The sequence below is a fragment of the Cavia porcellus genome, unplaced genomic scaffold, assembly GCF_034190915.1.
Source record: "Cavia porcellus strain 051 isolate PalLab524CR breed Dunkin Hartley unplaced genomic scaffold, mCavPor4.1 scaffold_1, whole genome shotgun sequence".
Lineage (NCBI taxonomy): Eukaryota > Metazoa > Chordata > Mammalia > Rodentia > Caviidae > Cavia > Cavia porcellus.
Window position 1 is genome coordinate 214,777,443 of NW_026947484.1, and position 243,793 is coordinate 215,021,235.

The 243,793-nt window shown below is 39.5% G+C and overlaps 4 protein-coding genes, 1 long non-coding RNA gene and 1 other non-coding gene across 6 annotated transcripts in view; 3 read left to right on the top strand and 3 right to left on the bottom strand.

Moving 5' to 3' along the window:
• The window catches only part of LOC134471159 (uncharacterized), a 15,351-nt gene extending 12,816 nt beyond the window's left edge, over positions 1–2,535 (top strand). Inside the window, exon 3 of the long non-coding RNA XR_010040472.1 lies at positions 1,646–2,535. This is a non-coding gene — a long non-coding RNA (uncharacterized LOC134471159). The remainder of the gene's footprint in view (positions 1–1,645) is intronic.
• A 59,764-nt stretch (positions 2,536–62,299) lies between these two features.
• Lrpprc (leucine rich pentatricopeptide repeat containing) lies at positions 62,300–160,527 on the top strand. The gene is made up of 38 exons (XM_003473055.5): positions 62,300–62,508; positions 71,456–71,667; positions 73,512–73,634; positions 79,743–79,864; positions 79,985–80,043; positions 80,990–81,076; positions 82,185–82,311; positions 82,824–82,968; positions 83,395–83,540; positions 83,777–83,882; positions 83,965–84,069; positions 91,103–91,221; positions 93,452–93,545; positions 96,632–96,698; positions 104,561–104,588; positions 106,191–106,248; positions 107,216–107,322; positions 107,534–107,611; positions 107,920–107,961; positions 108,381–108,494; positions 109,516–109,646; positions 110,291–110,376; positions 111,775–111,982; positions 120,129–120,253; positions 120,775–120,881; positions 129,460–129,528; positions 130,484–130,574; positions 136,313–136,455; positions 136,692–136,797; positions 140,080–140,206; positions 145,384–145,472; positions 149,067–149,268; positions 151,084–151,223; positions 151,353–151,468; positions 153,889–153,963; positions 157,787–157,871; positions 159,495–159,637; positions 160,373–160,527. The coding sequence occupies exons 1-38, from the start codon at positions 62,360–62,362 to the stop codon at positions 160,427–160,429; spliced, it is 4,188 nt and encodes a 1,395-aa protein (XP_003473103.2). The 5' UTR covers positions 62,300–62,359; the 3' UTR covers positions 160,430–160,527.
• Positions 160,528–166,081: 5,554 nt separating this feature from the next.
• Abcg8 (ATP binding cassette subfamily G member 8) lies at positions 166,082–182,751 on the bottom strand. The gene is made up of 13 exons (XM_003472926.4): positions 182,553–182,751; positions 178,317–178,448; positions 176,680–176,836; positions 173,710–173,948; positions 173,048–173,180; positions 172,699–172,968; positions 170,489–170,651; positions 170,325–170,402; positions 169,325–169,524; positions 168,847–168,923; positions 167,818–168,085; positions 166,821–166,948; positions 166,082–166,736 (listed from the first exon to the last, which is right to left on the bottom strand). The coding sequence occupies exons 1-13, from the start codon at positions 182,610–182,612 to the stop codon at positions 166,599–166,601; spliced, it is 2,043 nt and encodes a 680-aa protein (XP_003472974.1). The 5' UTR covers positions 182,613–182,751; the 3' UTR covers positions 166,082–166,598.
• Positions 182,752–182,831: 80 nt separating this feature from the next.
• On the top strand, positions 182,832–205,330 carry Abcg5 (ATP binding cassette subfamily G member 5). Its single transcript, XM_003472925.5, has 13 exons — positions 182,832–183,078; positions 183,587–183,711; positions 187,567–187,703; positions 187,780–187,878; positions 192,083–192,215; positions 193,875–194,014; positions 194,761–194,890; positions 195,336–195,549; positions 195,646–195,851; positions 196,786–196,924; positions 200,008–200,193; positions 203,880–203,992; positions 204,806–205,330. Exons 1-13 carry the CDS (start codon positions 182,933–182,935, stop codon positions 204,997–204,999), a joined length of 1,962 nt encoding a protein of 653 aa, XP_003472973.1. The 5' UTR covers positions 182,832–182,932; the 3' UTR covers positions 205,000–205,330.
• Positions 205,331–208,371: 3,041 nt separating this feature from the next.
• Positions 208,372–243,330, bottom strand: Dync2li1 (dynein cytoplasmic 2 light intermediate chain 1). Its single transcript, XM_003473054.5, has 13 exons — positions 243,173–243,330; positions 241,252–241,369; positions 233,482–233,516; positions 227,253–227,322; positions 225,724–225,812; positions 220,717–220,903; positions 219,829–219,897; positions 219,206–219,283; positions 216,332–216,408; positions 215,768–215,838; positions 213,027–213,124; positions 212,535–212,627; positions 208,372–208,662 (listed from the first exon to the last, which is right to left on the bottom strand). The coding sequence occupies exons 1-13, from the start codon at positions 243,178–243,180 to the stop codon at positions 208,600–208,602; spliced, it is 1,056 nt and encodes a 351-aa protein (XP_003473102.1). The 5' UTR covers positions 243,181–243,330; the 3' UTR covers positions 208,372–208,599.
• On the bottom strand, positions 236,609–236,739 carry LOC111757792 (small nucleolar RNA SNORA2/SNORA34 family). The gene has a single exon (XR_002792078.1). It is a non-coding gene; the product is annotated as a small nucleolar RNA SNORA2/SNORA34 family (small nucleolar RNA).
• Positions 243,331–243,793: the final 463 nt, after the last annotated feature.

Genomic DNA, 243,793 nt, shown 5'->3' on the forward strand with positions numbered 1-243,793 from the left:
CAAGCCAATGCATGCCAGCTGTAACCGTTAATGTAGATGGCCTCAGTTCACCAATAAAAAGATACACAGGAGAGTGGATCAAGAAACAAGATTTATCGATATGCTGTATACAAGAAACATTTAACTCAAAAGGAAATTCATCAACTAAAAGTCAAAGGAGAGAAAACAATGCTCCATGTGACAGGAAACCAGAAAAAAAGGATAGCTTTCCCATCAACCACAGAATGGTCAAGAAAAATATGGCATTTTTATTCAATGAAAAGCTAATCAGCTATAAAGAAAGATAATCTCGAGGCTCTCTTAGGTAAATAGATGCAACCCGAGATCATGCTCATGGGTGAAATGCTTCAGGCTTATATGGGTAAACATTGTGTTATCTCCCTCGTTTAAACAACTGAAGGAGTTAGTGGGACCCAAAATGTGCAATAGATATTATGAAAGTGACAGGGGAAGAACCGTCTAAAAAGGGAAAATGATAACCAGTGTTAATTTCTATGATCTTGTTTTGAATCTTGTATTGTCACTATTGTTTCGTTAGGTTTGGTTTTATTCTGTCTTGTTCTATTGATTTTATTATGTCTGGTGGCATGCTATTTTGAGGATAACAAGATATATTATGGTAGCCATTGTTGATTTCCTGTAATCTTGTTTTGAAGTCCTGTGTTGCTTTCATTGTTTTGTTCTGATTGGCTTTATTCTGTTTTATTGTGCTCAGGTTTTAATTCTGTTTAAAATTAAAATTTTAAAAATCCAGTGTGTATTTTATACTTAAAGCACATCTCAATTAGGGTTAGTCAGATTTCAAGTGCCCAATAGGCCCACGGGTCTAGAGGCTATCATACTGGCCAACACAGACATACAACATTTATCATGGAGACAGTTCTTTTGGGAACTGCACTGGACTATACTGACTATACTGACTGTCAAAAAAAAAAGTCACTCATAAATTCATTTCTTCTCGTTCTTTCTTTCCAAGGAAAGGGACGTGATTCCCATTCAGTCCTTGCAGTGCTAAGTACATGTTCTAACACTAAAGTGGCTCTTCTCCATCCACATTAATATATTATACCCTTTCTATTTTCTCTGCATGCATGTACACATGTGAACATATTTTCGTATAAAGGTTATACTATACAACTTTTATCTTCCCTGTTTTTGTAACAAAACTGCATGACTCTCCAGTGGTTTTGGCTTTATGTGTTATGAGGCAGCTATGACGTGCTGAAATATCATGGGATATGGAATCCAAGAGTTTGATTGCTTAACATATGTGTAATATTGGATAAGCTATTCTCTGACCCTTGGTATGAGGAACACACAGATGTTTCTCATATGAGAATGAAACAGTGTTTATGAAAAGAGCTTAATACATGAAGGCTTTTAAAAGTACAACTGATTCTTATTATATGTACAATATACACTTACATATACAGCTAAGTATGCATATGTGATGCATGCGTGTGTGTGTGTGTGTGTGTGTGTGTGTGTGTGTGTGCATACATACTTGCTACCACTCAAACTGAAGAGCATTCAGTGGCCCAACCAAAGCTTCTTATTTTGTCCTCCTAATTGAGGCCAAGCTTTTGTTAATCAGTGCTAACTGTGACATTTTTCCAGTGGTCTTCCTCTCCCTTTTTCTCTGCAGAAAAATTTTGAGATATTCTTGCCTCCTGGACCTGGTAGGAGTTGCCGCATGAGGAGGAAGTCTGAATTCTGGAAGGATCTATTTCTCTTTTGGCTTCATTCAAACCAAATAAATCTTTCCTTTCCTGTAAGAAATAAACCTTTCCTTTCCCAACTTTAGGCATCAGGTATTTTGTCTCAGTGATGAGTAACTAAGACATTAGGTATAGCAATTATCCATCTCAGTGTGGGACTCACTGGGCTCCTTCCAGGCCTGGTTCCTCCTTCTCTGAGCTCTGTCCTGCTCAGTGCATCATTCTCTCATCCCAAGAAAAGGGACACAACTCCAAACCCCAGCGCCGTCAGTGTCTTTTGTTGATCCACGTGTGAGAAAGGTCCTTATGGAAGCAGCTGGAACATAGCTTCAAATCCACCGTGTATCCAAAACGTGTGGGGCCAGGGACTTAGCTCAGTGATACAGTGCTTACCTGGTCCTGAGTTCAATTCCTGATACCCCAAAAACAAACAAAACATGTTGCATCTCTCCTCACAAACTCTCTCTCTTGGCCTGTTGACAAATCTCTTTTTGATATTTACTGTGGAGAAACACAGTAGTATGCTCTGAACTATAGCACAAACCACTCATTTCCATGCATTTCTTTTTTAATTTCATCCAAAACGTATTCAGTGTTTCAGCCAATAATGTCCAAGGCTCTGACAATACAAAAAAGGAAACTGAAAAGCAAAAATAAGGTAGTTCTTGTTCACAGTTGGGAGTTCTCAGCTTTGTGGAGGGTGGACAGACCAAAGTAGATGATGGCTCCTCAGTGACATGGTGATTCGTGCAGTGTCCACTTGTTTAAACTGGATTTTCTAAAATTTCCTCCTCCTATAATGAATGTGATCATATGTATACCTAAAAGGTACCAATAAACTTAATTAAAAATAATAATGAAATTCTCTTCTATGCATCATTCTGGGTTAGAGTTGGGAAAAAGAATTTCCATGAGACTGGGGAGAGTTGTCATTTATCTGAGAGTCTTTCAAAGGTTAGATGAGATGACCAATAGATGCAGAGGTGACCAGTAGTTTCGAGTTTGTTCTCACTTGCCTGTGTCCAGCTCTTCCTACCAGCATAGTCCCTCTGGGCCCAGCCTATCCAACTCTTGTTTGTAGTTCAACAAGACCTCACGACTGCATCAGTCAGCTTTTCATCACTGTGACAAAACACCTGAGCGAAATAGATTAAAGGAGACAAAGCAACAGCATCAAATCGCAGAGAGCAGGTGAGGACTTGAAGGAGGCATGGCATTCATAATCCGAGGATGTCTAGAGACACAGACATCATCACAGCAGACTCTAACAGAGCATCTGGACTCATCACCAATCTTGTTAGGGTCGCAGAGCAACACTGTATGGCACAGTGAAACCCATATGGGAAGGAAGAAAGAGGGAGATAAAAACTTGCTGGGTCTTGAAGTGGGAGAAGGGAAAGGTGCTCTGAGCAGACCAGTAGCAAGTGCAAAGGACAGGAGCCCAGAGAGGGTGTCCTGAAAGTATTCTGTTGTCTCTGGAGATGATGAGTAAGGATGTGCCCCGTTCAGCCCTTTGAACAGAGAGGCGTCATCGTCAAACCTGGGTTTGAAGCAGCATTTGGAATGATGATAAGGAGACAGAGGTAGCTGGGAAGTGACAGAACTTACATGCCAGAATTCAGATGGGAGGGGGAAAGCATAGCTTCCTCATTTTTCTTATAGTTTATTTTATCTTTCTCTGAAGGCCCCAATCCCCTCATGGCCCGGGTGAATTGAGAATATAAACTTCCCAATTAAAGGTAATTAGGTCCCATCTGGTTTTGAAATATTGACAGGTTGAGGGTTGGAGGATTGTTAACCCAGATTCTGTTGAGAAATTAGTCTTCAAATGCAAATTTTTCAGTCCTCTAAACACGCTCTTCCAGATGTGTTTCTTTCCTCTAGAGTAGGCCTCCTTTCCCTTCCTCCCAGGAAGGCAGCTGGGTCACAGTGAGGCTCGGATAGATAGACGGTCATGCTGTGGGGCGAGGGCCCCCTCTGTCCATACTGTCTCCTGCTGGCCTCCAAGACTGCCCTGAATCCTCCCTGCCTCTGCCACCAATGTGTCAGGCCTGGTGTGAAGCACACTGTGTTCCCTGGGCGTGGGAAAGCTCTGTGTGTTCCCCCAAGCACAGCTGCCTTCTCCCCAGTGACTCAGCTCACTTTCATTCTGCAGATCCTCTGACATCAGGCTGCAACTCCCAACGGATTCCCAGCTCAGTCTTCTACAGGTGATCACGGCCCTCTTCCTGGGTGCTCTTTATAGTAGACACTTGTAGTGCACCATGCCAGTCCCCACCAGCTCGGGGGCTCACAGCTGAATCCTTGTTGGGAGTAGTCCTTGGCCAAAGGGAATTAGCTGGCCCAGGCTTTTGGGGGCAGGGGTAGTGCTTGTATTTAATGAGTGGTCAAAGCAGGACAGCAAAGGCCCAGCTCCTTCGCTTCTGTTTAGAATTCCCATGCAAGCAACAAGACTTTTATCACAACGGCATCACAGTTCAACCTCTCTCTCCCTACTCCTGCTTCCCTTGCTCTTTTAAAGACTCTCGCTGACCACAGTCACTAGAAGCCCCCAAGGAAGTTGCTGTCTAGAGTCCTTATGACCTCAGGGGAACTGTTGGATCCTTCCCGTGCTTTAGGCTTCCTGGCTCGGTTCATGAGTCTCTTTCTCAGATGGAGCATATTTTTGAAGGTTCAATGGGACAAGCTACCAGTGTCTTCCCAACGCTAAAGTAGAAAAGAGGCCCCAGGGCCTTGTGCCATCTCTTGCCTCTCAGTTAGTTTATCCCAAGGCTAAGCCAGGTGCATGGAGGTCGTGCTCTGTGAGGGTCCCAAACAACCTGTCCCTCAGGTGTGGTCCTCTCTCTCCCTGCTCAGGATGTCCCTTGTACTTCCTGGCTCACAGCAAGCTCCTAGGAGCCAAGGCAGCCAATGCTGCCCATTGGTGGCTGGCCAGGGCATGGCGTCTCTGACTCTAAACCATCTCCTCTGTCCAAAATGGGCCAGCACTGCAAATAGATATTTTTCTGGCCAGAAGGCTTCCTGTTGGATTTTGCCAGATTGGATCACTCGGAAGAGATCAAAAGCCTTGTTTGCTTGAGGTTCCTGCAAGGATCTCCCCAGAGATGACACGTTGGTCGTGCTCAGCAACTCCCACCACTCTGTGTCCGTGTCCCAGTGGCCTTCTCGGCCTAGAACACGCCCTGGCAGCACCTTTGCCCCTCAGCCCACAAGGTCCCTCTGAGCTTCAAGTTCTAAACACACAAACCTGTACCTTTGGGTCCCCAGCCCCAGGGGGCCTGCTGCCACCTGCTGGTGTAGCTCAGGTTGCTGGGGTGTCCTGTTTGCTCACTTGGTCCTCCTGTATCTGGGGGAGAATCCCTCATCCTGACTCCACTGTTGGAATTCACTCTGCCTCACATAGGACTGATGTATAAAGGGAAGACTTGAAATTATTTTTCCTTGTATAAGCTGACTTTCAAGATTATTTCAACTGTGCACTAAAAAAAAAATACCATTAAGGAAGCTCTCAAAGGTGATTATAATAACTTTCTTTTTCATGGCTTTACTGTTTGAACAACTCTGTGGATGCTTCTGATTAAACAAGACAGAATACTTGTAAGGAAATGCAGAAAAGAAATGCACTTTGACACGCACACACAGCACGCCTATTTTTCTCATGGCCAAGTCACTGCAGCAGGTGCTTCACACAGGACTGGGGCAGCAGTACCCTGAACAAAGAGCAAGGGGCGTGGCCGAGAAATAACTGCAAGTAAAGCCACAGAGGTAAGCAACTGACCCTCACACAGAACATGCGTACTGACCACTGCCAGCCTCAGCCAACGGCCTCCAGCTCAGGAAGCAGCTCAGGTGATCAGAATCAGACCAGGAGAGAAGAGCTACACCAGAGAAGCACAAGCCGATTTCTGTCTCATATTGTAGAGTTCGGTTGCTGAAAGTCAAGACCGTTTACTTGTGGGAAGGCAGCTAAATACTTGTAATACTTGTCACTTTTTCTTTCCTTTTCTTCATTTTTCTTTCCTTCCTTCCTTTCTTTCTTTTCTTTCATTCATTCTTTCTTATATTTTGAACATATCTAGCCCCTCATCATCCTCCTCTACATTCTCCCATTTATTCCCTTTCTTTTATCCAATAATGGTCTCTCTTCTACTTTTATATCATCTTTTTAGATTTCATATTAGGAAAAAATATGATATTTGCCTTTCAAAATTTATTTTACTTTGTTTCACATGATGATCTCCAGTTCCATCCATTTTCCTGCTAATGACTTAATTTTACGTTTTTCCTCTTCTGAATAATACTCCATTGTGTATCTGTGTACCACATTCATCTGTTGCTTTATACATTCATTGTTGCTGGGCAGATGAATCTTAGCTATTGTGAATTGTGTTGCAATGAACATGGGGATGCAAATATCCCTATTGTATGATGACTTTAATTTCTTCAGGTATTATTCAAGGAGTTGTATACCTGGGTCAAAGCGCACTTTTATTTCTAGTTTTTTGAGAAACTTTCATAGTGACTGTACTAATTTATATTCTTACCAGAAGTGTAGAAGGTTTTTTTTTCCACATCCTTGCCAACATTTATTGTTTTGTTTGTTTGTTTTTAGAGAGAAAACAAGAAAAACAAAAAGCAAGAAATATACAAACAACTACAAGAACAACAAAAAAAACCAAAACAGTAACAACACACACTTTCAAAACAAGATGACAGGAATTTAATAATAGTTGTAATATTGCATACTGTTATCTTCAAAAGAGTTGCTTAGGTTACCAGATATAGACATGCAAATTGATTTAATCATATGAATATTAACTAGTCTTTTCCAAGAACTAGTAGAATTAGTAGCATATTTATCTTAGCCATTTTATGTATATATAAACAAATTTATATCTTTTTCATTGTGGTTTTAATGTGCATTTCTCTAATGGCTAAAGATACAGGATTTTTTTTTCCTATACTTTTTGGCTATTAGTACTTCTGAGGAGTGTCTATTCAATTCATTTGCTCACTTAGTGATTGGGCTATTCCATTTTTTTTTTTTTTTGATGTTGTTGTTTCTATAGTTTCTGTGTATTTTAGAGGTTAACAATCTGTTAAAAGGGTAACTGGCAAAGACTTTCTCCCATTCAGTAAGCTGTTTACTCACTCTGTTAGTTGCCTCCCTTACTATGCGGAAAATTTTGGTATAGTCCCATTTGTTTTCTGTGCTATTGGAGTTCTATTCAAGAAATCTTAGAAAGAAAGAAAGCAAGAATAAAAGAAAAGAAAGAAATCTTTACTCGTGCCTATGGCTCCAAGTGTTTCAATTAATATTTTCTTTTTGCAGTTTCAAAGTTAATTGTCTTGTTTTTTGTTTTTGTTTTTTTATTTTTTAAATTTTTGTGGTACCAGGGATTAAACTCAGGACCTTGCACTTGCTAGGCAGGTGCTTATGCCACTGAGCTAAATCCCCAGCCCTAATTATCATTTTTTAAAATAAGGAGTTTAAAGAACACAATATCTGATTCAAAGAATGGATTCTTCTCTATGAATTTTCTATGGTACTCACAAGTACTTATAAAATAATGTTGGCAAGCCTTTTGTTATTGTTTCTCATTTTTTGTTTTTGGACACAGGGTCTCACTATGTAGTTCAGGCTGGCTTTGAATTCACTATGTAGCCCAGACTGGCCTTGAACTCCCTGTGATCGTCCTGCCTCAGCCCCCTAAGTGCTAGGATGACAAATGTGCTGTCATGCCCAGTGGGAAGACTTTCATTGTGGTTTTGATCTGAGATGTCTCCCCAGAGCCAAATGTACTCAGAGACATGGCCTGTAGGTGATTGGCTTATGGCACAGTTACAGCTGGCTTGGCGCTAGGTGGAGAGGTGGTCACTGTGCACCAATGGAAATCTGTGCCAGGCATGGTGGCGCGTGCCTATAACCCCAGCACCTTGAGGGGCTGAGGTAGGAGGGCCGTGAGTTCAAACTCAGCTTGGGTGACTTAATGACTTAGAGGATGTCCAAAAAACAAACAACAAACCCACCCCTGACACCCACAATTTAAAAGAGTTTATTGGCTCTTAGTTTCAGATAGTTCAGTCCATCACTGACTGACTCTAGGGCAGAAATGGCGTGGCAGAAGAGCATGGGCAAAGATAACTGCTCAACACATTGCAGCAGAAAGCAAAGAGCCCAGGAAGAGTCGGAGAAAAAGAGATAGCTCCAGAGGCACATTCCCAGTGGCCCTCCTCCTCTAGCCAGGCTTCACCTCCTAGCAACACATTTAACCATAAATTTATCAGTGGCTTAATGCACTGATGAGTATAGTGCCCTGTGAGCCAATCACCTTTGAGAGCCTCACCTCTGAACACATGAAGCTTTGGGGGGCAGGGACAGTGCTTTATATCTGAAGCATTTTATGTCTAAAATGATATAAATTATAACTCACATCCACTCTTGCATAGGCAAACCTTTATTGCAAGAGTGGGGCTTCAGCTCAAGAGAGTCACCAATGGGGGTGGGGGAAGCTGCTCTCAGAACATAGAGGGCAACAGGTTTTGATTGTTTTGCTGGGGCAGTGTCAAATCTGGTCATTTCCATTGGCCAGGGAATAGTGCAAAACTTCCCAGCTCTGTGACTTCAAAAATTAGTGAGTTTTAAATTCCCTAAGAGCAAATAAATCTGGAGCGCTTACTGAGGTTTTGCTTTGGTGACAATTTCTCATTTCACGCAAACATTCTGTTTCCATGGTTTTACCAGGTTCTCCTGGTGGCTCTGTTGATGAGAGCACCAGGTAGAGAACAATATGCCATCGTACCAAGCATAACTATTTATTGTGCAAATAGGTTTATTTTGTCTTCGCAGCCCATATCATCACCACACTGGGTATGAGCCATCTTAGATGAACACACAACAGGTGTGTAGCCAAGGTTTGTGGATAAACCAATGGATTGCAACATTCAACCCAGGCTTTGTCACTGAGCCTGGTGGTACCAGTATCATCATATCCATCTGGGGAGGGTGTTCGGTCTGTATTGACCCTATCTTTGCCCTCCAGCATTGGCCTCAGGACAAGAGCAGCAGTCAGGGGCTGGCACTACACCTCAGAATACCCACTGGACCCCTCCTCTCTCTACTGCTCTGTACTTGTCCCTCTACAAAAACAATTATCACTTGCAGTAAATGTACCTGCCTGGGTCTGCTTCCCCAGCAGAGTGTGAAAACTGGATGCAACATTAATGCTAGCACATTAGCAGGCACTCAAGAATTCAGGGTAAAAACAAACAAAAATAAACAAATATGCTAATGAAAGGAATTCTTCTCGGGTAGGAGGTAGAAGCTGGTAACTAGAAAAATAAATTGAGCCAGAGCCTGGAGGCCTGGGAACAGTACACAGCGAGGGGAGAGGAGGCCTTGGCTGGGCCTGGGGCCTGGTTGCCGTGTTTTGCACTTCCTGAGCGATGGCCTCTCTCTGACTTAGATCAAACACCTTAGGAAACAGAAGGTGTTTCTGCTTTCAGATTTCCTCATTATAATCTTTGCCCTAGAAGGTGAAACAAAATTAGAGCTAAGCCTATACTCCAATGAGCAGTCTTGTGATAGGAAACATCAATCAACTCTTCTGCTCTTTGGATTTTGATCCACAGTAAAACCTCACACTAGAAATCAATACTGACTTCTTATCACTTCCAGGTCCACGTGCTTTTATGAATCTGGATGCAACTTCCTGTTTCTCTATTCCTCTTACTCCACCCTGCCCAGTCACGCCCAGCATCCACATACAGCCCTTTCCTAGCTGATGTGTTTGAACAGTTTCCTCTTGTCATTTAAAACGCATGCAGTAGCGCTCAGATTTCAATCCGGGGATTGTGCTACTCTTACGGCACTGTCTACTGTTGGAGACTTAGGGGGACTTGGCAGAGGGGTCTGCTTGCTTCAGTTCAAGGAAGATCATGTGTTTTGCCGAAGGCACCCTCTGCCCGCTGGCAGACAGGCAAGGTGGAAGTTTAGACCTTCATGAGAAGTCTGAATCTGTGCTTAGTACTGAACCTCATCCTATGATAAACTATATTTTATAGATTAGGTACGATAAAAGGTGAAAAATAATAAAACAGAACTGTTATACGAATATACAGTATGTAATAGTTATTTAAAGCTTCTGTACATTGTTTATTTCTAGAACTTTTCATTCAATGTCTTCAGCTGCAGAGCTAGTGCTCTGCAGAAAGCTAATCTATTAACGGGAAGGGGGAGCAGCACTGTAATCACAGGAAGCCAAGACTTTCAAGGTTGGCTGAAAGTTTCACTCAGGAAGATTCCTTCTCTTCTGAGAGAATGGTCCCAGCTAGCCATTGCTGAGTACTTATACTGAGCCTCCTTCGGTCTCCAGTGCCTTATATATATACTAACAAAATCATCCTCTGTCTTCTTTATCCCCACTTTATAGATGTGGGCACTGAGGCCAAGACCAGGCTCACACTAGTACACAGTAGAAAAGATTCAAGACCACGCTCTTCAGCTTCAGAGCCCCAGACTTAGCTGACATCCTCAGCAGCAGAAAGGACCAGTTATCAGGTGCTTGGCTGGATTGATGACTAGATAGGGCTAAGAGAGGTAGATGGTGGTCACCACACTGGACCCTTCCATGCAGCCCTCTGAAGCTTTTTCTGTGCTGTGTATCCTGCACTGGTCAGGAGCTGGGAGTACAGAGATAAATGAAACCCATCCCTGACTTGGGAGGCCTCAGTCATAAATATGGTCTGTGGTGATGGCTGAAACACGGTAGCCATGACAGGGAAACTTTTCCCCCTGCCTGGGGAGGATTATGGAGAGAGGCATCATTCACATCACTCTAGAAGTGACCAAGCCTAGTCTCCTCTTTCACCATTGAACAGGAAGTACTTAAAGGTCAAAGACTGTTTGACTTATCTTTGTGCCCCTAGCACCAGCTCAGTAAGTGATACCTATTGTAGCAAATAGCTTATTTAGCTAGTTTATGAGCGAGGCAGATAACTAAGGGAAGGCCCCGAGATAGAGTCAAGTAATCAGCTACAGTGATGGGAATTAAAATAAGATGTACAGTGAACTAGAACTTTGAACCAAAAATGAACTTTCCCAAGCAACATGGAACACAGCCCACTCCTCACAGAGTTCCTGAGTTCAGAGGAAATTATAATGCAAATTAACCAACAGTTTTCCCTACCCAGTCTCCTGTAAACCACACATGTTGAAGAACTGAGTTCGAAGTCTGAGTTCCAACTGATCATTTTAAATCCAGAGTTACTTTGGATAAATGCCACTAAACAACTGAGCGATTTCTATGCCTTGCTTAGCTATAATTAGCTCTGGATCAAGAGTCATGAGGCTACTCACTCAAGACTCCTCCTGGAAGCCTGGCAGCTCTGCTTTTTATTTCCAGTAAAACTCTCCTGACCTTCCTTGGTTCTCAATTGCATTCCTGAATAAGCTTGGTACATATGGTAACACTATCAGGTGTTAAGTAAATCTACATGGAATAAATAAGTAAAAGTGAGTAGATTAAACAGAATTGATTGTATAGAACTCTAATCTGGGAACAGAAATTATCAAAATAATGAGATTCAGACTGAGCAGTTCAGAGAAAGAAAATCCCCTCAATTTTTCCCCTCTTTGGTGCTGGGGACTGAACACAGGGTTTCAAACATGCTAGGCAAGTTCTTTACCACTGAACTACACCACCAGTGAAGAGAGAGACTTCAATGCAAAAGTTGGCAAGCGATGCTTTTCCCGTGAGCCTATACACAGTGCATGCAAAGGCCAGCTCAAGCCTGCAGACACATGGTGACTCGTAGCAACCCACAGAGAAACACCCCAGTGGAACAGAGCAGTGGACACACCAGACCGCAGTGGCTGGTGAGTTATTCAGGTTCAGCTGTCCCCCAGGATAGGATGATTGGCCAGCAGCCATATCAGAGAGAGGCCAACTGAGTTCGTAACTCATGGCGGCTGTGGGTTGGCTCCATTTAGTGGCTCCCACAGGATGAAGTGGAACCAAGTTCAAATGGGCAGGAGGTCCAGGAGCCGAGTTCAAGCTGGTGAGAGGCACATAGGGTATTGTAGGCTGAATAAGTCTGGTTCCAGCCTCACACCAGTCTGAACTTCATTCAACTAAAGGAGTGGGCTTGCTAAGATTATCCACCACTCTAAATCTGTGGCTGGTTTTCTGGATTAATTGACATAGATCTGGGCTCTGTCTGCTCACTCTGTCTAGTAGTGACAGCAAAGATACACCCCAAAGTGAACTTTGTTCTTTTTTTTCTTTTCTTGTTCTTTTTGTCTTTTTTAAATTATTCTTGTTTTTATATGAGTGCAAACATTCTTTCTAGTATTCTTCTTGTCATTGTATTTTTTGTTTTTTTTTTTTTAAACAGGGATCAAATTCATGACCTTGGGGCTGGGGGTTGTGCTTGCTAAGCAGGCACTGTGCTGCTCAGCTCTTTCCCGGTCCTTCACTGTTGTTATGCTGTTATTGTTTTTCTGTCTTACTTCTCTCTTCTCCACCAGTTTCGCAGAGCTCATGTAGCCTTCCTTTGTCCTCTGGCCTTGATTCTAATCTCTTCCTCTTCTATTTCTCTATTTTTCCCCCGCTAACCTCTTTTAAATTTTCTCCCCAAGGGCAAAATTGCCATACTGAGGGCCTATTTAAGGTATATAATTTTCTGGTTTGTTTTAGATTTTATTATACAATCACAAATGCAGTCCTATGGTCAAAGGTGGCAAATTAATAGTTACCACAGTTTGTCATTTTCTGGGTTGTGTTTGATGCTATTGTTATTGCTGATCGTACTAGTCCAACCAAGGTGACAAAATTGTTCTAATCACTTGTTCTTCTTGTTATGACAAGACTGAGATTGCTTAAGGATCAGAAACAGTACTATACATCAGTGCCAAAGAACCAGAGGCTAGGCTAACTAGGCAGTAACTTCTCATTCCCACTTAACTGAGGAGGTAGGATCTTTCAACAGATTCAAAATCCAACATCCAACTATATCTGGAAGATGTCTCTGAGAAGTAGTCATTTCCTAAGAGTTCTAAATACCCACAATAAAGCTACCTGCCAAGAGCAATTTATAAGCATTGACCAAGGAATGAAACTTTAAAAAGTAGAAAATGAGAAGACACTTAAGCAAGATGCAACCCCAGACTTCCAGTTCTTTAAAAGCAAACCCAGCGGGAGTTGGTGTGGAACTATTTGAAAATCACCTTCCTGGACTCTCTGAGGTAGTAACAGCAGAAGTAACAAAGCAAATGAATGAGACTCTAGAAAAAATAAAATCAGAATAATTTCTCAGATAACTATAGAGATTGTGACCATAAAGAAAGACATGTTTAGTGACTCTAGAGTAGATACAGTTTTAAAAAAATAGAGGATCTTAGAAAAATGATGAAAATCCTGAATGCCCAACATAGGAAAGGAATACAGTCCATGAAACAGATTCAAACAGATATCTAGGAGATTAAAAATTCCATTGAAAGTATAAATAGCAGAACAAGCCAATGTGAGGAAAAAATACCAGATACAGAAGACAGGATTGTGGTTAGCAATCATGAAAGATTTCTTAAAAATAGCAAGGGATCACAAAAAAATCAATCCAACAGCTCTCAGATGATAGAAGAATAAAACAAGATTGGTTGGAGTCAATGAAAAAGCAAGAGATAGCACAAACAACATAAAAATCCTGTTCACAAAAGTAATGGCAGAAAACTTCCCAAGCATGGAAAAAGAATTTGACATACAGATAACTGAGGCAATATAGAGCTCCAATTAGTCATGGTCAGAAATATCTACACCAAGGCATAAAATAGTCAAGATTCCAGAAATTCAGCACAAGCACAAAATATTAAAAGCTATTAGGGAAAAGAAGCAAATTATCTATAAAGGAAAAGTCATCAGAATCAACCACAGCAGACTTCTCAACATAAACCCTCAAGATAAGAAAGCTTGGAATGAAGTATTTCAAACCATAAAAGAAAACAACCTCCAATCCAGATTGGTATACGCTACAAAGTTATCCTTCAAAATTCATGGAGAAATAAGATATTACCATAACCAAGAACACCTGAAGACCACCAAATCAGCATTCCAAAATATTCTGAAGGACATTCTAGAAAGAGATAATGAGGACTACAATTCCATGAATGAACTCACCAGGCAAAGCAAGTAATTAAACTGGGGGGACCCACAACAGGAAAATAACATGACAAGGACAAGTCAATGCTTACCAGTTATAACCAGCAATGTAAATGGTCTCAATTCACCAATCAAAAGATTTAGACAGGCAGAATGGATCAAGAAGCAAGATCCAACAATGTGCTGTGTACAAGAAACTTACTTAATTAAAAAAGAAATTCACAGATTAAAAATCGAAGGATGGAAAACAATACTCCATGTGACAGAAACCCAGAAACAATTAGAGGTAACCATTTTATTTGCAGACAAAGTGAATTTCATGGCAAGACTGATTAAAAGACAAAGAGAGTCACTATATCCTTGTAAAGGGAACAGTTGAAGAGAAAGGGATAACAATCATGAATATATATGCACCAAATACTAACACTCCCAACTATAGAAAACAAATTTTAAAAAAGAAATCTTTTAGAAACAAATATTAACAGACATGAAAAATCAAATAAGCACTCATACAATTGTAATGAGGGACTTCAATAACCCCTGTCACAAATAGACAGATCAGCTAGACAAAAACATCAACAAAAAAATATAAAAACTGAACCAAACTTTTTTTTTTTTTTTTTTTTGTCTTTTTCATTTTTATCAGTACCGGGGATCAAAACTCACAACCGCCTGCTTGCAAGGCAGGTGCTTATGCCACTGAGCTAAATCCCCAGCCCCTCAACCAAACTTTTTAACAAATGGACTTAGTAGATGTCTACAAAGTTTTCCACTCCATAACATCAGAATACACATTCTGCTCAGCTGCACATGGGATGTTCTCCAAAACAGTCTACAAACTAGCTCATAGAACATGCTTAAGTAAATGGAGGATTGAAATTATCCGTTGCATATTATCAGACAACAGTGCAATAATATTGGAAGTCAATGGCAAAAGATACCACAAAACTTTCATAGACATCAGGAAATTAAACCTCCGGAACAACCAATGGGTCACAAATAAAATTGAAGAGGAAACTAGACAGTTTCTATAATTAAACAATAATGCCAACACAACATACTGGAACTTAAGGGACACAATGAAAACAGTTCTATGAAGGAAATTTATAGCAGTGAATTCTCATAACCAAAAAAACCAGAGTGAGTTCAAATAACAACCTAATATTGAGCCTCAAGCTTTTTCTAAAAAAAAAAAGAGTAAGTTATAGAAGGAGGAAATTATAAATGTCAAAGTAGAAATTAATGCAGTGGAGACTAAGAAAACAAAGAATCAATGAATTGAAAACTTGGTTATTTATTGTTGTTGTCGTTTGAGATAGAGTCTCACTATGCAACCCAAACTGGCCTTGAAATCGTGGCAATCCTCCTGCTTGAGCCTCCCAAGTGCTGGAATTACAGGTGTGTGACACCATGGTTGACAAAGTGTTGGTTCTTTGAATGATTAAACAAAATCGACAAACCCTTAGCCATCCTTATTTTTTAAAAAAGAAAGAAAAGACTCAAATCCATGAAATTAGGAATGAAAAGGGTGAAGTCACAACAGAATCTTCAGAAACACAGAAGTTCATCAATATCTATTTTGAGAATCTATATTCTTATAAAATGGAAAACACAGAAGAGATGGACAGACCCCTAGATACATGTGAATTATTAAAGCTGAATCAAGAAGATGTAAACATTCTAAATAAACCAATATCACCCAATGAAATTGAAGATGTATTTAAAGACCTACGAACAAAGAAAAGTCCAACCCTTGATAGATTCACTGCTGCTTTCTACAAGAAATTTAAAGAAGAATTAGCTCTCCTCTAAAACTCTCAAACTCTGTAATGAAATTGAAAGAGAAGTGATACTTGCAAATTCATTCCTGGAAGCAACCATTACCCTAATACCCAAACCAGAGAAGGAGCCAACCAAAAAAGAGAACTACAACCAATCTCCCTGATTAACATTAATGCAAAAATCCTCAGTAAAATACTGGCAGATAGAATGCTTCAAATCATCAAGAAGATTATATGCTATGACCAAACAGGTTCATCCCAGGGATGCAGGAATGGTTCAACATACACAAATTAATAAGTGTAACAGACCATATTAACACAGCCAAGGATAAAACCATATGCTCTCTCTCTCTTTTTTTTTTTTTTTTTTGTCTTTTTTCTTTTTACCGGTACCGGGGATCGAACTCACGACTGCCTGCTTGCAAGGCAAGCTCTTATGCCGCTGAGCTAAATCCCCAGCCCCAAATATGCTCATTTCAATAGATGCAGAAAAAGTATTTAACAAAATCCAACACCAATTCAAGATATCCTATAGAAGGAATCAGCAAGGTGGAATCCAAGCAGCTGCAAAAGAAGGCTGCCCTCCTGGTAAGCGCCTCCCTCTGGCACGAGCCAGGAGGAGACCCAGTCAGTGCCTCCTGTGAGCCTACACACACAGGATGGAAGTCAACACCCCCCCGCCAATAGCAACTGGGGACAGAGGTCTGAGCACGTCTTGAGAGGATGACCCTATGCAATACAGCAAATATGAGGACTTCCTTCCATCTTTTATTTGAAGGCAAATTTTTTTCACTGTTTTGTTTCATTACAATTAATTGTATTATTCTATTCAATATTCTCTTTCAAATGGTTTTATAATGTTCTGTTTTTGATTTGATTTTGCTATACCTAACTGACTGGACAACTATTATGAAGATAACAAGATATACTATGACACCTACTACTGCTATCTTGGTATCCTGCTGTGAAGTTCTGTACCAGTTTCACTGCATTGTCTCAATTGGCTTTGTTCTGTCTTGTTCTATTGTATTTTTACTACCTTCCAAAAAAAAATCCTACAGAAAATTGGAATAGATGGCCTTTATCTTAATCCAAATAAAAGATATCTATGACAAACCAACAGCCAACATGATACTAAATGGACAAAACCTGGAAGTTTTCATTCTAAAATCAGGAACAAGACAAGGATGTTCACTATCACCACTCTTATTAAATATAGTTTTAAAAATATTACCCAAAGCAATTATACAAGAGAAAGAAATAAAATGAATAACAATAGGCAAGAAAGAAGTTAAATCATTATTATTCACAGATGACATGATACTCTGCATAGAAGACCCCAAATTTAAAGACACAATCCAAAAATGGGCATCTGAAATAGACACTACTCAGATGAAATAGAAATGACAAATAAATATATAAAAAATGATCAGCATCCCTGGTCATTGAAGAGATGTAAATTAATGCTGAGATTTCATCTCACTCTGAAAAGAATAACTATTATCAAAAAATCAACCAATAACAAATGCTGGCAGAGCAGTTTTCATTGTGTCCCTTAAGTTCCAGTATGTTGTGTTGGCATTATTGTTTAATTATAGAAACTGTCTAGTTTCCTCCAATTTTATTTGTGACCCATTGGTTGTTCAGGAGGTTTAATTTCCTGATGTCTATGAAAGTTTTGTGGTATCTTTTGCCATTGACTTCCAATATTATTGCACTATAGTCTGATAATGCTACACTGTTGGCAAGAGTGTAGACTGGTGCAACCACCATGGAAATCAGTGTGGAAATTCCTCAAAAACTAAAATTAGAGGTTTCATTTGATCCAACTATTGCCTGTCCTGGTATCTTTCTGAAAGAATTAAAGGCACCATACCACAGCAATGTAGGCACACACATGTTTATATTAGCATAATTTGTAATAGCTACATATTGGAAACAACCCAAATGCCCATCAACCAATGAATGAATAAAGAAGATGTGGGATTTCTTTATACGATGGAGTACTACTCTGCCATAGATAAGCTTGAGGCATTTCTAGCTTAATGGGTGCATCCTGAAATCATACTGGGGTTTTTTTTGTTTTTGTTTTTGTTTTTTTGTCTTTTTCCTTTTTATCGGTACCGGGGATCAAACTCACGACTGCCTACTTGCAAGGCAGGCGCTTATGCCGCTGAGCTAAATCCCCAGCCCCCTGAAATCATACTCTTAAGTGAAATAAATCAGACACAAATATTTAAATACTGCATTGTTTCTCTGGTGTGAGAAACCAGAAATGAAAATAAGGAGCAAAATATGTAGTCGATATTGGGAATGAGAAGAAAATGTTCAAATGAGAAGGGAAATGGGAGAGACAAAAAAAAAAGAAGAAGAAAAGAAAAAGAGAATAGAAGAAAAAAATAGAAACAAAAGCTTTTGTAGGGCCAGGGATTTAGCTCAGTGGCACAAGTGCCTGCCTGGCAAGTGAAAGGTTGTGAGTTCCATCTCGCATACCAAAGTAACAACAACAACAAAAGCTTTTGTAAATAAGGAGGGGGGAAAGGGTTAAAGGGAGGGAAAGAAAATGAGAAAAAAATTAAAAATAAATTTAAACTGTAGGAAAAAAGTATGCTGTACTTGTGCAATAGGATATTTCGCAAACATATAAAATGACAGTGTAGGTCTTCATTGCCATGAAAAGATATTTAAGACATATTTATAAGTGAAAAGATAAGTTATGAAATGGTTTATAGACATAGATGTATGAGTTGATAGCCACATACACAGAAAAGAAAGAAGAAAACCTGGGAAGATATACATCAAATGTTGAATGCTGGCTATTTCTGGGTTGTATGCACCTAGATAATTTTTATTTTGTGTCTCGATTAATCTGCATACAATGAGCAATCAAGGAGTAATCATAAAAGGTGTGTTTAAATGAGTCTTTTGGATGATTTTAAAAGCAGATGACCTGACCCTGGGTAGAGAGGCGTTTCATCAGTCCCTCGCCACCTTGCGAGTCCTCCGAGAGGACCAGAGGTGATCTGCACTAGGTGATGAGACCATGCCAGGTCACAGGGGGCTAATTGGAAGCTGGAGTGGCAGGAAGCTGCTAGCTGCAGTAAAATCTGCTGCATTTGGAAGGTTTGTGGGTGAGAAGGTATGGTTCTCATGGTGGGCATGGCTACTTCTCTCTTTTGTGCTCTAGTTTCCAGAGTCACCAGTGGCCCCATCGGGTGAGTTTACCTGGGACCAGCTGTTCTGCCCTCACTCTTGTAGACTGAGATGGCCCTGCCACCCAGGGTCCTCTCCTTTTCCAAAAGACTCTATGTTAAATCAGGAACACACCAAGTCAGGGAATAGATCACTACTCATGACTAGTTTTTTTTGTCTGCTTGTATATTGTGTTCAAGAGTCCAACCCAGTTTTCCCCTATAAATTATTTTTAGTCAAACACTCAGGGAAAAAAATCCTCTGAATCTTCTCATAAATCCTGTAGCATCTTGCCCCTTGCATTGTAACTCTCTCTTCCTCTTCTCTTCTTTAATATTCTCCCTGGCTCTGGAATTTTTCCACCCACCTAGCCCTAGAGCTGGTAGGTGGTGGAGAGCTGAGCCATGTTTCTGAAGCTCCAGATCCTCAGATGATTTAGCAAGATCTGGGCAGGATCCTCTCTCTGGGCAGGATAGCAGTGGCCTCTGTGGTCAAGCAGAACTACTCCATATGAACAAAGAATAAGTGGAGTTCTTTTCCACTCAGTCCTTTCATCATACACACCACTGTGCACATCCACACACATGTACCAGAGGAATACAGAGCATCCAGAAGAGATTGTGCACTCTCAGGTACACTTGTACGCTTTGTGTACATACCTGTTCTCAGAAGCATCCATGCATATAAGTATGGACACACAGACAACATATATGCACCCTGCACAGTTGTAACTGTATATTTCTGCAAATGCACACATACTCAATCACATAGACTTAAGCACACATAAATCCGCTACTGGCAAAGAAAACAGCTGGCAGATCATCTGTCCCCAGCAAAGACCACTGCCACCCTCCCTGACACTCTTGGAATTGCTTTGTTTTGTAGGAAGTTTTGCGGAAAGTTATCTGTGCCTTTGACAATGAGTTCCTCTCCCTTCTGCTTCCCACCGCCCAGCCAGCTTTCTCCTCCCTGTCCCCTGGTAGCCCCATTCTTTTATCCAAAGCTGTGCCTGCCCAAGGGGAATGCTAATCGCCATGACAGGAACTGTTTCCACCTGTTTACATCCCAGCTCGCTTTTCCCTAATGCCATTTTAGATTCTCCCAAGCAGCAGCGGAGGCCTGCTGTGCAGGCCCGTTGTGAGAGAGGAAAAGGAATGAGTGAGGGGACAGTTGGAGTGTGAAAAGGACCCGTCGCTAAGTGACTCCCTATTCCAACAGACACACACAAGATGCACATAATTGCTTTTAGCACAGTGGGATGGATAGAGATACAAAAGGTCAAATCAAGGATTTGTCCCATAATATCTTTGCTAAGAAGCAGCGTCAGATGTTGGAAAAGCATATTCATGAATTGAACTGCCAGAGTGCAGGGCAGGCTTTTCAGAGGCGGCTGTGTGTTCCCTCTTTGAGGTGTGCCTGCCGTGGTGATTGGATTCACACGGAGCAAGTGACTTCTCAATGCTCAACAAAGCTCTGCCTGTGAATTGCACTAAATAGACTACTTGGCAGGCAGCTGAGATAACTATGCTAAGTGGTTTTCAGAGTTTCTCCCTCTCCCCTTATACCCAAGCCTCCTGGAAAATGCCCGAGTCCTGAACATGGCATGTAGGGGCCTCTACCACCAGACCCTGCTCTATCCTTCTTTCAGAGCACTCTCTAATACGAAGCCCTTGACCTGCCCACCGGGCCCAGCACATCAGGAAACCTGTCATCTTGGAGATCTTGCCCATGGCAATTCCCAGGGTTCAGTTCTCCCTTACCTATTTAAAACCAACCTTGGCTCAGATCCTAATTCTAGCAGCAATTTTTCTTTCCTTCGACCTAGAAATGGCCAGATCCCCTTAGAAGGAGGGAGGGTGCAGGATACAAGAAAAGGAGCCCAAGTCTGAAGCCTATGATCTGACTCAAATTGTAGCATTCCCACTCTGGCCGGTATGTTGGAAATAGGTAGGAGAGGCGGGTATGGAATTAGATGCGGTTTGGAGGCTGTTGTGATTATCCGGGGAAGAATGGGGATGCTTTGATCCAGAGGGTGACAGTAGTGTAGGTGGTTAGCAAAGATTAGATTTTGATATATTTTGAAGGTCGATCTGAAAGCAATTGCCTAAGAATTGGCTATAGAGTGTGTTATGGCTTGTGTCTAGATGTCCCCCAGAGTTTCATGTAGTCATAGATGGGGCTTTTCAGAGGAGGCTGGATCTAGAGTGTGTAACACTCGAATTAAGTGTGTGGTGCTGGTGTCCAGGGTACATCATTGCTAAATCAATCCACTGATTGGATTAGCATAATTCTGGGGTGTGAAAAATGGGAAGACCTTCCTGGGGTGAGTGCTGCCTGCCCTAAGGGCTGGTACACTGCATAAAAATAAGGGACAGGAGGAGGGTCAGTGTCATCACTTGTCAGTTGTTACTTGCTACTTGCTCCCTTCTGCCTGCCCTGGTTTGCCATGGACTGTTTCTCCTCTGTGGTGCCCTTCTGCCAGGAAGCCCTGCCGTGGAGCCAGATGATTATGAACTGAAGGTTCTACAAATGGTGAACTAAATTAACTTTGGGTGTCAAGTATTTTGGCTCAGCAGAGAAAATTGAGGATCACTAAAGATTTTTAACCTGAACATTAACTGATAGATAGAAACATCAAATTTGAATGGTGGATTTGAAAAGTCTGCTTTAGGACCAATCTAAGATGTCTTAGATGAAAACCAGGAGAGGGCAACATCCTGGAAGAAAATACTTAGAGGAGGAAAACGTGATCTGCTATGTCCAACACAGTGATCGGTCTTGTAAAGAACATGAGCTACTCAGTACACTTCATCATATGCAAGTCTTTGATGAGCTTGGTAAGTGTAGTTTTTGTGAAATAGTGAAGGCAAAGCTTTATTCACAGTGGTTTCAAAAGGGAATAATTGTACTTTTGAGAAATCTTGCCACAATAGGAAGTAGATCAACAAGACAGATTATGGAATAAAAAACAAAAACAACAAAACCAAAAAGGGTTCATTTCCATTGTTCTACCCAGAGACAATGTACCTGAATTGTACCAAAATAAAAGCCCACTGAAGAGCTCTTAGTAGTTGCAGGAATGTCTGTCCCAGGTCTCTCAGAAAACTAGATGTAATTTTAAACCCCGGCCTGTGGCTCTAGCTACATCCAACATTATCCTTCACAACATCGTGGCCAGCTTAGGGAGGAGAGGGGCTTTGCTCAGGAGAAACACATTCTCTGGTAAGTAGTAACTGGCAAATCAAAGAGTTTTTTCTAGCAAGTTATAAAGATATAACAAATAATTTTTAAAAATTTAATGTTCTTCTCCTTAGGGGGGAATTACTTGGTGTATCAGCTGCAGAGATGTTAAGTGCATTTTCTGTTTTCAGAAATATGCTGTGTTGGGCACATAATTTCATTAGCTTATTGTGCAGACTTGAGCTATTGTGAGGGGTCTGTCATGTCTATTATTCCCAACCCCCTTTGGGGTTTAGGGCTATTTGCAACTATGGTTTCCCATTTCAGATCACATTAAACTAAAATTAGACCTATAACGTATACTCTGGCATGCAAATACATACCATTTCCCAGCAGCATAGTATACTAGTTAAGTTACTTCTGTGTAATGTAAAAGAAATATAAAATAAAAATATCTTGAGAACTGCTGTTGTGATTTTCCCAAAGGCCATCTCCACTTAGGAAATCACTGGAAGGGCAACTTCTCTTTCTTTCTTTCTTTTTTTTTTTTTTTTTTTTTGGCTTTTTCCTTTTTATCGGTACCAGGGATCGAACTCATGACTGCCTTGCTTGCAAGGCAGGCACTTATGCCTCTGAGCTAAATCCCTAGCCCCTGGGCCACTTCTCTTTCATCAGGTCTGACTGGAATCACGTCAACTTCATATGAAGAAAATGTCACTTGCTCCTTTCAAGGCAATGAGCCTAAATGGAGCTTTGAGATTGACTCTTGGGTTGCCTGTGGCCCTTGCCTTCATGTAGAACTATCACTTCATCAACAGTGGCCCTGCCTTTCCTGCCACCAAGTCCCTCTCCACTTAGTGTGCCACCACCATCAGCCTGTTCAAGCATCTCGCACAGAGCCCAACTTCAAGTCGTTCTGTTGTGTGTGTATCAGTTACATCTAACTAGCTTTCCTCCCTTTCCCAGTAGCAGGGAGGAGGAAAGAACAGGCTGTTATATCATACTTCAATCTGGAAAGCACTTCCTCCTTTTGAATGTGACTTTTGGAAGGTTTGGGCCCCAGAGAGCAACACATCCGTGATCCACCCTTCAGGAGCCTTCAGCTCCTAAACCTGTTGTCTTAATTCTCTTTAGTGCTTTCTTCTGCAGGATAGATTACCCTGGCCTCTCCTGTGCTATTCTATGATGTGGTTTCCCATCTCCTCATTACTGTCACTAGTCTGTCCCTCATTTACTAGCCTGCTGTCTCTTCTAAGTCCTAGGGCCTAGATTTGAATATTCACCCAGAAGTGGCTCCATAGGAGCAGACTCCATCTACTTTCACGTTAGGATTTTATTTGACAAAAGTTGTTACTGAGGGCTGGGGATGTAGCTCAATGGTAGAGCACTTGCCTAGCATACTAGGGGCCCTGAGTTCAATTCTCTACACTACAAAAGTCTTTCAGAAAGTAATTATGAGGGTAGGAAAGTGCTTCAAGACTTTAAAAATAGCCTGGATTTAAGCTATTATGTATAGGACCATTTTCAAATGACCCTACATGACTTTGAAATATTTAGTAATATCTGTTAGAAAATTTGATCAGTTCTGTGTGAATTTCAATGTCCTTCCCTCATTTTAGAGCTCAACAACTTCATCAGGAAAATGTTGGTGTTGACTTGAGGATCTTCCCACTTTTCATGATTTGGTCTCCTTTCTTACCCAATACTAAAGGGCAACCTCCCAGCTCCAGTGTCCACAGGCAGACACAGGGCTGGAGCCACGATCCCTTCCACCTCTACCTTGGGGAGGAATGTGGTGAGATGATGAGGAAACATTGGGGTGTGGGGAGGGGTCCTTTGAGTCCAAGACCAAGAGACATCAACAGAACAGAACCAGGATCTACTTTTAGCTTTCCCATCTAAGCCAGGTTGAGCTGGAAATTGGGAGCATGGACAGACAAAGGATGGGTTCTAAGTTATAGCCTCTTTTCCTCAATCCCCTTCCATGCCAAGGTGGGAGATGTTCTTTATGGACTATATTTTCCTTTCTATATGTGCTCCTGCTGGGGAAAATTTCCCCCCAGTGGTGTCTCCTTACAGTGGTATTTACGGAAGGAGGCTGGTTTGTGGCGGTGTAAGTACAGAAGAGGGCCTGGCTGTGCCATTGAAATGCCCGAGGGCCGAGTCTGCTTTGGTGTCCTTATTTCATCTCAATCTCTCCAACCACGGAGGGATCCAGAATGCCCACCTTATAAAGAGTGCATTACTCTTAGTCAGTTCTCGAAGACTACCTCCTGTCACCCAAGAAAGAAAAACAGGGCCGGTTTTTCACAGCCTTTCCCTCAATAGTTTGGTCCTGTGGTGACAAGTTTCAGCTTTCTGTTGCCTCCTCAGCCAGGCTCACACCTTCCCTCCTTCTGTCCAAGTGCATAACCTTACTGTAAAGCATTTATGGTCTTCCCTAGTCTAATCTCCAACAAACAGTCTCTTTTGCAGCTTTCTCTCTGACAAACCCAGTTTATCTTCATATCTTGACCTTTGGGACCAAGAGGCATATTTGGAGAATATGCTTTGGAGAATTTGGCTTTGTAGTGCTTGGTAATCCCATCTCCTGGGGATTATCTGGAGTCTGTTTTTCCAAAAGCGACCTGACAGGGCAGCCCATGGATTAAACCATGACCATCTCTCATTTCTGAGTGTTTTCTTTCTCCTGCTCCTCCTGGCAACCTGGGACAGCAGGGCCAACATTGGGGATGGAATTTCCACTGCCATCATCTCAATATGTGCTGGACATACTGACAAAAGGGCAAAATACTATGCGTCAGATCATGTCTCTGATACTATGATCCTATCATATCACAGATCATATTTCCATCAGTCTTTAGGGCGCGATGGTACACTCCTGTGATCCCAGCACTTGGGTGACTGAGGAAGAAAGATAGCCCAGAGCTCAAGGGCAGCCTGGGCTACATAGTGAGTTCAAGGGCAGCCTAAACTACAGAACAAGACTCTGTCTCAAACAAACAAACAAACAAACAAACAAAGCCATAGACTGGATGGTTTAAACAACAGAAATAAATCTAAGATCAGGGTGTCAGCAGGTTTGGTTTCTTTTAAGCTCTACTCCTCGGCTTGCAGATGTCACCTCCTCACACAGTTCATGGTCTGTGGGTGCATGCCTGGTATCTTTTTGAGTGCCCAAACTCCCTCTTCCTGTATGGATACCTGTCAGACTGAATGAAAGCCCACACTAATGGCCTCTCTTTACCCAAAGTTTCTACCTTCGGATGCAGTCATATTACTAGACTAGAAGTGCTTCAACAAATTTCTCAGTACAAATTTTGAACAAATCAGCCCATACCAGTATCATCCCCCAATCCTTTTAGGGGGGGGGGCTGGGAATTGACCTTGAGGCTTTACACTAAGCTATATCCCCAGATCCCCTGCCTACTTTTTTCCTTCCTCTCTCCTTTCCTTCCTCTCTTCCTTTCTTCCTTCCTTTCTTGTCTTCAGATAAGGCCTTGTTATGTTGACCAAGCTGGACTTGAACTTGTGATCCTCTGACCTCAGCTTCCAAAAATGTTGGAATTATGGGCAGCAGCCACCATGCCCAATTCCTCATTCCCACTATTGACTTATAAATTATTGAAGCCAGAGCAAAAGACATCTGTCTCACCTGACTGTACGAGGGGCTCAGGCACCCCCAAATTGAGATTCTGGGATAGAATATCCATTGGGGATAGGAAAGAAGACTAATGTCCTAAAAATTCTAAAAATTTATATAATTCTCAAAGTATCTATAATATCCAGTCAAAACCCTTCCTAGAATTAGCAGACTAAATCAAAGGAATTTTGGTCTCCGTATTAATTCAGTTGATAGCTCAATCACTTAGCAAACATTGACTGAACCCACACCATGTGCCAGGCAGTAGGGATCGGATGCAAAACAGTGAAGGGTCCCGAAGAAGAACTCAAGCATACTGTTAGCTAACGCCTTGGTGAGATGGGAAGAGGGCAGGCAGACAAAAGAAGAAAACAGCAGTGCTCTGCAGTGTGACCATCAACAGAACTGCAGACCTGGGCTGCGGTCAGCCAGGCCTGTGCATTTCCTGTCTGGCACTCAGCACACCCATCTTTGAGTGTCTGTTTGAATGGAGTGTGCACGCGGTGTGACCTCCCCAGCTTGGGGCGTCCTCAAAGACACAGCTTGAGCCAGCCCAAGGGAGGCTGGAGGAGCTTCTAAGGCCCACGCTGGAAACCTGCAGATGGGAAGGAGATGTAGCCAGCAGTCACGTTGTCACCTTAGCCACAAGCCAGGCTGCTGAGGTTCTTACCCCCGTCTTACTGGAACTGCACCAGCCCAGCAAGTGTTCCCAACCGGACACCTCTAGAGGCCTGCACCAAGTCTTGGTCGCACACTGGATTCCCCTTGGGACTTGCTCTGCAGTGTGGAGCTGCAGAAGCCCAGGCCGGACTGCCAGGGCCAGATGCTTCCATCCACCTCAGAAGGCACTGTCCACTTTCATCTAGAAGATAAGTCTGCCATCTAGTGTCCAAATGAGGGCCACGCAGGGCCGGGCGAGATTTCCTCACCCACAGCGTAGCATATTATTTGGCTGCCCCTGGGAGAGTAAATCACCTTACTTTCAGGATAGATTTGATTTTTAGAAGGAGCTAAAAATCATTGCAGGTCAAATGGCTATTGGTATATAAATAAATAATCCAGAAGTGGTCAAATGGTTATTGATATAGAAAGAAATAATGTAGAGATAATCTGTGACCTGTAACTATGTGAAGACAGTTGACTATTTCAAAGGATGTGTAGATACACCTGTGCACATGTTTATATTTTAAATTAGTGTCTTAAGAGAGATTTAAAGTCTTTTATGCTAAATTTAAATATGTCTCCTTCTTAGAAGTAAGGATTGGTATTGCCTTTTCCAAGCAGGCCCATCTTGAACCAGAGGAAAGAAAGCCTATCTGATGGAGTAAAGACCTAGCATGGTGCCCTCTCAAGACCTGGACCCCTAAGCTGAGCAGTGGGCCAGGAACTGAGCGCTGCCTGCAGGACAGCTTGTCACAGGGCTTTTTAATCAGACTTAAGATCTAGGAAAGGACTCTGGGGGGACTTTAGGCAGAAGATCAGCTCAGTCCTTATTCTTCAAAGCAGCGTGCCTACAGGTGATGTTATGATTCAGATCTACAATGACCCCTGGAAGTGTCATGTGTCCAGAGGTGATTAGATCATGGGGACAGTATCCTCCTCAGTGGATTAGTAATCTTTTCCTGGGCTCCTCCCTTCTCTCTGTGCTTCCTGGTTCCCATGAAGAAAGCAGTTTTCCTCTCCTAGACCCTTTTGTCATAGTGTTTTTGCCTTGGAGCCAGCCAACTATGAAGTGATTCTTTGAAAACATTAGGACCCCAAAACTTTTTCTCTTTAAGTTGAAGGTATCAGGTATTATTGTCCAAGGGACTAATGCAGGTGGTAAACAGCCTAGGACTCAGAGGGGAGCCCCGGAAATCAAAGGGCAGACCCTGGGGCACAGAGTGGAATGGCTGATGCTTCCCTGGAGAAGCTTAGGAAAACCAAAAACCCAGACAGTCTGGGTGGGGTTGGGGAAGACCAAAGACGGCTCACCCCAACCCAGCATGCCCAGGCCCTGGAGGCCACACCTCAGTTCTCTAACAAGCTTGAGTTTCCCATGTCTTGAGAAGACCTCTCTGGGGCCCCTGCTGCTGGAGAACCTTTATTTCTGGACACAAAGGCAGACTCTTCTCCTAGAATACTTGCCAACTTCAACATTATCTGAATCCAAATAGTCACATAGGTTGGAAAGAATCTGGGAGTTAGTGGTGACCACTTTGGGGAGGGTGAATCAGTCACTGCTGACGTGAAAGGAGGTGAGGAAAGCAAAACCCTCCCCAGGCCCTTAGCACCTGGCACCCCACTACTCCCCATCAGCCAAGTTCTGGAGCTGGAGATTCCCAGCTAGTAAGTGCGGAAGGAGTAAAAGAACTCTTGAAATAATCCCTATGACTCCATAATGGTTCTATGTAATAATTATTAACGATGCTGACATCATCTGGTAAAAGGTTAGTGGAGAACTTTATGGGCTGACAAACCCAGTTTCAGGTTTATCATCATTAACAGTGAAACAGCCAGATATTTTATGCCTTATAATAACATCATCCTAGGAAATACTGGTGCCAAAAAAATATAGCTCTTGAATCTAACCAAGGACATGGATACAGCTACCAGTTAACGGAGAATACAGAGAATACAGGGACATGCCAACTACCTCTAGGAGGAAGCAATGAGACGGATGTAAAGTAAACCTCCAGCTCCTCCTAGAGTCAATAGCAAGCATGAACGACTTTTTTGTTTGTTTTGTTTTGTTTTCGAGGCAGGGTCTAGCTACATAGTTCAGGCTGACCTTGAACTTCCTTCTCGGCCCATTCTGGCCTCCAGCTTGCAGCAATGCTCCTGCTTCAGCCTCTTGAGTGCTGAGATTACGGGCATGCAACCGCCACACCTGGCAAGGAAGGACTGCTTTAGAATAAGACTGAAGAGACTGTGATATATGAATATTTTTTTAAAAACTGCAAAAAGTGATCTCTGAGATAATCTGAGGTGATGTATTATTTGAATGTGGATTGGATTTGGACAGTTAATGAGGACTTGATTTTGTTAGGTAAACCCTGACATTGTAGAATGTAAATAGACTTATCAATTAGAGATAAAAGCTGCTGTGGAGGGCTTAGGGGTATTGTTGAGCTGTACAGTGCTTGCTTAGCATACTTAAGACCCTAAGTTCAGTTCCAGCAGAGATGGATCAAACAAGACCTGTGGAAAGATGTGGGGGATAATCAGAAACCTGTGGTAGCCCCCAGATCCTTTGCAGTCAGTATATTTTCGGGTTTTTTTGTTTTTTTGTTTTTTTATCAGTATGGGGGGATTGAACTCAGTATGGGGGGATTGACTGCCTGTTTGCAAGGCAGGTGCTTATGCCGCTGAGCTAAATCCCTTGCAGTCAGTATAAACAAAAGCAACATCATCTCCTTAGCTTCCTCCCGCACAACTGCGCCCCCTAGTTCACAACTTGATAAATAATCCACCCAAGCAGGGGTGTCAGTTTAAATACAAGATTTCCAGTCACATTTGAACTTCAGATAAACAAGGAGTAATAGTTTACTGTCTGCATGCCCCAAATATTGCCTGCATTTTTATGTGCTGAATTTTTCTCCCTTTCCCCATTTCCAGTTGCCTTCAAGTCCTGCTAATTCCTTTCTGCACTATTTTGCAATCTTCTCCTCTTTTCCGTCTCTGTTGTACCTTCCTTGATTGGGGCCATCACTTTCTCTCTCAGACCACGTCCGGTCTTTTCTCTCTGCTTCTCCAGCCCTGTCTACCTCAGGCTGTTACGGCTCCCTCATCACCCATGGCATTGCTGTGCAAAGCCCGCAAGGGCACCGTACGCCATCGTTCCTTTTGATAGAGTGTCTCTTCCATAGAACAAGAATTTCTCATCACCACCGCCTTCTTCATTCCCAGACCACCCTGCTCCTTTGCCTGGCTAAATTCCATCACTTTGAAAATTAAGTTTAAATGTCAGTTGCTCCATGAAACCTAACAATTTAATCTCTGTTTTTGTTTTCACAGTCATTGACAGTGTACTGTCAAATGGACTCCTTTGTAAGTTCTCTAAGTAAAATTCCTTCAGGGCAACAACTGTGTCTTGTTTATTTTCATACATTCAGCAATTGGTACAGCAATCAGCCCTAGTAGTAAGCAATTAATGCACGTGTTTGGGCTGCACATTTGTTCTCTGGCTTAAAATGAACCCAAGCTGGTCCAGCCTGACTCAGTCAGAAGCTTCCCTTCATTTCCAAAGGTGGACTCCTGTATACCAACCTGGAGGTTATTGTATTTTTATCTTCAGTGAATTCTGGGCTTTGGTTTGCTTGTTTCAACCGTGATGAAAAGCTGCTTGTTTACTCCATTACGCTCCTACAGAACGGATGCTGCAATAAAGAAACCACACCTTACCAGTGGAGGCCCCAGCCAGGTCCCCCCCAACACACACTGCATTTCAGATCATGATTCTAGCTGACACGGGGCAGCTGTTAGAGGAGAGGCTCTCGCCTGCCCTCCCAAAGGGCCCCTCATGATTTGCTCCCAGCCCTCCTCATCTCCTGGGGAACAACTCTCTTTCTCTCTCTCTCTCTCTCTCTCTCTCTCTCTCTCTCTCTCCCTCAGTTTTGTTTTGTTTCAGGCCACAGCAGTGTTTAGCAGGAGCCGGTGGCCATGCCTTGTTTGAGCTGTGATCTAACACCAGCTGACAGGTGGGTTTCAGGGGCGTCTCTGGGGCCGTGGCCTGTTTAGTGGATTTACCACTCTAAACTCAATTACAGGAGACTTTCACGCTCCAAAGGCAACTCCAGGCCCTTTTTGATAAAAACTCTGGTGAGTAAATAAGTCATGATGGTGATAGGGGCCTGCCATTTAATATTCATTGAAGAACACATGTCTGGAAATTGGAAACTGAGTTTAATCCATTTTCATATTTATATCAACATGCAGCTTTAAAAGGATCCTTCCTTTTCTCCAGCAATCTGGCCAATTTCTCTTTGGGGAAGATAAACTGGACACTTTTTTAAAAAAAAGTAAATGTCAAAGTTATTCAAGTGTGAGTTTCAGATCTATCAATTTGTACCGGAGAACTGATGTTTTCCTTTCTTTTTGAACTCCCAGAAGAAGTAGGTAATGGGGAAATCAAAATCACTGTCATTTCTTGCAGTAGAATTTTTGTCTTTAACTTTGCGGGAGAAGCTCAGGGAAAAGGAGAGGCTAGGGAATGCAGAAACTTTAACCTCAGGATCTTACAGTTTAGGAGAATATTTTGTAGCCATCTAAAGTCATGCACAAGCATCCTTTTTTGAATAAAGGTAAGACTCACAGAATGGCAAAGGTTCATTCTTACCCATAAAAGTTACAGGACTCCTCAGTGAGGGAGCTGAGCAGGCCAGTGGAGAGCGCTAACACGGTGGGGGTTCGGGTCACTGTTGTCTCTTCCCAATCCATCTACTTTTTTTTTTTTTTTTTTTTAATGTGGATGAATGTTTAAGTATGGTGCTGCGTTGCAGGCATCTCTTTTAATAATGCAACGCTCAGCTTCCTGAGGGGACAGCAGTTGATTTGGAAACGGAATATGGTGCACTCTAAATCCTGGTCCCCAAGGAAAGCTGACTAACTGATAAGTGCCATGAGCTAGCATGGGGACTCATTCTGTCAAATCAACTTGCTGGAAAGGCCCGGTGCGGAACCTTCTCCAATCTCCAAGAGTTAATGCGAGCAGACACTTGTGACATTAGACAGAGGAGCCGGCCTAGCATGAAGAAAAAGTTCACCATCTACTGACATGGTAGTCTTTAGATGACAAGGATAAAGAAACCAGTGCAAATTTGTTAATGTAACAAGTTGGTAAAGTATGCTCAAAAAAAAAAAAAAAAAAAAAAAAAAAGCCATTCTATGGGGAGAGAGGATCAAAAGAGAAAGCAGGACCCGTAGAACTTGAAAGCTGCTTCTTGGGGCTTTCTGTATGTTTCGGGCCATTGCTTTTTCTCCTAGTTCTTCTAGGCTAGATCATCTTCTGTTAGAAGAATGAATCCAAAATTTGTCATCTTGCAAATCACTGCTGTACCTAAAGCTGAATAAAAGAAAAGAAAAGGGAGGAAAGGAAAGACAAAAGAATGAAAAGACAATCCTCAAGGCTTTTGTTTCACTGGATGAGGTGACATCTTTTCTGGGTCAGATGGTTGAAGACTCCCTTGTTTCTCAGTGAGAATTCATATCTGTCTGATGCTGATGTATGGGACTTGAAGGAACAGCAAAGTGATTATTACCTGGGAAGAGATATACGGGGGAAAGAAGTTGTTGCCTCCTGTCTGTCCTCTGTTGCTATAACAGGATGCCCAAGAATGGACCATTTTCAAAGAGTAGAGATTTATTTTAATTTCTAGTTCCAGAGGCTGGGAAGTCCCACAGCACAGTGTCAAAGCTCACCTTTTTTTTTTTTTTTTTTTTAATTTTGTGGTTAATAATTATCAGGCTGGTGGTGCACACCTGTAATACCTGCACGTGGGAGGCTGAAGCATGAAGATCACTGCGAGGTTGAGGCCAGCCTGGGCTACAAAGTGAGTTCGTGGACAGCCTGAACTGTGTAGTGAAACCCTGTCTCAAAAAAAGTAAAAAATTTTTGTGTGGGTACTGGGAATTGAACTCAGGACCTTGCACTTGCCAGGCAGGCACTGCACCACTGAGCTATATCTGCAGGCACTGTGCCACTGAGCTATATCTGCAGACCCGTGACCTCAGCTTTCAAATGTCATTAAGATCACATAGAAAAATTTGATTGTTTTGAATGTGTCTGATTCACATATGTGGTTTCTCTAGGTTCCTCTCCATTGACTGAGTCAATGTACTCACCTGGAAAGTTGGTGTTGCCTATTGGTCATAGATTTGAATTAGGAAAGGTGTGCTGTACCTTTGGGTCTAGCATGCTGAATCAGCTGTTCCGGGGAAGCTGAGAGCACAAAAGGTCTCTGCAGAGACAGCCTCTTTTCAGATTCTGCCTCTGTCACTTCTTACAGTTAGTGTGGAGAAAGTCGTTTAATGAAAATGTCTACCTCATAAGATAGTTTTAAAAATGCCTGCCTCATAAGATTAGTATAACATTGTTAATCCATGTGAAATGACTGGGATATACTTTAGCCATCATTATTATTTAATGAGACTAAATGTGCTCCCCTACTCTCTTTTTCTTCCCTCTCTTATGGTCTCTGTCTCTGTCTCTCTTTGCCTCTCTCTCCCCAGCATCGAAGATTGAACCCTTTTATAGTCATTTTTATTTTGTCTTATGAGAGGGGGTTGCCCAAATTTAGATCCTCCTGTCACCATGCCTGGCTACTGTAGGTTCTTAATGATTATTACTAAAAAAGTTTCTTCAGTTTAAAACGAAAGTTGAGATATCAAGTTTTCCATATGAATTGATACGCTCAGGTCCCCTAATTGATATATTGCATCTTTTTTTGGTCTTTTTTGTTTTTATTGGTACCAGGGGTCAAACTCATGACCACACACTTACAAAGCAGGTGCTTATGCCGCTGAGCTAAATCCCCAGCTCCTGAGAAATCAAGTTTTAACACAATTCATTTGAACCACAGTGTTTTCCTATGTCCTCACTATATAAATGTGTATCATAAATATCTAGGGAAGAGTTTAATTTCTAATGTTTGATGGTAGACACTGGTTAACACATTCAGTGACCTGTCCTAGTGAAGGGACAACCAGGTCTCAAACGTCTGGCTTAGAAGTTAGAACTTTTTGAATCATGGTATCTGAACCATGAAGACAGTATGTGAAAGCATGGGCATAGTTTAATACATAGCACTGAGAGGTCTTACTAATAAACACTCATTTTAAAACGGTACTTTGGAAGTCAGGCTTAATGGCATATGTCTGTAATTCCAGCAGTAGCGCGGCTGAGGCTGGAGGATCACCATGAGTTTGTATGAAGAGATTTTATTTTTTTTTTGTCTTTTTCCTTTTTCTTGGTACCGGGATCGAACTCACGACTGCCTGCTTGCAAGGCAGGCACTTATGCCGCTGAACTAAACCTCCAGCCCCAAGATCACCATGAGTTTGAAACCAGCCTGGGCTATATATAGTGAGTTCAAACCCTGCCTGAACTACATAGAGAGACCCTGTCTCAAAGAAACAAAAATAAATAAATAAATAAATAAATAAATAAGAAAAGGGATGAAAGGAAAGAAAAAAGAATGAAAAGACAAAGTCTCCTTTGTTAAAGGAGGCTGGCAAGAAGCTGAATAATATGAGGTTTCAACACATATACTAGAATCTGACAGCTGCAAGCTCAAATTTGTCAAAGCAAGTTATTTAATATTTGTAAACTCAGTGTCTTCAGTTGTAAAGTGGGGTAGCAGTGATATTTACATGCTAGGTCAGCTATATGAATGAAGTGATGCTATTCTGACTCTGCTAGCTTTTTCAAATGCATCTATTCTAACATCAGGGCTGTCAACAAATAATGAATTACCTTTCTGTTCTCAACGACTCCGCTCATGCAGAGTGGAGTCTCTTGGAGTCTATAAGGTTACCACAGGGGGAAAAAAAAAGGAAGGGAAATAAACATCTTTTGGTTGTACAAGATGCTTTGGGCTTGACTGAGTAGTTGATGAACACACAGGACACAGTTACCAAGGTTAGCCTTCTTTGTGCCCAGTCTTCTTGTCTGAAAACAAATAAATAATAGCAGCACCCTAGAGGTCTCGTCTGAGGGTCACTGTGAATATCAGCACCCTGCAAGGATGCCTGACTTGCTCAGGCTCTGAAGGCCCATAACTTTTCCAAAATACGCTTACCATAGTCTACGCAGCATATTATGCAACCGCTCATTTTAATCCTGATTATCAAGTGGGTTTTCCTATGCCTACTTTACAAATGAAGAAATAAGGCTCAGAGAGGTAACATACTGCCAATTTCCTGTAAGATCTCCTAGCTAATAAATTTTAAATCCAGGTGTTGGCTCTAGATCTGTTTCACTTCTAGAACTACCGTGTTTTAGATAATAATAATACTAAAACACATTTCAAGCTGAAACTAATATTGGCTACAGATCATTTATCTCTTTACCACACTCTACAAGCACCTTTTTATTGTAAAAATGCTTACCTTGGTTTTATGATTTATACCTGGGTCCCCCCTGCAAAGAAAACTTCATGTGTTCAAAGGTGGAACCTTTTTTTGTTCGTTCATTGTTGTTTTGAGACAAGGTTTCACTATGCAATTCAGGCTGGCCTTGAACTCATTATGTAGCCCAGGTGATCCTCCTGTTTCAGCCTTTCAAGCACTGGCATTACGGCATGTGCCACGAGACTGGTTCTTTTTTTTTGGTCTTTCTGAGACAGGGTCTCACTATGCAGTTCAGGCTGGCCTTGAGCTCACGTTGTAGCCCAGGCTGGTCTCAAACTCACAACGATCCTCTTGCATCAGCCCAGCTCTTTTTTTTTTTTTTTTTGAGACAGGGTCTCACTATGCAGTTCGGGTAGGCCTTGAGCATACTTTGTATCCCAGGCTGGTCTCGAACTCACAACAATCCTCCTGCCTCAGCCTTATGAGTGCTGGGATTACAGGCGTGAGCCACCACACCCGGCTGACACTGGTTCTAAATGTGATTTTGAGAGGTGGTGATAGTGAGTATCTCCCTTCCTGCTTCCTCCCTGCGCTTCCTGCTTCCTGCTTCCTGGCTGATGTGAGCAGCTTACCTCCGCCAGACCCTTCCATTACTCTTCCCTGCCTACAGACTAAAAATGTGAGCAGAAATCCTCTCCTCCTTGAAATTGTGGGTGTTTGGGTATTTTGTCCCAGTGGAGAGGAAAGTGACCAAGACATTTGGATGGCAGCCATCAGTTAAATGAATAAAGATGAAATATTACATAGAAAATACAACAAACAACACGGGATCCAGTCTCCCAACTGAATGATTCTTTACGGACACTGTCTAGTTTACTTTCCTGTGACCGTGTATACTTGCTGTGACTGGCATATGTTTGAAGACACCAACTGGAGAGTCCAGTCACCTGTATGAATTGATCTCTCCTTCCTGCTGCTCCCCATATGGGGAATTGACAGCACAGCAAGCAGCTTCATGGACAGAAGCAGAGCGAGCTCCATCAGAGAGGGAAAATCCATATTAATGATATGCTATAAAACACTTTTTGTTAGTTACATATATTCCTTTACTTTTATCTCCCAAGAATAGCTCAGTTGTCAAAGCATTTCCAAGATTTCCATAGATTCAACAAATACTGTGAGATCGAATTATTGCCCTTAGAGAAGCTACAATTAAAACACATTAATCTTTGTAACAAAAGCTCCTTATTGAGGCTGACAAAAATAGCGAAATTTGACGAATAATTAGTCTGGTTAATCTTAAAAGTGAATTAAACTGCTAACAAGTTAAATCATTGTGATTTTCAAAATAAGCCTCTAGGGTGAGCAGAGATTGGGGATATTGTCATCATTTTAAGAAGATGTTTTCTTCCTCTTTCTCATCTCTGGGCTTGTCCTGGGGGCCCTGTGGTTAGAACAGTGGGACTCTTGAGAACCAGCTGGGAGAATGTGGCCACTCAAGGTGTAAGGACACGTTTTTGCTTTTCCCCCTAGTGATTTCCCAATGTGTTTAAGAGAGTCACAGTGGCTGAAAGAGGGGCTAAGTATGACCTTTAAATCTGATCCAGAACTAACATGGCACTCTCCTACCCACCATTCTCAATAATCCCAAGTGGTTCTAATGTCCTCCCCATTATAAACTAACCAAGCATACAATAGGGCCCATGCTGTATGATTTCCCCTTATTTTTACCCCATCTCTGGACACATGGTTTATTTTTTCCAGAAAGCATCTCTCCTTTTTACATTTCAATTTCTCTAGTAGAGACTTACCATATTTTGAAATAGAATGAGATGTGAAAATATGAACTGGTTTGGGGAGTTCTAGGGGACGTTGTGTTGTGCCATCACTGGAATAAGAGTATGTTGGTTATTTTCCTCTTGTTACTGATCCAACACCCAAGGTGAAAGGAGAAAATGTTTATCTCACAGTTTGTGGCTGGTTTCAGTGCACAATCAGCTGGCTCCAAGACAGGGTGGTGTGGCATAAGGCAACAAAAACAAGAGCCAGAAAAAGAAGGCGCTTGGAGAGAAGACTATTTCTGTCCCTTATATTGTATGTAGACCATCCACCCTGGGATGGGTATAACACTCACACACCCTGAATCAATCACAGATTCTAGAAGCCTGCTCCCAATGACTGCATGAGGCTTTGGGGGGACATCCAGATTCAAACCATAACAAGGGGCTTGTTTAACTCCAGCTGTTGGGGTTTGGCCCTCAGCTCTTTGCCCTTTAAATAAAGAAATTCACCTTTCCCAAAGTCATACTTCCTTGAGGGGGAGCTCGCATTGTTGTTGCCTGATATGAGAGCTTTAAGATTGGGCCAATTTGGACAAGGGTTTGGGGGTCATTCTGGTGTCACAGCTCTGTGGTCACTGAAGTCTTTGTTGGGGAGGCTGTGCAACTCAACTTCTTCCTCTAACCAATCCAAATTTCTTCATTGCCTGTTGTAGTTAGTGATCACGTGAGTAAACAAACTGCTAAACTTCGTATTAGAATTGGAGACCCCAACTTACGACAGGAAAGGTCTCATTTCTTTTTAATTAAAAAAATGTATTAGTACATGTTTGCTGTACATAATGATTACTTTCATTTTGGGGAGTTGGAACATGTTCATAATGTATCTTAATTATTTTTACTTCCCCTTTCTCTGTCCAACTTCCCCCTCTCTCTATCTCTAGATCCCACTCCTGTTTTCAAAAGATCTGTCTTCCTGTTTCCTAGTAGCTTTTATTTGCTGTGTAAATTATTTATAATATGGGTTTGCAATATCTGAGCTTGTGTGTCAGATTTATTTCACTTAACATCTTGGTCTTTTTGATGTTGTTGTTGTTGTTACTGGGGATCAAACTCATGACCTCACACTTGCCAGGCAGCCACTTGTGCCACTGAACCAAACACCTGGCCCAATATTATGGTCTTAAGGTGCATCCATTTTCCTTTAAATGACTCAAAATTATCTTCCTTTATGACAAACTAGTACTCCATCATGTATAAAAACCATTTTTCTTTTTTTTTTTATTTAAAGAGGAGAAAACAGAAAAAAAGGGAAGAAATAATAGAATTTCAGAAAATTAAACAGTAAGAAATCACTAGTTGATAAGTTACATATTGTCATCTTAGAAATAGTTGTTCAAGTTACAAAATTAAAGCATACAAAGTGATATTCAAATGATACTACAAACAGTTTTGCTCAATGATTCAACAAAAACTTAGTAAGTAATATGGTTATCAGTCTTACAGACTTGTTTTTTATCTTAAAGAGGGTAAGATTAAACATGTCAAAACAGAACAAAACAGTTCATAAGGAAACAATTTAATGAAACACAGATTTCAAAGCAAGTCCACTGGAGATCTTCACTGTCTATCTTATTGTCTCTAGTTTTCTTCCAAATAGTTGTCCCCATCTTCACACACATTGAATATATACTGAACATTATAGACCTAATCAAATCAATACAGGATGCTAAAGGCTTTTTAGGTCTACAAGACCTGATTTTGGGAAAGTCAATAATGACTACCATAATGTCTCTCATTCTCTTCAAAGTAGCTGTCTTCATCTTTACGTATGCTGAAATTGAACATAAGAGACTACTAATATCACTCTGAACAGTGAATGATAGTATTGCTAGATTTTATATCATAATGCTACAGAATTAGCATTGGGTTTCCTAGTGTCTCTTCTTCAGAGTATCTGTTCATTACATTGTGTATTATATAATCTGTTCCCATAAATAGTTTAGAAATTCTTTCCATGTGTGAATCTCTATATGTATATCTATCCCTTCCGTATTTTACGGAAACACCAATCAAAAAAAGACAACAAAACAAATTCCTAGAAAAACATAAAATGAAAAAGACACATAAGACCACAATATTAGGTAATCTACAGTAATTACTATGCTTTCTCTTGTTATTTTCAATAGACTTGTCCACATCATCAGGCATTATATAGTTAAGCATAGCATTACACAGCTATTTTTATAAAAACACAACTTTGAAGACATTGTAGGACTTGAAAGCAGTTAATAATCAAAACTGGAATGGATATCTTTTACATCTCATCATCTTCAGAGTAGTTGCCTCTATTCTTAGACCTGATACTATCAAGCATAACAAATTCGAATAAAATCAGTCAAGGCAAAATAGCGGTCTAACAAACCAACTTCAAATAAGATCAGTCATAGTAAGATGATGTAAGTAATACAGGGTTTCAGTTTAAGTTAACAGGAAATTAAGGATAGTTACCATGGTATAACCTGTTACTTTTGGGTTAGCCGTCTGTGCCTTCAAATCTTATAGAATAGACAGACGAGAACAAAATATTACCAAACTAAATGGAGCAATAAGTCTACTGTGGCTTTTTAATTCTGATACACTTTTAACAATGTTCTCTGCCTTCCTTTTTTAAAAAACCACTTTTCTTTACCCATTCTTCTGTTGTGGACATATAGGCCACTTCTTTTTTTCTTTTTTTTTTTTTTAATGAGTACCAGGGATCGAACTCACGACCATGTACTTGCAAGGCAGGTGCTTATGCTGCTGAGCTAAAGGCCACTTCTAAGATTAACTTTTTATGAGTTGTGCTGCTATAAACATGAGTATGTGTGTATCACTATAATTTGACGTCTTTAACTCTTTTGGGAAGATACCTAGAAGGGGAAAACCTGGGTCAAATGGAATTTCTATTTTGTTTGTTTGTTTGGAATTTCCATAGTTGTATAAAGTCTCACTTAAGCAGGTGGAGAATATTAAGTGAGCAAAAATGGGTCTCCCAGCTTAGCTGGGGAGAAACTGTTTCCACCTCCTCCTAGCCCCATGGATACCAGAGACATCAGTGATCAGTTAACCAAGAAGAAGGCAGGCTGGTGGCACATATCTGTAATCCCAGCACTCTGGGAAACTAAAGTGGGAGGAGGATTATAAACTCAGACTCAGCCTAGACAACATAGCAAAACCCTCTCTCTAAATTTAAAAAGGGGCTTGGGATGTAACTAGGTGCCAAAGGCTCTTGGTTCAATCCCTAGTACTATGGAGTAGGGAAGGGAAGGAAAGGGAAGGGAAGGGAAGGGAAGGGAAGGGAAGGGAAGGGAAGGGCAGGGAAGGGAAGGGGAAGAAGAGAAGAGGGGAGGGCAGAGGGAGAGAAGGAAGATGGTTTCACCATATGTATTCATTGAGTTTGTAACGACACTGAGCCTGTGATGTCAGATCTATTCTGACATTAGGGGCTGCTTTTTTCCCTTTCTACTTGTTCTCTTCGAATTTCCAGCATACTGCCAGGTATGGTGGTGCACACCTGTAATCCTAGCACCCAGGAGGCTGAGAAGAGGATCCATGCAAGTTCGAGGCCAGCCTGGACTGCATAGCTAGATCCTGTCTCAGAAAGAAAGAAAGAAAGAAAGAAAGAAAGAAAGAAAGAAAGAAAGAAAGAAAGAAAGAAAGAAAGAACTTGATAGGATTATTTTTAGAAGATAAAAAATATTCCCAAAAGATGAGGAGTATAAATCAAGAGAGGCCTTTATCCTGGGAACATGGAGAGAGAGGACTGGCGCGCTGGCCGTGATCTCTCTCACGCGGACACATGGCGTGGGGGGAATATAAGTAGCCTAAGCTTAGGGCAGTGCCCTAAGGCCATTAGAGATGCACAGGTATCTCATTGGCACACCTTTGGCACCAGGGGCAGATTCCGAAGGGTGGGGGATATAGGGTTACAGGTATATCTCTAGGGGTGGGGGAGACAGGAGCTCCCTAATTCGGGCTGAGGCTTTTTCTGGCTAGTGTCCGGTCTGGGTCAACAACCCTTTCAGAACTTATTAGAAGTTCAAGAACTGGAAGAGGACTGGGTTTGAGCTGGAGTGAGAGCAATGGTGAGCTCAGTCTTGAATATGTGTAAGTTTAAAGTTCCCATTGATATGAAAGAGATAACTCCAACCTGATGTGTTGAGTTGTTCCCCAAAATCAAATTAATTCCAAAAAACAGTGGGAATTAAGAATGGGAAAGACAGAGACACACAGAAAGAGAGAAAACAAACTCAAGAGGAGAGTATAGATGCCCAAAGGAATGAGGCATACCCAGTTGGGAACTGGGGGATAGGAATAGGAAATACAAATAGCTCCTGGGAGACAGCTGGGGTCCCAGGGGGGTTGTGGCTGAGGTCATCTCTCCAAGAATGTTTTATAAGCCCAAATCACAGGGTGGGTAAGACATGGGTCAAACTATAATCAACCAAAAGATTACAAGTGTAGCTATTCAGTAATATTGAACCAATAGTAAAGTATGCATTGTAGCAAGGACATACAGATGGCATCATTAATTTTGGCTGATAATCTATAATCTTTTGTGTGTGTGTGCTGGGGATCAAACTCACAGCTTTGCATTTGCCAAGCGGGCACTTATTCCGCTGAGCTACACCCCCAGCCCAATAATCTGTAACCTTAATGTTGCCTTTAGTTTTAGTCTTGGTGGATCAGAGACGATGGCCCACTCCTAGTGAGATGGTGGTCTATTTATATGAGAAATCCCAAAAGAATTCTAGAAATATAATCTCAACATTCCTGTTATCCCTTCCGGAAGTATATAAACGTGGCCATTTTGACTTTAATCTCAAAATCTTTCCTTCTTCAGCTATGCCTCCAGCCACAGCTATGACATGTCCTCATCTTCTGCACTGACTCCCTCGAAGCAAGCCCTGCCTGACTGCCTACTAATTTCTAGTAACTTAGCTGCCTATAATAGAAGTACCTTCCAGCAGTGGGGGACAGAATCTGTATCTTAGAGGAGATCCCCCAACTGGAGAAGCATCAGTTAACTCAACGATTTTTCTTGCTTATAATCTTATATATTACCTATGGTCCTAGTGGCCATATGGCAATGAACAAAACAAAATTCCTATCTTTACTGACACATAAACAAGCAAATATTACATCAGACAGTGATCCTAAGCACCTGATGGTTTTAACCATCATAGTTGCTCCTAGAAGGTAAAATGATAGATGAATGTCCAGTGTGGGTTGAAGTGTCTTCCGCAGCAGAGTAACAGTGTTCTACACAGAGAACTGAACTGATTAAAAAGGTATGTTTTGAGGCAGGAAAATATTCCTTACCTTATAACAGGACTGAGAATTTGCACGTCTGGCCAGAGCCTGTTACAAATTAAACTAGTGAGTAGCAAATCCTTCCAAAGAGGAGCTTATAATGGAAACACTGACAGGATATAATTATGATCTAGATTTTGATCACCACATTCTGTCGGAGATACCTCCAGTATACAGCACTTATGTAAAATACCTGAACACTGTTGGCAAGTGGAATTTTACAAGAGCATTACACTAACACTAATTTTTTAAGAGCCAAAACTCCCACAGTGATGATTAAATGAAGAAGCCAACACTACATTTTCTTTGTTACAGAAGGATTCATGGCAAGGCTGGGGTAGAGGTGGCTGGTAGCGATCCAATCAGGTTCCATATTTTTCTTCTCTTCTAAGAAGTTCTCAGTCTTCACAGTCAATGCTGAAGATCTAGTTGGAAACAGAATTTTTCTAATATAGAAAATAAGTCACAATTACTTCTCTCAAGGAGTTTACAATTTAGTTCAAGAGTGATAATTTAAGTGCAAACTTCTAGCATGCAAACTGGGCATGGTGTTGCATGCCTGTAATCCCAGTACACTGGAGGTTAAGGCTCTAAGGCTATGAGGCAGATCACTGTGAGCTCAAGGACAGCCTGAATTACATAGACAAGTTCAAAACCAGCCTGCACTACATAGTGAGATCTTGTTTCCAAAAAAAAAAAAAAAAAAAAAAAGTTCCATTATTCAAAGCCATGCAACTGTAGACTTTATAACCTTCACTCAGTTGGAAGATTAGGTAAAGCCTATAAACACAAAGACTTTAAAAGGTACAATCTTTTGGAAGAGACAATTACATGATGCGTTTAGAGTATAGCAGGCAAAGGAAGACAGTGAGAGCTGCGTTGTGGAGAGTCATAAGGTCAGACTGGGACAAAGCATTGAATGTGAGAAGTAGAGCCTTCTACAGTGATTTTGGTAGAAAGAGTACTGTTTGGAGTTCCCTGAAAGAGTCCACCCCGCTAGTTCGGTGGCGTTGAGATTTACAGCATAAAGTGTAAACATTCTCTGGAGCCACAAAGCAGCAGTGCTGTGGTGCTGTCCGTGGTGCTGACGCGTCACTGCTACATAGGCAGACTGAAGGCCTAATCCACGACTCACATTCAAATGGCCATAACTTACAAATTTTTATTGTGTTTTGAATAAAACAAAATTACAATTTACACACTATATGAAGAGGATTCACACTGAGAATTCTGTCTTGTTTCAGTTAATAACGAAATTTTCCCTTGGGAAGGCATTTATCTATTTTAGTCAGTTGGGATACTGTAACTAGGAACCACAGACTGGATGGCTTATAAGTAACTGCACTTATTTCTCAGAGATCTGGAGGCTAAAGATCCAAGATCAAGGCTGTAGTGATGTCAGGCAATAGTGACTGCAGACTTCTGACTCTTGTTATACTCGCACATAATAGGAGGAAGGAAGCTAGTTCTCTGGCCTGGTCTTACAATGGCACCAGTCTCTTTCTTTCAGGCTTTACCCTCAGGACCTAAATACCTCTGTATTAGTTACTTTTCTCTCACTGCTGAGACAAAATACTTGATGCTCAAAATTAAGGAAAAAAAGGTTTATTTAGCTCACAGTTTGTGGAGGTTTCAGTCCATAATCGGCTGGCTCCAAGGCAGTGATGCATGGGGGCAACACTTCAAGGGAGCAGAAGAGAGCAAAACCAACAAGAGCAAAAAAGGGGGGAAGAGCAAGCCTCTTCTCTTCCTTTATAGTGCATGCATCTATCCCCCTAGAGCAGGTATAGCACTCACACCATCTCGGTGCCCTCTTCTTGCACAGGTTTAGGATGTGTACAAAGTGAGGACTCTAGTCCCCTGCTGAGTCACTTATTTAAACCTTTAAATTTCTTAAGTTAACACGATGAACAATATCCTGGAGCAATAAGGACATGTCGTCTACACTCTAGGATACAGAACTAATGAGTTACTTAGTTAAGCTTCCAGACTTCTCAAATTATATCATCCATTACAGCCTCCTTAAGCCCTACTCTCAAGTGCCATTAACAATGATAATTAAATGTCAAAATGTGAATTTGGGGGGAGGAGACACAAACATTCAGTCCACTGTTCTGCCCTGTACCACATCTCCTTACTTGTAACTGTGTCTGGCTTTGGAAGTGTACTGTGGTCCTGTCCCGATACCCACATAGCCTGTCTCCTGCTGTCAGCACCCAACAGCAGCAGTGAAGCCAGCGGCCTCTTCCACCCTCACCTGCCACTGTCACTCCCCTCCAGTTCTTAGCCCATTCTGTTTCTAGTCTGGTTTTTTTTGTTTTGTTTTGTTTTGTTTTTTGTCTTTTTCCTTTTTACGGTATCGGGGATCAAACTCACGACTGCCTGCTTGCAAGGCAGGCACTTATGCTGCTGAGCTAAATCCCCAGTCCCTCCAGTCTTTTTCCTCTCACATACTAGGACTTTCTGCTCTGCTCACACAAATCCCACCTAGATTTTGAGGCCCACATTCTGTTGTGCCTTCCCCATGGAACTTTCCTTGGTCATTCCAATACTTTTAGCTCCTCTTCTCCAAATTCCTTCCAAAATTACCCATGATATTTGGCCAACTTGGCATTTTGTCAGACCATGGTACAATGGCAAAGGAATCTCTAATTTTGTGCTAATGAAGTACAGTGGAAAGGTTTTGGTTGATTGTTTTTTTTTTTTTTATTTAGACTGTAGTAACACAACAGAACAAGATAAAACAAAGCCAATTAAGACCATGTAGTGACACTGGTACAGAACTTCAAAGCAGGATACTGGGGTAGTAGTGATATAGTATATCTCATTATCTTCACAATAGTTGTCCAGCCAATTAGATGTAGCGAAATCAAACCAATAACAGACCACTGTAAAACCAATTGAAGGAGAATATTGAATAGAGCATAAGAATCATTACAAAACATAACAGTGAAAATAACCTTTGCCTTCAAAACAGAACATAGAAGGAAGTCCCCCTTATTTGTTATATTGTATTTGGTCATCCTCTCAAGAGAAGCTCAGAATTCTGTCCCCAGTTGCCAACAGGGGAGAGAGGGTTTGATTCTCAGCCTGCGCCGGTAGGCTCATGGGAACAGCTAACTGGTTCTCCTTCCTTCCAGCTGGCACCAGAGGCGCTTACCAAGAGGATGGCCAAATTGCCGTCTTGTGCAGCTGCCTAAGTTAGTTGGTTGGAGGCTGGCTTCAAACTCACCGTGATCCTCCTGCTTTAGCTTCCCGAGTGCTGGGATTACAAACATGTGCCACCATGCTAGCCAAGGGCGAGTATTTTAATATCCAATAATTTTAATTTCAATTCTTTCTCTCCCTAGCTTGCTTATGAGTGTTTACCTTTCAAAGTTTATCTCTTCTATAACCATGAAGCACAATGTTTATATATATACTATGAAATTATCTGCATTATAAATTACCATGTATTATAAATTATCTGGCATACAATAGGTTCTCAATGGATGTTTTTGCTTTCTTCCTCTTCTCTAGCCTTCATACCATCTAGCACAATTATGTTATTATTATTAACATAGTTACAATTATTATGTTGAACACATACTAAATGTGTATGTGTATGTGACTTTACTAAAACACATACAAAATTCAGCCCAGCCTGGGAAACTTAACAATTTAGTGGGGCCATGTATCAAAATAAAAAATACAAAAAGGGCTGAGGATTAACTCCGCGTGAAGGTCCTGTATTCAGTTCCCCATACAATAAAATAAATTGGCTTGTCTACTCAGCCTTGCTCTGTCATTCATTTGTTCAAAAAATTTTTTTCTGACCAAACATAGTTTGGGAAGAAAAATGTCTGCAAAACCTCAGAGAGAAAAAAATTAGAGACCAACTGGAGAAGGTGTGGAGATACTTGGCTTTCATAATGCTCTCCCCCCAGCAAGTTCCAATGAATGGTTATAAAACACCATGAAGGCATTCATGAACCGGGGTGCTAGCAAAGGGTACATGTGGGTATGGAGGTCTAATTCCCATACACTCTGTGTCTGCATCCCTCTAAAATTCCAAGTGCAGTGTTGGAGAAAATTCCCACTCTTCACAGCATGCCAAATTTTGACACGTTTTCCTTGACATTCTTTATTTGCTATTATAGAAAGGGCAGGATTTCTTCTGAAAAAGAAGATACACAGAATATCGGTTTTAAGTGTTATTTTTGTTCTTGAAAAGGCTTCTCATAGTCTTTAAAAGAAAGCTTTTTTCCCTCAGAGATTTATTTTGATAGAATTAGCTGAGCCTTGTCAGGGAGAACAAAATTTTTGTGAGCCTACCATACCAGGAAAATGCCAAATTATATGCTGTAAGTTTCTTGTTTTATTGTATCTGGGTCCAGTCAAAAAGAGAAAAGATTTTGAATCCAGAACTATTAGCATTTGGAGACAAAAGAGAGCCATTCACCAAGGCTCCTTTCACCCAGTCCTGCAGCCCCCTCACTCTGGAGGGAAATTCTGTAGTCTCTCTGCACAACTTTCTTGCAGAGCCAGGACCAATTCCTTAGCACCAGGAATCAACTCCCATCCAATGTTAATGATGATGTTAAGTCAGCACTGGAATATCCTGGTCACCAGAAGGTAGCACGATACAATGAAAAGGATTTAGATTTAAAATCACAGACACCTGGATATGAAACTGAGTTCTCCCACTGTCCACCTCTGCTACTTTGGACAAATTGCCTAACCTCTTTATCTCCAGTTTTCTCACTTTTATTTTTATTTTATTATTGTTACCACTATTATTTTGTCTTTTTGAGACAGAGTCTCAGTATGAAGTTCAGGCTGGCCTTGCGCTTACTTTGTACCCCAGGCTGATCTTGAACTTGCAATGATCTCCTGCTGGGATTACAGGTATGCACCAAAATGCCCAACAGTTTTCTCATTTCTAAAGAGGAGACAGCAATATCTACACTCAAGGGCTACATTAGAATTAAAAATTACGTACAATGGTGCGCACCTGTAATCCCACCACTCTAGTAGCCTGGGCAATAGAGTGATTTAGAATCTCTAAAATAAAGAAGCAAAAATTCTGGGGGTGTAACTCACTGCAAAGTTGTTCCCACAGTGCAGGTGAGAGACAGGCTGGTGAGAGGTGATGACCGCGGTGGTTATGAGAATGTGTCTTCATGATGTAGTTGACAGCTTAACAGAGTAGACACACTGGGTATAAGAGGGTGGAGGAGAAAAGATCACTTTTAGGTTTTTGCTTGGAGCAATCAGAAAAGAAAAAGATCCATGAATGAGATAGGGAAGACTGTGGGAGAAACAGTTTAGGTGAGAGACTGAGAAAGGGAGAGTCCTGGTTTGGCCAGGTGAGTTTTAAAATGTCTTTAAAACTTGTCCCCCAGGGAGAGAGGGGCTGGGCCTCAGAGGAGATGCGAGGTTGAGGAGATGGGCAAGGGAGAAAGGGAAGACAGAGAGAAGAAACCCAAGGCCTAGGGCACTGTGGAAGTTAGACGTTGGAAAAAGCAAGAAATGCAGTGGTTATTGGAAGTCAAATGGTGGGGATGCAAGTCAGGTTACAATAAAGTTTAAGAGTAAAATTCCTCTCAGGAATCCATTGCAAAGTAGGGGGTAAGAAGGAGCGGGAGAATAGTGTATAGAGAGGACTTCATTTTTGTTGGTTAAGACACAAAATATAGGGGCTGGGGGTTTAGCTCAGCGGCATAAGCGCCTGCCTTGCAAGCAGGCAGCCGTGAGTTCGATCCCTGGTACCGATAAAAACAAAAAAGACCAAAAAAAAAAAAAAAAAAAAAAGACACAAAATATATGAGGATGCACGCTAGTGGGACTCCCCTGGCAAAATGTGGGAACTTGATGTGGAGGAAACAGAAAAGAAAAGAATTTTAGGGGTGAACTAGGTCCTGAGTAGGCAAGAAGAGGAGGAGGTGAGATCTGAATACAAATAGGAGGGTTGGCCTTAGAGACACTGGATTCTAAGAGGAAAGAAGGCCTTAATGTGGCCTGGGCTGGGCCTGTTCTGCAACATGCAAAACAACGACTCTGCTAGCCTACATCAGGGAGGAGAGCATTCTAGTGGTGGGAGATTGCACCGCACAGCACAGGCGAAGTTTGTCTTATTTTTATCCTTATTCCCTTTCCACCGACCCCTCCTGTAGCCTCTGTGGCTTTTCTAACCAGACTCCAGCATGGACACTGCATGCTAATGAGACAATCCTTGGTCCAATCTCAGGCACTTGTTTCTGAATAATTAATCTGGCATGTTACCAGCATGTAGGAGCCTTGGTTTTTCTGATGATTAAATAAAAGACCAAAGCTCTTAACGATCGCGCACTAGCTCTTCGGTTCCATTTGGCTTCATGTCTTATTAGCACGCGGGGGAGCCTGGAAAGATCTGATGAAAGAACACTCTCCCTCTCCCTCTGTTTGGCCTCCCCACCAAAGCGCAGTTCAGACAGTAGTCTTCTGCTTCCAGCAAAACGGAAATGGATGGGATGTCCTGACCAGTCCCATCTCTCACACACATTTTAAGGGACACTTGGACCCTCCCGAGCCTCTCCTAACCAACCATTCAAGTGCCTTGTTTTTTGTTTGCTTTCTGGCAATCTCATATCTCCCTCTTCTAGCATTTCTTTCTTCTGAATGTGATCTCATCAGCTTCTTTCCCAGACCGTACAATACAGGTCCTAAAGTCAAAATAAAAGTCTCCTTTCTAATAAAAAAGAAAAAAACATTACATTGCTCTTAGCCAAATTTGAAAATGCCAAATAAAAGCTCCAGCTTTTAAAGAATTTTTTTAGGATGACTTTGAGAGATGAAAGAGAAGGAAGATAAGAAGATGGGTCCGCAGTGAGTTTTAGATACCGCAGAGCTTCCTGAATTCACACAGGGCCTCAGAGGCACTGAGATGGCTGAGATTGTTGTGGCAGAAGCAACTGGAAAATGTCCAGAGACTGAAACACAGACGGATTAACATCACCCTGGTGGACACTAATGACTTGCACTTCAAAATGCCAGAGGCTCATACTGCCAGTTAGGACAAGGAGAAAACACATTTCTGGTCTCCAAAGACCTTAGGTCTTTCCAAACTCTGCAGGCAAGTGCAGCCACGTGAATTTCTGCAACAGGGCTAGGCAGCCCCTTTGTGCCTCTGGGGGAATCATTGCCAGAGTTGCTATGGGTAGCATAGTCATAAAGCTGAATAAAACAATCACTGAAAACCTCCCAGAGGTTAAGTTAGTAATGATTCAATTTATAATTCAATGCAATCAAACCTGCAGCATTTCCAAATACCAGCTTATTTTAGCTGTACTACACAAACTGCTCTTTCCTCTGAACACTCACAAGCTCAAAAAGTGGGTTTCCAAACAGTTTTATGATTTACCATTGCTAGATAATTAGAATACCATTTCAATCATTGGCATCTGGAGAAAGTAATTTTGTCTCAGCATGGGCATTTCTAGGAAGCAAACAAAAGTCAGACAGGAAAGAATGTACTGGAAGCTTCCTCAAAAGGAAAATTTTTCAGGAACTGCTCTCAGCAGCAGGAAGGGACAGCTTCCAGAACAATTTGATTAGCAAAATAGATGTGAATTTTGAGTAATACAGATCAACACATGAGTATCTGAAACTGAAGGAATGACCTAGTTAAACATCTAGAATCCCTAAGAGTAAGAACTGATCAGAGGGAATCTAAGTCTCAGTCCTAAATGAAGCTAAGCTTCGTAAGTGATAAGGTAGTACTTCCAAATCTTGGCAACAAACAACATGGTACTGATCTAGGTGCAACAGGCAAGGGAGATGCAAAACAGGATCTGAGTGTTTAATGTGTCCTGATATAGTTGAAAAGGCTAACAGAAAGAGAAATCATGAAATGCTAAATTATGTGATATTGATTTTACACTGAGTATAAGGAATTTGGAAATGAGAGAAATCAGTGTTATTTAGGATAGATGACTTCCTGGGAGGAAGAGTTGTAAAAGAGTTCAAGTGAACCCCAAAAATGTCTTCTAATAGCCTGTCTGCAATTTTCATCATTACTGCTGTGTCTTTGTATTAAGGATATCCTTACAGTTCTGGCTTTGGAACAAGACTGCCTGGGTTTCAAACCTAGCTCAACTGTTCACTCCCCCTGGGCATGGTGGTACACATGCCTGTAATCTCAGTACTTGCTAGATATAGAGGCAGAAGGATCTCTGAATTCAACCCCAGTCTGGACTACATAGTGAGACCCTGTCTCAAAAGTAAACAAAACACAAACAAACAAAAAACAACCAGTTCAATCACTAGTTGTATAATTTGTACATCCTAGTTTCTTTACTTATAAAATGTGGTAACAGATTCTATAGTACTTTTATTAAAGATAAATAAGCTAATTATGTACTATGTTCAGTAAATTTCTACTTGGTGAGCAACAGTATTACCTGGGAGTTCATACAAAATATATGTCACAGGATTTGTAGAAACTGAATACAGTAAACCCTCTAAGAGTATTTGATTATATATAGGGAGACGGTGATAGCTCATAGTGTGGAATTTAATTGGGACTGTTATCTTTGAAACTGATTTCTAAAACTTTTGGTTGGCAGACCATTTGACCTTTGGTTATTTTTGTTGTTTGTTTGAGACAGGGGCTAGCTATGTAGTTCAGGCTGGGCTGGAACTCATTGTGTAGCCCAGGCTGTCCTTGAACTCAGGATCCTCATATCTCAGCCTCCTGATTGGTGGGATTATAGATGTGCGTCACTATACTCCATGACTTTAGGTTATTCTGTCCTAACTTTTGGAACATTTTTGATATATTAGTTTTAATCTCTGTGTGCGTGCATGCATGCATGCGTGTGTACATGTGTGTGTGTGTGTGTGTGTGTGTGTGTGTGTGTGTGTGTGTAGTGCTGGGGATTAAACTCAGGACACTGAACATGCTAAGAAAGTACTACCTAGCCAGGCATGGTGGCTCATGCCTGAAATCCCAGCACTTGGGAGGCTGAGGCAGGAGGATCGTTGTGAGTTTGAGACCAGCCTAGGCTGCAAAGTGAGTTCAAGGCCTGCCCAAACTGCATAGAGAGATCCTGTCTCAAAAAGACAAAAAAAAAAAGGAAGTACCCTACCACTGAGCCACACCCCCCAGTCCTCTACCTGGTTTTAAAAACCAGCTTATCTTTGACTCCTTTGTTGACAATTGGAAGGCTAGCTTCTATTTTAATCTTTCACCATTTTCAGTGCATGGTGGATGGACAACCGGTGTTCAACTTATACCCCCCAGCGGAACTGAATCAGTGTGGTGCTAAGTGTGGAGGGTCCACCTGAGGATTGCTGTCAACAGCATAAAAAGGAGAACTGGGGGCAAGACGTGCTGTTGGTTCTCCTGTTGCTGTTGGTTCTCTTGGAAGATGTAGTTAAGCTTCTTTCCTGATATAAACTTGGCTGTTACCATCAGAGGAGCTCAAGACCTTATTATCACTGAGAAGGGCTGCAGTCCACTTCAGGGGAGCTCTTACTTTGAGCATCACCTCCTGGCTCAGGAGGGGAAGATGGTGTGCTGTTCAATCTCCTGGAGAAGCTCATCACAATGGCTTCCTGATATGAACTTGGCTGTTCTCATCATTGGAGGAGCTCGAGACCTTGTTGTCACTGAGAATGGCTGTGGCACTCTTAAGGGGAGCTCTGGTCCTTACTTAGAGTGTCATTTCCTGACTCCAGTGTAGATCCTTCAGCCTACTGGCACAGATCCTTCACCCCGCTGGCATATACTATCTATCTTCCACTGCTGACCTTTGGGCATTCCCTACACAGATCCTTGATACAGATTTGCATGAGACATTGTTGTGGGCTCTAGGCCTCCAGTTGGATTTGAGGAAGGCATTGTCATGGGCTCTAGGTCTTCAGGTAGAGTCATGTAGGACATTGCCATGGGATCTTGGCCCGAAGCTGGATTCTTTGGATCTATAGTTTGTGGACAGATTTCCTGCACTTTTTTGTATTTGACTCTTTGGGTGACTATTATAAAATAATCCTATAAATTATATGTCCAGTGTTAAATTGTTTTCCTTGCAAACCCTGACTACAACACAGTGTGTTATTTAAAAAATGCAAGGAAATTATGATCAACAATATGATAAAAAGCAGAAACACAGGACTAATTTAAACACTTAATAATAATAATAATAATAATAATAATGAACACTCATTCATGTTTAGAAGTGTGCTGTCAAAGAGTTAAACATAGCCAGGGATGTAGCTCAGCAGCACAGAGCCTGCAGGGCAAGCACAGGACCTGAATTTGATTCTCGGTTACAAAAAAAAAATTTTTTTTAAAGTTAAAATCAGAGAGAATGATGATTCTATCCACAACTCAGTATGTATTGTCAGGACCCATTTCAGTAGCAAAGATATCACTTAAAAGTAGCTTAACTATAAAGGCGATTTATTAGTTCCTATAACTGAGAAGTCCTCTGAAAGGATATGGAAACCCCAATGAAGCCACCCAGCAACTTTCCATTCCTTTGTTCCAATTCTCTTTGCATTGTCCTACAAGCAGGTTTCTTGTGGATAGGGAGGGAGAGGCAGGGAGAATGGTGACCTTAAATTACTGACTCATATTTTCATTACCTAGAACTCAGGGATTAGACAGACATCTTTTCTACCAGCTTCAGGGTGTAAAATCCAATGAATAAATGATTCCAAGGGGGGTTCCCAAAAGAGTCACTCTAGGCAAAGGATGGGATTCTTTCATACACTAGGCCTGTGCCACCTGCTGCTGATCGCTGTGACTAGGTGTGGGGTGACGCTGGAAATCAGAAGTACATCTGCAGAGGAATCATTGCAGAACAGCGACAGTGCAGACATGCAGCAACAAACAGAATTCATTAAAAAACTGTTTTAATTTGGCATAATGCCCAATTGATAGTACCATTCACTCTCCCCTGGAAGAAAAATGAAGGATATGCATCATTTCTGCATCCTACTCTGGGTACCATATTTGCAGGTTTGTATTCCTCCCATTCAGGCTTGGATATGGCTCATCATGATCTAATAATAGTCTGTAGCTAAATTATGAATTTGCCTACCCAACACACTCCATTCACAGCAGTGGGAAAAATCCCAGATAATCACAATATGAGTCCACACTTGGGAATAGCAAAGGGAGCAAATAACCAACAGTCACTGCTAATCCTGAGCATATTCTATTTCCTGTAGGAAAGACTCCTGATCCTAGCAGTGGGCTGATTTTCTCCTTGGTCTGCAATCTGGCTATAACAGTTCTATCTGAGGGAACGATTTTCTTGTCTCTTATTCTGCATGGCTGCATCTGAAATCAATACTGGAAAGAATTCTTATTTGTGTGTTCAGAGAACCTGAGGACTGCTTTAGGCTCTGCAGAATTATAAGTTTCTATTTATAAAAAGTAGTTTCTCTAGCAATACATGTTCCTTAAAATTCAACTGATTACCTGATTTTTAGGGCTTACATTAGTTAGTATCCAATGCCAAAAATCTTATCAAATTATGCTCCCTGAATCTGAGCCCTGTCAATGCAATTTCTACCCATTGTTTTTATCTTGACAGCTTTAATCCAACCTCTCCCTCTCAGGAAAATGACCCAATAGGCTGTTCTAGTACATGTGGTAGTTTACTTCCCAGATTTCCCCGTTCAGAATTGAGGTGTTCATTTCCCAAGATGAAAGTGTTGAGAGCTGGTTGGCTTCAATTACACTTGCTCTCAAGGCTCAGGAAGTCAGGGGCGCAAAGGCTCAGTAGGCTGAGCTGAAGGCCTGGTAACTCTGCAGGACCTTCTCATATTCAAAGCTCTCTGTAGTTCTCGAAGCCTCAGTTGCAAGTGAATGGAATTTGATGTCTCCATTTGCCCTACCCCCAGACACTGTTCTCTAGAGCATGCTCCAACAGACCAGTGATTAAAGCTGAGTCTCGGCATAATTCTCCCTGAAGAGCCTGGCAATGTAACCTAATATGGACATACTATTCAATTTCTGGAGGAATCCTGGAGCGTGGTATTTTACAGACAGGGAAATTATTTCCTTCATCAGAGAAGAAGTATAGAAAAGGAGGAGTTTGGGAGCAGTCCAATCTCAAAGATTCTTTCTGGTTTTTTCTGACTTCTCTTGGACCCCAGTTTAGCCTTCTGTGATGCCTGTTCCCTTGGCTGTATGCACACCAACTTAAGCTAAGGCAGAGAATTCAGCCTTGACAATTCAGCAAAAGCTACATTACCTGACTGCCCGTGATCTGAGACAGGGAGCTGCTCAACAAAGCTGGGTGCCATTGTCTTTCAGATGACTGAAGGAAATTTGTTCCTTCCTTTAGGAATGCAAGTAGAGACTAAAACTAGCTAGCTAGCTAACTAAAGAAGGTGGCCTAGGGTAGCTCAATGGTAGATATGGGTTTAGCATACATAAAGCTCCAGGTTAGATCTCCAGCACTACAAAATAAATAAAAATAAATGTAAAAATTCTATGTATGTATGCATATTCTAATATTGTAACTTTTCCCCCCAAGAAATTCCTTAAAACTCTAGCCATTGTAAGAACATCATATTACTGTATTTCTTCATGCCAAATTCTACATTAGTCAGGACTGTCAGATGCAAAAAACAGAAACCTCCCTCAAGCTGGGTGACTGATTCAATACAAACTTACTTACTCATTTTACTGGAGACTCTAAGAGTGGAATTCAGGGACTGCTGGATCCAGAGAATCAAATAGGTCATCAAGATATTCTCCTCCTCCTTCTCATTCCCTTCATCACTCCCTCTTTTTCTCTCCCTCTTCCTTTCTTTCTCCTGCATTCTCCTATATGCTGATCTTATTATATTACATCAAAACTGGACTTTCTTCACATGATAGAGGAGAGGCTGTCTGGAGGCAGGTCTTCCCACCTTCAGGCTTCACGACTTTAAACATCATTGTACCATCTGGGCTAGCTCCTTTGGTGCAATACTTTGATTAGGCAGTCTGGATCTCATTTCTGGGTTTATTACAGAATCATCACTTTGACCAGTTGATACTTTAGTTAGGCTTGGTCAAGTGCTGATCTGTGGGTTCAGGGCTCAAGATCTATTAGAAGAAAAAAAGAAAACAAGATGGATAGCCAAGACTAATAGTCTTCAGTCTTGCAACTTAATACAATGTCTTGCTTTGTTTTGTTTTTTCTTTTTTTTCTGCAGCCCTGGAGATTGATCCCAAGGCCTTTCACATGCTAGATAAGTGCTCTGCCACACAGCTACACTATCAGCCCTTCATATATTTTTTACTAAACCCAAGAAAACTCTTTTAGTCTTCCTTCTCCCAATTAAATCAAAATTCTCAGAAGGAAAGTCACATCGAAGTGTCCAGGGGAAATTATTTTTTAACACTTCAGAAAGACAAGCTAGACAGAAACTACACATGCCTAGAGAAAATACATTTTGTAGTTCCTTAAATACAAAACAAATTTTTTTTAAAAACCCAGTTAACCAGGAGGCATAAGAAACCCATGTCAAATTTTAGTAATTAATGATGACTGTTTAATAAAGACTTTCTAAAGTTTACTTTCAGCTATTATAAGGATTATAACCATTTTCTGTCTTGAAGGGACTCATGCCAATTATGTTTGACGACCTTTCTATATTGATTTATCCAGACACTATCTGCCCTATGGGAAACACATAAACTTTCAAGCCTTCACACATGGAACACTGGGGAAATATCAGCAACAAGCCGTTATTGCCAGCATGGGTTACTCTCTTGTAGTAAATGACCCTGCATCTGTCTTTCCAGGTTTGTGCTTATGAAAGAACTGTCATTTGACACAAGTGTTGCTGAAGGGTTTAACAATGACAAACTGGACTTTCATTTATAATGAGAATCTTGGGGCTGTATTCAAACAAGTAACTGAGCAGAATATTCTTTTGAATAATTGGGAATTACATACATGAATAAATTTGAATATGAAAAATGTAGTCACAGATGGGAGAAGCCCTAGATTCATCAGATTAAGTTGCCTTAAGAGAAAACACAATCACAGCTAAACATTAAATCTGCTGCTTAAAATATGTGCAGGGTTTTAAGCAGAACAGGCACTTCAACTTAAGGCGATCACTTGGTTCTTAGCTAACACCATTTTAAACGTGTTTGTGTGAAAACTGGAGGAGACTCCAGAAAGGGTCACAAACAGGGATGAAGATCTGTTGTATTTTCTAATTCTTTGCGATTCTTATAAACTATTAAAAAGAAAAAAGAACTTCACTGACCCAAAGAAACAAGAGTTATGACCACGGCCTCCTAGATTTCCCGTGTAGGGTTCTGTGTGCCATATTTTCAGCTCAGAATTTTGAAGACAAGCATTTCCTCTTTTCCTTTTAAACTTTGGCCTTAAAGAAAAATCTTTGTCTTAGACTGTGAAGTCTATAATCTCAGACATTCAATATATTATGTAAGATTAAAAAAAAACCAGAAAAATTTTGATGCCTAAGCCACTACTAGTTGGAGAAGTCCATCAGCCAGGTTCCCATGAACAACTCTCAGGAGTCCAGTATCTATCTGATACATTCATCTACTTTACATTTATAGTAACACAATTAAATATGGCATTCTTCAAATTCCAAGTCATGCCAAATTAGTAAATATGTAACCAGCAGTTAAGTTCTTTTCCGTTTTTAACATCTTTAAACACACTAAATTAGAATGTTAAAATGACCATTCATGTAGCTATCACTTGGATTCAATAATTATCATCTTGATAATTATTGTCACATATTGTCACTGTCACATTTGGTCCTTCCATCATTTTTTAAAATTATTTTTTGAAAAAGTACCTTAAAGATAACTCTAGACACCATGTTAATTTACTAATAGATATGCTGCTGCCAACATATTTCTAAATCTAAAGATGTATTTTTCTTACAAAACCACAAAGTCGTCATCACACCTTAAAAAAATCAGCAGGAATTTTTGGTATTGTGCAATGCATAGTCTATAAACAAGTTTCTTGGAATGTCTCAAAAAAAATACTTACAGTCAGTTTGTTCATAGCAGGCTCAACCAACATTTTGAAAAAAAATGAAACGGAAATAAATTAGCTAATATCCAAGAGCATCGTAGGTAGTAATGCTGATTACTGTTTTACAAAGTTTTCATTTGTATGTGTGCATTTGTAGCCTGCATAAAATGTAGTTCTTACTACTGGTCACAGTCACGAAAGCACAGGAGCCATAGTGATTGTCACTGTTTTCTTTCCTTGACAAGCTCTCGGAGGGGACCTCAGGGGTTCTGGGTCAAGAAACATTTTCACCAGTGTCTTCCACCGCGGCAGGAATGTGACTGTCAGAGGGACGTAGCTGAGCATGTACTCTTGCTGTTCACTCTCCCTGGAATTCCCAACCACCATCTCTGCTGTCTGCATCTTCCCCATCCTCCAAGGCTGGCATGGTATTCCCATCACGGGACATCCTTCTGTTGTTCCCTCCCAGCGATCACCTGGTTTGCCTCTACTTTGTTGTGGGGTCGCACTGTCTGAAGTAATGGTCTTCTCCAGGAACATAAGCTTTATCCTTCCCTGTAAACTAAGTTTATTAAGTGTAATATGCATAACTGTTTGCCTTGAAATGGCATTTGCCATGATGTGTACACTAATTGCTTAACTTCTTGAATGAAGAGTTTGAGACACTCAATAGGTTATTAGGTAGCGAAGATGCTGATGTCAAAAATCGAACTCAAGGAAAGACTGGAAACCCTCTCAGGTTTATGAGATTTAGATTTCATCATGAAAAGCAACAACAATAATACAGGTTGAGGACTCTTCATCCAAAATTTGGGTCCAGATGTGTTTCAGATTTTTGGAATTGTAGAATATTTAAATATATATATGTATGTGTGTGTGTGTGTGTATGTATCGTTTTGACACAAGGTCTCAGTATGCAGTTGAGGCTGGACTCAGGCTCATGTTGTAGCTCAAGTTGGTCTCAAACTTGCAACCATCCTCCTGCCTCAGTCTTCAGAGTGCTGGGATTACAGGCATGCACCACTACACATGGCAATATTTGAATACATTTGTTTTGGTTACATTTACTTTTCTCTTGTTGCTGGGACAAAATATGTGACACCCAAAATGAAGGAAGGACAGGTTTATTTAGCATATAGTTTTTGGATGTTTCAATCCAAAAATCAGCTGTTTTCAAGGCAGGGTGGCACGGCACTGGGCCAACACTTCAAGGCAGCAGCCAGAGCACAAGCGGGAAACACACGCTTCTTTTCCTCCCTTACATGTATGCAGGCCACCACCCACCCCCTCCAGGGCTGGTGTAGCATTCACAAAATCTGTATGCCCTCCTCTTCCGCAGGATGAGGATATTTACAAAGTAAGGATCCTGGTTCCCTGCTGAGTCTCTTATTTAAACCTCTAAACTCAAGTTGACACAGTATAGCAATCATAACATTTTACCAATTGAGTAATAGTAATTCAAAATTCTGAAATGGCCCAAAATTTGAAATTGTTTTTTAACCAGAAGCCTCCCCTACCCACTTGAAAATTTTGAGACAGTATCTCACTAAGTTGCCAGGGCTGGGTTCAAAGTTGCAGTTCTCTTGCCTAAATCTCCTGAGTAGCTGATATTACAGATAAGTGCCATCATATCTACCAAAACTTTGAAACTTCTTGAGTGACAGTGTCAGTGTTCAAAAAGTTTCAGCTTGGGTGGAAGGAGTGAGGGTCATCTGGTTTACACAAAAGAAAACCACGGAATTCAGTTGCAGTCTGGCTTCTAAGCTGTTTTTCCTAAGATTCTGCTCAGAGGCTATTCTATTCACTGGGCCCAGGGTCCATCATTTTCTCTCTTTTTTTCTTTCTTTCCTTTTCTTGAGAGAGGATCTCACTTTGTGCAGGATGGCCTCAGAGTCATATGTAGCCTAGGCTGGTCTCAAACTTGCAACGATCCTCCTGCCTCAGCTTCCCATATGCTAGGATTAGAAGGACATACCATCACACTCAGCTATTTCCTACTTAATACAGTCAAGTTATGGGAGAAATCAAGGATGCTCATCCTGCATACTTCCTCACCTAGACACAGCTTCTGGAGTATGTCTAAAAAACAGTAATGCTTCCTCTTGCACACTCTTTTATATACTCAGTCCAAATATGTACATGCACTTTGCATGTGTTAACTACACCCTTCAGACCTCAACCTAAGGATCCACATATTCCATGGACAAGGCTTTCTAATTTCTCAGGGAAGGCACACTTTCCCATGGAATCCTGTCTCTGTACTCAGAACCTGTATTTCACTTTGCAACCCCTCTAAAGTGATTACTTGATGAGTATCTGCCTAAAGGTATGAAAGTTCCATAACTGTAAGGCAGACTCCTGCCTTTGCCCACCATGTTTTTCTTTTTTCTAACAGTTAATTTTGTTGCCTGGCAGTCCAATAAATAGTGAGTGAATAAATTCATCAGTGGATGAATGACTGCCCAGGCAAATTTCTTTAGTAGTTTATTACAGACTTCAGACTTCGAGTCTAAGACAGAGGATGCTGGCTAAGGAGTAAAGTTTTCAGAGTTAAAAACACCTAGAAGTGATTATGTATACATCCATTTAGCCTCTCATTAATTCCACGCAGCCTCTTTGTGTCTTTGTAGTTGTAGTGAGTCTGTGTTCCCTGACAATGCTGGGGTAGTCCGCATTCTTTTCTAAAGCCAACCCTTTTTTACCTCTGTACTGATCCCCTCTCCTGATGCCAGCTTTATCAGTCTTCACTGTCTATGGCACCGTCTCATAGGATTTTCTTTTCTTTTTTTAATCGGTACCAGGGATTGAACTCATAACTGCCTGCATGCAAGGCAGGCGCTTATGCCGCTGAGCTAAATCCCCAGCCCATAGGGTTTTCTTTGATAACAGAAATGTTCTCTGTGCTATCTAGTAGAGCAGCTACTAGTTAATTGTGGCTATTGTTCTTGAAATGAGGAGTGTAAAATTTTTAAGTTTGAAAATTTTAAGTCACACATGGATGATTCCCATCTGAATCAAATATATGATTTTTCCGTTCTTAACTGAAATAAACCTCTCTTTATGACTCCATCTCCCTTTTAGAGAACACTCCATTTCTGCGCTCCCTCCCTCCCAGTACATTCTATAGAAAGGTTTCTCTATCCTTCCAGTCTTCACTTCCTTCTTCCATATATTCTTAAACTCATTTCAATCAATTTTTTGGAAAGAAAGTCTCACTATATAATTCAGGCTGGTTTTGAACTCACTTCACTATATAGACCAGGGGGCCTAGAACTCCTGGTGATCTTCCTGCCTCAGCTTTCTGAGTGCTAGGATTACAGACCTGTGCCACCACACCTGGCTCATTTGTTATATTTTCATCTACACATCCCCTATTGAAATATTACAAGCCTCAAATTTTGGACTTCATGTCTTTTTCTTCCTAATGATTTCATCCATTTCTATAGCTGTAAATTTTCAAATGTATCTCTGACTTTTCCTCTGGACTCCATGTTGTTTGTTTCCCTGTTACTCCCATTCTCAAATTTGACACTTCTGTGTCTGGTAGATACAAGTTTACTGTATCTTTTTATTTCACCTTTTAAATTTTCTTCTTCCTGAGTCTTCCTCACTTAAATCAGTACCACTTACCTCTGCCTAGTTGCTCAAGCTACAAACAGTGGAGTAAAAAAAAAAATTAGCAGAGCATGCTGGGACATATCCATAATGTCAGAATTTGGGAGTCTGAGGCAGGAGGATTGCTAAGTTAAAACCCAGCCAGAACTGCACAGTGAATTCAAGGCCAGCCTAAACTACTGAGCAAGATCCCATCTCAAAAACAAAACAAAACTCTGAGTCAGCCAATCCATGAATAAATCCTTTTGCTTCTAATATTTAAACAGAGACTAATCTTTTCTCATCATCTCACCTCTTTGTCTTGGCCAAAGTTACCACCAGTTCTGGTCTGGGATTTTGTAGGAATCTCCTGTTTTGTCTTCCTACTTTTATTTACTTCTTTCCTTCTAAAACCTCCTTTTCAAATGGCCAGAGCGAGCCTTTAAGACATGGGACACTGGGCTTGATGGTGCATGCCTCTCATGCTGAGGTGATGGAGAGTTCAAGGCCAGCCTGGTGTACACAGGGGAAAGGGCAAAAGGATTCATAAGTACAGCAACTTTCCAAAGGCTTCCCATCTCATTCTGAATAAAATCGAAGTCTTGAATGCCACCTGCAATGTCAGACATACTCTGGCTCCCGCCTACATTTCTGACTTATCATCTGACCTATCATACCCTCTGCTCTTTTCTTTTATCCTGTCTTCCTGCTAACCATAATTTGAATAAGTACATCTGTTCTTGGCTCAGGGTTTTGATAATTGCCCATTTTAAATAAAACTGGAGCACTCTCTTCCTCCCACCTCTTCTAGAATTTTTTTTTTTTTTTTTTTAAGGCAGGGTTTTGCTTTGCAGCCCAAACTAGCCTCAAACTCCGGGCAATCCTCTTAGCCTCCAGGTGGCTGGGATTACAGGGAGACCGCTGTTCCCAGGTGTACAACCGGTGAGAAATTAAGGTTTGTAGGAAACATTTCAACAGTCACCTGCTGAGCGTCAGATAGGTGAAGAGGGAGTGGTGGTCGGTTCCTGGCTTCCCATGTGTGTGCACTGGAAACCCTTCCAGTCTGCAGTCCAGGGAAGGCAGGAGTGTTTAACTTGTTCGGGACCTGGTTGCAGAACTTAATTACACCGGTGGCGCCTTACGTTCTGCACAGCATTTACTGAAGGAGGAGGTGGCGTAGGGTCAGGAAGAAGAGAGAGTTCAATTCCAGCTTTAAATTCTTGGTTTGAATCCATCTACTTCACAAAATGAGGTACTGAGTATGTACTTTGGTTAGATCTGCAATGTATTCCCTTTGCACTTTACAGTGTATTCCACCGGCTCCTTTCATACAGATCACGTGGTATAGAACGCCGCTGTCCACAGCACAGGGCGAAGGTCCTTAACGTTTTCTGGCCCCATTTCCTGAGAGTTATAGCCCATTTTTATCAGTGAGTGCGGCAGGAACCTGGTGATTGAATGAGAACGATTGAATGAACGTCAGCGTCTATAGCAGTTCTCGCGAAAGGAAATGGGCCAATCTCCTCCGGGATCTTCACAGGCGGCCCCTCCCGAGTGGCCCCGGTGTTCGCGCTAGTCGGCCCCCCACAAGCCCTTGCGCCAACCTGGGAGGAGTTGACCTCTGGCGACTCTACCAACTGAAGAATGCGGGGAGAAAGTGATTGAATATGCTCAGATGATGGAAGAAAGTTGGAAAAATAAGCATCTTCGATAATGGATACATCTATATTGTTTAATAAAATATGATAATGCTCTTCTGGCCCCTAAAGAAATAAGTTTTCCCCTTTGCAACAGTTAGCAGCTCCCCCCAACCCCGCTCGGCGCACCCGGCCATTGGACTCTCCCCCGCCGGTGACCTCGCAGTCACGTGCTCCTCCTGTCCTAGAGCGGCGTGCCTCTGGTGTGCGGAAAACCCAGCCATGGCAGCTCTGCTGAGACCTGCCCAATGGCTCTTACATACCTGTGTGTCCCCGCGCCTCCCGTTGTCCCTGCGCCTCCTTGTGGGCGGCCCAGGCCGGCCGCTTGTCGCCTCTAGTTTGCCGGCGGCTCGCGCCCGGCCCTCTGCTGGGTGAGTGAGACGCCCTACTGCTACCAGCCTGCAGATGGGTAGTCGACCTTGGCGGGGGCCGAGCCAGTGGGGAACTCTGCACGCTACTCGCCGTCCCAGGACCTAGGTGTCCAGCCTTTGGATCACGCTCTTTTCTAGAGGTTGAGTTCCTTCAGAAGGTCATGGCTGCGGGCACGGCTTGCTTCCGACTTGATTCCTGCAGTCTCCACCTCGGGAGTGGCTTTTGCCCTTGGACTGCCCACGTTCAGTGAAGCTGAGGAGGGATTTGAAGGTTGTTTGGGGGGTAGGACACCTACGATTGACCGTGTTGGTTGTTAACTCACGTGGGGTCACTGTTGTTCAGTAGCCATCTCATGTTGAGACTTTGGGAGCTTTAGAGTTTTGAGAGGATGAGTTGGGAGGTTTGGATGAGCCGAGTTCAAACCGACAGGAGGTCCATGGAGTGTTGCAAACCAGGGATAGTTTAGAGTTCGACCTTGGACTATAATTAGTTTGGAGTATTGGCTGTATTTTCTTGAATGGCATTTTTCTTCAATATTTATGAAAGTGGTGTGGTTTGAGAATTGTCATGGTGGAATCCGTGACACTGAATAAGTGAGCACAGGGAAGGCACAATCTGTTGGGCTGTAAGAGTGTAAAGGCAAGTTAAACTCTCACTCGGGATGAAACGTGTGAATAGATGTCCTTGTGAACAGAGATTCTAGGGAGGTATGTTTGACATAGACGTTCATCAACTTTCCTATCCCCTCATCTGAAAAGTCTTATGGGTGTTCAGGTTTTAGCATTGGAAAGAAACTGACATTGAAAGATGTATAAATAAAGGCGCTTTGGGGTCCAGCATAAAGATAAGAGCCAGTGATCTGGAATGTTAGGGAGGTGGACTGCAGACTCCTCAATTTTTTTTTCGTGTGCCATTGAGCAAGTCTCTTCTGCCCAACCCTCATGATATAGAAGATGGGAACAGTAATGGTGTGTCAATGTTATTCCTTAAAATTATCTCTGTAAGGCATTTAATGTAGAGCTGGGTACTTCAGAATAATAATTGTGTGTTTCAGAGGAAAGGTAAGCTTTGAGCCAAATCCGTTTGGAAGTATCTAGACAGATGATTGTCCCAAGGTTAAAATCATGTATTACTTTACAACAGAATAGTATGACTTCTAAGGTAGGAAAACTTTCTGTTTACCTCTTATTTTAGAAGATCTCAACAGATACCAAGACCGTTGGAATCCTTTGGGCTGGTGAAATCTTTAAGATTCTACTTCTGCTCCCTATGTTAGTTTATTAATCGTAGAAGACTGACAAGCACATTAATACCTGATACATATGTGCTGTCCATAAGAGAGGAATGTAATAGTGTACTGTTGTATTTCAAAGAGAAAAGCAGATACTTGTTTTGTGGTAAGGGGTCACTTGAATTTTAGAGGACAGGTGTTAAATGGATACTCAGAGTCTTTGAAGAGTAGAGAAGCCTGTGAAGACTTGGATGCTTGGATACTTTCACTGGTGAACTGTCAGGCAAGGTGGGAGCTGATACTGCAAAGGCCAATTGATTTCTTGAAGCTACCAAAGTCGGTTGATGGTTGGAGCTCATTGGAGGATTTCAGAGCGTATGGGTTTTGACAAAGTTTAGTTAGACCACAGGAGAGAAGACTGGGATAGACAGAAGTAGTGTTCACGAAAAAGAATTTGTAGAACTGCTTCAGAAAATAACCAGAATGATGAGACATGTGTTTGAAGCTAAGGTGAGTATTTTGAAGGAGGATTAATGGCAGCATGTCTTTTACTGTAATTTTTTTTTAAAAAGTAAACATTTACTGTATATTTTGATCATATCTCATATATAAATGGGTTTCTTTTTTTTTTTTGGTACCGAGGATCAAACTTGTGGCTGCACGCTTGCAAAGCAGGCACTTATGCCACTGAGCTCAATCCCCATCCCTAAATGCGTTTCTTTTTTCCCTTGTACTGAAATTGGCATATAGTCTCATATTTACTAGGCAGGTGCTCTACCAGTGAACTGCACACCCCACCCCTAAGAATAGTCATTTTTCTTCCCTGAAGTGACTAATGCTTAGAAAGACTCAGTATCTTTCCCAGAGTTCCATTATGTTGATGAGCATAACTTGGATTTGAATAGGCCTTGTAAAATAAGTCTTGTGATTTCTGCTAATTTATTAAAGAAGAAAATGCTATAGTAAATACTTAGTTAATATTTGTTAAGCTTATTTTGCCCATTCTTTTATGTATACTTTCTCAGTCTTGCCCACATTTTGAAATTTTTTCTTACTGTCATATTTTTTTTGGGTCAGCATTGTTTATATTTAATACTTTTATTTATAGTACCTTGACTTAGATTTAAACTTAATTTTGCATTAAGCAAAAATGTTGGTAAAATAAAGAGCTTGGTATAATAGTTATTTTTCATTATTTAAAAAATAATGAATTTACTGAAATGAGAAATCTTTGCCTAACTGCTAAGATCATCATGCCTAGCAGAAATATGATAATTTGGGAATCACTGCATCATCTCAGTTAATTTTCACAAATAAAGCAGAAATAGATTATGAGGCTAAGCGTGGTGGCACATGCCTGTAATCCTAGCACTCTGGAGACTGAGGCATGAGGATCACTGCAAGTTCAAGGCCAGCCTGAACTGCATAGTGAAACCCTGTCTCAAAAAACATGACCCCCCCCAAAACAAGATTGTGACACAACTGCTTTTATAAACCTTTAACACAGTGTGTTAAAAAAAACTATGTTCTGATCAAAAATCTATACTTTGGGGCTGGGGATTTAGCTCAGCGGCCTAAGCGTCTGCCTTGCAAGCAGGCAGTTGTGAGTTCCATCCCCGGCATCGATAAAAAGGAAGAAGACAAAAAAAAAAAAAAAAACCTGTACTTAGATCACAATCTTAGAATCTGTAATGTTGTCTTTTTCTCTGCAGCCTCCTCTCTCATACCCGCTGTTCATTCACCAGCCTGCTACAGACTGTTCTCTCTCTGCCCGGAACCTTCATCCTCTGCCTGGCTAAGGATGGCTGGCCCTTTTTAGGCCAAACATTTTAATGTCCTCTCCCTTAAATATTTATCTAAAATAAGGCCTTACTGTTACTTGTTTTTGTTATAGTCTGTATTAATTTTCTTCATAGTATTTAACAATTGGTATTTCAAAAATAAGTTCAACTCTATTCAGTTTACTCACTAGAGACCCTAGCACAGTGCTACATACATAGAAAGGTGCTCAATAAGTGTCTTCTGAATTAAGTAAAATGACTTAACTTTATGTGACAGAAACAGCAACTGTAGGTTCTCAAAGGGAGAAGGACATGAAGAAGAATGGTTTTAGGGATGATTGATTTGGTAGTTGTGTGAAGAGAAGCTGAAGCCTGAGAGACTAGTGAGGCATCCATTGTCAGTGGAGCCTGGAGATTCAAGGGGGTTACATTCCTAGAGTACCTGGGAATGGTGAAAAAGACTGGAAATTCTGAATATTGTCAGCAAAATGCCTATAAATATCTACTGTGTTAGGTGGCATAACTTTTTAGTTCCTGTAGTAAATCCAGTAGTTCAGCCTTCTCTTGAAGTGTTCTAAAATTCTTTTGGCACTTAGGTTCATTGTCAGAAACTTTTGAAGGTGTTGGGTGTTTGGGCAGCATCCTAGGGAGCTTCGGGCTTTAAGAACAACAACAACAACAAAAACCGAGAACACTGGAGATAGCTACTGGTGGTAAAGCCACTTGTTCTAATGCAGGAATGCTGGTGCATCTGCCTGAGATATGTTACATGGCAGCAACAGGAACTGAATAATGCTCTCAGACTGACTCCTTGCAAACTTTAAGCCAGAAAAAGTTGTAGAGGTTATCTACAGTTTCTATGAAATTTAGGGGTTTCTGCATACAATTACTAGGTTCTGAGTAAACAGGTGAGCCAGTAAACTCTGAACTGTGGCTGTAGAGGGGTATACTCTTATTTTGGTTTCAGTAAAAGCTTCAGAAAAAAAAGGCATGATTCCGTAAATGAGCCATGAAGGGTGACAGACATTGAGCAGTAAAACAAGTATCCTAAGAGTTTGCATTTCAGGGAACAAGGTACTAGTGGTAATGAGTACCAACACCCTTTAGGAGAAGGCCTCACCTTTTTGATTTTGACATGAACACTCAAGCAGATCTTTCTTTGTATAAGAGATTATGCGGTGGAATCAAGTGACCATGTGTGCAAGCAGGCTTGAAATTTGAAAATCAGTTGATATAATTCACCATATTAGGCTAAAAGAAATGCAAGTTAGGGATTTCTGAGAAAATAAAAGATGAATTGTAGATCCCTATTGTTTATAAAATAATTCAACACAATAAGCTGACATAGTAGTTCTCTGAAAATCAGTCTCACAGTTTATAAACATTTCATAAAAGCCTCCATCCCTGCTTCTGGAAGCTTTGCATTATGTAATCTTATCTTTCCTATCAAGCTTTTATTTCTACCACTTTGCAAAATTGTGAGCCTTCCATTGTGGCCAAATGAGTTCTAACACATATAATTACCTGTTATTAATACCTCTTCTATATCCGTATTTCCTGTCTTTCAACTCTGACAGCTCCAAAGTGACACTTAAACTAGCTCAATAGCAGCAAGTAAGACAAAAATAGAATTTTAGGAACATGTATGATCTGGCCAAGGTATAGCTCTGTGGCACGGTGCCTGTCCTGAGTTTGATTCTTGATTAAAAAAAAAAAAAAATATATATATATATATATATATATATATGACTAGTTTGATGTACTTTTTTTTTTTTTTATCGGTACTGGGGATCAAACTCACGACCGCCTGCTTGCAAGGCAGGTGCTTATGCCACTGAGCTAAATCCCCAGCCCCTGATGTACTTTCAAAGTTAAAAAGAGATGAGTAATGCTTTTTTTTAAAGGTTAATACCATAAAAAAATGGAATTTCTAACATTCAACAATAAGTGAGGTGTGGGCTACATTGCTGTAATCCTGGCATTCAGGAAACTGAGGCAAGAGAGTCATGAGTTCAAGATCAGCCCGGGCAACATAATGAGAATCTGTCTCAACAAACAGAAGTCAAAAATGACAGTGAAAAACAACTTAGCAAACAAACCCAAAGAGCTCAACAGTAAGAAAAATTATAAGACAATTTAAAATGGGTGGAAAACCTGAACATATTTCACCAAACATGACATATATGTGGCAAATACATGTGAGAAGAAGTCTATTTTGTGTCATTAGGGAATTATAAACTAAGACAATAATGATAGACCACAGTTGTTAGAATGGCTAAAGCTGAAAACACCAAGTGCTGGTAAAGATACAGACAAACAGGGACTCTAGTTCAGTGCTGGTAGAAATGTAAAATGGTAGCACAGCTATTTAGTAGGATAACTTGGCAGTTGCTTATGTAACTAACCATAGGATTACCAAATGAGTTCAAAATTCATGTTCCCACAAAAAAGTACACACATATTGCCCCAAATTGGAAGCATAACAAAATGACCTTCAGTTGGTGAATGGATAAACAAGTTGTGTATATGTGTACAATCAAATGTTATCAGCAGTAAAAATAAATGAGCTGCTGTATCGTGAAAAGATACAGAAGAACATTAAATACCTCTTGATACCGTTAAAGAAGCAAGCCTTCTAAGGCTTACTTGATAGTAAACCTATGTGACATTTTGGAAAAAAGGAGAGTCTAGAAACATTAAAAAAAAAAAATTAGTGCGTGCCAGAGGTTCCAAAGGAAGGTGAAAGGATGACTCGGTGGAGTGCAGGGCTTTTGAAGGAAGTGACATTACTCTGTGTGGTACTGAAATGGTGGGTACATGTCATATTTGCCAGCCTATTGAAGTGTGCGCACAAAGTGAGTCCTAGTGTAAATAACCTCAGTAACCAGCGTCAGTTTGTGATTTGTAATAAATATAGCATACTAATATTAGATGTTAGTGGGGGAAACGAGGGGAAAGAGTGTATGGGGGTGGTACTTCGTGTACTTTTTCTGTAACTTTAAAAGTGCTTTAAAAATCTAGTCTACTTTTTAGTAAATGGTTCCTTTTTAGAAAGTGATGTGGGCTTAAAATGGGAATTCTGTGCAAGTGTGTTTATGACAGTGTGGTCCTTGTATCTTTTTAAATTTGAAATATGGACACAGCTATAATTTTTTTTAAAGAGTGAAAGACCTATATCATTTTGATCTAAGAAAAATAACTGTTCTTAAAATGCTAGATTTTATCAGAGGAAATTCATAGGTATCCTGAATATTAGTGGTAAGAGTCAGAGTCTTAGGAGAGAAACAGGAGGCATTTAACTCAAAAGTATGAAGATGATACTAGGAAACTTGGATGGGATGTTTAATTTTTCCTTCTGAGGTTACATCAGCTTTGATACTAGAATTTGGAAGGCGCGTATCTTGCGCAAGCCTGGTAGAGGTTCCCACCTGTGTGGGCCGGCTGAAGTTAACCCTGGCATTGGTTCTTCTTCTTCCTTTCACACAGTGCCTGTTGTGAAGTTCTTGGTTCTCTCAGGGTGTATTAGAATAGATTTAAAAATAAGTTCTGACTGGGGATGTAGCTCAGTGGTACAGTACTTGGCTAGTATGCACAAGACTGAGGGCTTCATCCTCAGCACTGTTTTAAAAAATCTGGGCTGTATAATTAATGTATAAAGTGATGGAGAATCGTTTTCCATCCCACTTTTACAGTACATCAGTATTCGTACCCACTTAAGTGAAGGAAACTTGGTTGCATTAAAGACTTACTTGGGAAAAAATTGAGTATGTTTAGGTACATATATACATGGCTGAGCTTTGCATTTGTTTTGTGACATTTTAAGAGACTATTTAGGCTGTGTGAGGTGGCGTACACCTGTAATCGTAGCATTGTGGAAGGCTGAGGTAGCAGGATTGCAAGTTGGAGCCCAGCCTGGGCAATTTAGCAATGTAGTGAGAGCTTGCCTCAGAAAAGGGCTAGATGTGTAGACAGTGTGAAGGTCCTGGGTTCAATGTCCAGTGTTTGGGAGTGGTGAGTGGGGATGCGAGTTGGGGAGAGGGTAGGAGCTATATTTAGGAACAGTTTTATTTTTGTGCTCTTTAACATTTACCACGTTTGCATTGTGTGAAAAGCCGGCAAGTACACTTCACTGCCACTTTGAAATTTCTGTATTAGTGAGCTTTTGTTTTTGAGCAGTATGATCTGCACATTCACTTGAACCTGACACATTATCCTGGGTAATAATAAAATGCTATTATTCTGTTTGCCTGACACTCATAAGGGCATAGTTTAGTAACAATTGATATAGTAACAAAGAAATAGCTGTGGAAACCTTTGGAAAGAATAATATGAGTCTTATGTAGTCTGCAACTAGTGATCTAGCATTTACAGTTGTTCGTTTTTGGTCCAAAGTCTAATCTCTTACCTACATATACCCTACTGCCTTTTTATGATTTTTGGTTTTTTGAGACAGGACCTTGCTAAATGGTTCAGACTGGCCTTAAATTCATTATGTAGCCTGGGCTGGCCTTGACCTTGAGGTGATCCTCCTGCCTCAGTCTCCCAAGTGGTGGGATTGTAGGCATGTACCATCATACCCAGCTCTAGCATTTAACTCAGCTCATTTTGTAAGCCTTAGTTAAGTACTAACAATGGGCCAGTTATTACTTTTATAAAGATAGTACATTGTGCACTGGAGATTTAGCTTAGTAGTAGAACATTTGGCTAATATATACAGGGCTCTAGAATTCCCAGCAGCATCCCCTCCCAACGTTTTATTTGGATAGCGCCCTAATTTTTTCCATTTTGTTTATTTGTATAGGTGGAATTAATTTTTTTTAAAATTTTATTTTGAAAGTAGTAAAATACAACAGAACAAGACAGAATAAAGCCAACTGAGACAGTGTAGTGAAATTGGTACAGAACTTCACAGCAGGTTACCAGGATAACAGTAATAGGTATCACAATATATTTTGTTATATTTACAATAATTCTTTCAATCACATATATCAAAATAAAATGAAATACAGAACATTATAGAACTTATCAAAACAGAATATTGAATAGAGCGGTTAGGTGGGATTATTGATAGAGTGGTTGTGATTTTCCCTAGATCACAGTGGTAGGTCATCTAGTCTAATGTCTGTTGTTTACATCACCTTGTGGCAGAACTTCTGGTATAGTGTCCTTTAATGCAACTTTGTAAGTTATTGTTTATCCTTTGACCGGTTTTCCAGGATAGGAAAGCAATAACTTTTTTGTGTTTGTGTTGGGGATTGAACTCAGCTTTGTATAGGGAAAAAGCACACACTGTACTATTGAGCTCTGCTCGTAGTCCTTGGAGTTTTATTTTAAAACATTTAGTTATTATATACTTCATATATAGTATTTAGGTATACGTAGTGGCTGCTTTAATTATCTGGAGTAAATGTCTAAATTTTTTTACACAAATTGGGAATGATTTTGGCCTGAATGATTCTGTAAAGAAAATACAATTTTAAGCTTGTAATGAATATGTTATTGTAAGTTAAATAACTTACTTAAATTTTAATTCATAATCATCTGATACTCAGAATTTTTGATATTTTCGATATACTTTAAATATTTTGTCTCATTTATGAAAAGAACTTAGTAATATAAATTGCTTCACTTTTGGTTAAGGGTGATATAAAACATACCATATTATTATTACCTTAGTTTGGGATCATTCTGTGCCAAAAGTTTCAAGCTACTGTCAACTGTTCAGGGAATTAATTGTACATACAGTTCAGTATGATTTCATCTAAAGCAAAAGTCAAATCTTTATTTCCTACTAGTTTATATTTACCTGAGTATTTTTTTATATCACAAATGATTTTAGGTACTTAATTTATTCAAAACTTTGATAAATTTTGCTTAAAAGGATGACCTAGATAGACAGCAATTGACTTAGTCTTGTTATGTTTCGTTTTTTAGAGAACTACTGAACCAAGCCAGGCTGTATGCCACTGTTGCTGAAAAGAAGAAAGATCTTCTAGAGGACAGCACTTCTAGGAGGAATGCCTCTTCTAGGAAGAGTCCTGGTCAGTTTGATTGGGCACTAATGACACTTGATAATTCTGTCAGAAAAACTGGCCGTATTACAAAGGCGCTTTTGCAAAAAGTTTTTGATAGCACCTGTCACTCAGGTATGTAAAAATTTCCTGTTCATAAAGTTTTTAAAAAGTTGAGGTTTTTTGTTTGTGTGTGTGTTTGTTTGTTGAGTTAGGGTCTCGCTATGTAGCCCAGGCTGGTCTTGAGCTCATGGCGATCTCCTTGGTCCACCACGAGCTGGGATTAGAGGCATGTACCACCAATCCTGGTGAAATTAAAAAGTATTTTTAGGGGACAAACATTGTAGAGTACGTTGATACTTTCAATTTTGTTAACAACTAATCTGTAGTCTCCCTATCCTTGCCACTCATCTAGGGCAAAATTTGGAATAAGTGGAATATTTTTAGATGTTTATTTCAAAGCTAGCAAATAAGTTTTGTTTCCATAGATGATAAGAAAGAGCTGCTGTGGAAGATAGTAGTTTTTCATACCTTCCTTTGAGTACTGTCGGCTTCCCCTAAGATGATCACATATGATAGGATTTCCAGAAAGTTGATTATTTTTGGTTAACTACTTGTAGTTTACACTTTTTTTTTGTTGGTATCGGGGATCGAACTCACCACCTCGTGCTTGCCAGGCAGGTGCTTTTGCTGCTGAGCTAAATCCCCAGCCTCATCCTGGTTTTTTTTTTTTTTTTTTTGGTACTTGGGATCAAACTTATGACCTCACATTAGTCAGACAGGTCCTTAGGATGTTTAGCTAAATCCCTGGCCCTGGTCAACAACTAAAAGCAATTTGATTCATTTATGCTTTTGATAATCTGATGGAAACTTGGGAGCTTCACTGTTCCCACCGCCAGGCAACCTGCAGACATACATAATTTTGCATGCAGTTTGAAGAAAAATTCATAAGGCTTCCTGAAGCCTGTTCATGGATATCAGTCACGTCAGGAAATGAAGATATAAAATTTGATGATGAGGGGGATACCAAAGAAATGAGAATTATACCTACAATTACATATAAAGACATTTTTCTCACTTTTTCTCTTCGGTTTATTGAGATGCTCACCCATCACTACAGCTAATATAAACATTTTTGTCACCCCAGAAAGAAACCCTGTACCTTTATCAGTCCCTAGCTTCCCCACCCCAGCCTTAATCAACTGGTAGCATATTTTCTGTCCCTGAGGTTTCTTGTTTTGGATATTTCATATAAATAGAATCATAAATGTTTTTGTTTTGTCTGAAAGTTAGCTTTTAGGGACATCTAGATAAACACTATACATATAGGAAGACGAAAGTTTATATTATTTGTAATTGATTATAAGCTTGAATTTGACTTATGAGTTTTAATTATACTGCTTTGTGTCATTTTTATATGGTATTGAGAAGCTCAGTGTTTTAGTTATAGCTAACACTGCTTATAAATTCTCTGTTTTTGTATTCAGTAGTCATTCAAATTACATAGATTTCATATCCTTAGATCTCTTAGAAAAACAAGCTGATAATTAAAAATGAAAATGATTAGGTTAAGATTTTTCTAATGCATGGAGGCTCTCAATATTATCTTTAGTGAACCAGATTTTTGAATATTGATAAATTTCAGTTTGAAATTTGATATTTATCATCTGGGTATGGTGGCTCACGCCTGTAATCCCAGCACTCAGGAGATGGTTGCAAGTTTGAGACCAGCCTGGGCTACAAAATGAGCTCAAGGCCAGCCTGAACTGCATAGAGAGACCCTGTCTCAAAAAGGCAAAAAAGGGGCTGGAGATTTAGCTCAGCGGCATAAGCGCCTGCCTTGCAAGCAGGCAGTCGTGAGTTCGATCCCTGGTACCGATAAAAAGGAAAAAGACAAAAAAAAAAAAAAAAAAGAAATTTGATATTTATCTATAATACTGGTACCACATTAAATATTATCCATTAATGTTTTTCCATAGGTAACCCAGGTGGTAATCAAGCCTTGCTTCTCCTGCGCAGCTGTGGTTCCCTCTTGCCTGAAATAAGTCTTGAAGAGAGAACAGATTTTGTTCATAAGATATGGGACAAACTTCAGGAATTGGGTATGATTGAGTGTGTGCTATATGTGAAAAATGTAGACATTTCTTCCTGTGTAAAAAAAATATTTCTTTACATAAGTACTGTAATTCAATTTTATAGAAGGGCTGCTTAATTTGCAGTTTATTGGTTATGTTTTATTTGGTGAGTTATAGTGACATCTAGGGGTGTTAAGGATAAAATAATTTTTTTGTAACAAGTATTATAGCTTTGGTAAGTGAAAAAAAGTAAAAAAAAATGAGACAGAAACGTATTTAGTCTGTCAAACTAAAAATTTCTCATACAGCTTGACCAAGCAGTTCTGTTTGTTAGAATTTAGGTACAGATAAAGTCACATGTGCAAAAGAATATTCTTCGCGGTTTATTTCTAATACTAAAAACTTGGATATGCTTTTTTTTTTTTTTTTTTTTTTTGGTACTAGGGTTTGAACCCACAACCTCATGCTTGCCAGGCAGGCACTTAGGTTACAGAGCTAAATCCCTGGCCCATTAATACTAAAAAATTGGAATCAACACTGATGTTTGTCATAGGGCATTGGATAAATTATGGAGCATTCATAATAGAATGCTGTGCAACTTAAAAAGTGAAGGATCTCTTCATATACTGATGGGAGGATATTCCTCAAAATAGAAAGATACAGAACAGTATATATAGCATGATATCATTTTGAAGCAGTACTTTTTTCTTATATGCACAGACATATATTAGTAATGTAGTAATGTAGTTCTAGGATGATGAACACTGCATACAATTTTTACATTTTCATACTTTTTCAGCTTTGAACCATATGAATGTAGCATATTTTCAAAAAGTAATTTAAAAAGGCCTTTTGATAAAATTCAGTATTCAAGCCAAGGGTTTAGCTCATTGGCATAAGTGCCTGCCTGGCAAGTGCGAGGTTGTGAGTTCAGTCCCCAGTGTGAGGGAAAAAAATTCACTATTCATTCCTGACTTTAAAAAACCTTAAAAACTTCACAGATGCTTCTTTACAATGCTAAAATCTAAAACTATCAAGTATAAGTATTTTGTTCAATGTAATAAAATGTGAACCAATACTAGAAATCATTATTAGGTGGTATGATTAATTGAAAAATTTTAGAAAAATCAGTTTATAGCAATTAGTTGAACATGTTAAATGTTGGCGAATCCTTAACATTCTTTTTTTTTTTTTTTTTTGTCTTTTTCGTTTTTATCGGTACCAGGGATCGAACTCACGACTGCCTGCTTGCAAGGCAGGCGCTTATGCCGCTGAGCTAAATCCCCAGCCCCATCCTTAACATTCTTAGTTACAAAAACGATAGGGGATCCAGATAAGGCTAGTCTCAAATATATAAACTACATAGGGATAGCCTTCAAAAAATGTGAGAGAGGCCCCTCTTTAAAAAAAAAAAAAAACAAAAAAAAAAACATAGACTAAAGATCCTTCCCTCTTAGTTTTTTTGCTTTGTTTTATTTTTGTTTTTGTTTTTTGACACAAAGTGTCAGTATGTAGTTGAGCCTGGCCTTGAACTTGCTATGTGGCCTAGGCTGGTTTTGAGTCCCTGCTTGAGTGCTGGGATTACAGGTGTTTGCTACCATTCCTCACAGTTTTGTGTTCATGTAGAATTCATTTTGGTGGCAAGTTTTTTTTTTAAAAGCTTTTAAAATTATACCTACATGTTGGATTTCAGAATGGGCAAGATTTTTTCTAAGTATAAAAGTAGCAGAAAAAATAAAGATCTGAGACATTTCTAGGGCTGGGAATATAGTTGAGTGCCAGTGTGTTTGCCTAGCACGCATGAGACATTAGGTTTGGTCTCCAGCACTGTAAAAAAGAGAAAAAAAAAAAGTCGATATATGTGTTACGAAATTAAAAAGTTTGTTGAAATAGGAGAAATAGCTGCAAAAAAGATTATATTCTAAGATATAAAAGATCTTTTATGCAGCAATCTACGTTAACATCGAAGTTTCTAATTTCAATACGTATTACTTTTTGTTATAATTACTCCCAAATATCTTTCCTCAATACTGTATATTTTATGAGAATGAAATTCATAGTTTGTTTTCTTCTTCAATGGTAGCATGGTACTTTCTACATAATGATGCTTGACACATACTTGTTCAATTAATATTGCCAGAATCCTGATAGATGCCACTGTGATTTGTTCAATTGTATTTACCTCCATATGGTTCACAATTGAAAAGGTTATAGCGAGAGATTCTAACCCATATTTCCCACCCATCCAGTTTTATTTAATCAGTCAAATCTAACCTTTTTTTTTTTTTTTTTTTGTCACCCTATTCCATTTGGAAAAAGTTTATTTTATTTTATTTATTTATTTATTTTGGTCTTTTTTCCTTTTCATTGGTACCAGGGATCAAACTCACGACTGCCTGCTTGTAAGGCAGGTGCTTATGCCGCCGAGCTAAATCCCCAGCCCTAACCTGTTTTTTAGTCTAACATAGAAACAGTTTTCTAAGAGAAAACTCACTTTTAAATATTTGTGTATTTAGAGACAGGGACTTGCATGTAGTTCAGGCTGGCCTTGAACTCAGTATGTAACCCAAACTGACCTTGAACTTGCAGCAATTTTGCTTCAGCCTCCTGAGTGTGGGAATTATAGAGATGTGTGCCACCATGCCTGGCAGAAAACTCACATATTGGAAAAAGATGAGTGTGATTTTTTTTTTTTTTTTGTACCAGGGATCAATCTCACAACTGCGCACTTGCAAGTCAGGTGCTTGTGCCACTGAGCTAAATCCCTGAGTGTGACATTTTAAGAAAACTTACTTCTTACAAGTCTATAATTTATAGTAGTTGGTATTCAAAAAGATAATAGAGCTCTAATTGAGAGACAAAGGTGGGGATAAACACATCTCTGACAAAAAAAGTATGAACTTTTTTTTTTAAATTTTTGAGACAGAATCTCACTACATTGTGGCTAGCTGGCTAGCTGTGAAATTACTATGTAGCTCAGGCCGGCTACCACATTGTGGCAATCCTCCTGCTTCAGCTTCTTGGGTACTGGCATTATAGTGTTTTAAGTAGTACTGTTTTTAAGTATTAATATTAAGGCAAATCCATACTTTATTTATATTTATAAATACACAAATATATTTATATGTGTGGCTCTGTCTGTATGGTCTTACTGAGGAGAACTACATAGCAACATCTTACAGCTTTAAGTGCCATCACTTTTTTTTTTTTGGTCTTTTTGAGACAGGGTCGTGCTATGCAGGCTGGCCTTGAGCTGTCTTTGTAGCCCAGGCTGGTCCTGAATTTACAGTGATCCTCCTGACTCAGCCTCTGGAGTGCTAGGGTTATCATCACATTTTTCTTGAACTGAACTATAAAATGCTAGCCTAATTAACATATCCATAGAAATAATTTTGAAAGCTCTGAGTTATAGAAAAATGAGCAGTGAATTTCATTGTGAGCAGACACAAAGTGATAAACATAGGAGAAAAAATTATAGCAGTAGTCTAGGTTTCTAGATGAGAAACCTAGCTTTTTACCCTAAATAGTAATAGTTCAGACCGTTCCTTCAACGTTAAACAAAGTAAATCTAGGATAAATTGGCCAAGGTGATGCACACCTATAATTGTAATCTCAGCACTCTGGAGGCTGAGGCAGGAGGATCACTGAATTTGAGACCAACCTGGGCTATATAGTAAATTTAAGGCAACCCTGCATAAACAAACCAATAAAAATAATTCTAGGATAAATGCAATTGGAGGATAATTTATAACATTTTTGCACAAAGAAATTGAAGACTGTATCAAAACATTAAAAAAGTAGTGGACAACAGAGCCAGGGCCATATTAAAGTCTGAGAACAGGAGATAAGGAATGCTATTTGGTTATTAGGTAGGATTAGGGTTACATTCATTCCTAAAGGTTTGTATTTCTAATTTAAATTGAAATAGTTCTAGACTTTGCTAATTCGTGCTGCAAAAATAATTAAAAGGTTGTTCATTACTGTCTTTCTTTCTTTCTTTCTTTTTTTGAGACAGGGTCTTGCTGTGCAGTTCAGGCTGGCCTTGAGCTCACTTTGTAGCCTAGGCTGGTCTCAAACTCGCAACGATCCTCCTGCCTCAGCTTCCCAAGTGCTGAAATTACAGGCATAAGCCATCACACCTGACTCATTACTGTGTTTTTCAAGACCCATGAAATTAACTAGAGATGTATATAGCACATAGTTACATAGTATGTAAGTACAGGAATAAAGATTTTACTCTATCATGTAAAATCATGAAAACATTTTGACACATACAATAATTACATCTTGTGCCAACATGTCAGTGAATTTGAACCCTCATGAGCATTGAGTTGGCCATTGATCGTAATTGAAGTATACCTGAAAAGACAGTAGATATCACTTACCAGGGCTTTGGCAGTTTCCTTAGCTTCTGGAACTAATCAGAGTGAATCCCCTTACAAGATGATATGATTTCCTGCAACCTTGGAGCTGTGGCCAACCATTGTTAGAATTCAGTTTGAGATGGTGATTTTTTAAAATAAAATTTCAGACATTCTATGATAACCTTGCTGCATGTCAGACATACTGGCATGGTTCCCTATATTGCTCTATAAAAATTTTTACAACAATTAATTATTGGGCTTTCAAGACTTATCCTACTGATGGTCCTGCCTGTGGTCACTGGAAAAATGGAGGGCCTGTTTTCCTTGTAACATGGGGATGATAGTACCTGCTTAAAATTTATTGTGAGGAGTGAACTTTTATATGTGGAGCGTGGAGCATAGTGCCTGAAACAATGTAAGGGTGACTGAAAAGCAGTGAGTGTTTAATGAATTTATTATAGTAAAAGATACATTGTCATTAATCTTCCTGTTAATACACCCTCTCGCTTAGAACGTACTTACCCTTCCATTTTTTGACACATTCTGAAGCAGCTGTGGAAATCCTCTTTTGTGTAAGGTAAATAATTTTCTGTTCAGCACATTGAGGCAGCCAGGACAATGCAACTAAAGGTGCTCACAAAAGAGGACTTATAGAACTACTTCAGAAAGTGGCAAAAATGATAGGGTAAGCGGGACGTGCTGGTTATATGCCTGCAATCGCAGCATTCGGGAGGCTGAGACAGGAAAGGGAGACTGAGACAGGAGGATCATTGCAAGTGTGAGGCCAGCCTGAACTGCATAGTAGGACTTTGTCTCAAAAAGAAAAAAAAAAAAAAAAAGAACAAAGTGGTCAGTGTGTTTTAAGCAAGGGTAAGCATTCTGAGAACAGTTAATGTCAGTATATGCCTTTTACTGTAATACTTTATTTATTTATTTATTAATTCTGGGAGATTGAACTCAGGACCTCGCGCTTGCCACTTTGCTGTATCCCTGGCCCCCTTTTAAAAATTCAAACACATACTATACTTTTTGGTACATGCCTCCTAAATAGTCTACATGTCTGTTAGGATGAAAACAAGTATTAATTTAATAGAACAGGTCTCCTTCTGCCTAGTAGCTCATAAACTGAACCAATGATAATAGGCCTTTGTGGTCATAGGCAATTGGATAAGGACATGAAATTAAATTCATGATAACTTAGGAAAAATATTAGCCTAGATTGACACGATTATGGTGTCACAGCTGAGTGGTAGCTTTAATTTGATGTGGCCCACCAGGCTTTGGGGACACGGGGAATACAGGGGGTGCAGAGATAGGAATTGGTCAGACTAACGACTAGAAACGACACTCAGCAACTAAGATGAAATGAGTCTTTCAAACAAAGGCACTGAGTGGCTTGGTAAGAAAATAAGAAAAATTGCCAGCCGAGTAGTGCCACTTGTTGTAAAGAACTATAGTCACAATCCATCTGTGACATGGTGAGAGCTGCTTTATACAGGAAAATCTTTGAGTCAATAAAGATAGAAGCATCATTAACATTTCCTAGCTGGAAAAAAGCACTGTGCTTTGTAACTAAGAGAACTTTTAAATATCTGAACAGTCAGTTATGTGTAAGTCTTATAGTTCTGGCAAGATATTTGCATGTATTAGGATAGATGGGTGAAAAGCTATAGTAAAAACGTAAAAATTGAGGTACACCTGACTTCAGTTATGATAAAGGATATGATTTTAAATGTTGGCCTAGAAAATCTGATTTAAATTTTATTTGTAGGTACTGTGTATGATGTGAGTCACTACAATGCTTTACTTAAAGTCTATCTTCAAAATAAATATAAATTTTCACCTACTGATTTCCTGGCGAAAATGGAAGAAGCAAACATTCAACCAAATCGAGTAGGTAGATACTACTGTGCATATTGACTGGTCATATCTCTCCCAAAGCACCTTTTTTTTTTTTTTTAAACTCACAAAAAATATTAAAAAGAAAAGTTAACTAACTGATTTCATTGACAGGTGACCTACCAGAGACTGATTGCTGCGTACTGTAATATAGGAGATATCGAAGGTGCCAGGTATGGAGCTGTAACTGTAGGTGTATGCAAACAAATGTGTAAATTTTATAAAGGTACATCTATATAATTCCTTATTATTTTAGTGTCTTTTTAATAATTTAGAAGTTTTAAATGTGGCAAATTTGGTAATGTTAGATAAAAATATAAAATTATTGCATAAAAAAATAAGTAAAATTTGTTTTAATTAAAAACTGCTTTTTTATTGGAGGAGAGCTATGAAATTTTTGAGATATTAAAGCTGGCCTCTCACCTTTAAAAAAATTTTTTAAAAAAATTTTTGTTTTCTAAGGGAATTGTTTTTGGCCATTTCAACAGTTCATTTATAAAACTGGGGCTATTCTCTTTGTCTCATTCATTCATATAAAATCAGTTGCAGTCTTTCTGCTTTGTACAGTTTACTGGCACTTTTGGATTGAAGGATTTTCACATTTGAAATGTGGGATGTTACTTTTAAATTATGTCTTATTAAACTTGGTGCTTTTTTTTTTTTTTAAGTTAAGAGTAGGAAAATTTATTGGAGAAAAAGAATAGGGAATGGGAATGGCAAATAGGGAAGAGGAATAGCTCCTGACAGACAAGAGGGATTCGGAATGGGTTGCCCAAACATGTGCTTTTTAAAGGTTAATACTGCAGAACAACCGGGGATGTAGCTCAGTGTCATAAGCACCTGCCTGGAAGGCGCAAGGTTGTGAGTTCAATTCTCAGTACCAGTACCCCCACCAAATTAATGTAATGCAGAACACACAGTCTTTAAAAAACAAGAGTACTTCCACATTATTGGTACTTCAAGGAGTCAGGTTTCATGAAACGGGTATCAGTTTTTATTTTGTTTTTAAAACAACATGTGTTGTTATGTTAAATAAACATGACTCCAGGGCTATTTATACATCTGAAAGTATTTTTGTTATACTTTTAAGGAATGTCATTTCTCTCTTTTTTTTTGCAGCAAGATTCTTGAATTTATGAAAACTAAGGACCTTCCAGTTACAGAGGCAGTATTCAGTGCTCTTGTAACCGGGCACGCAAAAGCTGGGTAATAGTCAACCTAAGATTTTGGTTCTTAACCAGGATTTAGAAAATTATTATAGAAAATTCAAATAACATTTTAGTTGCTCTTTAAAAGTAACCTGGAGTGAAAGTTAGAAAATTCTGATATTTTAATAACTAGCTCTTGTTTATTAAGAATTTTTATTTGAAATTACTCAGTTTTAAAAATTGGCTTTAAGGGGCTGGGGATATAGCTCAGCGGCATAACCACCTGCCTTGCAAGCAGGCAGTCGTGAGTTCGGTCCCTGGTACCGATAAAAACAAAAAAGACGAAAAAAAAATTGGCTTTAAGTTGGTCATGGCCACATCTGTAATGTTAGCAGTTTAGGAAGCAGGAGAGTTTCAAGTTGTATCCTAGCATGGGCAACTTTGTGATTTAGTGTATCCCTTTCTCAAGACAACAAATAAAAGACTCAGGGATGTAGTTCAAGGCCCTTCATCCAATTCTTGGTACTCAAAAAGGGGAAAAAAATTCAGGTTCTGAAGTAAAGTATTTTTGTTTTTCATGAAGAAGTTGCCAAATATTATTCTTAAATAAGGTAAATGGATCTGAGTCATGACATTTAATATGATAAAATGTTGTATATTATTTAATATCTATGTAAGTAGTAAACATAGTAGTTACATAGGAAAATTACATATAAAAATTTCAGAGATTAGGGATGGAGATTCCGCTCAGTGGTATACAATGCTTGCCTAGTATGCATAAGGCTTTTTGTTTAATCCCTAACAATAAAAAATATATTCAGGTGGATGTTTATGATCTTCATTATTTCAAAATACATAATCAGTTTAATAATTGTTTTTGTTTGGCATCATAATTCAGTTGCTTAAAATGACTGATTTTAAAAAACACTAACAACTTGTTTTGTTTTGTTGAGGTTGGATCTTGCTGTATAGTTCAGGCTGGCCTTGATCTCACTGTGTAGCCCAGGCGGGCCTCGAACTCACAGTGATCCTCCTGCCTCATTCTCCTGATTGCTGATATTATAGGAATGTGCCAACATGCCCAGCTGCTAATACATTTTAGATTGAATAATTTTCTCATGTTTGGCAGTATTGTAGTAATCTGTTTTATGTTTTTTAAATTCTAGAGATATGGAGAATGCGGAAAATATTCTCATAGTAATGAGACAGGCTGGAATTGAGCCTGGCCCAGACACATATCTAGCCTTATTGAACGCATATGCTGAGAAGGGTGACATTGATCATGTAAAGGAGGTATGACTTCTGCCATAGAAATAAAATCGTTTTTATAAACTTATGCTTTGCATTAAGTGGAAAAGTGCCGAACTGTTTTTAAAGCTATTTTGTTATGTAGAGTAGTACTTACGGCAAATCCTTTGGTACCGTGATACTGATATGTGACAGTTGTTTTCTTTATGATAAACATTTTCTTTATGATAAAAGAAGTTTTAAATGGGGAGATAGAGCTCTTGCAAAAGGGAAGTGGTCCAAGAGTTAGAGAGAGGGGAAGGGAGACACAGGTGGGGAAGGAAATGAAAAAAGAATTGAGATGTGTTATGTACACAGACCAACTCCTGAGGAATGTGGTGATGGTGTACTACAAGCACGGGCTAATTTAAACAATCTGAAAATAAATAAAATTCTAAATCTTTTGATGGTACTTGTTCCTAAACTTTTGAATATTGGCATTTTAATTTATTTAGCTTTAGTAATTACAAAAACACTGATTTCTAACTTCTTGTTTTAATTTCTGGAACGGTATGTAGATTCTGGAGAAGGTGCAGAAGTCTGATCTGTACCTTATGGACCGTGATTTATTGCAACTGGTCTTTAGCTTCAGCAAAGCTGGTTATCCTCAGTATGTTTCAGAAATTTTAGAAAAATTTACCTATGAAAGAAGATACATTCCAGGTATTTAAAAATGTTTTTACTTGCATTATTTTATTTATTTATTTACCTTTTTTTTTTTTTTTTTTTTTTTTTTTTTGTACCAGGGATTGAACTCACAACCTTGCGCTTGCCAGGCAGGCACTTAGGCCACCAAGCTAAATCCCTGGCCTTATTTGCATTATTTTAATACAAATTGTTTATTACAATTTGAGTATAAGGGCATACTCGAACAATAGATTGTGGTTGGTGAACATAAGTTTTTTAGAAATTAGCTTAATAAGCTGAAAAATGGGAGTTGATGAGGACATGGGGTATTTTTATATGAAAGTCTTTTATTGTTACTGAGGCAAACATTTCCTTTTGGTATTTGCAGTTCCTAATTTTGTCTTTAGTAACAACTGCCATGTGACAGTTTAATAACAAATGATGTCATTGTTTTCTTTGCAGATGCAATAAACCTAATTTTGCTTTTAGTCACTGAAAAATTGGAAGATACAGCATTGCAAGTTTTATTAGCATGTCCTATAACAAGGGAAGACAATCAGAGTGATTTTGGCAGTTTCTTCTTACGACATTGTGTGACCATGAATACGGTATCCTGTCTGTTTTTAATTTGTAGATGATGTAATTCATAGTAAAGTAAGATTCTTTAAAATATTAAGAGATTAGACCAATTGTAAATATTATACAAACCTATATTTGTGTTCAAGATATTTGGGTACAAAAACAGTGAGAGGTTCAAAATTTTCATCTCCAGAGTGGTAGAATATTTTCAGGAGGTCAAGTAGGATATTTGCCAATGTAGTTGATAAAATTTTCTTTTCTCCAGCCTGCAGAGAAACTGACAGACTATTGTAAGAAGTTGAAGGAAGCCCACATGCACACGTCTCCTTTGAGGTTCACACTCCACTGTGCTTTACAAGCTAATAAAACCGGTACAGTATTGTTTTAATTTAAACCAACATGCATGTGATTTCCTGAGGTTATCTGGATAATACTTTGTGGTATCTCTTTTAGGTTTGGCAATATCTCTGATGAAAGCTTTGAAAGAAGATTTTCCTGTCAGAATTCACTATTTCTGGCCTTTGTTAGTTGGACATCAGAAGGAGAAAAATGTTCAAGGTTAGTTTTTGCCCTTTTTTGATTTGAAATGGTTCAGAGAACCATGCAGGAGTTTGTATATATACTAGATTGAGTTCTTTGGGAAGGCATACCTTGAGTATTAGATCTTGTGTGTTATAAGTTTGTGTTAAATCAGTGAAGTATTATATAAGCATTAAGACAGACATGGATTTCTTTCATCTTAATTTCATTAACATTATTTCAGTTCTGATCTTGGTATTCAAACTCATGTGTCTAGTTTTAAACAGTAGTATGTTATTTTACAGACTCTTTAGTGTTTCCAATTAGTTTGTCTACCCTTAAGAAAGTTATATTTAATCTGGTTCATGAAAACAAAGTGTGGTCATTTTCATTGTGGGCGAGTTTATTCTTAACTGAGTTTAGTTATAATAATAGGAAAAGCAAGAAAACTTTTATTGCAAAATGAGTGCTCATGGCCTGACAGCATACTGATTGAAGGATTGAAATGTTCAATCTTTTAGGTACTTAAATACGTTTAAGCATTTAGCATACTTTTCCCTTGTACACATGGGATGTCTATAGTATATGAATAAGAATTGAACAAATACTAAATTTTAGAGTACAGTATCTAATTCCTTGGTTTGCATTACTGGTAATTCAGAAAGAGTAGTCTCATAAAAAGGTGCTTTTAACAGAAGTACTTCTCCCCTTGGGGAAACAAAAAATGGTCTTTTTCATTTTATCTCACAGTATAATGCGCTTTGGAATGAGATGCAGAGTTGTTAGTGTGACATTGGGTGACAAACAAAATGCACAAACAACAAAAAAGTGCTTTTAACAGACTTTCATATTGCAATTTTATTTTAAATATATAGCTATCTTCTGGTTTAAAGGAAATAGTGAAACAAGTATTCCCTAATTGTTTCTGGCTATAAAAGTCTCTAAATCCTTTTTAGAAAAATCTTTATGAAAACAGTATGCTAGTTGATTAACTCTTTGTCCTCTAGTTCTGAAAACTGCAAGAGGTAACCTTTGATCCAGTGTTTTTGAAGCACAGAAAGTTTATGTCATTCCACCAAACTGTTTGTGCATAGTAGCATTGTTTACTTTACACAAGTGTGAAAATACTTTTGGTGCCCTATTGAAATGTTTATCAGGTAAATTTGCTTTGCTCAATCATATGGCATCCAGATTAGAATTGGCTACTACATTATTACTGGTTAATAAATGGAAAAGAATTTAGGTGATTTCTTTCCATAGTTACAACTAGTAAAATATGGGCTTTCTCTTGGATCCACCTTAGGATCTGAGAATTTAGATTTCAGAGTCACCTTTTGGAAAGCACACATTATATTAATGGCAGAACTGAGGCATGCAGAGGGATTCAGTGACTGACCTTAGATTCTGCAATCTAGATGTCAGTTGTGTTGGGAGTAAGATGGAGAATTTCTGTCTATGTGTTTAATATTCTTTTTATACCATTATACCTGTATAGTAGTAGATTGTATAAATATTATGCTGTTCATTTTATAAAAACTATTAGGTATCCTTTGGAAATTAGGTACCACTTTATACATTAGGAATATATGAAAAATGTTACTGATTGTTTACTCAATGAAGATTTAACCTGGAAAAATACAGAAGCTTATGCTTTTTTCAGAAATAATGACCTGAAAGTTCAAGAATTTGTCAGTTTTTTAACAGTTTTAAAAACCTTATGTTCTCCTTTGGAGGAGATAGTGAAATATGTATTCTATGATCTTTCATGAAAAAGGGAACTAGTTATATAATGTAGTGAACTTACTCTTTGTCCAGTGAAATTCATCTACAAATTGTTAGAAATAACATAGAAAAGATAATGATTGTAGTGATGGAGGATGTGCAAGAGTATTTAATTAAAAAAATACATAAAACCCTTTGAGAAATCAAAAGAAGATACTCAGGGTCAGATAAAACTAAACTCATGGTTTTCCACAATAGATTGATCAGATTACTTTTAAATTTTTCTGGTTATAAATTTGGCCATCATCTGCTTCTAAATAAGATTCTTAGAATGATTTGTTCATGGCTTATCTTAGTAGTTTTTTTTTTTTTTTTTTTTTGGCTTTTTGAGAGAGGATTTCACTATGCAGTTCAGGCCGGCCTTGAGCTCACTTTGTCGCTTAGGCTGGTCTTGAAACTCATAACAGTTTTTCTCATTCATCCTCTCAAGTGCTAGGATTACAGGCATGAGCCACCACACCCATCTAAAGTCACCATTTAGGATAACATACTTCCAGCAAATTGGACTGAACAAGTAGCCCAGAATAAGGAAGGAGCTACAGCCTCTAATATAATTAAAGACATACAAGAGTATGAAAAGGGAAAAATATGTAGAGAAGGACTGATCCGAAAGCCTGAATGCCATTTGCATGACATGTTGAAATAGAAGCAATTTACTTTTTAAAAAGAAACTTCATCTCCTACGAAAGTGACTGGAGTCATAGGGAGCAGACAGTTGTCAGGTAGATCACATCTCTGCCAACAGCTCAAACTGTTTTAAAGCTTACACTTTACTAGTGTCCTTCCTGTAGATTTATAAATGTTTCGGTGGTACCGTAAAAATCTTTATTAGCTTATTTAGCTTTCAGATTTTCAGAGTTCAGAGATTTGAAGTTCATTTTTTAAAAATCTGAATTCATATTATTTTTATTTTTTGTATTAGAAAGAAATACTTTTTTTTTTTTTTTTAAATCGGTACTGGGGATCGAACTCATAAGCACCTGCTTGCAAAAGGCAGGTGCTTATGCCGCTGAGCTGAATCCCCAGCCCTCAAAAGTACATTTTTAAACGAGAATTCATATAGCTATATACCAGCTCAGCTCAATCAAATTTTCCCTTGTTGACAAGTGCATCCATCCTTTCGTCTGGTCATACAGTAGTTTGTGAAGTTACCAGAGGAAGCCTTAGGCAAGGACTGACCCTACCTGAACTGAGGGTTGATTGATCCCAAGCTTAAGTGTGCTGTTGTAGCTTCAGTGAGAAATTTTAAAATGTCAGCAGCACAGACAATCCACATGAATACAGTGCGCTCTTCCCCTCATAAAGATTATTAGAAGAGTGAAGAATTAAGCGAATGAAGTGTACAAGAGCATGGATGATAGAGTGAAGTATTAGATATAGGAGTAAGAATCTTTTATCTGCAAAAATTTTGTTGATCTGTTTTCAGACCTTAGAAAATCTGTGATACAAAAAAACTATTAAAAATTTCAAGGATGTGGTACAGTATTAACCATGGTTGCTGTGCTGTACATTGTCTGCAAAATTTAGACATCTTACCACAGCAAGTTTATATTCTTTGACCAATGTATTTTTTCCTTTATACCCTAGTCCTGTGTAATAAACATTCATCTCGCTGCAACTGAGTTTAACATGTCTTTAGATTCCACATGTAAATGAGATTATGTTGTACAGTCACATGTTACTTCTTTTTGAGAATATTCTGAGAACTGTGTTATTAGGTATTTTCATCACTGTTCAAAGATGACAGAGTTTACTTAAACATATCCAGCCCCCTACAGACCTAGGCTAAATATTACAGCCTTTTACTCTTAGGCCATGGATCTATGCAGCATGACACTATGAATCCTTTAGGCAGTTTTAATACAGTAAGTACAAAGCCTCAAGGTGAGAGGAATTTTTCAGCTCCACTATAGTGCTGTGGAACCACCACTGTATAGTTGATCATTGACTGAAAAGTCATTAAACTGTGCATAACTACCGAATCTGCTTCTCTGTGTGGGGCTTATTTCATTCAGGATAACATACTATAGCTTTATCCATGTTGCTGCCAATTGCGAGATTTCTTTTTAAAGACTGTGTATTACTATCTGGATATACACACACATAGGCATGCACACTGTTTCCTTTGGTTTTTTCCTTGCAGTACTGGGGACTGAGCTCAGGGCCTCTGACATGCTCTAAGGAAGCACTTTACCACTGAGTTGCGTTCCTGGCTCTGCATGTTTTCTTTTCCTATCTATTACTGTTACCTTATCTTGACTACTGTCAATCATGCTGCAGTGAACATAGATGTGTAGATGTTTCTGTTTTTGAGACAGCGATTTTATTTCCTTTGGATACTTACTCATAAGTAGGATTCTGGGATCACATAATAGTTCTTAATTTTTTTTTTTTTTTTTTTTTTCTTTTCTTGGGACTGGGGATTGAACTCAGGACCTTGTGCTAGCCAGGCAGGCGCTTATGCCACTGAGCTAAATCCCCAGCCCTAGTTCTTAAATTTTTGATAACTTTTATAAGGGCCAAACCAGTTTACATCTTTACCAACAGTATGCTAAGGGGTCCCGTTAGCATTTTTTGGTAAATGTCATTCTGGGTTTCTGTTTGTTTTTTGGTGGTGCTGGGGACCAAACCCAGATCCTTATTTGTGCTAGGCAGACGCTTTAAGGCTGAGCTTCATCCCAAAGCAGCAGTAGCTATTCTGACGGGTATGAAATGTAATGCATTAGGGTTTCGATTTTTATTTCACTGATGACTAGTGATGTTGAGCATTTCTTTGTAAACCTGCCTGTCATTTGTATCTTAATTTGTTTATTTTTGTACCAGGGATTGAACTCATGACTGCGTGCTTTCTAGGCAGGCGCTTATGCCACTGAGCTAAATCCCTGGCCTGTCTGTGTGTCTTCTTTAAAGATGCGTGTTCAGGTTGTTGGCCCATTTTGAAGTATTTGTGTGTGTGTATGTGACTTCCTTAAATGTATTGGATATATATATACTTATCAGATACATAGTTTGCAAATAGTTTCTCCCATTCTGTAATTGCCTTTTCATTTTGTTGATTGTTTCTTTTGCCATCCTAAAGCTTTTAGTTTGTTATAATCTGGTTTATTTTTGCTTTTGTTGCCTGTGCTTTGATATTATATTTAAAAAATCACTGGTAAGATCAATGTTCTCTTCTAGGAATTTTGTGGCTTTTATAATTATAATTTAAATCCTTATAGCATTTTGAATTGTTCTTGTTCATGTATTTGATAAGGGTTCTAGTTCCTTCTTTTGCAGGTGAATATTGAGTTTTCCCAGCACCATTTGTTGAAGGCACGATTCTTCATTATATTCTTGTTGCCTTTGTAAAAATTTATTTGACTTTAGGTGCTTGTGTTCTGGGTTCTCTATGCCATTTATTAGTCTGTTTGTTTTTATGTAATATTAGGTAATTTTACATAGATTGAACTCATCAAAATTAAAACAGTCTACCCATAATAATTTTGTCTAAAAAATGTACAGATATTTAACAATGTTGATAGACTTACCAGTATCTTTTTGTACTTTTTGGGAATTTACAATCAATTATTTGTTCTAGAGTACTTTATATGGTAAACTTCTATAGAAATGTAATTTTTCTGTAGGGATATTGTAGGTCAGAAACAGGGAAAGTTTTAATAATTTGAAAGTAATACAACTAAAGTGATAAATGTTAAGAGAAGCAGTAAGTATGTCCTTGTTAAATTGTGACCCCTGAAATTGGGAGCTACCTGAGCAATTAGGGGACTCTTGAGTATCAAGCATCATACACAAAGATCAAAAGGAATAAGGATTTAAATTATAGTCTAAAAGAAGCCACAAATTAACTGGGCATGGTGGCTCACGCCTGTAATCCCAGCACTTGGGAGGTGAGGCAGGATTGTTGCAAGTTTAAGACCAGCCTGGACTACAAAGTGAGCTCAAGGCCAGCCTGACCTATATAGCGAGACCCTGTCTCAAAAAGACAAAAAAAAAAAAAAAAAAAAAAAAAAAAAAAGAAGAAGAAGAAGCCACAAATTAGATGATACCTGTGAAATTAGATGATACCTGAGCAATTAATTGGATCGATCTAATGTCAGGAAATCGGTTTATACTGTTTGAAGCTAATCATGGCTTTGGAAAATCTGAAATGACCTTTTAAAAAGTTAGTGAAGATATTTTGTGGGTTGGGAGGTGGAAGAAACAATGAACTAAACTTTTTTTTTTTTTCTCTTTTTATCGGTACCGGGGATTGAACTCACAACTGGCTGCTTGCAAGGCAGGCGCTTATGCTGCTGAGCTAAATCCTCAGCCTCTCAGTGTACTAAACTTTTAATTAAGTTCTTTTGTTTATTTTTGTTTTGTTTATGGTACTGGGGATTGAACCTAGTAGGTAAGAGCTCTGCCATTGAGATATTTCCTCCCTTTAAATTACTTTTAAATACAGTGAGATTCATTAGAATCAATTGTTCTCTATTCAATTTTGTTTTTAAATTGTAAGTTAGTAATTACAGAATTTTTTTTACTTACATTTAATTGAAACTTTTTTTTTTTTTGTGATATTGGGGTTTAAACTTGGAGTGCCACGCCCCAGAGTTACATCCTCAGCCCTTTACTTTTTTGAGACATGAAGATGCCCAGGCTGGCTTTGAACTTGTGATCCATAGTCTTTTCCCAGTGCTCCATTTATTCTCCTCAGATTTTACTGTGTAAATCCATCACTGCTCTGTGATTATGCTAATGTCTTTTATGTTTCGTTTTTTTGAGATAGGGTTTCATTCAAGTTTGGACAGGAGCATGAACTCACTCTGTAGCCCAGGCTGGCCTCAGTCTTATAGTGATACTCCTGCCTCAGCTTCCCATTTACTGGGATTACAGGCCTGTGCCACCACACCTGGAGATGCTAATTTTTCCAGACAGTATTCATTTGGGGTATTAAATGTGTAAGGCCTGTTGCTTAATTATTTGACATTTTCCTGTCATAATTTCAAGGGACGGTTTGTTTGTTTGTTTTTACTGGCCTCAAACTCGCAGCAGTCCTCCTGCCACAGCCTCTTGAGTGCTGGGATTACAGGCATGCACCACTATGCTCAGCTATAAGGACAGTTTCCTAGTGTTCACTAAGAAAGGAAAAGTTAATTTTTGTTTCTCATCATTGTTTTCCTACCTTCTCTTTTAGATAAAATGCTGAGCAATTTTCCTATATTATCCTGTAGAGAGTATTTGAACTATACTTTCTGATCTTTTGTTAATTTATTCCAAGTTCTTCCATTTCTGTATTTTTACTTAACAGGTATAATTGATGTCCTCAAAGGAATGCGTGAAGTAGGTATAGAGCCTGATCCTGAAACATATTTAAGTTACGTGTTTCCATCCTTTGATAGTGTGACGTCAGCACGTGCTCTTTTGCAGGTGAGTACAAGTGTGATTTTCATTGTATAAGTTTTTTTAAGAGAAAATTTATTGGGGAAAAGGAATGGGTAATTGGAATAACTCCTGCAAGAAAGGAAATATTCCAAGTGGGTTGTACTTAATTGTGTAATTGAAGAGACTGTCTTTTGTTTTAATGTTTATCACTGTATAAATATACATTCACAATAAATTTGGAGCAAGTTTCTTAACCTGTTTGCTTCAGTTTTCTTAACTTGGGATGGTATGGCCTGTCTTCCCTGTGGGAGGTACAGTATTTTGAATCAGGTGAGATTATGTTGATGAAAATGCTTTCTAAACTTTACATCTATTGTAAGTAACATAAAGCTATCTCCTAGGTTTTCTTAATCAAAAGTGCACCAGATGTTTATTAAATGTTCAGAAATGCTAGGTGCAGTTGAATGTGGTGCTGCATGCTTAAAACCCCAAGATAGTGGGAGCCTGATCACAAGTTTGATCTCAGTATGGACAGTTTAGAAATTTAGTGGGACCCTGTGTCAGAAAGGACTGAGTATGGAGCTCAGCACAAAGCCCCTAGTGGTTTTTTTTTAAGCAACATGTAATGAGTGACTAGCAATTTGATGTCTCCAGGGCACCTAGATTTAATCCCTATTGCCAAAAAAAAAAGAACAAAAAAAACAATCATTGGGCTAAGGACTGGTGATATGCTCATATGTATATAATCTTCTGAAGCTTTGTAAAAATACTAGTTTTATATATGTATACACATATATATGATTTTTATTTTTAGATTATGTTAAAAATACATTTTTTATCGTCTTTAAAAAAGTACGCAATTTGTATTCATTGATAAACTAGAAAATATTAACGTTAAGAGCACACAACTTATCCATAGTTCCTTGAGTCAGGTATTTTTGCATAAACCACGTATTCTTTTAGATGGGAATGTGCTTAAATCTCTTAGCAACAAGTAGATAATATTTCTTGTATTATTTAGTGATTTTTCCATTTAATACTTTCCCAGTAGTAAAATATACTTTTTTTTTTGTCTTTTTTGAGACAGGGTCTCACTATGCAGTTCAGGCTTACCTTGAGCTCACTTTGTAGCCCAGGCTGGTCTCAAACTCTCAACGATCCTCCCACCTCAGCCTCCTGAGTGCAGGGATTACAGGCGTGAGCCACCATGCCTGATTAGTAATATATAATTTCACAGATGCTTTTTTATGCTGTGCATTGTTTTATTGTATGATCATACAATAATTATTTTTTGCCATAATTTTATTGATTGCCTGTTACTGTCTGTGAAGTTTTTCATACTGTGCTATTATAAAATGATTCAGTAAATACATTTGTGTAAAATTTTGGTTTATAAATTATTAAACAATTGGGACTGGGGATTTAGCTAAGCAGCATAAGAGCCTGCCTTGCAAGTGTGCGGTCATGAGTTCGATCCCTGGTACCAATAAAAAATAATTGCTTAATTAATTAATTAATTAAACAATTAACATTTGTGCAAGTGGTGTGACATACTTGGAGTTAAAGTAACTATGAATTCCAAACTATTATTTTAGTTCTATTCTCTGAGTTTGTTTGTTTGACTTTTGAGATAGAGTCTCACTACATAGTGTAGGCTGGCCTTGAACTCAGGGCAATCCTCCTGCCTTAGCCTCCTGAGTACTGGGATCATAAGCTGTGCCACTTTGCCTGGCATATTCATTGAATTTTTTTAGAAAATTGTTCTGATATCTTCAGTAGTAAACTTCCTAGAAAGAAAAAACCTCAAGGGATAACAGATTATCTGTATATTAGGTAAGCATTTAATTTGGAATGTTAGAGCTCCATCAAAGCTTTTGCCAGATTCAGTTATTTAGTTACGTGTTTTGGTTTTTTTTGTCTTTTTCTTTTTTATCGGTACCAGGGATCAAACTCATGACCACACACTTGCAAGGCAGGCGCTTATGCTGCTGAGCTAAATCCCTAGCCCCTTAGTAACGTATTTTTAATAGCCGTTTTAGGGGTTTTTTTTGTTTTTTTTTTTTTTTTTCCCCGTATTGGTTATCGAACTCACAACTCCGCGCTTGCAAGGCAGGCACTTAGGCCACTGAGCTAAATCCCTGGCCTTTTATAGACATTTTAAAAATGGTAGATTATCAAAGAATGCTATGGTAAAAAGAAATATTCAAGATATAAGAAACTTACACGATGTAACAAAATTGAGGCATATTTTCATTGACATATATTTTATTTCTAGGAAAATGAATGTCTGCCTACAAGTAATTCATTTGATGTAGCTGAAGTGAAAAGTGAAGCAATGAAAGGGAACTTAGACTTTGTTTTATCACTTTGTAAGTATGGACCATTAGCGCTCAACTTGATAGGTGTTAAGTCTGGTTGCTGTAAGGGAATGCAGGGTAGTTCATGCAGTGCAGACAAGGACCTCTGTGTATCTTGTTCAAGTAGACAGATAAGCCAGTTTTCGAGTTAAACATGGGAATGATTTTAAATTTGGAGATAACATGGTAGTAAAAGAGTGGAGGTTGGGTTGAAAACTGAAGACTCAGGTCCCTGTATAATTTAGCAGTTGGCAGGTGACCTGGAACAAGTCCCCTAACCTCTGCTTCAGTTTCCTTAAATTGGGATGGTGCTGCCTGTCTTGTGAGAATTGGATGAGATCTTATTATTGTGGAAATTAGATGAGATCTTACTGATAAATATTCTTAGCACCTACAATTTAACATCTGTTATGAAGAAAGGCATAGTGAGGTTAAATGATTTGTCCAAGGTAATCAAGGGTGCCTGGAGCCAAAAGCAAGATTTTCTGACTTAATCCTTTTCATCTAGCATATTTTATTTCTAACAAATGAATCTTTTAACAAATAAAATTTCTTAAAGTCTTTGACATCATTGTCAAAGAGTTTTTGATATCACTGTCATATTAATTGCTGTTTTTGTTTCATAAGAATACATCATTTGAAACCAAAACCCACAAACATACTAATTTTTATCTCTAAAAAATGTTAAAAATTAATCTCTAATATATGCAGTCAAACTGCAGATAGAAGCTTTGTAAAACAAGATAAACTCAGAAAAATAAAAGTTCAATATAAATTGGTTATATATAAGAGTTAAAGACTTATTATTTTATTAGGTTATTGATTGTGGTGAAAAATTGGAGATAAAGTATAAATTGTTAACTAGAACCCAACAGTAGTCTTAGAATAAAAAGTACGTTCCCACCTTCTATCCTAAAGGGATAAATCATTCCAGGTCTTTTTTCATGGTGCTCTAGTATTCAGTAACTTGCGTATATGTCATGGAAACTAGTTCATTAATTAAAACTAGTTAATATTGTAAGAGAAAGGCACGGACGGTATCCAGTATGAAAAAAGGCGACTGTTGGAGATACAGCTGTTTGTGTGAAAGGTGGTATAGTAATGCTGGCTGCATTCTGAGTGTATTGATTTTGCCCTCTCTCTGTATAATACATAGATTTTCCATACTGACAAGATGAAAACAGAAGCATTAGCACAGGAGTCTGGGCTCTTAAGGTGCCTACACGAGAGCTGCCTTTTCCTTTTATCATTCCATCTATGCCGCTCTATTGTCAGCCTCTTGATTTTTCCAAGTTGTTTGTTGCTAAGGAACAGCAACGTCTGTCAGCGTCCAGATTGCTGAGATGTTTTAAGATTAAAAACAACAAACCCAACTTGACAATATTCTGTGAAATACTATTTCCAATGGTATAATAATATACTTTCAAGAAGTTGTTTATTAAATTTGAAAAAGGCAGACTAAAGAAATACTAGAACTTCTTCTGTCAGTACCTTCCCTTCCCATCTGGGTCTCTGAAGAACAGTTCTGTGATTGCTGCTACTTGCTTTGGGCAGCGCTCAGGAAGGCACTGTTGGTTACTGCTTCACAAAGATGGGTTTTCTTGCTCAGGTTTGTGGGGGGTACCAGGATACACCTTCCCACCTGCATCTGTAGTGTGATGAGTTCATTGATGAACCAAAACTAAAGGTGGCATGAGGCATATGGTTGTGTCCACTTGAGCATTCCTTGAATGACTAAGTGCAAGTCATTTTTAAAAATTATTTTTTAGGTTTTCAAGTGCTATAAGATCAGTGAGAAACTTCAGTTCCTTGTTCAGCTGATATAATAGTTGATCTAAAACAATTCTTACATGTAATTTTTTTATTTATACTTAAGTGAGTTGAAAAATTATGATTCCTCTGATCCATTTTTCTAAAAATTAAACAATGTATTTTGTTTCACTAGTATTGTCTTCAGAATTTATTTCTTTGAGAATTCTTCTCTTATTCTACTTACCTTGTGTCATTCAGAAGCTACTTTTACATTTATAGTGAAAAGATGAAATCAGCTATTTACAACATGACACCATTATAATAAAATTGCAGTGAAAAATAAATTGAAGTACCTACAGTGGTCCAGTGCCTTCTAGCCATAGCAAAGGTTATATGAAGAAGCAGTATAAAGGCTGGATGTGTTGGTTCATACTTGTAGGCTCAGAACTTGGGAGGCTGAAACAAGAGGATGTGAATTCAAGACCAACCTGTACTACATAGTATAATTGTGTCTTAAAAAAAAGTGTAATGTGTGAGTCTTACACTGAGGCAAATCAGACTTACAGTATCAGTATAGAAATAGGCAAGGTTGTTCACTATTAAATGACAAAATGAGTAACATAGAAAACACAACTCAGAAAAATAAAAGATTAATGCAAATTGGTTACATAAAAGAGTTAAAGACTTATTTTATTATGATTGTATTAGGTCATTGATTATGGTGAAAAATTGGATGAGATAGTGTGAATGGTTAAACAGAACCCAACAGTAGTCTTAGGATGAAAGTGTGTTCCCACCTTCTATCTTGAAAGGATAGGTCATTGCAGGTCTTTTTCCATGGTGCTATAGTATTCAGTAATACAGCTTACTTGTATAATAGTGGGATTCATATTTATTGACATAGTAGCCATTATCATTGATACAAGTTTACATCATGAATGCTTTAAAAGGATGATGTATATTACAATCATGTACAGTAGTACCTCAGTTCAGGAACTTAATATGTTCTGAGAATTTGGAAGAGATGACCATGCTTGTGTTTGTGTGGGAATGATGGCCACAAGTGTGTTTGTGCAGTTTGCAAACAAAAATAAAATTTTGCCAACTGCTTCGGCTTGTGAACCAAATTGTTTGGAGACAAATGCATTCATAAATCAAGGTACTACTGTATTACCATATTATCCAATTAATTTTATATGAAAATACTTCATTTTTTAAATATGATTTCTCAGCTGAAAGTTGAAAGGTGTCAGTAAAAAGTTATCAAATAAGTTGGTAATTCAGGGTTTTTAAATTGTTTTGTTTGTTTAGTCTGAGATTTATTGATTGATTGTTTTCTTTTGTAGTGGAATCAAATACATTGCCTTTGTCATTTAATTCTTTGAGAGGAAGCCTAGTTCTAGGCTTTAAGAGGTAAGATGAGTAATTTGTATGTTCTTTACTAGATTTGAACTGTTACCTCCTGTTATTTGATGTATTACATGGAGAATAACATAGTTACCTGAAATAACTATCTGTTTCATTTTTCCTTCTCTATTATATCCAGTCATTGCTGGGCAGATCCTGTCTTCTAGTGAAAGGATGAGATGGTGTGACAAGTTTCTCTAAGACAACCTTCAGGCTCAGTGATTCCCTAGAGTCACTCACAGGATTCTATGAGTTTTCAGCCTTTAGTTACACTCCCCGATATGATTTACTGCAGCATACAAAGGACAATTAGTAAAAAGGCATGTGGGCAAACTCTAGAAGAAACCAGACATAAACCTTTACTACTAGAGACGCACAAGACATGCTAGTTCCTCCAGCAGTAAATTGCACTAACGTGAAGTGCCTTATCTGAGGAATTCACCCTGAGAATCCAAGGTTTTTATTTTATTGCATCAGTAATGAAAGTTTCCTGTACTTTACCAGAACCATGATTCTGGATTCCTAAAAGGAAATTAGGTATTCAGCCTAAACTAGTAAGCGCAACAAGCCATTCTTAGTAAGCGCAACAAGCCATGGGAACTTTCTTGAAAATTTAAATTCTCAAGTGCCTGCCAAAGAACAGGCTTACAAACAAACCTTTCTAAGGAGATCAACTTGTAGGCTGCTATTTTAACTCAGTACTGCTTAAATGGGCAGAACTAAAGTAGGACTTGAGCAGTGGAAATAATAAAAGGTGTGTAAGAAATTGTGGAGGTTAAGTTTACAGGGTGTAATGACTGTGTTTATTAAGAGTGGTCAGGAGAGTAAGATGAACCAAGATGAGAGAGAACTAGATTACTATTAAATGTATTAGTTTAGAGATACCTGTATTTTCCATTGAAATGCTATTTGGCAAAGAACAGGAACAGTATAGGACAGTGGTTCTTAAGTCCTTTGAGCCATAGATTCCTTTGAGGATTGTTGGAAGCTCATCATCCTCCCTTCAAAAATTGCACATTGTAAAAATATAACTGTAACTTAAATGTGATTCTTGAAGTACTTCCCCTCTGTATAAACATTCATTTTAGAAATTCAGATTTTCGAAAGGTATATTCCATATTTTTCTCTGTATAGAAAAAGACATCCTTAAAAGGTTTTATGTTTTTAAACAGAAATGATACCATTCTTTACATCTGGTCTTAATGCCTAGTTCAGTATATGCAAAAGATTCCAGAGTAAGAGTATACTGTAATTTTTCAGTCACTCCCCTATTGTTGGACTCAGATTGCTTCAAATTTTTTGCACTACTAAAAACAGCAAAGTACTATGTTAACACGTTCATAACGGGGCCATAATTCATGTCTCGCTGTCTGACGGCTTCAACCACCAGTGGTATGTGCATGACTGTCCCATGAATGACTATACCACTTCCACCAGTGTCACAGGCAGCCAAACTGGACAGTCCTGCATGTACCACTGGTGGTTCAAGCAACCGGGAACACATATACGTTTTTATTAATTGAAGTGGAAACAAATCCAGTCCCTACTATATTCATTTCTGGGAAGGGGCTGTCTTTTAGTTTAGAGGTAATATGACAAGAATCTCTTAAGACCACCCTCAAGTCAAGTGATTCCCTAGGGGGATATGTATGTATGTAGTTTTTCCCCCTTAATTAGTAGACCCTAATAGGAAGCTTTTTATTTCAAAGGGTATATATAATCTATATTTTAAAGGCTATTACCATATTACTTTCCAAAGGATTTTATTAGCTCACACCTGTAATTTCACACATCTGCCAGTTATGTATGAGAGTACCCATTTCCCTTTTATTTACAGAACACTGTAATGCTTTTTAAATTTGGCCTAGCTAATACATGAGAAATTCTAGTTCGGTGTATAATTTATACTTGGCATCATTCCTGACAGCTAAGCAGCATTAGAACATATGTTCATCTACTTATTAGGCTTTTGGATTTCCTCTCCTTTGAAATACCTATGTAAATCTGTTGTCTGTTTTCTATAAGGTCATCTGTCTTAACTTACCAATTTGTAAGATACTGTATTTAGTGTTTGGTTTTTAAGTTTTATCTCCCCTGTTTTTCCTTTTCTTTTTTTAAAAACCTTGTAGAGAGATGAGAAGGAAATCTGTGGGTGACATCATGGGCAGTTAATGGAAGGAGTCAGTGAAGAAAAGGGAAAGAAGAGATAGATTGAGAACCAGCAGGGAAGAAACCAGTGAATTACCTATTTCGTTTTAGATTACTTGTACTTTTATTTGAAAAAGCCAATGCCCAGGAGCCTCTAGTGTTCTTGACATAGACTTAGTAAGAATGTGCTAATGCATCTTTTTTAGGTATGTACTTAAATATATAGATTCTAAAACTATATTTTACTAATGTTTTTTATAAAGTGTCAGGTTGTGATAACTTGGCATTATTCATGAAAATGTGTACGTAATTGGAAATTCCTGAAAATTCAAAATGTGACTGGTGGGATTGTAATCCTGTATCTCAGCATTAATGTAGCCAAGCTTTTCTCTCATTTGATGTTGAATCAAATACTTTCTCCTTTTGTCAGCACAATCAGTACAATCACTCAAATAGTTACTTTCTGAGTTTCTCAGGGTCCCATTTAAGCTAGCAAAGTTAGAATTCGCTGAATGACCAGGAGAAAGCTAAGTATAGATTGCCATTGAATCACTAGTCACCAGTGTCACTGCCAGTAGAATCCATGTTAACTTACCTGAAAGTCCTGTACATGCTGGCACATAAGAGATTCACAAAGGTGTCAAAAGTTAAGGATCTAATAAGTTATATAGAACATTGTATTTGGATACCAGTCATTTTATGAAACATAGGGAAAATTGCATTTTATTATTAGAGTATAATTTTTAGTTACCTACTATTTCTTTATTTATCTTTGATCTTTTTTGTTGGTGTTGTTTACTATTTTCTTTTTTGATACTGAGAATCAAACTCAGGGCCTTACACCTGCCAGGCAGGCATTGCACTACTGAGCTACATCCCTGGCCCGTTGCCTACTTTTTGCTGAAACCTACCTGGTAGTGGTAGTAGTAGTAGCAGTAGGTCTAGGGCCTAACAGATGATAGTTCGTAGCATGTAGACTACAACCTGTGTTGGCTCAGAATTTTTTTTTTCTTTTTTTTTTTAATACAGGCTCTTGCTATATAGTTCAGGCTGGTCTTGACCTGTCTGTGTAGCTATATAGTCCAGGCCGGTCTTGAACTGTCTGTGTAGCCCAAGTTACCCTCAAACTTACAATCCTCCTATCTCAGTCTCCTGAGTGCTGGATTACAAGTGTCTACCAACATGCCGGGCTCAGGTGTGTGTGTGTGGTTTTTTTTGTTTTTGTTTTTGTCTTTTTCGTTTTTATCAGTACCAGGGATCGAACTCACGACTGCCTGCTTGCTTATGCCGCTGAGCTGAGCCCCAGCCCCCTCAGGTGTATTTTTACGCTGTCTGTAGATTTTTGGTAAACTATTTTCTTTGTGTCTTTGGAGAGCAGTATTTCTGCGGAAAGCTAGTGTTTCTGTATATTAAGTTCCAGAATTGGGAGATGAGTAATAGTCCAGTGTAATCCCTTCCTGTAGTTTTCCATTTCTTAAAATTATGTCCTCTGATAATATCTAACATAAAGTCATCTGTAAACTGTAAAGTTAAAGTTTAGGATGAGTTTATTGAAAACTATTAGGTAATTTTTTCTTTTAACTTATTTTTTCCTTAAAAATACAAAACCAAGGACCCAGGATTTAGCTCAGTGGCATAAGCGCCTGGTTGCAAGTTCTACCCCCGGTACCAAAAAGCCAAACCAAAACAAAAAGAGAAAACAAGGATATAAGGGCATCGTAATGGGTATTTATTTATTTTGTCTTTTTGAGACAGAGTCTTGCTATGCAGTTCAGATTGGTCTTGGGCTCCCTTCGTAGCCCAGGCTGTTCTCACATTTGCAAAGATCCTCTTGCCTCAGCCTCCTGAGTGCTGGGATTACAGGAGTGCACCACCATGCCTAGATTTTAAACAGTGTTTAGGTCTGACTGATAAGTTAGTGAATTCTCATGTCAAATCCAGGACAAAATGATGTTTAGAATCAATACAACTTCTTCTTTTCCAGCAATAGCATTGAACAAAGTCCAGATGAAAAAGAGAGGGTTATGTGCTTTATATATACTGAAAATTCTACCACTAAAAGTATTGAGTGATTTTTAAGACATAATGACAGTGAAGCTAGTTCAGAACATGGCTGGGAATATAATGTACCTGAAAGAAAAATGTTTCAGAATTAGTGTGGAGGCATCCATCTTTGTACATAGAAAAAGAGTTCTATAGTCTGTAGGGAATGACTTTCTGGCCAGTGGCAAGCCTCAGTTTGGCCAGTGGGAGTCGGTATGCTGAAGTAATCTTGTCTTGCATATGTTGAAAAAAAATCAAGTTTCTGATTCTGAAATTCAGAGCCAAAAATTAACCCTGCTGAAGTCATCAAGTTTAATGCCAGATTTTTAAGGTGCTCTTTTTAGCCATTGAGATTCTCACTAATGAGAACTGACTACCAGGGGTGAAAGATAATGGGATGATTTCTTTGCTGCAAATTAGGACATGGAAATTGTAAAAATTGAGCTAGAAGCTTAAGCAAAAAATAATGAAGACATTAGGGTTCTTTTGTTTGTTGTCTGGTGATGGCAAGTTAACATTTCTATGTGCTACTTTGTACAATAGAAATAAACATACCTGTGTCCATGATGCTTTGCCAATGCTACCAAAAGTATGAAAGGTTTTTTTTTTTGGGGGGGGGGTGCTATCTGTGTGTGTAAAGTAATAGTAAAAAGTTCTAAGTTGTCAGGTATTATGGCAAATGCTTATAACCCCTGCTACTTGGGATGCTGAAGCAGGAGATTTGAAAGTTCAAGGCCAGTTGGGCAGTATAGTGAAACTTTGTCTTAAGATGAAATTTAAATAAGGGCTGGGATGTGGCTCAGTCATGAAACACTTGCCTAGCATAGGAGGCTCTGCGTTTGATCCTCAGCACCGTGAAAAAAAGTTCTGTAAAGATTGTTTTCATTTAGGAGGTGTTTAGGGGAAGTGTTGGCACTGCTATGTTAAATTTATAAAAGTTCTGCCGGAGTTGCACACTTTTTTAGACACTTGTCTGTAATAAGGTAAAAATACTAATATTCTTTCATGGTTTTACTTCTAAATTCCATTTCCCACTGGAAGAAACTGAAAGCTGAAACCAGCCTTCTATAAGTACGCTGTTAGCACTTTCTTCAGCCCTATTCTTCTAAGATAAAAAAAGATATAAATTAGATTTAGAGAAAACAATATCATTTTTCCAAATTCTGCTTCCTCAAAAACTTTCATTGAGGATAAGGAAAAAGCATAAATTAATATGTTAATCAAATAGGAAATGATAAAGCTTACAATAAATAACAGTTCTGAAGAACTTCACTGTTCTATTAGTTATAAGAACTTGGAAATTTTTTTTTATTGTGAACTACACTGTACTCAGGTAAAGGAGTGTCTGAAACCTAAGTATACTGTATCAAAAATGAAATTAAACACCTGTTACTTGCACCTGAGATAAGGAAATGGGATATCAGTGGTAGTTTAAGAACCTGTGTGTGTCTCTTGCCCACAGCCTCTTGCTGCCCTGATTGGGTGTAATCATTCCCTTGCATGTATTCCCAAATGATACGTAATTAATTTTGATAGAATAAGTACAGTAATGAGCAGATCCCCAGTAGTAAGGAAAAAACACTACTGATTTTATCAAGTCTTCTAAGAGCATAAAATATGAACAGTCATTGCATCAGGTTCTCACTTTTTTCCCTAAAAGTTCCTCTTCCAAGGAAGTCAACAAGATAGGTCATGGGTGAGTCATGAGAAGCATAGATTTCCCTGCATTTGGGCAATCTGTAACCAACTACTAGGCATCTGACAGAAATATCAGCAGATACTCAAGTGCATTCTGCAGCTAAGCTCACCGTGGTCTGTGTTGAACATTCAGGAGTAAGTCAGTGTAGTCAGACACTTAATTGGGTGAAGTGAATACCCTTAGTCCAAGCAGTGGGGTATAAAGAAAAAGGAAAGTATTTCATTAGTACCTGATTAAAACAATAAAAGTACAATGTTATAGATGAATTGATACTTTCATTAGAAATGTATAGTGACAACAATGTCAAATTTTAAAAGGCTTATGAGTTTTTGTGAGTTGTATGTTTATTATAGACGCTTAGTTATAATCCTGAGACCCGGTTTTTAAGTGAATTGGTTGCTAAATAGGAATTGTACATAGTATGTATGTTACAATATTCAGCGCAAAGAAATGGTGGAATTAACTCCAACTTGATGACTTCACTTTTGTTTGTGAAGCTCCTACGTGTTGTACTGTGATATGTAACAATATAAAACTTCAGTACTGGTGGCTGGGAATTTAGCTCTGTGGCAAAAACAAAACAAAACAAAAAACTTGCAGTACTATACTGTGTAGTCAATTAACACAAATTACAGTGCTGCATAAGGAATACTGTGAAAAAGAGAATTTGAGGCTTTATGAACAGGATATACACAACTTTAAAAAAAGACGGGTTATAAGTCTGAATAGTATACTTCGGGTTGTAAGTCTGAACAGTTATTAAACAGGAAGATCATTAAATGAGGAACATATTGTACATTTACTATGTAAAATTACCGTGAAAACATGATTTGTCATTTTAAAGTTTAAATTCAGTAAAACTTGTAGACATCAAATGTACAAAGCTTACAAATGACTTAAGATCAATGTTCATTTGTCCTGTTTTGTAAATAGTTTCTTATTTAAATAAGGAAAGTTTGAGTCACCCATTTTGCTTTCTTTGAAATAATTCCAGATTTACAGAAAATTACTGTATAGTACAGAGAACTGATACATTATGCCACATTCACTAACTTCTAGCGTTCTACATTATTTACTGCCTCCACAGTCTTATCATTTTAAATAAAAAGTGGGTTTTTTAAAAAAATTATCTTAAATTTTATATGACATGACCCTTTTACCCTTTTAAGTGTTAGTATTTAATTCCACAGAACAAGGATATGGCTTGGACAACAACAGCACAGTTAATGAATTCAGGAAACTTAACTTTACCAAGATATTTTTTAGTTAATATAATTCATGTTCCACTTTTATCAGTCATGTTCATTTTAGCATTTCTCTCCTTTGTACACAGAATCCAGTTCAGGGATAGATGTTAGTTGTCATTTCTATTTAATTTTCTCTAATCTAGAATAATTCTTCAGCCTTTATCTTTTATGGCATTAACATTTTTTGAGAACACAGGTCAGTCATTTTATAGGATTTTCCTCATAATGGTTGTCCCGATTAGATTCAGGTTATACATTCCCTGCTGGAATACCATATTAGTAATAACCTGTCTTTTCAGGGAATTACATCTAAAGGGACATAGTATCCATCAGCAACTAATAATGATGTTAATTTTGATCAGTTAAAGTATTTCATTTTTCCATTATATAGTTACTTTTTTTTTCTGTTATAAGTAACAACCACTGTATTGTCAGACTTCGAGATCACCCATCGTCCTTTTCCATCAAACTTGGGCTCCAGGGTTTAGGAGTGACTTTAATGATTCTTACCCAATGAATAAAAACTGATGTCTTTATTTTGAAGATTCAAAGTAAGAGGTTACTCTACGTTACATTGTCCTGATAACTCAGCTTGATTGCCAAATATATGTTTACTTGCTTATTTAAAGTTTGTGACTTGTATACTACATAGTATATTGCAGGTGCTTTTTAATTTAAAATTTTTTTTAAAACCTCTGGATTTATTTTTAATCCTTTGCTGCCCTCTGCAGGTCTATGAATATAAATCTTTGGAGCAAAGTAAGTACTCATAATTTGATGTACATAAAAATCCATTAAAAGCAAAAGTTTTACACATTATGCTGTTCTACTGCAAGTTAATGGATTTAAAATCTCAGAAGTGGTATTTGTAAAACAGTAGGAAATTTGTTAGGAAAGTAGCCCTTGACTTTGTTCTAAATTTTTACTAAGACTTTGAACTTTTCCAGAACAGTGTTAAAATTGTCATAATGACATTTGTCCTTTATTTATTTTGATGTATATATGTGTATACATTTGTTTGTGTTTCTGTGTATGAATGGGATAAGACCAACTTTATATTGCTACGTCTTTAAGCAGTTAACTGGTTATATACAGGAAATACAGTTATGAACTACAGAAACATTTTCAGCTTAATAAAATTAAACAATAGAGATTTTTAATTTAAATATTTTTTAAAATCTAGATTTCATCAGTTCTTCAACTGCCACTTATACTGTATTGTCAAATCTAATAGTAGGGGTATTTACATTTAGAAGTGATTCTGTTTTGACTAAAGAAATTCCAGTGTATCTTTGCTTCAAATTTGGCATTAAGTATTGCTATAATACATCTGATATACGGCTACAGTTTCTGGTAAAATTTGTCTACCAAATGTGTGTTGATTAAAGGAGTTTGTAGACAAGGACGATTTTGTTTCTATTTTGAAAATTCTTGCTTCTATCCTATCCTTTGTATTGCCATTAATTGCAGCATTGTTTTCATGGTGAACTATGATCAACTTGCCTAATTTTCCATACTAGCTAATAAGTATCATAGCAACAAACACTGCTTCAGTTGTTAACACTTACACTGTTTTAAGGACAGATAGATTCAGTGGTAGAATACACATCATATCGTGTTGGACAAGTACTATATGTTTCTGTTCTGTCTTCGCCAGAGGCTATATAGGCAACTGTTGTCTTCAGAGTTACAAGCAAGTACTGTCAGTTATGTAACAATTTTGATCGTAAAATATATCTTTGGATTCTTTTAAATTAAAAATTTGCTGTTGGAATTAATGTTGAAAAATAAGTATTACATGTCTTTTAGTGTTTGCAAATTGATAAGAATAATGAGAACAAATACCTTAGAACATTTGGTTCCTGTTATTTTACTGCTGTTAATAGGAGTACAACGAGCCATTGTATCCTGGAAAGTGTAGGTTTTATATACTGGTCCAGCATATTTTACTTTATTATTTCTATAAACTTTGATTTAAAAGGAGGACAGAGATCCAGCTTCACTAAGACCAAAAACAATATGATGAGAAATAATACTGGTTCACAATTCCTGACACTATTTTCTGTTATAACAATTAGTGTAAAGTGATGTAAAACGTATCACTTCAGAGTCTTTCTTTGTGACATTTCATAAAACATTGTAGTTTTCCTCCAGCATGGGTTTGTTTTTATTTTTAGAAGACAGACCTATTATTTAAAAACAAAACAATCTGCTTTGTGGGTTGAGGTGGTGTTGGATTACTGTGATATAGAGTAATACCTTACTGGGGAGAGGCTTTATTATTTCAAGAATTCAATTTCAGATTGTATTTGTTCTTGTTTGCTTTCCTTGCTGTAACTCACGAATTTTCTGTCTTACCAGATAACAGAATTGTTGTATAAGGATGGACGTTATTGCCAGGAGCTTTCAGGACCAACGGGTAGTGTTTCAATTTCAATGATTGTAACTTATCCACAAATCCATTCTTCTATGTAATGATGGACTAGAAGGATTACAGCAGTAACACTTTCTTTTTGGGAGTGAAATTTGAAAATATTTGGTTGTAAATGTTTATATTGATAACCTCAACATTTTTAGATCTGTGAGGCACTTGCCTTTATTATTAAAAGACAAGACTGGGAGACTTTCAGGTATCAACGAAATGCTTCTTTATGTCTATTTTATTTCTATGGAAATAAGCTTAAAAATCAGTGATTCTTAGTGCTTTTGGCATTTAATGATTTTTCATGTCATATAATGCTACTTAGGACATACAGTTTTCTTTAAGAAGGTACTTCTCCTGAAAGTTCAGATCTCCTATCCTAGACATTAACACATGACCCTATACACTTTATGCTTGAATGCATAGGAAAATTACTGTTGTTATAAAACATCTTTGTTAATCATGATTTTTCATTGGCTAATAGGCAGCTCTTCACAGGATTACTATATCTGCTTATTAAAATTATTTAACTTTCTATACTCAACATTTAACAATCCTTTCTAATGTTGGGCATTTTCCTAAATGTTGTCCACTAAAAAATTAGTAACAAAATGTGTAAAGACATTTATGTTTTTTCTCACTGCTTGTGATTTGGACAGGGGAGGGGTAAGGCCTTGGGCAGCACTACTTCTGTCACAGAATGGTGGAAAAAGATAGATTGAAGTAAGATTCAGTACTGAAAAGCTGTCACTCGGTCTGAAAATAATTAATATTCCTTTCACTCACCAGTTAGATATGTGCTCCCAAACCACATCATCTCTATGCCTCAGTGATCATTGTTGCCATTTCAGAGCCTCTCATCAGGGTGACATCTCACACCAAAATGATTTCTTATAAATTAATCTTGATAACATGACAGTCTCAGTAATTTTAGTGGAATGCTTTCTCTTGTTTTTTTCCACAGAAGCTGTTGGCTATTTTCTTTATAACTTGATTGACAGCATGAGTGACTCAGAGGTACAGGCCAAGGAGGAGCGTTTGAGACAATACTTCCATCAGCTAAAGGAGATGGTACCATTTCATTTTTTGCTATATAATGCCTGTCCTGCCTGACATGTATCTATTAGATTTGAAATTGCTGCTTTTAAGTACAACCAGACCACTTCTCAATGACATGCAAGAGTTGGAGACTTAAATTATGTCTGAGATAATTTCTGTTACACAAATTTCAGTTTAGTTGTCTAAAACTCTGCGTTTTTTTTTCTTCCCCCTCTTCACACAGAATATAAAAATTTCTGAAAATATCTTCAGAGGCATTCGTAATCTGCTGGATAGCTATCATGTTCCTGAATTGATTAAGGTGTGTGTGTGAAAATAGTAATCAGTTTTATGAAATGTTTAATTTATATGTAAAAGTATGTTAAAATAATATTTAAATATAAAAGTTTTTATTTCAGTGACAAAGATTTTCATTGTTTGTCAAAACTATGTATTGATTACATTTAAAACATTAGTTGTAATGCTTACTTAAGAATAAACAATTTCTGCAAAATTTTAGAAAGGCAGGTATTAGTAAAATGAGATGAGACTTTTAAACTTTTACTTTTAACATTTGCTGATATTTCCCTGTGTTTTCTAATTCTGTGCTAATTTAAATCTCAATTTTAGGATGTTTATGCACTGATGAACAAAGAGATAGATTTTCGAAAAGTAAGTAGATTTTTGAGTGGTGCTATAATATTATATTATTATATATAATATATATAATATTATTATATATTATATATTGAGTGGTGCTATAATATTATAATATTGTGCTATAATAGTTTCATTTAATGAAAAGTTTAGGCTGTGTTTTTATAAAATCAATGGTTCCTCACATTTTTAAAGTCTTAAGAGGTTGTTAAAAGATGTTTTCCATCCCAGAAAAATTAGCAACCTAGAAAGTTTGTGTCTAATCTTGGGAGATGCATAAAGACCTGGAATCCATTCATGGCTCCTCAGGTTAATATCCTTGAGTGCATTGATGGCATTTCAGAACCTAGAACAAAGATTAGGTGGAGAGAAGAGTTGTAAGGATTACATTTTCATTTTTTAGTAAATTTTCTTTTTTTCTTCCTTTTTTGTAGACATCACGTATTACATCATCTGATTTAGAGTCTACGCTTGAAAAACTAAAAAATAATAATCAACCTATAGAAGATGTCTTAAAGCAATTGATATTAATCCTTTGTTCAGAAGAGGTAAGAGTTATTTAAGTATTTCAAATATGTTATTAGAGTAAAAAATTCTTTGTAGATCACAGTAAGTGAAACCGAATATAATTTTTATAATTTTTACAATTGATTATTATACATCATGCTTGTGAACAATGCAATTAAATGAAAGGTTAACTAATTTCAGCTACACCTTGAATGGCATGTTTTTCGGTTGCTGTAGTTTGTTTATGATAATCTGCAAAGTGAATGATAGTAACAGCTGTGATAGGTTTATCATACATGCCAAATGTCCTTTCAAGCCATGGCTCTGGTCTCTTATATCTAGATTGTCAAGCAACTGATATATGCTATAGTCATTTGCAAGTCAAATATTACTAGGTTGTTAATGCAGGGATTGAAATTCCATTTTCCTGCTGTAAAAAAAGCCCTCTGAGATAAAGGGTCTCTTGCCTTTTTTTCAGCGGGCATCCAGCTGTACTTTGTGTTCATTTTAGTGTGTGTGTATGTGTGGGTGGGTGTGTGTACAATTAGTGAACTATCACTAGATGTTTTTCAGTTTCTAAAAGCTGTGGAGAAAAACACAGCTAATTTCAACATTATAACATGGTAATACTACATTTTTAAAGATTTTTTTTCACATTGCTTGAATACTAAACTAGACCGAGGAACTTTCTTAATGATAGGTACATATTTCTGCATCTGTTAATTTGATTGTGGAGGGGGATGACTTGGAAATATTAGCCTGGAAGTGTTTTAAATAATATAATGCACAAAGCTAAAACATCAAATTTTGTATACATAGTAATCTATTTTATATTAAAAATACAAATCTCTTAGACCAGGTAAACTAGTCTGTCTAGCTATCATCTATCTTGCCTGCTGTCTAAAAGGTGAATAAAAATGCTGAGGTACAGTTCTAAGTTGATAACATAATACTATTTATTTTTAAAGTATTGTTAAATTTTCTAAACTCTGAACACTAAAAAAAAGTGACATTTTAACCTTTACATTAGTTTTTTCTTGCCTTTTTAATTCTTTATTTTAGAATATGCAAAAAGCCCTTGAGTTGAAAACAAAATATGAATCAGACATGGTTGTTGGTGGCTATGCAGCTTTAATAAGTTTGTGCTGTCGACATAATAATGCAGAAGATGCATTGAACTTGAAACAAGAATTGTGAGTACCTTGACAGTGAAGCAGCTTACCAGCATTTATGCTAATCTATAGCCCTTGATGGTTCACCTACATTGAATACTTATTACTCTCATATAATTTTTAATAATTTTGTAGTCAGTATTTAAAAAATTGAGTATAAGTGAAGAATTATGGGTTCCTGTCAGCACAGTAGCTTTTTTATGTATAGTACCACATTCTAGGACACGACCCCTCCACCATCACTGGTTATATAGTTGCATATCACAGCAGTATTTATGGTAACCTTTTTATAAGGCTTGATAACATTTCCCTTTCCATACTGTACGTTACAGAATTCTGTCCATTTCTCAGATGTCTTTTGTTTTCCAACTTGATTTCAAATAAAAATATGCTATTTGGGGTATTCAGTGTTCATGATGAAGGTTAGACTCACTTAAATAAGGTGCCAGAAAATCAAAGCCTTTCTTCATTGGTACATTTGTAGGTAGATACAACATATGTATTGTTAGATTTTTACTTCTGTAGTCACTGTGAATGTAATTACATGTGAATTGATATGGCTTAAAAAATCTTTAAAGGACAAAATTAATATTTCAGATTTGAATTGAGCTTTTGCAGAGCGAAAATGACTTTTAACATATTGTACCTGTGATTTTATTTTATAGTGATCGGTTAGATTCATCTGCTGTCCTTGACACCAATAAATATGTAGGTCTTGTAAGAGTATTGGGGAAACATGGCAAACTTCAAGGTAAGCCTCAGGACATAAAGCAAAGAGGTGATGCAAGTATTTGCCACTGGAATAACATGTGAATTGATATTAATGGTATATCATATCCTGCAAAGTGCTTGAACACTTTGCATACAAATTTGCATGTGAATCCAACCAGAGCTGCTTGGCCAGTGTAGGCCATTAGTTTTAATGGATTGGCAAGCTTGTCATTTACATTTGCACAGCTCAGTGCCTTTTGCATTTCTGCAGCTAGTTTTTATTAGCATTGCTGTTTGGATTGAGTTTGAAGATCATGACTTATGGCACAATTTGCTTTATGCCTGCACTAATGGCTTTGTTTTTGTTTAAGAAATTTTGAAGGCTGAACATAAAACCTATAAACATAACTTGATATGTAAGAATCTGAATTTTGCAGTAGCTTTTGTCTTAACTTTTCGTAACATTAACAAAATTTTTAAAATTTTTATGTAGACATTCAAAGGAAAAGCATAACTGATTATACAGCTGATTTGTATACTCTTTTTCTTATTGTTGAGATAGTGTTAAACTACTAACCCTACTATAATTAATTATACTTGACAATATATTCTTACTGTTTGCTTGTTTCTGACTCTCTGATTTGCCTTTATTTTGGAACTTCATGTTTAGCCTTCCTCTCTTCCTTTTTAGAAGAGGCTGTTTTAGGGGGAAAATGTATAGGGAACATGATTTGAACACTGAAATATTTCGTAGGAAGCCTTTCTAACGCAGAAAACTCTTTTATAAAGATTAGCCTGCTTTTTTAAAATCACTTTTTGTAACATCGTCAAAACATTTTGTCTGTGTAATAATTAAGAATAACATTATAAAAATGCACTTATTCCATATCCTAAAATGTTTGTTTCTGCTTCCTAATGAAGCTTAATGAATCTAATGTATTAACATGCAGTCTTTTGGAAAGCTTTCATTGGCTCTGCTTGGCTAATTAGTATCGACATAGCAAACAGGCCCTATCGGTATCAGACCATTAGTCTGGCTGTATATACAGTGTAAACACATCTTTATTATCTGGCCTCCTGACAAGCCATCTGCTGAAGAAACAATGGTGTGATTTAGCAGATGTTAGCTCTGAATGATAAAAGCATCCATTTAGGAGGATCTTACAGCTATAGGGCAGACTGTACAGGGTTATGTGGTGCAGAGTGGGCATACAGTCTCTATCTATAATTTGTAGTCAAAGTTGCAGGGAAATGATAAAACCATGCTATTGTGGATTTATAATTGTAGTCTCGTTTAGAAATGCAAGTAGTAATTAACTTGAAATCGGCATTATACACTAGAATTTACATTCCTGCTGGGCTTGAAATGCTGTTTTAATAGCAGTTTGTTTTCCCTACATGAAATTACCTAAGGGTCTTTTGTGTTACTTCATTGTAGATGCTATTAACATTCTGAAGGAGATGAAAGAGAAGGATGTTCTTATCAAAGATGCAACAGTCTTGTCCTTTTTCCACATCTTAAATGGCGCAGCTTTAAGAGGTGAAAGTGAAACGGTGAAACAGTTGCATGAAGCCATCGTGACTCTAGGGTTAGCAAAACCATCTACCAACATAAGTTTCCCCTTGGTCACTGTACACCTGGAAAAGTAAGTTCTTTGGATTTTTCATTTTAAATGTTATGTTTAAAAATGAGTCTAAGCACTTGGGGATTATACTCTATAAATACTGTGGTTATATGGAAGCCTTCAGAGTCATTTGCCAAAGAATGAAAGAGCTAAGTGTACTTAGCTCGGTGACCTTTAAAACCACCCGAGGTCCTTTGGTTCTGAGATTTTTAATGGAATAATCTTTGTGATTTTTGTTTCTTTTGGTAGGAATATGTGGTTATAGTACATGAAAACAAATTCTAATTTGTGAGCGTAATAAGTGCTAATAATAAATACAGAAAAGAAGGATCCCCTTGGGGTTTTGATTATGTGCCATGACTGTTACCCAAGCAGTAAATGTTAAAAACATACCTATAGTGGTTTTGGGGTCCGTATGGTAGTTTTAATCTTGTATACCAGTATAGTTATTCTAGCTTTTGTGAAATCTCAATGACTGTCTTGAGGAAAGGTGAATTTTGATGACAGGTCAAGATTTACTGAGTTTGGAAATTTTTCATTTGAAATGCTCTTGGTGAACCTAATTTAAGGTATTGTTGTAATGAAAATCATAAAAATCAGTCTACTCATAACATTTGAAGTGTCTTAAGTACAATGATTATTTTTTCAATTTGTATTTTATTTTATTTTGTTTTGCTTTTTAACTTTTCTAGATCTTACCTCTTTGGTCATGTTTTTCATGGCTTCATGCAGTTCGTAACTGCTTATTTATTTTGTGATTAGAATTTTTTTTTACTTTAGTATAGATGTCAGTGACAGGAGAAAAATAAAATTTTGTATTTTAACGGTTCTCATAGTCTTTTCAAATTTCTGTAAGTTTGTACTTACTAGGGAATGTAATTAGCTAGATACAAGGAAGGATTTGGTATTGAATTTTAAATCTAAGATAAAGAACAGTCTTTTAACTAGCTGTCTATTAGGAAATGTGTATATTAATATATGTGAACTCACATATGCCCACACACCTAAAATAATTCCTTTGCTGTCCAATCATAAGCAGTTATCAGAGTTAGATGATTGTTCAGACCTTAACCTCCATGATCTTAGCATTATATCCTTTTAAAAAAATAGTGATTCAAACAATTACTGTGTTACCGAGTTCTCATATTCACAGCCAACTTTATATAAAAATCCTATAATTAATATGCTTCCTACTAGAATTTTTTCAAGTGTTTAAAAGATCCATCTCTGCAAATTGTGTGTGGAACTCTGCACAAGGATTGAAAAGAAATGGGCCTGGTTCCCAGAAGAATTAGGCCCTCCTACACCTACTGGACAAAAATAAAATAATTAACAAGATAGATGAGGCCGTGGTAGAAAAGTATCTTTACACCAATAGAAATACAGTGAGGACAGTGACGATGAGAATGCTTTCCAAAAGAGGTCTGCAGATGGGGCTCATGAACCAAGGAGAGCGTAGCCAAAGCAAAATGGAAACGGCATAGAGTTCAGATGGAGCGTGCTCTGTGCTTTTCATTACTTAAGACATCAGATACTTTACGTCTCAGTCAAATTGGTTATCTTTGTTAACTGAGCTAAGGAAATCGAATTTAGTATCCTTTCCTTTATGATTAATATCTTCCTGCTTTCAGATACTTAAATTCCTACCTTCTGTATTTGTTTGGGGAGGTTTTGTTTTTCTTAACTTGAGTGCTGTTTTTACTTTGCAGAGATATTCTCCATATCAGGGTCTTTTTTATCTATCAGAAAAGGGGTTGCATCTGCTGTTTTACATCATAAGAATTATGAAATGGAGACAAAGAAACTTTCACATTTGTAAAATTGCAGAAAGTTGTAGTATCACTTTTCTTGGGGGAAATGTGGGAACGAAACAGTCATTTTAAAACTTTTATACAATAACTTTGTTGGTAGCTAATAAATTCAGAATCATGACAAATACTAGGATTAACTACACTAGGTTGTCAAAAAGTCCACATGTATTTGATTTCATTAAATATATTCACTCTTCACTGATTTGCAGTTAATACCATGCGGTTGATCCCACTAGGTTATGAGTGTATCTGGAGGTGAGCCTTATTTATTCGAACTTATGATAAAATTGTAAAACACATTTCAGAGCATCGGTTTAAAAACTCTGCAATCTTTCATTCAAAGGCAATCATCTTTTTGGCATTTCATTGCAGAAGACTTTAAAGAGGATATCACTTTCATATTGTAATTCTGAACCAGTCTATGAGATTGAATTCCAAAAGATAATCTTTAGTATTCCTTGGATTTTAATTTTGAATCATCTCTTCTAGCATGGATAAAATGCACAGGAAGAAATAATTTCAGTTGTGTTACTTAGGTAATATGGAAATGCTTTGTAGGTTTAGAAATAATGCATATTCATGTGCCAAGAGAAATCAAAAATAGTATCAGTTTTATATTATAAAGAAGTTAGTCAACTGGCCTTGTATATTATTAAAATGATAATGCCTGAATTGAACAGCAAAGAAATATGTGTGGTTAAATATTTGTGTATTTCTTTTATATTAAAATCTGTAAGCCATATATCTACTTATAGTGTAAATGAGTGTTGAGTGTTACTATAAGTAGTTTTTTCTAGTTTGTTTTAAAATATATTTCTTTTATTAAAATCATACCTGTTTCAAAGAGATGGTAGGAATCCTCCATACCAAGGTAGATGAAATGCTTTAAAATAGATTAAAAAGAACTTTTGATTAGTCTTCATATTATAGTAAGGGAAAATCAATAAAATCTGAGCCATTAGATTTGAAAGCATAAAAATATGTATGGTGCAGCTTCTGATTCACTTGTTTTATATTTTATAGCTGATCTATTTTGGTTTCATTGCATGTGAAAAATATCTGAAGCTGTTTAACTGGATTATATTACTGCAAATGATCAAAGCAGCTTTAATTTCTGCTTTCCATTAAGGATTGCGTGTGTGTGTGTCTGTGTGTGCACGCATGCACTGGTTTGTGCTATAATCTGTATGCGCACATATGTATTTTTTTATGTGTATCATGGACTTTGTATACATAACCAGAACTCTTGCTAAATTAATCTTGAGTTCTTCACAAACATCAGTTTCTCTAAGATGAACTTCTAATATTGTAAGTTTTAAAGCTCACTTTAATGCTTTTATACTTTAAATAAATAGGAAATACACTGTTCAAATGCTTTTTATTCTGTCACACATGCTCCCCTTCAATTTCAACATCTTCATTTGTACTGGATACTTTTATTATTTATGGGAATGCTTGCCTTTTAGAATAAAACTCTTTGTGTCCTGAAAGGAAATTAAGGAGGTTTGGCTCTTTTACTCCATTATTGCAATTAAGAATTTAGCATCATCAGTGCCAAAGGACAAAAGTGTTTCATTTGCCCTAGGGGGACAGGACAGTGATAAGATGATTTTTCGTCAAGGATCATTGGGTCGTAATTAAGTTACATTCATGGCTATTGCTTTTTGAAGGATGATTGGTAAATGACAGGCTTCATGTGCTTAGTACGGACAGTGTGCAGTAGGATTTTTTCTCCCTCTGTCAGAAAATCCTGTTGAGCCTGATAATGTAAATGTGGCATTTTATTCTGAACAAAAGAGCAGGGAAATGAGCTATCTTGTCTAATCATTCAGTTGTTTAACACCGACTTCCAGTTTAGACTCAATTGGCTGGAAAGCACTTGACATGTGAAGTTAGTGCTGTTCGGAACGCATGTTTGAGTAAATTTTAAAGTAAGTGACAGCTAAATTGTACCTAGGGAAATTACAAAGCCTTCAACACAGTTAATTTTTTGGGGAGGATTAGTTGTAATTGCACCAGTCTCCTTGAAGATTCTTCATTTATAGATGTTGAACAGAAAAAACATTTAGCTGTTTCAATGCTGGTTCTCTTAACAGAATAATTTTTGTGAAGACGATGGTTTCTCCTGAGTTTCTCTGCACTGCTAAACATCTGCTGAAGATTTATAGAATAGTTTGTTTTTATGGTGTTGAGTTTGTTTTTTCTTTTTTTAAACCCTTACCCCCTCCCCCAGTACCCCAGTTCCACTTTTCTCTGGTGATTTTAGATTTGAGAGCTTTTCAGTCAGTAAGCCCTTCAGGTAAATTGCTACTTCACCAACACTTTATGCATAATGTTGAAGCACTTTATTCCAATTAAAAATCAGTATTTGTCATCTTTCTTTTTGTTATTTAAGTATGTGCTTTGGATTGAAAAGTTATTTCCAAAGGAAGTTTTAATAACTCAAGATTGTGTGGAACACATGTATGATTTTTATCATTATATACGTTGAGGAATTTTTTTGAGTTAGGAATACTTCATTTCCTGATCTCTTAAAGAAAATATTTCTTATCAGATATTTCATGTGAGTGACTGTCCGACAAGCTTACATCTTGTTTAGCATTTGTCTTTCTGTCATTGTTACCACACTATAATTTTATACTAAAAACTAAAATAAGAGACATCAGATTATCTACACGAACTTCAAAGTAGCCTTTTTGAATGTTACCGTATGTATTGAAAAATTATAGTACTTGTTTATATACCTGTATTTCCTTAAAATGAACTATAGATTGTAGAATAAGTCTTGATAAGGGCCAAGTAAATCCAGTGAAGTTAATAAATATAACTCCCTTCAGTTTTCATACTGCTTTCTGGACCCACTCAATTGTGTGTGTTAAAATCAGAATTACAGAATCATTTTCCCTAGTTTTGCCTTTTATAGGCTTACAGAATTTGGTAAAATTTCAACTGCACTTTTAAAAATGCTTTTAGGAACTAGGGATATGTAGCTCAGTGGCACAGCGCCTGTCTGACAAGTGCAAGGTCCCGAGTTCGATTTCCGGCACCCCCCCCCAAATACTTTTGGTAAAACTTCAGTTAATTTGCATCAATTAAAATATTTTTAAATGAATGCTTTTTATTAGCACAAATAGTTAATTCATAAGAGTTAAATTATATAGTTTCTTGAAATTTGGGGTGTTCTAGTCTTTAAAAAATATCATCGCTGATATTTTAGAATAGTTTGTTAAGATTTGTTTTTCTTGCCTGATATGATGGTAAATGCCTATAATCCTAGCACTAGAGAGGCTGAGGCAGGAAGATACCTAAGAGTTTCTCCAAAACCAGCCTGGGTTCTAGATAATTTCTCTGAGGCCAGTCTAGGCTACATAGTGAGTTTAAGGCCAGCCTGAACTACAAAGTGAGACCCTGTCTCAAACAATCAGAATATAAAACAGTTGGTTTATTTTTATGTTAAGATTTGTGAAAGCAGTGACTACATTTTTTTCAGGAATGGACTCTTTAAAACTGTATATAAAGTCTTAGAAATTAAGCAAGTAAAGTACAGCATTAAAGTTTTGAATGTAGAATCAATGTATCGACAAGATTTTTTCAAAATGTTATTGTTATTTTTGAGGAGAGTTTTAAGTCATTACTGTCATACAAAACGTACAAAAGAAATCATAGATCACTTTAGGTCACAGAAGCTAGAAGTACACTGGTAATGTATTCTGCATTTTGATTGGGAAGAAGTTTCCAGTGTTTTCTTTTAGATATTTTGCTGCTTTTAACTGATTTCACCCTGCCTATTACAGTGGTGTTTTCACATGATGACTTTATTTGCTGGTGTGAAACATGAGGAGCTCAGATTCATGGCCCTTCAAGTGTTAGAGCTGGAGGGAAATGGAAGGCCCTCGACTTCACTTTTTGTGATAGTCTGTTTTTCACCACCACTTCTAAGAGTGTGTGAGCTGCACGCTCATCAGCTGAGATGGAAATCCACAGTGCTTTGAGTGTAGACTGTCTTCACAACCAGGTGAATTTATTGTAATTTTTTCACATTTTTAATTTCCATAACCTAAATTTTCAAGCTTTAATAGGAAAGATTATTGATGACATAAACCATGTAAGAATGTAAATTTTTGCTTTTTTAAAAGTGACATGATCTATCCACAAGTCAGAATGCAGATAATAGAGACCAAAAAGAACCGACTAGTTATTTACCTCATTTCTCTCATTACATTTGTAAGAAATATTTCATTGTAGATTTGTAATTCATTTTGTTGGTAACTCTGAGAGCAATAATACTGATACTTAAAATTACTAACAAATATATGAAGTATTTTTATTTTACTGCTCTTTTCTGTTGTTCAGAGTATGTATAATTTTCAGAAGCATATATTGGGAGACCAAAGATTTTTAACATGTTGCTTTGGTTGACAGAACAATTACTTATTCTCTTATTGATAGTTTTGACTTACTGCAGGAAAAATACAATGAGACAATACTATTTTAGCTTGGGAATTGATCTGAAAAAGCAAATCTTTTTAATTAAAAAAAATAGTATCTGTTAGTTTTACTCTTAAAAAATGGTTTAGTGGTTTTCCATTAAGCAGAATTGTAGAAGGGCACTAACAGAACCTGTGTCTGAAGCAAGAGAAAATACTGATTATATAAAGCTTTATATCATATGTGGTAACTACTATAGCATTTCTTTTGTATGACAGTAATCTAGCCTGCAACATCTACTTATGGTTTTGAAATTAACCTGTAATTTAGTCTTCACCCCAAATGACAAAAATTCAAATGACTCTGTGGGGTGCCGGAAGATGCACTGTAAACAGGGTTTCATAAGAGGAGAAGGTAGAGTTCCATTAGGATAGGCTTGTTTTCATTATGTCAGTGTTATTGCAGTGAAATTAACACTTCTTCATTGTATTTTACTTTTTAGTACAGCTTAAAATCTGAATCTAGATAAAATAGCAATCTGATCTGAGCAACGTAACAGTTGTATAATGGACAGAAATGTTAAGGCTTTAACAGGAAATTTTAAAAGGGTTTCTTCATTTTGAAATGTTGCCTTTGTAAAAGAAATTTCTGTTCTCTGCCAGCATTGCTGCCGCTAATTGTCATGGATTGTACTCTTGTCTGTCTCTGACCATGACTCTTTTAAACTACATTTCATTAATTTCTTATGCCAGACTGTACCATCTTATGGGGTTATACAGACGGTGCTTTTCATAGAGCATAATGTGTAATGAGATGCCTGCCCTGAAAGTGGAGGTCTGGGCTCTGCTGCCACTGCCTGCCCTGCTTACTCTGTAGATAGGGGCGATTCAGTCGAACTTTAAATGCCTCAATTTTCTTATCCCTTTAGAAGTAAAAGGAGGGGCAGAAGAATTGAATCACCTAATCTCTATAGTTCTTGTAAGGCCTTTCTTACATAGTTTTCATGTCATGTTCCTTTTAAAAGGGGAAAAAAACGCTTTTTGAAGACCCATGAAGAAATGTTTCCATACTCTTACTTAAGAAATGAAAATGTCTTTTTTTTTTAATGTGCCAGGATCGAACTCACGACCACAGGCTTGGCAAGGCAGGTGCTTATGCCACTGAGCTAACTCCCTGGCCCGAAAATGTCTTTTTATTACCAGATAAAAAAGGCTTTGACTTTACAACTGAAAGTAACTTTTAAAAACCTTACCCTGTATTGAAAATGTTTCGAATCCTGGAATTCCCTGACCATCAAGAGTATCTTAGCAATAGTCAGTTCCAGTGTGCATGCAGGCTGCAGTTTTGATCTAGTGAGGCCGCAGTTTGAAAAATATGATGTTAATGTTGATAAGTGCATAAAAATTCCTTGACAGCTGTTTATTGACGTGCAATAATGTTTCCCAAATCTGAAATTGCTGATAGCTATGAAAGTACATCAGTAATTGGAAAAAAGATTTCATGCTAGTTTTTATTTTTGAAATAATACATACTTAAAGCAGTTTATTACATAAAGTTAGATCATAATAAAATCAGAGAATGGTTTCATCTGCTGACTTTTTTTAACCCTGAGTACCACTTACCAAGCAAAATAATTTGGTTTTATATATATATATAATTTTTTTTTTTTAACCAGGAATTGAACTGGCGATCTCGCGCTTGTCAGGAGGCGCGTATATGGCTGAGCTAAATCCCTGGCCCTAGTTGTATATATTTTAAACATATATAAAGTTTTTTCTTTTTTCCATTTAGGCTTATGGTTTTTTACCTTAAGTAAAACACTAATGTTTACATTTTTATTTGTCATTCTACCTGTTTCTAAACTGCTACTGAAAGCCTAAACTGAATTTAGATATATTTTATAATTGTAATTATTTTATTTTTCATAGGGGTGACTTACCTGCTGCTCTTGAAGCCAGCATTGATTGTTATAAAAAATATAAAATATTACCAAGGATGCATGATGTCTTATGTAAGCTGATAGAGAAAGGCGAGACTGATCTAATCCAGAAAGGTTCGTTACCTTCAAGTATTTTAATTAGATTTTTTTCCTTATTGCTTATTTAATCTGATTATATTGTTGTGAAGATGAAATTTAATAGAAAGTATGCATATCTAGAGGAACTCTGTCATACTTGTGAATTGAATAGAAAGATATCAATCGGATAGATTTTCAACACTGTGCATATCCTTGATAGTTAATAACTGTTTCTTTGGAAAAATTACCCAGCTGTTATTTTTTTGCTCTCTTTAATGCTCGCCCTTTATGAAGATTTTAACATCTTACCTTCATCAGTTCTCTTTGAAGCTAATCTTGGGTATTTAATGTCATATGTGTATGTTACTAGATAATATAACAGAAAAAGTCATTTAATGAAACTGTAATCTTTTAAGTTATTCTTAATGTTTGACTTTAAGATAAAGTTTTCTTTTTTTATTTATCCAGAACTTCATATCATATTGTATTTCTATTTTTTCTTCTAATAGATTTAAATATATATGTATAAATTTTTTTTCTTCTTCTCTCTTGCCTAGCAATGGACTTTGTAAGCCAAGAACAAGGTGAAATGACGATGCTCTATGATATCTTCTTTGCCTTCCTACAAACAGGAAATTACAAAGAAGCCAAGAAGATCATTGAGGTGTGATTTTTAAGTACAGTATTCTAATTGTACAGCTATTTAGACTCTTAATTAAAATACATTTAAAAATTTTAACCTTTAATTAACACTTGTTCTGATTCATGTTAATAGAATTCAATCCTAGTAATGGAAAGGGGCGGGGGGGGGACTCGGCCAGCTTCTTTATTGTATATAATTACAGTTCAGAAAAGGCTGTCTGGTTGTATATTGAATTTGTTTCCTCACTTTGTTAAATTCACTGTTATATATCAAAATGATATTTGCATATTAAATCTTGGATTGTGGAACAATTAAATTAAACTAGCATTCCTGGGTGTAAAGTTGCTAATCCTCTTTACCAAAGAATTCTTTGTTCTTAAAAGCAGTAGAATTTAATTTGCTGCCGACCATGCTCAGATTTATTTGTAATGCTTGTCTACAAGTTAATCAGCCAAACAAGTGCTGTCTGCAACTGTTTGGCATTTAATTTAAATTTTCTTCTTTATTTATTTTTTTCACTGTGGTAAGCAGCTTATGGGGAATGGTAGGTGACAAACCTGGCCTATTTAGGATTAGTATATTTTATCTAGGCTTTGCTGAAATTTTCCTTATTGGAATTGATAAAGCAAAGGGCAACTATAAAGTCTGTCCAAATTGTGATTGATTTCACTATTAAATACTTCTGTCGACTATAAAAACATTCCACAGAAGATGGACACATTACTTCAAGGAAAATTGATTTATGTTATTAAAACATTTATAAATACATAAGCAACTACATTTCTCTTAATTATACTTTAAACTCTGTGTCCTTTTCCAAAAATGCCCATGGTATGTAAGACATAAGGTTTGTGAACTCCTTAATTGTATATAGATGACTCCTTATTATAAAACTAAAAACATAGGCACATGACCTATAAAAAAAGTATTACTGTTTTTCCTGATGTTTTTCAAAGAAAAAAGGCTAGTAGGGGAAAGGACTGTGACACCAACTCACAATTTTTCTTCTCTTTCTCTGTCTTTTAACTCACTCTACCTCCTCATTATCTTAGGTGCTTCTGTAGCTCAAGTAATTCAATCAGTATTTTCTAAAAAATAGTATAAATTCTTGCACTAAGAATATGCTGTGAGTCTGAAAACAAGAGACACTGTCTGCCTGTTGAGTTTGCTACTCTGTAGGCTGGTGTCAGTATTAGCAGTTCACTGATCAGAGTAAAAAGGAATCTTGGGCTTTCACATACTTGTAGTAAAAGGCTCTACCAGAGGAAAGTGTATTTCTCTCTCTGCTAATACATAAGATATAACAGAAAAGGCTGAAGGCATGAGAGAAAGTTCTCATTTTGCTGTCTGCTTGTTTATGTGATACTGGATGGGTTACTAAACCTTTCTAAGCTTCTGTATCTGTAAAAATGAATATAATATTTGTCATTAAGAAAGATTCTATTACATAATATATGTAAAGGACCTTACGTTTTGTGGATGTTGGTTAAGTGATAAATAGTATGAGTTCTCATTGCTTTCTAAAGGAAGAGATTGTCTTTTTGGGTTTTGTTTTGTTTTGTTTTGTTGGTACCAGGGATCAAACTCAGGTAAGCGCTTGAGCTAAATCGCCAGCCTCTAGGGATTGTCTTTTGTGTTTTCTTTTTTAAAACAGTCTTGCTATGTAGTATAGGCTGGTCTTGATGTACTTGGGTAGCTTAGGCTGACCTCAAGCTTATAACAGTATTCCTGCTTCAGCCTCCTGAGTGCTGGGATTACAGGTGTGCACTGCCACACCCTGCAATATTGTCTTTTTAAATCCATATGATTTTTATATGATGCTTAGCATAAGTATATGCTTGGCACATGAATAGGCAAGACAGTACATCCTCTTAATTACTTTAGAGCTTTTCCAATATGCATTGTTCAGGAATAACTGCTGACAACAGAATTTTCAGAGTGGATGAGTACAAATTATTAGTGGAAAAAGAATAGCTGTGTAGTATTCAATGATATAACAGCAAGGTATCTAATATATGTAAATTCACTAAAGGATATTTGCAGGGCCATTCTGTGGTTAAGTTGGGATGAATTATAGTGGGAACATGGCTTTCTTTATCATTAAAATTCAGGACCTTAAGTTTTCTAAAGATTGTTGAAAATATAAAAAATGATATAAAATTAATGAACTTGGACTGTATGAGCATGTAAAGAATCCTGTAAATATTGAACATTTTTCTCATTCTCCAAAATAGCAGTAGGGTGTTCCCAAATGGAGCAGAGTCAATATAATTGAATCCAAAGCTTCTTTGTGCTTGAAACACTGTGGGAGATAGATACACCACTCAAAAAACACACACATTAAGTGAATAGAAATGCATGCAAGATTCATTGTACAAATATGGCCTGTTTTGTTTTTTAGATGAGAGATAGATAGATATCATTCAACATTATGAACTTATTTCTAAACATTATGATAGAATGGAATTATAGCTGATTTTCTTCTGTAGTTGCTGAGTTTCTACAATGAGAATGTGTACTCTTAGGCTTGGCGGAAGTATCATTTTCTTCCGAAGGAAGGAATGAGAACAAAACGACTAAATCATTTTCAACTGTCATATCAGTGTGAAACTACTGAAAGATAAAACTCCTATGGAGAGATGACTGCTAATACTGAAAAGTGTAATTTGAGATAAGCAAGAACAAATAGAGCTGAGAGTTGAAGAGAAAGGAACTTATTCTCAGCGTAAGGAATTATGGAAGATTATATAGAGGAGCTGGGTGTGATACACAGGTTTGATGGCATAAGGTAGTGTATTAGAGGCAGATCAAAGAAGTAGAGAAAAAAGTCTGTACTTGTAATCACAGGACTCTGAGAGGCTGCAGCAGGATTGCAAGTTTGAACCTAGCATGAGCAACTTTGCTTAGGAGATCTGTGATTGATTCATTCTAGGAATACGATTCATGAGACATATATTTTTGGGGGCAGGGGTCAGTTTTGAGACAGGCTTTCACCGTGTAATTCAGGCTGACCTTGAACTCACTTTACAGGCCAGGGTGTCCTTGAACTTGCAGTGAGTCTCCTACCTCAGCCTCCCAAGTACTAGGCTTAGAGGCATGTGCCACCGTGCCTGGTTTATCATGAGAATTACTTTTTAAGTGTAGATTGTTTTCAGATTTTAGAGACCTTTGGTCTTAGGGAGGAAATTGAAGTTACTTCAGAAGACAACAGATTCTGAAATTTTTTGTGTGTGTTTTGGTACTGGGAATTAAACTCAGGATTTCGTGCTTTCCAAGTGAGCACCATGAAGCTATATCCCTGGTCTCCTGAGAAACGTTAAAAATAAATTTATACTGGACTCAAAATATAGCTCAGAGGCACTCTATCCCTGTTCGGCCTCTGAAGACTTATTAGGTGACACTAATAAGATGACATCTGGAGTTCCTGGTACATGAAACACTTAGTACATGTTTTATTCCTTCCTTCTGCATGTCAGCCCTTTGTACTCATCTTTTTAGACTAATTCTCTGTAGTTCCTTCCAGTTCTGGGGCATGGCATGAACTATACCGTTCAGGAGATGTTCACAAACTATTTTTATAAACTTACACTGATTATATCAGGTATGTTTATGAAATGCTTTCTGTATTTTGCCAGCAATGAAAATCGGCCTCATAGAGAATCAAGTAAAATTTGCACATATTATTTACATTATATAAAATACTAAGAGTAATTATTTTGGGTTTTTTGGGTTTTTTTGGCACAGGGGATCGAACTCATGACCTTGCACTTGCCAGGCAGTCACTGTGCTGCTGTGCCATATCCCCGGCCCAAGACTCATTGTTAATACTGCTACTCATCTAGACATCTTTGTGATTTTCATGTCTTTCTATTTGATACATTCTTCATTTATATATAATTGAAGAAAAATGAGCCATATATCTTACTTAATACTTTGTTTACCCTTCATTGCTGCTGCTTCCTTTTTCTGCATGTAAGTAAGAGCTACTCTAAATGTTATTATTAATACCACATCATTCCATTTATGAATGAAATAGCACTTATTCACTCCTTCTTCCTTTAATAAATATTTTAGCTTTTTAGTCTAATCCTAATTCCCATCTTCCTGTAGGCATATTTGACTTTTACATTATTACTCAGGATCATTTCTCAGAAAAGAGTTGACTACTATCACCATTTTTAAGGCCCCTTATAAAGAAAGGAGTGTTAATATTTTTATAAATGAGAATTCCTTTGTGTTTCATTTAGCAAAGATTAAAGTTAACACTCGGGCTTCTAACATTCCTTTTGTTAGAAATTATGGTAAAGCAACATGATATTTCTCTTAAACAAACAAAAATGACTTCATTCCTTTAGTTATACTAATGGCTTATATTTTTAGTCACTTTTTAGGAATAACATGTTGGTGAAGGCCAGCGATTTAGCCCCAGTACACACACACACACACACACACACACACACACACACACTCACTCATGTTGGTAAAGTAAGAGGCAGTCATGGTGATGCTGACCTATAATCCCAGCAGGAGAATGAGGCAGGAGGACCTCAAGTTTGAGGCTAGCCTAGATAATTTAAAGGGCCCCCGTCCCAAAATAAATTAAAAAGGCCTGAGAAAGTAGCCCAGTATTTCCTGGGTGCCAAATAAATAAGTAAATACTCTTTGGATAATTGATTTTGTGTTTCAGGACTGCACATTACATCCAGGAAGAGATGATTTATACACATATAAGGGTAAAGTAGTGTGAAAATTCTTTATCAGATTTCTGTGGGGGAAAAAAAGACATCTTTTAACTTTACCCTTAGCCCTTGCAGCAGTTACTTCAGCACTGACATAGGCCTCTCAGTTACAGTCACAAATTTCTTTACATTTAACTAGCAATTCTTTTTTTTTTTTTTTTTTTTTGTCTTTTTCCTTTTTATCGGTACCAGGGATCGAACTCACGACTGCCTGCTTGCAAGGCAGGCGCTTAGGCCGCTGAGCTGAATCCCCAGCCCCTAAATAGAAATTCTTAGTTTAGCCTCTTTCCTTGGACCACGAGCCTAGATTACCAGCTAAGCAATATAACTCTAAGAAGAATAATTCTCTTAGAGTTCTCATGGTTTTCATGTATATCACAATATGAGCTTCACAAAACAGTTTTGAGAGGTGATTGATTAAGGCAAAGACATTTTGTGAAGTTTAGTAGTTATCAGCAGCTGTGGCCTTTGAATCGGGTCCTGTTTTCCCATTTTCTGTTGACTTTGTTGTACCATACCTGCCTCCATGATCTGCTGGCCCCTCAGTAACTTAAACTGTCAAAATATCTTTTCTCCCAGCTAGGCGTGGTTACATATTCCTATAACCCCAGCATTTGGGAGGCTGAAGCAGGAGAATTACCACAAATTCTAGGCCTGCCTGGGCTAGGCAATGAGTTCAGGGCCATCCTGAATTACATAGCAAGACCTGTCTCAAAACCAAAAAAATTTTTTTCTCTGAAGTTGAACTTTTTTCACTTTTTCCTTTCTCCTTGTGCTTTGTTTTCCCTCCCCTTGTCTTCTGTTTTTCACTGCACACTGCAGCCGCAGTAAATTTGCTGTCTTCTCAGTGTGGGGCAACTCCCTTTGGTTCTAAGTGTAGCTCTAATGATCTCTTAGGCTTCATTCTTGACTAGATCAAATTCAGAGCTTTTAATTCCAATTTGCCTTTCTTATAGAGATAGGATGAATCCTCAATACACTCATATACAGAGCAGATTCTAAGCTAGTGCTGCGTCCCTTTAATGTTCAAAATTTCATGCGGTGTCAGTCATCACGTAAATTCATATCCCTTTCCCCATGAGTTAATGTTTTCTTCAGTACCCAGTAAAGCAGATCATACTCAGTTTGTGACGGTTGCTGACGTGCTCAGCCATATTTTCCTTAGTAGTGATCTTTAAGTCTGCTTCTGAAGAGTTCAGAGGGGAGGACAAATGTGTGCATGATACCATTTCCCCTTCCTTGCTCTGTCCTAACCGTGGAATAAATAGTTGAGTTGGGTTCGGGAGTATTTCCCTACTTCTGGAAATCCTGTGTACATGGTATTCACTCCTACTGCACTAACGCAAAGACCTGTTAGGCTGAGGGTTTTGTTGGCACTGTTTTGTTTTCTATCTCCTTTATATTATTACTAACAAAAATCAAACCAGGTCAAAGTTTCTGTTTGAATCAAATTTGGAGTGATCTTCCTTGAGATAGAGTTTGAGATACAATGGAAAAGTACTCCTTTCTTCCTACTTTAAAGGTAATAATTTGATGTCTTTTTTAAAAGACAAATAGAGGCTAGTTGTGATACCAGTAGATTGACAGTATCAGAATAATATAATGAATTAGAGAACTGATGATGATTTTTTATTTTGCTTTACTTTTTTCCCCCCATACAAGTAAAATTCGTGCTGAAAAGTTACTGCAAAAAGTTACGCCATGAAGGAAACATAACTCAGATAGAAACAGACATATTAATTTTCCTATCATGATACTTATTTATCCTTTCTGTCTGTTAAATAAATTTTATGTAGAAAAAAACAAAGAACTAGAGGTGACTTGATTGTTTTAATTAACTGGCTTTTGATATATTTAACATCTCAATTAGATTTCTGTTCTCTGTGTTATTACATTTTCCATTTCTACTTTCAACTTGCAGCATTTAAAATTCAATAAGATGTTAAGAGATAAGCCAGAAATGTTGACTATTACAGCTGTGGAGGAGATTTAGTTAATCTGACCTAGATGTTCTTTTGATGATTGAGATTTATATGTGAAAACAGTTCTCAATTTCAAAATGAAACATGGAAAGATCTGCTGTCTGAGTCCGCTGCTCTACCAGTGACAGCCAGATTAATCAGACAGACAAGAGAGTTTGCATGAAAGTTGTGCTGTTTAGACCTTTGGCATTTGGATTAGCAGTAATACTGAAAGTTGTAAGTGAATGTACTTCTTACATTTTGTCATGTTTAAAAAGGATTACTTTACTAGTTTTCAAGGACATTTTGTATATATTGATGTTGGTCTCATTTTCAGTGTAATCCATGTAAAACAAAACAGATGTGGAAAAACACTTCAATAGAAATAATGCCCGAATGCAGCTATTAATGGTACTTGAGAATATATTTCAATGGTTAGTTTAGTCAGTATTTACTTCTTGTGTCCCAAAATGTGGACACTTGCATTGTTAGAATGAGAACATTTATACAATTTACACTATACCAATTTTTCTATCATGGCTGTAGGATGTTAATTTTTGCTTCATTTCCTAATTCTACTTGATATAGCTGGTGTTTTATTTTGTTTTGGTACTGTGGATTGAACTCATGACACTGCACTTACCAGGCAAGCGCTTGAGCCAGTGAGCTAAATCCCTGGCCCTTAGTGTTATTTTTAAAGTTGAAAATAATGAAGATGTCAAGCAGGGTCACATGCACCTCATTAGTCCCAGCATGTAGGAGGCTGAGCTGTGAGGACTGCCTGAGTCCAGGCGATCAAGGCTAGCCTGGCCAGTGATTTTTTTTTTTTTTTTTTTTTTTTTTTTGTACTTGAACTCCAAACCTCACACTTTAGCCTGGCCAATGTCATGAGGCCTTGCCTCAGTGGTGTTGAGAAGGAGGGGGAAGAGGAGAAGGAGGAGAAGGAAGAAGAGAAAGAGGAGAAAGAGTAGGATGGGATTTATAAATATAAGCCGTCAGACCCAAGAGTCACCTGTTTTCATCAACAGCGCTGAGTGGAGACAGCAGAAGTGATTCCTGTTGCACTGGAGCAGCCAGTGCTTATGAATATGCAGTGATCTGATCATAATGCCGTGATTAAAATGTAGTATTAAGTGATGAAACTCTTAGAAATGATGAAAATTTTGTTGTTGGAGGGACAAATCCTTGGAATTATGTTGGATGGCTTTTCTGTTATTCCAGTATTCAACTTTGTGAAATAAGCCAGTTGACTAAGGTAACTTCTAATTGAGGATGTAATATATGTTGTAATTGAAGTAAATTACCTCTATAAACAAATTGTAAGTATTCAGCTTGTTGTACTCTTTAAACATCTAGTTTTAGATGCTAGGCAGCATTTCTGGTAGAATCATTTTGTTACATTATAGTCTACAAAACATGTTTCTTTTAAAAAAGAAAACCATTAGTTATTCTGACAATTAACATACTAATTAACATGCGACATACTAATAATTTTCATCTGATTCTGTTACAACCTCTGAAAGAAGTGTGTGTAGGGAAGGATACATTCACGAGCAAGTGAGAATATGCACACACATGTGCTTAACCTGCCGTATTTTCAAGTTGATTTAGTTCCTTGCTCCTTTTTGAACTAAAATATTTATTACAGATTTATGAAATGAATACTTACCTGCACAGCAGCACTTTGAAATAACCTGAAACTTCTAGAAACAGTTACATGGGGGTTACATTCAATGTTCTCCTTTAATACTTATTAAAGGGCTTTGATAACAGTGAGATTAAATTATAGGTTTCTTTTGGTGTATGTGTTCGCAGCAGATTCGTGAGGGAAAAACTCTTTAAGGAAAAATTAATATTTAAGTAAGCCTTACCATGTATGTTGTTTATTTTATTTTTCAGACTCCAGGCATTAGAGCTCGACCTGCAAAACTTCAGTGGTTTTGTGAGAGATGTATCACTAATAATCAGGTTTGTGTTTAATTTTTTCTGATGTCTCAGACACTTAAAACTATTAGTAGAAAGAAATGAGTCATAAGACTGTTTGGAGATGTCAGGAGATGGTACAGTATGGAAGCAGTGTTACCTTGGTGGTTCTGCCAGTAAGTGATAGCTCATTTGTTGTTCATGTGTTGCAGTAGAAGCCCTAAAGATGTGAACCTGGGCTGTGAGGATTTTATCTTGGTTTATCCGCACTGACTTGTGCAAAATGAACCCCTGCTTGTCAGCTAAGCCTGCATCAGTCCTGAGTGAATGCAGGAGGTGCCCACAGAGCCCCATGGGATTTCTACTCGTCCTGCCCTCCAGTGCAGTGGCATTTCATATCAGGCCAGCTAAAAGCCACAGGGAAAAGACTGGAATGTTTGGGGGAGGGAGTTATTAATGAAAGATGTAAGCTATTGTTTGTTGCCCCAGAGATCTTTTTTTTTTTTTTAAGGGATATTTTAAATTTTATTTTAAAGAGAACACAACGAAATGAAACAGAATAAAGTTACTCAAAACAAAACAATGAGAGCAACAGAGGATTTCAGAAACAGGAATAAGATAATAGAAAATTAACAATGGCTACCATAATGCCTTATGTTATCTTTAAAATACCTGTCCATACCGTTACCCCAGACACCTTTAAATTTCTAAAATGTACCTTCGTCCCAATTCCTAAAACCAAGTAGATATTCATGTTGTGGTATTGACAGTAAGGCTCCTTTATCACTTTAATTTAAACAAAACAAATAGTTTTGTTAACTGTGGTAAAATATACAAGTGGACAGCTCAGTGGCACTAAGTATATTCATGTTGTGCTTAGCCCGTTCACTGGTTTTAGTTAACCTGCCTAATGGGTAAAGCTATTCGAAAGATTATTCAGTTGCTATTTGTTATCTTTAAAATAAGCCTTTTATGTAATGAAAATCTGTTTATTTTTAAGATTGAAACTTTGGAAAAACTAGTGGAGTTGACCCAAAAGCTGTTTGAATGTGACAGAGACCAGCTGTACTACAGTCTGCTAAAGCTATACAGTAAGTGACGCGGCTCCTCCTAACGTTTTTGTTTATACAGTCTGTTGAAGGCCGAGGTGGGAAGGAACTGTCAGGCTTTCAGGGTCTCCAGGGATTGTCAGGTGTGGGGTCTTCATCGTGGCTGATGCAGAGGCCACACTGAACTTCATCACACAGTGTTGCATTTTACACTGGACACTGATCTTTCTAGTTTCTGACATTCTTAGCACAGTAATGAAAAGGTGAGGAGGTCTTTGTGCTCGCTGATTCTCCACCTTTGTGTCTAGAGCTGTGAACTACAGGTGCCATGTGTTCCTTGGTGTTAAGGGTCTGCTACACTCGTGCGTGCCTAAATGGTCCAGGTCTCCTGCCCACCCTGACCTGGGTGGACTGAGATTAGATGGGCAAAAGGTGAACATCTCTTTTTGATGTTTTTTCATACATAAAAAAAAGTGTCCTAACCATCAAAAAGGAATCAAGAAGCACATGATATAGCCAAGATACTACATAGAAATCTGCTTAGGGCTAAGTGGCATCTGGTACAGGAGTCCAGCCTTCTTATTAACAGGTTCCACTTCTGTCTGCTATTTCCAGACAGTCCAGTTTTAGCTGGAGTGATAAGGAAATGGCTTCTCCTTGAAGCTTTATAAGAAAAATGCCTTCAAAAAAGACAATCTCCTTTGTTCTGGTTTGTCGACCTTTACTGTCTCCCTTGCTCAGTTCATCAGAACAGTGATTCCATTTTATACAGTGAAGTGTTCCCTGATTCCATATGGCAAAAAAATAATAAAAGTCACTAAGACCTTTAAAACAGAACAGAAAATCACTGTTAGAACCACACAATTTAATAGGACTTTTTGAAGATAGTCTATTTATAGATTTTTTAAAGTCCTAAAGTAGATTTATTAGTCACTTATTAGTCACTTCTATAAAGGTAACTGTCAACACATTCATATGCATATATGTTTCCAGAAAGATGCATATCTAGGTACAGAATCACTACTAAACAGTTTCTTTAATATAACCATGTTATATGTCACAAACATTTTTCTCTATTTAATCACCTAAAAATGGTTAATATTCCGAGTGGGAATAGTATACTTGGTTTTATTCAACCAGCCTCCTGTTGCTGAACACTTGAATGAATACATTTAAGTTTTTCATATTAGAAAACAACCTCACTTTATCTTTGTACTTATATCTTTGTTTACACCCTCGTTTGCAGTATGATTGAATTCTTTTTTTTTATACTGGGAATCAAACTTGGGAACTTGTGCTTGTGAGGCAGGCACTTATGCCACTGAGCTGTCCTCTGGCTCTCTTAGAACTTAGAATAGTTAATGATATTTTCCTTTTTATTTCGTAGACATTTAATCCAGATTTATCATTCCTTTTTTGTTGTAGCAAGCTTTTTTTTTCTTTTTCCTTTTTTTTATCGGTACTGGGGATCGAACTCACTACCACCTGCTTGCAAGACAGGTGCTTATGCCGCTGAGCTAAATCCCCAGCCCCCTGTTGTAGCAAGCTTTAATTCACCAAACATAGGTGGCAGTGAATAAATTGATTGACTTGTCTTTGAACTTGTGTTTGGAAGCTTGATCTTACTTCTTGATGATATAGGTAAAATAAGACCTACTTCAAAATTTTCATTCCAATTTTTGTTTGTATTGAAATACACATTTCATATTGTGATTTGGATTAAATGATAAAATTGTCACACAGTGCTAATGTTGGTACTGAATGTGTATAATTAAAAGTCTTACGTTTTAGGTGTTTAGTTATTAAATGGTGGTTTATAACCTGGATTTGGGTGTTAATTCACCCTTTCTACTTTTTCTTCCATTTGAAGAACTATTTCATGCTTAAAGTGTAATTTTATGCAAACTTAAAACCAATACCAGATTTTTCTGTTTTCTATGAAAATAATTAAGCATTTAATGTAGCAGACTATAAACTATTTCATTTAGAATAGTCCTTTAGACTCTGATGTATTTCATTTTCAATAGTCACTTAAACTATTTCATTTAAAAGAAGATACGTATGAAGCCCTTACTGTGCTAACCCTTGCAGCAGGCACTGCGGCGTAAAGAGTGGTGCTCTGCACAGAGAGCAGGGTGTGAGAGCCACCAGGAGAGGTAGGAGGAACAGTGGCTGTCCAAGGAAGGCTGAGCGGTAGCCAGCCACACAGGCCTCTTTCTCCTATTTTGATGAACTTTTAATGTTTTTTTTAAAAAAAGAATAGAGAAATCTTTAGGTTCATCCTAATGTTTCCTTTAGGGTTAAGCAGTCTCTGAGATACAGAAGCATTTTCTTCTCCTTAATTCCCCCATCTGCTCTCCTGGCACTTCATTTCAGTTGCTTTTTGTGTTTGAGCCAGTAGTGTTGAGGAGCTCAGCAGGGCCTGCATACTCATTTAGGAGGCTGGAAGACATTAGAATCCTCACAGGGAAGTACCCCTCTGTGTACTCTCTGTGTACTTCCCACTTGCTTGGATGTAATAGCCCTACTCATTTTCCTTTCTGAAGAAGAAGCAAGCTGTCCATTTTTGTAGTCGCTTCTCCATTTTGCCCTCTGACTGTAGGTAACTGCTTAAATATTATTACATGAACAAAGTTTATTTGAAATGATATGTGAAATGATGTCCTGTTATACTTAATCTATAGTTGAGAATTTTTTTAGTTTTTATTAGTACATGTTTGTGGCATATAATGATTTCATTCGTTGTAGAGAGTTGGTACAGTCTTTAACAATTAGCTCCTATACATTACATGAAATAACTCACCAGCACAAGTAAATTCTATCTTTCTAAATGATATAGTGTTAGTTACCCTTTTGCTAGACATTTTCTGATGTCCTAAGCACTTCGGTTTTCTCTTTATATCTACAAAGTAAAGATTTGCTTATTCTTTGCACACATAAAATACTCTGTTCAGAATGAATCTGCCTTATGTTTGTAATTTTGCATTAAAAATTCATTGAATTTGCTTTTTAGACATTTTACAACCTTACATTTATTTTTCCTTGAGTTATTTGTTATTTCTATTTCTATAGACACTTGTCTATAGCTGTTGACACTTGTTTTCACAGTGTGATCTTTTCCCCTGTGTTATGACACAGGTAAAATGACTGGAGTTTATCTACTAAAGATGCAAAGAGGATTACTATGTTAACCAAATGTGAAAATGCTACTCTCTCAGTTGCCGTCCTTCCAATTTCCTTCTCTACATATTTTCTATAAAAGTACCTACTACTTTATTTCATATTCTATACTTCTTATACATTTCATTCAGTAAGTTTATCTTGTTTTACTTAATGATATGAAATAAATTTATAGGAAAAGAGAAATATTTGGCTTTTTCTTCCTTTAATTACTAATTTTTCATTGCTGAAATCCTTGAAACCTCCAAAGTTGACAGGTGATTTTGTTAAAAGTGTGTGTATGTATTTTTAAATAATTTTTATTTACAAATTGCTAGTCCGGTTTAATAGTTAATGTCTTGGGGCTGGGGATTTAGCTCAGCGGCATAAGTGCCTGCCTTGTAAGCAGGCAGTCGTGAGTTCGATCCCTGGTACCGATAAAAACGAAAAAGATAAAAAAAAAATAGTTAATGTCTTGAATGTTTTTATCCTCCCAAAGTAGGTTTTAATACCACTTTTTGCCTTGAAAAGTTACCACTCTGTATTAGTCAGTTATAAAGAAGGATAAACTTGAGGCTTTTACAGGTAAATGGATGCAACTTGACACTAAACTCATAAGTGAACTAAATCAGACTTGCACATGTAAATATCATATTGTCTCCCTGGTGTTAAAAACAAAACCAAAAAAAGAGAAAGTAATAAGGTCCAAAATGTACAATAGATACTGTGAAAATGAAAGAGGAAGAAAGTGCTCAAAAGGAAAGAACAACTGGGATGGGAGAAAGGAGAAAAAAGGAAACGATTATATGTATGTAGGGATTCATATATATATTTGTGTGTATGTTTGTATATACAAGATAACTACGTTACCAATCTGTTAGTTCATCAAAAAGAATAGTTTGTGATTTCATTGTTTGATCATCTTTTTCATGCCTAAATCTTCTAATCTGAGCAACTACTTATAACAATATACAATACATTAACTACTATTAATTTCTTATTTTGTAAAAATTCTGTATTGTTTCTATCCCTTTTTTTTTTTTTTGCTTTTTAATTTGTACAGTTTGAAGGTTGTAAATCCTATCTTTTCTTCATCATGTGGAAGAGTTTTGTTTGCTTAAAAATTAATGTCTTTCAAAGTACCTTACAATAATACTATTACTGATTTTTGGAGAAATTGCCTGCCTTCCCCTCCATTCACAGTACTGTTCAGCAATGACCAGAAAAAAGTTTCAAAGAAAAGCATAACTAGCTTGTAAGAGTCTAGTTTTAAAAGTTAATTGTAAATATAAGGTCTCATATTAGTTGGATTGACTTTATTATCAAAATATGTATAAAGCTGCTCTGAACTTCAGGTTAATTTCTACTGGTATTTGAGCCTCCTTTCAATATATTTTATGTCAAAATGTAAGTTACAGTCTGTATATTACCCAGAGAAATTTTCCTACATTTTTCTTTATTGTTAAATTCTGATGAACTCCAAGCATGTTTCACTTTTTGTTCTCTAAGGTTTTAACTTCCGGGGATTACTCGTTACCCCCAAATTTAGTTTTATTGGTTTCAGAATGAAATCCCATTTGTCTTACTGTTTTTTGTTTTAATTCTCTAAAATATTAAAGACCAAATATATTTATGATTCCTGGAATGTTTATGCACTAAAAGAAATCCTCATCTTTGAGCTGCAAAATCAAAATGTTACTTATATATATGCAACAGTTATAAAAAGACATTTAAAGCAGTATCTCTTAAATATTTTCTATTCATGAATACTGGGTCACCACATAGAAAAATGTGATTTTCCTATGGTGAAGAAATTAGCTTATTTCCTTTCTTCTTTTTCTTTGTTTTTTTTTTTTTTTTTTTTTTTTTTTTTGTATTTATTTATTTTCCATTGCATTTGTTTGCTTGTTTGTTTGAGACAGGTCTGTAATGCAGGCTGGTCTTGAACTTGCTTATGTAGCCCTGGCTGGCCTCAGACTCACAGTGCTCCTCCTACTTCTGCCTCCTGTGTGCCACCTCATGCTGTGCTTGTTTTTTTGCAAACAGATTTTATGCTGCCACCACCCTCCCCCGTGAAATTTAGTCTGATGGCATTTTCTGTTGAGGTTAGAAACCTAAGAAATTACCATCTTAACACACCCTGTCATAGATTCTTCATGGCAGTATAAGATGCAGACAGTTGTCTCTGCTCAACTAAATGAAGAGTTACAGATTTGTTGCTTTTAAAAAAAAGTGATTCATTTGAACACATTCAGTCCTTTTAGACTCACAGCTGTAGACAGTGTCTATGTATGTATTCTTCCTTATAAATACTAATAATTGAATTATTACCTGATTTCAATCTTCACAATGGGCATTTTCTCCCTTACTTATTTTAAGATGACAAATCGTATCAGCATGATTTTTAGACTATTAAATTGTGAAATTTCGAAAGGTTATAATTCAGGAGGTACCAAAAGATATACAGAATAGTCTCTTCCTCACTTTTGGGCGGTACTCACTTTTGGTTTCTCCCCTGAAGGCAGTATTTGGCGTAATGCTTTTTGCAGCGTCAAATAAGAAAAAGTAAAATGTCAGGAATTCTGTTTAACTTTATTAATTTGTTTAATCAAATTCTGCAGAAAAAAATGGTGACTGGCAAAGCGCTGATACTGTCTGGAATAAAATGCAGGAAGAAAATATTATTCCTCGTGAGAAGACATTAAGATTGTTAGCGGAAATCCTTAAAGACAGTAATCAAGAAGTTCCTTTTGATGTTCCAGAGGTAATTTAATTTCAGCATGAGTGTAACAGATTTTGTGGTAGTGTGTCTTTAGGTCCCAGATCAACCCACTTTTATACTGGAAGAAATCACCATGTTTAGCAGTTTTTGTTTTTTAACTTTTTTCGGTACCAGGGATCGAACTCACGACCGCCTGCTTGCAAGGCAGGTGCTTATGCCACTGAGCTAAATCCCCAGCCCCAGCAGTTTTTGTTTAATTGGATAATTTTGTTTTAAAGTTGTGGTATGAAGACAGCACAGATACCCCAGTTTCGTCACTGGCACCTGTGAACCCTCTGATTGAGAAAGAGCTGCTGAAAGCCTGTCGCCAGCGGAAGAACCGAGGTGAGCCTCTCACTGGGCCTTGTTTCTAACAGCAGCGTTGGGTGTTAGCCCAGTACGCCAGTGGTGCTCTGGGAGAAATTTCACACACCTGTATTTAACATTAAAGTTACAAGATATCTTAGCACAATTGGGAAAATGTAGATATTAGGTTGAGTGTTACTACAGATTTACTCATCTTTGAAGTGGGTTTGTTAAGTCAGGAATTCAAGCAGCCTAATTGATAAATTTGGGGTTTAATTAGCTGAGCTCAGCAAGACTCACGTAGAGACCCCTGTTTCAGAAATTTTTGGTTGACAGCTGTATTCTGCTTCTTTGTTGAGCAGGTTAATTTTTCTCTTGTGGGTACAGTTCTCATGGGACTTGTACCCTGAGTAATTTTTCATTCTCCTGGGTCAAATACAGGACACTAGTTAAATGCATGGCTCAAGATGGCATCAGTTATTCCAAGGTACAACAATTTTTTTAGCAATAATAATGGTGTTAGGATCTATAGGACAGTAACTTTAAATTTTGGGACCAGTGCGAAGTATTGGTGAATGAAAAAACATTAAGATTTCTCCTAGATTTTTAAATTCTTAAGCCATGAAAAACAAAGGAAGCAGCTGGGTGTGGTGGCTCATGCCTATAACCCCAGTCCTCTGAGTGGCTGAGGCAGGAAGAATGCAAGTCTAGCCTTGACAAGTGGGCCTCACAGAGAGTAAAAAATACAAAATAAGCTGGGAATGTAGCTCAGTGTGAAGACCCAGGGTTCAGTCTCCAGCACTTTACATTTGAGTTTTTCTTAATAAAACCTATTAGCATAAGGTTTCTTTTAAAAGCAGGACTTATAGAGTCACATGTTCTTTAATAATAGAAATTCTAAGAAATGTGACATTGGTTGATTTCATCACTATGCACACAAGTAGCTTTACCGTAAGAAGGGTATGTCACAAGACACTGTACTCTGAGGCTAGCAACATTATCTGAAATATTACATGGGACAAGACTATACTTTGAAAATAATATGATCCCAGTTTTGGGGTCAAATATTGTAACATTTATTTTAAAGTGACAAAGTGATTAGGGAATTAACCATTATATTAGTGTTTGTGTTAAAGTGGATAAGCACTGTCTCAAGGTTAGAGGTATTTTTCTTGATTTTTTTTTCCTTTCTATAAACTTTCTCAAGATATCTCTACCACTATTGTAAGTAGTTTAAACTTTAACTATTAAGAAAGTAAAGATGTAAAAAAAAAAAAAAAAAAAGAAAGAAAGAAAGTAAAGATGTATGTGTCAGACACATGAAAAACACACTAAATGTGAGTGTTAGGAAAATTAAAGCAAAAGGCATCTCACCAATTTAAAGTGAACGCCACAATCTTAGAAAATAACTAGTAAGAGTTTCTGGATTTATTAATTTTAAATATAAAAATACTACTTATTAAATATCCTCATTCAGTGTGTTACATGTGGTTATTGGAATATAAACAATAATGAAATTAATTTTTTTTAAAAAATAGTCTCACTATGTAGTTCAGGCTGGCTTTGAATTCACTCTGTAGCCCAAACTGGCTTCAAACTCATAGTGATCCTCCTGCCTCAAGTACTAGGATTACAGGCATGCACTATCTTATCTGGCTACACTAAGTCTTTTAACCAGTCTTTAAAAAATAAATGAATTGAGTGCAGTGATGTATCCCCATATCCCACCAAAATCAGTCTGGAAGGCAAGGTAGAAAACTTGTGAGTTTACTAACAGTCAAAGTAGCAAGAAAGAGAAAGAGAAAGGCCAGTGTATACATTGTACTGAATGACAATATTTTGCAGTCATGTGGTGTGACTATATAACTGTTGAGCAAAATTATGTTGTGACTTTATTTTAAACTTGTGACAGATTCATACTGGCACAAAAATTAAGAGATGGTAATGATAGAATTCTGTCTTATATGTGTGTTTTTATTTTATTTTTATTTTTTTTTCTTTGCCAGTGCCCTAGAACAAACAGGTGTTAACAAACAAAAACCTAGGGACAAGGGTATAGCTCAGTGGCACAAGTGCTTGCCTGGCATGCACAAGGCTCTGAATTCAATTTCTGATATCAAAAAAACAAACAAATAAACCTGTTTCAAGGCACTTGGTAATTCAGTGCTACAACGGATTGTTCTTTGGACATCTTAAACTTGATTAACTATACCAAAATTGCTGTTCACTTCCCCAAACTGTTCTCCTTCATTATGATGGAGATAACCATCATTGTCATATCTTGTCTCTCTTTTCCTCCCAATTTGACTAGAAGAGATAAATAAGTTTTTAATATTGCCACTTTGTTTAGTTGAGAGAATAATGCAGACTCACCTAATTCACCCATACAAGCATAACAATGCCTGTTTAGAAACCTCTAAATAGTATAGAATGTTTTTCTGAACATCAGTATCATGTCCATTCCTACTGACGTGTTCTGTTCTTCTTACATTGAGCCTTATGTAATAGAAGGCTGTACATGGTGGTTTTGTTATGCTCTGTCTCTGTTATGATGTGTTTATCCAAACAGGAGATTGGATTGTAGTTCCAGATGGCTGTTTGTAGCCAAGCAATTTTATTTCAGAAAAGTAAGTGACTGAAAAGTGTAGTTACTTCTCTTTTGGTAACATCTTTTCATTCACTGACAGTTATTGTGAACAAGTGAAATAAAACTGTTAATCAGTCAAACAAATGTTGCCTAGTTTACTTGTTAGATATCTGTATATTTGAAAATTGTATGTTTTTGTATAAGTCCTGTCGTAGCCAAATAATTTGATCTTCTAATTTTAGAATTATAGGTTATATTCACTTTAATGCTATTGTGTTGAAATGTTAACCATTGAAACCACCCACTTATAGATTAAAGATTGCTTTAAAATGAATCTTTTGCTCCCCTCAATCTAAATTATACCTCTGGTTTATTTGGACTTTAATACATTTTGCTATTTATTTTGAAACTGGCATCTTTTGATAAATTTAAAAGAGCTATTTCTCATTTTTATTGGCATGAACATAATTTGTTAAGAAAGGTAGTATGAAAAATAATTTTAAAAGGAAAATAGTTTTAGGTACTGTCCATTTTGATGAAGTAGTGGTTTCCAAAACTGATTTTTGAGGAATGATGTTAGCTTGCTCAGTTAGTATATGTCTGTAGAGTGACAATGGTGGATGTGTATGTAAAAGAAACAAAAATTATGAATTTAAGGATTTAGTTTAGGGATGTTTCTCCCTCCCTTTTTGTCATTTCAGAATAATGCTGTCTTATTTTTTGTTTTCTCATAGATGCATATAATATTTTCCTGAAAGCACAAGAGCAAAACATTATCTTCAACAGTGACACTTACAGAACTCTAATAAAATTACTGTTGTTGAAGGACAGTTTCACAGAAGCAATGCAAGTGAAAAATGCGTAAGTGCTGGCCCACTTTTACCTTCCACCTTAAATATCAGCTACCATTGGGGCTTTTAGAGGGATTGGTATAGTGGCAACTGATTAGCCTCAGCTGCCCATAAAAATTGTATTTTAGGTTAAGTCACTTAGGAATTTTATTTAAAACCTAAGGAAATTAGCTGTCACTGGCTTTATAAAGTTGTATACATTTTATTAGAATTCATTTTAGATATTCACATACAGAAAAGCAAAAATTTTGTTACGTACTTCTTATTTGACAACTAGCTCCATGTATATTGTATGATGGAGCAGTCTTATATAAAAAAGACACCAAAGGTTTTGGACTTAGACAAAGGTTTGAATCTTACTTACTTGAAAGCACTTTGAGCTTGGGAAAACTACTTACTATCTCTGAGCTTCAGTTTTTCTTTCTTATGATGAGTTCATAATATTATTTCTGAAAATGTCTTAAAGATATTGAGAATAAGGTAGAGAATCATAGATATTCAACACACTTTATATGCCTTTTTTCCCTTTTTTGTCTTGTTCAGTTTTGAGTTTTTTGGTTTTGGTTTTGGTTTTTTTTTTTAAATCTGGGTGGTGATGATAGTGGTTTTTGTGTCTTGGGCTAATCAGTGGTGGCAAACCTGTGGCATGCATGTTGCTTGTTTTTTCTTTTTAAGTCAGAAGACTTTATATATGAGTTGCTTTTTCTAAACTAAAACCTTAATATTCAGGTTTAATTGCATTGTTGGCACTTTGTGATAAATAAGTGGGCTTGGGGTTATAGTTTGGGCACTCATCTCTGAGACGTTTGCCACCATTGCCCTAGCTTAAGATACTTTATTAATGCAAACAGGAGTCAGAGTTCCTTCTTGGTGTCTGTTGTCTGCCTCTGTCATCTTACCTCTAGTTACAGTGAGTTATTAAACAAAAATGGCCTAAAAAGAAAGAGCTTGGGACACCTGCTTTGGGACATAGACATGTCTTGTTAAGGGTCAGTAGCTTGCTTGCTTGCTTGCTTTCTGGTACTGGGGATTGAATTTACCACCTCGCATTTGCCAAGCTGGCACTTACGCCGGTGAGTTAGACCTCTGGCCCCAGTAGCTTTATTTCTGATGAAAAAGTTCAATGTTTTCCTGATATACTGTGAATTTTGAAATAATCTCAGCCAATTTTTGGCCTAGAATCTCAAACAAAAATAGGGTGCATGCCATTTTTCAGGTCACTAGAAAGTTATACACCATAGGGCTTACTGAGTTGTAGTTCTAGCGTGATCCTCTCTCCCCCACTTGTCAGGGAGACAGCATTTGTCTCGGTGGATGTGGTCTTGAATTGTCTGAATGTCTGAAACAGTCACATTAGAACTACTTGAGTATTTAATGTACTGAGTGCCTCATTTGTGTATTTACTCATTTGCTTGTTAAGTTATGAATCTCTACAGTATGATTTAATCATTTGCTTGTTAAGTTATGAATCTCTACAGTATGTGGTCAGTGACCTGGAAACTTACATTTAACAGTGTCCTGTCATCTATAACCACTAAGGGTCTGGTCTGTCTTCTAAGATTACTTTTCTCAAAAAATTACTATGAAACTATCCCATAATAATAAATGATGTTCTGAAATAACCAGTGGTGATTTGGAAGGTAGACAATATAAAATGTAGTATAAAACATTTCTTTGTGTAGCCTTCTGTGGGTCTTGATCTTTCTTTTCTTGGGAGGGGTATTGAAAGATGTTGATCTAGAATATTGTGATAAGCATGGCCTATTTCCCCTTATATCCACAACCTATAAAATCTAAATTTAATTTCTTTCCTTCCCTCCTTTAGAGTTTCACAAAACTTTTTTGAGGTATGATTGACCTAAAAAAGATGTGTGTATTTAGTGTGTACATCTCAGTGAGCTGGGGTAAATACACATGCATAGAAACATCAAAGCCATAAACATGTCTGTCACCTCCTACTTTCCCCCAACTTTGTCTATAATTGTGTGTGTGTGTGTGCGTGTGCGCGAGTGTGTGAGTGTGTGTGCCTACGTGCACGTAAGAGCATGTTCCTCGTAGCAGTTTTAAGTATATTCTGTAGCACTGTTAACTATGGGCACCGTTTTGTGTATAGCTCCAGAACATAATCTGGCATAAAAATTTTGTGCCCTTCCTTTAATTATGTCCCCATTTCCCTCTAGCCAGCCCTTGGCAGCCATCATTCTGCTCTCTGCTTCTGAGTTTCACTTTTTAGATTCTACATATAAACCAAGACTTTTTGTATAACTAAAAACTTTGGGGGGGGGGCTGTGTTATCCTATCCAGTTTATAATAGAACTGCCTTCCTTCCCCATGTAGCTGTGTAGTTGGATGTATGTCCCTTTTCTTGAGTCACTAAAATATATCTACCTATGTGAATTGTAACTCAAGTTAAATCTATATGGAATAAATTTTAAAATAACCCTGGATCAGGAGCTCAGAAGTGGCAAGTTCAAGTTCCATTTATCCAATTAATTGTATTACTGGAGGTATGTCATGTATCTCAAGATTCATTTCATAGTTCATGACCAATTCTAGACCAGGTCATCTCTTTCCCTTCCAGCTCTGTATTAGTGAACAGAGTAAAAAAGAAGTAGCCAGGTAACCATATCAGTGACTCTATATAGCAAGAAGTGGTAGCCACTAGTACTATTTTGGAGCCCTTATACCATCCATGAACAGCAGTCTATTGTTACAATTATCTGTGTAATGCCTCTTGATCAATCCTAAGAGCAGTCTTAATTTCCTATAAATTTTTTAAATGCCATCTTTGGTTTTGACTCTCTATAATGTGTTACCGATGCACTTAACTTCTAATGAGATTTCTTCAGTTTTACTGATAAGGTTATTGACCTTCCAAACAAATAATGAAACCTCAGAAATAATAGTTAACAGCTGCCTTGAAAATTTTTAGAAGCCAACTTTCTTTCATTGTTAGTTTTCATCTTTACTTTTTTAAAATAGATGTTTACTTACAACGAACTGTTTAAGGAAAGTAAACTACTTAAAGAGAAGTAAGAAAAGTGAATTATTATTTTAAATCTTTGATAAGTAAACTTCTTGAGGGGTGCTGGGAATCGAACTGAAGACCTTGTGCTTGCCAGGCTTGCCGAGCAGGTGGTGTGCCGCTGAGCTATGGCTGAGAATCATACGTAGCCCTGCTTTATCGTTTGAGAGTGGTTCATCATTTTCCCTGCTAGCTGCTATTTCAGTCTATCTAGAAATGTTCTCCAGTGTAGTATAGATTCTGAACACTGACTCATATCCCATGCACTTGTGATATAAGCACAATCTGTAGTCCATTCATTACTCTGAAATGGCTAATGTTATTTGTAATACTCTCTTTTGGCTAAGGTAGATTAATTTTTTGCAGTTAATTATAAGTTAAAAGATTAATAATCTTTCCACACCCTGTATTTTTTTTTCCTTTTTGGCTAGCCTCAGAAAAACGTTTGAATAGTATGCTGTTGAATGTAGTAGTCACTAGCCATATGTGACTGTTTAAATTACTTAAAATTAAATATGATTTGATTATACTATTCTGCTCCTCTGTCACAGTCGCCATATAGCCATTATGTACCTAGTGACCTTGCCTAGTAGGCAGTTCAGATAAAGAATATATAATTTCTTTTATTATATAAGTGATTCCAGTGCAGAAGTCTGTCAGTAACTTTTGGTAGTTTTTCGCTTCTTGCTAGTTTGGATTGTATTTTGATTGGTCTGTTTCTACATTTATAAGATTTGAGAGTTTTTGCTTCCTGGTATTTATCTCTGCTTTCATATTTGTAATGAATAGGTAGCTTCTTGAGATAGGAAGAGATTACTGATAAAAGTAAAGTATCACATGTATGGGGTTTTGAAAGATTTGTAGATCACAGTCTCAATTTTATTACCCTGTTTTAGAATTTTAGGTAGTATTTTTAAGTAAATGTGTAATATTGATATGAAAAGTGAGCTTTTAGTAGTGTCTAACTTACTTAACCATGCTACAGTTTAAGAAAGAAAATCCTTTATTTTATGCACTGTATAGTCTCATGTGAGTTATCGACTTAAAACCTTTGACAGATGGGACACAGGGAAAAAAGTCAAACTGAGCAATGGGTACTTTGGTAGGATTAAGAGGATTGGTCAGCGATCTAGGAAAAGCCTGCATGCAGGGGCCACAGGGTGAACCTTTGAGGCTGAAAGTGATAGAGAGGATGAGTGTGTTGTGGTGTCTTTGGAGGATTTTCCTAGGACTGATGGGAGCGGTGTGGCAGCGACCTGCTTTCTGGCAATCTGCTCACGGTGTAGGCTCATGTTGGTGCGGTCGGTCATCCCTGAGCTTTGATAAGGCAAATGGCAGCAATTGCTTTTGCTCATTTTGACCTTTGGAGATTTCTTGATCGGGAGATGAACCCTCAGTGCATTAAGGATGCTGAAATTTCATCACAAGAGCTGTGCAAACAGAAATAATATCTGGCTGTTAGGTTGTGGGTTTGTTTTTAATCCTGTAGGTTCTAGTCAAAGTAAAGCAGTTTTTTACTGTTGAGTTTTTAAAAATAAGGAGTTTTGTTTCAGATATAAAGCTGGGATAAGATTGTTATATGAAGATTTTAAATTTTAATTTAATGGTTTTAGTTCCACTAGTATGTTTAAATGCTTTAAAAACTATATGTATCTAGATGACAGAAAGTTGAAAATTAATCAACAAAATGACATGTTGGTTAGTAATATGCTTTAGTTTATATTTAAAATATACAGTGCTGAAAATAAATGCTCATTTTTGTTGCTGGAAGAATAGTTTTACATTTTATAATTACAGTGAACATAGAAAAAAGGGAAAAAGTATCCCACTTAGGATACAGCCGAACAATGCAGGGCATGCAGTTATTTTAGTCATCTAATATGTCAGCATTCAAGAATCTGAACCGATTGTTTAAAAAAAATCTTGTACTTTGTTTCTTTTGTTGCTCATTTCCAACTTTGTCATCTGTCAGAATGCAAAAAAAAATTATCCTTCTATAACCATTGACAGGATAACACAAAAGCTGTCTCCAGGTCGATATTTTGCAGCAATATTTTTAACATACGAACAGTAGTTTTTATAATTTCACCTTGGTGCTCAACCATTTATTATCGTATCAGAAGCATGTCAGTAATTCCTTTCTAAATGTCTGCTTCTTTTAGCGCTGAGACCCACATCAAGGGCTTCACACTGAACGATGCTGCCAACAGCATCCTCATCATAGCGCAAGTTAGGCGGGATTATTTGAAAGGTATGTCACAATGCTTGACCTTTACGTCACATTAATGCCTCTGCAGATTTTTCTTGTAACGCCCTTCGAATACTTGGATAAAGGAGTCCATTTAGCAAATTACCTGCTTATCAAGAGCCTTTTGTGGTAGCTGAGAGACGTAAATTACTGTACATGCATTTATAATACAGCTTGAATATGAATGTACTTGTCATTTGACCACTTAGTCCAGTTTCCATTCCATTTAACACAAGATGGGTTTTCTTAAGATGAATCACAGCTCTTCAGACATGCAAAATTTGTGTTCCAAGAGGAGAAAAAGTACAGGCTTTCAAGTGCGTTAAAATTCACAGTACAAGTCATTTTGCTTTGGAAATTAACATACTTTCGAACATCTGAAACAATTCCCAGCAGTTGTTTCTCACATATTGTGTTGGTTGTGTGTGAGATAGCAAATGTGTTAAATTGAGTGTTAAATATGTGGGATTGTGCACCAAATGATTATAATATTGATTTTTAAAACTTAATCTAATACTTTTTTAATAGTTCATAATACCAACAGCAGTAAAATACAGTTTAGAGTTTTTAAATGCTTAAGAGGGCAGCGCCAGAATTATGCAGAGGTGACTTTGGGAGGGTTGGGATGGGGCTTGGTGGTTTGGCAAAGGCCGTTTATGGGTTTGCCTAGTGGGGTGGAGTTGGATCTGGAGGTCTTGTGAATGAGTTCCCAAGGGGAACAATAATAACTCTTTAGGTAAGAAGCTTTTCACATTTTCATGTTTGAATTTTAACCAGTACAGTTAACACCACGGTTTTGCTAATACAACAGAACCCATTTAGTATATGGCTGGAGGAAAAGCTCTTTAATGCTTAAATCTGTTACTTAGTTTCTTCCCGTCTGTAATGTTTTTCCTTGCTTGCATGTTTATAAAATAATTTCACATCGCTAAGAGAAAATTGTACTAATTGTGCAGCCTTGGTGTTGCTTGTAATACCTAGGTGTGCTGGTCCTTAGCTGTCTCTGTAACTAACCAGAACTGAACACGTAAGTGCTGATTTCACCCTTTGCCACGTCTCAACCTTGTCGTTCCTCAGACAAGGCTGACCTGTCTAGACATCTCTTTGGACAGCCCTGAATCATAAATTGAACGGCATGGGGCTTGTTCCTAAAACTTTAAAAAGCTTATATTTCTAATAGAAAAGACTTTGTTAGGCTTATTTTTCATGCAGAGGTGATAATTTTAAGACACAAAACAGTTAAATTTGGTACTCATAAATTAGCTTATTGTGCTAAATAGCTTATGTTTCTATAAATAAAAAGAACAAAGCACTTTTTAATTTTAATTCCAGAGGTTCATCTCACCTGTGTTTTATTTTGATTACTACCCTCTACTTGTATGTCAGTGCACTTTGTAAGAAAGTGCACAAATGTAGTTTCTCATCTGCTTTTCTCCACTGTGTAGCTTGAATGGATTGTTGCCCAACAGCAGAAGTGGGGAGCACAGTGTTTCCTCTGTAGCCTCCCACCCCAAGCCCTGGTGTCCAATCTTGCCACAGACTGAATCACACATTTGCTCAAGTCATCAGCAAGAATGAGAATGCTGTTGTTTTGTGCTCCTTTATACATTTTGCTCCATGAGGTGAAAGTTCCTAAGCTTTATGATTGCCTTTCATTCTTCTGCTCTTCTGTCGTTCAGGTGTCTTTTAATCAATCCCATCAAAGGCAGTTAGAAAACAACAAAATCAAATATATCTCAGTGAGCTTTTTAAACATGCTGTGGTGAAATATGAATAGTACATGTATACAAAGCAGCTTTGCAGTATTCTTAGTTTCTGTGAGTTACTGAGTAAATGTTGAAATTGGGTGATAGTGAGAAAAGACTGTGTGTTTGTGAGTGTGTATGTCTTTAAGGTCATTAGCTAAAATGACAAATTCTGCTTAAGAATATGATTTAGGGGCTGGGGATTTAGCTCAGCGGCATAAGCGCCTGCCTTGCAAGCAGGCAGTCGTGAGTTCGATCCCTGGTACCGATAAAAAGGAAAAAGACCAAAAAAAAAAAAGAATATGATTTAGGTCACAAGTTTTCATGCTCCCTCTCGATGACAGAAATGATCTATTCTGCTTGCCTCTCCACTCTCATGTACCCATAGATGCAGCCTCTGGGATAGTTGGACTGAGGTTGATATCTAGCAGTGTGACTTTGACCTCAGGAAAGTAGTAACTTCCTGCCCTGGTTTCTCATCTGTAAAAATCAGTGCTTACCTCAGTAAGTTGGTTTTGAGTGTAGATTTGTAATACTATGTCTGGTATTTAATAAATGCTCAACAAATACAATAAAATACACAATAAATTCCAGTTACCATTGTTGTATTTTTGTTATTTTGATCCATTGGTGGGTAGAAAGATTTTCCCTAACATGAGTACTCAAAGTACTAAAAATATTTTATCTTTGTCTGACGAAGTTAGCCAGACATTATCAAGCTTATTTTCTGTAGATCATATTTTTAAAATAGTATAAAAACTTTTATTTCCTATTTGAATATGTATTTATAAAATTTTATCGAATATGCTTTTTAAAATGACCTATGTGCCCTAAATGAGAATTGCTGGCTTATATTATTTATAGATTTGGAGTAATAGTTTATTCAGTAAGAAACATTAAATTCATCATGTCTTTTATTTACTATATTTTTATAGACTTTAATTATTACCCTTTCTCATTTTTCTGTGAAAGATAAGCTGTTATTCAGAAAGCTGTTTTGAGAGTCTTAGTTTTGTCTAGGTTATACTGCTTTAATTGTGAAGTTTTCTTTGGTGGAGCTAGTACGGCGATTGTTATGCCAAGTATTATTCCACCCCCCTCCGATCTGCTACTCATGTTCAACATAAGGATTCCATTACCTTTGTAGATGAACCTAAAATCAGAAGGGTATTCCATATTTATTCATAATCAAGTACTTACAATTGTGATTAAGTAAGCAAAATACCATTGTACTATAGTGAAAAGAATTGAGTAAGCTTTATTTTCTTTAAAGACTGAATACAAGAAAATAACTGTGATGTGCCTTTTAACATAAATCTATTAATGTGAAAATTGAATTTTCCAGTTTGGCTACTCCACAGTGGTAAATTCTATTTAGACCATATTTCCTGGGGAAGAAAAAAGGTTTTGAGATATTAAAAGTTTTTTGTTTTTAAGTAATCATGTAATCTTTGAGTTAATAAAATTTGAGAAGGTATGAGTCTAGCTAAAAGTTACATATTTTTGGAAGCTTTAATTTTTTTAAATTCTTCCTTATTTATACTTATGAATCTATCAACATTGAAATTAATCATGAAAAAAATGATATACCTGAATGGAACTCAGATTGCCAGTCACACTGTAGGTTTTCTTTATGTCATAAGTTTCTGTGATCTCAAATACTTTATAGATAATCAAATACTTTTTTAAAAGTTTCTTATGAAGTATTAATATTTTCTGTAATCTGGAATAAATTATTTATAACTTTGTATATAACCGCTTGGTGCTCAGATTTAAAAGCTGCTTTTCAAAATGCATTAAAGTCAATATGAATTAAATAAGGAAAACTGTACCCTTTGCTCTTTTATTTTAGAGGCTCTAGCCACTCTAAAAACAGTCTTGGATCTGGACCAGGTTCCTTCTAGGTTATCAGTGACCCGCCTTACCCAAGCGTTTGCCTCTAAGGGTGATGTACAAAGTATAGAAGCAGTTCAGAAGATGGTCAGCGGACGTGACTCAATTGTGCTCTCAAATATGATTTTCATTAATAACATTGCCTTGGCGCAAATAAAGAAGTAAGTATTGTCAAGTTTTTCTGAATGAACACTATGTCAAATAACACCTTCTAAAACTTTTTTTATGCCTTTGGAAACCATGTCAACCTAGGAGATTTCATTTTTGATTATTTTCTATTATGAATAATTAATATGTTGAGAATATATTTTATATTTAGATTAAATCTTAGAATAAACATCAGATTCATAAAATTTGACAGTTGCTAACTTTTCTTGGTATGTGCATGTATACATACTTGTGTATGTGAATGTATATATGCATGCCATGCCTCTTGTCAAAAATCCTGTTCACAAAGGTGAAAATGATTTCATTTGTCAGCAGTATTTGAGAGTGATACCTACTAACATGTTGTGATATAGAGGACCCAGCAAACTTGTCAAGGTTGTGCATTTCTAGGGTTAGGCATATAGCTACATGCACGTAGAGCATGTATGTAGTATGCATAAGGCCCCTTGGTTCCATTCCCAGCACTCACTAAAAATCATTTCCATATTCCTCATCCACCCACCATCTCAGTACACACACCTATAAGAAGGAGGCTTGATTTCTTTACCATCATCCCTAGATTCCTTATTGGGAATCATCATTGTACAAGTAAACAGGACTTGATTTTTTTCTGTGCTTGTTGTTAACCTCCCTTTGCTCAAGTTCAAGAATCATAGGGATAACATGGAATTGACACTCTAATAATGCTTTTGGAGGAAAGATGTTCTTTTTAATCTTATCAGGTGTGTTTGGTGTTTGCAGGATTTTTTGTTTATTCCTATTTCTTTGAGCCCCAAGTAGTTACGTTTTGTTTGTTTTTACCCTTTAAAATTATTTCCTTAAATAGAACATCAGACTTTCTTTTTAATAAGAAGATGGAATTCTTTTAAGTTAGAAAATTAAGAACATTCCAGTGGAAGGCTGAATGAATTTTGCAAAACTATATACTGTAAAAATTTCTTACATGACATGAAGAACGTGTTTGTATTCACTACTTAAAAAGGAATTGAAATCCATAAGAACAGTGTATTGATACTCATTTTTAGTTAGAGAATTCTTATTTTGATACACTAAGCATAAAATCAATTATTTGAATGTAGAGTATCATAGCTATAAAATACCAATTTTTTTTTTGTACCAGGGATCGAACTTGTGACCTCACATTTGCCTGGCAGGCAGTTATGCTGCTGAGCTAAATCCCTGGCTAAAACACCAGTTTTTAATTTCCTTAACTAAAATTGTATGAAATATTTTTCATGATTTGCTTAGTAGCTATACAATTGATTTTTTTTTTAGCATAAAGATACTGATTTCTGAGAATTTTGTTTTTCCTAAATATATACTAGCTTACAGAAAGAAATTTATGTGACTGGGTAAGAGACATTACCAACTTTAAAAGATGTAATATATTACCTTTGCCTTATACAGTAGAGAACAATTGTAGATTATAAAGCCAAAATTATAACACTTACACAGATTAGCATGTCACTTCCACAGAGCTGCAAAATCAAACATTTCAGATGAAGTTACCTTGATTAATGTTTATATATATAACTTTGTTCTTATCTCTAGAGCAGTATTTTAAAATAAACAGCTGTTTCAACTAAGATAAACAACTACTATAGTGTGAATTGCTCAATGATTGCTTTTGCCACTAGAATATGATTTAATTATTATACTTTTTCTTAGTCGTATTAATTATAAATATATTCCTCTTGTTCCTAAAATATGTGTATCAGTGGATCAAAAAGTAAGCTCTTATACTGAAACTGGCTATAATATAAATATAAAAACATTTTTAAAATAATTTATTTTGCCTCCTTTTTTAGCAACAACATAGATGTTGCCATCGAAAACATTGAAAATATGCTTACTTCAGTGGACAAAACCATAGAACCCCAGTACTTTGGCTTGTCATACTTATTTAGGAAAGTAATGGAGGAGCAGATGGAAACAGCAGTCGAAAAATGTAAGCTGGTTGTTTAGTTAAAGAGCACAGAAATATATTTGTTCTCTGGTTAAACTAGACCAAATTTCTTTGATGGGTAAATCATACCACTGTTTTAACAAAAGGTTTTTCTTACCTGACATTTTCCAGTAAGCATCATGGCAGAAAGATTGGCCAATCAGTTTGCAGTTTACAAACCAGTCACTGATCTTTTCCTCCAGCTTGTGAATTCAGGCAAAGTGGATGATGCCAGAGCTCTTCTACAGGTAAGGACTCAGCACAGTGGCACTTGTCACTAGTGAAAAGCAGCTGAAAAATTACTAGACATGCTTGAGTGTGCAACTCCAGAAATAAGGTGCAATATTGCTAGGCCATTTGAATTGAGTGTGAATCAAGATTGCATAGCAAGAAACTGGATTTTAGGCTGTAGTTTGCCAGTTTTAAAGATGCTAAATAGGACAAGAAATGTCCTTACAATTTAAGAAGGGGTCGAGAGTGGGGAAGATGAATTTTGCTGAAATGATTTAAAAACAAATGCTTCCATGCAGGTAGGCAGTGCAAAACAGTTCCTTTGATTTTTCTATGTTAATTTCTCAAATACTGTAAATAGTGTGCATCACTATGGCAACACGATTTACAAATAAAATGTAGAAAGTGTTTGCTTTTCAAGTACAGCTTCTCACTGAATACTCGACATTAATTTTGCTTTCTATTCACTTGTGTGTCACAGACACATTAAATGACAAATGCAGGTCTCTGTGGCCCGCACTTTCAGTTAAATAAGCAATCTTCAGGGAAGAAGACAACTGCATTCACACCATTTGAACAGTAAGAAACATAAAGCTGCACCAATTGCGCAGAGCGGTAGGCGCTCGAGCTGCCACTGGCAGTGTACACAAACAGGCGCCGCCGGAGCCCCTTCCCAGCAGGCGGCAGTCAAACAGTCGCCGTGATCCTACCAGCGGTTGTGTTTGTGTAGACTCCCTGTGTCACACTGAGGCCTGAGACCAGGTTTTGATAGTAAATAGTATTATATTCACTTACATTTCTACCAGCTACACTATAGCTTAAGCAGAAGATAGAGAAGGTAAAACTGTACCCATTTGCTCGAGTTCCGGTTTTGATTGTAAAGTCCATCTTGACTGACAGTGAGATCCAAACCATTTTTTAAAGAAGGGGCCTGAAATGTTTCTTCTGGGTTAGCAAGGTTGTATAAAAATGTATAAATTGGACTGGTTTTTGTGTCTGGACATAGAAGAATTCTAGTTAATTGCGAAGTTGCTTGTTTGATTTGGTTCATTTACCAACTCTCACCCTTTTTTTTTTTTGTTTGTTTGTTTTAAAAGGAAAATGCAGTTTGTAATAAGAATTTCAGGAACAGTTTATGGTTGTATCCTGCTGCCTTTAGTGTTAAGAATTCTGTCTTAATGTGATTCATGTTTTATCTTCATGTATACATAAGATATAAGCATATAAATATCCCATCATATGCAGAAGAGCATTTATTCAGCTTATTCAGTATTTATTCAGTTTATGCACCTTTGACATATTCTTCCTGACAGCTTTCCTGGACAGTGGCACCTGATTTCCTCTTGGAACTTATTCTCAGTCATAATCTTGAGAGCGCGTAGTAGCTGGGCGAGGATATAGCCAGGCTCTGGCTTGGTGGCCTAACCCAAAAGCTCGTGGTGACAGCTGAGTGTTAATGCTACAGCAGCAGCAGTCTGTTTGCTTATGTCCCATCAGTCAGCTGAAGTTCCGGATGATAAACCCTCTGCTCATCCTTTGCCTGCTTGTCAGACATTAAAGGATTATTCTTGCTTTAGCACAGAACACTTGCTTCACAGATACTGAAAGCATCAGTTTATAATGTAAATGTTCCGTGTGCCCCCAAAAGTTCTTTTTATACTCCTCGTTTTAGTATTGACAGTGTTTTAGAGCTTTGAAAGAACAGTGTGCTTTTAGAAACTTAAGAGAATGACACCTGTGATGAGTGTAAACTAAAATATTGTCTTGCCATATTTGATTTGACTATAGCACCCAAGATTGGATAGACACTTGATTTATCTGGTCTGTCATACAAACTTTTTTTTTGAGTTTAACTTTTGTCTCTTTCTCAAGCACTGGCTGTCTGTTGCAGTGAAAGCCTTTTATAAAATAGAGAGATTGAAATCAGTCCTTTTGTATGCATAAGTGTAGGTAATTATACTTTAAAGAGAACTTGCTTTGTACATTTTAATTTTTATAAAGAAACGAGCAGTTATCTCCCTGACACCTTATTAAATGTATAATTAACCTTATGATCCCTAGCTCACTTGTGAATGCTTGGCAGTATAATTGGAGAGGAATAGTGTTTCTTTTTTTCCTCTTTCTTTGCAGTCTTAAACCTTGTTCTGCGATTGTTGAAGCATTAGTTTAATTTTTCCCTTTTCTTTTTAAACAAACTTTACACTTGTAATGCCAAAGACAGCACTCATCAATGCTTGGCATAGCTTGCGCTTATTTTCTTTTTTCTTTTTCTTTTTTTTTTTTTCCTTGCCTTAAAAAAATGCGGTTGACTATTAGGCTTTCCTGGTCGTAATGATACACTACTGTATTATTATTGTGAACTTTCTTAATTGAAAATATTCACCTTGGTCTGCTTGTTTATCAAAAACCTTTACTTACTGAATAATTTAATTTTTAGAGATGTGGCGCAATTGCTGAACAAACCCCAATTCTGTTGGTGTTCTTTGTGAGGAGTGCTCAGATAAAAGGAAAGGTACGTACATTACTTATAAACAAGTCAAAGACAGTCCTGCGATTTCACCTAAGAGCTTGTTTGTTCAGGATCTTTTTTTTTTTTTTTCCCAAACAAGGTAAAGCTATTTATTTATTTATGTTTTATTTTTATTTAAAGAAGAGAAAAGTCAGACAAGAAAAACAGAAAGCAAAAGGCATAAACAACAACAGCAGATTCAAAGCAATAACAATACAGGTCTTCAAAACAGATTGAAAGAAATTTAACAATGGTTGTTATATTGCATATTGTTCACTTTTTTTTGAAATATAGAGAAGAATATTAAAGAAAATAGAAAAACAGAAAAGAAGTGTAGAACAATACCAAATCTAAAAAAAATTATCATTATAGAATCGCTAGTTGTTTCATTTCTCATTGTTGTCTTTAAAAATAGTTGCCAAAGTTACAAAATCACAGCATAAATAGTGGCTAGACATTCAGACATTGATAGTGTAAATCCTTCTGTTCAATGTTCCAACAGAGATTCAGTAATGTGGTCATCTATCTTACACACTGTACATACCTGCATGCTCTTTAGAGCACTTTCCTGCCCTTTCGTTTTCACAGTATTTATTATACCTTTTGGATCCCATTATTCTGTCAGTTTTTATTGTTTCTTACACTAGAGAGACAGTATGATATTTATTTATGTGAGTCTTGTTTATTTCACTAATGCGGATATTTTCAAATTGCCTCCATTTACCTATAAAGGCCTCAAGATCATCCTTTTTATAGCATTCCATTGTATAAAAATACCACATTTTTTCATCCACTCTGCAGTTGATGGGCATTTTGGTAGTTTTCAAGATTTAGCTATTACAGTTGTGCTGCTGTGAACATGGGTGCTCATATATCTCTGTGACATGATCTTTGCAGTTTTTCTGAGAAAATACCCAGGAGGGGAATAGCTGGATTGAATGGAACTTCCAGTCCTAGTTTTTTGAGGAATCTCCATACTGATTTCTATAGTGGTTGCACCAGTCTGCACTCCCACCAACAGTGGAGAAGAGTTCCTTTTTCCTGCATCCTCCCCAACATTTGTTATCGGTTGTTTTCTTAATGGCAGCGATTCTTTCCAGGGTGAGATGAAATCTCAATGCTGTTTTAATTTGCATTTCTCGAATGACCATTGGTGGTGAACTTTTCTTCATATATTTATTTGCCATTTGTTTCTTCATCTGAGAACTGTGTGTTCATCTCACATGCCCATTTTTGGAGGGCGTCTTTTTATTTGGGGGCTTGATGTTTTTCAACTTTTTATATGTTCTGGATATAAGTCCTTTGTCTGAGGAATTGTTGGCTAAAATTCTTTCCCATTCTGTGGGTTTTCTTTTCACTTTGATGGTGATTTCTTTTGAAGTGCAAAACTTTTTTTTTTTTTTTATATCGGTACCAGGGATCGAACTCACGACCGCACGCTTGCAAAGCACTTATGCTGCTGAGCTAAATCCCCAGCCCCGCAAAAACTTTTCAGTAATATGAGATCCCAGTTGTTGATTCTTTGAAATGTTTCTGGTGCAGTTTGTGTTTTATTCATGAATTCTCTCCCTACCCCAATGTTTTCAATGTTTTTTGCCTACTTTGTCTTCCAGCGGGTTTTGTGTTTCTGTTTTAATATTTTGATCCTTAATCCATTTGACTTTAATTTAGTGCATGGTGATAGTCATGGGTCTATTTTCAGTCTTTGGCATGTGGAATGCCAATTTTTCAACACCATTTATTAAAGAGGCTATCCTTCCAGTGAACTTGTTTAGCCCCTTTGTCTAATATACGGTAGCAGAGTGTCTTTGTAGTAGTGTTTGCATCTTCTGATCTGTTCCATTGACTCTCAGGTGTATTTCTTTGCCAGCACCATGATGATTGGTTCAGGATCTTAAACACAACACCCTCAAGACTGAAGATCGTCTTAATTTTTAGGGTGTTGATGCAGAATCAATTAGAACTTCTTAGTGGTACTAAATTGCAAAACAACTTCTTGTGGCAAATTTCCCTTTCTTGTATTAATGTGCTGAGAGCCCCAAGAAAGGGCCCTTCGGAGTCAAAGATAAAAATCACATTACTGAAGTCACCTTGGTGCATTTAATATGTTAGAAGTGCGGAAGGAAACTTAACGACCAGAGGGTGTCTCCCTTTGGCTGGCTGCTTCTGACCATTTCTCAGCTAGAAGCCACCATAGGCCAGTGAGTCATTCAGCTTTAAAATCTTATGATGTGGTCCGTCACACTGATGTTCCTGGTACATCTTACCTGTCTGGACTGTAAAGGGGTGCACAAACATTGTAACATACTGTATTTTTGATGTTTTGAAAAATGAAATCATAGTATGAAAAATTATCTTAGATCTGATTTTACCTGTTGAGCTCCAGGAATTTCATGCTCAGATTATTTGGGTACTTGATAACATTTCAAACAATGCAAATTATCATTTTTGTTCTAGGCAAAACTACCCAAACAGTTCACATAAGACAGAGAGGTCTGGTTTTCCTTTATTTCTACATACTTCCCCTTCTCATACACATACTTGTAAAAAATTTAACCTAATCACACTTTTTAATCTGAGTCGTATATTTATGTACAACAGTGTTTAGAAAATACTTGGTTGTATGTCCCCACCCTCATTTCAGAGAGATTCTTTTCAGATTTTTAAAAAAGAAGAAGAATCTGTGCTGGGATATGGGTTGTAACATGCTTGGTGGCAGAGCTTGAGCTTTCTATGCAGGAAGCCTTGGGTTCTGTGCCCAGCACCACTAGGAAATAAAGTACAGGGATCTAAAAAGCACTTGTAGGCCAAGCGTGGTGATGCGCATCTGTGATCCCAGCACTCCGAGAGTTGGAGGCAATAGGAGTGTGAGTTCAGGTCCAGTTTACACCACCTGACCAGACCCTGCACTGCCCCATGGATGGACAGACAGATGAATCAGCTGACCGATCAGGCAAGCACTTGTCTGGTTTTGTGCCAGATTCTGACTGCCTGGGTACAGAGATGGCGCAGGAGGCACACAGTAACTGTCTCTGCTTAGAACATTCCTCAGAGAAAACTTCAGAACGTCGTAAGAAGTCTGGGAAGATGCAGGCCTAGGTGTGGGGTGACTGAATCCACTGCTGATGAGGGAACTAGGACTTTTAAAATACTAGTTACAGTGTCCTGCTGTTTGTCAGTAGAATAGGTAAGCAGGATTTAGCCTCTTGTGAGGGGACACCGGAGTCTGGAAAGTTCATCTTAAGTTTGTTCCACAATGTGTCTGGAAATACTGCTTGATCGGGCTATGACACTTGTAGATTCTCTGCAGGAAATAAGACCATAGATGTATCTACATGTATTTCCACGATTCAAATAAAAGTTCCAGTGAGATCCTGCAGATAGCTCTTTTTATGTACCAAGCAGGGAAAACTCTAGAATGTTTGGCTGAATTCTTCACATTTCATAAAATTTTGGCATCTCAAAATATACCTGGTATCTCTTCTATCCTTGGGGACTTATAAATTTTTGGCATGGTTGCCAGTTGATAAAAGAAGCAATCATTAGCTATTTAGAAACATTATCTTGAAATAATATGTTTAAATATTTTAGAAAATCTTCAGGGAAATGTAAATGGAATTCTATCTTTTGAAAAATATTAGTTTGTTTTAGTGTAAATCAATGAAGCAACACCGAGTGCGTCTCGAGATACACAGGATAATCATTAAACTGAATAGGCAGCTTTTTATAATTACTCTCAAGATTTTCTGATGTATTTGTTTATTAGCGGCCTATTTCATTGTTCTTTGTGGTTTGTGGCAATGTTATCTACATTTTAATTTCCTAGGCACCAGTTCTAAAGTCTTTGTTGGACTTGATTCCTGAATTACGTGACACAGAAGAAGCGTACACTTCCACCATGAAAAGCTATGGTAGTACATTTAACCTTACTGTGTTATTTATGCGATTTAAGTTGTAGTATAGTCAACTAAGTCTTCAGTTCAAAAGGCAGCAACTGTAAATATGAAGACACTTAGCAATGATGTGAATAATTCACTTAGCCTAGAATATGTTTGAAACTGTGAAAATTGTGAAATACTATTCACGTAACTCGCTGAGCATCTCTGGGGCAGCACAGGCATGCTGAGTAAGATCCCAGCCTGAGAAGGACCTGGAAGTCCACCTGGACTCGGGTATGGGAAGCCAGTCCGCCTCCTCTAGGCCCTCACCTGAGAGGCATCAGGAAGAAGGGGCCTGGCCTGTCCAAGACAGGCGTTGGTCTTGGCTGCCTTCTCCTCAGTGCCCTCCACCCGCCTACCTGTCCCTGTGAATAGTAGACTCCATTAGCAAGCCTAGCCCAAGCTTCACCTGAGTCCCAGTGGAAATTACAGTCTTTTAGCCAGTTTTTCCGTCACTGCCAGAAATCATAATGAAGGGAATCTGATACAGTGTTTCCTTACTACTCAAGATAAATGTTACCATTTTTAAAGTGATGATCATTTTGCCATCTGCCAATTATTATAGTACATAAAGAATTGCGTTTATTTGTGGAAGGACAAGTAACTCAGCAGTCAGAGTTAGTAAACTGGTTCTTCCTTTTTCTGCCCTTATGAGGGAACTATATCCTTATTTCAAAATAAAGGGACAGCCAGGGATGGTAGCACGTGCCTATAATCCCAGCACTGGGGATGCTGAGGCAGGAGATTGTTGTGTGTTTGAGACCAGCTTGGGCTACATAAGTGAGTTCAAGGTCAGCATGACCTACACAGTGAGACCCTTGCAAAATTAATGCTAATAATAGAGGTATAATCATTAACCTCGGGGCTGGGGATTTAGCTCTGAGGCATAAGCCCCCTACCTTGCAAGCAGGCTGTCATGAGTTCGATCCCCGGTACCGATAAAAAAAAAAATCATTAATCTCATCCACTTTCCAGTACCTAAGTAACATGAAATATGTCAAATGTGTAAAGCACTTAAATATTACTACTAAAATAGGCAGGAAGGAAAGAAAAGAAAGATACTAGAATTTCCTAAGGCAGCTTCCTAAAGAAGGGGGAGCCTGAACCCTTGCTAGTAGTAGGGAGATGTTTCCGAGGCCATTTGGGAGGGGAGCAGGGGGTTTCCACAGAGGCAGCTGACCGGAATTAGACTCCCACGGGCTGGTCCCACTCCAGGAGGGGCTACTGGGTCATTCGCCCTAGCTCCCCTGAAGGAGAACCTGGCTGGATTCAGAACTTCAGCTGATGGCCACTTTAATTACCATGAAGCTTCAAAACTGGATAATAACCAAAGTGCCTGATAGCATTAATATTATTCTGAAGGCCTTTGAGTGTAGCCATTTGTCATTTCCTTCTCCTTCATAGTGAGTGGCGACCTGTGGGTGCCGAGGGCGTGGAGAAGCCGGGGGACATCTGTAGACCGTAACTAGCTCCGGCATCTCTTGCCTTCGGATACAGGCATTCGGGCGTCCCTAGCAAGTAGACTGTTCTGATGAAAAGAGGAGGATAGTCCTGTTTACCGATGATTAATGCATTTCTCTTCTTTAATTTGGTCAGTTTTGGACAATGACTTACCATCTGCTAAAATGCTGTATGAACATTTGACTGCCAAAAACCTGAAATTGAACAACCTGTTTCTAAAGCGTTACGCGCTGTTGCTGAAGAACGCTGGAGAGCCTGTTCCTTTCACTGAGCCCCCTGTGAGTAGCTCTTAATTAAGAGGGGGAAAGCCTACACCTCATAGGAATATATAAAAAATGAGCTGAATGCTAATTATCTGAGGATTAGGTCTGTGTGAGGCGCTGCCCGCCTGTGGCCGGGGGAGAGCGCAGCCCAGAGGCAGAGGCAGCCACCTCAGATCCACCCGGACCTTCATCTGGGGCTGCGTGTGTGCACTGTGCTGGGGCAGCTCTCATCGCTCCCTCCTGCACCAGGCTTCTGTGGCCCAGTGTTTCCGTCACTGAGCATATTGTGTCATGGATAGGTACACGTTCATTTTAAGTAAGTTGGTGTTTATTTCTTCATGATGTAGAGAATCTGGCTTACTTTAGTAAGAGAAATCAACATATGCAGACTTTTATTTTTTGTACCGGGGATCGAACTCAATGATCTTGTGCTTATCAGGCCAGCACTTGAGTCACTGAGCTAAATCCCCGGCCCAGAATTCCATTGTAACGTGTCACTACACTGTTTGTTCTGGACACCTTAGCACCACGTGTCCAGGCACTGCATGAATGTCTGCGTACGTAGAATGTGCGTGCAGGGCTCCCGTGCTCCAGCAGTGTGCTTGAGACCCTCAGGCAGGAGCCACAGCTTGAGAGCAGGCAGTCTTGGCTACCGGAGTGCCCTGCTCTGTGATTTCACAGGTTGCACAGTCACAACTCGATGGTGACTTTCTTCTTTCTCTTTCTTTTTTTTTCTTTTTTCCTCAACAGGAAAGTTTTGAATTTTATGCAAAGCAACTGAAGGAATCAAAGGAAACCCCTTCCTGAAATAAGTAGAAACTGCCTTGTTTATTGTGTATGTGTGATCCTGTGTCTAAATGTTATTTTTAAGATATGTTTGAGAGAAATAAATAAATGGAAAGTTACTTTGTTTATGTTTTAGTTTTTTATGTGTGGAGTACAATGTAATGTTTAGCCCCTTATTGAAGGTACTGTACACTTACTGGACTTTGTGTAGCATGTAAAAGCGTTTCCTTTCAGGCTCCTTGTGCATGTGAGGCCACAATTTGTGAGCATCTTCTCCCTCTTTAAGACATGCTTGTTAGTTTTAGTTCTTTATTTTGGAGCTAGGTAAGATGGTGTCATCTGAGTTTTCTAGTGCTTAATACTCTGGATGATGGCAGTCTCTTGTGTATGTAAAGTCGTGGGTCTGTCCCTTGCCCTTAGCCAGGATGCCATTCGCCAGTGTGTGGAGCTTTGCAGCCCATTTCCCTGCTGCCACAGTGGCTTCTGTGAGCTTCTGAAATGTTTGGTTCTGGTCCCGGCTTCTCATGAGATTTAACAGTGCGTTTCCTGTCATTGTGGTTTCAGGATTTTGTCACAAGCCATCCAAGCCAGGCCATTAACTTTAGACTCTTGTGCTGTAAATATGTGGCTTCCCATGTGAAGCTGGGAATCTTGATTTATGATCAGCCTTAAAAAAGTCCGTATGGGCCCTCGTGCTCACTAGTTACCTACATTGTAGTTACTTTAAAAAAGATAGACATTGGGGCTGGGAATTTAGCTCAGCGGCATAAGCACCTGCCTTGCAAGCAGGCGGTCGTGAGTTCGATCCCCAGTACCGATAAAAATAAAAAAGACCAAAAAAAAAAAAAGATTTCAAAGGTGTTTTAAAAAAAAAAAAAGACGTTGAAGACAGTTTACCATTTCTAAGGAGTGTCCGTGTGGAATACGGACCTGTTTGGAGATGTGAAAATGTCTCACTTGCTGATTCCCTCACTGCCATGCCTGCCATGTCCATTGAATCTGGGGCTGCCTGCTCTTGGGTTTCAGAGCCGGCTTGGCTCCCACCCTTCCTCGGAGCAGCGCTCCTTCAGCCAGCACCTGCCCACAGGTGGACAGGGAGTGGTGACAGAAGGCAGCCCAGTCGTGTGTGTCATAGGACCAGCAGCCTTCAGTGCCATGCTGTCCTGTTGGTCCTGTGGAGGTGAGAGGCGGCACCCGTGCTGAGTCCCAGTCTCGAGAACGGAATGGAGCCCCCTGTGCCCGTCTGGAGTATCTCTGCTAAAGCAGCCCTTGAGTTTGCAGTCACACTAACCCTAGATTAATTGAACTAAGTTTTATGGATTTGGGTTAAAATGTTTCAAAGGTGAGTCCTAAATATCTAATAGCTACATTGAAATAAATAGAACTATAGCATAAACAATTACAGCAGGTCAATGTATTACACTCCAATTATATGCAAACAGAAAATTCTAAAACAAGTGTCACTGTAAAACTTCCTGAAAGTAAAATATTTTGTGCATAAGTATTAGTTCATTTATTGGAACCTAATATAAATGTAAATTGCTTTAAATAAAGTATACTCCAAGTACCTCTGGACTGTTCTTTTGGTTTGGTTTGTTTTGGTTGGTTTGGTTTATTTGGGTTTGAGTTTGGGTTTTTTGGTACTGGTAATTGAACTCACAACCTCACACTTGCCAGGCAGACACTGAGCTGCTGAACAACGTCATCCCCGGTGTCATTTTTAACTGCTCAGACCCATTTCAAAGTACTTCAGTCTTAAACATTCAGATTGAAAGTAGTGTAAGTGGCCCCTGTTACAGTCAAAATCACCTTGCTAACATCACTGTTGATCGGTTTTATGAACAAACCAGCATTTGAGATCTCTAAAGCACAGAGTTGGCAAGACTTAGAAGATTGGCTCCATGGGAAATTCACACTCAGGGGAGTTTCCCAGCTCCTTAGCTGGCTGGGCTCTACCTACTTCTTAACTGGGGTCTGCAGCACCTCCCCTTTCCAGGAGCACTAACTCATGCCTGCTGCTTTCGGACCCTTGTCCCCAGCTGGCATTTGGACCGTTCTCTCCCAGCATCCCCAAAGCCAGGTTGTCCTCCAGACACACTGTGAGCTCGAGACTGGCGCTTGGTCTTGGTCTGAGTCTTCGGTCCTAGTGCAGTGCTTGCTGTGTTAACACGGGCATCCAACACCCGCTTCTGTGTGTCAGCCGTGCTTTTCGTCTGGTTTTCATAGCCTTCCAAAAGTGAGTTTGCCCAGAATTACATCAGTAGATAATGAGGCTTCTACTTCCTATATGAAAATGAAACTTGGGCATTCCACTTTAAAATCAGTTAGTCCAACAAAAAATCAAACGAATGTAAACTATAAGGATATTCTTCAATAATAAACCTTTCATGTCAATGGAAGGACATGTTCCCTGTCTTGGGGCACCTTATGCTATAAGGATAGTTTCTTCCATTTATTCCAATACCTCGTGCCTGGCAATAATCACTGAGTTTGCAAGTTCCAATAAATTATTAAGCCAGCTTTATATTGCAGATTGTTCTTGGTGCAATCTCTCACATCTGCAGTGTGTGTGCTCTGTACACTTTCTCATGTCTTTGGGCACAGTTTTCATTTAATATTTGTCTTTCTGAAAAACCAATATTTGTTAAATTCCTGTATGTAAAAGCAAAATTCCTCAAGTATGATAGAACTAATAGCAGCAGGGGGTACAAAATCATGGTAATTTATCGCTTTGCAGTTACACAATCGTGCACAGGAGTGTTTTCATTAGAAATGGATCCTGCTTTCAGGCCTGTGGGCTTTACAAAGCTCACATTATACAGCCTTAGTACAAATAAAGGAAATGGTTGCATTAGCAAATTCCAAACAGGCACTTACCTTTTCCATTTTTGCATGAAGAAAAGAAACATTAGATCCCCGTAGAATGAAAGCATTTAACCAGCTTGACTGAACACTGCGCTGCACCTTTGTTCGGACAGTGGTGGGCTGCCCTGATCTGTCCGTGGAGCCTCTGAAGAGGATTTTGGTTGGTCCTGCATGCGCTCATGTGCTTGTGAAAGTCTTTTTCTCTTCCTCTTTCTGAGACAGGGCCTCTATGCAGTTCAGGCTGGCCTTGAGCTCACTTTGTAGCCAATGCTGATCTCAAACTCATGGATCCTCCTGCCTCAGCCTCTCAGCTACTGGGATTACAGACATGTACCACCATGCTCAGCCAAAGTCTCCCTTGACTGGGTCAGTGTTCCTCTCGGAGCTCTCCTAGTTAGAACTGCCAGGCACCAGGAGGGACCCATCGAGGCTCACTGGATGACCAGTGGGCACAGGCCGTGTTACCTTCTCCAAGTCCATGCTCTCGGAGTGTGGTGTGTGCACATCAGGGTTCCCTCCAGATGCTTGTCATAAATGCCACTGTTTATTCATTCACTCTGACTCAGAAAAAAACAGGAGTCGAGCCTGAAGAGGTCCTTTAAGTACTGAGTGCCCATATAAAAAACATTTTTACCAGGGCCAACTAACTGATCATGACCTAAAACTGAACCAAAAGAAATCTTTTCATAGGTTGTCTCAGAACCGATATTATCAGGAACCCTTGAAAATGTGTGATGCAAGAGCCTCAGTGTGAGCCAAGCACACTGCAAGGATTCTGTGAGATAGTGGAAGGAACAGAAATAGCCCTTTCTGTCTGTTTTTTTGTTTTGTTTTGGTTTGTTTTTTTTGTTGGTTTTTGGTTTTTTTTTTTAAGCAAGGACCATTGGTATTTTTTTTCCAGCGGTTTCAGAAAACAATCTGAATTTTACAAAAGAATAAGACAATCATACAGCAAGTGAGCACTCTTCCCTGGCAAACAGAGAAGCCTCACTGTATTGCTATGTATCAAAAACCTCAAACCACTGTTTTATCACTGTTGTTTTAATTCACTGCTGAACTACATACCTGCTGCTCCCAGCTCCCAGCAGAAAACGGGCTGCACTCCAGAGCCGCCTCAGGCAGGAACCAGGTAACTCGGACACAGCTTGGTTTCATTTGGATGCCAGAGATTGAAGCCAAAGTCTGCTAAGTAAATGCTGTATCATCAAGCTCCTCCCCAGTCCTACCCAGGCCACTTTTGGTGAAGAACCAATTTGAATTGATAGTTCGTGCTGTTTTCAAGTAAGGCCACTGTCTTTTGAACATGAGCACTGGATACTTTTTCTAAATCAGCAGCGAGAAGCTCCCATCCCTCACCTTGTGTCTTGCTGATTTCAGACCCTGTTTGGTGCTGTAGGCTACAGCAACTCTGCCCCGACAGAACGTGGCTCCTCGGGCTGTCTACGCTAAGGGACTAATTTGAGACTCAGGAGAACCCCTGCCCTCAGGTCTGTGAACACTTGGATTGGACACAGATTTTAATACCTCTGCTGCTGTTTAATCTGAGAACACAAGGCCTGAAGAAAAATGTAAGAACAGCAAACAAAAGCCAATGTAAGATCTAGCTGTAGAATGGCTTAACCCGGGGCAAGATTACACTTTATATAATCCTTATAGGCATGACAACAGTTTAAAAAATCATCAAGAGATATGAGTTAATATAGGTAATTCCTTTTGGTTTAATTAAAATTCCTCTATCAATAGCATAACAAAATTGGAGAGCTTAAAGTGAAAATTTCAAACGCTTTTACCTTTTGATCAAGGGTCAGGGCAAATGGAGCACGCTGTAGTATTTTACTGGAACACAGCCATGCCGCACCCCACACACAGTTGGTGAGCTGATTTCACACCGCGACAGAGTGAAATAGTTGGAGGAAAGAACTACTCTATGGCTTTCAAAGCCTAAAATATTTACCATCTGACCCTTCGTAAGGGAAGTCTGCAACCCATGTGTTTGAGAATTACATCACTGCGTATTCCATCCCTTAAGGATACAGGCTCATGAGCCCACACGCACACCTCTGGAGCTGGGTGCTGCTTTTCCTGGCTTCGCCTGCCTTAGCAAGTGCTTTAAATGAAATAGAGCCACAGAATCAGGGTTCCAGGCGTGGGGCCACACTGTGGGAAAGCCCCGCTCGTGGCAGCGAGCGGTGAACCACTGTTCTAAAAACAAACAACCCCAAAACAAAACAAACGCGAACGGCTGCCCCCAGTTACAGCAACTTCAGCCTTTGTCCCTTGAAAGATCACACGTGGAGCAGTGAGGGCCAAAGGGACCTGCAGGGATCACTGTCCCTTCCCTCCCACACACTCCCCCGCCCACTTCTTTTGGTCCCAGACTCTGGTTTTCCTTTGGGAATACAACCCACCGTGCTCCAGGTGTCTCTGTTTTGGGTCACTCGGGTCTGAAGCAGGTCATCCGGGGCTGTAGCAGCCCATCCTTTGGCCACTGTGCAAGGTTCAAGGCTGGTCTTTGAGACCCAGCCAGGGCCACTGAGATGCAACCGTGTGGCCCAGCTAAGCCTGCACGGGTTCTGTGAACCTCTTCTGGACTGCAAGACTTACAGCGGCTCAGGCCTCACCCCCTGCCCTCTGATTCCTATGGGCCTCAAACACTTCTGAACCCTATGTGGTTCTGCCACCCAGGAGCTGTGTGAATTTGGCAAACCAAATGTGCCTGTGCCTCAGTATCCTTACCTGCAAAATGAGACACTGCTTCCAAGAGTTGTACTAAGAATAAGTGGTGGAATCTGTTTACCTGACACAGAGTAGATGCTCAATAAATTTTTAATTGTTCATGTCGGATTTTGGATCCCATACAAAAAGAAGAAACAGCATTCACTAGTATGTTTTAGCTACTAGAGTGGCTAAACAGAGGATAAAGTATGGTACAGATGAAGCTAAACATTTAGTCGGTTATCATTTTCTCTGGGTTCTAACAGCTCCTGCAGGGCCAAGCTACTCAGTTCACACCCCATTCGTTCTCATCCTACACCGAGTTGCCTGTACACCCAAAGGAAATAAATTAGCAACATTGTAGGCTGCACCAAGTGTGGGTTTTCTCACTGGCAATCACGAGCTCTGGCCAGGGAGCAGAAAGCCTTTTCAACTGTCTTTATTCTACTGCCATCCTGTGGCTGACCTGTGCCACTGCAGCACCAGGGGCTGGATGTCGCTGAGTGCCCGAGCGTGCCTTCACTGCCCCCGGGAGGGGCTCCTTGGGAGGAAGGGAGTGCAGCTGAAGGGTCTTCTCCGAGGCCCACCAATGGGAGAGGCTGAGCACGAATCACCAGTCTTGGCTTGACTTCTGCTTGATGAACCTTAAGGACACATAGTACAGGAGCAGGAAACCCACGCTGATGCCGATGAGAATGAGGTAGATGGCGTAGAGAGGGTGGGAGTTGAGACCCATCTCACTGATCATCTGGAGACACCAATATTCAATGAGCTCACCTAGAGGTCCAGTGACTTGCCTGTCAATTCACAAGCCGAGGCCCTCACTACTTACCATATCTCCTGGGACCAAATAGGTGATGTTTCCAACCTGCATGGCGTGAAGGCGCCCGTTAAACTGGATCTGCATCAGCCCCGCGAAACACCACCGGAGGAAGGACACATTGGAGACCCACAAAGGCACTGCAGACAGCGAGAGCCATGTCAGCCCCGCGGTCCCTGTACCTGCGCGAGGTGCCACTTGCCCTCTGCAGCCTGCTCCCAGCTAGTCCTCAGAGGGGCCAGGAGGCCAAAGGATTCACATGTAGGATTCAGAGCAATTCTAGAGGGTCATTCCCTAGGTGTGCTCAGCATCCCAGAGCGCTCAGCGGTCCTCTCCAGGGAGGACACAGTCTGGGCTCTGCCTTGTGCAGCAGCATCACGGTTCAGAGAGGAGGAAGCCCTGAGCCTTGCCTGGCTGTCTGCAAAGAGCAGGCAGAGCAGGGAATGGGGGAAGGTGGGTAATGGCTTTTCCCAGAGAGGAGGTGGGACAGCCATAGAAGTGGAGATTGAGTGGAGTGTCCTGGGGTGTCACAAGAGCTGGGGAAGGCAGCAGAGGGCAAGAAGCACGAGGTCACCCCTTAAAAAGCTCATTGTGTGTGCATGACCTCTGAGAAAGGCAAGGTCACAAAGGTCAGACTCTTGTGCTGGCCCAGAGCCCAATCGTGGATGGGGATAAGAACACAACTTAGGGGGCTGGAGGTTTGGCAAGCAGGCAGTCATGAGTTCGATCCCCGGTACCAATAAAAAGGAAAAAGACAAAAAAAAAAAAAAGAACACAACTTAGGAAGACTCGGGAGGTGCAAATGACCTGGCGCCCTGGAGATGCTGAGAGGGAGGGAGTTGGGGTGGCTTCTGGGTGTTGCCTGGCTTCTCCAGTGGAGACACTGCCATGGCCTGCAGGGCAGCTGGCAGAGGCATCTCTTGCCGATCCTGAGTGGGACTGGCCGGAATCAGCCTCTACCCACGGCCCGCGCCCAGAGAGGCTTGGCTGGCAAGAGGTGCAGACGCACCTGTCCACAGGTTCTTCAGGTTGATCATGAAGCCCCCGGTGAGGTAGAAGGCGTTGTAAAAGGCGTTGCAGAAGAAGGACGACATGTGGAAGGTGGGCAGCAGGGCGGAGGCCGCCAGGGCCATGGCCCTGCCGCAGAAGACCACCAGCCACACCAGCAGGAAGTGCAGCAGGAAGGGCAGGAGGGCCGGGTGCAGGTTGGTCAGCCAGTAGATGGGCATCCCGTAGATGAGGACGTAGGCACAGTGCTCTGGCAGCTCCCCGAGGACCTGCAAAGGACACAGAGCTAATGCCGTGTTCATGCCGCTATTTTAAAATGTATAATGCTTGCATTTATCGCCTGCCCCGTGATGCCAGCCTGCCCTGCCGGTACTGAGCCTGCCGAGGGGATGCCCTGGGCGCAGGCCAAGCTCACCCCCGAATCCTCCCGCAGGCCAGTTCAGAACCATTCCCTCCAGACAGGCAGCCACTATCTGTGCTCCAGAGACCTGGCTGCAAGCTTTCATCCTGCCCTGCCCAGATCTAGTACCAGCATCCTTTGGAGAGCTGTACAACCTCTCTGAGCTCAAGACAACACCTGCTCCCCCTGGAGCAGGTCAAGTGTGCTAAGTGTCCCCATTGCTTCCTTTTTAGGGTCCTGCTGACCAGACACTGATGCACACTGCTAGCCTTTTGGGGAGTTTTTAAAAACATGCAAGTGTGGGGCTGGGGATTTAGCTCAGTGGCATAAGCGCCTGCCTTGCAAGCAGGCAGTCTTGAGTTCGATCCCTGGTACCGATAAAAACGAAAAAGACAAAAAAAAAAAAAAAAAAAAAAAAAAAAAAAAAAAAAAACCATGCAAGTGCAAGGTCCTGAGTTCAATTCCCAGTACCAAAAATAAGTGCAAATCTTTGAAACCCCCCAAGAGAAGGTGACCTCTGCAATCGTGGGAAATGTGGAACCCTGGGACTCAGCAAAACTGTGTGTCCTGGTGTCTGTGCAATGCTGCAGCTCTCTCCACCCTGCACCCACTGTCACTCTCACCAGTCACCTTTGCAAAGTAATAGGGACCCGTGGTATAGAGCCCGTCTTCGAGTTCAGCATACAGCATCGCCCGCTCCGAGTGGCCTGGGGCCGGGTGGGGTGGGAGGGTGAAGAGTGAAGAGTTATTGCCTGTTTCTGATTTTGCATCGCCTTTAATAGCAATAATAGCCTGAATGTCTTATTGTATATTGTTTTAAGCAGGCACCGTAAAGGAACCTGGCCCGGGGAGGCTCCTTAGGTGCTGAGGATGCATCCCCTGCACATCCCCATCTGGCAGACTGCGACAGGATGGGAACAGCTATGACTTTCATTTGTCTGCTACATTCATCCACAAACTTCACACCCCATCACAGCCACTTATTACATAATCACAATGAAACTGCTCTGCAAAGCTCTCGTCTGCAGATGCTCAGGGGCGATCTCGGGCCAGCTCAGAGCATGGCCGACACCCCATGTCTGCCTGCCCCAGAGCGGGGGACACTTACATTTGGAGACTACATCCAGGATCACATTGAAAGGGATGAGCCCACCGATCATGAACAAGAGGGCCGTTGTGTCCTGGAAGGAGAGCTTGGTGTCCCCGTGTCCATAGTAGAGGAACCCAATAATCAGGGACATCAAGCAGGCCTCTACCCCGTGAATGAGGAGGGTTGGCAGGTCTCGGAAATCATTGGAAATCTGACGGCTTTAAAAATCAATAAAAAGAAAGCAATGTCAAGGGGACAAGATTCCCCCGGGCCTTGTGACCTTGAGAACGTCACTCAATCACTGGAAGTATCACAGAGCTTCTACGAGGATTAAATGCGAGGACTGACCAAAGTGTCTGTCCCACAGTCTGTACTAAACACAGGGTTCTTTTGCCATTAAGAATCAGCCTGGCTATTTTACTGAAAGAAATTGTGCTGTGGGAAAGATCAGTCGGGCCATAAACTATGGAGATGTTTGCTGCAGCATTACTTATGCTGGTACAAGTCAGAAAATAACCTAACCATGTCCAGGGATCAGAGAAGTCCCAAAGCTGGGCTGCCCTGAAGGTGGAGGGATCTAGCCGGTGACAGGCAGAGGTTCTAAGTGGGAAAAAGCTGCTGTGGAGCATTAAGGAGCTGACCCTACCTGTGTATTCAAACGCTCTCCTACGTGGAAACTCACAGAAAAACACAGCACGTGGGCCTGGCCTTCCCTGAGAGCTAGTGTGACAGGGACACTTCTTTTTCCAGCTTAGATTCTTGTGTACTATCTCAGTTTTTTCACAGGGAAAAACATCATGATAGTTCCAGTAAGGTTATTTTAATTTTGTTCAGAGAATAAAAGTTAACAATGCATCGCATGAGGGCTAGAAATATCCTGACGATGGTGTTTTTCAAGCAATTCTACCTCTGGCTTCCTCCCCAGATTCACTTTAGATGGAAAGGGCTAAATGGACAGGGACTTTCGGTGGGGAGGGGCGCAGTGGGGGGTGGGGGTTGTGCAATTAGAGACACTCACCGGATCAGGGCAGTAAACTGCTGTATCACCCCTGGCGGCTCTGAGGGGGTCTGGCAGTTGTCACAGGGGAGGGCTGGGCTATGAGAGACAGTAGGTGGCAGGTCAGGCACTCCCCCGACCCCTCATTGCAGCAGGAGCTTTGCACCCCTGCCCACCCCTTGTACCTGGCCACACAGGTGCCCACATCCAGCTCCCTGGGCTCCACTTTCCACAGAAAGTCATCGAAGCCACGCACTTTTTCTCGAAACAAGGCCGCCAAGGACTGAGCCTTCTCCCTGGTGGCCACTTCCAGCTCGTGGCTGCGCCTGTCAATGCTGGTTAAGTCCACTGTAAGCAGATGTCAGGCCATGGTTGATATGACATGATGATCCCCACTCTCCGAGAAGAACTCAGGAAGCAATGGCCAGAATGGAGTGGGACAGAGACCTCCAGGGCTGGCCCCTTGCCCTGCCAGGCCTGAACACTGAGACTGAACTCTGTTCCCATGATGGAGACACCCAAGGGGGAGAAGGGGTCTTCAAGGTCAGAGGTCCCATCACAGCTATACCCTGGGGCCCAGCTGTCCAGAAAGTTTCTGATGAGAGCTCAGCCTCACAGAGCCTGCTCAGGAGAAGAAAGTAGGCTGGGGGAATGGTGGGCCAGGAGGAAGGGTGGGAAGGGAGGGATTCCTGACACATTTCCCTCTCACAGTGGGTTAATAATCTGGCTTCCCAAGCACCCAGCCCAAGGCAGGATGAGATTTGGCCGAAGAGAGCCAAGGACCAGCCAAGTACAGAGTTCTTACTGCCCTTCTTGGTCAGGGACGCAGGGAGGGAGTCAGGCCCCCAAATTGGGAGCCAGGCCCACTGCAGAGTTGCCTCCTGCATCCCAGGAAATGGCCCCTGTACCCAGGGACCTTGTCCTGCAGTCCCCTCCTGTGCTTGGTCTTCACCCTCCAAGGTTCCAGCAGTGCCAGTGCTCAAGGCAGGGCCTTCCTCTGCCCAGCTGGTCCAGGCTGAACACATTTCATGGCCCCTCCTCCCAGCCTCAGCATGGCTGGGGTCTCTGTCACCTCTCTCCTGTTCCCTTTCTCCCATTTCACCTCACTCAGCAACCAGGTCATGCTGAGAAGGGATCTCAGAAACCACGGTCTGTTCTTTGGAGACACGAAATACCAGACTTGCTAGGTACCCCAGGCCCCATTGGCTCTTGTGCCCCAGACTCATGAGGGACACCTACCCCAGGGCTTACAGGCAAGGACCTCTGTCCCCACCCTTCACCCCCAAATAATGCAAAATAAAAGCAAAAAACTCTTTCAAGTCTGCTGTGGGCATTTGACTCCTCTAGGTGTGCTTCGAATTGCCCCCAGAGGCCACGTAGGCAGGTGCCTTCTGTGCCCTTATCTGAGGATGGGTCATCTGAGAGTGACAGGCTGGCAAGAGGCCAGGATGGCACCTGTGCCCAGGAGGGAGGTGCCTTGAGCTCACTGAGGGAGCCGGTACACAGGAGGAGGGATGGGGCGGGGAGAGCACTGTCAGGGAGGGTCAGCAGGTGGTGAGGCCTAGCACAGGAGGCAGGCTTAGGTCCGGGTTAGGGTCAGGTTGTTAGGAGTAAAGGCCCCACCTCAACCCCATCATGCAAAACAAGTCCAGTTCTGAGCACAACAGCTGGGTCGCCACAGGCAAGAGGTTGAGCTCTTCCAGGGTGTGACGGTCAACAGGAGACCCCAGGGCCCTGGTACTTCAGGCCCTAGTAAATGCCTTCGAGGAAGTGGGCCCTGTCATCAGGCTGGGCCCCTCACCATCTTCAGTTTCCTGGGAAGAACCTGGGGTTCAGCTGACCCGAAGCAGCCGCCACTGTGCCAACTGTCTTGCAACCAGGTCCCGCTGCAGCACTCTTTGGGTGCTCCCAGGGAAGGTGCCCCAAAAAGGTCACCACTCCCCAGGAAGCCAGGCAGGGAGGAAGGAAGCGGCTCATTCATGCTGCCTGGGTGTAAAGTCCTGAGCTCAGTACTCAGGAGAAAGACAAATCTGGGCCAGCAGGGCACTTTCCACACCAGAGAGCCACTCACTGGGCCCTGCACCCAGCGGCACAACAGCCAGAAATGCCTCTGTAGGGCTTCAGATTCCTGGATTCTGGCCTCTGCGAGCTGCCCTCCTGCACGGAGGGCCACCGTCACGGCTGCTTTTTCTCAGGGCCTTTCCAGCCCTCGATCCCTGGCCAACCCAGGCCTCCATCCCTTCCTCCCACTACCTCTCCTCCTCCTCCTCCTCCTTGTTCCCCTGACGCCTGCCGGTTTCTCTCCTGAATCTTTTCCGCACGTGTCAGGGGTGGGGGACTGAAAGGGGTGCAGCCCTGGGCCCCAGGTCCCCGGCCACCAGCCTTGCAGTCTCACCGTAGAAGTCCGCAGGGTTGCTGTAGCGGGGGCAGGGGTGGCCGATGCTCGTGAAATACTGGACCATGTGCTGTGCAGACCCCAGGTAGACGGTGGTGCCCGAGGTCATGAGGAGGACCAGGTCGAACAGCCTGAAGATGTCCGACCGGGGCTGGTGCAGGGAGATGAGCACCAGCCTGTTGCCCTTGGCCAGCCGGGACAAGGTCTTCACCAGGTTGTGGGCTGTAAAACTGTCCAGCCCCGAGGTGGGCTCATCCAGGATGAGGATTCCTGGCCATGGAGAAGAAGAGGGTGACCCAACGGCACCCCAAACGCAGCCCCTCCCTCTCCCCAGGCTGCGGGCGCTCACCCGGGTTCCACAGGAGCTGCACCCCTATGCTGACCCGCCGGCGCTCGCCGCCTGACACCCCGCGCACGTAAGCGTTGCCCACACGCGTGTCCGCGCACTGCCGCAGACGCAGCTCCGCGATCACCTCCTCCACCTGCGGCGGGAGCGGGTGTGGAGGCTCGGGGGACCCGGAGCCCAGAGACCCACCCCTCTGCTGGGGCTCAGCGGGGTGGTGGGCGCTCAGAGCCTGTTCCTGAGCTGCAGCTGCGCTCCGGCCTTTGCCCAGCTCCTCGGGGCTCACTGTGCAGGGCACCAGACAGTTGGACCAGGAGACTGGCTCTCAGGCACAAACCCATGACAAATGCTATGGAGGGAGGCGGCTGAGGCTGAGATGGCTGTGTGTGTGTGTGTCGGGGGACTGAACCCAGGGACTACAGGCTGACCATCCTCGTCTGTCTTTTATTATGAGACAGGGTCTCACTATTTTTCTGAGTTGCCTAGTCTGGGCTCAAACTTGCAAATCCTACTGCCTGAGCCTCCCAGAGTGCTGGAATGCAGTTTGGACTCTTTCAGGCAGGTGATGATGAGCTGGGGTTTTTGGACTCCACCTGGGCTGGGTCCTGAGGCTCAGAGGGTATGGATGTGCTGACTGGACCCCATGACTCGCTTCTGGGCTCAGTTACCCTTTTGTCACGCTGGGCCTGGGAGAAGCTCCTGGGGAGGCGCAGCTGGGCGATGAAGGCCAGGGTCTCCCGCACGGTGAGGTGAGGGAGAAGCTGGTCGTGCTGGCGCACGTGGGCCACACATTTCCTCACCAGCCGGGGGGTGCTGGGCTGCCCGTTGATCCAGATTTGGCCTGCCCTCATCTTGCCACCGGTGTCGCGGCCAGTGATCACGTCTAGCAGTGAGGCTCTCCCACAGCCTGCAAAGTGACCGGAGTCACCACTGAGGCCAGAGCTGCAGGGGCCAGCGGGCAGCTGCTGTTGCCCACTTGCTGTCCAGCGCCCTGGCCTGCACTACCTTTACCGAAGTGGCAGAGCCCCAGGGAAGGAGGCACTGCTGCTTGGCTCCGGTGTGGCAGCTCCTGGACGGGACGTGAAACATCAGGCTTTTGGCTGGAGTCAATTTGTGTATCTTTGGGGGGTTGGGACACATTAGTCCTGGGGTTTGGGCCAGCTCAGCCACCAGCTGAATGACAGAAGAATCCTGACCGCCACAGGCCTGCAGAACCCAGAACCTCTGTCCCTCCCACTGCTATGATGAGCGACCTCCTAAGCCAGGCTGGGGTTGACCGCACCATGAAGGGTAATTTTTCCTGCTGGGCCAATATGCCAGTGATGTTCCATCAGTCGCTGTCTTTGAAGCTGGCTTGATGGGAAGGACTCACTGGGAACATTCATAGCGTGTCTTTTTAAAACGCACAATTAGGAACATATTTTGAGAAAAACTGGAGAAGAGTACTAGGGAGGAAAGCTGCAGCAGTAGACACAGAAATGATTTCAAAGTACAGCGTGCACGGAGATTCCGAAGGCAGCTCCGCCCTTCTCTTTTATTTTTATCAGTAGCACTTTTTATACTCTTTAAAAAAAAAAAAAAAAGACCCCCTGCACTCAACGCTGTCTACTTTTGAATGATGTACCAGTTTCCACTGAGTCGGGGAACTGAGCCCCAGATTGGATCTGTTTTGCAAAAATACTCAATGAAGGCTCATTCTTGAACAGCCATTTGAACTGTGAATGCAAGTAGGGTTCAGACTTGGAAACCCTTTTTTTCGGTGAAGCCAGAAGTGAGCCCTGTCCAGGTGCCTGGGCGGGGTTTAGGTTTCCTTATTGAATATTCCTTTTGGAGACAAAAATTTCTAAGTTATTTTCAAACAAGGGTCAGTACAGAATGTGTGGCAACTTCTGCCCAGTGTGATGCTCCTGCCCACGGCCTAGAGGCACAGAGCAGAAGGGGCTGCCAGTGCCTCCTGGTTATACCACACTTAGGATCCTTGAGAATTTAGTCAAGAGACGAACCAGAGACAGGGACCCAGGCCACCTTCCTGGGACACTGGCTTTGGGGCTTAGGAGGGAGGAGGTTTCACTAGTGTGCACAAGGACCTTGAGGTTCCCAATCAGAGAGCAGGAAGACTGTTATTTTCTAAATAAAATTTGGTGAGAAAAGTGGGCAAAGTTTTCAATAGAGGGTGCCTGGTGCTTTTGGAGAGCTCCAAGAACCAGGTTAAAACACCTATGGCCACACAGGACCTTGGCAGAAAGAGTGACATCTCTCTACCAACAAATTCATTAATTGGAAAGTACTTCCAGCATTGAAGATTCTACCCAGCACACTAAATGCCTGGGGATAATTTTCTCTTTTAAATTAGGGCCATCAATTTCTCTCTCTCTCTCTCTCTCTCTGTAGTAAATGTCATAGGAAGTATAACGTTTAAACTTCCCTAAGGACTTTAACAATTTCAACCAAGTGAGCTTAAAATCAAATAACACTAAATCTGGAGTCAGAAGACCAGGATATTATTCAGTGTAATTCCTGCTCAGCCTCTTGGATTTTAGTTTCCTTAATCACATATCAAAGGTATTCATAGCTAAGATCACATGTACCAACTGTTCACCAGGATGACTCTCGGAAAGAGCCCCTGATGCTCAGTTCAGGAAGAAAAACCATCAGAAGTGACAAATCACAATAATGCTAGTTTAGGTCAGAATTCCAGCAGCAGGGCCAGAGTGGGAGGGGCTTAATGACTGTGTGTATTGTTTCAGTTACAGAGTGCATTTACAGGTAGCATGCATTTGATCTTTGGTTAGACAATAAATAGGACTTCTCTATCCAAAGGGTATAAAAGTTTGGAGTCCATGTTAAATACACTGAGTAATCTTTACCTCTGGAAATGATTAATTAAAAGGTAAAAAGTACTATAACACTATGTGAGGAGGCGCTTGGTTCTAAGAAATCAGAAGACCAAATTCAAGTTCTAGCTCTATGCTGCATGTGAGTCATTAGGAGAATAACTCAGCATGGTGAAGGAGTGTGTGTGTGTGTGTGTGTGTGTGTGTGTGTGTGGTGTATGCAAGGCACACTTTGCAAGTGTTCAGGATTAGATAATTTGAAAATCTTCCTCTAAAAATGCTTCCCAGCTCTCACATTCTAGAACTTTGAAGTTTGCCCCAGGAAGGTCTGTCTGAAGCAGTTGTAAACATCTGGTTCTTTGCAGGTGGTTGGCGGTTGTGCTTTGGCTTTGGAGGGGGAACACAGTGGCAGGGCTATGCCTGGTCACTGTCTGACCATGACCTGAATCTGACTGTAGGGGAAATGACCTGAGCAAGAGCCCTTGTGGTTGGAGGATCCCCAGCAGAGAACATGATGTTCTGAAGATGTGTGATGGCCCTGTCCATCCAGGTGTAAGAGACAGACACTGTGACCACAGCTTCTGGTGGGCAGGAGGAAGCTCATGATTCAGACTAGTACCAACCATCTAGAGACTGGAAAGGGAAAGCTGGACTTTGAGCCTGGGTCTGTCCCCTTAGGTCACTCTGTACATTCATCTGCTAGTCAGCAAAGGTTCTGCAAGAAGCATCCATTTCTCTGAAGGACCATTCCGTATCCCAGAAGCAAGAGACCATTGCCCCTGCCCTGCTTTCCTCCAGTGGTACCTGAGCTCCCGATGATGGCCAGCATCTGCCCACTTTGCACTCGGAAGCTCAGGTTCTGAATGCCCTGCTCAGCGGAATCTTGGTTCTTGTGGGTCATCCAAGGGATCCTGAACTGAGCCAGCTGCTCATACCAGGGCACCTGGGAGGCCATGTCCACCTGCGGGGAGAGAGACATCAGAGGGCTCCTCAGGAAGCCGGGTCAGCAGCTCTGCTGCGCCCACCTGTGCTCACCTCCACCGAGATGTCCCCTGCCAGTACACACTGGGCCCATGCCCGCCCCACTCAGGTTCTACCAACCATGGAAGTGCCACCGGGCATAGCGGCTGTCATCACACCTGTAATCCCAGCACTCTGGGAGTCAGAGGCAAGGCGGCTGCAAATTCAAGCCCAGCCTGGGCAACCTTGTGACTCAGTGAGACCCTGTCTCAAAATTTTAAAATATATTTATTTATTTATTGTCTTTTTCCTTTTTATCGGTACTGGGGATCGAACTCACAACCGCCTGCTTGCAAGGCAGGTGCTTATTCCACTGAGCTAAATCCCCAGCCCTAAAATTTTAAAATATATTAAAAGGGCCAGGGATCAGTGCAAAGGGCCTGGGTTCAACCTCTAATGAAGCAAAATAAAAACAGCAACAAAAACGAACATGGAGATGGAACTCTACCACTCTGAAAATCTGACGCTGCTGTTCCCAAGTCCGGGGAAAAGGCCTAGAAATCAGGTACAACAGCAAGACAGGAAACATAAAAAGAAGCAAAATGTCTTCACTTAATGATAGATGTTTACTAATCACTTTCAGGTATTTACTGTGTGCAAAACTTTATGTTAATCATATCGTATCTGTTACCTAATTCAATCTTCATTGCCAATCTATATAGCATGGGTACGATTCTAACCTGTGTTTTACAGATGAGGCTCAGAGCAGTTAAGTAACCTGCTCTAGGTCACATAGCTAGGTGCAGAGAGGGAACGGTTATACGGCAGCTCATTAGCTTGTCCTAAACACACCCACAGGAAGCCAGGCTTGGGTGTCTGAAGTTCACCACTGCAGGGCCCACGATGTCCCCGACGTGGAGCATGCAGCTGCCCAAAGGAAGGGAAATAGCGGTCCTTGAATCTGACCAGGGTTTCCCCAAGAACCTCTCAAAGGTTGCTGTGTTGTCCTTGCTTGTACTCTGGGAACAGCACATTTTATCAAGGGGGACAAATCTATAGACAGAGATACATAAATGGGTGAAACCTGAATATATAAAGTCTGCGGTGGGGTTAGTGGCCCCGAACATGCCCATTGCCTAGTTTTGATAATTACACTGTGGAAGACAAGACGTTACCGAGGAGGGAGGTGAACACAGGGCACCTGGTCTAAGGTGAGTTCCAGATCTAAAGTTGAAAGGGTACCAGAGACTTTCCGCACAGGTTTTCTTTGTGTTTCTGCAGGATCCTGGTCTCTTTCCTGGCCTTGCCCCTCCTCCCCGACATGCAGGTGATACAGAGGGAAGTCTGCAGGCCTGCAGCCGGCAGATGGGGCCTGGGGCTCCTGACTGCAGTCCTTCTTGGGAGCCCAGGGCTGCAGGCTGGGCTTGCCCGCCCCCACCCTGCTGTGGGGCCACCACCAGCCCAGTCACCTGCACACCTACCTGGTAGGTGAGGTCTCGGACCTCCAAGGTATTGGACTGGCCTCTGTAGGTGAAGTACAGGCTGTTGTCATTTTCAGAGGAGAACAAGCTGTCCTGGAGACTCTGCTGGGAGGTGTGACAGGCAAGGGGCTCCTGAGGACACAGGAGAAGACGGGGAGGGTGAAGAAGCGGGAGCAGTGGCTGGCAGTGTGGAAGGAGAGGGGTCCCCATGGAGAGTGGCCAGGACTTGGAGAAGACGGGCGCTTCAGGATGGGCATTGCTTTCTCTGTTCAGAGAGCTCGGGCTACCCCCAGAGCAGCCCCTGCCTGGGCAACCTCAGCCCCTGGCCAGGGGCTCTGAACCCAAACAGCTTAGGATGAGTGGGCTGCAGGGAGCAGGGCAGGGGGGCCAGAGCCAGGAGCTCGGAAACCCTTAGCCTTGGACCTCTCTCCTCCCCACATCTGGCTTACCATCTCCTGATGCCAACAGACTGCACACGACAGGAAGGACAGAGACAGCATCGACCAGTGAGTTAATAATGCTCATTACCCGTGATGACCTTATCCCAAGAAAAATGCATCCCTTTAATTTTTAATTTAATTTAATTTAATTTGATTGCTACATTGTAGGTTGAACCCAGGGCTTTGCGCTGAGCTATACCCCCAATCCTTTTTTTTTGAACAGGATCTTACAAAGTCACTGTTTTACACAAACCCCACGCAAACCTGTGATCCTCCTGCCTCAGCCTCCCAGGGTGCTGGGGTTATAGGTGTACACTACCACACCTGGCCGTATCTTATTTTGCTGAGAAGTTTTGTGCAACAAAACCAGTGAGAATGTTGCAGATGGTTTCAGAAAGGTTTCTGTTATTATCACCCACAAATGTGTACCGCGAAATGATCTTGCTGTTGTTGGCTGGTGGTATATTTGTGTTTCCTTGAATATTTAATTGACACATACTTATACCTATTTATGAGTACAATGTGATACCTGGACAACGTACAAAATGTGCAATGAGCAAATAAGGCCAATTAGCACTTCTGTTCCTTAAGCATTCATCATTTCTCTGTATAGCTTGCTTGTCTAGACAATCAACTCCTCTTATCTGGTTCTTTATCAAATGTACAACAAATTGCTGTGAACCATGGTTACTGCAATGTGCTGTAGAACATTAGAATTTATTCCTTCAATCTTGTTTGGTGTCTGCTATCTGACCTCTGCCCACTCTGCCGTGTAGCCTGGCATGGGCTTGGAGATCCTCCTGCCTCAGCCTCCTGAGTGTTAGGGATTTCAGGTGTGTGCCACCACACCCAGCTGCAAGATTTCCAGTTCTTAAGATACTCCATTTTCCTTCTGTTTCTAAAGTGCAGGACCTGGGATAGATTCATTAACAAGCTTCCATGGCCCAGGGGATCCCCTGTCTGCAAAACTGTCATTTTGACATACTGGTGTATTTGTTCCTTCCATCAAGCCAAAAACAAACTCAAAGTGTTCACCACACTTCAGGCTTAGAGTTTGCAGTGAGACAGTAAAAAAGATCATCTCTGCGAAGCTTAGATTTGCGTGGATGAATCAGGATTTAGCACGGAGGAAGACAAGCCAGCGGTAGAGGCAGACTGACCTCCAGCATGTGGTCAGAGGTAGCTTCACTGTGTACATAACACACACACACTCCCGGGGCCTTAGATGACAAAGCAAACATTGGCTTCTGTCGAAGCACTCCTGCAATGGTGCAGGTAAGAGGCCTCCTAGGTAGGACTTTCCTGGCTGTCTGCCCAGAGTTCTGGGAGAGTATAAAAATCACAGACGGTTCAAGGTTTGAACTACTGGCAACATTATCCAATAAAAACATGGGAAAGACAAGCACCTAACTCAGGCAAGGGGTTATCACCGGAGAGCAGGGGGCAGAAGTGGGAGAGATACAGGGAGCTTCCTCTGAGCCCCCTTCATCACCTCCACCTCCACCCCACCCCACCTGGCTTCTCCAGATCTTTGTGCTAAGCTCTCAGAAACCCGCCAGTTGCTGGGGGACCCATTTGGGCTAAGGTGAGACCGGTCATGCTGTGTTGGTTTTAAAGCAAATGTCTGCAGGAGGATGTTGGCATCAGGGGGGAATTCGCTCTGCCCCAACTTGCCAGGCTGGACTCAGGGAGAAGGAGCTCCTAAGGAGGCACCACCAGACATTTGGAGTCTGGAGGAGTGTGTGGAAGTGACCTCACATCCAGGTAACCTCAGAGCCACTGTGCTGTGATGAGAAGCCAGAGGGCACTTGGTGTCTGATGGACACAGAGGTGGAAAAAGGCAGGAAGGCAGGGAACAATCTGAGAGGGGCGCAGATCCTGTCCCGAGGCCTGTCCCAGGGCCCCTCCTTGAACCCAGCCACCACAGAAGGAGCCGAATGGGCAACTCAGGTTTAGAAGAGGAAAATTTGTGCCTGGGTTGGGTATGACTCCTGCTCCATCTTAAAATATTTTCCTTGGCTCCCAGGAAGGATTAGTTAGACTCTTCCTGAGGTTTTGACAAACTCTCTCTATTTTTCAAATACTTAAATATCTATTGGGCTGACATCTTAATCAGTATGACTGTCAGAACATCACTTGAATTGCTGACAGGCGACACCCAAAAAAGCAAAAGCAGGTTTATTTGTAGGTAACCAGCTTGGCTCCTGCTGGGCTACATTGTCATTTCTCCATGCATTAACTTCTGATCAGATTCCTGAGTCAGAAGCACCCACAGAAGCTCAGGGATCTCAGAGCTCAAGACTTTGCTCTGGGAGGGGAACCCTGGTCCTGGACAGGGGGGATGCACTAAGAACCTGTGACCGATGGGGACATGCAGGGCTTGTTCCTGGCTGAGAGGACACTCTGGATCCTGGGACATTCAAACCAGAGCTCCAACAACTCTGGCCCAACACCAGGCCTCTTTTGCCCTTCTCTAGCCTGGTTCCTGCCCACGATGTGAGCAGTCTGTGGTCTGTGGGCCTTCAGGCACCCACCACTCCGGGTACCTGATGCCAGAACTCCCCGTGCACCCTGCCCTGACCCTCTCAAGCCCTTACTTCATCTGCTCCCAAGACAGACAGCTGGCACCCCTTCTGCCCAGGGTGCCCTTGGGCCACAGGCACATTTGATTGTGGAGGGAATGGATGAAATGCTGGTGGGCAGGCCAAGGTGACCACAGGACTGTATACATTCCTTGAAGAGTGGCATGGAGCTGGGATGGGGCAGAGGAGGGGACAGGCAATGGTGTGGGCAAGAGGCAGAGTCTCTCCTGATACTTTATTCTAGCTGCCATTCCAAAGAGCCCCAGCTTTTCAAAGGGTATCCTTGGGCCTCCAGATTATGAAGAGCGCATGTTGCATGTCAAGTCAAGAAGGTAGAAATTATGCTATTTAATAATTTTTAGCTGGATTGAGAACATGATGAAAGATGTGTGGCCCTCATCCTTTTGCTCCAAATACTGCAAACATTAGGGGCTGCGCTAGGGGCTGGCTCCAAGGGAATCCAGAGGGCTCAGCCTGGGCTCTTTGGCCTGACTGGGTCTTACCCAGGAACTCAAGGCCATTCCAGGTGCTTGTGCCACCTGCTGGGCTGTGCTTATTCTTGCCTTTCTCTCACAACAGGCAAAGGTGATGGAACGGTGGGGTGGCACAAAGGGGAAGGGGGGCCCTTTCTCCTTCTCTCTCCTCTGTAACCTCCTGCCTCAAACCCCACCCATCTTCCCCATCAAAGGCTGTAAAATGAGTGAGGGAACTTTGTCCCTCCACGATGTCTGGTTCACCCAGGTCTCTCCAGATCCTGCAGCTGCCTGCATATTTTGGGCGTAAAGTCTGATGTTCCCAGAAGAGTCATGTAGCTGCATCTGTCACTTCACTGTGGCTGAGATTCTTGGCCTGACAGCCACATGGGCAAGGGAGACACCAGAAGAGTCCCTGCTACGTGCGAGCGTGTTTCTGTGATGGGATCTCCTTCAGAGAAAGCTAAATCAGCCCAGGTCCCAAAGAAGAACCTTATTTCCCTACGGGAGTGGGACTGAGAGCTGGAAGTGACCTCAGAGCCCTCACAGCTCCAAATCTGATCCCCTCTGCCCTCTGTCACCCAGGAGTGACACCCCAGGGTGCCCTGGGCAGAAGTCCTGCTGCCACATTCGTGCTCTGCTGGTGGTCCAGGCGGTGGATTAGGACAGACACTCTTGAGAGAGGACAGAAAGGTCGAGCTCCTCCCCTGCTGCCGGATCAAGGTGGCCGCTGTCACTCACCAAGTCATCCCGGACAGCAGGACTCCTCCAGGGTCCCTTCTCCGCAGCCTCCCCAGCCATGGGGCCCACCAGCTCTGCTTCTGATTGCTGCAGCTCCTGCGGCTCTTGCTTTCTTAGAGCTGGGTGCCCTGGTCCCTTGTTCTGGGGCCGGGCTCTCTCCCAGGAGTCCTCTCTGGCAGGCCCTCCTACAAACCCTGTGTGCTCTTCTCGTGTTAAGATAAGGACGCTCCGGCTAAAGGTACATCTGATAATGGCATCCGTGCCAAGTCCAGGCTGGGCAAGCAGCAGGTGGGGCACTCTGTCACTGGCAACTCAGCTGAAGCCACTCTGGAGAGGGGCAGGCCACCAGAAAATTCATCAGCCCGTGCTGCCTGTTGGCCATGAGTGAGCTCTGCTCTCTGACCACAGAGGAAGGCTTGGACCCCCAGGTAGAGGGAAGTCACCAGAGCTCCCCGGAGGAAGGTCCGATGGAGGCCTCCAGGCCTCGTCACAGCCTCGGTGTCCTGCACGTCTCCTATAGCGTCAGGTAAGGCGGGACTGTGGGACTGTCACCACTTCTTACTACTGAGGGTGTTCCGGGATGTGTGTGGTGGTGGTGGGGAGTTAGGGCTGCTTCCTTAGCAGATCGGGGTGCAGAGAGAAGAGAAGGGCTGCCATGCCCCTTACCCTCCCTGTGCTGCCCACAGCCCTTCCCCACCGTCTGCAGCCCGCCCTCTGTGAAGAGAGGACACAGGGAGCGGGGGCTGGGAGCATGAGGTGGAGGAATGCAGGTCAGCCTAGAGGTAAACAGTGTCTTGTTTGCCATGGCACAGCCAGAGACCTGCCATTGACAGCGGCTGCTGGCACTTCCTGTGGGTGGTGCCAGCCTGTACTCACCACCTGCCAGTGTCTACAGAGCAGGACACTGAGGTTAAACTACAGTTAGGATCCTGTCCAGAGACAATGGGCAGGCAGAGCTGGGGTCAGTGCTGGGGATAGGGTCTGGCCCCTCCAAGACCCTTGCTGCCTCTGCCCTCGTGTGGTTTCCTGTACAGCAATCGTGTTGGGACCTGGTGGGATATTGCATCTCGCCGGCGGCAGCAGTGGAACAGGCAGATCCTCAAAGATGTTTCCTTGTACGTGGAAAGTGGACAGATCATGTGCATCTTGGGGAGCTCAGGTAAGCTGGGGAGGAGGAGCCTTCCAGTTCTCGGGGAACATGCTGTAAAGGCTGTGGCTTGTCATGCTGAAATAAATTTAAGTTCAAGGTCACAGGTTTGATATTAGAATGAAATCCACTGATGCACCTGACTGAATGGAACTTGGTACAATACGAAGGCTTGAGAAAAATCCTTGAAAGAGTATAAAATCCTACCTAACATGTCAGTTCTTTATCGGTACCGGGGATTGAACTCACGACTGCCTGCTTGCAAGGCAGGTGCTTATGCCACTGAGTTAAATCCCCAGCTCCCATGGAAGCATCTTGATTGCACTGTTCTTGCAAAATGTTGGTATTTACCACCGTTATTCATTGGCATTACTCTCTTCAACAGGGAAAATGTAAGCCTGGGGTAAAAGTCAGGGAAGGTACTGATCAGGAATATGTAAGAGTTTGTCACCCAACGGTTTATGAGAGGGATGCTTGATCAACAGCATGGAAATTTTAAGAGGGCCTGGAATCTGAGAAGAGAATGATGCATCTCTCTCAGAATCGTGTTTGTTTCTTACCAGGAAAGTTGTTATGAAAAAAGCAAGTCTGTCTCTGAGTCCCTCTGGCTTTCTGTCTGACCATCCAGTCTTTCCCTCTGACATGTCATCCTGGCATGGTGCCATTAGGCACGTTGTGATGCAGCTGGAAGCTGTCACCACAGCTGAGCAGATGGGGCTGCCTGATCTTGAACATTAAGCCTCCCAAACTGTGAGCTAAATAAACCTCTTTTTTATACAAATTACCTAATTTAGGTATATTTGGTGTGGGAATGGAAGGCGGGCTAGGACCGTCTAACCTCTACACACAGTGACGAAATCCGTGAGCACTCTCTGCCTCGGCAGGTGCACAACTGGTCCATAACAGTAGACTCTGAAGACCAAAAGAAAAGGAACTCACTGACCTTTGTAACCTACGCTGGCTACTGTAACAAAACACTGTGCACCGGGTGGCTTACAAGCGACAGAAATTTATTTCTCACAGTCCTAGTTGCTGGGAAGTCCAAGATCCAGGGGCTGACCGATTTTGTGTGTGATACAGGCTGTACCTCATAGACAGCTATCTTCTCCACCTAACCTCATGGTAGCTGGCATGAGGGGTCTCTCTCGACTTCTTTAAAGCTACTAATCCCAGTCGGGAAAGCTGTACCCCTGAACCTACTAATCACCTTCCAACCCCGCATCCTAATATTCCACAACATCAGCTTGGGGGTTAAGACCTCAACGCCTGAATTTTTTCTTTTGTCTTTTTGAGACAGGGTCTCGGTATGCAGCCCGGGCTGGACTTCGACTCAATTTATAGCCCAAGCTGGCCTCGAATGCACAGCAAACCCCTGCTTCAGTCTCCTAAGTATTGGGAAAATAGGCATGCACCACCACGCCCAGCTTCAATATTTGAATTTTAAGTAGATACATTCAGACCGTATTACTAACTGAAACTATCATACTCTTGGAAGATTTCCTACCAATTCTTATTCCTTTTATTTTTATTTCTTGTTTTACCTTTTTTTTCCTTTAGTACTGGGGATTGAACCCCAGTTCTACATCTACATCTACTAAACTACATCTACATCTACTTTTTTAAAAAATCTGAGATAGGATCTGCTCAGACTAGTGATCCGCTTGCCTCACTCAGCTTCCCAAGTGCTGGGATTACAGATGTGTGCCACCACCCTTAGCCGTATTTCCGTTGTTTTTTTTTTTTATAGCAGGGATCAAACTCATGACCTTGCACTTGCCAGGCAGGTGCTTATGCTACTGAGCTAAACCCCTGACCCCTTCCATTTAAATTTTTTTTAAAAAAGTTGAGGGACTGGGGATTTTGCTCAGTGGCACAAGCGCCTGCCTGGCAAGCCTGAGGTCATGAGTTCGATCTCCAGTACCAAAAAAAAAATTTTTTTTGATACAGGAATTGAACTCAGGGCCTTGCACTTGCCAGACAGGCAATTATGCTGCTGAGCTATATCCCTGGCCTTATTTCCATAGTTAAAACAAGTTCTACCTATAGATGCATCATAATATTCAAGATCATTCTAATTCTCCTTTTGATAAGTATAACATGCTCTTTTAAAAAAGCAAAAAGCTGTGCTGCCCTATAGTAATCTGTTGTATTCTTTATGTGAATTAAGAAAGGTGACATACAGAGCACCCTTCTCAGAAGCGTGCCCGTATGCAGTGCCACGCTTTGTGTACATTTCCCAGACAGCAGGGAGAGCTCTTGGTCTGGGAGGTGGCCGTGGCGTCTGATGATGTACCTAATTGTGGTTTCTAATGTCTGCCACTGTACTAAGCATGAAACCACTGTAGAATGCAAGTTCCACAAAAGCAGGAACTTTTTCCTTTTCCCTGCTGGGTCTTTAACCCTAGAACAGCCTCTAAGCAGGTGCTTAGCACTTGTTCAACAGATGAGTGAATAAATTATATCTATGAGGCATGACAGAAAAACGTGGTGTGTTTAAATCAAAGAAAGCTCATTATGATAAAAGGTGAATTGCCATTAATCCACCTCAGAACGTTCTCTCTTGCTTCCAACACTGTTATGCTATCGTTCTGGACACTTTCTGAAGTAGTTCTGGAAATTTCCTTCCACATGTAAATGTTTACCTTTCATGGTCATTCTGACTTTGGGGAAGAGGCAGAGTCGCTCTGCGGCGCCAGATCTGGTGACCAAGGCAGATGAGGACACTCTGAGAGCTTTTCACAAGCCTGCCGTTCCACTGGGTGGCACTCAGCAGCAGTGTGCACCGCAGCTCTGCTCACACTCATACACACATTCACCAAAGAGTGCTTCAGACTGGCTTCAGAAAGTGCCAGGAATGACAAACAGCATTTGACGCAAAGAGGAGTATTCTGAGAGGGGTTAATGCTTATACGTCTCTATGCCTAATTAACACGCCCAGTGTTTCATTAAATGACCTGGCTCCATTGCTATGCACTTCCGAGTGGCACTTATTTTATGATGAGGACAAGATGACTTTCTGTGCACAGTCTCACCCAAGTGTGGCCTAAAGCAAGCCTGCCTCGGGCCACCTGCCACACTAGGGGGATTCGTTTCACTCCCTAGTGGCTATTGATTGGAGCCCAGATTCTGGGATGAATGTTTCCTTGCAGATTTAGTTACCAATTATTTCTGCCCTACTGAAGAAATAATCCCCCCAAACAGTTTTACTGCCCCTCAGGAAATTCACCGTTTGTGTGTTTGACGTGGCTGCCTTATTCTAACCGTGGTTTCTCTATCCTTTGCTTAGATAAGCTTTGTCACCAGGCTGGTTCCTCATTAATTACTTAATAAGGATTTGACACCTGTTGAAAAGACTGAATTAGTTATCTACGTTCATGCAAAATAAAAAGAATTCCCATGGTGGCTTAAAACAACAACAACAGCAGCAAAACAGAAATCCCTTATCATCTCTCAAGGTTTCTACTTGGTTTATCTCAAGTCCTCCACAGTGTGGAACTGTGCCCAGGGCTCCTGGTGCAGGCTGAGGCCAGCTCCTTAAGCGGGCACTTCTCCAACTCTGTCCACATAGGGGTCACCCAGGGATCTTGGCCTGCAAGGTAGTGTCACCCACGCACAGATACAAGCAGACAATCCCAAGGGAGCACAAAGAAGCAATCCAAGTGTCCTGAGAGCCCAGCGATTCCCAGAGTCCTGGCTTTGCTTTTATTCTGATCCTACAGCCTCCTTTTCAACTCCAAAGGAAATAGCAGGAGCATCTTCAGCCTTGACCCGTCTGAGAGAAGTGGCTTGTCCCTGAGCGCCTGACGCAGGGGCAGGCCTCCGCTGCCGTCCCCCAGGGCCCTGCAGAGCCTCGTCTTGTCCCCCCAGGCTCAGGGAAGACCACGCTGCTGGATGCCATATCCGGGAGGCTCAGGCGCACGGGCACCCTGCTCGGGGAGGTTTGTGTCAACGGCCGGGCGCTGCGCCGGGACCAGTTCCAGGACTGCTTCTCCTATGTCATGCAGGTGGGCCGGGCCATCCCCAGCCCCTCACCCACCTTCCGCCCGGCCAGGCCAGCCGCTGACATTCCCTGTCCCGCAGAGCGACATCTTCCTGAGCGGCCTCACGGTGCGCGAGACGCTGCGCTACACGGCGATGCTGACCACGCGCCAGGGCTCCGCAGATTTCTTCCAGAAGAAGGTGGGGACCCCCGCCCCTGCCTCCTGCCCCGCTTAGCCTTTACCCTGCTGAGCTCCACCTGCTCATTTTTATTTATTTATTTGGTACTGGGGATGGAACTCACGACCTTGCGCTTGCCAGACAGGCCCTCATGCCCCTGAGCTAAATCTCCAGCCCCAGGCCTTCGCATTTTGATGGAGAGCTGAGAATGTAAAATATGGGGCTGATTTCACACTCCATCTGGGAAAGACAAAACAAAACATATCACACCCCCCCCCAAAAAAAACCTTAAAAACAGAAGGTAGGTAATCTCATTCAGAATTTTCCAAAATATGGATGGTAGGTTGAAAGGATATTTTGGGTGTAAATATTATTTAATTAACCTCACCTTTGATTTTTAAACTTTTTACAAAGTTTGGCTGCTGACCTATCCCCTTCCCCATGTGACTTGCACGACCCTGTGGTTCTTGCCGTTCTGTGAGGTCTGTGAACAGCGACGTTACTTTCCTACTGATTTTTCTGTTTATTTTGCGGTGTATTGAATGGCCCTCATCCAAATGGGATTAAGTTAACGAAGGCAGAGACTATGGCACAGTCAGCGTGTTCAGGTTCCCGTGTTTCTTAATTTTGGAAGTAGCTGCAGGTAAGCCTGCTGGACCCTTCCCTGGGAGGATTGCCTCAGTTCTGTCTGGACTGTGAGGCTTAGGAACCCTGAAGGGTCAAGTGCCACCTTCAGAGAGACACAGCTCCCTGCCGAGGAGGCTTGTGGATAAGTGGCATTCTCCCTTCGGAGCATCCCAGACCATTCTGAGAACAGCCATGGTGGGGATCTGCCCTCAGGAAGGACCGTCAGCCATGCAGAGGGATGCTGGCCATCCCCCACCTTAGAGCTCTCAGAGGTATGGCAGGGTCCTACCATTTCACCTGGTCTTGCTTGCCCTCTCATCGGGCTGGCACTGGGCAGGGTTTGTCTTACACACAAACCTCACTTCTCATATCAACCTATGAGGAAGACATTGCTTCCATCTTGCCAAACAAAGGACTGACACCCAGTTAGGACCAAGCAACTGAGAGTGGCACAGCTGAGAGGGAACCCAGTTCCTCTAGCTCCATCAGGCTCCTCGAGCCCCTGTGTGGCTAAGTGACACCAGGGTTCAGCTCACCAGGACCCCTGAGTGCACTGGCGTGTTCACATGGCGTAGGGCCCCGACATGAGTGTACAAGAGGAACCAGGCCACAGGCCCTCTGAGGCTTTCTCTCTGGTCATTTAGCACTCCCCCCCCCTTTTTTTAAAAAATTTTAATCTTTATTTTAAAATTAGACACAACAAAACAGAACAAAATAGGACATAAGAAAGCAATGTAAGAGATATAAATTTCAAAGCTAGACAACCTGAGATTTTCACTATCATATTGTCTCTTGTTTTCTTCCAAATAGTTGTCCATGTCTTCACATACTGAGAATTCATACAAAACAACATAGTATAAAACTGATCCGAACAGAATGAGGGAGGCGATTTAGGTCTTCAGAACCAGATAATAGGGAAGTTGCTAATGGCTGTCTTAAGAGTCTCTAGTTCTCTTCAAAATAGCTGTCCATACTTTCATGTATATTGAAGTTCAACAAAACAAAACAGGCAGCAGGGAGGGGTTGTTGGTTTCCCAGCGCTCCAGGTCCCAGCATGGCACAGGTCCAAGCACTTCTCTTTCTAAAACAGGTAGGAGAAAACCCCACTGGTACCGGGTGTGTCAAATGAGGTCATAAGCAGATTCTTCTGGTGGAGTGATTCAATTCTATCACAGATTCTCCCTGTGTGGAGAGAATCTGAGAAACCCACAGGCATAAATCTTCAGCCAGGTCGGGTGCGTTGGCCCATGCCTGTAATCCCAGCACTCAGGAGACCGAGTTCAAAGCCAGCCTGGGCTACAAAGTGAGTTCCAGGCCAGCCTGAACTGCCCAGCAAAGCTCTGTCTCAAAAGGCACTCACACATTTACACACACACACACACACACACACACACACACACACACACACACACAGTATTCAGCGAATTCCTATGTACCATAAAATGGACTGATGGCAAATTTGCCTTCTCTGCCTGGCACAGGCAGCCCCTAAATGTTCTGAGGAAAGTGACAGCACAGAGCTGGCCCTGCTTGAGTGTCCTTCCTGAGCAAGTCCAATCCACGAGAGCTGAAATCTTGATGAAGTACTGTAGTGAGCAGCAGGTGATGGTCACAGCGCTCATGGTCTAGTAGACCTGCTCTGACCTTGGAGGGAGCTGAAAGCAGGCCTGGCTGATGTGAGTGGTCTGAGGTCTGCTGAGCGGTCAGCTGAGCTGTGTGCCCTGTGGACTCCCTGAGCACTCAGACAGCCCTGACACTTGCTAGGGGCGGGACCTCGGACGAGTTGTGGCCCTCTCTGAGAATCTGCTTCTGCCTCTATAATAACTCGAATGATAATATCTCTGTGCTACGGTTTATGTGAAGAAGAAATCAGATTATGTAATTGCCAGAGTATAGAGAAGAATTGGCTTGATGATTCCCAAAGCCTTTTCAAGGGGTCAGGGATGTAGCTCAGCAGCACAGAGCCTGCATGGCAAGCGTGAGGTCCTAAATTCAATTCCTGGTACCAAACATAACCAAATCAAACAAAAAACCCAGGCCAAACAAAACAAACAAACAAAACCCAAAGTCTTTTCAAGATTCTGAATTCCACTTCACATAGACTACACAAACAAGAAGTTTTCCCATCAAGCACAAAACATCCAGAAAAGATGAAATAACTGTCTCCTCTGTCCATCCAATCCAAGCCAAGCAACAAATGTACAACTTTCCTGAAGCTCCAGGCATGAAAGGAGGTTTGGAAGTTTACCCCAGCTGGTGAGCACACAAACCCAGCCATGTCAACCAAAGCTCAATTCTAGGATCTTTTAAGTCAGAGGACAAGCATTCTTCCAGATCATCTCAAACTAGTTTATTTACACTTTCCCCCCTTTTCATTATTTTTATTTATTTCAGATATGTCGCTTCCTTTGACTAAAACTTCATGTATGCTGGTATCCCATCCTCTGCTTCTCTGGTCCACACATCATCCTTTTTTTTTCCAATCTAGTTTGCTGTGGTTGTTTTCAGTGCAATTCCTCCCTCCTTCCCTCCCTTCTTTCTTTCTCTCATTTTCTTTCTTTCTTTCTTTCCTCCCTTACAAAAAGAACACAGCCTCACCAGGGAAGGATGGGAACAAACACATCACCAGATACATACTCTTGTTTTCAGCCACCTTCCCCCTCAGAGCTGCCTGCCTTTGGGCGATCAGTCAGGGGAGGATTAGAAGTAGTGGAAAGTTTCCATCAGATCTCTGGAGACAGGATGAGCTGAGGAAGAAGGGAAACGGAGGGAAAAGGCCGGCCTTCTAGACAGTGAAGCACGGATTTCCACTGTCACTGTTTTAATGAGTTGTGAATAAGGAGACAGGAGCTGCAGGTGAGCGTGGCCAGCACTAGAGGCGAGGGAATTTTAAGAAATGTGGCCGTGATTATAAATTGGGTCCCTTTGAAGTCCTGAAAGAAATCCAAGGAAAGAAGAAGGTTGCTTTTCATGACTTTTGGCAACTGATCACATTTTATGGATGCAAAACATACAGAGATTTGGCCCACATGAAACTCCAGGATGTAGCTAGGTGACAGAAGGAAAACCAGCCTTATTTCAAACCAATTTGGATTTTTAAAATGTATAAGTATTAATAAATTTCAAGATTTAAACACTTATAAAAGCAAGCTATATTATAACTACTTTTTTGGGTGTTTTTTCTGTACAGACCAGATAGAGGCAGCATCTGAAAATAGGTGCTCAATGAACTATCTGTCATTTCATGATGAATCTCCAGAGCCAGGGATTTAGCTCAGTGGCATAAGCTCCTGCCTTGCAAGCCCATGGTCATGAGTTCAATTCTTGGGACCAAAAAAAAAAAAAAGTTGGTTCATGATGAATCTCCTTGCAGCAAATATATTTTGTGTTCCAGGGTTTTAAAACATGTATGCCTTTTCCTCATTTAAATCTGATACAGGTGTAATACTGTAACCTAAGCCAAATTAGATTTTGCTGTAACTGGCTGGTTTCTGGACGTGGCTGGTTGCTTTGTGACATGTTCTCTCTCCAGCTGGGGAGCTGAGATTGCAGCTGTCACCTGGATGGCCCACGGTCCTGGGCTTTGTGTCTCTTACAGGTGGAAGCTGTCATGGCAGAGCTGAATCTGAGCCATGTGGCAGACCAAGTGATTGGCCACTATAACTTTGGGGGCATTTCCAGTGGTGAGAGGCGCCGAGTCTCCATTGCAGTCCAGCTCCTCCAAGACCCCAGTAAGTGGGACACAGACCTCTGGGTATCTGGGTGCTCGCCACATGTCTGCAGATACTCAAGGCCCTTTCTTCTTGATCCGCATGTGGGAAGGAGTTTGTGTAACACTGAAATCACTGAGCTTTCCAAACTGGGGAGCCAGGATTTTTGGAAGTACTATGTAGTATATTTCCTGATGCTACTTCATCATCTAAGTATAGATAGTCCCCAACTTAACAATGGTTCAGACTTAAAATTTTCAACTTTCAGATGATGTGAATGCAATACACGCAGTATAAACTGTGCATTGATTTTTGAACTTTGAGCTTTTCTTGGGCTAGTGAAATGTAATGCCATCACCCCTCCCCACCCACATGCACACACACACTGTACCAGTCCTGGGGACTGAATCCAGGGCCTTCAAACTGAGCTATTTCCTCAGTTCTTTCTATTTTTTATTTTGAGACAGAGTGGCACTAAGGCACTAAGTTGCCAGGGCTAGGCTTGAATTTACAATCCTCCTATCTCAGCCTCCCAGAGTGGGATTACAGGCAATGTCCTATTCTCTTATGATGCTGGGCTGTGTCAGCAGGTCACAGCCACCAGTTGGCTGTGTGGTGGAAAGGAGGAACCACCAACATCCTGCATGCTGTGTTGCTATGATGTTCAGATGATGCAGGGACCATCGTGCTCTCATCAGTCTAGATGCCTTAGCTGCATTTCCAACACACAGTGTTTTCACTTTACTATGAGTTTATAGAACATAATCTCTTAATAAGGCAAGGACCATCTGCACAAAACATCTCTTGAATTGGAAACATTGCATTTGTATTTTAGTGTTCTATTGGCATTTTCCATGAGCACAGGGTCTACACCATTCACTCTTCTTACTCTGGCAGTACCACTGTATTTGCAGAGAAAGGGTGATTACTTTCAGTATGATAGGAGTGCTTATGAAACCACAGGAATCAGTGTAGAAATTGAAGGCTGACACCCAGAAGTGTATATGCTTTGGGGCAGGGGTGAGGTTGCCTGTCCCCTTCTACTCTTGCCTGGATCACTTACTGCCCCCGCCTGGTAGATCCAACTCTTCTATGAGCCTGAAAGAGGGGACACTGTATCCGGGCCTTTCTTTACATTGGTAGATTAGACTCCCCGATCTTCTGGTGGTGCTCGGTGACTGGAAGGCAGATAAAAGAAATGCTCTTGGTCATCTTCATGCTGGAAATAAGTCACACTTGATCCACCTAAAGAACACAAATGGCAGCCCCACCTCAGACCTTGTTTTATGGAGATTTCTTTGCTATATAATTATGCTTTTAGTGTTAGTGCTATAGATATGAAACAGTTATGCCCTTTTTTAAGTCCATCTTCTCTCTTTTGAGAACAACTTGGTGTCGGTCAGTGTCTCCTGGATGGAGCCCAAAAAGGCCACAGCACCAAGTAGGGGGGCCAACCTGTCGCTCTCTGTCCCTGTGTTTGCTGCACAGCTAGGGGTTGGGTCCCTGGCCAGGTCCTTTCTCCAGGGTTTGGACTGAAAGCAGTTTGCATGCAGGTACTTCTCTTCACAGTCTATGTGGTTGGGGTGCAATAACTCAATAAAGGAGTGGTCAATATCTGAGTTTCAAGCACAGTGTCCAGCTGGGCAGTGACACCGACGTCCATCCCTCCTTTGCTGGCAGAGATCATGCTTTTCGATGAGCCAACCACAGGCCTGGACTCCATGACTGCAAATCAGATCATCTACCTCCTGGCAGAGCTGGCTCGCAGGGACCGCATCGTGCTCCTCACCATCCACCAGCCCCGCTCTGAACTCTTCCAGGTAGGAGGGTGAGGCCATTGTTCCACTCAACCCAAGGGTGGGAATGGGGGTGCTGAGCTGGGTGTGAGGGAAAGGACTCGCGGTGCATCATCAAGCAATCAGAATCAACAATCCTGATTTGGGCAGAGAAAGGATGCAAGCCAGTTTCTTTTCAGCACCATGTTCCATCTATATTTGAAACACTATCTCATTTTAGTTTCTTATAATCCTCTAAGGCTGGCATCAGTATATCTCCTTGAGAGAGGGAAAGAGTGAAGCACAGAAATGACTCAAAACAAAGTCAGTATGTCAGAGTTAGGAGGTGGACTTGCCATTCATGGTTGAGTTGGCCTCAAAGCCTGTGTTTTTCCACTGAATCATACAGATTTCTTCTGAAAGCTCTCATTTCACCCTCCCAGTATCCTGTTAGTTAGCTACTCTTCACTTTTTATAGAAGAGAATCTGCGATTATAAATATGGACAACACACAAACAGAACACCCCAGGTTGCTCAAGGTCACTCTCTCTGTATAATATCTGGAACTTTAACCTGGCTGAGCAGCTCTTCTGTACCTTAGAGGTGATGGGGGCTCGGGAGGGAGAGGGCATGACTGCCAGAGGCACCTCAGCTGGTACAGATAGGCACACTCTATTTCAAATAGGCCCACTGAGAACGCTGATGGTGACTGAGGTAATCAAAGGTCTGACCCACTGATTGGAAGTGAAGGACGTGGTGACCTGATCACACACTGTCTGTTTTCTGATCAGCACTTTGACAAAATTGCGATCCTGACCTTTGGAGAGCTGGTTTTCTGTGGCACCCCAATGGAGATGCTCGATTTCTTCAATGGCTGTGGTTACCCCTGCCCTGAACATTCCAATCCTTTCGACTTCTACAGTAAGTTTTGCTTTACACTCACCAGCATGAATATTTTTCTCATATTTCTGTGTGGATGGCACCTACTCCAGTGGGTTTTGGTTTTGTTTTGATGATTTTGTGTGTCAAGGAACTAATTTGGTAGATCGATGAACTTGACTTGCCATTGATGACTTATCGGAATGAGGTAGAGATCTCTTTCAAGCAAATTGGTGTACTCCTACCTTGTTAGAGGAAAATTAACTGAGCTTCTGAATTCTCTGATAGTCCCAGTGAAATTCTCATGGCCTTCCTGGATAGCTTTACAGTATTCTGATTTTATAGGTGGGCATTAACAACAGATTTTATTCTGATGAGATGCAATATTAGGATTAATATTCCTGCAATGATAAAACATTATTTTCCATTGTGTATGTATGTGCATTGGAAAAAACATGGATCATATTTTTTTGGGGGAAAAATCTAGTGGACCTGACTTCAGTGGATTTTCAAAGCAAAGAACGAGAAATAGAAACCTACAAGCAAGTCCATAGGCTTGAATCTGCCTACAAAGAGTCGGCAATCTGTCGTAGAACTTTGGAGAACATTGAAAGAACAAAATGCCTAAAAAACTTACCAATGGTTCCTTTCAAAACCAAAGATCTTCCAGGAACTCTCTGTAAACTGGGAGTCCTCTTGAGGTAAAAGCTTCAGACCCCCCCATCAGCATTTTAGGCCTTTAGTCACCAACAATGAAAGAAAAAGAATTAAAATGGGATTGTTTGGTTTTCTTTCAGGAGAGTGACAAGAAACCTATTGAGAAATAAGCAAGCAGTGTCTATGCGTCTCCTTCAGAATCTGATTCTGGGTTTGTTCATTCTCTTTTTCCTCCTGCGGGTCCAGAATGACATGCTAAAGGGCGCTGTCCAGGACCGCGTAGGTCTCCTGTACCAGTTGGTGGGCGCCACCCCATACACGGGCATGCTCAATGCCGTGACTCTGTGTAAGTGTTGTGTGCAGGAAGCGCACTTCTTTCTTCCTGGGTAGTTCCCTGCCTCAGCTGTTACCCTGCCAATGTCCACCACAGAAGGGTGTTTCTGCGAGCTAGCCCTGGCCCTCTCCAGAACCCCTCCCTGGGGAAAGGTAACTATTGTGTCGTGAGCACCTTACCGTGAATTAGCTCTCCAGGAGGATGTCTCTGAGAGTCTCAGGATTCAGGCAAACATGTAGTTATGAGGTCTTGGTGTTAGGGGAGAGGTTTTCGAAATGTCTTTCCTGGCCCCCAGAATGCCCACAGCCCATGGGGGCCCCATTACCTGGCCAATTTTGCAACATCACTTGCTTTTTGGAGCTTACTTTGGAATAACCGGCACGTGATATTTAAACTTGGTGGGAGTCCAGAAGCAACACCCAGATGCCTGATATTATACCCTAATCAGGAAAATAGGTGCCAGAGGGATCCCTGAAATGGAACACACAGTTCAGGGAATGAAAGGCAAGGGTGATGCTTTTTGCAAAGTTGTTTTTAAGGATGGACATGAAGGACAACAATAAGTCCATGTGTTTACCAGGCTTTTCTGGCTCCTCTGAGTCACTGTAAAATGCAGGCCGCTGTGGGGGCCAACGTACTGCACAAAAAGAGAACAAAGTGCCTTGCTCACTCATTCGTGCCCCCCCTTTTTTTTCTGGAATTGATTGACCCACCCTACCCCCAAATTTAAGAAGAAGGAAATAAATCACATCTTTTGCCACCACACTGGAATTCAGATAGAATGTAGACTTCTGTGGTGGGGAGGCTTTATTGTCCCATGGATGGCAGCACCGCTCCTTCCGTGAGTGGGCAGCCTGCCCCTCGGGGGCTTCCCTTCTGCATGGGGTAGCCCTTCCTCCCTCAGCTGTGTGGTGACGACTGTTCTGGAACCTGCCTTCTATGTCAGTCCCTGTGCTGCGAGCTGTCAGTGACCAGGAGAGTCTGGATGGCCTGTATGAGAAGTGGCAGATGCTGCTGGCCTACGTGCTGCACATCCTCCCCTTCAGCATCATTGCCACTGTGATTTTCAGCAGTGTCAGCTACTGGTAAGAGGGGTTCAGGGCCATCCAGGGGCCCGCATTGAGTAAGAGGGCCCGTGAGCCGCAGGGGAGAGAGCTCCGGGGTGACTGACCCTGTGTTCTCTGCTCTGGAGGATCTGCATTTTGTCCATCCTTGTTTAGTATAATGTCCTGTCTTTCAATGCACAGATTTTATAATAAATGCAATAACCCAGCTGTAGGTGGTATGGAACCAGAGTATAAGCCAGACAGACCACAGGTGCCAGGGAAAAGCAGGTCCTACTTTTTCAGGGCTGTCCAGAAAAGAAGGCTCTAAAGTGGCTGGGATCAAGGTTCCCAGAGAGCAGAGGAGGTGGCCACTGGTCATCAGCAATGATGTGTGGCCTCCCTAGGCTGATATGAGCTGGAGAGAAGCAGCTCCCCTGTCTAGGGTTTCACTGATATACTGGACACTGCAGGGACATCGCAGTCTGGGCAGAGTGAAGAGGGCTAGAGGAACAAAACAGTGACTATGGAACTGGGAACCAGCAAGTACTGGGAACCAGCAAGCATCCTCAGTGCTAGGGGGTTTAGATTGCCGCCTTTTTTTTTTTTTTTTTTTTTTTTTTGGTACTGGGGATCAAACTTATGATCTCAGGACTTGCCAGGTGGGTACTTATGCTGCTAAGCTAAATCCCCAGCCTTAATACCTTCTTTTTATGTCTTAGAACTTTAAATTTATTTTCTTTAGTGCTGGGAATCAAACTCAGGACCTTGCACTTTCTAGGCAAGTGCTTGCACCACTGAGCTATATCCTCAGCCTTCCTTAGAACTTTAAAGATAAAAATCCACAGATGTGTAGAGTGACAATATTTGCAGGATTTGCTGGGGGGAGAAGGATCTCCTCCCATCTTGTCACTTTGCTTTAAATGATCCAGCGTTCTCTGACTCCATTAGTGTAAAGGTGCCTAGCTCATGAACTTAGGTAGTTCTTGAGACCTTGTTTGGTTCACTGTCTGGCTTCATATGCAGACGCTCCTAACCATATCTAGTTCAAAGTCCCAAGGCATGGAGTATGAGTCATTGTGATAAACCAGACAGACAAGCACAAGATAAACTAGGGTACGGCTAATGTGAGCTCCAGATTAAAGGCTCAAAGGGGAAGAAGCGGATGGCCAGTTGGAGAAAGCAGAGGCATCAGAAAGTGAAAGGAGAAGCAGCCAGCAGGGGGCAGCAGAGAGGGCGGCGGGGAGAGTGTTAGCAGGTGTGGCTCACCTATGAAGTAAGAGCAGTGGGGTGGAAAAGAGGCAGGAACTGTAATTTCCAGAAAAGGACTTCATAGACTAGAGGGGGTAAATGTCAGGTTTCCCAGGGCTCTGGAGGAAACAGATGCTGTTTGGAGGAGCTTGGTGAACAGGGTAGGCTGAAAAGGTAGGATCAGTTGCTTAAGTGACCATCAAGCTCTTAGGATGGTTGTCTTAGGATGTGATAAGTAAGATTAGGAACCATTAAGGGGCAGAGGCCCTACCTAGCATGTCCAAGACCCTGAGATCTATCCCCAACACCACAAGAGACAAACAAAAAGAAAATACAACAAAAATTAGATTGTGAGTTAGATGAAGATACAGCCAAAATGGCATCAGTCACAAACCAAGATTTCAGAGTAGATCCAGGTAAAGGCAGGGAATCAGAATATCATGAGGTCATAGGTACAAGTAGGCAGGGGAATATTTGGCAAAGACAGGATTGGGAGAGGAGGATGAGAGGGCAGGAGAGAGAAATGGAGAATAAAGACGGCAAGAAGATTATCAAACAGGAGGTGAGTTCGGTCATGATGGAAAACACCATTGGAACCCAAGATATACAGATGAAACCTTAGGGGGCCAGATGAAATCCAGGGGCCAGATGAGGCAAACTGGATCCATTCAGCACAGCCATATTCCGCGGTCAACACACTTTGAACATGCTTTTCAATCACCTACGTGAGAAGGCAGGGCTCCCAGAGGTGAGGCAAAGAACGGCAGAAGCGGGCCAGGATCTGAGGCCGTGGGGACTGGGGAGCGGGAACAGGAAGGAGGCTGAGGCAGAGAGGGGATGTTCCGGCTGCAGCCCTGCAGGAGGGGCTATTCGGAATACTGTACAAACTGAAGTCACGCTGAGTGACCCAGGTTGGGCAGATGCCCACTGGAAGGACACAGTTAAGTAGGAGATGTTTGTGTGGATGATTCCCCCAAGGAAGCTCAAGACCTTAGGAAAATGGAAGTAAGTGACCATTAACAACACAGATACCAACCCAAGTGTTTCTGAAGCATCCTAATAGGGAATGACCCTTGTCCAGGTGCTATAAAATCATCAGAGGGGAATGTTTTAAATGTCACAAGACCACAGTAGGGAAGGGAATTAATAGTGCAAACGTCATGAATTGTGCAAGACGAAAGGTGAAGAAGGGAGGTGGAGGACACTGAGAGCCCAACTTCTTTTCCTTACTCTACAATGTCATGGTCACTTAACACCCCTATCACCCAAGGAGTATAATTCAGGGAAGACAATATGGGAGACAGCGGCACAAATATAGGGTTGCTTGTTTACAAGGAAACAAGTCAAATCAAGGAAGGGCAATTCAAATAAAAGGTAAGAGTGGAATGGAGGCTTGGAGAGGGAAGCCAGACAGCTGGAGGATGAGAGTGGCGAGGGGCTCCCATGCTGGCCCAGTGCCTCAGCTCAGGGATGCAGTTCTGGAAAGGGGGGCTGAGACCCAGGCTGGACCCTTGGCGCTAGGGTAAGTGTGGTGCTGGGAGGAAGAACATGGTTCTTTAAAGGAGGCCTGCAGAGTTCAGTAGCCTGCATAGTGCAGTTCATTGCAAATGTTGTCTAAGTAATTTATTATTTTGCCACAAGTGTCTCACTGAGGTGACTCGTACTAAGTAGAAGCCAATGGAAACAACCATGGCAATAAATGGTCCCAAGCATGGGCTCTGTTCCAAAAACGCCTTATACAAAGGCAGTTTGGCGTGCTCTGCCAGCTCCGCCCAGCCTGTAACCACCAAATATTTACTCAGAGAAGGCAAATATGGTGTTTTTCTTAAATAATGGTACTTGGGAAGGAGACTAAAGCTCTTTTGTTTTTCTAGGGCTTTAGGCTTATATCCTGAGGCTGCTCGATTTGGATATTTCTCTGCTGCGGTCTTAGCCCCTCACTTAATTGGTGAATGTTTAGCTCTTGTGCTACTTGGTATAGTGCAAAATCCAAATATTATCAACAGTTTAGTGGCTGTGCTGATCACGGCTGGGTTGCTGATTGGATCTGGATTTGTGAGGTAAGACACAAAGACCCAAAGGATTTAGGGTGGTATGATTTGTGGTTGATAACCACAGAATGGTGACAGCTATAAAGAAATTCCAGAAGGGGGGCTGGGGATTTAGCTCAGCAGCATAAACACCTGCCTTGTAAAGCAGGCAGTCATGAGTTCGATCCCCGTTACCGATAAAAAGGAAAAAGACAAAAAAAAAAAAAAAAAAAAAAAAAAAGAAAGAAAACAAATTCCAGAAGGGAGCTCTGTGATGCTAGCTAAAGAGAACTTACTCTACCTGCTAAGTCATTATTATTGGCTTAGATCTTGTACCAATTACTCAATAAAATGTCTTTCTATTGGGAATCAGGAAATGGTAAGGTAAGCAAATTAATGATATGATCCACATACAACAAGCTATGAAATCAAAAGAAGGAAAAACTAACCTGAATGTTCCAGAAAAATTCACGATCCACATTACAGGGTAAAGATTATGTATATTATTAGTTCATTTCTGACCTGGCACTGCTGAGGCTCTATTCAAGTTCTCAATTCCCAGTTATTTTTAGTAATTAAAATGTATAAGAAAAAACACTGCAGAAGAAAAGACTGCTCAAAGTTTCAGGACTTAAAGGACATGTGCCAAAGGTTAACGGTAATTACCTCTAGATGATATTTAATTTTTAAGTTCATATTTCCTATGGTTTACAAATTTGCTACAATTGGCAATCATCATTTTATAGTGAAAACACACACAAGAGAACAGAATGGGCAGAAAATTTTAAAACGTTAAAAAGGCAGATGACACAAGTGGGATCGAACTCTGGGTCCCTGAGGGTTTTATTTCCTTGACTAAAAAATCAAATCACAGGGTCAGGGATACAGCTCAGAGGCACAGCACCTTCTTGGCAAGTGCAAGATCATGAGTTTGATCTCTGGTTCACACACACACAATCAAAAATCAAATCCAAAACAAACAAGCAAAGAATTAGTGAATATCCGGTATACAAAATTACCTCTATATGTTCGTCATTTAGCTCTCAGAACAATCAATTTTCAGGCAGAAACAAAGCTCAGACTTGACTTCGCCTGAGTCCTGCAACTCTGATGCCTCTGGCTCCCTAGAGAGGGGGCTGAGTCAGACACTTCCTCCACCACTGCCTGCCCCATGAACAGGACTTCTGTCTTTTGTTTCTTTCTTTGTTTGAGACAGGGTCTCACTATGTAGTTCAGGCTGTCCTTAAACTCTCTATGCAGCCCAGGGTGGATTCAAACTCATGGTGATCCCGAGTTCCTGCCTCAGTGCCGGGATTACAGTTGTGTGCAACCACGCCTGGAACTCCTCTGTCTAAATCAGTTTCCTCATTCATAAAAGAGTTTCTCCTCTTGGCCTCGCCGACCTCAAGAGGTCACCAGGAGTAAATGATGTAACCACATGTAAACTCAGGGAAGCAAAGCAAGCTAGGTTTGCATGGATCTGTTTTTCACATTCCCTGATATTTGTCCTAAGTGAATTGTTAGTACCCATGAGAAATGCTTGGATCAGATCATCCTCAGGGGTGCACACTGAAGCTTGGCATCGCCTCCTCTTTTGTATTACTTGAATTATCATGAGCCAGTCAATCTAGTATTTTTTCCTGTACCTGCTTTTTAGGAAGAGATTAATTGCTGTTAAAATGGAAGAAATGGCCAAAATTACCACATGCTCTTGATTTCTCTGTAAAATCACCATATTGAGAGGCCTCACTGGGACTTTGCTCGACCTTCAAGCACTGATGCGTTGTCCCTTTTGGGGTCACTGTCCCTGACTGAGTTGCAGGCTGCATTTGTACTCCTGGCTGCCTCCTCCTCCAAACACAAATGGAAAGAGCTTTGCTGTTCCTTCTACTCACATAATATTCCAAGTTCTTTTGGACAAAAAAATGTACGTGACATGGACCTGTATGTAAAAGGAAAAGTTAGCCAAATTCTCACACCCCAGAGTTAAGCTTTGTTTCATATCCGGCTAGACTTTAGTAACACTTTTAGCAAAAAATGGGATTGTGCTATTGTGTAAGATGGGAAGGACGCATAGTGCCTTACCACTTAACAGCGTAAGGGGGGCATTTCCATGTTGACAAATCTAAATCCATGGTTCCTCCCTCTGGAGAGTACCCTCTGGGTTTCCGGGATAGGCCTGGCCCTCCTCCCTACCTTTTGCTTGGTTAGTCTTCCTGTGCTTGCCTGCTGTTCCCATGGCCTAGGAGCTCTCTCCGGATGCCGTTTCCTCTCACTGCCCACCCTGTGCCTCTTGTGTTGCAGTCTTTCCTTAATAGATCGCCAGCCTTCAAGGCTAGCAGAGGGGTCTCATTTATTTTTTATTTTTTTGTCTTTTTCTTTTTTATCGGTACCAGGGATCGAACTCACAACCACACACTTGCAAGGTAGGCGCTTATGCCACTGAGCTAAATCCCCAGCCCCAGAGGGGTCTCATTTATCGCAGTCCTTCATAGAGGCCAGCTCATGGTCTTGACTCAGGTCAGCATACAATTTTGCAAACCTAGTCGGTTCAAGACTATTTCACAACCTCTCAATGTGGGCCATCCACTTTGTGCCTTAGAAAATTGCCTCTAACTGAAAGTCATGAGGCTTGCCGGGGGCGGGGGGGGGTGTCACTTGGGAATAGAGGAGGTAGACCATAAACACCAAATATGAGAATGTCATGGACGTGTAATGCTATTTTTCATATGTTCTTGGGATAAACAGGTCACTATCCTATGTTTTTATGGTCTTAATCTTTTTATGCATAGTGTTTCATTTTTGGAATGCCAGTAACCATGGAACATAATTAAATGTTTTCCTCTTCGAATTCTTCTTCCTTGAGCTTTACTAGGTCGCATATATAAATTCCATGAAAAAATTCCAAAATTGCAGTCTTTGGCATAAACGGGTATATATTCTCTGTCTCTAACCACATTCATTGTGAGTTCAAGGACAAGACATTATTTATTAAATTCCTAAGGCATTCAGAACTACAGCTTTGCAAATATACTTAATACGTATGTTTTTGGCTGGTAGAAACCATATAGTGGACTAAGAAGGTTGCAGCATCCCAAGAAGGTTCTTCTGAGTTAGACTGGAGAGGAGTCCTATGGTGTCTTCACGGCAGATATGTGCCTGCTCGCTCCCTCCCGTTCCCTTGCATTTTAGTTTAGTTCTCACTTCATGCCCTAGAACCTTCAAATCTGTTTAATCACAGGTACCGTCCTCTCCTGTAAATGCGTGTATGTTTTCTCCTGTGTTATCTAAGTGGTGCTTACCAAAAAATTAGGCCTCTAACTAGTCTATCGTGAAAGTCTCTACTACAATGGTTGAGCAAAGTGTAATGAAAAATGACTGAATCCCACCCTTACTAACTAGGAATGTCTGAGACGTACGTTTGGGGAGAAATAAGCATATAAGGGAATAGCATAGTCTAACCCCATTTGTGTAAAATTTTATAAACACATACATAGGCTGTATATGTTACCAAAATGTTAACCACAGTTATTTTAGGGCAGTGTATTTCTTTACATTTTAGCATTAAAGATTTTTATAGTATCTTTTTTTGATAGAGATGGAAAATTATGTTTATGTTAGAGAACATAAGGATTGCTTTTCTTTTCATTTGGTCAAACTACTTAATTTTGTCTACTGAATTTTGTCTCTTTTTTTTTTTCTTTTGTTCTCTTAAGGAACATACAAGAAATGAACTTTCCTTTTAGAATCTACAGTTATTTTACATTCCAAAAATATTGCTGTGAGATTCTTGTAGTCAATGAGTTCTACGGACTGAATTTCACTTGTGGTAAGTATTGAATTTTGATATATTATCTTTACTCTTTGATATATTATTTTTACTTTGATATATTATATTACTCTGAGGAAGCAATTTCCTGAGAGAAATGTATTCTGGAGATAAATGGTATATTTTACAATGAATTGATTTTCAGTAACTTGTCTTGGAATAAAAGCCAACATGATTTTTAAAACAAAAATTAAGCAGTGGTCCAGTTTGTATCCTGCCAGAGGTCAATACTAAGACCATTTTGGTGTTACTAGCAAGTGACAGAATTTATGAACACAGCTGAGTTCTAGTATATTCTAGATAGACTGAGCTCCTGTATCTAGTGAGCTCACTGAAGCAAACTATAAAGTGGCTCATTGATTCCCAAAATGGTGGTATGTACCTGAGCAGAGCCATTTTTGATAGCAAAAGTCTATTCCTCAGTTCCACTGAGGGGCAGTGGGAACACACACAAAAAATCTCCCTGGAGATCCCAGGTGCACTCTGAAGAAAATAAGAGAACATGGCGGAATTTAGTGGTCATTTAAATATTTTTAGTTCCTTTAGGATATCTAGTGCTAAGTGAACATCATTTTATCAAAAATATGGTAAGGAATTTATACTCAAAATAGAAACAAACTCATCCCCGTGTCCAAATGAATCCAAGGCCCAGAATTCTCTCTTGCTTCATCCACCTGTGGGTTCTGGACTCAAAGATGTCTGTATCTTTCATGAAGAAGGGTGCTTCACTAAGGGCTACCTGGTGGCAAATACTTGGTGACTAAGTCACCTGAGGTGTGCCACAGCTGATATTGTCGACCTTTTCTTTGGCAGGCAACTCAAATAACTCTGTGATGAACAACCCAATGTGCACCATCACTCAAGGAATTCAGTTCATTGAAGGAACCTGCCCCGGTGCCACATCCAGATTCACAACAAACTTTCTGATTTTATATGCCTACATCCCACTTCTGGTCATTCTAGGAATAGCTGTTTTTAAACTAAGGGACTATTTCACTAGCAGATAGTATGGAGCTCTGCTGGGAGACGGAAGTTCAGCTGTCAGATGTGGACGACTGTTCCAAACGTCTGCAGTAACTACACCGTGGATTTCTTTCTTGGTGGGCACTGTCCTTCCTCCACTAAGACTTCACCTGTGCTCTTCAGATTCACACAGTCCTCGAGTCACAGCCCCTTGTCACTCCAACCTGTTAGGACGGGTGGTATTTGAAAATTGTGACAAGAATGTAAATAATAATAATCCGTAAGCCTATGGGAGACCAGTGTGAATATGTTTTCCTTGTTCTATAAAAAAAAAAAAATGAATGTTTATAAACTATGCTTATGCTTGATGCAGAATTTGCTAAGAAGAAATGTTTGAATGATTACTGACTGAAAGTACTAGGCGGAAAAAGGGTTTAACTGAAACAGAGAATTATGGGGAATTAATTAAGAAGGTTTTAGCTATCCGTTATTTTCTCACCTTGCTGGGATGAAATACCCATCACTCAAAATTAAGGAAGGACCGCTTAGCTCACAGTTTATGCAGGTTTTAGCCCATCGTCAGCTGTATCCAAAGCAGGGTGGCGTGGGACAGGGTCAACATTTCAAAGTGGCAAAAGACAGCAAAGGCACCAAGAACAAAAGGAAGAGCAAGCCTCTCCATCTCCCTCCCTTTTAAGCAGGCTCCCCGCACCCACACCCTGGGGACCAGTGTACACTCACACCATCTCTGCGCCCTTCTCTTGCACAGGGTGAAGATATTTACAAAGTGAGGGCCCTGGCTCCCTGCTGAGTCCCTTATTTAAACCTCCAAACTTCTCAAGGTGACATAGTGTATCAGCCATTACAGATACCATTTAACACCCACGTTTGCTAGGCCTTGGGGTGAATACCTGTCATACTAGCTACCTGGGAGGCTGAGGTGGGAGGCTGAGGTAAGAGGATCACGAGTTTGAGGCCAGTATGGGCCACCTAGTATAACTCTATCTTAAAATTTTAAAAAAAGAGAGAAAGCAAGCGATTAAGGAAAAGTCCTCAATGGTAGCACACCTCCCTGGCATACAAAAGGGCCTGTGTTAATTCCCAAAACTCCCCGCCCAAAGCCATGAACACATAGAAACAAACTGAAACCCACATTTATGTGCACTGACTGGTCCACAAGAGAGGGCTCAGCTCTCTGCTCACACTGACAGGGGGTTGACAGCTGTTGGATGGTGACCACCACTGATACTGAGGAGTGATACTGATACCTTTTGCTGAGGGTTAACATTTAACCTGCAGGCAGGGACTGAGTGGTGAGCACAGTACATGGACAACTTTCTGGAAGATGAGCTTGCTACTTTCCACATCCAGCTTAGCTTACTTACAAAATCAGAAGCAGCTGTTACTACACAAGTGCACGCACTGAGACATGACCTCTTTAAGACATGGAGATCAGCTGTTATTAGACATCCTTAGAGAAGAATATTCAACTGATAACATTTCCACTGAGCAGGCCAGAGTGACACATGAGGGATTCGTGTTTTTGAATTGTAAAGAGAAAGAATGTTGGTAAGTATAGACACATACATATTTCCACAGAAGAAATGATGAACATAGGATATTAAAAATGGATTCTCTACTAAATGACTGATTATCTTTCTGATTGGTCTTCAAATAATTCACATACAAGTCTGAAATGAAACTATGTCAGTGGTGCCAGTAACCTTGAGCGGAACAGCATAGCGAGCACAGGAACTTTGTACAGTTACTGTGACCTAACTTTTAAAAAGCATGATAAATTATAGCATTTGAGATATCTCACATTGTAGAAGAAAATATCATTTTTTCTTGAAAAGATCATTTAATTAAGGAAACCACAGCAAAATTCTACTGCTCTGAACAACATTTAAAGATCTGGAGACATTGGTAAGTCAGCAGAACAGTATCATCAATTTTTATAAAAGCTCTGTGAGATTGATGATTATGGTATAATAGTTACATAATGCCTTATAGGTTATATATGTCACATCACTTATAGACAATTCCGAGATGATAATTTATTAAAGTAGCTCAAAGACAGTCCCACAGGAACCCCTTTTGAAATCACCGATTTCGACATAGGAACGATATGGGTGTACACAGTAAGTGGAAACATTTCCTACTATTCATATGCAGATGAATTTCATTCTAGCTTGGACACATTTGGAAAATTGACATCACATGTGACTTCAAGCTATTAAATGTTAGTGATAGTATCCTGACAAAGCACAATGACTTGCAACATGTGACATTTTATATCTTCAACTAAAAAATGGACAGTGATGTGTAAGAAAACCAAATTATATAATAAAAAATCCCTATTACTATTGTGTGCTAGGATGCTTTGAAGATCACAGTGCTCGCTGTGAATGTAAAAAAGGGCTCCTTCTTCATAGTATGAAGCAGGAATCTATTCTTTTTTTTGGTGCCCGGGATTGAACTCACAACCCCTCACTTGCCAGGCAGGTGCTTATGCCACTGAGCTAAATCCCTGGCCCAGGGAATCTATTCGTAAGGCAGATTCCTCAGAAGAAACAGGAAATTCTGTTCTCTAGCTACCAATGACTGTGAAACTCTGAGGCACTGCACCGCTATGCTTCTTCTTAGTAAAGTGCTTAAAGCTGGGCGCAGGGCAATTACAGGTGAACTTCTAAAGTAGAAACAGAAAAACAAGAATAACTTTCCTGGTCAACAATAGCAATTATACTTAAAATGCACTATCGGGACACAAATCTACAGGACTGGAAAGGCTTCTTAAAGGCGTACCGTTTTGTAAAGAACTCTAGTTATCCCCAACTCACGACATTCTGGTTTGCTTCTCCATGGGACATCACCTTAATTTTGTCCACTCTTCAAAAAGTGTTCATTTCAAATAATGTGTCAGTCTCACTTGGTGATGATTTTTAAAATGCTTCATTCCAAACCAGTGATTCAGAGTCACCCGTAGGATCCTTGAAATGTGCATTTTTTTTTTTTTTGAGACAGGGTGTCACTATGTATTTGAGGTGGATTTTGAATTCACTGAATAGCCCAGGTTTGAACTCAATGAGATTCTCCTGCCTCAGCCTCCCGAGTGCTGGGATTACAGGTGTGCAACTACCTTTCCCAGCAGGAATGGGCATTTTAAATGAGTATTTGCAGGTGCTTCTTATGCCTTGCCGTTTAGAATAAAAGCAGGAAATCCAGGAGCCCAAACCTGGTTTCTCACCAACTACATTTGAGTTCAAAGTCTAGAAAGAATGTGTCCAACATGGACACTTAACATTGTATTTAAGACTGTTAGCAAATATTCTTGCTTTCATAGTCCCAAGAACATCTAAGCAAAATGTATAGAATATTCTGAGCCAAGTCTGTGCTACTGACACGTTAGACACAGGTAACAGGAGGTTCCTTTATTTTTGAGAAATATTACATACAGTTATAAAATGTTTTTCCTTTTTAAAAGTCTTAGAGTATCCAAAAAAAAGTTGTATTAGAGAAAACGGAGCTTTTCCTCTAACAAATCACACTTCTTAACTTTCTTCACAGACAGCCACGAGAATTAATTAATAAAATAATCTTACTTGAATTTGGGAAAGAAAATCAATAAAATAGCTGAGTTAGGTTCAAGAGTCAAGCTCAATTTGTTTCCAAGACTTGGAAGCATTTCTCTTGTACTGCTCCAGTTCCTAAAACAAAAACATGCATGAAGAAAAATCAACTTTCTAATCTCAAGTAGGCATCTTAGAACCTCCTTAGCCTTTTAAAGATATAACAATGTGTCCTTGATAGTATTATCATTCCCAAAGCTTCTGTTGTGATTGTACTACAGACTTGTTTTCTAGGAATCGTTTTTAGTCTCTGTAGTCCAGGTGTTGATATTTATTACAGTTTCAGATATAATTATATATTACATAGAACACAAAAAACTTCTTCCAACTAATAAAATAAAACATTTGTCAAATATTGACAAGTCAAATGGGAAAAGGATTGGGAGATGCAGGGGAGGAGGGGGATGAAAACAGAATTAAGATGCACTGTGCGCGCACCAACTTGCCAGGAGACATAATCATCATGCGCTGCAAACACGTATTAATAAAAATTTAAAAAGCAAACAAACAAACCAGAAGTCAGTGAAATAACAATATTTAAGATATACTTGTCAACTTTTAGAAATTCAGAACTGGGGATTTGCTCAGCGACACAAGCACCTGCCCAGCAAATGTGAGCTTTTGAGTTCGATCCCTGGTACCCAAAGAAAAAGAAATTTCTCATACATATTAGAGAGGTGCGTATGGCGTGAATGGAAGAAACTCGCGCTCAGCACAGTTCAGAGGTCCCGGTCAGGACAGACTCGCCACACTGAGGTCAGCGGTCACTCCCTGGGGCTCTGGACGGCAGGAAAGGAGCGGTGGACACGCTGCGTGGGCCTCAGAGTACAGTGCAAACCTGGGAGAAGCCTGGGCACTGCTGCTTCCTATCTTACAACTTCTGTACCTTTCGAATGTTTTTACAAGAATATGTTTTACATTAATTAAGAATAACTTTACATTGCATAAAGCAAAGAAAAATTTTACTGGAGATGGAAATCTCATAAGAGACAAATGAAAAACAAAAATGATTACCAAAGGGCTTTCTTCTTGGCTTCCTCCGTGTTACTCAATCTCTAAATAATGTACAGTTTCTTATTTTGGTTAAGTAACATGGTGACTCTGCCAGACAAGGTGATGGCTGCCCTTTGGTTAACAACAGTGAAGTTCACAGTAGCCAAGAAAAGAATATCTGTTCTCATTGTCAGAAAAATCATGGGTTGTGTCTTTAAGACAGCTGCATTCTAAGTTATAATTTGTGTCACAAGTTTTCACTCTATACAAGTGTTAGAATTTTTATAGCACTTTGCAGTATGCTTTTTCCCTAATGAAGTAAATCTAGTTTAACAGCTATGTACCATTTAAAAGATTGTTAACTTACAAAGAATAAACAAATTAGTATTGCCAAATTTGTCTTTAATTGGAAGTTGTTTGGGGGGAGTTTTTGTTTTGAGATGGGGGTCACACTATGTAATTCATGCTAGCCTTGAACTTATACGAGGTAGCCCAGGCTGGCCTCACACGCACAGCGATCCTTCTGTCTCAGCCTCCCAGAGCTGGGATTGCAGGTGCGTGTCTGCACCCAGCTCATGTCTTTAACTGGAAGTGTTGTATTTTTTTTTTTTTACCCAGATGAAGGTGTTAGCAGCAGCCCCTGCTGCCTGAGGGGAGAATGGGCTCAGCACATGGGTTAAGCCTGCGGGAGGAGGAGGACTTGCTGAGTCAGGACTTAATTTACCTGATTTCTAGTACAAAGATTAAAGGCCCTGAGACTCATTTGCTATTCTCTCATTCGATCATTAATAATGGGACCTGAGGGTTCAGGGGGGGAAAGAGGAGCACCCTGTCCAGTCTCCTACAGGTAATCGTGTTATAGTCCATAAAACAGCTGTCATCGCTACTGTGGAGAAGAACCAGAACCAGAACCAGCGCCACCATTGGGGTTGTAGGGACGCAGGCATGCAGTGCACAATCTGGACTCCTTTAGGCAGCAAGGCCCGCTCTTGTGTAATTATGGACACAGTCTTGTGTTATGTGAGAGTTTAAAATTTAGAAGTAGTTAAATCATTCTTTCTTTTAAATGAGGATTGCTATTCAGATGTCAAATCAAATCAAATCAAATCTAGTTTTATTGCAAAATGTTACACACAACCATAATCAGATTAAAAGCTCAAAAAGACAAACCATATGAAGAATGTTTCAGGTCCTGTGGGGTTTTGCCTTCCAGCTCCACTTAAAATTCCAGCTATAGACAACTGGCTAGACTTTCAATAATGCAAATGAATTTTTTGTGGGCTATATCAGTAAAACTGGCAGTGACTATCTTGCCCATATAATAATGAAATTTAAATGTTTAGAGGAAAATCAGTAAGAATCTTCCAAAATTAATCTATAGAGAATTTCTTATAGCTAAACAGCCATGTATGTCAGCACACAATTGGAAACAACTTTAGGTCCTGAAACTCCTTCGACAGAACATGAAATAATATTCAAATTTAAAATGCTAGATACTGAATGTCACATTCTGAAATCAGATATCAAATAATTAAGCATCAAATGATAACCACGATGGTATCTTTAAAGCAGAAGCATATATTTATGTTAAGGAACTATGAGTGCTATCTGAAATCAATGTAACTCATCTACTAATACAAGAAGGGAACTGGCTTAGATGCAAGACTTGTCAGGTAGGTTAAAAGTCTGTCAGCCCTGTTGGCAGGTACACACAAGAGTCCAGAAAGGAGTGATTCAGGCACTGTGGGATTTTGCCTTCTAGATCCATTCAAAATTAAGTCAGGGAAGATGGACCTCAAAGTGAGAACTCACAATGCTATGAAACGCCCTTGCCCTTTAATAATACCATAGCATGCGAGCTTAACGACATATCATTCCCATACCTAGACAGATACACTTATCACCAATAGCGGTTAATCATCGACTCTGAAACAGTAATCTAGGGATGATGTCCAACTACTTCCTCAGCCAAGGTTCACTGTAATAAGAGTTTAATAAATGTCGTAAGGGTTACCGCAGGTCATTTTACCATCTGTACAACATGCTCCTTACTTCGCTTTAGCTACTAAACCTCCTAAATACTCACGGACCATTTTCAGTTTATATAAAATTATTTGCTTATGTGTTCTTATGTGTGCTAAGAGAAATAATCCTGCTCACTGCTCCCAGCACTGCCCAAGTTAGAGAGCTCTACAGATCCCAAACCAGACGACGTCACAGGTTTCAAGTTCAAGTGCTCGCTATACAGAAACTTCCTCAGAGATGACAGGTTGTGGAATGTTTCTTTTGTTAAACTAAAAGCAGATCTGAAAAAAAATCTAGGAATAGTGTTTGAGTCATAGTGAATTTACTTCTATTCTGACATGAGCTGGTACACTGAAATGGGGCCATCACTTTGAAGCACCTTCCTAACAGGCCCTAGGTTCTGTGAGTTTATACAGGCTTTCTGGGGCTGGGGATTTAGCTCAGCAGCATAAGTGCCTGCTTGGCAAGTGCGAGGTTGTGAGTTCAATTCCCGGTACCAAAAAAAAAAAAAAAAAAAAAGAATTTTATATAGCTTTCCAATGGACAAGATAATTTTCCTGCAGTAAGAAAGGTACAGGCATATCTGAATGTTTGCATGAAACACCAAACCTTTCACGTAATCCCACAAGCAAAAAAAATATATGGACATGTCTCCGCAGCAGCAAGGTAAGAATCATGAGTTATTGTAATGTAAAAGTAAACCCGAAAACCACAAACAATAAGTGAATATAAAATATCTGTGGGTGGTGGAATGATTTTTAAGTTTCTTCTTTATGCATATCAGAGGTTTTCTATAGTACAGACATAATTTTTAAATAATTTTAAAAGTAAAAATATACTATATACATACATTGAAAAAGCACATGGAATTTCCAAGGCACTGCAGATTTTATAATAAAACACAAGATGAAATTAAGTAAGAAGAGTGATACCTGATCCTTCTGAACCCTCATCTCATCCACTTCACTCTCCGCATACTGGGGATCTCGTGCCGGGTCCTTGAGGTCTTTCAGTGTGTTGATTCTCTGAAATCACAGTTCTTCAAATCATGTCCCGCTCCTCCACGGCCACCATCAGTCTAACCAACCACATTCCCACCTCCCACCTACTGCTGGGCCCCTGGAGACCTTTCAAGCTTTTATCATCACTATGAGGCCCTTTCCAAATTCCCCAGCCTCCAGCCGCCTTGCCCTGCACTTGCTGCCTCTCGCTCCTCCAACAGCCAGGGAAGCAGAGCCGGCCACCACCTACTCACCTTGTCACCTCCACCGTGCTTTATTTACAGCAGAGGGTTAGTAAACGTTTAGTTGGTTTTTGAGCATGGGGGATTAAAAACAACGTCATCACAATAGGGCCCTTAGAACATTTCCTACAACCGAAATAGTGCTAAACATTCTTGCTTTAAAAAACTGAGAAATACCTACCTTTGGTGGGAACAGCTTTTCATAAACTTTTTTCCACAGCTCCATTGGTGTGTGAGCATGAAACTTTCCAATGTCATTATCAGGAGCAGGAGGAGGACCTAAAATTGTCAGTGTATTCCAAATGAGTGCATTGATTAAAACACTACAAGTTATCAATTAACTAGATGAACACATTTTAGACTTCTCATTTTCTACCTAAGTGACTATTAAAATGTACTCTTACCACCATAGCAAGATTACAGTATTGGAAGAGCTAAGGAATAATATGTAAACTCTAACCCTCATCTCCCACATTTTATTGCTACATTTATATTTTCTTAACATTAATTCCGGATCTCGCTTTGTACCCTAGCAATATCTGGATGTATGCATTAAAGATGTAACACTATATAGCATCATTTGTATTACGTAAAATTGACCATAACCAAAATGTCCACTGATAGTTAATAATGAAATAATAATGAAAACCTTGCTTTGTAATACTATTCAGTGGATAAAATAACAAATAGACTTGAATGAAGCAGTAGTATAGGAAAAAACATTAATGCAAAATCACTTAAAAAATTCCAAAACAATGAAGTGCCTGCCAAGTGCAAGGTCATGAGTTAGATCCCCGGTACAAAAAAAAAAAAAAAAAAAAAAAAAAAATCCAAAATAGTAGCTATAGACTGATAAAATTATGTTAAAAATATTTTCTAGGGGCTGGGGATTTAGCTCAGCGCATAAGCGCCTGCCTTGCAAGCAGACAGTCGTGAGTTCGATCCCTGGTACCGATAAAAAACGAGAAAGACCAAAAAAAAAAAAAAAATTCTCTATACCACCACGTATGTGTATAAATGCATCAAAACTAGAGATACATAACAAATTTGTTCCTTATATGTACTGTTTACAAGAATTATTCATGTATTGCTTAATTTATTTGCATAGCTTGCTTCTCTTTCCTTTTACTTCCTTTTCTCTCTCTTTCTCTTTCTCTCTTTCTTTCTTTCTTGTGCTAAGGAGAGTCCAGGGCCTCCTGAATGCTAGGCAACTACTCTACCATTGAGCTCCACACCTAGCTCAGTTTTATAATTTAAATTTGAAGCTAGAGCTTCTATTTCCGTTAGAGGTTATGTTTCACAGTGAGTGAAACAACAATATTTGAAAACTTAAAACAATTTAATGTGACTTTCTGGCAATTTTCAAGCTGTAACCTGGTTTATGCCATGTTTATCTTTTTCCACTGTCTGTATTACTCACTGAAACTTTTTCAACAATGACTTTGCAGGGTCTCCTTACTGCCTTGGTGGGAAAGGCACCGATATGCTCTACTGATCTTTGCTAAACTCCCTGGTGTGCATGTGGATGGGTGTGGAATTTGCATACAATCTCAACACCTGCACAGGGCCACGTGTCTGTCACCATGGTTCAGATACTCACCAATCCCGTGGCCCACCTCCTTTCTAACTTCTCCCTTCACTAAGAGTCCTGTTTCTACCCTCTGACAGTTAATTTGTCCTCCATTCCAAAGTTTTCATTTCAAAAACACACTGTATAATCACATTGTGTATATCCTTCACTGACTGTTTTTTCCTCATTTAGTGTAATTCCTTAGAATCATTTTTATTTTTATTTTTGGCACCGGGAATTGAACTCAGATCTTGCTAGAATCATTTTTAAGTGGATTGTTTGGGCTTTTGTTGTTGGTGGTGGTTTCTTTATAGATTCTAAATCTCAGTCCTCTGACAGATTTGTGGTTCAAAAAATAATTTCTTCCTGACTGTCGCATGTCTTTTCATGTTCTTCTACACATGCGCTTTCACAGGGCAACAGTTTTAAATACTGATGAGGTCCAAGCTCCATGGTTTTTAAATTCAGTAATTATCAACCTCTTTTGACCTCCACCTATTCACACGGGTAAAAGAATTGCATCAGCATTATCTGTTACCACACAGAGAAATTCTCCTTGCTACTGAAATTATGTTGGCACTAATGCCAATTATAAAAATCAGACTCCATGGCAGCTCATTAAGCAAAATCACTATTCCTTTCATTACACTTCAATCTATAATCTTAAGACAAAGATCTTTAGTCAAAGACTAAATAGTCAAATAAGTTTTAGTTTGTCAGAGTAACAGAGAATGGAAAATAGAAAACTATTGCCTGTTAGTGTATTAAAAGCAGATCACGCTATTCCAAAAGCATAGTGAACTGCTAGGGTCAAACATGTTCACAAGGAAAACGGTCGGTGTAAAGATAAAAAGTTTGAAACGTAAGTTCTAAAAATCTCCCTTGATGCAGAAGACTATGGAATCTGCGTTAGGAAACACACCCATTAGGAAAAGCAAGCCATTTTTATAATGAAAAACTAAGGCACTCTTCATTGGTACAAACGTGCTCTTTTCATTTTATTCTATCACTTCAGTTGTGAATTTCTTGACTATATTCTTGGTTTCTTCTAAACTTAAGGAGCTAAAATTTACAAATACCTGGAAAGCACCGAGAGAAAGGAAATACATGCAAATAATTTTCAGGCTAGAGATCAGAAGTGTTTCTTAACTGGGCAACATCTCTTCAACCATGAATATGTCAAGGTGATACAGGTCGCATCAACACTGGACACACAAGTAAATATATCAAAATAACTGCATCAAGAGTGAAGCCAGAAACAGTGGGGCACGCTGGAGATGAGGTGAACACGGAGAAGGATAAAATCAATAAGCAATTAAAAGGCACTGAGCAAGTTTAATAAGTCCACCAACCTATCTGACACAAAGAATCCAATCCTGCTGTGATAAACAGTGGTTTATTCTGATCCACACATATCGATTTGCTACAGGGAAAAGAAAAAAGAATCTATTTTAGTTTAGCAAATCAAATATGCTCCACACTCTAAACATGAGTCAAGTTTTATATCTAGCTTCAGACAAGAAAAACTGCCCCAAATGAAAAGTGATTTTTCCCACTGCCCCAAATTAGTGATTTGCAAACTTAAAGTACAGCATAATAACGGTTTTAAAGAGGAAAACGTGATAGATCCACATTACCTTAAATCCAAACCAAGAGAAAGAGCAAAGCTAAGGATGATACACACTAAACTTTTCAGTTCAATTTCAAAGTAACATAAAGAGTAATGGTAGAGGGAAAGTTCCTACTATGAGGAGGAAAGAAGCAAAAGAAATCAGTGAACAACATGAGAAGCAAGAAAGAGTCTGTAGTTCTCCCTTCTGGGCACTTTCCAGGTCAAGAAACAAAAGAATTTGAGGACAGTAATCAGATGAGGTCGCATTAGCAATTAAAATAAATAAAGTAAGTTTCAGCAGTACCTTCTATCAATGCCAAATGCCAACTGGTTGATAACTCCACGTATTTTTAGTAAGAGAGCTTCTGATTTGCTGGTAAACTTTACAAAAAAATAAAAAATAAAATGAGACAAAAGTCAGGAGAATCAGTTCTATGCTCTGCTTTCCAACTAACAGGTCAAATAAATCTGGCCTTGAACAAGTACGACTGCACAAAGAATTACAACAAATAGAGTAAGCAGACAAAGCAAAACCGGAAAAAAGAAGTTCTGGCGAGTTTAACTCATGCTTCAGACATCACGGGTGCGTGATGCAGAAAAGACTTGTTTGTGCACAAATCATCTCAGCAACTCAAATATTGTAATCATCATCAAAGTTTTTAAAAAAAATATAGGCCTATATGTGCGCATGATGTACATGTGTATGTATGTAAACATACTTAGTATAGTTTAAAAGAACAATTCCTAAAACACAACTGGTTTGGCTAGAAAATAAGAGGCATATATCAAAAATAACTTTTACATCCCAGGACACACTGCTGTCTTCAAAGCAGTCACTATGGACCTGCAGACTGGAACAAGACTGACACGAACATTATTTAACTTCTTTCTTTTGAATTACCTTTAGAGCCTGAAAAATTAAGCTACTGAATATTCTCACTTGTAGAGGATAATTAGAAGTACCACAACCAGAACACCCTTCTAGAATGAAAGGAGGTGAATATTATTAATAATTAAGGTCTAACATTAGGTTAACAAAACTTAGGCCACCACACAAATTGTGGGGGTGGGTACAGGACACTGAACTCAGGGCCTTTGCACAGGCTACATGCCTTTTTTTTTTTTTAGATTAAGTCTAGCTAAGTTGCCCTGGCTGGGCTTAAACTTGTACTTTAGCCTCCCCAGTTGCTGAGATTGCAGGCATGCACCTGGTTTACCCAACAAATAATCTACACTGAGATTTGATTTTTGAAGATACTAAGTTTTCAGAGCCAAATCAGAATGACTAAGATGTATGGAAGCAAAAAAAGTGAACTTAAACTGAAATGAAATATAAAATAAAGCAAAGATTTCAATTTTCTGATTCAATTTCAATTCCACAATATAAACTTCATTTTGAAATAAGAACAGGCTCCCAGGAACAGTACCCAAAGGTGGGTACTTTGTAAATATACAAGACCTGATACATTTATTCAAAAGAAAGCACTGAAATAATTTTGATCCTTCTAATGAAATGTTTTAAAATCTACACAGGAAATTTTCACCAAATTAAAAAACAATTGCCCTACTTAATTATATTTCTATACTTAATATGATTAATGTTATTTATATTCTTAATTTAAATTTTATGTAATTAAATTTTTACATTTAAAAATTTTGTATTTACTTATTTTTGTTGCACTTGGGGATTGAACCTGAGCAACACACAAGTTAGGCAAGTGCCGTACCACTGAGCTAAATGCTGAGCTACTCTGAGGTAGGCACTAAGTTGCCCACATTTGCCTCAAATTTGTGATCCTCCTGCTTCAGCCTCCTTAGAAGCAGGATAATCTTATTAAATATATTTTTATATTTATTATTAAATATATATTTATTTTATTATATGTGATAAGAAAAGGAGCCTAATCACAAATGTATTTCCTAGAACACAGGGGTCAGTGAACCTTATCTATTTTCTAACTCAACTCTGTTGAGTCTATCACCTGGAGAAGAGCCGCAGAGCCCCAGACCTCCTGTTGGAACAATCTCAGGGTTAGGAATGCAATATTCCCCAGTGCAGTTCACTTCACTTTCAGACTATGAGAATAGAAAGTCTTTCCTTACACAAATTATCTCTGTTGATTCTTTTCAAAACAATCAAAAATATTTTCTCAAGTGCTTTGTCAACCTATAAGCAAAGGGAATTCAAACATAAAAGGTAGTGATATTTTTGTTTTGTTTTTGTTTTTTGTTTTCTGAGAGAGGGTCTCATTATGCAGTTCATGCTGACCTTGAAATCACTGTGTAGCACAGGCTGGCCTTGAAAAGGCAATGACTTTAAGAAAACACACCATTAAATGTATCTAGAATGTTCAGAAAATATAAAATTTGAAAATGTATATTGTATTAGTATAGTCATAATATTCTAGCCATGAAGGCAAGGGGCTGGACCATGGTGTCTCTACCATTCTCTGATTTGGAGGAAAAGAGACCATTAAATAATTACCCAAATGTGAAAGAAGTATTTTTTAAATAAAAATGCTTTTATTTATATCTCCTTTAAAGGATACCCAGTAAATCTGGTCCTGCTATGGGAGATAATGGTAGCAATAATTACAATAACCAACATTTATTAATACTTGTTTTGGGTCCTGGTGTAAGCATTGCACAAGGGCTTCCTGTTAAATCTCACAAAAATCCTAGGAAGAAAGTATTATTTTTAACCATTTTAGCTAAGAGGACCTGCCTAAAATCACAGGCGATCACCTTTGAAGGCAGGCAGCATTACATCAGAGTTCATGTTTTTAACCTCGACAATAAGCTGACATTTTTAGAGTCAACAAAGAACATGAACCCAGGGCCTTGTACATGCCAGGCAACCTCACTGCACTGAGCCACCACCCAGCCCCAGATGAAGTCAAAACAGGAAACTCAAGGTGAATAAACAGGCAGTCACTTTATTTCTGTGCGTGTGGTTGGGCCTTATGGATATGAAAAGTGTAGAACTTTGCTCTCAGGAAAGGGGGAGTCACCTAGCAGACTGTGGTCCATATACATTCGCCAGCCCTCGGTTAGAAGAGGCCTTCGGCAGTGGGAAGAGAAAGGATGGGATGAAGTATTTATTATTCACAGTCATGCATGAAGTTGCTAATTTTTCAAATATGTTACTCTAAGCCCAAGGGATAGAAAATGTACAAACCATCAATGATGCTCCATAATAATGTGCAACAAATCGAAGTGTCTTGCATATTACTTTTCTCTTCTCAGAGTCAAAATCCTACAGAAATGTCATAAAAAAAAAAACAAGGGAAGAGAACTAAATATCTATAGCAGCAAGAAGCCAATTAAATAAGGCAGAAACAGATTCTTCTTTATTATTTAAAACCCACCCCGAGGAGTACGATTCCATCACCTTGATATTTGTTTCTCTAGAGACTGAACAAGAGCTTCAGTCTTTAGAGCTCCAGCTATCAGATCTTTTCTTTGTTTAAACACTTAGCTCAAAAGAATTCAGATATATGCACACATTTTATAGTGTGGAATACCCGACGGATTCCCTGACAAGCAAAGATAAGAAGAAACTAATTTTCTACTTTCTTCAATTTAAAAGTTGAGAAGAAAGTTCTATCCCTCAGCGGTTTAAGATTCATTTTCTAAATCTTCTCTGTCCCAAATGTACCTCTGTTTCCAAAACCTTTAAGACGTGTGGCTTCCTAACCCATCCCTTCCAGAGACAGTTCTATTTCAAGATTGTTTTCATACCTCCCCATAGAGAAGAGCCATGCACATCCAACAAACTCAGCTAAAAGTGGAAGAGTTTACCTGAAAAATATCATATTTACTTCCAATTATGACCAGAGGAACTGGAAACGGGTCAATTAATTCACGATCCTGTTAATAAACATATTTCAATGATTTACTATAACTTTTTATTGCTATGTGGCTCAGTAATTTCCCTCCAAGAATACATCACTTTAAGACTCTTGTTGGCTTATCATAGAATTTGATCCAATATAAACTTTCATTCACCAACCTATGTTTCCTAAGCATGAAACTAGAAATGGCAATTCCCCAAATTACTGGTATTTACTTTTTCCCTGGTCTGTTCTTTTGTTTTCTGATTAATACACCTTCCTGGTTTTTTTTTTTCTATGTTAACTGTTTATTGTATTTGCATGGGAAATATAAAACGCTGCTCTTAGTTTTCTAGAGGATAATATTCACTACTATACTTAAATAATTTGTGTTACTATCACAGCTACTTTGTAACCATCTGTCAGATGACAACCATGTGACAGACACCAAATGAACAAAAAGTACAGAGTGACAGTGAAAGCTGTTACACTGTACTCCTTGCCTAAATTTGTAGCTTCATCTAGTCTTTGCGAGATGACTTTTGTACAGACTGGCTTTTTATCTTCATTTTACAGAGATTATAAAATCAATATCAAACTATGACTTTAAAACTCTATTTCTTTTGACTGGAGTAATATGCCATAACAATCAAAGTAGATGTCTAATAAGAAGACATAAAAAAATCTTTTTTTCTTACTGAAGTTTTATTAAATTGCTATAATTTTCCAGTGAACAGGTTCATCTACATCAAGTGAATTTCAAGCCATGCATAAAAATCTAAAGTTGTTTGTGATGTTATCTTAACTATGTGCGGGATGACTAAAGATCACAAGAACAGGCCCAGCAGTAACTCACTGGATGTTCCTTCTGCATGGTGCTCCACATCTTCTGTCTCATTTCAGAAGCTGCTTTAGAATTTGTCCTTCCCAGTTTCATTATCACTTTATCTACATGGCTTCTTGTGGCTTGCAACAGATTTTCCATGGTGGGCCAAAGGTGATTAGGCTTTGAAAGATCCAGAACAAGAACAATAGAAAATGTCCTAAGGAAATAAAAATATCCTCACCAAAGCCTCAAAATAGTGATCATTTTAAAACACCAGTGTACTGAAATTTATCCAAGAATAACAACATTATAGCTTATGAGAATAAAAAAAAACCCAGCATTATCCTATTTAAAAAAGATAAAACTTACAGCCTTATGTATTCCAATGCTTTTCTCTAGTGATATTTCAATATTATAATCAATAGAGGTACTGAAATTTCTGTTTAAACTAAAAATAATCATTTAAATGAACAAACTGCAAGCATTTGGGTCCAACAAGTGCTTTGTTTACATATAATTTTATCATGTGCTCCAAGGAAGGTAAGCAAAAATACTAGTAAGTGGTAGCAGCAACATACCTAGTCAAGAGAGGATGGGAATAGACTTACTGATGGGCCTTGTTAGGAAACTATCCAACTTACTTATTCTTTATAACAATGCTTTCTAGAAGATGTTATGATGTATATTTTATGGAACTGAAGACTGATCACATAGTTACATAATTATAAGCTGTAGAACTAATATTTAGGTCTAAAGTTACACGTCTCCTTTCTATAACACACTGTCTCCCCGAAAGCATACCTATGCCCACCAGATAGATTCATCATGCCCATTATGCTGCCTATTTGTACAATGTTCATGCACACAAATATATATATATATATATATATATATATATATATATGCACTCAGTGAAAAACATACCCCGTAAAACAAAAACAAAAACAAAAGAAACCAAACTTTAAAAATGGTCAAAAGGCTCAAAAAGACCTTTTTCTAAAGAAGATATACAGATGCCCTATACACACAAGAAAAGATGTTTAGCAACACTAATTATTAGGGCAGTGCAATCCAAGGAAAGCATACCCTCTTAGCCATTAGAAAACCCGTTGTTAGAAGGAATAAAAAAGCTAGGAAACAACATGAACTGCTGAGGACACTGAACCCCTTGTACATTCCTGATAGGAATACAAATGGTGTGGAGCTGTGGAAAACAGCATGGGGTCCCTCAAGAAATTAAACACACAATTACCATGTGATTCAGCAGTTCTACTTCTGGGTCCATACTCCAAAATGAGAAGCTGGGATCTGAACAGACGTGTACACTAATGTGCTGAGTAACATTACTGAGAACAGGCAAAACACAGAAGCAACCCAACTGGCCACGGATGGATTAGTGGATAAACAAAATGTGGTGTGTACATATAATGACATATTAGCCTTAAAAAGGCAGGAATTTCGAACATGCAACCACCTGGATGTACCTTGAAGACATTATGCAGAGTGAAATAAACCAGTAACAAAAGGGCGGATACTGTCTGGTCTCATGCATATGAGGAACCTGCGTGGTGTAACTCACAGAGTGTGAGAGCAGAATGAGGCTGCAGGAACTGGGGGAGTGGGACAGGGAGCAGCTATTGTTTAACACGAGCCTCAGTTTGAGAAGATGAAAAAGTTCTGTAGACAGATGGCAGTGATGATTGCACAACAATGTGATACATATTTAATTCCACTGAGTTGTATAATACTAAATTTTATGCTATATATATTTTTCCACAATAAAAACCAAGTACATAAATCTAAGAGTGTTTTAGAAAATGGTCATGATGGCTAGGGACATAGCTCAGTGACACAGTTAAAAAAAGAAGGAAAATGGTCATAGTAAGGTGTAGAAGCATAATCAGGGGTCAACATCTTCACCACCAGGGCAACCATTCTGCTAACAGACACAGCCAGAGATTGTATGTTATTTAATTATTTTGCTTAGGTCAAGAAAACATGCTATTTTATGTAATTTATGCAGAACAGTAACTTCATTCTATACTGTTGGTCTAAATTTAGTAAGTAATCTGAGACATTAATTAGTTATCAAATTTTTCTATAAAATTACTGTAATACATGTCTAATCAATCATTTCTGTCACTTTAATAAGCTTAGAAACAGTCTAACCACAAATTGTAACACAGAGATTTTTTGAGACAGGGTCTCACTGTAAAACCCGGGCTGGCCTCGAACTCATGGTGATCCCTGTCTCCCTCTGCTGCGTGCTAGATCACAGGTGCATGCCACCATGTCAGCTGAAACAGATATATTTTCAGTAGTAAAGAAACTAACTTTATTTTAAGGGTTGTAGAATAGTTACACTTGAAAAAAACTATTATGATTTAACTTTTTTATAGTGGTAAAATATGTATGATAAACACTTTTTAAAGTGAAAAATAACTCTGTTTTAAGAAAAAAGAAAAATAGATTATTCAATTATTTTCTAAGGTTAAAATTTTTGTTTCCCAGTACTTTGAAAATACATGTGTTAGTTTTTACTTATTTCATAGCAAATGACAACTAAAAAAATTTTTTTTTTAATTTTTTATTTAAAGAAAAGGAAACAAAAGAATACATGGAGATTTTAAAAAAGGGTAGAAATGATACAAACTTACAGAAAAACAAACGGTAAGAAATTGCTGGTTGATAAGTTACACATTGTCATCTTAGAAGTAGCCGTTCATGTTATGGAATTGAAGCCTTTAGAATGACATTCATAAAGTGACACTACAAACCCTTCTGCTCTATGATCGAACAAGAGCTCAGTAACATGGTTATCAGTCCTACACATTCATTGTCTTACTATGACTGATCTTAATTGAATCTGAATCGTAAGACTATGGGTTGGCCATGGCTGATTTTATTTGAAAATGGTATGCTTGTCAGTATCAACCCTAAAAGTAGAGGCAACTACTCTGAGGATGACAAGTTGTAAAGAATATCCATACTGGTATTAATTAGTAACAGCTTCCAAACCCTACAATGCTGCCAAAGTTAAGTTTTTATAAAAATAGGTGATACTATATTTAACTATAAAAAAATTTTTTTTAAAACCACCTTTCTTTTGTTTTCCAGTACTGGTGTTTGAATGCGCGGCCTCCCCAGTTCTTTTTCTATTGTCTTTTTTCGTTTTGAGGCAAAATCTCACTAAGCTGCTAAACTGCCCAGGCTGGGCTTGAATTTGTGCTCTTTCTGCCTTAGCTCCCCTGAGTGGTGAGATTACGGGCATGCACCCCAGACCAGATTAAAAACAAAAAGTATCTTTTGAAACAGGAAATCATACCACAGGAAATGTTCTATTACAAATTATTCAAAGTCTGTGGTAATGTTCAATGCAATTATAATTTATGAACAGTTATTTCAAAGACAGCTTCTAATACCATTTGGCAACAGATTATTTCCTCAAATTACTGGGCTTTGTCCAACATAAGAAAATTATGTGTCAAACTAGTTCCAGTCCAAAAAATGCTCCGAGACCAGAAGCTGCTTTAAGAGTGAATGTTTTCCATGAATTCTTTGGCCACTTTGGGCCAGGTCTCTGGCTGCCTTTCTCTGTGTCGCCCTCAGTCTGACTTCTCCTCTGGCCTCCAGCTGGCTCCAGCTGTCATGGTTCCAGGGAAAGGAAGGCTGACCATCACATAGTAGGAAAAAAGCTATGGAAAGACGGGGCTTTCTGCAGAGCCCCAAATTCCCACAAACCTAGCAGACCCAGGTGGTCCTGGGTCTGCAGAAGGGGACAGAAGTCAGGGTCAGTAGTGGTGCCAGCCCAGGACCCGTTCTGAGCAGGCTGCGTCTTCATCTTTTCAGTCTCTGGTCCTGCAAAGTGGCTGCTGGGGACCCTTCAGCTCCTCCCCACCCTCCCCAGCTCTCTTCAGCCACACTGGAGCCACCCTAGTTCCCGTTCTGCTTGTCTCCATCACAGAGACACATGAAAACTGTGTTGCTGTTAAAGTCCATGTTTCTGAAAACGAATACCATACGGAGACGGTGGTATAGCAAGATATATATAAAGTCTGTTTATAACCACGAAAAAGACTAAAAGACATAGCCTGGCATGTTAATAATGGTTACTTTTTATGTGATTCTGAGTGCTCTTGCTGTCTTGGTATTTTTCAGAATTCTCCAAGTTTTCTTTATGAGGATAGTTTGGTTTCAAATAAAATAAAATAAATTCTTTTTCACTAGAAGAAAAATCTCTGGACAAACAACACCAACATTATCTGCAGCCAGCTAGCTCAAGAGAAACACCTGTTCTGCTAACAAGAAATAATTCCACATACTAAGGCTCTCAATGCCTGAAATATAACAAATATTTGCCAAACCTTTTGTCTCTGGTCCAGCCAGCAGCAATGGTTTGTGCTAATTTCTGACAAGAATAAGATCCTTCAGAGTTTAAGATTCTTGCTTTTCTTGGCTAAGATGAGTTCCCAGGAACATTGTGAGAAATGTCACAATTTTCCATATCTGATTTGGCCAACATGTGGGAGTCACTGTCAGAAAAACACCCCAAAGGGTCTGAGGTTTTCCCCTCTGTTCCAGCTCTTTAAGGTCAGCAAACAGAACCTTTCTTCCTATTTGAATATATAGTCTTCAGATGAAACTCAAGGATGTTAATTCTCATTAAATTAAAGGTAGACTTATACTACCCCACTGAAGAAAAACCTCCAGGCGGAATTGACTTGCACTGAGATGGAAAGTAGCAAGAATTAACTCCCCAAATTTATTTTTGCAAATGAATTCACCACCCAAGTATTTTTAGACATTTTTTTTGTTGGTGGGCTTGCAAAGTATGTTACACCAGTGGGAATGCCAGCCTTGGTTCTTTAAAAAACCTCTTTGGAAGTATTACAGTCTAAGCGCACAGAAAGGAAGTGGGCACGGACCTTCAGCAACATCAAACTGTCGCCTCAGGTTAATGACTCACCAAAGCCTACACACACAGCACCCTGCAGACGCTCCGTGTACTCGCGGCTTTCCTGACCTGGGCTCACTTACCGCAAAAGGTCACTTGTGATCGGTATGCTGATTAAGTCCAACAACGAGGTTCCTCCACCCAGTTCCCAAAAGTGAGCAATATCCTTTGGCTGAAAAAAAGTTTCCTTTTAATATTTAAATTAAAATTTTTATTTGTTAATTTTAAGTGCTTATTTATATAATAAGTTTCACTGTTGACATTTTTCATTACATACAATCTGATCCTATTTCTCCCATCGCCTCCCTCACCTCCCCTCTCTTCTTCAACAGTCTCCCTTCTACTTTCATGTTGTCTTTTCTTTTTCTGCCTTTTTTTTGTACCTTAGACTCCACATATGAGAGAAAACATGGAATACCTGCCTTGCAGTCTGGCTTATTTCATAAAGCAAGTTTTTGGTGAATTGTAATGTTTAAAATTTTGAAGAAGTTCTCACCTTATAATCTCTAAAATTATTTCATTACATTTGAATCATTACTGATTGTGGAAGAAATCATCACGCTGGAAAATCTCCCTTGATTCACAGTTTCATGAAAAAAGTTTTTAGAGCTTTTTTCAAAAGTTAAGCTTATGAAAGGTGCTTCAGTTTCCAGCAAAAAGCATAATTACATTTCTAGGCTTATCATTCATGTCAAAATTCAAATGAGTCATGTAATGAAGTTATTTCTTTTTAATTTCATGGTTTTAATAGACAACTTTTGTTGGTGGATCCAAGAAATAACAGGCAGTTTTACTTTTCTTTATTCACTGTCTAAAGAGCAAACATCTGAAGCCAATCAATCCATGGACACTGGCCTGTGCTGTGGGAGCGGTGAGTCCCTGGGCTCGGGACTGCTCTCCCACACAGTTAACCTTGAAAAGACTCCTTCTCATGCGGGACTCCCCGAGAATCCACATAGGAATTTGCCTCCACTACCCCACACATTATTATAAGCTCTCCCTCTATTCTGAATAGTTTCCAACATTCCTCCAAAGAGACACTAAGTGAAAATAGGAAAACAGAGTGTATGGTTTCAGTACTAACAAGAGGGTTTTGTTTTGTTTTGTTTTGTTTTTGTACCAGGGACGGAGTCCAGGGATTTGTTCCTGCTATGCAAGTGCTTTATCACTGAACTACATCCCAGTGCTGTATTTTTTTAAATGCTAAGAATTTAGATTTTTGAAAAGTATATTCTCATAAATACTTCAAAAGTCAAACCCACATTTTTAGCAGATTTTTAGAGAGACAGATGGTAACACAATATTATTCTCATTTGAAAACCAGAAGAAGTCACATTAACGCGATGCAAGTCAGCCAAGAACTGTAAGATGAAGCTGCAAAGCAACCTTATTTCAGCATTTTAAGATGTATCAGATGAGAAAGCTGAAATGCTTTCAGAGTTTGGGTTGGCTTCACATCAGCTGGACTGCACTTGAGGCTTACCAGCACAGAGCTCTGAAGTGTACAACGGGACATGCCTAGCGATTGTGGATGAAGTGGAAAACGGAAAACAAAGTCATCATCACTATTTCCTAGCCGACAGCACTGCAGCGTCTTTATGAAAACACTCACCGTGTTATGGCCTTTTGCTCTTCTTCCATACGTATATTCCAAAGCTAAGGTAGGCTTTGGTGGCTCGTCCCTGTACAAAAAAGGGGCAGATCATATTACCGTAACAGGTGAGATTAGTTTCTGGTGCTATTATCTTACTCCATTCATTTTTACTTCCTCTTAAAAACTTTATTAGAAGTTACCTTGAGTAAAAGCATTGAGGTAAAACATTATTTTAAAAACTTATATAAGAGATAAGCTTTTTTAAAACTGTCTTAGTGAATCCCTGCACCCTGGGAGGCAGAGGCAGAGGACTGCAAGTTTGAACACGGTATGCGCAACTGAATGAAACGATGCTTTTTAAAAAAGTTTTGTTTTAAAGGCTGCGGATGTAGTTCAGTGCGAAGGCTCAGGATTCAATCTCCCCACTATTGTTATAAACAGAAACAAACAAACAGAGAAGAACAGCGGCACCTGCATGAGGGGTGGCGCGTTCGGGGGATTGCAGAAGGCGACAGCACCAGCAGCAGCCACGGCTGTGCTCGGTCACGGAAGCACTGACTCAGGCCTACGCTGCCTTCACGTGGGACTTCAAAACCTAATGAATGTTAATTTATTGAGGATTTCAGTGGACGACTTTAATTAATATCATTCTCTTAACTGAAATCACGGCTTGGACATGGGCGTCCTCAGGCTGGTGAACATTGTAAACAAATTATGTAAGTCTTAAATCTCAACAAATGATACAGAAAATGTTAAAATGACTTGATGAATGCCACACTTTATATTGCTTGGTAAGTAGTTTTATGGTATATATTTCTTTTTTTTTATTGTGGTAAAATATGCAAAATAAAATTTACCATCTTAACCATTTTCAACTATCAGCTCAGTGTACTGAGTACACTCACATTGTTCTGCAAACAGTCTGCCAGGTTTCTTACCTTGCAAAAGATTTTTTTTCCAAATCCATTTTATTTTAAGAAAAAAAAAGAGAAAGAAAAGGAAGAAAACAAAAAACTACAACAATATTTCAAAACACATCAATCAGAGGACAAGACATCTGCATTCAACTGTCAGAACAATACCAGCACAAATGTTTTTCTTTGGTGTGAACTCAGAGAAATCAGTAGTGTAACTATTGTAACTATTTTTATATACATATACATATATAATGCTGATTCAGCTTCTCACACTGAAGAGACAATGTTTACGCATGTGTGAATTGTTTATTTCACTAATAAGTGTAGCCTCAAGTTATACCCATTTACCTATAAAAGTCTCCAGTTTATCCTTCTTTATGGCTGAGTAGCTCTCCATTGTATAAAAATACCACATCTTTTTTTATCCATTCCTCAGTTAATGGACATTTAGGTTGTGTCCAAGATTTGGCTGTTACAAACTGTGCTGCTATAAACTTGGGTGCACACATTCACTGTGGCATGATGTTCTTAACTCTTTTGGCAAGATACCCAGAAGGGGAATAACTGGGTTGAACGGGACCTCCAATCCTAGTTTTCTGAGGAATCTCCACACTGATTCCCACAGTGGTTGCACCAGTCTGCATTCCCACCAACAGTGGAAAAGGGTTCCTTTACCCCCGACAGCCCCTCCAGCATCTGTTATTGCTTGATTTCTTGATACTAGCCATTGTCTCTGGGGTGAGGTGGAATCTCAGTGTTGTTTTAATTGGCATCTCTCCAATGACCAGTGATGGTGAACATTTTTTCATATATTTATTTGCTGTTCATATTTCTTTGAGTGTATATTTATCTCAGAGGCCCATTTTTGGGGATCTTTAAATCTGGGAGGACTGATTTTTTGAGTTCTTTGTATGTTCTTGATAGTAATCTGAGGAACAGCTGGCAAACATTTTCTCCCACACTGTGTGTTGTCTCTTCATTGTGTTGATGCAAAAGCTTTTCAAAAGTGTGAGATCCCAGTTGTTGATTCTTTGTCACAGTTTCTGTGCAACTGAGGTTGTTCCTACACCAATGTCTTCAAGAGTTTTACCTACTTTATCTTCTATCAAATTTAGTATTTGTTTTAATATTAAGATCTCTGATCCATTCTGATTTTAGTTTGGTACATGGTGGAATATATGGGTCCACGTTTAATCGCTGGCATGTATAGAACCAGTTTTTCCAGCATCATTTATTAAAAAGGCCATCTTTCTTCCAGAAGATGTGTTTGGCACCTTTGTCAGATATGGAGGCTTAGTATGTCTGCAGTTGATTCTGCATCTTCTCTTCTGTTCCATTGATCTTCAAGTCTTTTTTCTTTTGCTTTTCTTTTTGTCAGTATCACATGCTTTTAGTCACAGTAGCTTTATAGTATAATTTCAGCTCAGGGATTGTGATGACCCCTGTCTTATCTTTGTTGCCCAGGACTGCCTTTGCTTCGTCTAGTTCCAGATGAATTTTAGGACTGTTTTCTCTAATTCTGTGAGATATCCTATTGGAATTTTGATTGGGATTGCATTGAATCTGTAGAACAGTTTTGGAAGCATGGCCATTTTCACTATAATGGTTTTTCCTACCCAAGAGCATGGGATGTCTCTCCATTTTCTAATATCCTCTTCAATATCCTTTTTCAGAGTACTGTAGTTTTCAATGTAGAGGTCTTTTACATCCTTTGTTAGAGTGACTCCTATGTATTTTATTTTTCTGGATGCTACTGTAAAAGAAAGGTATTGTTTCCCTGATTTCTCTCTCAGTGAGTTTGTTATTCGGGTATATGAAGGCTACTGATTTTTGAGTGCAGACTTTATAACCACCTATGTTACTGAATTTGCTTATTAAATCTAGTAGTTTTTTGGTGGAGTTTTTGGGGTCTTCTAAGTAGATTATCACGTCACCTGCAAATGATAGTGTAACTTATTCCTTTCCTATCTTTATTCCTTTGATTTCTTTCTCTTGTCTAATTGTTCCAGCTAAAGTTTCCAGGACTATCTTGAGTAAAAAAGGAGACAGTGGATATCCTTGCCTTGTTCTTGATTTTAGAGAGAAAGCTTTCAGTTTTTGTCCATCCAGTATGATGTCGGCTGTTGGTTTGTGGTAGATGGCTTTTATCAGATAGAGATAAAGATCAATTTTCTATAGGGTATTTTTTTTTCCTTTGGTTCAGGGGATTGAACTCACAACCTTGTGCTTGCCTGTCAAGTGCTTGAACCACTGAGCTAAATCCCTGGCCCTCTACAGGGTTTTTATGCTGGACTTTGTCAAAAGCTTTTTCTGCATCTATTGAGATGATTTTTGTCCTTGGCTCTGTTAATATGGTGTATTACATTTATGGATTTATGTATGTTGAACCATCCCTGTATCCATGGGATGAATCCCACTTAATCATGGTGTATAATCTTTTTTATGATTTGTGGAAGTCTGTTTGCCAGTATCTTATTGAGGATTTCTGCATCAGTTCATTAGAGAAATTGGCCTATAATTCTCTTTTTTAGTTGGGACCCTCTCTCATTTTAGTATGCTTGCTTCCAGGAATGAATTTGGGAGTACTGCTTCCCTGTCAATTTCATTAAAGGGTTTGAGAAGTAGTAGTGTTAGGTCTTCTCTAAATTTCTTTTTTCTTTTCTTTTTTAATTCAAGAGAAAGACACAGAGAAGAAAAACAAAAAACAAAAGAGACAAACAACAATATAGGTTTTCAAAACAAGATGACAAATTTAACAATGGTTGTTATACTGTGTATTGTTATCTTCAACAGGGTTGCTGAGATTACCAGCTACAGACATGAAAAACTGATCTAATCATGGGAGTATTGACTGTTCTTTTCCAACAGAATTAGTAGGATAGTATGCCTTTTTCCTTTTCCCTTTCTACTAATTTTTTTTGTAGAATTCAACAGTGAATCCAGGCTTTTCTTTTTTGGTAAGTTTTTAATTATATCTTTGATTTCATTTATTGACATTGGGTTATTTAGAATTCTTACATCTTTTTGATTCAGCTTTAGTAATTCATAGGAATCCGTCTGTTTCTTCTGTTTCGTTTTGTTTTTTGTCTTTTTGAGACAGGGTCTCGCTGTGCAGTTCAGGCTGGCCTTGAACTCACTTTGCAGCCCAGGCTGGTCTCAAACTTGCAATGATCCTCCTGCCTGCTTCCCAAGTGCTGGGATTGTCTATTTCTTCTGCATTCTCCATCTTATTAGAGTACAAGTTTTCAAAGTAGGTATAGATGATTTTCTGGATTTCTGCAAGGTCTATGTGATTCCATCCTTTTAATACCTAACTGCATGGATTTGAGTCTTTTCTTTCCTTTTTAACATAAGGCTGGCTAAGGGTTTGTCAATTTTATTTAATCTTTTAAAGAATCAACTCCTTGATTCACTGATTCTTTGTACATTTTTTAGTCTCCGGTGCATTAATTTCTCCCTTGAGCTTTAAAATTTCCCCCTTATACTTTGGTTTAGCCTGCTCTTCTTTTTCTAGAAGTTTGAGGTTCAACATTAAGTTGTTATAATGTGCTTGCTCTGTTTTCTTAAAACTGCATGCCCATTAAACAATGACTCCCCATTTTTCTCCACCACAGTCCCATTCTCCTTTCTGTGCCTATGTATCTGACTTTTTTAAACTTATTTCACTCAGCACAATATTCTCAAGGCTCATCCAAGCTATACAGCCTGTGATAGATTTCCTTTTGAAGGTGGAATAATATTGGTATATACTAATTTTTAATTTGGAGAACAAATAGAAACACAATTTTAAATTTGGGACTTGTACATTTATATTTCTTAAATATTTTTAATTTTACCCCGAATATATATTTCTTGATTCAGATAAAAAAGAATACTTGGCTATATTTCCTAAAAGAGGAAAATTTTTTATGAAACAAGATGATGCTTTTTAGTACAAAATTTGCAAATCTGATATTTAACATACAATATGGAAAATTATCTTTTTTCTGAGCAGACTATCAAGGAATTAATGTTAACTTTTAATTCCTTATAGTAGTTTATAGTATATTATCTTGAGTTAGACGATCTATTATAGGAAACATATGAAAATGGCCTAAGGAGAACCGTGATTTTTTTTTATAATGACAATTTTTTTTAATTTAAAAAAGATTAACATAAAAGAGGACATAACAAAACAGGTCAGAACTGGACAAGTTAAGCAACATAGTGTTTTACCACAGGATAATCTGACATAACAGTAGCTACCATAGTGTCTCTTTCCTTGAAATATTTGAATATACCTTCATACACTATAGTATCAAACATAACGAGACAGAGTAAAACCATTCAAGAGAATGAAAGTATTACAGGGTATTCAGAACCAACTAACAGAAAATGAACAATGGTTACTATATTATCTCCTTGTCCATAAAAAATTTTGTTTATACTATCACATCTAATCTATCACATCTAATAAAATCCAATAAGATAAACATGATAAAACCAATGGAGACAGAAGAACAAAAGCTTGGTGAGACTTCAAAATAAGATGATGTTAAATCAGCACTAGCTATTATAATGTCTTGTTTTCTTCAAAATAGCTAGAACAACAATTTTTGGAGATGGAAGATGATACAGGTGTTGGTATGAAGAGCTTTTCCAAGGCACAATGTTGGTAGATTTAAGGAATTACAAAAGCCAAGATTCTATTATTTGTATTCTTAAACAAATATTTTCAAGTGAATGATGTTTCTTTAATGTGACTGTAATTCAATTCCATCTGTTTTAATGTTTTTAGAAAGTCATAAGAAATATGCATTAGAATAAAGAGAACAGAAATATGGTCTAAAACTGAAGATTTTCCTTTTCAGCTCCCTGCAATATCCATTAATCATAATCCTAATGGTTAATCTGATCGTAGGCTTCTGCAGCATAAACCCATTGGGAAGTATATAAAACAAATGAGAAAATATGCAATTTGAGGACCCCGTGCCTCAAAATGTATCCTTGAGTAATTTAAAGGTCATAATTATTGTTCTAATAATTACATAGTAGATAGAATAATTTAAATACCAAAGTAACACAATCAAAAAGAATGTTAGTACTATTATAGGTTAGTAATTCTGGTAACATTTTTCCCTCAAACAAAGCAGCTCAGTATTAATCCTGTGTTTTTTGACCTCTCATTAGTTCTATCTTTAAAGAAGCTCTTAAAAGTTATACTAAGGACTCAAGAATTAAATATTTGTTTGGGTCTCAAAATCATTCTCTTTCGATGTCTTACAGACTTTAACTTGTCCTGTACACTAGAATAAACATAAATGAATTTGTAAGGCTAACATAACACTTACCTGTCAAGACACCTTAAAATAATAGTAGTCTTCCCCTAGAAATTAAAAAAGAAACAATACTGTGTTAATGTCATCCATATGTAAAATTTTATTAGTGTTCATAATTGTGGCCAAAAATAGCTTTTTAAATCACTGAATGATAAATTACCTAGAAATGAAAACTCAGAAACTTTCAGAACTGTTTTAAAGTTTGATAAGTGGAAAAGTTAACTGTCAACTTTCATCAAAGAGTAACTACACTGCTATTACTATAATTACAAAGTCCCACAGATGACAAATATTAGCAAATCATACCTTACTTTAGCGGTCAACTTGGCAGCTTTTAAAATTTTTTCTCTATTCAACAATGCTAATTACTGGCTAAGCTGATGATTAGTGTCTTCTAAAATGTTTTTCATTTCAATTGTTGAAGTGGAAATAAAGAAAAAAGCTAACACACAAATAAAAGACATGTTGCAACTATGTTCAAAACAGGCAATTCAGAAACTGGCTTAGAGCATTTAATTCTAGAGGATACACTTGTATTCCAACTTTCTTTTTCTGAGTCATGAAATACAGGTCCTGGTTCTATTTTGTGACTAGCCATAAAACTTAACCTCAAATCTTATCCACGGAGTAGCCCACTGGTTTGAATCATTGTAGATTTTTTTTAAGTAGAAAAACTCTTTTCTTTTTTAAAAAATAGCCCCTTAAAAGAAAGCAGATAAAAAAGAAACATCAGGAAAAATTCTGCCAGAGGAAATCTTTGGGCTTCAAACAAAAGAGTTTAGAAAACAGTAGATTAAGAAAACAACCTTTTACATTTCTCTTTTTCTTCTTCTTTTGGTGGTCGGGATTGAACTCACAATCACACGTTTGCCAAGTAGGCACTTAACGCCGCTGAGCTAAACCCCTAGCTCCTACATTTGTTTCTTTTTAACTAAAAAGCCTATAATTTTTTAAACCAAAAAGATATTAAATTAATCCAGATTATAGGTGAAATATCAAATTGGATGAATTTTTATAATGAGATATAGAAAAAATAATTGGAATATTATCAACAGTGTATAGTATATTGTTGAAAGATGTTTATTGGCTAGTATTACACCAAATTGAAAAACTAAAAACTAGTAATCATGATTCCCCATTATGTGGCTTTGAAGCCTTATAAAGTTTTCACTCATTAATTGGAATGGTTTTATTCTGGGCTGTTTGACATTACTGCCTGTGATGATATGAACAGCTATTTTGAAGAAAACAACACATCATAATAGCTAGTGCTGATTTAATATCATCTTATTTTGAAGTCCCACCAAACTGTTGTTCTTCTGTCTCCATTGGTTTTATCATGTTGTATCTTACTGGATTTTATTATATGTGATAGTATAAACAAAAATTTTTATAGGCAAAGAGATAATATAGAAACCATTGTTCGTTTTCCATTAGCTGGTTCTAAATACCCTGTAATACTTTCATCCTCTTGAATGGTGTTTGATGTCATAGTATATGACTCAAATATTTCAAGGAAAGAGACACTATGGTAACTACTATTGAATCGGGTTATCTTGTGGTGAAGCACTATGTTGATGAAATTGTTCTGCTCTGACCTATATTGTTATGTTGTTATGTCCTCTTTTATCTCAATCTCCCCCTTTTTTAAGGAAATTTATTTATTATTTTTTTAATTAAGGGAAAAAATTTAAAAAATTAGCAGGATATATTATAGTAACTTTTTTGATTTCCTATTAACTTGATTTGAGCCCTATATTGCTCCCACCATCTTGTTTTGACTGATTTTACTCTGTTCTGTTCTGTTTGATAGTATCAAGTTTGAGGGTATAGGCAACTACTTTGAAGGCAATAAGATTCACTATGACGCCCATTCTGGTTTGACTATTATCTTCTTTTGAAGTCCTGTAATGTTTCCAATGTTTAGGTTTATTGGTCTTGTTCTGTACTGTTTTGTTCAATTTTATTATACCTAATGATATAGGCAATTCTTTTTAAGGTAGCAAGAGACATTATGATAACCACTGTTGATTACCTTGTATTCTGTTTTTACATCATGTACTATGTCCATCCTTTGTTTTGACTGACTGCTTTGTTTTGTCATATTTGGTTTTATTCTCGCCCCAAAAAAAAGTAGTAAGAACTATGGGAGTAATAAAACCCAAAATGTGTAAATGTTGTTGTAAAAAAAGAGAGGGAAAAAAAAGTGCTCTAAAGGATACAACTGCAGGTGTGTTTAGGTGTGTTAAGATAGATGACCATATTACTAAGTTTTTGTTGGATCATTAAACACAACTGTTTGCAGTCTCACTGTTTGAATGTCCACTTTGTATGCTTTAATCCTGTAACTTGAACAACTATTTCTAAGATGACAATATGTAATCTATTAGCTAGTGATTTCTTACTGTTTTTTTTTTAATTCTGTATTACTTGTACCCTTATAGTTTTGGTTTTTTTCTCCTTTAAAATAAAAAAAGAAAAACTAAAAACAACCTAAATTACAACCTAAATTATAGGGAATTAATTAAATCGATTATAGTAGTCTGTGTAATAGACTAATGTGTAATTATTAGGAATGACAATATAGAAATATACTTACATTATAAAACACCTATAATAAATTAGTATGACCCTGTTTTCTTTTTTTTTAATTTTTATTTTAAAGGGGGTAAAATCAAACACAACAAAACAGAACAAAATAGGACACAAGAAAGCAATGCAAGAGATATAAATCTCAAAGCTAGATGACCTGAGATCTTCACTGTCCATCAAATTGTCTGTTTCCTTCCAAATAGTTGTCCATGTCTTTGCATACACAGAATTCACACAAAACAACACAGCATAAAACTGATCTGAACAGAATAAGGAAGGCGATTTAGGTCTTCAAAACCAGACAATAGGGAAGTCACCAATGGCTGTTGTAGAGTCTCTCGTTCTCTTCAAAATACTTGTCCACACTCTCATGTACATTGGAGTTCAACAAAACAAAACAGGTGTGGAGAGTGGGGGTTGCTTGGTATCCTGGTGTTCCAGGTCCCGGCATGGCGCAGGTCCCAGTAAATGCTGGTGGCTCCCATCCTGGGCCACCACAGCCTGCCATGCTCACAGCTGCTCATGGGGAGGGGTGTGTGTGGCTTCAAGCTGTTTCTAATGAATTGACTATTTCACTGCCTACGTTCTGAAGTGGTCAACAGAAAAGAAAGACATCTCTTTAGGCTCCTGCTTGAAACCAACAGCATCAGGAAGCTGCTGGCTGTGATTCAGGGCCAGAGGACCCTGTTTTCAATTTAAAAGTTTATTTTCCTGGTGGATATCATGGCACATGACTTGTAATACTGGCACATGGAGGCTGAGGCAGGAGGATCATGAATTCAAGGCTACTGTGGATTACACAGTGAGACTCTGTCTCAAACAACCAAAACCAAGTAAAATCTTTTCCTGTTTTCTTTACTTATACATGTAGAAACATACATACACATGCATATACATGCATACACACTCTTGACAGAAACACAAAAGAGATCTAGAGGGATATCACTATGTTAATAATGACTGTTTTTAGTTGGTAGATTTGCAAGTAATTTATTTTTTGAAGAAAAATCTAGATTTTCTTAATTTTCCTACACTGAACATGTATCATATAAAATATGTTTTTAAAGTTGTAAGTTAAAAGGTAATGAATTCTACACACAAAGTAGTCAGAATTACTGTTTTAGAATTGCAAGGAATTTCAGATATCTATCCAGTTTCTTCAAATTCTTATATAACCTAGCATTGATTTAAATATTTTTACTGTAATTTCACATAAATGTAGAGTACATATTGTAACAATTCCAAATAAACATAAACTCAGCTTTGGAAACTGTAATTAAATTTTAGGCTATCATCATCATTAAGATTCACTGGTAAACTGTGGTTCTTTAAGAATATGTCCACATGCTCTTGGGTTTCCTAAAATTCAAGAAATATTGACCTACTACAAATTCATTTAGGGACCATCAAAATGAATGTCATCTTCCCTCCCATGACCTCAATCATACCAGAGTCCAGTCTTCTGACCCACCTGAATCATACTATCCCCTATGTGGACCTTCCCTGACCCAGCACTTTCTTATTTTTCCCTGTGTCTGAAATAATTTTTAAAAATAATTTCATACTTGTTTTTATTTTAAAGAGAAATTTTTTTAATTTTTGAAAAATTCAAAATATGACAATTAGAGGGTAACAAAGGTTAATATGTCTAAAATCCTTGTCTAAAACTTCACTTCCCAGACAATCAAAATCTTTGACATTTCAGCATCTTTGGAACATTCTCTCCCTTTGATGGCCTCGACCACTTCTTAGTATGGAGGAGAACTCAATTACCTTCCTCCTCCACACCTGAGCCTATGCAAGTGAGTGAAGAGAGACAGAATTATAGATTGTTATGGTTTGTGTTTAGATGCCCCCTCAAGCCTCATGCAATCATGGATGCGGCTGAATCCAGTGGTCGCAATTGGTTCATTGTCTAGCACTGGGACTGGTGATGTGAGTGCTGCACCCGCCCAGAGCAGAGCAGACATATAGTGCAAGAGTGGGAAGAAGAAGAAGAAGACATGTCCTTCTCTTTTTACACAGTTTGACCTTGCTGTTTGTGGTGGCCATGAACACTGACCCCGCCATGCTACCTTGCCTTGGAGCCAGACGAGTATGGACTGAAACCTCTAAGAACTGTAAGAAATAAATCTTCCTTTAGACTTTGGGCATCAAGTATTTTGTCTCAACAATGAGAGGAAGGTAACCAAGTCACAGACACTTAGCAGATTAGTGTTGCCTTAATCCCCATCATCGAAACACAGTCCACACTGTTGACCAGCAATCTTGCCCCATTTGTCTAACAAAGTCCCTCTCCCATTTTTTGCTATAGGATATACAATATGTTGCTCTTGATCCTGTCTTTAGGATGCTCTCTTGGCCCTTGCCATTTGCATTGCTTCTTTTCCCTTCTTGCCTTTCAAGCTTTAGACATCACTCTCTTACACAGGTTTTCCCAGTCTTCCAGTCTCTTGGGCAGTTACATGCCTTCCTGGTTTTCAGCATAGCATCTCATGCTATTGTCATTGCTGGTATATAAGTACAGGTACTCAGGTTCCTTCATAGTAGCCAAAGTGTCTTTCATGTCTATTTTCACAGGTACCAGCAAGATACTTGGCACATCAAAGATGTTCAATAAATGTCTACTGAATGATGTATGAAAGCCAGGTTGGAAGGTGTGACAGATAATGGTGCTGCCAATTTGAATGGATAAAAAATGCCGGGCAGGTTAGTGGAACACACTTCTGGGTGTGTTTGTGGATGGTGGACACACAGGTCACAAACTGAAAAAGATCCACCCCAGATTCAAGTGGCACCAAACAATAAGCTTAGAGCCTGGATGGAACTAAGGGAAAGAAAAAGGGACATCCTCCCCTCTGCTTCTTCAGGAGGGCTCTGGTCTTTGCCATTGTCTTTGGATGTTCACCTCCAGCTCCTAACACAGACTCTTTAGCGTTCATCTCCAGGCTTCTGACACAGACTCTTTAGCTTTCTGACATTGACTCAAACCAGACTCTGCAGTGAGCTCCAGGCCTTTGACTGGGCATGCAGATGGCCATTTTGCATTCTTCCACCCTGATTCCACAGGTGGCTACTGTAATCCTATTTAGTACCCAATACATACAATATTTATTTTAAAAGCACCTGAATGTAAATACATATAATTTAACTGTTATAATATAATTGTACACATAATTTGTTGTTACTTTCGTGAACACTAACTGATACAAAAGAAGAGAGAGAAAAAAAAAAGAGGGAGGAAGCAGCAAGGTAGCTGAGTTTTTTGGTAAAGAATCGTTACTGTCAAGCTAACCGATAGCATCAATTAATTTCTTCTCTTTATAATCCACAATAAATCAGCACTCTGGATAAAGTATTTTTTAAAGAATAATACCCTCAAAAGTTCCAGACATTTCAAGGGAATTCTCAAGTCTTCAAAAGCAAAATTAGCTTTAATTTCATAATAATAAAATAAAGCCTGGATATGCCATATATTGCTATTAGGAAAAGAGTAGTTTCACAAACAACGAACCGTAACTGTAAAGAAGCCAATAACAACTGTTAAAGAAAGTGATTAGGAGAGAATCTTAAGACTAGTACTGATTATTGTCCACATTTATGTCAATCCACATGTGCATCTATACTGCAATAGGAGGAAATGTAGAAAAAAAATTTTTTTTTGGTACCAGGGATTGAACTCAAGACCTCCTGTTTCAGGGAGGTGCTTAGGCCACTGAGCTAAATCTCCAGCCCCAGAAAATTTTTAAAGTATTATATCTAATATAAAAATTACTCTTCACACAATGGTACACTCATGAAATAAAACTCATTTAAAAATTTAAAATATAAATGATCCCTATGATACTTTTATGTTAAAGAACAAAGTTCAGATATTAAACCAATATGAACCAATATGAAAACTTTTTTTTTGTCTTTTTCATTTTTATTGGTAGCAGGGATCGAACTCATGACTACCTGCTTGCAAGGCAGGCACTTATGCCCCTGAGCTAAATCCCCAGCCCCTCCAATATGAAAACTTTGGAAAGTACAGAAATTAAAAGCAAAACAAAAATACAGTGATTAAAAATTTACTATTCATATTTCTACTTTTTATCTTCACAGATTTATAGAAATCAGATCATAGTTTACATAACATTTATGTCCTACTTTTTGAATCCATATTATTTTCTTTCATCCCTTTTTTGTGGTTATATAATTATTTCCCCTTATAAACATAATCTTAACATAGTATCCCCACTCGATCGATGTATGTCCGGTTGCGCAGGAAGAGCTGCTCAGGGTGACCGAACATTGATGCTGCCCACTGAGTAAGGAGTTGTGCTGGGTTCTGAAAGCCTCCTATTTGTTAATACCCTTAAGTGGAAACACAAAGCACAAAAACTGAACAATAATATGAACTCCAGACAGAAAGATGTTACGATGCTACATGAACTTCAGCGTCTCGGGTGTGGAGAGCCTTGGCCTGTTTTAGACAGTGTCTGCAGCAGTTCTGCCTCCCAGGCAGGAATTCTGTGTGCCATGTGAAGTTGAATGAAGATATGATGCATCTGTCACTGCTGTGTGGCTACTTCCAAAATTCTTCTGTACTCCTGGCTAAGTACAACTGAGCTGACAGTGAGTGGGGAGGGGTCCCTCCTGCCAAGCCGTGGTCCAGCAGAACTGCTGCCTTATTTCCCCCACATTTTTCAAACCCTTTGATAAACATCACTGATAGAACTCAATTATCCCATTAGATTCCTAAATGTAAAATATCTGAATCCAAAGTATGAGATTTAGATGCTGACTTAGATATTTACAGTTAGGTGTTTAAGCCCTTTGTATTCAACAGAGGTAGAAGATGCAAGTATTTTCAACTTTTAAAATAAAAAACACAACAATTAAAACCTTTTTTAAAGATTTTGTTTACTTCCACAACTTTTCCTAGGTCAATAATACTCGGCACAGTCAACCACACTAGTCATCTGGTTAGAGTTGAAAGTATGTTAAGTTTTTGTCAAAGTATTACAATAAATTTTACCAGTGGTTGTTAAATCACCTTAATAAGGGGCTGGGGATTTAGCTCAGCGGCATAAGCACCTGCCTTGCAAGCAGGCAGTCGTGAGTTCGATCCCTGGTACCGATAAAAAACTAAATGACAAAAAAAAAAAAAAATCACCTTAATAATTGAAAAAAAAGTGAAAGCTTTACCCCATTTTTACTGCCTATGAAGAAAACAGACTTTTCTCCAATCTCAACTCCATCGCCTTCGCGGCCGATCCTTCCTCTTTTTTCCACTTCAGCTTTTGCGATTTCCCAGAGAGTTTCACTATATGACAGGCAGAAAAAAATGCAAAAAAGCAAAACATATTTATTTAAACACTTATATCAGGCAGAGAAGTTTTATTTCAGTAAAATTTTGAAGATAAAACATTATATTCTAGGGAACAATAACCTTGCAAATTATCTGGTGATTAGTCAGGCTGTGATTAGTGAGTGTTTTCCTTTGAACCAGTTCTCTGAAGAATACTGAAACTGGTAAGGAGAATCTTTACTACCACGGTTGAGTGTTGTCTATTTTGAAGCTTCCCAGTAAGGATAAAGGTTGTACATGTTAGTTTCTGAACATACAGGGACTTTAGGAAATGTACAACTTAAATCATCTAGAAAGATAGCAATCATGCAAAACCAGTATATCAAATAATCTTTCTTCCCTTAAACGTTTTTTTTTTTTTTTTTTGATTGTCATTACTTTGTTTTTAAAATTAGGTTTTGGCCCCAAATTTCTTTTCTAAAATACGAAAGTATAAAGACGAAAGGGGAAAAAAATCACCCTTCACAAACATCTTGAAAATCATTTTTTCATTTCTCTATGTACAAGCCAGTATCTTTCTAAAAAATAAATCTAAGTGAAAATGGAGTACCGTATTGAACTAAAAGGACCTACAAGGTCTACCTTGAATCTGCTACTTTTTATGTATGTGAATTTATGCAGACTCTGTCTAGATTCTTCATTTATTTATCAATTAAGCAAATACTTATTGAACACTAAACCAATGTTTATCCTCAGGGTCAAGACCATTTCTTCACCTCTAAAATGCCAATTTAAAAAAAAGTATAAAAAATTTAGAGGGTTGTTGTGATTGTTACAATGTGGTCAATTAGTTTAGGGGCTGGTCTATAACATTATAAAAATTATTGGCAGTTTATAATTGTTATTAGTCAAAAAACAGGGATAAAGAAAGGGCCAAAACAGGAATATAAAAAGTCAAAAACAGGTGTATTCAAATGTTTGCACCAAAATTCATCCTTTTATTTCACAGTGAGTCTCTGGGTACTCAGTCCAGGCCTGTCTGCTGTTCATTTACAAGTCATTCTTTCAGAACCTGATTATCTGATGTCCAGGTTCGCAGCAGACAGGGAAAAGGCGCTGTAATTAGGCATGCCACTTGTGGAGATTTTACTTGTATAGCTTTACAACTTTATCAATGACAATGTGATGGAAAGCTGACATTTTCTACCCTAAAGTTCGTAAATTCAACAGAAATCTATTGATTCAAAAAGCGAGAGAAAGCTTTACCCGGCTCTGTGACGGCCTCCCTGTCCCTCTCCCCCACATCCTGTTAAATTGTTCTGACAAGTCCAGATATTATCTCTAGTACGGGCAGTTTAAATAGGCCTCACAGAAACGAAGAGCTCCAATCAGAGCCCTCCTATCTCCTTAAACGTGATGTTAAACTTGCCACAGTGCTTTCCAAGTTCTCCCTCATTTACGTCCTTCTGAACCTCGCGCCTGGTGGGGACCCCGGGAGGAGCTTTGGGGGTTTATCTCGCCGCCTATCCCCCGCGGCTGCAGCAGTCCCTCAAGAAACTTATGAGAATCGAATCGGTGAATGGACGAAGTTCACCTTTCTAACTCTCTTACTTTTCTTCCTGTCTGCGGCAGTTTCGACGGCCCCTGCCCATGCAGACACGGCCCCTAGCAGAGCAGGACAGCCGGGTCTCCCCGCCGCAGGGCCAGTGCAGGCTTCCGGTCCCCACTCGGTCCCTCGCGGCCTCCCAGGTTGGGGTGGGAAAGAGGGGAGGTTTTGGAGGCGAGTTAGGCTGGGCGCAGGCAGGGTAGCAGAACTACCTGGGCATTGTGACAGGCCCCCCAAACGCGAAGAGGTCGGCGTGCGGCACTGCTCGGAAACCTGCGAAGCGAGAGCAGCAAAATAAACCAGGAAAGAGGTCTCCTGGATTCCCATGGCAACGACGGCGCAACCCTGTTGCGTGCAAAAGAATGGCATACTGGGAAATGTAGTTTTCAGTGCTCTTTTTAAGATTCATCTTTGACAGTGACCCCTAAGATTAGAGAAGAGACAGTGTTTACAAATTTGGGGCCCCAAAGCTGGAAGTGTTTTTTTTTTTTCCTGGCCACTGATATATTGGGGTTTTTTTTTCTCATTTTTTACTTTTCTCTTTTCCAGTAGCCATGACTTGGGAATAAAGAAAAAAAAATCCAGGGAAGTATTTTCCCAGTAATTCACCAGAAATGAGTATAATTAAAGTTTTAAAATTGAAATTGAAGCACACAGTTTTAATGTTCTCAAAATTTCTGAAAGTTTCACTGTATCATGCCTTGTGCAATGACACATTATGGGTAAATTAATGAAGCATGTATATCTCCTACATAATTCATTTACTTTATGGATGTAAATTGTTTTTGTTTGAACTCTGTGGTCTCTTCATAAATTGCCAGGAATCTCCTTCA

Excerpts from the sequence above, each read along its gene's own strand:
- Dync2li1 (XM_003473054.5), bottom strand. Across the intron at positions 219,898-220,716 it reads CCATGCAGAAGGAACATCCA|GATCGTGAATTAATTGACCC; the intron begins GTGAGTTACTGC and ends GTTTATTAACAG. Across the intron at positions 219,284-219,828 it reads GTAAATATGATATTTTTCAG|GATTTTGACTCTGAGAAGAG; the intron begins GTAAACTCTTCC and ends ACATTTCTGTAG.
- Abcg8 (XM_003472926.4), bottom strand. The coding sequence starts at position 182,612 with ATGGCTGGGGAGGCTGCGGAGAAGGGACCCTGGAGGAGTCCTGCTGTC. Across the intron at positions 173,949-176,679 it reads GGCCATCATCGGGAGCTCAG|GCTGTGGGAGAGCCTCACTG; the intron begins GTACCACTGGAG and ends GTCACTTTGCAG. Across the intron at positions 166,949-167,817 it reads CCTGAAGAACCTGTGGACAG|TGCCTTTGTGGGTCTCCAAT; the intron begins GTGCGTCTGCAC and ends CGCTGTCTGCAG.
- Lrpprc (XM_003473055.5), top strand. The coding sequence starts at position 62,360 with ATGGCAGCTCTGCTGAGACCTGCCCAATGGCTCTTACATACCTGTGTG. Across the intron at positions 129,529-130,483 it reads GATGTATCACTAATAATCAG|ATTGAAACTTTGGAAAAACT; the intron begins GTTTGTGTTTAA and ends TTTATTTTTAAG. Across the intron at positions 151,224-151,352 it reads GGAAACAGCAGTCGAAAAAT|TAAGCATCATGGCAGAAAGA; the intron begins GTAAGCTGGTTG and ends GACATTTTCCAG.
- Abcg5 (XM_003472925.5), top strand. The coding sequence starts at position 182,933 with ATGAGTGAGCTCTGCTCTCTGACCACAGAGGAAGGCTTGGACCCCCAG. Across the intron at positions 187,704-187,779 it reads GCTTCTCCTATGTCATGCAG|AGCGACATCTTCCTGAGCGG; the intron begins GTGGGCCGGGCC and ends CCTGTCCCGCAG. Across the intron at positions 195,550-195,645 it reads AAACTGGGAGTCCTCTTGAG|GAGAGTGACAAGAAACCTAT; the intron begins GTAAAAGCTTCA and ends GTTTTCTTTCAG.